Source organism: Trifolium pratense, linkage group LG5, assembly GCF_020283565.1.
Source record: "Trifolium pratense cultivar HEN17-A07 linkage group LG5, ARS_RC_1.1, whole genome shotgun sequence".
Taxonomy (NCBI): Eukaryota; Viridiplantae; Streptophyta; class Magnoliopsida; order Fabales; family Fabaceae; genus Trifolium; species Trifolium pratense.
Window position 1 is genome coordinate 56,048,062 of NC_060063.1, and position 234,511 is coordinate 56,282,572.

The window sequence follows — 234,511 nt, forward strand, 5'->3', positions numbered from 1 at the left end:
ATTATTATTATTATTATTATTATTATAAATATCGCTCATAACACTTAAATCCTAATTAATTAATTTATCTAATAGAAACGTGTTGTAGCTAGTTCTACCGTCGGAGACTTACCCGTCATTTGGGGGAACTCCGTTATCAAACTTCTTGTGTGATCATTATCATTTGTTTTTGTTATTATTTTCTTTTGTTACTAGTTGTTCCAACAGGTTTAATTACATAAGTCGGTAAACTAGAAATCTACTAAACTATGTGAGGTTTGTCTGCTTTTTTATTAATGTTTTATAGCATATTATGTTCATATTTGCAGCGATGGTTCTAACTGTGTGGCAATTGTGCGGAAAGAAATTATTTCACACCGCAACGGCCGCAATCTGCTTCACAATGACTGCAATATGGCCGCAACCGCCATACTTACAATTGCAACCACATCCACAACCGCAACCACAATTTAAAACCTTGCTCTGGTGATTTCAGCTCTCTATAGTATTTCGCTGGCGTGTTTGGTTGCAGCATTGTTTGGTTTGCAAGTTCTTCTCAAGATTCAGCCTATTTGGTTCAGTTGCATATAGCACAAGTTTTCTGGCTTATCTTGCCGTATTTTGTTGTATATCTCAAAATCCCTTGCCCGGTTAATTATCTTGGGTCTGAAGTTAATTTTGCTTCTCGCGCCCATAGTTATTCGTCGCATTGGCGAGAGATCCTATTGCTCTGCATTGTAGGCTAGAACATCGATTCAATTCAAAAACTTTCAACATATATATGTTTAAAGGACATTGAACTAGCTACTTGATACATGAACAATTTTTCTTTCGGACAAAGTACATGAACAAAATTATAGCTACATATTTATTTATTTCTATAATATAAATTCTAATAGTGAAGCCATTCAACAGGCAGTGGCACAAATGCATCTTAGAGATTTACAAGAACCACTAACTGAGTTTTCTTTGGTAACGCAAATAATTGAACATAGTTCGTCAACATTTAGATCATTGCATTTATCTCCAGGGAAAAAATGACTTTGTTTCTCACAATATGCCTCAATTTGCACTCCATGTTCTTCTACAATTTACAAAGAAAACAAATTATATTTTGAAATTAGTGTATAGATTTTTATTTTTTTGGTCAAATAGCTTGTGACTATAAATTTCAGCCTTAACCTAGATAACCTCGACCTCTACATATAAAATACAATGTCACTACCAACTGAGCTAAACTCATATTGATTCAAAATAGAAAATTTGCAAATTTCTATCATGTGCAAATTTTGGACATGGTTATGTCATCTTCGTCCTTTTCCCACATCCCAAATTGAAACACAATAAACCATTCACGAAAATTATTTTTATAAAAATTAATTTCTAATTCATTGACGGTATAACTTTAAATCTTATAATTGACATCATATAAAAATTAAACCTAAATTTAAAGGTAGCTTGGATACATGTCTTATATTTTCTAATAAACTAAATTAGAGAAAGAACAAAAAAAAAAAGTAAAATTGAAATGTAGACTTACGAGCAGCTAAGAGAACAATAACGAAGAAGCATATGACAACAAGTGTTTCTCTCATCATTTTTATTGATATTCTTTCTCTCCTAAGAATATGTAAGGTAATGTGATATTCCAATATGGATACAAATGTTGCTATTTTTATAGATCCCTTAAAGTTGAACTTGAAATAACATTACAGCCATCAATTCATTTGAAAAGTCACCATGAGTTGGATATGACCCCTTAGCCTCTACTTTTTGATATATTTTCAATACCACTTCACAATGCATTTTAGTTGTGACTTTTTTTTTTTTTTTGACAAATAGTCGTGACTTTTTTTTTTTTTTTGACAATAACAAAATGATATTCATTCATTCAAATTGATAGATTACATCAAATACAACCACGAAATCAACATCGCTAAAAACATAAAGGATGAATCTGCGAACAAAACTCACAGCATCCGAGTTAATAGCATACAACGGCAAAATGCCTACAACAAATAATATGATAAAGTTAAAGTCACCGAAGTATCCATGCCTCCGGATCTGCAGCGTTGAAGCCCAAATCATTGGTTGAATCTGTAATTGACTGAAGCCGATCTTTTCAATAGAAATCAAATGAACACCGCAACAATACGGGACAACAAAAACGTCGCACAAGACGACGAACAACACAACGCCGCACTCAGACGGTGAAATCACAAGAAAGAAAACACAAAAGAAAAACTTGATCAATGTGAAGATCACTTATTTAAATAAAAAGAAAAGGAAATAGTCGTGACTTTTGAGAAGTTAACAACTTGTAACTTTTTTTTATTTATTGAAAACATCTTGAATTTATTTATTTTTAAATAAAGGAGGAAAGCCAAAGTGGCCAACCTCTCCTTTGTGCAATCTTAATAGCAGTAATTGCGCAAAGAAAGCATCACTTACCCCAAGATTAGAAGCAAAACAACCAAGATCATTAGCCTGATTATTTCTAAAGATACGATCACAAGTTGAAGGATTAGGGTTGTCTTTAGAAACACCATCCGAATTACACTTGACCCAACGGAGAGGGGGAGGCTACAAAACAACTTGTAACTTTGAATTGGACGCAAATTAATCCTTTTTTGTTATTATAAAACGTGCAACATTTTTTTTTTTGAGGTTAGTCGTAAATTAATCCTTTTTTGTTATTATAAAATGTGCAACTTTTTTTTCGATAAATAAAAAATATTATTAAAGATCCCATTTTTTATGGAGAGTTGATTTGCCTAAAATATGTATGGTGCAAATATCCTTTGGGAATTGCAGAAGAACAAGTGGTGCAAATTGAGGCATATTGTGAGGAACAAAGTCGTATTTTCATTGATGAATGCAGTGATCCAATTGGTGATAAACTATGTTCCATTATTTGCATTAGCAAAGAAAATTCAATTGGTGGTTCCTGCCAAAATCTAAGATGCATTTGTGCCATTGCCTGTTGAAACGTGTCTAGTATATTATAGTTATTATAGAGATAAATAAATAAATTACCTTGTTATTATTTGTTCATGTATTGTTTCATCAATGTCCATGAAATCATGAACTGAGTATAAGAGAAAATTTAGAAAAATAAAGAGATACTAGAAGTACACTCCACCAGAATCTAACATACTCTAAGGTAAAATAGAAAAACACACAAGTAAATATAATTACAAAGAAAATGTTTGATTTCAAGTATGAGTAGTTAAGTCCTAAATCGATTATGTATGAGAAGAATGTTGGATTTATAAAAGAAGTGACTCATTAATTAACCTAATGTCTTAAGGTTTTGGGTGGAGACGTAGTGTCTCTTGTGATCATGCATCGCACGGGATTGAACAAGATACGACAAGAAACATTTTGTGCAATGGAAGATACAAATTGTCAAAATTTATTGTGCAAAATCATATAGATGAATAAAGGTATATCCGACCGATTTGGTCAAAAACAGAAGAAAAAAATGAAATAAGATAACAAAATATTCCTTCGCATACATAATCGATTGGGTCAAAATATTCACTTTGGATGAGGATGGAGAGGTTTCTACATTACACGAAAATAATAATTGTGTCATAATGGATTATTTTATGTTACATTACTGGACTAATTTTGTGTTTATCTATACAATTATTATTTTGCCGTTTTGTTTTAAAGAATTTTAAACAAACTTTCCATATAATTTTTATATTGGACACTTTCATCAAGACTATTTTGGATTAATGATATTATGTTTCATTTCTATTTGCAAGTTCTAAATTATTAAACCAAATTGAATATTATATACGACATTCTAAAAGATTTGTGCATCCAACGTACGGATCGGCGTCTAGTTTATATAAAATAAAATAAATTGTCAACAATATCTTAACAAAGTAGTAATAATTGTAAGGGACTGGACAAGGCACAACGAGAAACATTTTGTGGAATTGGCAAGGTACAACAATTTATATATTCACTTTGTTTTTATATATTCACTTTTAAACCAAAAGAAACGCGAAGGCAATTTTGATAAAGAAAAGAAAATTAAACTCACAATAAGTATAGCAAAATGTATAATATATTATTTCATGATTTTTATTCTTCAGGAAACCATTCCAAACATTCTCTAGGAGCATTATGGTTAGCCAGGCATGGTCCTGATTGATTGACATCATAGTGACATTCAGTTTCACATAATATGTGATAACGTACATGTCTCGCATTATAAACGTCATAGTAGTGTACACGTGATTGATTGACCCATGTAAATGAACAAGAGAATATGGCGTATCCAGGTTCTAGATTCGGCTTAAAATTGAAGCTGTAAGTTTCTCTAAAATGTATTGATCTAAACCCAATATCATTGTGTTTGTTTGTACAATGAACCCCAAGCTGAAGAGCATTGGTTAAATTGTTGGTAATGGAAAGGTATACTCTAGGGAGGCTGGAGCGGCATTCTCCACCTTTGAACTGCAAAGATGTAAGAATAATTAGTAACAAAGAAAATAATAAAACAAATTTGGAGATCGAAAGCATTGTAAATTTCACAATTGATTGATTGATTGATAAACTGATATCGAAATATATGACATGTTTCTTGTGTTATATATATATTATAAATAATAATTAGAGTTTTAATTCCTTTAATTATTCATATTTGTAAATCTTGTTATTTACTAATTATACACTCAAAAGTTAATAGCTTGATTAGTGGAGAATCAGTAGGAGATTTGTTAACTTGATTCACTCCAAATTAAGTTCATTAAACTTGTATATATACACTACTGTAAACACTGATAATATATCAATTATCATTTACGTATTTACCTCTTTATATGGTATCACTTGGAACCGATCCAACCCTATTCTCCTAACTCAGAACGTCGTTTCTCAATTTCTCCCATGGCTTCCGACAGCTCCCATTACATCACCAACCCCTATGAGCCATCCAAACCCTTTGTGTGCATCACTCTTAGCAGTGTCACCAAGCTTCTTCCCACCAATTATCTTAATTGGCAACTCCAAGTTGAAACTTTTCTTGATGGCTTTGATCTCCTCAAATATACAGACGGATCTTTTCTCGCGCCGCCGACAACGATTTACACCACTGCAACGCCTCCAGTGACGACAACAAATCTTGTGTATCAAACATGGCGTCGACAGGATCGCCTCATCTATGCATCCATCCTTACCACTCTCTCCAATGAAGTGGCCTCTCTGGTGTCTCAGACAAAGACCTCACATGATCTTTGGACACTCCTCAAAAACACCTATGCCAAGGCATCTCGCAGCCATCTCAAACAACTCAAAGAGCGTCTCCGAATGGCTTCCAAAGGTACTCAATCCATCACAATCTATATGCATATCTAAAGCAATCATCAGACCTTCTTGCTTCACTTGGATCTCCTGTCTCGGTTGACATTGAAATTTGGCACGCAGTGAACACAATGCTGCACAAGATGCTATAGCATGTGCTGCAGCAAGACAGTCGCTGAATAAAATAAAGAAATGAATAGCAGAATAATAAATAACACAGATCGTTTGTTAACCCAGTTCAGTGCAACATCACCTACTTTGGGGATACAAATCCAGGAATGAATCCACTATAATAGCTCTAGTTGAAAGCCCTCGACCAACACCCGGTACTTGACTTATCGCCTAGACACTACCCGTGCAATCCTATCTAGCAACCTCGTAGATAATGAGACCCCGTCCCAAATTCCCTCTAACAACACGTACCATGTTGCTGTCAATAATAACGATCAAGATGGAGACAATCTCCTAGAAACTAGACCACACTCTCTCTTAAAAGCTCTTGAGTGAATCACACACACTAACTCCATGCTTCAAAGCTTAGGAGTAGCTTACAATTAAAAACCAAAAGACAGTCCTAAACTTGCATCAAAGTGACACAAGAAAGACTCACAATTGACACAAACTCTAAACCTTAAAAACTCTCACTTTGTAAAAAACACGGTTTAGAATACATGAGTGTATAGGCTTGAGGCTTCACATATTTATAGTCTTCAATTGTCTTGATGTGCAAGCTAGGTCTTCAGACAAACACAGCTGTAAAAATTGCAGCCAACCCTATATTATTTTCAGAAATATAATTTGTTTGTCACACAAAAATATAAATTATTACTTTCAAAAATATAACAAGTTATATTTTTGTTTTAAATAATAATACTCAAACCGCCTTCAGGAAAACTTGTGGAACAAGGCACGTCTTGAATAGTCGCACGTGCTTGGATATAAAAACGAATTAAATCTTCCTTCGATAATGCTATAACATCATAAACCCAACAGACATGACTGATCATGTTTTGCATGGTCTTAACGACGGCTACAGAGCAGTCATTGATGGAGTAAATGCTAAGGATACTCCAATTACCTTTGATGATCTCCTCGAGAAACTCCTCATCCAGGAACCCTCCATTGTTACTCCTCAGTGACAAACTCCTGCCCCGGTTACAGCCTTGAATGCGCAGACTCGCCCCAAAAATAACAACAACAACAACAACAAGCCTCAGTCTGGTCAATTTCCTACACCATCGAATCAACGCACCAGCAATCGCAAACCGTTTCTCAGCTGCTGTCAGTGGTGCAATATCAAAGGGCATGTTCTATCTCACTGTCAACTCTTCAAGCAGCAACATCTTGGTATCCCGCCACTGCCTCGGGACTCTCTGAATCACACTAGACATGCTCAGGCCTACACTGCAGGTGCTGGTCCATCTCAGAATAATTTTCTGGTTGATAGTGGGGCAACACATCATGTAACCAATGATCTTGCAAATCTGGCACTTCATCATCCATACACTAGCCCTGACTCGCTGTTCATGGGTAATGGTTCAGGTTTAAACATCTCTCACTTTGGAACACTTTTACTTCATGATTTATCCCTGACTAATGCTCTTTGTGTTCCTTCTATGAAACAACAAATTATTTCAGTCTCTAAACTTACCAAACAAACCGACTCTGCTACTATTTTCTTGCCAAACTCTTTTTATGTAAAGAACTTGCAGACAAGCCAAACAACTCATAAAGCCTCATGTGTGGATGGACTTTATCTCTGGCCCACACCTTACTGTCCGTCCATACCGTCTGCACGGAATCCTCTGCATCATGGCACCGTAGGCTTGGACACCCTTCATCTTCTATTTTCAAGTTTATTCTAAAACATTTTTCCTTGGGTTCAAATAAATTCCCGCAATCAGATTGTAATTCATGTCAAATTAATAAAAGTCACAAACTTCCTTTTCATGAATCCATTATAAATAATTTTTTCCGATGTATAGACTTCTCCTGTTTTATATATTGATGGTCTTCGTTACTATTGCATGTTTGTTGATCATTTCACTCGATATATCTGGCTTTACCCAATAAAACATAAATCTGATGTCCAAAATATATTTCCCAAGTTTAAATCGCTAGTGGAAAACTTCTATCATTTTATATACAGATAATGGTGGCGAATATATTGGATACATGTCTTATATATTTTCTAATAAACTAAATTAGAGAAAGAACAAAAGAAAAAGTAAAATTGAAATGTAGACTTACGAGCAGCTAAGAGAACAATAACGAAGAAGCATATGACAACAAGTGTTTCTCTCACCACTTCACAATGCATTTTAGTTGTGACTTTTTTTTTTTTTTTTTTTGACAAATAGTAGTGACTTTTGAGAAGTTAACATCTTGTAACTTTTTTTTATTTATTGAAAACATCTTGAATTTATTTATTTTTAAACAAAGGAGGAAAAACAAAGTGGCCAATCTCTCCTTTGTGCAATCTCAATAGCAATAATTGCGCAAAGAAAGCATCACTTATCCCAAGATTAGAAGCAAAACAACCAAGATCATTAGCCTGATTATTTCTAAAGATACGATCACAAGTTGAAGGATTAGGGTTGCCTTTAGAAACACCATCTGAATTACACTTGACCCAACGGAGAGGGGGAGGCTACAAAACAACTTGTAAGTTTGAATTGGAGGCAAATTAATCCTTTTTTGTTATTATAAAACGTGCAACATTTTTTTTTGACGTTAGTCATAAATTAATCCTTTTTTGTTATTATAAAATGTGCAACTTTTTTTTCGATAAATAAAAAATATTATTAAAGATCACACTTTATCCATTTTTTATGGAGAGTTGATTTGCCTAAAATATATATGGTAAGTGTTGCAAATATCCTTTGGGAATTGCAGAAGAACAAGTGGTGCAAATTGAGGCATATTGTGACGAACAAAGTCGTGTTTTCATTGATGAATGCAGTGATCCAATTGGTGATAAACTATGTTCCATTATTTGCATTAGCAAAGAAAATTCAATTGGTGATTCCTGCCAAAATCTAAGATGCATTTGTGCCATTTCCTGTTGAAACGTGTCTAGTATATTATAGTTATTACAGAGATAAATAAATAAATTACCTTGTTATTATATGTTCATGTATTGTTTCATCAATGTCCATGAAATCATGAACTGAGTATAAGAGAAAATTTAGAAAAATAAGGAGATACTAGAAGTACACTCCACCAGAATCTAACAATCTCTAAGGTAAAATAGAAAAACACACAAGTAAATATAATTACAAAGAAAATGTTTGATTTCAAGTATGAGTAGTTAAGTCCTAAATCGATTATGTATGAGAAGAATGTTGGATTTATAAAAGAAATGACTCATTAATTAACCTAATGTCTTAAGGTATTGGGTGGAGACATAGTGTCTCTTGTGATCATGCATCGCACGGTTCAGTGTCTAGTATATATCAAGTAAAATAAATTGTCGGCCATATGTTAACAAAGTAGTGATAATCGTAAGGGATTGAACAAGACACGACAAGAAACATTTTGTGCAATGGAAGATAAAAATTGTCAAAATTTATTGTGCAAAATCATATAGATGAATAAAGGTATATCCGGCCGATTTGGTCAAAAACAGAAGAAAAAAATGAAATAAGATAACAAAATATTCCTTCGCATACATAATCGATTGGGTCAAAATATTCACTTTGGATGAGGATGGAGAGGATTCTACATTACACGAAAATAATAATTGTGTCATAATGGATTATTTTATGTTACATTACTGGACTAATTTTGTGTTTATCTATACAATTATTATTTTGCCGTTTTGTTTTAAAGAATTTTAAACAAACTTTCCATATAATTTTTATATTGGACACTTTCATCAAGACTATTTTGGATTAATGATATTATGTTTCATTTCTATTTGCAAGTTCTAAATTATTAAACCAAATTGAATATTATATACGACATTCTAAAAGATTTGTGCATCCAATGTACGGATCGGCGTCTAGTTTATATAAAATAAAATAAATTGTCAACAATATCTTAACAAAGTAGTAATAATTGTAAGGGACTGGACAAGGCACAACGAGAAACATTTTGTGGAATTGGCAAGGTACAACAATTTATATATTCACTTTGTTTTTATATATTCACTTTTAAACCAAAAGAAACGCGAAGGCAATTTTGATAAAGAAAAGAAGATTAAAATCACGATTTATAATGATAAATAAAAAATAAGAAAACATAATCTATTATTTATATATTTACAAGTTTCTCTCTCTTGATTATTTTCTTATGTGTCATTCTATCATTCTTCCTTTAATTAGGTGGCATTCTATCATTCACTTGAGGCCTATGTGGCAACCTATTAGGGTCATTTCTTTTCTTTTCTTTTTTTGTCAAGTATTAGGGTCATTTCTATATAACAATCTTAATAGCAAATCAATCTTAATTAATATTAGAAGATTTCATGCAATAAAATTGAATAGCAATTAATATTGGTCAACTTTTATTCTAAAGTCATAAAAGAAAAAAAAAAGAATGAAATAATATTATTGATATTGTCACACGAAATAATTTAGAAACTATTAAAAAGGTCAATGAAAATTTGAATCCATTCAAATAATTAGCAAATATAGTCACCAAAATGACTTTTGCTAGCTAGCTAGAAGCAAATATAGTCACCAATGACCTTTTCTATAAATAGTTTAGGAAATATTTGGAAATCTTAAATTCAATAAACTAAAATAACTAAAAAAAAATTAACAATATGAATGCCTTATGATATAACAAAGGAAATAGTTGCACGCCATAAAAGGAAAAATATAGCATATTCCTTTGGAGAATAAGAAAGAAAGGGAAAGAATTAGTATCTAATTGAATGATATTGATTAATTTGGTCTATATATATGACTCTCATTTTTCATTTGATCAACACAATATTGTTTTCCACCATGCATATTTGAATATATTTTTTTGTTTTCCAAACTATTTTGATGGCTTTGGTTTACGATATGAAAAAATACACAACATTTAAAGAAGCTTTGTATATATTGATTTGACTGATATATGTTCAATATAATTCTTTAACTTTTTATATATCAATTTCATGTTTAGTATTATTTTATTTACCTTTATTTTTGGAGTATAATATTGTTATTTGTGTCTTTGTTTCTTCAACTATCACATACTTCTAGATTTTCATTTTGCTTGCAGATGTTAGGATGGTTCGCTTGGAGGAAGTCAAGTTTAATTCTTGGTGGAAATAATTTTTGTACAACCTTTAATTACCTTGCGGTCGAGCTCTCATAAGACTTTTTAGTTCTTTTCTTTTCATGTAATAGTTTTCCTAAGAACAAGTTTGGTTTTCAAGTTATATGTTATCTTCGTTTTGAGAGGATTAGGTTTTATCCTCCTCTTTTATTGTAATTATATCCTGTTAATATAGTTTTAGTGAGTACAGTCTCATTTGAAAAAATAAAATTTAAAGGCAAGGAATCCTAAAGAACACACCTGAAATTGGTTTGTCCAAAGTATATTAAAAACATTGGTTTGAAAGAAATTCCAATTTTTTTTTAAAAATATAATTATTTTAAATAAATGTTTCAGTTTATTTGTTTTATTATTATAATTATTGCAATTTACTACCTTACTATTTATTTTTTGTTAATATTAATATTAGTGAAAAATTTCGTTAATCTATATTATGTAAATAAAAATATTACTCAAAGCAAATATTAATTCATATGATAAAAAAATAAAGAAGGAAATAATATTAATATTAAAATTGTCACACAAAATAATTAAGAGACCATTAAGAAGGTCAACATAAATTTGAATGCATACTAAAAATAGCAAATATAGTCACCAATAAAAATATTTTAAATGAGTCAAAAAATGAAAATAATTTAATAACACAGTAAACGGTAATGCAAAATAGGAAACACAATAAAAGTAATTTATCATCATATTACATTCATAAAAAACAATAAATGCAAAATGGTAACAAAATAAAGTTATTTAATTTAATGTTTTTTTTTTGTTTTCATCATCGATATCTGGTCAACTGGACCGTATAATCTGGTTCGGGAATGAGTTTTGGTATCAAGTAGTTTCAGTCCTCTTCCGATCACGGGGATTGAACTGTGGTCCTTCCTACCATGTCTAGCGTCAATCATTACTGAACCAATTAACTATTGATGTATTTTATTGAATTTTATATGCAAAAACATCACATGATTTCATTTTTGAATAACATTATATTTTAAATAGAACATCGTAGCAATAATGTTATCGATAAAACAATACATTACTCTATGAGTCATGACTTAAGTAACTTTTATCTCGGTCTTTGTTTATTATAATGATGAAATTTCTAGCCGCTAGGTTACTTCACAAAAAAAAATAGTCATTAGTGTCACGTTGGTCAATTTCAAATTTCATGATCAGGGAATGCCAACAGAGAAACTTACACTGCTAGCTGGTGTTCAATCACGCATTTGTAGAAAATGAATCAAGTTCTTATCAATTGAGATAAATTTTATTAATTACACAAAAATATATTTAACCCAAATAATAATCTAAAATTAATATGATAACACACGGGGTAGAAACATTTTACATGAGATTATATTTATATACACTACATATAAGATATAAAATATGTTATCACACGGAGTACAAATATTTTACATCGGAATAAATTCAAATATCATTATATTTTTATAACAAAATATAATTACTATGAAAATATATAATCACATGTAAGATATCACACGGGGTAAAAATATTTTATATATAAAAAATTCAAATATCATTATATTCTTATAACAAAATATAATTATTATTAAAATAATTTTTAAAAATTCATTCATAATAAAAAATAATATATATTTTTACAAGTAAAAACTAACCCGTGCACCTTGAAATAATATATATTTATGTGAGAACCATTTTTTGTCAGACTTTATTTACCTCGTGGCCGAACTTTAGATTATCGGGGCCCAAAAAAAACATATGAAAAATCTAAATGCACCTTGAAATTCAAAGTTGAATTGCTTACGTTATAAATTACTAGAGTCTACCAAAAGTCTCAAATACTTTTAGACGTATTTAGTATTTTAACTATTGTGAATTAATATTTCAGTAGAAGTATCCAATTAATATGAAATCTTATACTTTTTTTTAAAAAAAAAACTATACACGGGGTTGAATATTTTACAAGTAAATAAATGAATGTTTAATATAAATAATACACGGGGATGAATATTTAATACACAAGGAAGAATATTTCATTCGCAATATTTGTTAATATACGGGGATGAATATTTTACAAATAAATAAATGAATGTTTATTATAAATCTTATACACAGGGATAAACATTTAATACTAAAAACTAATATAGTCTTTCATATTATATATATCCATGTAACATATATAACTATACATCACATTTCTAAAAAAAAAAAACAAAAACTACACATCAGATTGAGTGTTTGAATGTCTATATTTTTTATCTTTACTTTTTACTATTTTTTAATTTTTTCGAGCCTTTAATGTAATTGTAAAGAAAGTTAAGACAGATGGTTAATAATTGTTTTAAAAATCTTCAAAACACTTTGAGACATGTCTATTACAGTGTCACAAAGTCGACAATGAAAGTTATATAGTGATGATTTTAGTTTGCAACATGAGTTGCACATTCTTTAGGTAGATATTAATTGGAAAAATTGTTACAAGAAGATGAGCTCTCTAACTCTTTATATTAGACTATTTAAGTCAAAAAAAAAAAAAAAACTCTTTATATTAGACCAGACAAAGTGCAATCTAAATTATACAACATTTATACACAATACGCAATTATATGATGAGGGGCCGAAGTTTGAACCTCGCATACCTACTTTTTCACTTTAAGTTTGTAATTTTGAATCATTAGGCAACTTAACAAAAATAAAAGATCAAACTAAAAAAACAAAATAATTATTCGATAACATTGAATATAATAATTATGAAATTCGATATTTAAAAATAGAAATAATTTGAAAACAATAATTGACTTTTAGCCTCATAATCATATGCATTGAATAAATTAAAAGATGACATGGAGATCTATCATTATCAGAAATAATATCAACTGCGATTTGTAAGGGGCTAAAACTACTTGATGTCAGAACTGACCCACGAACTATATTAAACTGGTGGTAAAAAAAGAAAAGAAATAATTCAGTGTTTTTCTCCGCAATTTATAGAATTCTTTCTTTTGATGTTCAAAAAAATATGTGTAGATCCATATTATTTTTAGTGTTTACTATTATAGAGTACAAAGTTTCCACCTATGTTACTTGACAAAAAAAAAACCATGAACATGTTTTAGAATCAAGAAAGCCGGAAACAATATTTTTTTAATACTTTCAATTACTCGCTCTCTAAGTGAGTGACGCTCATGTGAGTCTCACCACTCTAGAATATATTAAGAAAATGTTATTAACACTCTTCTCAATTTTATTTTCTAACCAAGAGAATCATTTAAAAATATGGTCACGGGGGAGGTTGATCTTCATCTAAAAAATAATATAAAATTTATTTATTCAATTTTGCTATGTTCATGAGATCATTGCATTGTAGTCCAGACCGGGTTAGATGGCTACGGGGGAGAAAATAACACGTCGGTCAGAAATGGGGAGTGGATGAGTTTCACTCTTCGTGAGGCCAATTCGCCCTTCCCCTTTAAAATCTATAATATATGTATCCTTTTTCATATTTAGATAAATTACATTAACTATATAAAGTAAATTTTGTTAGTTAATAAATCACAAAATATTAAAATTTTAATAATCCATATTTTTCAATGAAAATTAATCCGTGCGCATGCACGGGTCAGTTATACTAGTATTTACTTTTAAACCAAAAGAAATAAGAAGGAAATTATGAGAAAGAAAAGAAAATTAAACTCACAATAAGTATAGCAAAATGTATAATATATTATTTCATGATTTTTATTCTTCAGGAAACCATTCCAAACATTCTCTAGGAGCATTATGGTTAGCCAGGCATGGTCCTGATTGATTGACATCATAGTGACATTCAGTTTCACATAATATGTGATAACGTACATGTCTCGCATTATAAACGTCATAGTAGTGTACACGTGATTGATTGACCCATGTAAATGAACAAGAGAATATGGCGTATCCAGGTTCTAGATTCGGCTTAAAATTGAAGCTGTAAGTTTCTCTAAAATGTATTGATCTAAACCCAATATCATTGTGTTTGTTTGTACAATGAACCCCAAGCTGAAGAGCATTGGTTAAATTGTTGGTAATGGAAAGGTATACTCTGGGTAGGCTAGAGCGGCATTCTCCACCTTTGAACTGCAAAGATGTAAGGATAATTAGTAACAAAGAAAATAATAAAACAAATTTGGAGATCGAAACCATTGTAAATTTCACAATTGATTGATTGATAAACTGATATCGAAATATATGACATGTTTCTTGTGTTATATATATATATTATCAATAATAATTAGAGTTTTAATTCCTTTAATTATTCATATTTGTAAATCTTGTTATTTACTAATTATACACTCAAAAGTTAATAGCTTGATTAGTGGAGAATCAGTAGGAGATTTGTTAACTTGATTCACTCCAAATTAAGTTCATTAAACTTGTATATATACACTACTGTAAACATTGATAATATATCAATTATCATTTACGTATTTACCTCTTTATATGGTATCACTTAGAACCGATCCAGCCCTATTCTCCTAACTCAGAACGCCGTTTCTCAATTTCTCCCATGGCTTCCGACAGCTCCCATTACATCACCAACCCCTATGAGCCATCCAAACCCTTTGTGTGCATCACTTGAAGTTAAAAACATAACATCCCACTACACAACAAAAGGAAAACAAAAACGTGACACTGCATATTATTATTAGAATACATGCATCACATATTATTGAGAACAAAATCACTATACAAAATGCAACGTTAGAGAGGATATAAATTTAGTAATGCAAAGAAGTTTAGAACACATCAAATTTTATTTAATTAGAGCGATATTCAACTCTTTCAAATGATTGTATAAAGTTGTAAGACGGTGAAATAAATTGCATGAAAATATTTTGTTTGCATTGTACTCTATTGTTCTATTTCCTCCATATATTTGATGTTTGGAAAGGAATTGAAGTTATGCAACAGAAGTTATATAACTGCAAATAGAATGTTAGATTCGAGTGATATATAGAATGGTTGACAAATATTTAAGTTAAAAAAAATTGAGGAAAGAAAATAGGAATGAATACAAATATTGTTGAAGAAAAATAGAGAAGAATGAAGATGTGTAAACTAAAAGAATGGAACAAATGGTTGGTTTTGGAAGTTAAAAAGAGTTTTTTTTTTTTTTTTTAAAGTTGGTTTTGGAAGTTAGAGTGTGAAAAAAAATACTAAGAGAAGGGTATTTATGGTATTTTAAAAAAAGGCTACACCAAAAAAAATATTTTTCCTTTATTATAGTTATTATATATATATATATATATATATATATATATATATATATATATATATATATATATATATAATCTAAATCGCCGGATATGAAATATGAGGTTGAGATTAATTACTACATAAAACTGTCAATTTTTTTTTTTTTTTACAAACTGTGGATGTTTTTAACTATACTAAATAAATACAAGCATCAACCATGTGTACAAGTAAAAGCCAATACATATATTTCAATTTTCAAGGATTTCATTCAAAACATTCACTAGTAGTATTATGGTTGGCCAAACTTGGCCCTGATTGATTTACTTCATAGTGACATTCAGATTCACATTTTCTTTGATCATGTACATATTTCGCATTATAAACGTCATGGTAGTGTAAACGTGAATGATTGAACCATGTAAATGAACAAACAAAAATTATCCAGAAACTCTAAAGACATTCGACTTAAAATTGAAAGTGTAAGTTTCTTGCTAAAATATATTGATCTAAACCCAATATCATCATCTTTGATTTTACAATATAATAAACCCCAAGCTAATGAGTCTTTCATCAAACAAATTTTTTATTACAATATAATTATTATGGAATAAAAACATATATGCAAGTTGCACAACTTCCCCAGATACGTTATTCTCGGTAATAAACATATACCAATTTTGGAATGAAAACATATATGCAAGTTGCTTTAAATATAGAGCTAATTTGATTTATATAAACTTTTTTTACCAATTTTGATTTATACCAATTTTAACTACTATCGACCAATTTGTTTACACATACTGTATGTGTGGATGGTTGGAAAATAAAATCGGAGGCGTGCTGTCACATCGAAATTATTCATAATATTGCACATCTTCCCCACTGTGAATTTTCCTTTTGGCTTGTTCGATTCGAAGTAGATAGAGGGAAGAGGAGGTGAGAGGATAATCTTGAACAAAAAAGATTTATTTTTATTAAATCATTTTAAAAAAAAAACGTTTTTTATTCTTGAAAAATAAAATAAAATTTAAAAACAAATTTTTTTAACCAATCAAATCTCTCTAATAATTGAGATTTTTTGTTTTTGTTTTTAATTTTTTTTCAAGAATAAAAAACGTTTTTTTTTTAAAAAAAAATTATTAAAAAGAAACCTTTTTTTGGACAAGATTACCCCCGCACCTCCCCTCCCCTTCATCTACTTCGAACCAAACAAACCGTCTCTACATTTTTTATCCCTTACCAGGTTGACCGCTCCTGAAACAATCCGCCAAATTTCATCGACCTAAATTACATTGATTGGTTTGTATGTATGGTAAAATAAAAGAGCTCAAATTCTCTACATGTTGTAGCTTCTTAAAAGTCATGGCCAATTTTCATTGTGAAGTGGTAATAAACTATATTTAAACATAGGCTAAGGAGTCACAACAAAATGAGGGTGACTTTTCATGTTTCTTGATGGTTGGAATATTGTTCCAAGTTCAAATTCAAGGGTTCTATAAATAGCAACACCTATAAACAATATCATATAACCACCAACATATTCTTAGGATAAAAAAAAACAGTAATAATGGATATGAAACCTATTGCTGGCATGTGTTTCTTCTTGATTATTTTCTTAGCTACTCGTAAGTTTATGTTTTAGTATCTTTTTTTAATTTTTCTCTAAATTAAATTACTTTTGATAAATAATTATTTTCAAGAGTGAAGTAAAAGAAAATGAAGGGGACATTGATGGACAATATTGTGAGTCAACATTATTCTCATCCATATAATCCATTACACGTACGGTTAATTAAGTGACTTTTTTTTTTTGGATTAAAATGCATGTCTTTAAAATGTCTTCAAAAGGATAAAAATGCACATAATTCAAAGGTCAAATTCATATTTTAAAAGGACAATATAGTTATAATTTTGCCTAAAATATATATGGTAATTGTTGCAAGTATATCACTTATTAAAATAATTTGTTTCCTTTGGGAATTGCAGAAGAACAAGTGGTGCAAATTGAGGCATATTGTGAGGAACAAAGTCGTATTTTCATTGATGAATGCAATGATCCAATTGGTGACAAACTATGTTCCATTATTTGCATTAGAAAAGAAAATTCAATTGGTGGCTCCTGCCAAAATCTAAGATGCATTTGTGCCATTGCCTGTTGAAGTGTGTCTAGTATTAGAGTTATATTATAGAGATAAATAAATAAATTACCTAGTTATTATTTGTTCATGTATTGCTTCATCAATGTCCATGAAATAAATCATGAATTGATATTGATTATCTTCCCTTTTTGTAAGAAGATAAGTTTATATAGTATGCATTGGATTATCAAATCAATTTTTTGAGTATCAAATTAAAGCTACTGACTTTAGTCTAGTGGTGGTGATGAGTTTATATAGCATGCATTGGATTCCATCCTCTGCTCTTTATAAATAAATAAAAAGTCTTTCGTATAAATGGTTTAGGGTTCTTGCGAGAGAACCTTAAGAGAATTCAAGGAAGTAACAAACGATATAAATTCTTTAGGTTCTTTCCAACAACTGTTGCATCCGAAAGAGTTAGCTAAATCGGACAATGATTTGATATATCTCTATCTCTGACCGATTAGCCAACAATTTTTCAATCCTAGTGATAATAGAAATCTATCACCTATCCTTAATGGATAAAATTGACACCCCTAATACCACCTGAACTAATTCATTATTATTGTTATTTGTTTTAGTGTTTTCACGATCATTAATCAATATGTGCGAAAGAGGTGGATTCTAATTTGACATGTTGTTATTTGGTCGATTTAGAAGTCTAGAATGACTTTATTTTTGCAGGTAGAATTTCTTTTATTGAATACCTGATGGATAGGGTGAAACTTTTCTCTTGAAAATGATTTTTGGTCTGCTCTTTTTATGGATGAGAGGTTCAACCTATTTTGTATTGGAGCCGGTAGTTTGGTGTGCGGTGGAGGTGCTCCTAAGCCTTGGTTGATTCATTTTTCCTTAGGGATGGCTTAGGTGTTGTGTTTTTTCTTTTGGGTGTGGTTTATACTAGAAAATCTTGCTAGGGTGTGGGATTATTGGGCCTTGCCCAAAGTGATTGTCTTTTCATGGCAACTCCTTTAGGATAGACTTCAAACTCGGTAGAATTTTCGGAGGTGGGGATGTTGGTTGGGACTACATATACCTCCTGTGTGTTGTGTGGGGCAATTGAAGTTGGTCGACCACCTTTTTGTTTCCTCGAATTTCTCCTATTTTGTATCGCATTAATAGATGATTAAGAATCGAGTATGTTTTCTTGAATAGTATAATGCAAATGTTTTAGAGCTTAAAAAAAATTAATTTTATACTCGCTTAAAAGTGATAAGCGTCGGAATTTAAAACAAGGTTGTCAGAATCAGACTGGTCATCGAACCAGCGAGCTCACCGGTTCAAGGTTCAATTGGTCGGACCGGGTTTAACCGGGGTTGAACTGTTTTTAATTAAATATATATTTTAATTAATATATAAATAAAAATATATAAATAATTGTTCAATATTTCATAATTTCACACATTAAAAAGATAAAATTTCACAAGTCAAAATAAAATAAAATTTATAATTCAAACCAAATTAGAAATTATATAATAAACTAAATTCAATAACACAAAATAGCACCATAACATCAATTGACAACATACTGTCTTCAAAAAAATCAATTGGCAACATACTACCAAAACAAAGTGCCAAGTGAAAAAGCAAAAACTAAATGTTCATCAAGTTCATAAATACTAGTGCCATAACATCCATTGCGAAATGCATAGCTAAATGCAACGTAGTGCAAGTTAAAAACTAAATGTTCATCTAGACATAAAAAGTTAAAAACTAAAAAAAGGAGGTTAAAACGACGTCATTTTGCCCTGTTTTAAAAAATAAAAAAAATCTGCCGTCGTTTGTCCTGATTTGATCCCGGTTCACGCGGTTTTTTGCCGATCGGTTTCCTATCAATTTTTTGCTCATAACCGAACCATTTTCATAATCGGTTCATGGTCTGACCGATCCGACCAGCCGGTACGGTCCAGTTTTGATAACCTTGATTTAAAATGAAAAAAACGCACCCAATAATATTTAGACTAAAAACTGTCAAAATAAAAAATTTAGACTAAAAATTACCAATAGCGTTACAATGCCATAGAACAATTTGCGTCCAATTCTAAGTACAAGTTGTTTTCAATAAAAAAAAAAATAAAAAATAAAAAAAGTTACAAGCCGTTAACTTCTCAAAAGTCACAACTAAAATTCAGGCTTTGTCTAACGAACAAGTCCTTCAATAGGTGTTGCTATTTACAGAGCCCTTGAAATAGTATTCCAACCATCAAGCAACTTGAAAACTCATCCTGATTTATGTATATCAACCACCATCAAGCAACTTCATAATGCATTTTAGGCCAAGTCTAACATGAACAAGTCCTTAAAGTTGGGCATGGTTCACAAGTAGCCATTTATATTATAATGAATTCGAATTTTACAAAAATCACAGTTGGATTGAAAGTTTATATCATATAGATCATTTATTGAAAATCATTTGATATGTTATTGAGACTCATCAAAATTAACGGTATTTAATAAAAAAACTCATAAACCGTTAATTTTGACGAGTCTCAATAACATATAAAATAATTTTCAAAAAATTTCAATTTTTTTATGGATGAACTATTTAATATAAACTTTTATTCCAACGATAAATTTTGTAAAATTTATATTCCTTATAATATAAATTACTACTTATGCACCATGCATAACTTGAATGACTTGTACGTTGGACAAAGCCAGCATTTTAGTTGTGACTTTTGAGAAGTAACCGCTTGTAACTTTTTTTTTTATTGAAAACAATTTTGTACTTAGAATTGGACGCAAATTGTTCTATGGCATTGTAACGCTATTGGTAATTTTTAGTCTAAACAACTTGTACTCAAAAAATTGATTTGATAATCCATACTATACTCTCTTCTTACAAAAAGGGAAGATAATCAATTCATGATTTATTTTATGTACATTGATGAAGCTATACATGAACAAATAATAACTCGGTAATTTATCTATTTATCTCTATAATATAACTCTAATACTAGACACATTTCAACAGGCAATGGCACAAATGCATCTTAGATTTTGGCAGGAACCAACCACCAATTGAATTTTCTTTGCTAATGCAAATAATGGAACATAGTTTGTCACCAATTGGATCACTGCATTCATCAATGAAAATACGACTTTGTTCCTCACAATATGCCTCAATTTGCACCACTTGTTCTTCTGCAATTCCCAAAGGAAACAAATTATTTTAATAAGTGATATACTTGCAACACTTACCATATATATTTTAGGCAAAATTATAACTATATTGTCCTTTAAAAATATGAATTTGTCCTTTGAATTATGTGCATTTTTATCCTTTTGAAGACATTTTAAAGACATGCATTTTAATCCAAAAAAAAACGTCACTTAATTATCCGTACGTGTAATGAATATTGTCCATCAATGTCCCCTTCATTTTCTTTTACTTCACTCTTGAAAATAATTATTTATCAAAAGTAATTTAATTTAAAGAAAAATTAGAAAAGATACTAAAACATAAACTTACGAGTAGCTAAGAAAATAATCAAGAAGAAACACATGCCAGCAATAGGTTTCATATCCATTATTACTGTTTTTTTATCCTAAGAATATGTTAGTGGTTATATGATATTGTTTATAGGTGTTGCTATTTATAGAACCCTTGAATTTGAACTTGGAACAATATTCCAACCATCAAGAAACATGAAAAGTCACCCTCATTTTGTTGTGACTCCTTAGCCTATGTTTAAATATAATTCATTACCACTTCACAATGAAAATTGGCCATGACTTTTAAGAAGCTACAACATGTAGAGAATTTGAGCTCTTTTATTTTACCATACATACAAACCAATCAATGTAATGTAATTTAGGTCGATGAAATTTGGCGGATTGTTTCAGGAGCGGTCAACCTTGTAAGGGATAAAAAATGTAGAGACGGGTCTGTTTGGTTCGAAGTAGATGAAGGGAAGGGGAGGTGAGGAGGTAATTTTGACCAAAAAAAAGGTTTCTTTTTAATAATTTTTTTTAAAAAAAAAAAAAAAAAACCCTTTTTTATTCTTGAAAAAAAAAACAAAACAAAAAGTCTCAATTATTAGAGAGATTTGATTGGTTAAAAAAAATTTGTTTTTAACTTTTGTTTTTTTTTTCAAGAATAAAAAATATTTTTTTTTTTAAATGTTTTAATAAAAATAAATCTTTTTTGGTCAAGATTATCGTATCACCTCCCTTCCCTTCTATCTACTTCGAACCAAACAGGCCAAAAAGAAAAGAAAAAAAATGAAATACAACAGTATATGCGGGGTGTTGATAGCCTCGAGATGTTTATTATATATGCTTTTATTCCATAATAATTATATTGTAATAAAAAATTTGTTTGATGATAGACTCATTAGCTTGCGGTTCATTGTAAAATCAAAGATGTTGATAATATTGAGTTTAGATCAATACATTTTAGAGAAACTTACAGTTTCAATTTTAAGTCGAATGTCTTTAGTCAATCAATCAGTTTACACTACTATGACGTTTATAATGGGAAAGATGTACATGATCAAAGAAAATGTAAATCTGATGTCACTAGGGCCGTTTGGCTAACTATAATGCTACTAGTGAATGTTTTGAATGGAATCCTTGAAAATTAAAATATATGTATTGGCTTTTACTTGTACACATAGTTGTTGCTTGTATTTATTTAGTATAGTTAAAAACATCCATAATTTGTCTCATAAGTGTAGCTCAAATGGTAGATATCAGAGATATTATTGGAGCGGTCGAGGTTCGAAACCCGAATTTCACAATTCTCCATATTTAAATGTGTTAGAGTCTAGTCACTAGGCTACTTGACCCAAAAAAAAAAAAAATCCACAGTTTCATCAAAAAAAATAATCCACAGTTTTATGCGGTAATTAATCTCAGCCTCATATTTCATATCATGCGATTTAGATTTTATATATATATATATATTAAAATGATCTCAACCAGTCATTGAAATCGGACGTTTGACACTGTAATTGCATCAACACCGTTAAAACAACAAATATGTTTAATGTTTCTTTAGATGCGTTATCCAATTCTTTGACTTGTCAAATTAAGTTTAATTGTACAAAGAGAAAAATTAATTTGGTCAAATCTAAAAAACTACACAATTGAAATAAAATTAGAAAAATGTTTAATATTAGGTTGACTACACAATATAAATTATTAATTTATATTTGTAATTTTTTTATAAAATAAAGCCCTCCTTATTCTCAAGAATATATATATAACCAGAAACATATCATATTTCATTATCAGTTTATCAATCAATCAATTGTGAAATTTACAATGGTTTCGATCTCCAAATTTGTTTTATTATTTTCATTGTTACTAATTATTCTTACATCTTTGCAGTTCAAAGGTGGAGAATGCCTCCCCAGAGTATACCTTTCCATTACCAACAATTTAACCAATGCTCTTCAGCTTGGGGTTCATTGTCAAAGCAAAAACGATGATATTGGGTTTAGATCAATACATTTTAGAGAAACTTACAGCTTCAATTTTAAGCCGAATGTCTTTACAGTTTCCGGATACACCTTATTCTTTTGTTCATTTACATGGGTCAATCAGGACCGTGTACACTACTATAACGTTTATAATGAGAGACATTTACATGATCAAAGAAAATGCGAAACTGAATGTCACTATGAAGTCAATCAATCAGGACCATGTCTGGCTAACCATAATGCTCCTAGAGAATGTTTTGAATGGAATCCTTGAAATATATGTATTGGCTGAAGAATAAAAATCATGAAATAATATATTATACATTTTGCTATACTTATTAATTGTGTTTAATTTTCGTTTTTTTCTCATAATTTCCTTCTTATTTTTTTGGTTTAAAAGTAAATATTATATTTTCTTATTTTTTATCTATCATTATAAATCGTGATTTTAATCGTCTTTTCTTTATCAAAATTGCCTTCGCGTTTCTTTTGGTTTACTTGAATATATAAAAATAAAATAAACAAGTAATAGATTCAACCCTAGTCAATCACAATAATAGATTCTTATTTTTTTAATCACAATGATACTTTCTGCAACCAACAACAACAAATAATAAATATTCTTTCGAACCATTAATCATTTCTCATGATAGGGAGAATGATAAGGATATCTGGACTTGTTGTACAATCCCTTACAATTATTACTACTTTGTTAAGATATTGTTGACAATTTATTTTATTTTATATAAACTAGACTCCAACCCGTACGTTGGATGCACAAATCTTTTAGAATGTCGTATACAGTGGAGGCTTGCACACACGTGCGAGATGTGCGATGGCATCGGACCTCAAAATTTTGAGGGCCTCAACTCAAAATTTTGAGGTCCTATAATATTACTTGTATATTATTTATATCTATAAAATATCAGATGTATATTAATAGATTAATTTTTAGGCCCTAAAATAATATATATATTGTTAATGTTCATAAAATATCATATGAGTATCAATATATTAGTTATATATACTCGTAAAATTTAACATTAGATTAGGAGGTTCCTCTTTGACGTTATATGCAAAGATAATTATTTTGTATTTCTTGTCCCATTTGATTTAATGCAAATGGTTTAATATTGATAATTTATATGTTTATAAGAATAAGAATAATTTTTTTATATTATATGCAATTTCAATCGAAATTTTTTTTTTTTGAAATAATTATATTTTTTTATTAAAGGAAAAACTCAGAGTCGCCCCTGGTCGTATATAATATTCAATATGGTTTAATATTTTAGAACTTGCAAATAGAAATTAAACATAATACCATTAATCCAAAATAGTATTTTTTTTTTTTTTATTTGGTGTAATCCAAAATAGTCTTGATGAAAGTGTCCAATATAAAAATTATATGGAAAGTTTGTTTAAAATTCTTTAAAACAAAAAGGCAAAATAATAATTGTATAGATAAACACAAAATTAGTCCAGTAATGTAACATAAAACAATCCATTATGACACAAATTTAGGAGCTCCAATATTTATTTATCCCCATAATATTTATTTTTATTCCTCTGTAATGTCAAGATTATGCTCTTTTAAACCCTTATTTTCAACATTGCATACTTAGCTTTTATTTTAATTTTTATTTATTTAATTAGTGACACATATAAATATTTGTCTAAGTGGTTTTGTAATTAATTTTGGATTAATTTAAAAGAAAAAAAATCTACAAACAATCATACCATCACCAAGATCAACTCACACCATCACTCCTCACCCCACACGTCTCACCTAAAGCTGTCAAATTGGCTGGCCCAATCTATTCCGATCTGGTTTGATGGTCTCACTATATATATGGGCCAGCTTGGCTCTGTCTAATTATTATTGGACTACATATTAACGAATCCAGCCCAGCCCATATGGACTAATGGGTCAGCCCAGCCCATTTCATTTTTTTTTTGTTTATTCAATTTTTTTTAATGTCACTTTAATGTATTAGTTATTGATAATTATCAATTTTATGAGTTGGCACCTATGAAAATGATTGGCACCTATTTGTGAAAATGATTGGCACCTATTTGTGAGTTGTAGTAAGGCAATGGAAATTTGTATGGTAGCTGGCCTTTGGGAGGATGTATGTCATATTGCAACAACAAAAACATGTATCACAGAATTTTTATTTGCAACAATAGGGAATGTAGTAGATGAGAAGAAATGTGACTTTGCTATGATGTTGTGGTGTTTGTGGAAGTATAAAAATGACAAAATATGGGAAGAGAAGACACATCCAGTTCGAATGACGATACATATGGCGAGGGACATGCTTTGTCAATGGCGTAATGTGCGACAACAGGAGGATAGTGCACAAAATCGTGATAGCAATAACAACATTCAATGGCAACCACCGGCGATAGGGGAAGTGAAATGCAATGTCGATGCAGCCTTATCCATTGAACAACAAAAATTTGTATTAGGTATGTGCATTCGAAATGACAGAGGGATGTTTGTTAGAGCAAGGACGAAGTGGTCACATGGCTGTCCACCACCTGTAGAAGCGGAGGCATGGGTTTTGAAAGAAGCCATTACTTGGATGGGAGAGTTGGAGATATCCAGAGTGGTCATAGAACTAGATTGTTTGCTAGTGATTAACGCCATAACGGGCTGCTCTAATAATCAATCTGAGTTTGGTCACATTATAAATGATTGTCGTAGATTACTAGAAAATTATCCAAACTTTAAGATAAGTTTTGTAAAGAGACAAGCTAATTTTGTTGCTCATTCACTTGCAAGGGCATCAAAATTTCATGCTAGCACTCATACTTTTGATTTGATTCCATCTTGTATTGCTACATCTTTGATTAATGAAATAATATGAGTATGAGTTTGTTATAGGAAAAAAAAAAAATTGTATGCAAGTGCAAATAATTTTTACATCAACACTAAATATCCTATAAAAAAAATTAAATCAAATTAATAAATCAATAATTTAATTTTTTATTTTTTTAATTTTAGGCAAATAAAACTTTTTTTTATTAAGCTTACACATTTAACTATATTTTTTATAATAATTTTTCAATTAAATCATAATTTTTTATGTTTTAATTGATACGAGTATTATTTTTACAAAAATGACACACTTTTCTTATAATGGACCGGTCCGAAACTCAATAGACTAGCCAGGCCCAATCCGATTTTCATATGGGCTTGGGCCAAAAAGACCCATGGGCAAATGGACCGGCCCATCCCTTTCTTTACCCTCATCATCACATCCAGGGGCAGAGCCCCTTATGGGCAGGGCCATGGCCCCAAAATAATTTAACTGCTTTGCAGTTTGCGGGGGTTATAAACCCCCTCTATTTGGAATTTGACATTATAATTTAGAGGGTTATTAACCTCCCTTTAATAGTTTTAGAAAAACAAATTCTCTATTATTAATAAGTCAAGTCAAATATACTTTCTAAGATAATTTATTATAGATTTTTTTAAAATGTGTAATTTATTTTGTAATAAAGTTCTTAAATTTTTATTTAAAATAGAGTTTTAGTGTATAAAAAAATCATATTTGATCAATCTTTTGTTAAAAAAAAAAAGTTTTAAAGAGATTCATATAATACTAAAAACATAAATACAAGAACTAATTAAAATAAATCAAGTTTACACATGAGTTGACATAAAATATATATATATTTCATAATATATTTTTAAAATGTATTTATTAAAAATTAAAATTGTCCACCTTTTGACTATTTTTAGATATTCAAATTAGATACACCTTCATATGATATGCTATTTTTTTTTATAATATTTTTTGGGTATTCGACTTATATTTATAACGACCCGCCCCCATTTTTTGGGCTAGTTGCGCAATTGATCACATCATTCATCTAAATCGCATATTCATCTTCAACTCATCATTAAAAATGTTAGAAAAAATTCAGATTCACTTAACATCATTCTTTTAGCTGAATTTTACTAACTCATTCTCACCATGAACAATACCCAGAAAACTTAAAAAATCGAAACTCAAATCTTCCTCGATCAAAATCTTCATCTTTCTCAATCAAAATCAAAATTCTTCTTCCTCCATTAACAAACATAATTCTAATTATGATTAACAGTAACGAGAAATGAGGAATAAACATACATTTATTCATAGCAAGAAGAGATGATCAACAAAAACAACAAATGCACTTTTGATTGTGGCAGAAACCACTGAGTGAATGTTCCTTTCTCCTACAAATAGAGTCACATTTTTTGTTGCCAGATGAACCAAAACATTGTAAAAAGAATAAACGACTCTCTTTTTCACAATGTGCTTCAGTTTGTGCCAACGCTTCTTCTACAATTTCCAAAAGAAACAAATTATATATTTTGTAAGCATTATATTTACAACACTTTTTAATAAATTTTTTGTATATATATTTTGTTGCTACACAAATTCTTGAATCATAGAAATTATAAATCTATAAATTGACATCACGTAAAATTAAAACTCTAAATTTAAAGGAAGTATGCCTACATATTTTTATTTGCCAATAAACAAAATTATATATCAAAAGTATTTTAATTTAGAAAAAAAAAATGAAAATATATACTAAAATATACACTTACGAAAAGTTAAGAGAACGATGAGGAAGAAGCACATGGTAACAAGTATTTTCCTTTCCATTATTACTATGTGTTATCTCAATGCTCTCTGGTGTTTCTATTTATAGATCTCTTTAAGAACATGTGGAAGAGTATTACAACCATCATTCAATTTGAAAAGTCACCATGAGTTGGATACCCCTTAGCTTATGTTTGAATATACTAATGGTTTGTTGTGGTGTGGCTCTTTGTCTTTTGAAGGTTACGTTAAAATAAACTTAATTCATTGGCTAAAATAGTAACAATACTAAATATGATGATAGTTGGATATTTTGTTGTGGTGTGGCTCTTTGTCTTTTGAAGGTTCGGTTTATCCTAGCTACTTGCAGCTGGCATAAGTTATGGTGCATAAGTCTTGCTTATGCACACTATGCATAAATACCCCAGATTGCTTAGCGCGCTCCTCAGTTTGCTTAATGCGTCCCCATATTGCTTAGCACACCCCCCAAGATTGCTTACGCCCTCCAAATTGCTTAGCGCGCCCCCCAAATTGCTAAGTGCGCCCCCACCCCCAACATAAATAACACACAAAACCATTCCACAAGCAGAATGGTTTTGGATTACAACCCTCTAAAATCATTCGACAGTAAAAATGGTTTTGGCATTATAAGTACATCTAATGTGAAACCATTCCACAACAAAAATGGTTTTGAGGGGCGTGCGAGAAAATTTGTGGGGGTGCGTGAGGAAAAAATTGGGGGTGCGCGAGAAAATCTGATGGTGCGCTAAGTATATGGGGGGTTGCTAAGCAATTTGGATTGTACTTGTCCTTCTCAATATGAGCATGGCTTTTGTTTTTTTTTTTTTTTTGGGAATGGCAAATATAATAACGAGAAAAAAGTCATTCATATATGTTAAAGATAGTAACAACATAAAATATGATGATAGTTAAATACCGAGCACTAAAGATACATTTAAATTTTCAACCAAACATATAGCGTTAATCTTAGATTTCTATATCTCGTAATTGATGTAAAACTTCTTAACACACTCTCTCGCGTCCAGCACTATTGGACTATGGACGCAGATATAAATTGTGCATGCCCCAATCAGAAACCTGTAGATAGCAGGCGGATCGTGGAGGAGATTCTGATACCATTTTAAATTCTTTTTGCTTATAAAATAATTATTAATGTTTTTATGCACGTTTCTTATAACTTGTTGCTCAGTCAATCCGTTACTTACTTCCACAGTATCGTTAATTTAACGTAATACTTCCTCTGATTTTATATATAAAGTTTACTTTTTAGATACTCCCTCCGAATTTGCTACAATTAAAAAAATCCAAAGTTTTATACGGTAATTAATTTCAGCCTCACAATATATATCAGATGGTCTCAATCATTCATTAAAATTGGACGGTTCACACTGTAACAGCATCAACGCAATTACAACAGCAAATTTATTTCTGTTACCATATCCAATTCTTTGACTTGTTAAATTAATATTAATTGTACACAGAGAAAAATTAATTTGGTCAAATCTAAAAAACTACACAATTGAAATAAAATAAGAAAAATATTTAATATAACGGTTGACTACACAATATAATATATTAATTTATATTTGTAATTTTTTTAAAAAAAATAAATATAAAATATCCTCCTCATGCCCAAGAATACATATATATAACCAGAAACATGTCAATTATTTCAATATTAGTTTATCAATCGATCAATTGTACAATTTAGAATGATTTCGGTCTCCAAATTTGTGCTATTGTTTTCTTTCTTAGTAACTATTCTTATTGGTTTGCAGTTCAAGGGTGGAGAATGCAAAGTATACCTTTCCATTACCAACAATTTAACGAATGCTCTTCAGCTTGGGGTTCATTGTCAAAGCAAAGATGATGATATTGGGTTTAGATCAATACATTTTAGAGAAACTTACAGCTTCAGTTTTAAGCCGAATGAACTTAGACCTTCAGGATACACCTTATTCTTTTGTTCATTTACATGGGTCAATCAAACACGTGTACACTACTATGACGTTTATAATGAGCAACATTCACATGATCAAAAGAAATGCGAAGTTGAATGTCACTATGAAGTAAATCAATCGGGACCATGTTTGGCTAACCATGATTCTCCTAGAGAATGTTTCGAATGGAATCCATGAAATATATATTGATTGTAGAATAAAAATCATGAAATAATATATTATATGTTTTGCTATATTGTGAGTTTAATTTTTTTTTCTCATAATTTTCTACTTATTTCTTTTGGTTTAAAAGTGAATATTATGTTCTCTTATTTTATATTTATCATTATAAATCGCGATTTTAATCTTCGTTTCTTTATCAAAATTGCCTTCGCGTATCTTTTGGTTTAAAAGTGAATATTTTGTTATCTTATTTCATAATGAATTATTATTTCCCTCTTATTTTATTTTTTTCTTCTATTTTTACCCAGTCGGCCGGTTATACCTTTTTTCATCTATATTATTTTGCACAATAAATTTTGACAGTTTGTATCTTCTAATGTAATTGATTAATTTTGAGAATAAATTAAAGTTAAATAGATAATATTATATGTCTTTTTTAGTCTAAGGATATTTTTGTCTTTTTAAACAATTACTCGCACTTTTTTCTCTTTTATTTCTCTTCTTCTTTTTTTTTATACCAAATGATACTTTAACTCTTTCTTATTTATACTCTTTTCTCTCTTCTTACACTCTCTCTCTCACCTATTTCCCTGTTCTCACTTTCTCTCCACAATCACACCCTCAACTTTTTTTTTGAAGGACTTCTCACGCTTAACTTGTTAAATTAGAAGTTTTGAGACAAATGTGAGGTGGTCTTAAATTGTATAGAGAAAAATCCAACAAACTTGGTTGATACTTGATGGAGATTAGGATGTGTTTCTTATACTCCCTACGGTCCTTTTTATAAGAAACAATTTGGAAAAAAAATTTGGTCCTTTTTATAAGAAACAATCATTAAATTTATTCTTACAATTCCATTTCTACCCTTATTAAATTGTATCCATTCCAAAGTTATGCATTAATTAGAGTGACATATTCCCTAAAAATAAATTAATACACCAAGGTTAGTTTTGGAATAGATTGTAAAATTTTAGAATTTTTATTAAGAAAGATAAGGTTTCTTGGTATGTGTGTTTTTACCAAATTGTTCCTTATAATAAGGACCGGAGGGAGTAATATATATTTACAATTTAAATAGAGGATTTTTTTTAATTCTTTTACGTTTTTTATTAGAAGTTCATTTATAATATTCAAACTTGACTTCCAAATAGTCGGGATCGATCATAGCTTTGATAGTTCATTTATATCCACTATTTTTAAAGGCAAATAGATAAATATTTAAAGAAGAAAATGGTCAGAATACAGAATATAAGTACCAGAAATACTCAAAAACAAAATAAAGATATATACAAGATACATCAAAAATGACACCAAAAAGCAACAAACCACCAAAACCACTGATAGCAGGAAAGGACAAAAGTCACGTATTGATATGGTAAAATATTGAAATACTAATGAAGTCTTTATTAAAGTTTCTTTGTTGACAAAAAGTCTTTATTGAAGTTATTTTATATAATAACGTTCTGCATCAATTATTCATTGTTTTGACATTTTAAATTTTTATATACCTAGCTTACAACGAATGTGGGAAGATTTAATCAAGCAAGCTAGGGCATCAAGACTATAGCAAAATAATATCATTTCATTTTCTCTAATTACTTTACTTTTCAACACGTATATGATATTAACCAAAAAAAATTATGCACATACCTTGGAATTTGGAGCACTACTAATGTAAAGAGAAGAGAATGTGTTTTAGAATAAGATGATATGTATCTCTTTTAATTAGTTTAATCAATGAGATCTCAAATTCGAGTTCAAATATTAAGCATGTGCCAACTTAATCATTTTGTCTTTCTTTCGATCTTCGACCAGTGTGTATGGAAAAACATTTGTTAGGAGAGGTCAACCTCTTAAATGGATCTCAGTTACCTTGATAGATTAGTTTATAATTGCGCGCGGATGATATTTTAGTTTACAAAAAAAAATTGTTGTTTGTTCTCCATCAAAAAATAAAAATGTTGTGTGTTTGATCATACTTAATTAGAATCAGTCTCCAAATTGTATGTTGAAAATATACCTAATGTATACAAAAAAAGACCGTTTCCTTCCTGTCCCTATTTTATTGACAAAAGAACTCATTAAACTTGGCAAAGTCAAACACAGTACAAATTCAAGCATAATAAAATGCTTGAAAAGTAAGCAATACCTAACAATGCTTGTGCTATAAATTAGGATATATCTTGAATACATAGTGACCTAAACAAAACTAATATGGCTTCTAATAAAACCTTTCTTATATGGGTTGCCCTCATTCTTTATATGTTTTCATTGTATGTCAAGGCAACAGCTGGTGCTTCTGAGTTTCATGCAAGTAAGTAAAACGCCCACTTCAATTCAAAAAAAAAATATTGTACAAATATTCAATTGTTTTCATTGCAGAATATATATGCGCACACACTTTATTGAATATATTATATTTTTTTATTCATTTAAGAGATTGACATTTCCTAACAAATTTTTTTTCATATGTAATAATACAACCAGAGGATCAAATCGTGGAAAAGGCCACCCCGACACGTTTTGAGACCCCAGGCAAAATACATAAAGAGTCCTTTAAAGGTAAAAGAAATTAGTAAAGTTAAAATAATTTTATTTTAAAAAAAAAAACACAATTTTAAAAAGAGTAATCTTTTATTTAAAATGTAAATAACATCAATAATCAATAATATAAAAAATAAATATATTATAATCAATGGTAAAATTGATAGTGTTTTTAATAAAAGTTGTAATTTAATTATAAAAATATAGTTTTTTTTATCTAAAAAAAAAGTAGCATAGTTATCAATGAGTTATAGAGTGATTCTTTTTTTATATAAAAATTTGTATCATTTTTTAAATAGTTTGTATAATGTTATTTATGAGTTATATATGATTTGTCAAAAAAAATTATATGATTAAAAAAAATTATAAATTTAATTCAATAATTATCTCAATGTCATTATTGAATTTATGTTTGCTTTAATTGTGGTTCAACATCATTTTTTCTAAATTTTCTGATATCTTAAAATAAAAATTGAAACAACTGTCAAAGATGAGTTATATATGATTTGTCAAAGATGAGAGCTAAGCTTTCATCCTTGTCCTCTTTAAATAAACATGCCATAACCAATTGCCTTTTCTTATTTTTATTTGAGTTTTACTTTTCGCACCTCCGGCATTATTTTTATTTGAGTTTTACTTTTCGTACCTCCGGCATACATGTGTGCCCCTTGATATTACAAATTTACCGATCTCGTTATCTAGAAAGCGAGTGTGTAAATAGTAAAAATTGGGGAAAAAAATTAGCTTTCTAGATAGCAACTGCAATACTTCCTTTCAAAAATAATTATCGGGTTATATTTAATTGTATTAATATTTCTCTTTAGTTAAGTGGTTAGAAATTTTATTCTTAAATAATAAGTGGAATGATTGAGATTCGAACTTCGACCCTCCGATATATATAATGTAATGTCTCTTAATATTTCTCTTTAATCTATTATTTAAGGTAATTCTATCTCTAAATGTATTAAAATTAGTTTTCATATTAATATATATGTTATTTTATAGGCTCGTATGAGATGACTAGGAGAAGAAGGTTACCTTCTTGGCGAGCCCCACGCAGTGATGCTGATCGTAACCACAATTACTAACTTACTACCATCCATCATGGGATGTTGTGTCACTACCAAATTTGAATTATTAGTCTCTATAGTTATACGTAAAAGATATCGTATGTTTATTTTTGTGATTGCATAGTTTGTTAGTGTAATTGGGGGTATAGAGCTTGTTTGATTATTGGTTGTTTGCTTAAGTTTTATAGGATGTAGTACTATATGTATTTTTCCTTCGAGTATTAATATATTATTATTTCTTTGTTGTTAAAAAAAATGTTGTTCCATTTAATATATTTAATTTTGAGTTCGATTATATTTATAATTCACACAATATTGCAATCTAAGTTTGATTCTACCAAAAATGAAGTTTATTCCTTCGAATATTAAGTACAGTTTTTTTTTAGTATGCTTAATTGCACTTTTTGCCTAAATTTTACAATTGCGCAATTTTGGCTCGTTAAATTTAAAGTGTGTAATTTTGACTCCTAAATTTTATCTCTTTTTGCATTTAATTGTCCCGCATGCACATTTTGATCAATTTTGACAAAAAATGATGACGTGGCTACATTTTAATGATGTGGCATTTCCATGTGTTTGCCAACTTGGAAAGACAAAAATTTCCCTTCTCATATTGATATTGAAAAATATTAAAAATACTAATTAAAGTCTTTATTCAAGATTAGTCAAAAAAAAAACAAAAGTCTTTATTGAAGATATTTTATGCATCAACTCATTGTTTTGACTTTTTAAATCTTTACATAACCTACCAAGAACTTACAACGAATGAGGGATGTTGTATGCGCATAACTAGGGAAGATTAGTCAAGACTATAGGTATTATTTCATTTTCTTTTCAACACGTATGAGATTAAATAAAGCACATATATTGGAAGTTGGAAGTTGGAAGTTGGAACCCCAAAACTATTATTTATGTAGCATGACTTGCACAACTAATTTCAGGTTTTATTTTATGTAATGATGATGTACACAGCTAGAGAAGGAAATTAAACAATATAGTTATAACTTAATACAAGAGCACTGGAATGAGATGATACAATTCTTTTCTAAATCTTGAATTCAAATTCAACTATTTAGAATGTGACAACATTTAAACTCTAGCAATAATTTTGTTGTTTGTTTGATTACTTAGACATAGTTTAATTATTTTATTGACAAAAGAACTCCGGTGACAAAATTAAACTTGGTTATTAGCAAAGTGAGCAGCACGATGCAAGACATATAAGTATAATAAAATGCTTGAAATGCAAGCAACAACCAACAATTCTTGTGCTATAAATTAGGATATATATGTCTTTAATACATAGTGACCTAAACAAAACTAATATATGGCTTCTAAAAAAACCTTTCTTATATGGGTCCTCTTTCTTTGCGTGCTTTCCTTGTGTACCAAGGCATCAGCCGGTGGTTCTGAGCTTCATGCAAGTAAGTGAAACTTTAACGCCCACTTATATTCAAAAAAATAAATTTGTACAGATCAAATACGTATAGGGATTTGCTATAATACATACACCGACTAATATTTATGAAGGTGTTTTTAGCAACATTTATTTTACGGTGAATTTAACCACTTTTTAGTTACAACTTGCTAAAATACACCTTTATAAATATTAGTATATGTATTATAGCAAATGCTTATAAAAGTTTCTAATTTACACCCACTTATTTTTTAAAGAGTTTTTAGCAGCATTCACATTAAGGTATATTTAATCACTTTTTAATTATAATTAACTTGCTAAAACACATCTTAAATACTCTTGTGTGTGTTTTTTTTAAATGATTTATTGATACACTTTTTTGAGATCCATTTAACACATGTCAACATCTTCCTACAAATCTTTTTAAAAAAAATCTTTCATCAATTTTTTTTTCATACCTATCAGCTAAAAATGAAACTCTGAACTATCAAATTATGAATCAAATAGTTAAACGACTCAAATATTTAGCAACTGTGTTATATATCATATTTTGTTTGACCATGTGAACGAAAATGTCATCATTACTACTCTTATTTTGTATGAAAGATATGTTATCTATAAAATTTACTATATATGCTCATTGTGAAAATAATCATTGTGCGTGACAAAATGAAAATAAGTTTTCATATTAATGTATGCTTATGTTATTTTATAGGCTCGTATGAAATGGCTAGGAGTAGAAGGTTACTTAAGATTGGAGGATCAAAGAATTACAATAAGCCATATGAGGAGCCTTGTTGCGGCAACTACTAATTATTTTCTTGTCAAGCAGTTTTTTAGGGGTGTCATATAAAATGTAATGTTTTAATCAACAGAGATAAATTCAAAGTTAATATTATGAGTATGTATTTTATGGGTCACTTTTTTTTAAGTGGAACTTTTTTGGCTTCTATTTTCACATTTATTGTAATTGATCTCAAGTCACATGTTTTGCCATAAAATTGTCTTTTTGCATAAAAAAAACCCAATTTTGGTGGGCTAAGTCCATATAGAGGGAAAAAAATCAAGTGGACGGGGACACTGGTCCCCATAGATTAGTCGGTCCTAGAGCCGGATACCAAGTTTTCAAAAAATAAATAAATAAATATTTTATCATTAAATATTATGCCAATAATTCACCTTTTTTGGTACATAAAATATAGCATTTTAGAGGGGGGGAAATATCCACAGATATCAAATTTACGACAAATGTATAAATGAAGTCCAAAATTAAATTTAAAACGGGGGACAATTTTTGTGGGTTTAATAAAATAGAAGGACCAAAAATAAAATTAAACTAATAATATTATAACATACTAATATAAAAAAATATTTAAAAAATTTAATCCATGATGATGAGATGATTCATATCTCATCTGGTCTAAACCACCAACCTTGAATGTGAATTCAAGTATTGAGAATGTTTGATTATTAAAACTTTTGACTACTTGGAAACTTGGCATTATTGGCAAAAGAACTAAACTTGGTTAGCAAAGTCATACAAAACTTCATCATAGTAGTAAATGCTTGAAAGGCAAGTAACACCAACTTCATATACTTGTGTTATAAATTAGGATATCTTAAATACGTAGTGACCATAAACCAAACTAATATGGCTTCTAAGACAACTTCACTTATTAGGGTTGCCCTCATACTTTTTGTGTTTTCATTGTGTACCATAAAACTAGTTGGAGCTTTTGAGATTCATGCAAGTAAGTGAAACTCCCATATTCAATTGTCTTTTCTTAGAACATTTTTTACTATTCCATATACATACACGTATGTATTACTGCGGTCTGTTGTTACAGTAAGGAATCTGAATCAGTAAATTTTGTAGTAATTACGATTAAAGTCAAACAGTTTTATAATCTGGCGGTTTTGATTGATTGATAAAGTAAAAAGTGTTTATATTATGGTGTAGATAAATATAAGTTTATATTATTTTATAGGTTGGTATGAAATGGCAGGGAGTAGAAGGCTACTTGGGCAAGAAAAGAGAGGTCCAATTAAGAAGATATGTGAGAATGGAGAATCAAGTCTTATAGATCAAAACAAGGAAGCATCTGATCAGCCTCGTTGCGGTAACTACCACAAACCAATGAATCCATGATCAGGATATTTATTGGCTCTGCTTAGTTGTTGTAATCGCAATGTTTTACTTATATATACAAGATTGGACCGTTCTGATTTAAGAACAGTATATTTAATATTATTTTTAAGAGAATTGGTTTTCTATTTAAAAAAAGGTTAGGGGTGTAATTTGTTGCTAATTTGTCTTTCATTTATATGTAATTATTCTATATTTATTAATAATAAATAATATTTAACCGAGTATATATGTTTGTTTTTAATATTATTAAATAAATATAAAATATGTATTTCTTTTAATTGTCCGATCTTAATTAAATGGTCACTTTAAAACACAACAATATCATGATGCACGAAACTAAAACATCAAAAACGTTAGAAACCCATTAAAATTAACATTAGTTATAAATGAAAAAGCATGAGTACTGAAATAACCACATAGTTTTTGCTTAGAACAACCCGGTGAAACTTACAGTTGCATGATGTTGTGGTACGTGTGAGGTGGGTTAAATCTCACATTGTTTAGAAAAGTGAAGGTTGAATCATAAACTTAATGCCTTGAAGTTTTTGATAAAAGTGTAGTGTTCAAACTCACTTGTAAAGTTGCTCTGAGCCCGTTATGGATGATCCTCGGCTTCTCCTTAACACATAAAACTTTCCTATATTTGGAAGAAAATCCAAAAAAGTAAAGACAAACACACACAAAGACAAATGAATATAAAGTTTGAAAATTTGAGATGTGGAGACAGCAAGGAAGTTACCTATGAGAGTTTAAGATGATATATCTGATAGGTCAGTTTTATTTATTTAATTAGTGACATATAGATAAATATTTGTCTAAGTGACTTTGTAATTCATGTTTGATTAATTTAAAAGAAAAGAAAATCTGCAAACAACCTCAATTTGATTCGTAAAACAGCAAGTACTGAACAAAACAATACAGGACAGAACAAGATAGTACAGGACAAGACAAAGTTGTAACGGAGAGAGATAGGGTGATAATATTTTTATATTTGAAAATAAAATGAGTATTTTTGTATTTATTTTTTATACCTGTACGATGGACAAAAAATTGATATGTGGTTCAGTGATGGACAAAAATTCTTGTTTTTGTCTTATTTCTTGCTACATGTTTTGTCTGGTCTCATAACCAGTTTCTAAATTAGACAAAATTCACCTTCAACCTATGTATGTCATCTCAAAACCTCTCAGAATAGCCTTTATTAATTGTCCATTAACTCTCAACCGTGGCGTCTCCAATAAACTCTCAGAATATATAAACCTTGATGCTCCTCAAAGACAATTGTGTTCTCGTGACAACTCCTTCATGGTTGAGGAAATCTTGAGCAGTGAAGAGTTTTAACTAGCGGAGACTCAAGTAATGGTGGTCTGTGTAATGAAGCAATTGAAATTGCAGTAAAATATTAAAACACTAAGTCTTTAGTGAAGTTATTTTATAATGTCATGTATCAATTATTCATTGTTTTAACTTTTTAAATCATTATATATAACCTAGCTAAAACTTAAAACGAATGAGGGAAGATTAAGACTCTCTTAATCCTTAATATAATTAGAGCTGTAAAAAGGGCCTTAAGGGGCCGGCCCTTTAAGGGGCGGACCCACTTATTCCTGATTATTAATTTTATTTAAATTTTAAACACAGTTTTTTTAGGGTGCCGATCGTGGACAGTGCTGATTGAAGAAAACGAGAATAAGTTCACGACACTAGAAAAATTATTTAAAATTTAAATAAAATTAATAATCAGGAATAAGTGGGTCCGCCCCTTAAAGGGCCGGCCCCTTAAGGCCCTTTTTACAGCTCTATATAATAAGAAATTTATTTTGTAAATACATTGAATGATTTATGTATCTAATTTATATATAAATTTTTTTAGTGTATACAAAAGGTGAGCTTCTTCTTATATATTTTAAGAACTTGAGGAAGTATTATTTCATTTTCTTTTCAACACGTATGAGATTAAATAAAGCACATACCTTAGGAAGTTGGAAGAGCAAAACTATTTTTTTTTATGTAGCATGATGTACACTTTCATGTTGTATTTAATGTAATGATGTTATACACAAGAAGAAAATTAATTAACAATAGTCGTAAGACATTCGTCAAAAAAAAAAAAAAAAATGTTAATTTGTGCCCTTAAGGGCACATGTTAAGAAGATAAATGTGGAAAATATTTATTGAACTTGTGGAGTATTCAATTTTCTAAACATTAAATGTTTTCTACCATTAAATGCTCTATTTCTATTTTTAGGTAGCTTAACATGTGCCCTTAGGGCACAAGTTAACATAACCCAAAAAAAATAGTCGTAAGACATTGTCCTTACATTAAAGAGCATTTAAATGAGATGATATATATATATATATATATATATATATATATATATATATATATATATATATATATATATATATATACATGGTTGTCAAACTCGCGAGTAGACTCTTAAACTCGTACGAGTTTACGTATCTAGGAAGCAAACGAATTGAATCGCTCATAGAATCGATTTTTGATAAACTCGATTAGATTCGAATAGACTCGCATAGACTCGTATAAACTCGCGAGTTTATAACGAGGTTACGAGTCTATAAATCTTTCTAAAAAAAATTAATTTTTTTTTATTTAAAAATCCCCATCCAAAACACAAAATAAAAAAATAAAAATAAAATTGAAAACCCTTAATGAAGAAAATAATGAGCAAACTGAAGTTAATGTTGAGCAAGTTGATGTTACTACTAACAATGTTGAGGAACCAGGCACGGATTTAGTGTGGGGGCAATGGGGTCAGCCGACCCCACTTGCCTATTATATTTTTGGTTAATACTAGTATTATTTATGCAATATGACCCCACATATATATGGTATTATCGTTTTTATATAGTCTATTTAGTACACTGCAATAAATATAAAATTAATAAGACTAATATATAATGTGAATGAGTATCTTAAAAGCATCGACTAAGAAACTAAAATAAGTAATTTTTTATAAAAAAATGTTATAATTACATAAATAACAATTTATATTTTTTTATGTTATAATTTTGACCTCACTTATTAAAATTTCTGGATCCATCACTGTGTCACATGACACATTTGGAAGAGTGTTTTAATCCTACTCCTTTATTTAAATCTAATGGTTGTAATTCATTCTCATATATCTTTAAGTAATTTTTTATAAAAAATGTTATAATTACATAAATAACAATTTATATATTTTTTTTATGTTATAATTTTGACCCCACTTATTAAAATTTCTGGATCCGTCACTGTGAGGAACCTGATGTTATTATTACCAATGTTGTGCAATGGTGGCTGCAATGTTGAATTAAGTGGAAGTTCAAGCAATCCAACATTGGTTAATGACGAAGAAGGTGTTTTATCTGGGGCAGAGTTTGATGATGATTATATTGGTGGTGATGATGTCACCGGAACTTTTGATCTTTGAAGTCATTATCATATATATTTCACCGGAGCTTTGCTATTTTGTTTGTTTTATTATGGAGCTTTTTTGTTGACAAGTTTGTTTGGAGTTTGAAATTTGAATTTTATGTTAATTTGTGTTCTATTATATGTGTGTGTGTCATTTATATATGTCATTTATGAGTAACTTTTATAGGCTTTTTAAACTTATTTTTAAGTTTTCATAAACTCGTACAAGTCTACGAATCGAGTCTACGAGTCGAGTCTACGGCCCTTATTAAGAATGTGTCATCGTTTAGACTCCTTTGCAATAATTTTGTTGTTTGTTTAATCATATATCTTTGATATAGTTTAAGGGGAAGCATGAAGGAAAAAGACACAAATTTTCGTATCCTTATTTTATTGACAAAAGAACTCAAGTGACATTAATTTGATTATTTGTGTGAGATCAGACAGAATGCAAAAATTAAGTATATAAAATGTTTGAAAGACAAACAACAAACCAACAGAATGAGATTAAATCAAGCACATACCTTAGGAAGTTGGAACCCCAAAACTATTTTTTTATGTAGCATGATGTACACTATACTAATTTCATGTTTTGTTTAAGGTAATGATGTTGTAAACAAAAGAAAAATAATTAGGGTCATGCTAACCAAAATTAATTAGGGTCATGCTAACCAGTGCCCTCGGGGCACTAGTTAAGGATACCAAAAAGAGTAATTTTTGCATTGAAAATAGCATTTTTTATACTTATAAAAAGTAGATTACACAATTTTCAATACATTCCTACCTTATTTAACTCCTTAACCAGTGCCCCAGGGGCACTAGTTAGCATTTTCCAATTAATTAACTAGTCGTAAGACATTGTCTTTACATTCGAGAGCAAAATTAATTAACAATAGTTGTAAGAAATTGTCTTTACATTCAAGAGCATTTAAATGCGATGGTATTTATCTCTTTTAGATTTCAAATTCGAGAATGCAAAAATTTATCTTGAAAGAGGTTTCTAGGTAAAAACTCTGGCTCTCTTTGTTTCTTTTACGAGTGGGGTATTCACCCTACTTTATGCTTGAACCGGTAGAGTTTGTTTGGGTGTCGTGTTGGGTCTCGATGGGTCAGGAGGATTGGAGGCTTTCTTGTTGTTTTGTCCTACCTGTGGTTAATTCTTGTCTCTCTCTTCCTTACAAATATTCTTCTTGTGGTAGTGCATTCGAGGGATTCTAGTTTGGTTGGTGGTGTTTGTTTCCTTGTAGTTTTATTTTGTTTTCCTATCTTAAATATTATTGTGTTCTAGTGGAGTGTACTTCTTGTACATACTTAATTTACTGATTTTTCTCTTATACTTTTTCCATTTTAATATTTATATATAATATACTTGCCATTAAAAAATAATTCACAACAAACCAGCAATGCTTGTGCTATAAATTAGGATATTGAATACATAGTGACCTAAACAAAACTAATATGACTTCTAAAAACACCTTTCTTAGATGGGTTGTCCTCTTTCTTTGTGTGTTTTCATTTTGTGCCAAGGCAACAGCTGGTGCTTCTGAGCTTCATGCAAGTAAGTGAAACGCCCACTTATACATGTCTTCAAATATATAGTTTTGTTAATTATACAAGGTTAACATTTTCTAACAAATATTTATTTTCACACAGCTTGACCAGAAATCAAACCTAAAACCACTTAATATAAATCAAACTTTATGCGAAAGATATGTTATCTATTTTTTTTTTTAACGGCAAAAGATATGTTATCTATAAAAATTAACTACATGCTTAAATGTGAAAATAATCATTGCGTGACAAAATGAAAATTAGTTTTCATATTAATGTATGTATATGTTATTTTATATAGGCTCGTATGAGATGGCTAGGAGTAGAAGACTACTTCCAAAGGGGCCAAATACATCAAAGAATAATGATCCAGCTGATGATCCTATTGGCGGCAATTACTAATTAGCTACCATATAGAATGGGATGTTACGTGTACCCAATTCGAATGATTAGTTTCTACAATTATACGCAAATGATATCTAATTTATATTAAAAAAAATTGTGCTAGTTAATATAACTTTTAGTACCACATATAATATATTTATTTTTGGGTTCAATTATATTTATGAATCATACAATATCGCGATCTAAGTTCAACTTTTATTTAACTTTCAGTCTTTTTTTATTGAGTATTATTTAATTAATGATATGAGTTTTTTAATTTAGTTCATCGACTCTCTAGAAATTAAAAAAAGAGTCCTTATAAAAGAACTGAAATTGAATACTTCATTCGTCCCTAATTATAAAAGTCTTTTATAAATAAAAATTGTTCCTAAATAACACAACTTAAACTTTTAGACTATTAAAAAGTTTCTATCACTTATATTTAAGTGTGAATTCAAGTATTGAGAATGTTTGATTATTAAAACTTTTGACTACTTGGAAACTTGGCATTTTTTCATTGGCAAAAGAACTAATCTTTTGGTTAGCAAAGTCATACAAAACTTCATCATAGTAAATGCTTGAAAGGCAAGTAACACCAACTTCATATACTTGTGTGTTATAAATTAGGATATCTTGAATACATGGTGACCATAAACCAAACTAATATGGCTTCTAAAACAACTTCACTTATTGGGGTTGCCCTCATACTTTTTGTGATTTCATTGTGTACCATAAAACTAGTTGGAGATTCTGAGCTTCATGCAAGTAAGTGAAACTCCCATATTCAATTGTTTTTTCTTAGAAACATTTTTGGGTAGTCCATATACACAAATCTATATGGAGTGTTTTAAGGGCTTTATTGACATCTTACACTTTTTTGGATAATTAATTACTAAATTATGCTTTATAATACCATATTTTATATATGATCATGTGAAAGAAAATGTCAACATTGTTGGTGTATATAAATTTAAATTTATATAAATCCTTGATGTATATGATGTTATTTTATAGGGTCGTATGAAATGGCAAGTAGTAGAAGGTTGCTTGGGGAATCAAATCTTATAAATCAAAACAAGCAAGCATTTGATATGCCTCATGGCGGAAACTATGGACCTAGAAAGGGGGCCAATAAAGGCCACGGTTCTCCTTAATTTTTTTTCAAAAAATTTATACTATAGTATTTTATTATATTAATGGTTTATTTTCATTTTTATTCCTCTATTTTCTTAAACTCACAAAAATAGCCCCCTTTTTATATTTCAACTTTTTGTGCTCTATTTATAAATTTGTTGTAAATTTGATCTTAGTGAATGTTATTCCAAATAAAAATTGTATTCTTTGTACTAAAAAAGTGATTATATTGTCTCAATATTCAATATTAAATTTAATGACAAAATATTTCTTTTGAGACTAAAATTCACCTTTTTTTTTATGCATGGATGTCGCAATTTTAAGGCACAATGCATGAGTTGAGACCAAAATTACAATAAACGTGAAAATAAATAGGCCAAAAAGTTCAACTAAAAAAAAGTGGCTCATAAAATGCAAATTCACAAATATTAACTTTGGATTTATTTTATAATTTGTTGTATGTTCAGTTCCCCTAAACTGAATTCCTACCTCCGTCCCTGACCATCCATGATCTTGATCTTGTCTTACTATTAGATTTAATGGCTCTGCTTTGTTGATGTAAATTGTAATCGCAAGGTTTTGTTTCTATATATGGAAAATGCTAAATAGTGTCTCGGACACTAGTTAAGCATATTAATAAAGAAAATTGTCTTAAAATTTGAGCATGGAATATTTTAAAAGTGTAAAAAGTTATCTTAGCCTAAAGATATATATAGATTGGTGTTGTTGTACCCCTAGGCCAGTAAATTTGTATCATCAAAGGAGAAAAAAATGTTGTGTAATCAAACTCTATCATCTTAAAATTTTAATTAGGTGTATTTCAATCTTATATGGGACTGACTTGTAACTTTGATGTGGAGAAAGGAAGTTACCTATGAGAGTTTAAGATGATAATATCTGATAGGTCAGTCAGTTTTGTTGTGAAGAAGCAAAATAAAAAATGAATTGGAAATGGTCAAAGAAGAAAAGGCAAAAAATTCCAATTTGGAGAGAAGACTTGTGATAGTGAAAGATCAAAGAAAATGAAGACACAAACAACAGAAGAAGAAAAAACATGCAGAAACATTATGAAGTACAAAAAGATAATTTTTTTTTTCCTTAATTTGATGAGATTTTAATAATTTGTATTTAGATTATTTGAGACATTATGAATTTAATAAGATAACCCTCTTGACTTTTGATGTCATTTTATCTTGCTAGTTTAGTTTGTTAGCAGTATTTAAACCAGAAGAAAACAGAGTTAATAATGAAACTAACTTGCAAATCAAGTCATCTATTTCCTAATCTACTGTCAAATATTACCATAAGAGTAAGAAATATAAAATTACATATAGAAACAGATTACACATAATGCAAACCTTTTTCAATTATTTCCTTCTCTAGCAACAATAAGTTCCTCCATGTTATTATTATCACCAATATCTTCAGTTACCAATATTTCATCCTCAGTTGTGAAATTGTACTTACCACCAATAGCTCTTAATAACTGATACACTTCAGACATTGTTGGCCTCTCCTTTGGAGATGGTGAGACACAGTTGCATGCAACCTTTAAAAATTGGAAGAGCTCATTATCGTTGCTCTTGTCAACTAGTGATTCGTCAATGGCATTGTGGAGTTCCGAGTTGTTTGTAAGCTCTGCAATCCATTCCACGAGATTTCCTTTAAAAGTTTGGAGCGCCACATTTGCAGGGCTTTCGCCCGTCACCAACTCAAGAAGCATTGTCCCAAAACTGAAAACATCGCCCTTAGGCGTAGCGACTAATGTTTTTGCATACTCAGGAGCCACATAACCAAAATCTCCGAATTCACCATTTATCACAGTACTTAAATGTGTAGCGAGTGGATTCATCAATCTGGCAAGGCCGAAATCAGAAATTTTGGGCTCGAAATCTGCATCCAACAAGATGCACTTAGAGCTTATGTTTCGGTGGATGATACGAGGATTGCATGTATGATGAAGCCATGCTAATCCTTTGGCCGCACCTATTGCAATTTTTAGTCTCGAAGGCCAGTCAAGGGTGCACTCGCCAGCAGCAGGATGTAGTCGATCATGGAGCATTCCATTCGGCATGTTTTTGAAGACCAAAAGCCTCTCCTTTTTGGCCACGCAAAAACCTAAAAGAGGTACTAGATTACGATGTTTGACAGTCCCTAGCATCTCCATCTCAGACATGAATTCTTTCTCGGAGTGTTGAGATTCCTGCAATCGTTTCACCATATATGCTGTGCCGTCATTAAGAGTAGCGTTGTAAACAGTTCCTGTTCTTCCTGTCCCAATGATATTGCTTTTACTGAAGTTGTTAGTAGCCTTCATGAGATCACTCAATTTCATTTTTGAAACTGATTTCTCAAATAGAGATACCTGATATGTCATTTCAGTATATTGTTAGAACTTAGAAGGACAAACAGTTGAAAGTCTTCAAAAATGGAAATTAGATTGTGTTGAAAAAACCTAAAACAAGAAAAATGCTATAAAACACAAATGAAACTAATAAGAAAATTGCATAGTTTAAATATATAACTTGCCTTAATTGCCTTAGCTCCTTTAAGACCTTTTGTCCATTTGTTTCCTTCAGGATCTTCTTCCTTTTTCCTATAAGAAACACGGTGCACAAAGAAGAGCATTACGATGCCCAATCCTAACGCTGCAAGAGTCACTGCACCAACAGCTGCTCCAGCTATAACCGCGGTGTTACTCTTTGATGAACCATTGGCCTTGCAAACCCCCAATGAACCTCCACAAAGACCTTGATTATTTGCATAATTTACACTAACTGTACCATCAGTGAAGTTTGGAATTTGTCCGGTCAAAAGATTGTCGGATACATCGAACGTCTTAATACGTGTGAGAGTGCCTAGCCGTAGAGGAATTTGACCGGTGAGTCGGTTCTGATTAAGTTTAATGCTATTCAGATAAGTACAATTTGCAAGGTTATCAGGTATCTCCCCAGAAAATGCGTTCGAAGAAAGATCAAGCGTTGTCACAAAACTTAGAAGCGTAGATATATCATCTGGAATTGTTCCAGAGAGATCGTTACCCGAAAGATCTAATCCTGTTAAGCTTGAACAATTAATAATGCCGCGAGGAAACTGACCCTTGAGTCCCATATTTGACAATTCGAGTTTCATGAGACTATTCTCATTAGAATGCCAACATTCAACACCGTAAAAGCTACAAATGTACCCTTCAGTATTATTGTTGAAATTCCATGAAGATGTCAAAAAATTATTCGGGTCTTGGATGGAAATTTTTATATTTTTCAAGCACAAGATATCAGTTTCAGTCCCGTAGGTTATTCCACAACTAATCAGCAACAAGAAAGTAACAAAAACATGAAAATTGAAAATCCAGCTACTTAGAAGAACCATCTTCAACAAAATCCTAGATACAAAACAATAAGTATAAAGTTTGAAAATTTGAGATGAGAAGAGAAGAGAGCAAGGAAGTTACCTTTGAGAGATTAAGATGATATTTTGATAGGTTTATTGTGAAGAAGAAGCACAAAAAGGAAATGGGAATTGGAATGGGTCAAAGAAGCAAAGGCAAAAAACTCCAAAGTTGAGAGAAGACTTGGAGTAGAGAACTGCAAAGACTTGTGAAAGTGAAAGTTCTTCATTACTAATGAGTCTGTTTAGCATCAAATCGAAAGCATAGACAGCCGAAATACAATCAGAAGTTTCCTCAATCCAAATGCTATCGGAATTAGTAAAGCAAACTTAGCTAAATAATGAACCGCTTGATTAGCAACTCTTCTAACATGTAACAATTGAAAAAATTGTAAATGGCTAGCTATACTTTTGCATTCCTCGGTAATGATTCTCGTGTAGGAATAAAAAATGACATGGTCGATGATTGATTTGATCATATTTAAAGAATCTATTTCCGACACTAACTTCATGAAGCAAAAATCTCTTGCAAACTCAATGCCTTTTATCACCACCATTGCTTCAGCTACATCAGACTTTTGTATCAACATAATCTGCCAACATATGCAGCTGCTACAAACTCACTTGCATTATCTTGAATAACCGCGGTCAAAACATTTATTCTCCTTGCGGTTTAGTGCAGCGTCTATGTTCAATTTGTAGCATTCCGCGGGTGAGGAATGGTCTGATCAATGGTGAGACTTACATTATGAAATGCTTGGATGGCTTTTTGTGCTCGAGTAACAACCTGAACTGCATCTGGGCTGTCAACACTTTCAAAACATTTGCTTTTCCGTATCATCCATATCATCATATCACATAGCAGATGGTAAAAACTAATTTCAGCACCTCGTTTTCAGAATTTGTAATAATTATTGCAGCCATTAATGAAATGTTCCAAGCGATGAAGCGAACCAAACCTGTCTAGCCCAATAACAGGTCATAAAGAGATGGTTGATGGTTTCATGGCGTTGATCGCAGAAAAAACAGTGGACTGCACATCACACCTTTGTGAAACAATGACATTGTCACCAGAATTTTACCATGCAGAATTCTCCAAATGAGATGCCAGTGTCGCGGAATCGTCTTAACCTTCCACAGCTTTTCCCATACTTCAGAATCAATCTTACTTGTGGAAGTGTTGGATTGGAAGCTATGTTATCAAGATAGCAGGTCACCTTAACAGAGACCTCTCTGTGGGTTAAATTTCTCAACAAGGCTTCCATCAAGTAACATAGACAAAGTAACAAACAGATGATATGCATTTACAAATGAAACTCTCATTCAATGTGATCATATGCTTTAGACATGTCCAACTTAAGGCCTACACACCCCTTCTATCCTTTCTTTTTTTTCATGTAATAGAAATATTTGAATGCTAAGAGAGCATTATATGCTAATTAGCTCTATTTGGAAAAACACATTTTTGAAATTATAGTTTATAGCTTACAAGCTCATATGATAACTGATATTTTCTCACTACCTTACAACTTATTTTGACTAGGGGTGGCAAAGTGGGCAAGCTCGTCCCGTTTAGGCTCGGCCCGCTTAAGCCCGCCTAAAAGCGGTACGAGCCGAGCAAATTTAGGTGGCCGAGTCTAAAATCACAGTCCGTCCCGTTTAATGGCAGACAAGCGAGTTGGCGGGCTGGCCCGTGAAACAAAAAGTTTTTTTTATTTTTTATTTTATTTTTTATTTTGACACTTGTGTTGTTACGAAAACATGTATGTAGTTTATGAGACAAAATCATCAAGGAAATATGTCATAAGTTCATTGATTATATACTTATAAACATATATGTAGTCACTCTAATTATCAAGAAAGTATTTGATTATGCGTTTAAGTTAATGAACCGGGAAAAAATGTGAACCACACCGTATGTGATGTTGATTCAAGTAATAGAATAAGAAAAGTAAGTTACACTAAAAATCCGGTGAAGAGAAAGAACGAGTATGAAGACCGAAGAGACAAAAAGAAGCGAGAACGACAATAAAAGAGTAAAGCGGCAACAAGTAATCCTAAATTTGGCACCGGTTGTATGAATGAATAGGAGAAAAAAACTAAATTTATTTTGAATAAGTCTTGTATTTTATTGGGTTGAGTCATCTTATACTATTCATTACTAAAAAAATAGATTTTATATTTTTATATAATTAACTCGCTGGCCGCCCCACCCCGTGCTCGCTCGGCTTTTTAAGCGAGTTCGGCGGGACGGGCCAACTAAAAGGGTCGAGCTCAAAATTTAGGTTCAACCCGCCAAAAATGACGGGGTCAACGGGCCGGCCGGGCGGGTTTTGAGAAACTACTCACCAAAAGATGAGAATATATATTTCTTTAGTTTTAAATATTGAACGTATTTGACTTAAATTTAGATTAAATATGTTTTGTCATTTGCTTATGTTTAAGATCAGAAAGAGTAATCAGCTGACACTCTTGAAAATAAAGAAGAAAAAAAAATATTAATATTATATTTTAAGAATATGAAAGGCAGTAGAGAACAATTAATTATAATGTATACTTAAGTATATTTTAAAAATTGAAATATATTTAATACTATAAATTTATATATGTAGTGCCAGCATTATTCAAAGCTCGCACCAGTGTGCATGAGTGAAGGATGTTTATAGTATACTATATTAGCCTATTAGGATTTTTTTTGTGCATGCATGGTTGATTTTTTTTTTTTTATTATACTTCCTTAAATATCCTTTATGTATCTGATTATATTATAACCAAATACATCAATTACTTAATAAAAAAAAAATTTGACGAAATCAATTACTTAATCTATTTAAAAAATATATTTTTATTCATGGACTCTCCCATACTATATATGGGTGTTCACATGCCAGTTTGATTCAATTTTTTTTTCTTTTTTGATAATTTGATTCAATTATTTAACTGAATATGTTTTCTGAATGGTTCAATATTTAATAATATAAGTATCAGTTTGAGCTGGATTTCCATATTTTTAGGATAAAGCTCAAACCAAACCAAATTGATATTGTAATAGGCTAATTTGGTCGGATTAATCGGTTAGACTAAAAACAAATGTATACAATTATTTGAAAACTTTATATTTTTTTTTTATCAAATAGTTTAGTGGCTATTAGTCAAAAAAAAAAGTTTAGTGGCTAAAAATTTCAACCTTAGATAGTTTAGTTTGTGAAGAAGCAAAATAAAAAAAATGAATTTAGTTTGTGAAGAAGCAAAATAAAAAAAATGAATTGGAAAGGGTCAAAGAAAGGCAAAAAAAATCAATTTTGAGAGAAGACTTTGGAATAGAGAACCTCGAAGACTTGTGAAAGTGTATCTTGCTATTGGACAAAAAAGAGAAAATGAAAACACAAAACAAAGGAAAAGAAAAGACAAAACAGTTCCTTTCAATTTTTTAAATTAATAAAAAAAAATTGTTAAATTAGGTGGCAATGAATATGACAAACGAAATTTCTAAAAGAATTTTTATATGGTCAACACTTTTTTTTTATAATTATATGGTCAACACTACATTTTCATGTTTTGGAGGGACTTGTTCAGCATGATTTGTGAATCTGCAAGGTTTCTTAGCATACACTTTTGAATAAATTCTTTACAGATTTCCTTCCACATACTCAACAAATTTACGAGCGTGGAGCAGCCGTAAGATGCTTTGGATTGGAACTCCTAGCATTTTCAGCAACACATGTTCATTCCAAAGCTTAGTATCTGTTCAATGGTGATGGCTCAGATGGGGGTCGAGCAGAGAAGATGTGTTGATTAGAGTACGGGGGATCGTTTGAGGAGTCTCTAGATAACAATGTGAGAGTTATATACGCGAAAATAGGCACTTAATGGATGTTTTAGGGCCGGAAATGAAAACGCAAAGTTACAATGGGGGAGCAGACTCTCTGGTCCCAGATGGGAAATGATCTGTGGTGGTTGTCAGTCGAGGCACAAGGGAGAGTAACAACAGAAATTACCAGAACAACAAGGAAATCGTATAAAAATACAGATAGAAAAATAACTCAACTATATATAAATCCATGATTGATGATTTTATATTGACATTTCAATATCAATAGCACACTACTGGATCTAGATCCTCAAAAAACTAAATAAAAAACTAACATTTATTTTAGAACAACAAAGTAAGAAATAGATAATTACATATAGAAACTGTGATTACACATACCCTATTATATATCTTGCATACCTTTTTCAATTACTTTCCTTCGCTAGCAACAATAAGTTCATCCATGTTATTAGCACTGATATCTTCAGGTACCAATATTTCATCCTCGGTTGTGAAATTGTACTTACTGCCAATAGCTCTTAAAAACTGATATACTTCAAACATGGTTGGCCTCTCCTTTGGATTTGGTGTAACACAGTTGCATGCAACCTTTAAAAATTGGAAAAGCTCGTTATCATCACCCTTGTTAACTAGTGATTCGTCAATAGCATTGTGGAGTTCTGAGTTGCTTGTGAGCTCAGCAATCCATTCTGCAAGATTTCCTTTAAACGTTTCCGGTGCTCTAGACACATTTGCAGGTCTTTCGCCCGTCACCAACTCAAGAAGCACGGTCCCAAAGCTGAAAACATCGCCCTTAGGTGTAGCGACCAGTGTTTTTGTATACTCAGGAGCCACATAACCAAATTCACCAAATTCACCATTTACAAAAGTACTTAAATGTGTATCAAGGGGATTCATCAATCTGGCAAGGCCAAAATCGGAAATTTTGGGTTCGAAATCTTCGTCTAACAAGATGCACTTAGAGCTTATGTTTCGGTGAATGATACGGGGATTGCAGCTATGATGAAGCCATGCAAATCCTTTGGCCGCTCCTATTGCGATTTTGAGTCTTGAAGGCCAGTCGAGGGTGCACACACCATCAGCAGGGTGTAGGTGATCATTGAGCATTCCATTTGGCATGTTCTTAAAGACCAAAAGCCTCTCCTTTTTGGCCACGCAAAAACCTAAAAGAGGAACCAGATTACGATGTTTTACACTCCCTAGTGTCTCCATCTCAGACATAAATTCTTTCTCAGAGTGTTGAGATTCCTGCAATCTTTTCACCATAAATGCTGTTCCGTCCTCAAGAGTAGCTTTGTAAACAGTTCCTGTTCTTCCTGTCCCAATGATATTGCTATTACTGAAGTTGTTAGTAGCCTTCATGAGATCACTCAATTTCATTTTTGAAACTGATTTCTCAAATAGAGATACCTGATGTCATTTCAGAATAGTTAGATTTATGTATAATGTTACGAAATTAGTTTAGTAGAAAGAATATTCTTTATTTTCTAAGATTTACAGAGAAAATGAAACTTTATCAGTTGATATTAATTGGTTTAGACATTAGCAAATATATAATTTTCATGTGTTTGATGCAACAGTGTGAAAACAAAATCGCAAATAATATACGCAACAATGAAAAGGAAATATATAATGTTTATTAACAATTGAAAGTATTTCAAAATGGAAATATTTTTCAATAAACTAGATTCTGTTGAAAATATTTAAGGGTATGTTTGGATTAATTATGTTTATCTACTACCAGTCAGGCATAAGCACTTGTGTGACTGTTTGCAAGAATTTACAGAAACAGCTTATGGCAACCATGAGTTGTTTTCAGCTCATTTCCATAAGCTCTCTACGATGGCTTATAAACACAGCTTAAAGCTTATATAAAAATAGTTTGACTTTTTAATTTATCTTTTGTCATAGAAATAGTTTATGCATAACCATTAATACGATACGTGTTTATGCTATAAGTGTTTGATTAAGTTGTTATCCAAACAGGGCCTAAAACAAGTGTCTAATGCTTTAAATAAAAATGAATCTAATATGAAAAATAAATAGATTCTCTGTAATCATATGTGTCACGAGCAATGATGCATCAATATATAACTTGCCTTAATTGCCTTAGTTCCTTTAAGACTTCTTGCCCATTTGTTTCCTTCAGGATCTTCTTCCTTCTTCCTATAAGCACCACGGCGTACAAAGAAGAACATTACAACACCCAATCCTAACGCTGCAAGAGTCACTGCACCAACAGCTGCTCCAGCTATAACCGCGGTGTTACTCTTCGAGGAACCATTGAGCTTGCAAACCCCCAATGAACCTCCACAAAGACCTGGATTATTTGCATAATTTACACTAACTGTACCATCAGTGAAGTTTGGAATTTGTCCGGTCAAAAGATTGTCGGATACATCGAACGTCTTAATACGTGTGAGAGTGCCTAACAGTAGAGGAATTTGACCGGAGAGTTGGTTCTGATTAAGTTTAATGCTATTCAGATAAGTACAATTTGCAAGGTTATCAGGTATCTTCCCAGAAAATGCGTTCGAAGAAAGATCAAGCGTTGTCACAAATTTTAGAAGCGAAGATATATCATCTGGAATTGATCCAGAGAGATCGTTGACCGAAAGATCTAATCCAGTTAAGCTCGAACAATTAATAATGCCTCGTGGAAACTGACCCTTAAGTCCCATATTTGACAATTTGAGATTCAAGACTTTATTCTCATCAGGATGCCAACATTCAACACCATTAAATCTACAAATATACCCTTCAGTATTATTGTTGAAATTCCACGAAGATGTCAAATAATTATTCGGGTCTTGAATGGAATTTTTTATATTTTTCAAGCACAAGATATCAGTTTCAGTCCCATAGATTATTCCACAACTAATCAGCAACAAGAAACTAACAAAAACATGAACACTGAAAATCCAGCTACTTAGAACAAGAACCATCTTCAATCACCAAAATCCTAAACACAAATCAAAAAGTAGTAATCAAGAAACCTCATTCATTAGTATCCAATTCAATCCACATAGCCACACCACATCACAAACTATAAACTCCACAAAGAACACACCCTGAAAATAAAATAAAAAAATCAAAAACCAGAAAGAAAAAAAAGTTCAGCACTTCACACAAACCTTAACCAAGTCAACCATCCAAAAACAAAAGCAAGTCAACAAAAACAAAAAAAACTTCACTTTAGAACAAAACTCACACAGCAATATATGAACAAAAGAAAACTAACTACTAAATCATCAAAAACATGAGAGACCCATTAAAGGAAAATTAACATATATGAATGAAAAAACATAAAGTTTCAATTTTTCACAAAAGTACTAAAATACCCATCTGGGTTTTGAACAACCAAATGAAACTTACATGAAACTTCCATATACCCAGATGAAAATCCAAAAAGTAAAGACCATAAACAAACAGAAACAAGTATAAAGTTAGAAACTTTGAAAGAAGAAAGGAAGAAGAAAGTTACCTGAGAGAGATTAAGATGAAATTTTGATAGGTTTGGTGTGAAGAAGGAAATGGGAAAATGGAACGGGTCAAAGAAGGAAAGGCAAAAAATTCCAAAGATGAGAGAAGACTTGGAATAGAGAACCGCGAAGACTTGTGAAAGTGAAAGTTCTTCCTCAATTGCTGACTTTACCTTTTTTTGTTGAAAATTTGAGGTGGCTTCTTATTGGACAAACACAAGAAAATGTTGTCACATAGGAAGGACTAGGATTTCCTGCAATTTAAAAATATACAATTTCATGTTGTTTTGCATCTCAATCGTTGATTATGAAATCGGACGATTAAATTAACTCATTTACAAAATTAGTAGAAATGATTTCTGCCGCACACTTCTGATCAAACAGCCTTTATCTGTTACAGTGTCATGTATCAGCAGAAAATCATTTTCACACATAGGAACACAAAATAAACAACATTTTCTTTCCACTTCTTAATATATTTTTTAGAGATTAATTGTTCGCTTAAGCCACTAGATTTTGTCCACTAAATTTGATCTGGTGGTTGGGGATTTCAATAGTGTCAGAGGTGTTAGATTAGATCATTAGCTATATTGTAACCCACTTTGATTGGTCTAGTGATATTGGCTTGAGACCTGAGAGTATGTTTCTCCTTAAGGTCTCAAGTTCAATTCTATACGGTGTCAATTTGGATGGACTAATTTAGCTTCGTCAACAAAAAAATCATTAGCTATATTGTAAAAAAAATTGTTATGCACTAAAATATAATATTTTCTAATAAAATTACATATAGTGTCATTTTATAAGTTTATTTCTAAAATATAGCATCAAATATAATCTCAAGCATGCCTCCCTAAATCAAGTAAGTGAGACCTCCTTGATTATTGAGGAGAATATTTCTATCGATGAGAAGAATATATTTCTATTGATGAAGTGAATATTCTGCATGGAGAATGTTTATTGTCTCTAGGCGCAAAAAGAAAGTTCTTAGTAAAACTAAAAAATTTGTAGGGGAAACGGTCATTTTAATCTCTGAATGCAATTCGCTGTTATTTTGGTCCCCGACTGAAGAAAAAATACAAAATAGTCCCCGACTCTAGAATCTGTTAGTCACTTTAGTCCCTGACGTTAAAAATGACCGTTAACTTTACAAAAAAGCTGATGTGGCATTTTTTGGGGACACGTGGCACGTTGACTAGGCATTAGTTGGACAAATAGTCTGATGATATGGCGAGGGACGAAAATGACAATATGAGGGACCAAAATGACAATATTTTTTCTTTTCTTTTTTTCCTTTTCATTTCTTCATCTTCTTCCTCTCACTTCTTGTTCATACATTCATCAATAAAATCCAGAATTTTAAACCCAAATTTTTTAAAATATCATCAATAAAAAATTTGTAAAATTTTAACCAAATTTTCAAACAAAATCGCAAAAACCTCAAATGAAAATATTTTTTATACAATTTGGTTGTTCCAATTTTTCCAAAAGTTACGGTAAATAGCAATCGATTGATGGTTGAGATTTAGGGGAAGGTGAAAGTGCATAAACAATTTGGTGTAGCTGAGAGCGGTGAAGTGAATTCATTTGAGAAAAGAGGAAAAATCAAAGAGAAGAATGAAAGTTGGAAAAGAGGAACAATATTATGATGATCTATTGTTATGTGTTTTGGGTTTGGTGGGATTTAGATGACGGTTGATGAGAGAAAAGACAAAGTCGTTTTAAAATTTTTGAGATTTAGGGATTTTGTTAGAAGATTTTGTAATTTTTTTATTGATGATTTTTTTAAAAAAGTTGGATTTGAAATTTTGTGTCTTATTGATGAATGTATGAAGATGAAAATGTGAAGAAGATGAAGAATGATGAAAGGAAGAAAATATGAAGAAATGAAGAAGAAAAAAATATTGTCATTTTGGTCCCTCGTATTGTCGTTTTGGTCCCTCGTCATATCATCAGGCCACATGTCCAACTAATGCCTAGTCAACGTGCCACGTGTCTCCAAAAAAAATGCCACATCAGCCTTTTTTTGTAAGGTTAACGGTCATTTTAAACGTCAGGGACTAAAGTGACTAACGGATTGTAGAGTCGGGGACTATTTTGTATTTTTTCTTCAGTCAGGGACCAGAATGACAGCGTGTTGTACATTCAGGGAATAAAATGACTATTTCCCCAAATTTGTATTACAATTAAGGTTGGTCCACCGTGGACAGGTGGTCTACCAAATATGAATTTTACGAAATTCACTGTTAGATTGAAAGTTTATATCGTATAGATCATCCATAAATTTTTTAAATTTTTTTGAAAATCATTTGATATGTTATTGAGACCTATCAAGATTTACGTTATTTAATAAACCGTTAATCTTGATGTGTCTCAATAACATATCAAATGATTTTCAAATTTTCTACATTTTTCTATGGATGATCTATATGATATAAACTTTCAATCTAACATGGATTTTGTAAAATTCATATTCGTTATAATGTTATTCATGACTGGTCCATCATAAACCACTTGATGAAGTAATCCATATTAAAATTTAAACTGTTTTGAAACTCTTTCAATCTCAAACATGACCCACAAATAAAAATGCAAACAACTTATCTCAATGTCCTTTGCCACAAAGACCACGTGCACATGAGATTGCAAAATTAATAAGGAATGTTGTTCATCCTCAGGGTCAGAGAGCACAAGCCATAGCTGAAAGTCTAGTTGAAATTGATGTTAAAAAAAATGTTAGAAAAAGTGAAGTGAATAGGCCGCAATAAAGTTTGTGCTTCGGGCGGAAATTTGCGTCTCAGGTGGAAAAAGCTGCGTCCCGGGCGGAAAAACGCGTAGTGTTATATATATGTCACGTTTTTTAGTATTATGAGAGGAGATCCAACATCAATCTAGGATCAAAAGGGACTCCTTTTGGATATATTCTAGGGTTGGGGAAGTGTTTCTAACACCTTGTAATCACTTATCATTGAAATCTCTTGGTCAAGGGAAAAGATTTGGGAAAATGGTAGAATTAGGGTTGAAGTCTAATTTTTGTAACTCTTTTGTAATGAATCTTTGTAATAAAGAAGTAAGTTTGATAGTAGATTTGAGGGTCTCTCTCAGAGTATGTCGGTTTTGACTGAACTGGGTAAACAATTTTCATCGTGTTCTTTATCACTTTTCGGTAGTTTTAGCTTTTGTGATTATTGTTCATCCATTTTGATTTGGTTGCTTCAATTCATTTGTCTCACACATCAAAAATATTATTGGTGTAGTTTTCTATCCGAATTTACAACACACCTCTTGTTTGTAAGAGGAACATGTATGATTAGAGTTGTTAATTCGTTATCAAATAAACTATTTTTCAAAAGAGAAGACCAAAACATTACGAAATTCCAAATTAACTGCATAACAGTGTGTCAAACTAAAGTCAAATCTAACGTACTTAACTCTCGATCCTCCCAACACCAAGACCTTGAAAAGCTTCAAAAATACCAAATAATTTTTTCGAATTCACAAACTCCCAACCTAACCACTTAAATAGACTATACCATAGAAACAAAAATCACAAGTAATAACCAAGTGAGTGGACGATTCCACCTGTGCATCACAAAATACACATGAGACACCACAAAGATCCACATGCAATTAATCACTCTTCGTCTAAAAATGTTATGACGAGTTGGAATCCTATCATAAAAAAAGCTACCAAGAAAGAAAAAAAATCCCTTATGAAATTCAAAAACATCCCTTATGAAGTGATTAACTACCGACTTCAAATTCAATTCAAAATCCATATTTTTATCTAGTTGAAAATTCATGAACCTACCATCGATCTCCTATATCCACCTTGCAATTAGGTGAAAACCATTATACGTAAAAGACAAATGTTGTTATATATTAAAAATTATTTATTATTGTTTTTTGAATTTTTGAAATATGTATAGAGTGTAGAAAATAAAAAGTAATACATATAGAAAAGAAAGAAATAACAAACTTGACTCTAATCTATTTGGTGGCAGTGGCAAGTCTTAAACTTTTTTTTACCCAAAAAAGAAAAGAAAAGAAAAGATAGAAATAAATACTAGTACTAGAATATACATCGTCATGTCAATATTTTAATGTTTGAATAACACAATTTTATAAATAAATAGGAAAATTATGTAGAATACTAACTTATATTTTAAGAACATATATTAAGGAGAGATATATGTAAAAATATTTTTTTGAAATTTGTATATTCAATTTTATAAATATTAAATTTTATTATTATTATTATTATTATTTTATTTTGACAATTTTTTTATTATTAAACACAATAAAAAAATTCATATTTAAATTAACGTGTCCTTAAAATATATGTTAAAATAACCTTAAATATTTGAGTACGTGTATTTGTATTTTTTAGTAAAAATTTGTTGTTAGCTTAAAATGGTGAATTTTACTTATATTTTCTTGCAAATGGTGTAAAATTTTCACCATTTTTAACAACGAGTCAATGTATAAGAAGAACTACTCGTGTTTGTCACACTCACATAATTTATGAGGCACACAGCACATAAATATTTGAGTACTATGAATTTTTTTGTTCTAATTAATCGAATTTTTAGTTACGTAAGAAAATGAGGAGTTGGTGGTGTCCCTACAAGTACAGCTTCTCACACGAGGTGAGCACGGTTTCTAGCCTCAATAAGTTAATTTTCCATATGAACCATGTTTGGACCAATGTTAAAAAAGCATTCCAACTTCAGAAGGGTTTGATTGGTTCTTGGAAGAAAGTGGGAATGTAAGAAATCATTCTTTTGAAGATAAATGTTATGTGAACATAAAATAACAAACAAAAATAAGACAACATGCGAAAGATAAAAACAAGCAAGCAAATAAACATAGTGCATGTTAAGAGTCTCACATCGGTTGAGAGATGGTCTGACTAAGTGTTTATATATTAGAGACAATTCTCACCTTACAAGCCAGTTTTGTAAGGATGAGTTAGGTCCAATACTCATTTCTAAGATGGTATGAGAGCTTCTCCACAATCTGTTGGGCCACTTGTTATCAGGTTTCCGTTATCGGGTCAGCTATCATTTATATCCGAAATTTTTTTTCTACCCCAACAATTGTCAATCTACCCCAACATTAATTTTGAATGGACGAATTTACCCTCATATATAAACTAAAACCCTGAAGAAAAAAGTGTTCAGGTATATAAAAATTTTCTTTTTTTTTTTTACCTGAATACTTTGAAAAAAAGTGTGTAAGTATGTAAAAATTTTCCAAATTTATTTTGTTATCTATTACTTTGGAAAAAAGTAATTTTTTTTTACATACCTGCACACTTTTTTTCAAAGTGTTTAGGTAACAAAAAAAAATTAGAAAAATTTTACATACCTGAACACTTTTTTCCAAAGTGTGTAGGTAAAAAAAATAAATTTAGAAAAATTTTACATACCTACACACTTTTTTTCAAAGTGTTCATGTAACAAAAAAAAATTAGAAAAATTTTACATACCTGAACACTTTTTTCCAAAGTGTGTAGGTAACAAAATAAATTTGGAAAAATTTTACATACCTACACACTTTTTTTCAAAGTGTTCAGGTAAAAAAAAAATTAGAAAAATTTTATATACCTGAACATTTTTTTCCAAAGTGTTCCGGTAACCAAAAAAAAATTTACATATTAGAACACTTTTCTCCAAAGTGTTCCGGTAACCAAATTTTTTTTCTTCAGGGTTTTAGTTTATATATGAGGGTAAATTCGTCCATTCAAAATTAATGTTGGGATAGATTGACAATTGTTGGGGTAGAAAAAAAAATATTATTTATATCCACGCACCAAACCCAATAGTGCTGGGCGTGAGGGAGTGTGTTAGGAGTCCCATATCGATTGAGAGATGGCCTGACTAAGTGTTTATATACTAGAGGCAATCCTCATCTTACAAGCCGGTTTTGTAATGATGAGTTAAGCCCAATACTCATTTATAAAAGTGCATAATACGTAGCGAAAGATAAAAACAAGCAAGAGAGTGTGACAAGGAAAAAAAAGTAGAAGAAGGCCCCTAAATATAGAAGTAACTAGGGGAATAAATGAATAATAAGTAATGATTAGTTTTTTTAAAAAAGAAGTAATAGTTATAAATAATTATAGTAGATATCTATTAGTCTTTGGCTCAATCCTATAAACAGAACATATGTTATAATGTAAAATACTTGAAAATAAAAAATACAAGAATTTATTCTTATTTTACTTCTTCCACAAAGACATTATTTGCAAACCCCCAATGAGCCTCCACAAAGACCTGGATTATTTGCATAATTTACAGTAACTGTACCATCAGTGAAGTTTGGAATTTGTCCGGTCAAAAGATTGTCAGATACATCGAACGTCTTAATACGTGGGAGAGTGCCTAACCTTAGAGGAATTTGACCGGTGAGTCGGTTCTCATTAAGTTTAATGCTATTCAAATAAGTACAATTTGCAAGGTTATCAGGTATCTTCCCAGAAAATGTGTTCGAAGATAGATCAAGCGATGTCACATATTTTAGAAGCGAAGATATATCATCTGGAATTGTTCCAGAGAGATCGTTGACCGAAAGATCTAATCCAATTAAGCTCGAACAATTGATTATGCCACGAGGAAACTGACCCTTAAGTCCCATATTTGACAATTTGAGATTGAAGACTCTATTCTCGTCAGGATGCCAACATTCAACACCATTAAATTTACAAATATACCCTTCAGTATTATTGTTGAAATTCCACGAAGATGTCAAATAATTATTTGGGTCTTGGATGGAATTTTTTATATTTTTCAAGCACAAGATATCAGTTTCAGTCCCATAGGTTATTCCGCAACTAATCAGCAACAAGAAACTAACAAAAACATGAACACTGAAAATCCAGCTACTTAGAACAAGAACCATCTTCAATCACCAAAATCCTAAACACAAACCAAAACGTACTAATCAAGAAACTTCATTCATTAGTATCCAATTCAATTCACATGGCCATATCACAAACTACAAACTAACTAATAAATCATCAAAAAACATGAGAGACCCATTAAAGGAAAATTAACATATATGAATGAAAAAACATAAAGTTTCAATTTTTAACAAAAGTACTAAAATACCCATCTGGGTTTTGAACAATCAAATGTAACTTACATGAAACGTCACTATATCCAAAAAGTAAAGACCAAAAACACAAAGAAATAAGTATAAAATTTGTAAACTTGGAAAGAAGAAAGGAAGAAGGAAGTTACCTTTGAGAGAATAAGATGAAATTTTGATATGTTTGGTGTGAAGAAGAAAATGGGAAAATCCGATAAGCAGCTTTTTATATCATGTCATAAAATGATAACGGTTGTATTTCTAATTTAAAGTATGTATATATATATATATATATATATATATATATATATATATATATATATATATATATATATATATATATATTCTTGATATTTGTAAGAAGTTCATGTTTGTAGTAAAATTAAAAAAAAAAAAAAAACAAAGGAATAGTTGAATTTTCTATAAAAAAAAAAAATAGAATTTAAAATGGAAAAGGCAAAAAATTCCAAAGATGAGACTTGGAATAGAGAATCGCGAAGACTTGTGAAAGTGAAAGTTCTTTGGACAAACACTAGAAAATGTTGTCACATACTAGTTGAAAATTCAAAATTAAATATTTTTATCTAGTTGAAAATTCATGAACCTACCATCAATCTCCTATATCCACCTTGCAAATAGGTGAAAAGCATCATACGTAAAAGACAAATGTTGTTTTGATATTAAAAATTACTATTTATTTATTTATTTATTGTTTTTTTAAAATTTTGAAATATGTATAAAATGTAAAAAATAAAAAGTATAGAAAAGACATAAATAAATATTACTAGCTAGTGTAAACGTTGTGATGTCAATATTTTAAAGTTCAAATAACAGAGTTTCATATATGGAGAATGCTAACTTATAATACTATATATTAAGAAGGTAAATATAGAAATATTTTCTTCAAATTTATGTATTCAATTTTTTAAATATTAAATTTTTTATTATTAAATACAATAAAAAAATATATTTAAATACATTAACACTAATATGTCCTTAAAATCTTTGTTTAAATAACCTCAAATATTATTTGAGTAGATTTGTTTTTTTGAGTAAAAATTTGTTGTTAGCTTAAAAAAGTGAAATTTTACCTATATTTTCTTACAAATGGTGTAATATTTTCACTATTTTTCACAATGAGTTAATGTATACGAAGTACTCGTGTTTGTCACAGAATTTATGAGGCATAGGTACTATGAATTTTTTTGTTCTAACTATTTTTAGTTGCGTGAGCTGTGGTGTCCCTACAACGGTTTTGTAGACAAGGATCAAGGAAGGCTGCTAATGCTGTAGCTATATATAGACTTGCAATTGCTTGTCAGCTTTTCACACGAAGGTGCGCACGATATCATATCCCCACCTCACAAACGAATCCAAGTGGAAACTAACAAACAAACAAAACCTATTCCATTCTAATGAAGTTAATAGCTCAGTGTCGGTGCATGTACACCCACACCCAATTAATCTGGATGCTACTGTGGGTTTGTTCGGTAAAAATAAGTTATAAGCTACCTGATAGCTGAAAAGTTAGCTAATTAAAATTAAAGTGTTTGTTAAAATTAGTTTTTGAAGTAGTTAATAAATATTAAATGACATAATTAATAGTGGGTAGTTTATTTTTTAGAGTGAGTAGTTATTAAATTAATTAAAGGATAAAAATGGAATAAAGTGTAAAAAATTATAAGTTATAAGCTCAGACGCTACTTGGAATTGCATCTGACAAAAACCTATAAGCTAGTAAAAAAAATTTGTTACCAAACACCTCTAATTTTTTGAAACAAGCTTATAAGCTCATATAATAAGCTATAAGCTAGCTTATTTGTGTTACCAAACACACCCTATGATACTACAAATTAAACAAAAATAAAGAGTATTTCCTCAGGTTTTAATTATAAACAAATTTTTATTTTTTAGATTCATTAAATAACTAATATATTTGACTTTAATTATAGATAAGATACATTAATTGTAGATACATTAATTTTTCAATGAATCTAAAAAGTTGAAATTTACTTATAATTAAAGCCGGAGAAAATATCAGTAATAAGGTTTAGTAGGCCGGACTTGATAGAGAATCACAGTTTGATCTTCTGCAACTGTGTTTAAAAGAATGTTGAAATTACTTAATGCCGATTCTCGAATCAGATTAGATGATCCAATAAACTGGACAATGGTGCTGAAAAAATAAATGAATAAATAAATAAATAAATAAAATAAAGGGTACTACTAAGGCGGTTTGCCATAAAATTTTATTCAAAATTTACAACATTGATTACCATTAAAATTTTGAGTGATTTTCATGTATCAATCTACTGTAAACTACCATGAGATACTAATTATTACATTTTTCTCTTATTATTGTTGCAAAGTGTGTACATTTGTAGAACTTGATTTATACTTTAGGAAGGATTATAACAAGAGCAAATTTATGTACCAAAAAAATAAAAATAATAACGAGAGCAAATCTTACATGAACAAATATTTCAATGATCAAATGCTTCTATTATTTTATTTTTTTGAAACGGCTAAAATAATATATAAAAATAAACGGTCTCCTTGGTACAAAGGTGTATCGAAAAAGACTATAAATGTTTACAAAGAGTCAAAGAAAAATATCCAAAGAATAAATCATACAAAACCCAAACATAGCAAAAGACTAGACCACCAGCTATGCCAGTTAGAAGCTAGAGTATTCTTCGTCTTCAACCACCTAAAAGAAAAGAGTTTGATCTTGTCCATCAACTGATAAGTAGTTTTGGACGAGCCTCTGAATAACCTGTGATTTCTCTCCGTCCACACAATTCAAACGCAAGCAAGTCAAATGAGCTGCACAAAGGAGCGACGTGCCCTAGAGCCACCTGCTAAATATGTCAAATGAACGAAGTGATCACGTAAAGAAGTAGACTCCACCACTGAAATACCAATCCAAGAACATATTAAGGCCCACAAAGATCCAAAAGTACTACATGAGATAAATAAGTGATTGGCCGACTCGGCCTCTCCACAACCGGAAACACACAACTGAGCTGCATGAGATAAAATACCACAGGTGACGAAGTTTGTTTTTGTGGGCAACCTGTCACGCAATAGACGCCACACAAAGATAGAGACCTTTAGCGGATCCTGAGAGTGCTAAATGAGTTGTTATGCGTCATCCATGGAAGCCGAATCCCGAGAAGTCCAAAGCTGATATGCTTCCCAGACAGTGTAACCTTTATCAGGGTCAGGCTGCCACTGTCACCTTTATGAGGGAAGAGCATGCAATGAAAAGGTAGAAAGTAAATCCTAACACTTCCTCAACTCCTCCTCCTCCCACCCCTGCAACTGCCTCCGCCACTCCCACGCCCCCCATCTGCTCCCCACCCTAACAAGGACATCTCAGCCACAATACGCAATTTGGTCTTCGCCAAATCAAACAGGCGACCAAACCGCTCACACAAAGGAATCTCATCCACTCAAGGATCGGTCCAGAAAAAGTATCCGACCCGTCCCCCACCCTATTCAACACATGCTCCTCAAACCATCGGCCCCCTAGCTCACCTCCCTCCCTAATACGCGTTATCTCCTTCACCATGAAAGACCCTCCACGCCCTCCACCTCGAAGCCTACCACCCTCCATCCCGTATCTAGCAACCAAAACTCGAAACCACATACCATCTCTGTCCACTAACATCCTCCAACACCATTTTCCTAAAAGAGCCAAGTTAAACTCCTTCAACTGTTTAACCCCCAAGCCTCCATATTCCATTCGCAAGCAAACAGATTTTCAGTTACCCCAAGAGATTTTCCTAGAATCCTCACAAACACACACACACACACACCCCCCCCCCCCCCCCCAAAAAAAAAATAAAATTAAAAAATAAAAATAAATAAAAATAAAAGAGATTAAATAGAGGAAATGATACATGAGGGAGCTTTGAAGAAGGAAAAGGCATAGGCAGGAAGAGAGGTCAATACAGACTTAAGCAAAACCAAACGACCACCAAATGAAAAGAAGCGACTCTTCCACCCAGACAATCTAGTCTTTAAACGAGCCATCATCGGTTTCAAGAAAACCAAACGTCTCGGATCACCCCAATAGGAAGTCATAGATAAAGGACATGAACCTTTCCTAATTTACAGCCCAAAACAGAAGCAACTTCGCCCAACCAAGAATCAGGAATATTAACCCCCACCAGCATGATGTTGTTGAAATTAACCTTCAGGCCCAACATAGTCTCAAACAGCACAAGAACAACTCGAAGAGCACGGACATTCGCCCAACTCTTCACTCCCAAAAGGAGCGTATCATCAGAAAACTGGAGATGAGACACCGAAACAGGATTCTGCTCACCTATACTTTAACCTGAGAATAAGTTACACGCTACTACAACCTCCATCAAAAGGTTCAGACCCTCTGCCGCCAAGAGAAAAAGAAAAGGAGAAAGCAGATCTCCTTGCCTAAGGCCCCGCTCAAGTGGAAATTCCTTTGTTGAACTTCCATTGACTAAAACCGAAGCAGTTGTCGTGCACACACACTCTTTAATCCACTTTCTCCACAAAAACGGAAAAGACATTTTCCTCATAACATCATCCAGGTAACCCCAATCCACCTTAAAAAGCATGAGCTCTTTTTTATACCTTCACGCCTCATCCACCACCTCATTAGCAATGAGAATTCCATCGAGGATCTGTCTATCCTTCACAAACGCAGTCCGAGACTCAGAAATCACGCTACCGATCACAAGACGCAACTTGTTCGCTAAAACTTTCATCAGGATTTTGTAAAGGTTTCCCATAAGCAAAATAGGCCGAAAAAAAGTAGTAACAAAAAATTTCGTTTTTAGGTGTATTGAATTTGTACTTGAATCTGATGTACACTACCAAAATGATGACGTAGCAGTTCATGTGGTGCCACATGTCAATGGAATCCAACGTGTCAGCGTCACGTGAACTTTCGTTAGTCAACAGTTAGTTGACCTGACATTTGAGACTAAAACCAAAATTGAAAATTAATTGGGGACTAACAAGAATTATTTTAAAGTATAAGGACGAAAACCAAAACTCAATATAAAAGTAGGGACTGGAAACATATTTTACCCTAAAATGAATAATAAGACGTTCAGAGTTTGAACCTCAAACCCTAATGTTCCTACTAACTGAGATGAGTTTACGAGACCAAATATTTCTAATTGCACTAGATACTAAAATTGAGACCACAACATAATTAATAATTAATTATTTATGTTGTGTTTTTTTTTTTTCACTACCAAACCAATTTAATCTGGTGGTAAAAAAAAAAGTGAGACCACGACATAAATGATTAATTAAAAAATAAATTAGAAGACCAATCTATAAAAACAGTCGCACCTAAAAACAAAAACATCAAAACATAATTCCGCCTAAATTACAATTAGACATAATATTTATTTTGTAAAAAAAATTAAAACATTTAAATTAATTTTAAGGAGGGAAAAATGATTATTACTAGTAGTAGATAGTAAAAAAAAAGCGTGCGAAAAAAATGATAAAGTATTAGAAAAAGCGAGGGAAAAAAAGTAACTAGAGATGGTAGCCATTATTATTATTATTATTAGAAAAAGAAAAAAGAAATGAAGAAACAGAGAAACACTTCTCTACTCAACCATTTCTTCTTCTTCTTCTTCTTCTTCTTCTTCTTCTTCTTCCTCTCTCTTTCTCTCTCCTAGGGTTACACTTTTAGAGAGAGAAAATGGACTGAGAATTCATAACTCTCTCTCTCTCTCTAGTTTATCTTCTTCACACAATTCAGGTAACTCTTTGTTTATTTCACTGTATTTCTTTTTTTGTTTGATTTTCTCTATAAGCTTAGATCGGCTTTGTTTTCTTCATTTTCAGTTGAACAAATTCGTAGAAATTGCTCTCAAAATCTAATTTTGTAGCTATAGATAGTTGTTGCATATCAATTTTGCGTCAATTTTGCTACCTTTTGTTGGATATTTTTGGATATTTCAAAAGAAATTTTTTTTTTTTTTTAACTGTAGCACAACTTAATTAATTTTAATCGGATAATCAATCTTAATTTTGACCAAGAAATGAGTATTGTAACTTACTCTTTTAGTGTACCTAATTAATAGGATAGGAGACTTAGTCTTCCTCAATGTGCATCATAATTTTCTGAACTTAATACTTATCAACACCTTTTCCTTATTTTACTCATACGTTATTATTTTTTAATTTAATTAAATAACCACTTAATAGAGAGATGTATGGCATATATGTAGGGAAACGGTTTTAGTGGAAAAGAAGTGAGCCCAGAGAATTATAACTTTACTCCATATATATACGTACAAAGTTTTGGGGAATTTATAAGTTTATGAAAAACAGTGCCTGAGTTATCAACCTTGTTTATATTCTTGTGTCTTGATAGCCTCGGTACGTTTATCACCGAGAAGAACCGGTTGTATTCTGGGGGAGTTGCGCAATATTTGCGGATAATTCCTTAGTTCAGTGATTACACGCCTCCGGTTAATTGATTTTCAGCCATCCGCAACAACACCTTTTGTGTTTATTTCTTATTTAGGGTTTTTAATTTTGGTATTTTCATTCGAGCTTAATTTAGCTATTAAGCAAGTAGAGAAATTGTGAAAAAATATATAGTTGAAGATTTGGTGAAATTTTTTTAATATATGGTGTTAGAATTAGAGATCTTGGTTGAAAATTTGAGTTAGTGTTTTGCTTGTACTTAGAGGTTACAGTACCATTTTAATTTGTAGCTGAGGTTAGATAATGCACTAGATATAGATTTTTTTATGCATAAATTTAGCTATAGTGTTCCCTGATAAGAAAGGATTAGCTATAAAGTTTATTATATTTAGGCTTAATTACATATTTAACATAAAGTTAGACGAAATTAACTCAAAATTTAATAAAAATGACGAAATTAACTCAAAATTTAATAAAAATGACGAACTTAAGCTGACATCATTAACATAAAGAACCAAATTGAAACTTTTAAATTATAGAGGATCAACTTGAAACCTAAAATAAAGATAATAAGAGACCAAATTTGCAATTAAGCCTTATATTTATTGCAATGGTACTTTTTTTTTACCGGTAGGAACTGAACCCAATACTCCAAAGTTTATAACACTCATACACAATGCCACCAACCCCTTGCGCTAGAGCTTGGTTGTTGCAATGGGATGGGACTGTCTTGTTTTTTATCAGTAGGAATTGAACTCAGTATCCCAGAGTGTACAACACTCACACATACTGCGCACTAACCACTTTCGCTACAGCCCAGTGGTTGCAATGGTACTCTTCTTTTTATCAATAAGTAGGAATTGAACTCGGTACCACAAGGTTTACAACACTCGCACACACTGTACACTAACCACTTGCGCTAGAGCCTGGTGGTTGCAATGCTTCTTGTTTGATATTAGATAAGTTGAACTTTGATATTTATTTCATTATTTTATTCTGTAGTTTCGTTGCAATGGAAGACAAGGATTCGGTTGCTAAAATGATGGACTCTACATCTTCAAAGATACAACAGCTGCAAAAGGCTTTTGCTGAGCTTGAAAGTTACCGAGCTGTTACTCTTAACATGAAATGGAAAGATCTAGAGGAACATTTTCAGGGGCTAGAGAAATCGTTGAAGAGGCGCTTTCGTGAACTGGAAGACCAAGAAAAATTGTTTGAAATCAAAACAAGGCAATCTCGTGAAATGTTGGAGAAACAGGAAGCAGCTGTTTTTGCTAAGGAGCAAGCCTCGCTGCAGAGGATTCAAAAGAAAAGAGATGCTTCTGTATTCAGCATTGTAAATGCTCGAAAAAAGCAAAGGAAGGTTTCATCGAAGGGTTTTGTCTTTAATGAGAGTCTAGGGACACCAGTTGTAGAAGAGAAACCTTTAGATGCTGCATCCACTGGGGCTGAATGCAACATAGAAAACGTGCAACTTTCTCCTGAAAATGTGGACTTGATGTCTTATCCAGAGTTGGTAAAGCTATGCAAAGAGTTGGATGCTGCCGGACTTCACAAATTTATATCTGACAACCGCAAGAACCTTGCTGCTGTAAGGGAGGAAATACCGCTTGCGTTAAGAGCTGCTCCTAATGCTGCCTCTCTAGTTTTAGATTCGTTGGAAGGATTTTATTGCACAGAAGTGTCAAGTCAGGATATAAAGAAAGATGCTAACTTGTTGGGTCTTCGCCGAACCAGTATCATGCTGTTGGAATGTCTAAGTGACTTCCTGACCAATTTGGGTTCTGTTTCGAATGTGATTTCCGAAGATATCAAGGATAGGGCAAAGGCAGTTGCTGAAGAGTGGAAACCGAGATTGGATGCTCTTGATATTGATGCTAGCAATGGGAATTCCTTGGAGGCTCATGCATTTTTGCAACTTCTAGCCAGTTTTGGTATTGCCTCTGATTTTAATGAGGAGTTATCCAGGCTGATTCCAATGGTGTCTAGGCGTCGCCAAACTGCTGATTTATGCCGGTGCCTTGGGTTGTCGGAGAAGATGCCTGGTATGGATTAGTTCTCTATTTAATGTTTTATTTTGTGCACTAAGTTTTCATCTAATTATCACATGTTAGCTTTTTTTTCCACCCCTTTAAATGAGTTTCTTACTTTACGCTGTGAAAAAGTCGTTTCCTTGGGTTTTCTTTATATATTTTTGTGTTCATTTTAAAATTTGAATATTTCAATTTACTTTTGATGTGCAGGTGTGATTGAAGTTTTGGTAAACAATGGGCGGCAAATTGATGCTGTTAACTTGGCTTTTGCATTTAATCTTACTGAACAGTTTTCACCCATTCCTTTGCTGAAGTCTTACCTGAATGATGCTAAGAAAGCTTTTTCTCCAGTCAAGAGTGTTAACTCTTCTCCCACTGCACAGGTAAATTCTCCAGTGTCTCCATATTTAATAATCATTCCTTCTGCTGCTTTCATTTAATGATTTGAACTTGTCTTATGGAGTATTGTATAGTTCTTCTGACCGGTATGTCCAGTTGCAATTGAGGTTATTAGCTGTCTAATAGTTTTGTTGTCATTGTGAAATATTAAGGTCGGGAGTTGCAAAAGAATGACTGTATTATACTCCCTCTGTCTGACCCATAATAACTGTCACATGTGCAAAAAAGTTGTCCTATAAAGTGCGTCACTTTCAATTTTTATTGTAGTTTTAAATGCTTGTTTCCCCAATTGTACCATCTAATTAATACTATGCGCATCTTATCATCTTTTCACTTTGCATTTATCATCTTTTCACTTTGCATTTATCATCTTTTGTTAATCTGTGTGAAATGGTCAAATGCGACAGTTATTATGGGATGGAGGGAGTAATATTTTTAGAATATTGTCAGATATATTGTTGAATGACATACACTTCTTATTGAGGAGCAACCTCAGGAGCTGTTTCCTAATTTTGTTATGCTTCCACTTAACTATGTTTAATGTAACTCACTCATGTTGAGTTTTGGCAACAGTAATGTGCAGCCGTTTGGCATGGTATGAAACAATTCATTAGTTTTCTATTGAATTCTCTTGTGGATGTTAAAAACCATTCATGAGTTTCCTCCTAACAATGAAGTTTTTTTTATTCATGCCATGGTATTGGAGCTTTTATGGCCAAGTGGTCTAGATTTTGATCCTTAATAACCCCATTCTTGTATGTAAAAGTTGAATTTAACACAATGTAGATGAATTTATACAATGTCTGCTCGTCAAGCCCAAAGGGGTTCTTTTTGAGAGGGCGTAACAGATTTAAAACCATATTGATGAGGACTTGCGTAACACTTAACAACATAAGCCTTTGAGAGTTAATTCATGTCAAGTTACCATTTAGTGTTAAATTTTATGATCTTTTTATAGAGGCATCCGTTAGAGATATGTTGAGTGGCTTGGAAGCTTTATTTAGTTATTTGTTCAGTTGTTTGCTTTTTCCTTCTTAAAGAGGAGGATTTCTTATTCTCCTAGCTAAGAATTTTTGTTTATGTAGAAATAAAATAGAATGTATGGAATGTAACTTAGCGGGAGATATGCTAATTCTAGCTTGGTCCCTTCATGCCAAAGTTTAGGGAATAGTTGATGTAAATCATAGGATTCAAGCAAAAATGCTTCAAGAGATGATTTGTGGTGAAAAGGTTCCCCACTCAAACTTAAAAGAAAATTTATTAACACGCTAGCATCTTGCCACATTCATAGACTTACATCACAGTAGATTAGGAAATGATGCTATGTTGTTAAGCGCCGACCCCAAAAAATGCTATAGCGGTATAGCGGGTAGCGGGATGACCGCTATTGTGAAGACCAAAAATCCATGTACAAATTAAATATAAATTCCAACAAATACATAAATACTAAAAAATAGAAAAATACATTTCATACTTAGTAATTATACTAAATATTGTCATTTACTATCAAAATAGGTTCTAAATAAAAGACTAAATAACATTCTATCAAGTTCTAGAAGTACTCAAAATGATATCCCATCAAAATAAAGAATAAGTTCGTTCTAAAAGTAAACACAATGACTAACCAGCCATTAATGACAAGTTCTATAAGCATGTAAAATCATACTTTCAAAGTGAGCGTTGAAGTATTTGAGAAACTTTTTTTTTGAAAACTTGGTATCTGGCCCTAGGACCGACTAATCCAAGGGGACCAATCCCACCGCCCACTTGTGGGGGCCCCATTTAAAGCCAGAGTTTTTTTGCTCTGTATGGACTTAGCCCACCGAAATTGAGTATTTGAGAAACATTGAAAGAAGAAATGGCACAGAGAGAAAAGTAATAACATGATATGAGAACTTAGGGCATCAAAGGGGTGCGGAAAAATCACAAAATACCCCTAATTTTATGATTTATTTCCAAAAATTATGGTTCTCATCAATCCCCCACCCCCCAAAAGGCAAAAGCGGCCAGATACCTCTATGGATCCGCTACGAAAATGCTATTCACCAGCAAATAGCGGAAAGCGGACCTGTAGCATCGCGGGGAGGGGGTCTTCCGCTACGCTATCCCGCTATAGCGCCGCTATTAATATCATAGAAATGATGGAAGACATTCACTATCATTTTGGATTGCCTTGAGGATGTTCCAAAGCATATAAAGTAGATAAACATTTATTTGGTGTTTCTGTTACTCATATTTTGATGTTTGATTATGGAAATGTGTGTCTGTGTGTGTGTGTGTGTGTGTGTGTGTGTGTGTGAATATTCCTAATGACTTGCTATTCTCTCAGACTGAGGTTAATGAAAGGGAGCTGTTTGCCCTCAAGGCCATACTGAAGTGCATTGAAGAACATAAACTTGACGAGCAGTATCCTATGGATCCTCTTCAGAAACGAGTGATCCAACTTGAGAAGGCCAAGACTGACAAGAAGAGGGAAACTGAAGCGACAAAACCTCAACCCAAGAGACCCTGTGCTAATGGCGTGGGATATGGTCCTCGTGTCACTAACAATCCCTCTGACAGAACTCCATATGTTAGAGTTGTTGACAGGTACCCACAATATATGTATGACCGACCTTACTTGTACCATGGACCAACTGAAAATCACTGCACCCCTTTCGTGGGTTCTGCAAACTATAACATCTCTCCTAATCCTGGAACTTACTTTGGAAATGGCTACCAATATCAGGCACCCCAATATCAAGCTACATATCTTCACTAATTAGCAGAGATGGTAAACAGATAACTATGGTCCCTTTAATATTTAGTCTTAAGTCTTAACCCTTAAGCTGTTGTACTTGTATGACTTGTATGTTGTACTTTATAAATGTAGTCTTCAAGAACCCCTTAAACAGGTTAAATGTCATGTTAAAATTTAACTTTGGTGCTAGAAGATATTCTTATCTTCTAATGCATCCACTCTGTTCTCGTTTTGTACAAGCTTACTTTGCTGTCTTTGTAGTATACTTTTCCTCTTTAATCTCTGATTGTCCATGCTTCTAAATTACTGCACTTTTTTGACATTTTGTTGTTCTCAGTTGAAAAACATATATCAACTTGAGGAACTCTCGAACACCATTTTAATCTGCATAATTTTCCTCCTTTTTGTGGGGTATATATGTATGTCTAGATATAGTCCCTAACTTCGACTTACGTTAAAATAATCTGGATTGATCTTGGATTATGGAGAAACCTGATGTGATTGGGTTAGGTAAGTGGGTCTTAATTAGTTAATCTCTCAATCATTTTAAGAGAGTGGTTTGGTACATAACTCGGAAACAAAGTTTCTGTGTGAGCAGAATGCAAGCTTGAGATGGTGTTTTTTAGGTATTTTTTGAAAAATAAAAAATAAAAGCCAAATTTATCAGAGCCTGGTTTCGATCCAGGGACCTGTGGGTTATGGGCCCACCACGCTTCCGCTGCGCCACTCTGATGCTTTTGATTATATTTATTGGGTTGAAGATTTAAATCGATAATTAAAGTAAAAATAGCATGCTAAGGTAACGCAAAAGGCCTAATCATTAACTAAATTTTTTTCTTAAAAAAAAATATAAATCTAACTATAGCTATTTTGAAGTTTAGTACTCCCTCCGTCCGCAAAAAAAATCACTTTTTCATGTCCCAAATTATAAGCAAAAAAAACTAACTTTTATTATTTTCAAGATAAACTTTTACTTAATTTACTCTCTCTCTTCTTTTCTCCATAATCAATAACCAATAAAAACTGTTTTTACATCTTCCCATGAAACTTATTTTAACAAACACACAAAAAGTCAACCTTAAAATTATCTTATTTTACTTTTCTTAATAAGTGTGAAATTTTTTTTTTTTTGCCTATATTATGGGAAAAAAAGTAACTAGAGATGGTAGCCATTATTATTATTATTATTAGAAAAAGAAAAAAGAAATGAAGAAACAGAGAAACACTTCTCTACTCAACCATTTCTTCTTCTTCTTCTTCTTCTTCTTCTTCTTCTTCTTCCTCTCTCTTTCTCTCTCCTAGGGTTACACTTTTAGAGAGAGAAAATGGACTGAGAATTCATAACTCTCTCTCTCTCTAGTTTATCTTCTTCACACAATTCAGGTAACTCTTTGTTTATTTCACTGTATTTCTTTTTTTGTTTGATTTTCTCTATAAGCTTAGATCGGCTTTGTTTTCTTCATTTTCAGTTGAACAAATTCGTAGAAATTGCTCTCAAAATCTAATTTTGTAGCTATAGATAGTTGTTGCATATCAATTTTGCGTCAATTTTGCTACCTTTTGTGTTTATTTCTTATTTAGGGTTTTTAATTTTGGTATTTTCATTCGAGCTTAATTTAGCTATTAAGCAAGTAGAGAAATTGTGAAAAAATATATAGTTGAAGATTTGGTGAATTTTTTTTAATATATGGTGTTAGAATTAGAGATCTTGGTTGAAAATTTGAGTTAGTGTTTTGCTTGTACTTAGAGGTTACAGTACCATTTTAATTTGTAGCTGAGGTTAGATAATGCACTAGATATAGATTTTTTTATGCATAAGTTTAGCTATAGTGTTCCCTGATAAGAAAGGATTAGCTATAAAGTTTATTATATTTAGGCTTAATTACATATTTAACATAAAGTTAGACGAAATTAACTCAAAATTTAATAAAAATGACGAAATTAACTCAAAATTTAATAAAAATGACGAACTTAAGCTGACATCATTAACATAAAGAACCAAATTGAAACTTTTAAATTATAGAGGATCAACTTGAAACCTGAAATAAAGATAATAAGAGACCAAATTTGCAATTAAGCCTTATATTTATTGCAATGGTACTTTTTTTTTTACCGGTAGGAACTGAACCCAATACTCCAAAGTTTATTACACTCATACACAATGCCACCAACCCCTTGCGCTAGAGCTTGGTTGTTGCAATGGGATGGGACTGTTTTGTTTTTTATCAGTAGGAATTGAACTCAGTATCCCAGAGTGTACAACACTCACACATACTGCGCACTAACCACTTTCGCTACAGCCCAGTGGTTGCAATGGTACTCTTCTTTTTATCAATAAGTAGGAATTGAACTCGGTACCACAAGGTTTACAACACTCGCACACACTGTACACTAACCACTTGCGCTAGAGCCTGGTGGTTGCAATGCTTCTTGTTTGATATTAGATAAGTTGAACTTTGATATTTATTTCATTATTTTATTCTGTAGTTTCGTTGCAATGGAAGACAAGGATTCGGTTGCTAAAATGATGGACTCTACATCTTCAAAGATACAACAGCTGCAAAAGGCTTTTGCTGAGCTTGAAAGTTACCGAGCTGTTACTCTTAACATGAAATGGAAAGATCTAGAGGAACATTTTCAGGGGCTAGAGAAATCGTTGAAGAGGCGCTTTCGTGAACTGGAAGACCAAGAAAAATTGTTTGAAATCAAAACAAGGCAATCTCGTGAAATGTTGGAGAAACAGGAAGCAGCTGTTTTTGCTAAGGAGCAAGCCTCGCTGCAGAGGATTCAAAAGAAAAGAGATGCTTCTGTATTCAGCATTGTAAATGCTCGAAAAAAGCAAAGGAAGGTTTCATCGAAGGGTTTTGTCTTTAATGAGAGTCTAGGGACACCAGTTGTAGAAGAGAAACCTTTAGATGCTGCATCCACTGGGGCTGAATGCAACATAGAAAACGTGCAACTTTCTCCTGAAAATGTGGACTTGATGTCTTATCCAGAGTTGGTAAAGCTATGCAAAGAGTTGGATGCTGCTGGACTTCACAAATTTATATCTGACAACCGCAAGAACCTTGCTGCTGTAAGGGAGGAAATACCGCTTGCGTTAAGAGCTGCTCCTAATGCTGCCTCTCTAGTTTTAGATTCGTTGGAAGGATTTTATTGCACAGAAGTGTCAAGTCAGGATATAAAGAAAGATGCTAACTTGTTGGGTCTTCGCCGAACCAGTATCATGCTGTTGGAATGTCTAAGTGACTTCCTGACCAATTTGGGTTCTGTTTCGAATGTGATTTCCGAAGATATCAAGGATAGGGCAAAGGCAGTTGCTGAAGAGTGGAAACCGAGATTGGATGCTCTTGATATTGATGCTAGCAATGGGAATTCCTTGGAGGCTCATGCATTTTTGCAACTTCTAGCCAGTTTTGGTATTGCCTCTGATTTTAATGAGGAGGAGTTATCCAGGCTGATTCCAATGGTGTCTAGGCGTCGCCAAACTGCTGATTTATGCCGGTGCCTTGGGTTGTCGGAGAAGATGCCTGGTATGGATTAGTTCTCTATTTAATGTTTTATTTTGTGCACTAAGTTTTCATCTAATTATCACATGTTAGCTTTTTTTTCCACCCCTTTAAATGAGTTTCTTACTTTACGCTGTGAAAAAGTCGTTTCCTTGGGTTTTCTTTATATATTTTTGTGTTCATTTTAAAATTTGAATATTTCAATTTACTTTTGATGTGCAGGTGTGATTGAAGTTTTGGTAAACAATGGGCGGCAAATTGATGCTGTTAACTTGGCTTTTGCATTTAATCTTACTGAACAGTTTTCACCCATTCCTTTGCTGAAGTCTTACCTGAATGATGCTAAGAAAGCTTTTTCTCCAGTCAAGAGTGTTAACTCTTCTCCCACTGCACAGGTAAATTCTCCAGTGTCTCCATATTTAATAATCATTCCTTCTGCTGCTTTCATTTAATGATTTGAACTTGTCTTATGGAGTATTGTATAGTTCTTCTGACCGGTATGTCCAGTTGCAATTGAGGTTATTAGCTGTCTAATAGTTTTGTTGTCATTGTGAAATATTAAGGTCGGGAGTTGCAAAAGAATGACTGTATTATACTCCCTCTGTCTGACCCATAATAACTGTCACATGTGCAAAAAAGTTGTCCTATAAAGTGCGTCACTTTCAATTTTTATTGTAGTTTTAAATGCTTGTTTCCCCAATTGTACCATCTAATTAATACTATGCGCATCTTATCATCTTTTCACTTTGCATTTATCATCTTTTCACTTTGCATTTATCATCTTTTGTTAATCTGTGTGAAATGGTCAAATGCGACAGTTATTATGGGATGGAGGGAGTAATATTTTTAGAATATTGTCAGATATATTGTTGAATGACATACACTTCTTATTGAGGAGCAACCTCAGGAGCTGTTTCCTAATTTTGTTATGCTTCCACTTAACTATGTTTAATGTAACTCACTCATGTTGAGTTTTGGCAACAGTAATGTGCAGCCGTTTGGCATGGTATGAAACAATTCATTAGTTTTCTATTGAATTCTCTTGTGGATGTTAAAAACCATTCATGAGTTTCCTCCTAACAATGAAGTTTTTTTTATTCATGCCATGGTATTGGAGCTTTTATGGCCAAGTGGTCTAGATTTTGATCCTTAATAACCCCATTCTTGTATGTAAAAGTTGAATTTAACACAATGTAGATGAATTTATACAATGTCTGCTCGTCAAGCCCAAAGGGGTTCTTTTTGAGAGGGCGTAACAGATTTAAAACCATATTGATGAGGACTTGCGTAACACTTAACAACATAAGCCTTTGAGAGTTAATTCATGTCAAGTTACCATTTAGTGTTAAATTTTATGATCTTTTTATAGAGGCATCCGTTAGAGATATGTTGAGTGGCTTGGAAGCTTTATTTAGTTATTTGTTCAGTTGTTTGCTTTTTCCTTCTTAAAGAGGAGGATTTCTTATTCTCCTAGCTAAGAATTTTTGTTTATGTAGAAATAAAATAGAATGTATGGAATGTAACTTAGCGGGAGATATGCTAATTCTAGCTTGGTCCCTTCATGCCAAAGTTTAGGGAATAGTTGATGTAAATCATAGGATTCAAGCAAAAATGCTTCAAGAGATGATTTGTGGTGAAAAGGTTCCCCACTCAAACTTAAAAGAAAATTTATTAACACGCTAGCATCTTGCCACATTCATAGACTTACATCACAGTAGATTAGGAAATGATGCTATGTTGTTAAGCGCCGACCCCAAAAAATGCTATAGCGGTATAGCGGGTAGCGGGATGACCGCTATTGTGAAGACCAAAAATCCATGTACAAATTAAATATAAATTCCAACAAATACATAAATACTAAAAAATAGAAAAATACATTTCATACTTAGTAATTATACTAAATATTGTCATTTACTATCAAAATAGGTTCTAAATAAAAGACTAAATAACATTCTATCAAGTTCTAGAAGTACTCAAAATGATATCCCATCAAAATAAAGAATAAGTTCGTTCTAAAAGTAAACACAATGACTAACCAGCCATTAATGACAAGTTCTATAAGCATGTAAAATCATACTTTCAAAGTGAGCGTTGAAGTATTTGAGAAACTTTTTTTTTGAAAACTTGGTATCTGGCCCTAGGACCGACTAATCCAAGGGGACCAATCCCACCGCCCACTTGTGGGGGCCCCATTTAAAGCCAGAGTTTTTTTGCTCTGTATGGACTTAGCCCACCGAAATTGAGTATTTGAGAAACATTGAAAGAAGAAATGGCACAGAGAGAAAAGTAATAACATGATATGAGAACTTAGGGCATCAAAGGGGTGCGGAAAAATCACAAAATACCCCTAATTTTATGATTTATTTCCAAAAATTATGGTTCTCATCAATCCCCCACCCCCCAAAAGGCAAAAGCGGCCAGATACCTCTATGGATCCGCTACGAAAATGCTATTCACCAGCAAATAGCGGAAAGCGGACCTGTAGCATCGCGGGGAGGGGGTCTTCCGCTACGCTATCCCGCTATAGCGCCGCTATTAATATCATAGAAATGATGGAAGACATTCACTATCATTTTGGATTGCCTTGAGGATGTTCCAAAGCATATAAAGTAGATAAACATTTATTTGGTGTTTCTGTTACTCATATTTTGATGTTTGATTATGGAAATGTGTGTCTGTGTGTGTGTGTGTGTGTGTGTGTGTGTGTGTGTGAATATTCCTAATGACTTGCTATTCTCTCAGACTGAGGTTAATGAAAGGGAGCTGTTTGCCCTCAAGGCCATACTGAAGTGCATTGAAGAACATAAACTTGACGAGCAGTATCCTATGGATCCTCTTCAGAAACGAGTGATCCAACTTGAGAAGGCCAAGACTGACAAGAAGAGGGAAACTGAAGCGACAAAACCTCAACCCAAGAGACCCTGTGCTAATGGCGTGGGATATGGTCCTCGTGTCACTAACAATCCCTCTGACAGAACTCCATATGTTAGAGTTGTTGACAGGTACCCACAATATATGTATGACCGACCTTACTTGTACCATGGACCAACTGAAAATCACTGCACCCCTTTCGTGGGTTCTGCAAACTATAACATCTCTCCTAATCCTGGAACTTACTTTGGAAATGGCTACCAATATCAGGCACCCCAATATCAAGCTACATATCTTCACTAATTAGCAGAGATGGTAAACAGATAACTATGGTCCCTTTAATATTTAGTCTTAAGTCTTAACCCTTAAGCTGTTGTACTTGTATGACTTGTATGTTGTACTTTATAAATGTAGTCTTCAAGAACCCCTTAAACAGGTTAAATGTCATGTTAAAATTTAACTTTGGTGCTAGAAGATATTCTTATCTTCTAATGCATCCACTCTGTTCTCGTTTTGTACAAGCTTACTTTGCTGTCTTTGTAGTATACTTTTCCTCTTTAATCTCTGATTGTCCATGCTTCTAAATTACTGCACTTTTTTGACATTTTGTTGTTCTCAGTTGAAAAACATATATCAACTTGAGGAACTCTCGAACACCATTTTAATCTGCATAATTTTCCTCCTTTTTGTGGGGTATATATGTATGTCTAGATATAGTCCCTAACTTCGACTTACGTTAAAATAATCTGGATTGATCTTGGATTATGGAGAAACCTGATGTGATTGGGTTAGGTAAGTGGGTCTTAATTAGTTAATCTCTCAATCATTTTAAGAGAGTGGTTTGGTACATAACTCGGAAACAAAGTTTCTGTGTGAGCAGAATGCAAGCTTGAGATGGTGTTTTTTAGGTATTTTTTGAAAAATAAAAAATAAAAGCCAAATTTATCAGAGCCTGGTTTCGATCCAGGGACCTGTGGGTTATGGGCCCACCACGCTTCCGCTGCGCCACTCTGATGCTTTTGATTATATTTATTGGGTTGAAGATTTAAATCGATAATTAAAGTAAAAATAGCATGCTAAGGTAACGCAAACGGCCTAATCATTAACTAAATTTTTTTCTTAAAAAAAAATATAAATCTAACTATAGCTATTTTGAAGTTTAGTACTCCCTCCGTCCGCAAAAAAAATCACTTTTTCATGTCCCAAATTATAAGCAAAAAAAACTAACTTTTATCATTTTCAAGATAAACTTTTACTTAATTTACTCTCTTTCTTCTTTTCCCCATAATCAATAACCAATAAAAACTGTTTTTACATCTTCCCATGAAACTTATTTCAACAAACACACAAAAAGTCAACTTTGAAATTATCTTATTTTACTTTTCTTAATAAGTGTGAAATTTTTTTTTTGCCTATATTATGGGACGGAGTAGTAATTAGTATACTCTTGAGGCCGCTATGTTATTTTAGGATTTTTAAATAACCATCAAAATATTATAATTCAATCTCCTAACCCCTTAATGATTTATAATTGGGTCTTTTAATTAAAAAAAAATCAGCTGAGTCTTAAATTTGAAATTATGACCTTGAATTTAGAATCTAATTTTTTTTACCAAGCTTAACTCATTTCATTTATCAATATAATTTTAATATAGTATATAACCAAGTTTTGGTGACTAACAAATGACAATAATGCTCTTACTAACAACTAACAAGTGAGCAACATTATTGGCTTGTGTTCATTGAAATTTATCCTAAAGTTTGATAATAACAAATTATTATTAACAATTGTAGAAAAAAAACAAATTATTATTAACAACAAAGAAGCTTTTACAAATATGTAAAATAACAAAAAGTTCGGTACCAATATTAACTTTATCGGTAATATATCAACCACAAACTTGCAATCTATTCTTATGACAACACTGGATAACCCAAATTTCTTTGCCAAAAAATAGCCGTTTTTAAACCTCACACTTCTACTTCATCTGGAAGAAGACTCCACTATCTCTATATCGTTCGAGCTCAGATAAAAAGTGAATTTTATTTCATCACGAAATGCGTAATTTAGAAGAAAAAAAAAAGTACCTTTTTGTTAATTTTATCTTTCTTAATTTTTTTAATAAAAAATTATTTATATGTTAATTATTATGATAATTTTTTTACATCTTATAAAAACTTGAACGTTGAACCTCCATTCCATTTAAACCATTAATTCAACTAATTCAATCAGATGAACTATCTATCCCACCTCAACTTTCTTACCTCTTTTAACTCAAATTAGTTGAGTTATTATTACTCCAAGAAGAATTATGTGAGGCAACGTAACAAGTCCCAAGAAGAATGTCTTTGTTTCTTAATTTTGTGAGTCAAAGACACTCTGTCTCTGTAGTCTGTAGCAGTTGGTACTGATACTATACTGCTGCTGTCTGTAAACGGTGAAGACCAAAACGGAAACGGGTCTTCAAAAAACAATTTCTTTATTTCTTTTAAGAGTCATGGTAACTGGTGTCTTCGAGACACTGTTTAAGGAAAAAAAAAAGAAAATTTTAAATAGAAAACATCATTTTTTAAACTTTTAAAGAGTTGACTGCACAAATTCTAATACCAAATTACTATTTTTGCTTGTCTCAGGACACTGTTTAGCAATTTTTCTTCTTTTTAAAAAAGAAACAAGTGTGTAATGTAACAGAGTCAGCTTTTGATATTAATTAATCAAACACCACACACATTCTCTCTCTTCCTTTTCTTCATCTTCTTCTTCAACCTTCTCTCTCAATCTCTGATGTGAGAGTTGCACTGAGGTTATGGATTGAGAATTCTCTCTTTCTCCATCTCTCTATCCCTCTCTGTTTTATAGTACTTTCTTTTGGATCAATCAGGTAATTCTTTTTTTTCTCTTTTTATTTTTTATTTTTTCCAATTTTTGTTTTATTTTTTCTGTTATTTTGTTTTCTTGCTGTCGGTTTAGATCGGCTTTGTTTGCTTCTGGAGACAATTTCTGTTTTCAATGTTTCTTGTCTGATTTTTTTTTCCACACATTACTCCAAATCTACTCTTCTAATTACACTGCATAGTTTTTATTTTATTTTAAATTTTAATTTAATTGTTTTTTTTTTTGTTGTTGTTAATTTTATGGAAATTAACTACTCTGTGATTTTTTAGTTTTCAGTTGTTTATTATTGTTGTTTTTATTTTCACTTGCATTTAATTGATGATGACTGATGAGTAGAAATATTGTGCCTATTTTGCCCCTTTTCCTTTTTAGGTTTTGGATCTAGATATCTTCTTTGGTAAATATTTTAGCAATTTAGTCATGATTTGAAATATGATGCTTTTTTTAGCTACTAGACAACTTAGTCAAAAAAAAAAAACTTGGACAACTTATAAAGAAGTAAATGCTTGAAGATTTGGTGAAGAGTTGATTAAATATGATGTAGTAAATAGTAAAGCTGGTTGAACCATTGAGATTATGTCTTAATAATTCAGCTGATGTTCCACAAATTCAAGCTAACTTTATTAGAGGCTATCGTGTTTGTGTTCGTGCCATACATTTTTTGTTGCTAAACATGTAAACGCGTAGTGCTAGTAACACTCTTTTCAACACTCAGTACTCAGTCTCTACTTGAGTGAAACTCATGTAGGTCTCGCCACTTTATGTGGGACCTATTTCAAAAGTGAGGGACCCACATTGATTTCGACCAATTAGAGAGTGAGTGTTAGAGAGAGTGTTGAAAAGAGTGTTCGTACTTAGTAGTACTTCTCATATCTAAACAAACTTTATTATTGTTTTTGGTGCATTAGTGTTTGATATTTCCTTAATTAGTAACTCACCTTTGTTAAAAGAGACACAGAGGATGTGTGATGTGTATAATTTGAGAAATGGACAGACAAATATTTATGTCATTTGAAGTTTTTGCTGAAAGAACACTTGCTAACTGAGTAATTGAGAATGCCATTGAGAGATGAAGAAACATGTCTTAATTTTATGATATAATAGTGTGACAGAACACTATAATAACTCTGTAAAGAAACATAGTTCTTAACTACAAAGTAGGATTTTATCGGGATCTAACTTAAGTGGTTGGTGTGCAGTGTTGTGAGTGTTTGTAATTGCTGATAAGTGTGTTGTGTGTACTATTAAGTATTAACCGTAGTATGCTTTCGTAAGCTGATATTAAGTATTTGTTTCACCAGTTTATCTTTTTCAGCTTCTTGACAATGGAAGAAAAAGATTCAGTGGCTACACTGATGGATTCGACAACTTCTAAGATACAACAACTGCAGAAGGCATTTGCTGAACTTGAAAGTTATCGAGCTGTTACTCTTAACATGAAATGGAAAGAACTGGAGGAACATTTTCACGGGCTCGAGAAATCCTTGAAGAGGCGCTTTCATGAGTTAGAAGATCAAGAAAAAGTGTTCGAAAACAAGACAATGAAAGCTCGTGAAATGTTGAAGAAGCAGGAAGCGGCTGTTTTTGCCAAGGAACAAGCTACATTGCAAAGGCTTCAAGAGAAAAGAGATGCTGCTACATTTGCCATTATAAATGCTCGAGAAAAGCACAGGAAGGTTTCACAAAAAGATTTAGCCATTGTCTCTAATGGGGGTCAAGGTACATCATGTATGGAGGAGAAACCAATGGATGCTGTTTCTAATGTGACGGAAGGTCACATAGAAGATGTGAAACTTTCTTTTGAAAATGGAAATGGAAATGTGGACTTGGTCTCTTATCCGGAGTTGCTAAAACTTTGTCAGGAGATGGATACTGCTGGACTGCACAAATTCATATCGGACAACCGTAAGAACCTTGCTGCTATAAGGGAGGAAATACCACATGCATTAAGAGCTTCTCCTAATGCGGCCTGTTTAGTCTTAGATTCCTTGGAAGGATTTTACTGCATGGAAGTGTCAAGTCATGATATTAAGAAGGATGCTAACTTATTAGGTCTTCGCCGGACCTGTATCATGCTGATGGAATGTCTGAGTGATTTCCTGAGCAATTCAGCCCGTGTTTCTAATTTAGTTTCGAAAGATATCAAGGAACGGGCAAAGGCAGTTGCTGAAGAATGGAAACCTAAATTGGATGCTCTTGACATGGATGCCAGTAACGGGAATTCCTTGGAGGCTCATGCGTTTTTGCAACTTCTAGCCAGTTTTGATATAGCGTCTGGTTTTGATGAGGAGGAGTTATCCAGGCTAATTCCAATGGTGTCTCGGCGTCGCCAAACTGCTGATTTATGCTGTAGCCTTGGATTATCAGAGAAGATGCCTGGTATCTATTTGTTCATTTATAATCTTCCGTTTCAATCTTAACCTTATAAGAATTATATCAGATTTTGGGCAATATTGATTTATTGTCTTCTCTCGGCAGGTGTAATTGAGGTTTTGGTGAACAGTGGGAGGCAAATTGACGCAGTTAACTTGGCTTTTGCATTTGATCTAACGAAACAGTTTTCTCCTGTTACCTTGCTGAAGTCTTATTTGAAGGATGCTAGAAATTCTTGCTCACCTGGCAAAAGTGGTAACTCATCCCCCACTGCACAGGTTCATTATTGAGTCTGTTATATTAAGTAATTATTCTTGATTCTCGATAACCTTCAGTTAAATTTATCCGTGATTGGTTTATTTTTGGTAATCCATTATTTATCCGTGTTTTTTAATATTCCTAGTGATTTCTTGTATCAGATTGAAGTTAATGAACGAGAGTTGATTGCTCATAAAGCTGTAATCAAGTGCATCGAAGAACACAAACTTGATGAGCAGTATCCTCTAGATCCTCTCCTGAAACGAGTTGTTCAACTTGAGAAGGCCAAAGCTGACAAAAAGAGGGAAGCCGAAGCGACAAAGCCTCAACCGAAGAGACCTCGAGCTAATAATATGGGATACGGTCCCCGTGTCACTAACATTCCTTCTGACAAAACTTCTTATCCTAGAGTTGCTGACAGGTACCCACAAACGCAATATGTGTATGACCGACCTTACATGTACCCTGCACCAACCGACAATCACTGTCCTCCCGTCCTCGGCAATGCACATTATAACTTCTCTCATAATCATGGCAACTACTTTGGAAACGGCTATCAGTACCAAGCTACATATCTTCACTAGTTAACCGAGATATGAGCAGAAACTTATGATCCTTTTGTTTAATATATCTAGTCTTAACCTTTTAAGATGGTGAATGTTGTACTTTTTCAATGTAGTGTTTAAGAATCACTAAAAGGAGTAAAATGTCATGTTATTAATATCTTACCTTTTGTACTAGAAGATATTCTGATCCTCTAATGTATGAATTCTGTTCTTGTTTTGTACAAACTTAATCCTGTTGTTGCCTTTGTAGTATGTTTGCTTGTCATACATCTGAGAATGTCTTTTTATTTATTTCTGAGTAAAATAGTGTTTACCCACTCCCACCGCAATATTAGCGAATTTCAGCTTACCTCATGTAATGTCAAGATTTCGTCTTTTAACCCTCATTGAATATCCCTATGTGGTGTGGGTATGAAGGATTATCATGTGATGTTTTTCCCTATTTGGAAACAAGGCTATGTCTCTAGCTTCCATCAAAGTTGTGAAAGGTTTCAATCACTAATCGTTAGGAACCTTTCACAACTTCGAACTGTTTGGGTACAATGTCGCTAAAAGATTCAACTAACTCAAGAACTACGAAGAATTCTTGATAATCAATATGATGTAAACTCTACCAAATTGGAAACATCACAAATCTCAAATCTTTCCTTTTTGATTAGAATGGGAAGTTGCCGCATAGTCATTAATCTATTGGCAAGAGCATATCACAGGTTCGGATTCGGAGGTTCCTTCTCTAACCTTTATTTTATAAACATGTTAAATCTAAATTGTCACATATAGCATTTACATTTCATTGTTTTACTTCTCAATAGATTTTACAACTAGTGAATATTGATTGAAACTGTTAATGCACGTTGTTCCTTTTCTCTCAATATTAGTAGCAACTCAAAGGCGCCGAGTGTTACTATATTTTATATTTAGGAGTAAGTCATTTATCTGCTAGCATAAACTTTGAGAGACTATGTTACCAAGATATTGCGCATAACTCTTGCAAACAACAGGCATGCATCGAGTAGTCTCGTTGGGGGTTCAAAAATTGACAGTACTTGCAGTAGTGGCCAGTGGCCACGATAAGAGTAGCTCGATCTCAAGGGGGATTACAGTTAGCAGTGTTACCTAAAGGCAAGATAGCTGGGGTCACTCGTGTTCGCTGAACTCTGAGTTCTCTCAGAATCACATTGCATACGGAGTAGTGAAGATGGTTACGGTGCATCATTACGCATCATCATCGTTGCGTTGTAATGCTTCCGTGCGTGCTTATCACCGGTGTGATATGTTTATGCATCTATCTTCTTAATGTCTTGTCTCTCATATAGTTTGAACTTGATTTTTCTCTCATGAATTTTGTCATTTTGTCACATAAGTCTATTTTAATTTTTTTTGTTTGATTTTTTTTTTTTTGAAAAATAGCCTTAAAATATTCTCATTAATTGTCAATTTAAAACCAGTTTATACTACCATTATACATATTATATTTTCTATACATATCTTATAAAATTGCGTAAAAAAAGAATACATATCTTATAAAAATAAAATAAAAATACATATCCTAATTTCTCCAACAAAAATTATTGGGGGTATATATAACAATTTTCTAATTTCTTCTATGACAAATAAAAAGCCCAAGGCCCAATAAGATACATTACCAAGCCCTAATATTCCAAACCCTAATTCCAATTTCACCATTCCTTCAGCCGAATCACCAACTCGAACGCGTGCTATAAAAGCAGAGCAGTGGAGTTCAGAAATTTCATTCACCACTTAGGGTTCGTTTTTCTCTATTCCTCTCTTTAATTTTTTTCTTAATTTAATTTTAGGGTTCATTGATTATTTTTGCTTTTCAATTTCAATGCTTGTTCTACACAATTGAAACTGTTTTTAAATCTTGAATATGATTTTGTTTTTGTTGTATTGAAAAACCAGACATAGTCAGGTATCTACCATGTTTATGTTGGTAGAAACCGTTACATGGCTGGTAAATGAAACTGAGAGAGTTTGTTTCAGATGAATTTGGGGTTTCCCATGTTTTCTGATTCATCTTTTTCAATAAGTGTTCATCGTTGCCCAATAATATTCTTTATTATTATTTGAGCTACATCTGGACCCTACATTACCCTCAATAATATAGTACTTTTATTATTATTATTATTATTATTATTATTATTATTATTATTATTATTATTATTATTTGTTTTCAATTTTGAATCTTTGAAATCCCACTTGGGTTGGTCCGGTGGTGTCTGCTTGAGATGTGGGAGTGTGCTCCTCTTTAAGGTCTTAGGTTTGATTCGATTTGGTGTCAATTTAGGTGGGTTAATTTAGGTTCTTCAAAAAAAAAAATTGAATCTTTGATTTTTTTTTTATTATATTTCAAAATTCATAACCCTAATATGCATTCTTGAAATCTTTGAAATCTAAGTAGACAGATTGAGGAGAGGGATATAGATACTAATATTGATAAAGTGAATACCTATTGGGTCAATTCAGTCCTAAACAAATTTGTGAGTTTTCAAAATGGTTATTCACTCTATGTATAAAAACCCTACCTACAATAATTTGATGTTATGGTAATGGAATACTCCCAAAATTTTCATGATATTTGTATGGATCAGAAGGACATTTAAAATGGTATAAAAAACTTTGAAAATATCTCTTGAAATTGGATTGATATTTTGCAATTTCAATGATTTTTGTTATATGATAAAAGAATAAGCCATCAATTTGGTCCATAAACTAATGACCTCTCTTCAAAATATACTAAATAGTCCCTAAACTATTATTAATACTTCAATTTAGTCCCTCAGTTCTTTTAAAAACATGAGAGAAAATGATAGTTGAGGTACCAAATTGATGAATTATTAATAGTTTTGGGACCATTAAGTATATTTTTATAGTTTAGTGACCAAAATCGAGAGAGGTTGATAGTTAAGGACTAAATTGAAGGTTTATTCTATTGATAATTTACGGAACTAAGTTGGTAATACCCTGCAATATTAAGGAGTTATTACTCAAAAATGATAGTGCATGGTTTATATAGTTTGTAAATCAAGAATCCACCTTTATTTTCACAGCAAAGTTTTTGAGACCTCAGTCTTATCCTTTGGACAAAAAAAAAATGAAAATAAAAACTAATTCTAAGTTTGGAATTTGAATATGATAAGTAATTAGATAAACAAACGTATAAAAAAAAGAAAGAAAGAATAATATGTATTGAATATTGAAGCCAAGTTATTGAGCTGAACGAGTTGATTAGACCGAACTTTGGATTAATAAACCGCTTTTCACAGCCATAGGAAATTAAAAAAAAGTATTGAATGTTCATTGTATGTTTTGGTTGGTAGTGAGATTTTGAAGAGGTTTCAAAGCGTAATTTTTTCCACAATCATGACACCTTACTAAGATCGTGACATTATCATTAATGCAAACATTTGTAGTATACTACTACTTCCGTCCCTAATTATAAGATCCTATTTGACCATTGCATGTACGACAATGCACAATTTTGATCTCTAATATATTTAATTGTCTATTAGTAAAAATTATAAAAATTTAATATTTTGAAAATACTCATCAAAACGAATTGAACAAGATTTTATATGCTAATATTTACATTTATATATTATTAAAAAAATATGGTCAAAACAAGATAAATGAATAGTACATTTTTGTCAAACAGAGTCTTATAATAAGGGACTGAGGTAGTATTAGGCTCTGTTTGGTAGGAGAGAAAAATAAAAATGCAGAAACCAATCCTTTTAGTATTGGAGGATACATCTGTTCCATTTTTATTTTGAAGTATTTGAACTTCATAGTTTTGATCATAAAAAATGAAATGGACCTCTTTTTTGTAGGGGTATGGACCTCAAAGAAGCTGTTAAGGACAAAATCCCATGGGATGGAAATCTCTCTTTAAATGAATTTTCCCTTTCTGCTTCTACATTTTCTGATAAGTGGAAAATGTTCAATCATTCATTTCCTCCATGGCTGTGGAACCCTTGTCCAAAACACCATTTGAATTCTTCTCATAAGGTAGCTCCTTTATCATGAGATTCCCAAATCCACTGCATTTTTCTACCCTTAGCACATGTCCTGAATTTATACGTGTCTTCGTGTCTATGTCAGGTGGAAGGATACTTATCACTTGAGAATGTGTGTCTTGTCAAGTCATGCGAGGTTTGTCAATTGTCACCAATTTAATGTAAAACTAATTTTTATTGACGGACATGTTTGGAATCACGATAAGTTTGACGAAATCATAGTGTCACTGGTTTAATTGATGCTTCAAAAGTTCAGCTCTTCTCAAAATTACGGTGGCACACTTTGATTCTGTCAAACTCATTTTCAATCCAAACATGCATGAAGTGAAGTTTATGTTGGCTATATTGAATTGTAACTGTCATTACAGGAAGAAAAGAACCACAGAAGTCTGTCATGGAAAGAAGAGAGCAACATCTCACAGGCAGAAGAGCCCTTTGATCATGCAACTTTAGTTTGTATGGCCTAATTGGTATTCCTAGACTAATTTAGTTTTAATCCGTAGCATAAATTTGGATTATCTAGAGTACTCTTCCTTACTTAATGACTTACATAATGTATTTCTTCCTTTCTACTAGGTCCAGAGTTTGAAGCAAACCACTATGATTTTCACATTGTCTACAGTCCATCATATAGAGTTCCGGTGTTGTATTTCCGTTCATACTATAGTGGTATGTTCACTTTTCTATCTGTGGAGTTTCTGTGTGATAATATCTTAATCGTTATGTAAATATATAAAAGAACGCGCTTCATTGTATATGAGATGTTAGCTTAATGTTATGAGTTTGACCGGATAACTTCAAGAGACGGAATTCAAATCCTCTCGGTGGCGGTTTAGAAAAGTATGTTTTTGTCAAAACAATCAAGTTTGAAAACCAAGACCACATTATAGTTGTTTAATTAACTAGGTTGCTTGAAATGATCCTCCAATACAATTTACCATTTATGCTATTGAATGTGGATACTATAAGTGCTGGCTATTGGTATTGAATTTCTTGAATAATGAAGATTTAATACTTAGCTTTAAAATATTCTGTTCATATCTAATGGCTATGAAAAAGAATTAGTTTCTTGCTTGAATATCATATCATATAAATGAAAATGATGTTCACTATGTTTGATAGAGTATTTGATTATGTAGATGGACAGCCTTTGCCGCTCAGTGAAATCGAAAAGGATCTTCCTGGTCATTCTGCAGAGTTGCTACTAGAATCAAAATGGACATTTATAACTCAAGAGGTAAACAACTTGCTTCAATCTTTTTCCTTTTCTATATATTCAATATTCAATTAAATGGTTTCAATTTTATAACTTGCAGGAACATCCATATTTGAATAGACCATGGTACAAGTTACATCCATGTGGGACAAGGGACTGGATGAAACTGCTTTTAAGCGATACATATACATCTTCGAATAAAAACTTTATCGAACAATATCTGGTGTCTTGGTTTTCGGTTGTTGGTCAAGTGGTAGGCCTTAAAATCTCTTTGGAAATGTTGAATATTGAAGAAAAAAAAGTTGTTTGAAACTACAGCATCCGACATTTTCGAATAGTTATAAGATTCACTATTTGGCTAACAACTGGAAACTGGTATATACCATATATTACTAAAATGATGTAATTGGGAAAAAATTTGTGGAGAAGTTTAGATTTTTAGTAGATGGGGAATATTTTCTCCTTATTTTCTTCTTTCTTCTTCGAAATCATCTTTCCTACTATGTTTTGAATACATGAAATACTGTTGTCTACTACCTGTATAGAACTAAATGGAATTTAATACTGTTGTCTGCTACCTGTATAGAATTAAATGACTTTTAACTATAATCCATTAGTAATTAGAATCTGTTGCGCTTGTGTGATCGAACATTACAAGCCATTTTCTATGAACTATTGTGACTTTAATGAGAACACTGAATGGTGCATCGCATGAAAATGGCTTTCGAGGTGGTGTAGGCTGTTGGATCCATGGCATTTCTAAGTTTGTTAGTGCTTATGGCACCTTTGTAACGGAGCTTTGGAGAGTTTTGGAGGGTTTGTGTATGGAGCTAGAGGTATGGAAGAAGTAGTCATCGGAGTTGATTCTCTTAATGGTGAGGGTTTTGAAAAGTGATTCTTTTTGAAGTGCCAATTTGATAATATCATGGAGCATATTCCATTGGTGTTAGTTGCTGCTATGGGAGTTCCTACTCTCTGTAATCTGTATTGCTGCAATGCGACTAGGCGTCAACAACAATACAATTTCCAACTCTCAGCAAGGAAAGGTTAATATAGATCACATAATTTACATCTTAGGACATATATTGTAAAAGATCTTTCAAATCCTATTTATAAAGCATAGCACATATACTGTGAAGTATGACCCAAGTTCTCTACAGCTTTTTCTTTGAACATAAAAAGTGAAAAAATAATCAGAGATTTTTAATCCAAACAAGCTAATAGTTCAAATCAAATTCCAAAATTCAACATTCTTAGTGAATAAACAAGACATCAAATAGGAAGAAACAACAATATCCAACTCTATGAAAGCCAAGCACTCATCATCAAGTTTTCAAGATGGTAGTTGAATAAGGAATTTTAATAGATGCAGATTATATTACTCATCACATTTTTTCACTAATGAGTCATTTGTTTAAATGGTACATACAAAATTTCACCACTACCATTCAACGGCACCGACAACTCGCTACTATACATGAATACATCTATCCCACCTGCTTAACCTTTCATTGAAGGTTGAAGAAATGCATCAAGCATGAAATTCTTCTCTAATTTCTTCATGATTTTGAGCACTTTTGTTATGGATTCTGCTAAAGTGAACAAGGAATTCTGTATTACCCTCGGCACCTTTGAGAGGAGACTCAATCCAACCTTTGCTGCAGAAACCAAAACTCTCTACTCCCTTTGTAATCTTCTCAAGTACCTGAATTGCAGAAGAAATCAATCGCAGTTTTACATCATAAAAGTTCTCTAATCAAAGTTCTTTAATCACTTTCTGACAAAAAAAAAGTTTTTCAATCACTTCTTAGGACAATCTAAGAGTCTCTCTTAATAAAATGCCATATGCAAAAACCCTCATACAACATTGTTTCGACTTAATTGCAATTTAGACGGGAAAAAATTGAAGACATGGCGCATAACACTATGTCCCTAATTATAAGCCAATTTTGTAGAGCACAAAATGGTGCTAATAAAAAGGGACGGAGGTAATAATTAGTTTTACTTCTCCAAATTATCTTTTTTAACAAGCTGACAATATTCAAGAAGTTCAGATAGCAAAAAATCACCCACCTCTTGATGGACAACGGGGTCTTTCACTATCCCTCCCTTTCCTACCTGCACAAGCAAGGTAATTCCATTAAATGGGAGCGAAATGGGAGCAAAATGATGATGATTTTAGTAAAAAACATAACCCTGCTTGCAATGAATTATATATTTAAAGCCTTTTAAGTACATTTGTTATCTTTATGTTCACCAACTTCATGTCAATGATATATTGTTGACCAAGTAGTTTAACTGTATATTATTGCTGAAAATATCAAAATAAACAGTAAAAGACCATAATCGGAGTTCATATTCCGTACTTGAGATCTCTGAGCTTCAAATTGTGGTTTAACCAAAGTCACTAAGGCAGCATCTTCCTTCATGACACTTACCACAGCAGGCATGACCTGTTAAAAGAATATAAGAATAGTGGATCAGAAAAGCTATACACACTAACAGCACTACAAGACTATGTTTAACCTGAATTGAGAGCATACCGTAAGAATAGAGATGAATGAAAGGTCTAGTGTCACCAAATCAACCTTTTGGGGGAGTTCTTTGAGGTATCTTAAATTTGTCCGCTCTATAATAGATACACGTTCATCTTTTCGTATTTTTTCTGCTACCTAGTTAAGTTAACAATCGTTAATCATTAATAATAGATAATAACTATGCAACTGCAGATGTGCAATAAAGCAATGCAGTTGGGGAAATGCCATAAGAAAACAATAATAGAGTATAAAATCTTCTAAAACATATGAAACAAAAACAGACTCGTTAAGACTCCAAAGTAATATACTATTATTTCAATGAGTTCACCGAACTAGCAAAAAGTTCACACATTATTTTGAAGACATAACTGTAGAAGTTCAAAAGAGCCTAATACATTAAGGTGTTTGGCTGTCAAAAGTCATAATTTCATCAAATGTATCAATGACTTCTTATAAATTTTAATTTTTTACGAGAGCATTCTAGTTTAGAAAAGAAAACAGGAGGATCCAAAAAACATCCACGGAGAAATTTATGGTTACAAATTCTGGAATTATGATCCATCTTAACTCGTAAGTATTAGAAAGCCATAGCTTAAAGACATAATTATCACTAATCTAAGGAATAGCTAAATAAAACAAAAATTAAAGCACTAAATACATTTAAGCCTCCCAAGGCATAACTGCATATGCAATGCATAAACATTAAAAAACAAGAACCATGTTTGCCAAAACCTAAGAAATAAAACACATATGTATAGGTAATGAGTTGTAGCTTAATTAACGCCAACCAACTGTAAAAGACTTATGTGAGATGATGATGGCCGAGGTTCAATCCTCCACTAAGTCACCTTTGCGCCTCCCTTACCCCTCCAAACTAGCAAAAAATAATGTAATGTTATATAAGTTACCTGTCCATAACCTACATCAACCCCATAAACATGTGATGCACCATACTGAAGTAAACAGTCAGTAAACCCTCCAGTTGATAGCCCAGAATCGAGAGCCACTTTACCAGCCACATCAACACCAAGCTGTTCAATGGCACCTTCTAACTTATGTCCAGCTCTGTGTAGATATAAAAAAAAGCCAAACAACAATGTAGTTTCATCGAAGTTGCTGTTGAGATATTATTTCAAGTAAATAAGTGAATAGAGGTTGATGACTTCACCTACATACATATTTGGGAACTTCAGCAATAATCTCCACTACAGATTTTTCAGACACAGGGGTACCTGCTTTATTAATCACCTTCCCATTCACATATACTTTTCCTGCATTACATACGTTGTTATGTCAATCATACTACGAATATGCATAAGAAGGTTACAAATGATTATGTTATTATTTGCCAACACCAGCTAGCATTGGCTAATTCAGCATCAAAAGTAAACGACAGTGGAATCAGTTCAAGAATTTCAAAACTGTCCGATTTCTTTGTATATCAACAACAGCAATTACCTTAATATAATCCAAGTGAGCTCAGCACAGTATCTATCTACATACTAAATTGGAAATAAAAAGTGAAATTAGTTACCTTGCAAAATCCATGACTGGATGATGGATCTACTGTATTGCTGATATTTTTCAAGGCATGCTTCGTCTAGCCTCTTTTTCCTAAAAGGTGAATGCACAAAAATAAATGAAGCAGTTCAGTGTTATCAGTAATTTTCTTTGATAGAGAGTGACATTGATATAACTAATGACTAGAAGGAACAAAGTGAATGACGGAATAATCCCGATGATTGAATAAGTGAATGATGGAACAACAGTAAGTTTAATAACCAATACAAATCCAAAACCGTTTGCTTCACCAATTAGGTTAAAATACCATGGCATACCATCATGAAATTTTGTTTTTATGAATGTATCAAGAATGGAAACATTACATAAAACTGAGTTGAAGATACTTACTTAGACATGACATGTGAAGAAATAAAATAATGAGTAAACCACCAAATCAGTCACTGACTTTGTAAGACACTCTCAAATAGGTCCCTAACTTTATGCATATTTTAAAAAGATCCCTAACTCTGTCAAATTTTACTCATATTAGTCCTTCAAATAATACGTCAAGGACTAAAATGATAATAAGTGGATAAACTTAGAAAGTGTTATGAATAATTTAGTGCCTTAGAACTTAGTGGATGTCCATCCTTGGTCTTCCATGTTCCTATAACTCCCACTAGTGAATGACTTAATTGTACCTTTGATCATTCACTTGCTCATTTGTATCCCATAAATAGGACTCATATTTTAGTGTAAAGACACACATCTGAAGAGAATAATACAAAACTCTCATTTTCTCTATCTCTATTCTCTAGCTCTAGAAGTTTATTTCTAACAGAGACCAAATTGATAGTAAGTCGAGACTTAATCAATAATAAGTGGTTGCTTATAGGGACCAACTTGGCAGATTAATAGAGTCAGAGACCTTTTTGAAATATTCATAAAGTCAAGAACCTATTTAAGAATGTCATACCGTCAGAGACTAATTTGGTGATTTACTCGAAAAACAAGACAATAGTTAAAGCAATGAAAGCTTACTTCTTGATTGGTATAATCTTTTCTGATTTTGCAGTAGCATAGCTCCTAAAGGAACCTTTAACTGGTATTTGACCACTGACCCATCTCACTAAAATCAAATTCCATGAAAAAAAAAAGGTTTCAGTGCACCACACACAGCACAGTTTCATATTATGAACCATGTACACTTCTCAGGACATGTTTCCCACAACTTGCTTTAAAAACATGAACTTCAAAGTTCCAAATTGAAGTAATAATAATCATAATAATGTTAATGTCAACAACAACTAACATAAAAAATAAAGTGTTAATTTGCCACATAACATTAATATAACAAAATAGAAAATATTTTGCTGCTAAATTGTGAAGAGAGAAAGAACCTGTTCCTGGGAGCTTAAGAGTTCGTAGGAAAGAAAAGAAATTTAAGGTTGTCTCGCTCTGCAAACCTCGTAACTGCTGATGTTTCACAAACTGTAACGCCATTTCTGTTTCTCAACAACAAAACAAAATTCTGTTTTTTCAATGTTGATAGATAGGTTATTAGGGACAAGGTGAAATTTGGGCCTCTAATTTTTAACTAATTGGGCTTTGCTACTCCCATACTCTGATTTTGCTATTTCCACCTCTAAGGGTTTGTTTCCATATTTTTTGGTTTTAATTTTCTAATTTCGCTATTTCCACCTCTAAGGGATTGTTTCCACAAATGCAATATTATGTAAACAATTTTTTGAATTTTATAGTTTTGTTGTTAAAAAGTTTAGCGGTGAAACTCGAGCGCAAAGAAGACAGTGTTACGAATTTGAATATGTACTTCAAGATATGAAATGTCTCTATAGCCTTTTATCATCTTAGCTGAAATTAAAGGACAATAAGTTGAAGTCACTAGGTTTGGTTGATAAGGGGTTTGGATAGCATGCTTAAGTTCTGTATTCGATTCTCAGATGTCATGCTAACTAATGCATCTGAGACACTAGTTAAGGAAATTAAAAGAGGTAAAATTTGTATTGAAAAAAACATTTTCTTTATTTTAAAAATAGACCACACAAGTTTCAAGATCACTTTACTATTTCAAGATCACGTTACTATATTAAGCTCCGGGCGCTAGTTAGCATTTTTAAAAATAGAAGTATTTGTAAATTATTAAGGCTAGAACTTAGTTTAGAGACCAGAGAATCCCTATCCATTCCTATATGGACAAAACATGTTTCTTTTTCTAAGCTGCCATCAAAACTAGTACCAACACTCTTTCTGTTCTGTTAACTGTTAACAGTTATAAGCTACTTTTCCCTCTTCACAGTCCAACCAAAGAAAACCAACCACCACTTCATTCTTGCAATGACCATTCAAGCCTTTCATGCTTCTTCTTCTTGTTACTTAAATTCCCACCTTCATTCTTGTTCCAAAAAGCATTTACCTTCAAGGAAGTATCTGAAGTTGAAGTGTAGTACTTCTTCAAATGGCAACAATGGAAAAAGAGACAAAGTTTGTGTCTTTGTGTTAATGGGTTGTTTTTAATCAGCTTTTTCCTCTTGAAACTTTGTTTCCAATGCTGCAGGATGATTATCTTCTGGATGCTCCTGTTTCTGTTGGTGATGGTTTCTCTTTCAGTGGAGGTAACTAGCAGCAGCTACTCTTTTATTATTTTCTTTTTGTTTAATTCAAAATAAGATTGATGGATTATGTGTGTGTTGGACAACACAATTCGAATCCTAGTCGGAAATTCTTGATCAGACTTTATTTACCTCCCAACTGAACTTTGGATTACTAGGGGCCGTTTCCCCCTACAAATAAGAGGGTTAAGACAAAAAAGTTAAGATCAAAGATTAGGACTTTTCTGTAATTCTGATAAGTTTGTTGGAATCTTCTTACAGGAAAATATTCAGATGGACCAAATCCAAGTGATGAATGGTTTAAGCAAGGGAAAATGGTAATTATTCATGATCACTTTTCATCCATTTCTTAATTGTTGTTAAAAGTTATATTTTTGTCTCAATGCTATGGTTCCTATGGTAAAGGGCCTATTAATCTAGAGTTCGACTCGGAAGTAGGAAAGTAAAGTCTGACCAATGATTGTTCTAGTCAGGACTTGAACACTCGGTGTTCTCTCAAACGATAGTTAAAAGGGGTTTGACTCATATTTAATAGCAATGTGATGCTTTTTTGTATTGAGAAAATTGGTTATCACCTTAGTTATCTAAACAATTTTGCTAGCAATTCAACCTTTCAAGACTTCAATATGTGAAGCTATTCATTTGAACTTCGTTTCATTGAGGTTAGAATGTTTCAATTTTGAACACTATTATATGATTTTTATCCAATAATTTTTTGATGTCATTAGGTTAAAGCCTATTCAACTCCTGGAACTGGTGAAAAGGCGAAAGATCCAATTTTCGGGCTAACAATGGGCACTAGTTCACAAGCTACCGAAGATCGTTTCAGGTCAACTAGATCTATCTTTATATGTCCAATGATTTTCTATTAGCACTTATTATAATGAGCTTTCTAATGAATAGCTTTTCACATAAGTTGAAATCAGCTACATCACTTCAATTTATTCACAAGTTACTAATTGAATCATATTTTCTGAATATGATTTTATACAATAGATGGTTTTGTGTCGAAAAAGGAAATGCTGAAAATCCTTCAGTCATATTAATCCATGGTTTCCCTTCACAGGTCCGTATCTTGATTTGCATTTTTGTTTTACAGAAACTTTGTTTTCGATGAAACCGATTTGATGACAGTATCTTGAGAAATAACAATTTTACTGTCACATTGATGCTACTGTCTAGGCATATTCTTATCGCAAAGTTCTTCCGGTACTCTCCAAGGACTATCATACCATAACATTTGATTGGCTAGGTAATAAGATTACAAAACGTTATAGCGTCGTTAAGTCCATGTAGCCAAATGGATTCATGATTGACATTTCACCAATTTGTTAACCACTTCAGTACTCCATTTTTCTTTTTCTATTTCAGGATTTGGATTTTCTGATAAGCCTCAACCCAAATATGGATTTGACTACACCCTTGACGGTAATTAATTTCTCATCTTTTGGTTCTGTGGCGACAACAATTGATTTTGTAAAATTGATCAGGCATGTGTTTGGAACTTTTGTAAACCATTTTTCGCGTCCTAAGGCATTTTTACCCTGAAAATACATAAGCTACAAAACTAAGCTTCTGCATTACCGTCGTTTTTCAAACGTGCTGCCAAACCAAACGTACTCACGGTACGCTAAGGCTTAAAGTGATTTGAATGTAAAGTAATTTATGCAGAATATGTGTCATCATTGGAGTCACTTATTGATGAACTTGCTGTTACTAAAGTCTCACTTGTTGTCCAGGTAACTTTGACGTAGTCGATAAGAATCATGGATCTACTTGTTAAAATCATCTCTAGATCTTCTTTGACATAGCATTAGTCTTGTTTTTTCACAGGGATATTTTTCACCAGTTGTAGTTAAGTATGCCAGCATTCACCCGGAGAAGATTAACAACTTAATACTCATTAATCCACCTGTACGTTTATTTTTGAGTTATGTTATTTTGACCGATAAATTTGACATCAAATTTTGACATCAGTTTAGATGGTTAGCACAATTTAAATACATGATTACTCAGTTGTTGAATGAATGATCGTTGATTGAACATTCCTGGATACTTCTTAACAATTAATATCTTGAATTTTTGTTTCTTATTAAATAAGTTAACAGCTCAACATGCCAAGCTTCCATCAACATTGTCCATATTCAGCAATTTTCTGCTAGGTGAAATATTTTCACAGGTATATAACAGTCATAAATATTATTCGCGTATATTACTTACCTTTACACATATATGCATAGTCGGACCTAGAAAAACTGAACTATGACTTATAGCATGAACTGAATCATTTCGGTTCAGTTCGTGAACACTTAGTTCTTTTTGGTGTAGTTCGGCACAGTTTTTGAACCGAACAACGAATAGTCCCACTTGGACCCTACAAAATGACTAGGTTCCATATAATGTGATTCTCTTGTGAGTGACTAGGATCCATTAAGGGCCAGTGATAAAGCCCTAACAAGCTGTGGACCCTACAAAATGAAAGAAGAAGATGCAATGGTTTATAGAAGACCTTATCTCACATCTGGCTCTTCAGGCTTTGCATTGAATGCAATTGCCAGGACCATGAAAAAAGACCTCAAGGTGAATATTTAATCTTTATATATCTCAAAATCTATTGAAATCACACCAAAAATTTTCCTAAGATTTTTTTGTGCCTTATGAACTCAAAAGTGACAATTAAGTAATAAACATATACGGGATGGGGTGTTGTAAGTGGCAGAGTAGCCTTGCTATCACGATCCACATATACTCAACACTTGTCTCTTCGATTCGTGCAAAGAAAAGTAAACTAACATTCAAAAAATGATATTTATTTTTCAGAGGTATGTGGAGGATATGCAGAGAATACTAAATGACAAAAGTTGGAACGTTGGAACCACGATATGTTGGGGCCAGAGAGATCGATGGTTGAGTTATGATGGAGTGGAAGATTTCTGCAAAGGTTCAAATCATAAACTTATTGAAGTTCCAAGGGTAATTACTTAAGATTCATATTCTCATTGTTCTCAATATTTTGTTAACTTTAAAATTGAGGTACTATGGTTGTAATCTTCTTCACAAAGAGGGATACAATAAACTTCTTGATCTTTGTAGGCTGGACATCATGCACAGGAAGATTGCGGCGAAGAGCTTGGACAACTTATTTATGGAATAATAAGGAAAAAGAACTAAACATGAAGACATCATATAAATTTGTATCGACAAATGTGTGATCGCGAAAATGCATATATATATTTAAACAATAATTTTGGATTTAGAAGATAAAACATCATTTAAGTATATAGTTTTATTTCTCTCCACATAATAGAAGATAAAACATCATTTAAGGCAAGAAACACTTGGAATAGTATTTCTAGCTGATCCATGAGCATTTATACAAAAAGATGAAGTCTTCTTTCCTGGTTGAGCGGAGACAATGTTATTTTGATCAAATAGAAGGCCAAAACAACCAGCAGGACTACATTTTAAAGCAATAGCTACATCGCTAGCAGAAGTTCCGGTAAATCCTCGATATGTCACATCACTTACAGACACATCTGTTTCCTAATAATTTCAAAAAAAAAAAAATGTATTTAACTATAATACATTAATTGTTGAAATGATATGATAAAAATGAATAATAATGTAGAGTGGAATATGTACCTTGGGTACAATATGGTAATTTTGATCTATAATTATTGGGTTCAAAACATTAACAAGAATGATTTGTTCAAATGTAATTTGTTTTGCATAACCTGATCCACCCTGCAAAATTTTAGACAATGAAGATGTACGTTGTGATATTGTGCTTTTAGTTAATTCACAAGTACAAAAAAAAAAAAAAAAAAAAAATCAATTTTGTAAAAAGTAAGGATTAAAATTGAATATGGATAAAATTTTAACCATACTCACTGAAAATGTCTTGATTCTTGCTCCATTTGTAGTCCCAATAAAAGTACAATTTCGTACATAAATATTAGAAACTTGATCATTAGCTCCATTTCGACCGAGGCTACCAACACTGATCAATTCATAAAGAACATATTTGTATGTGAAAAATATAAATACATATGTACAAAAACATATATAATATTTAAAATTTTGGCACCCAAAAGTTAGTTTGAAGTTTTCAAGAACTCAAACATTAACTACTATATAGCCACGGTTAAACAGTGGCAAATTCATATCTTTCCTCACAATCTAAATAACCGTGGCTAATAGACCGTGGTTAATTTTTTGTAGTGCTAATATATCATAGTACTATGATAAAACTACTACATTTTAACATTAAATATGTTAGTTGTCTAAACTTTATACAATGATTGCGATCTCTTGAGTACATATAGGGTTTGTTTGGTGCGCAGGATATGATAATGACAAAATATGATATAAAGTAGGATAAGAATATGATAAGATATAAGCAGGATAACAGTTATCCTAGATTATCCTATCATATGTTTGGTGTACACAGGATAACAAACATGATAACTATCATATCATGTTTTTAATACATAGTATCTCATAATAATATGATAAAATATATAACATACTTAAATGATAAAATTACCCTTATACAAACACGTGTGCAAGCGCATACAAGCGCACAAACATATATTGTAAAATTCTTTGCTCTCATATTTATTAAGCCATATTAGAAATAGTATAAATATGAAATTTAACTATATATATAAATATTTTTAAACCTTATCCCATGTCCTGGTCCACAAGTAACCCGAGTTGCATTGACAAAAAAGGAACCACCGTTGAGAGCAATACAATCATCACCTGTTCAAAAGAAAAAAAACAAAATTCAAATTGAATTTAATTTGCACAAAAAAAGGTTTATTATTTGTAAGGATGATGATCATTGCTCTAATAAAAATAAAAATAAAAATAAATCTTTCAATTGTTTTACATTTGCTTATACTAATATTTATAGCCATAATTTATTTTTTAAAATTTTACACAACAATTTATGTTTAACTCTTGTTTATAAGATGATGTAATCTTCGTTTTCTAAGACATGCTAAAAATTTATAATATCATAATAATATAAATTTTAATTACCAGATTTTATATAGGAATCTTCTATCAAGATATTGCTCGAATGAGCAATGTCAAATCCATCAGTGTTGGGGCTAGTAACAGGAGAATTAATGGCTATATAAGAAAATGTTGCATCCTGACACATAGTAATGGATATATGAGATCTTGGGCTATTCCTGATCCTTAATTTTCTAACATTGAGACTCTTGCAGGAATGAAAAAATAACATCTGTACCATAAAAAAAAAATTGTCACAATGTATTCATCTTCATCTTCTTATTATCAAATTAATTGTGACAGAGAAAAAAGTGAATAGTAATGATACCATAGGTCGATTACAAGTTGGGCATTGCCACCAAGTAGGACCTTGTCCATGGAGTATTCCTTGGTTATTACCATCAATTGTCAGTCCATTTACATATTCCACGCTAATCCAAATTAACCCACCTTTCCACGCTGCTTTGGGAGGTGCAATTATTTCCCCTTCAAGCTACATTTATAATTAATTAATATATACTTTTTGTCTATCAACACAAAATAAATTGGTACTTTGTTTCTCGAGTAAACTGCTAAATACCTCTCGAAGTTTGGAAATAGTTAAATACCTCTTTGAAATTATAAAAATTCAATCAAATTACACTCTGACGTGGACTCTGACTAGTAGTGTCAGGGGCAATTTGATTGACTTTATAATTTCAGGGAAAATTTGCCTATTTTCAAATTTCATGGGGTATTTGACGAATTTTAAAATTTCGAGAAGTATTTGATAGTTTACTCTTGTTTCTCGGAAGCAAGTAATAGGTAGTGTGAAAAAATATATGGATGACTCGAATAAAAACACTTTGCTATTGTGAAAAACGAGAACAAATATTTGAGACCATTATATTCAAACTAATTAATATAACTTATACTCTTGTTATTTTTCATCAAATGAATGCACACTAATATGCAATCATCTCTTCCATCTCACAAAGTATTCCTGCCATGGGAAAGACGGATTGGTATGCAATAGAAATCAAGAGCCTTTCGGTGACATTGAATCAGAAGAATTCTTACTTGAACACAAACTCGAGAAAAAATTATTTAGGCACACACAAATGAGTAAAAAAATTTAAAGGAAAAAGACTAAATGATGTGATAATTTTAATTTTTGTTTAACTTTTTTACATTTATGAGTGTGTATCTAAATGATATTTTCTTGGGTTTGTGTCCAAGTTAGAATTCCTCCATTGAATTATTGATATGTAGGTGATCATGTAGCTAGGTTGAAAGGAGGAAGAAAAGCGTTCGTAATGCATATTTTTTACCGATATTATAATTAAACCAGATTCTTAAATCTTAATTAGTTTGAATCTAACGGTTGCAAATGCTTCTTAAATCTCATCATTATCACAATAACAAAATGTTTTCATTGGAGTCTGCCTTTAACTAAGAAAAATAAATTATATACCTGAATGAGAATTTTGGCAGTGCAAGGACCGTTAAAATTTAATTTCGTCACCATGAATGATTTTCCAGCTGGAATTACTAGTGTTGACATTCCAACTGCTTTACACGCACGACGCCATGCACTAAGAAACGCCTACAATAACGTATACGTAAAATTAAAATTATCATAAAAAGTCGATCCCCGCAACTACGATCGGGAGGGGACTGCAACTACTTGATACCAGAACTGACATCCGAACCAGATTCAACTGGTGGTGGAAAACAAAAAAAAAAAAATTATCGTAAAAAGTCGCTCAATTATTCATAATCTTTGAAAATCTTAAGCTTCTCATAAAGATATATAAATTAAAAATAAATAATATAAGAGAAAAAGTTATCATGAAAATATATATTAATTAAAATTATAAAGAAAAATCACATACTTGTGAATCATCAGATTTGGCATCGCCACGCGCACCATATTGGAGAACATTGAAAATATTATTTTTGGTTTCAACATTCAACCCCGTACATAGACAAGGCGAAATAAAACCAAAAATCAAAACAAAAATAATAAACCCTTGCATGTTGATAGAAAAAAAAAAAAAAAGGAAGATTAAGAACTATATATTATGATGTATTTGTGAAGACAGTAAAGTAGTGGTCGTTAAATAGAAAAATACAGGGATTTGTATCTAAAAAAAAAAAAGAAATTATAGGGACAATACTCTCTCCGTTGTTAGAAGAAGAAGAGTGTACTCCTATGTTAAGTTTATTTGAAAAGAAAAAGTAAATGGTGGGTTAAATAAGGGTGGAATTGGAAAAAATAATTAACTACCTTGATTAAAGAGTTTTATGCTAAAACGACACCTAAAAAGAAACAGAGAAATTATTTTATTAGAAAATTATAAGGGGTTAGAAAAGAAAATTAACGGTCTTTTTTCTCCCTAACCACCTTAATTATGATTTTTTTTTTGTTAAATAACCTAGTGGCTAGAAAATTCACCTTAAAAGTGAATAAGTGGAGTGTTCGAAGCTAAAACCTCAATTCCTATATAGTGCAATATTTCCATCGACTGAACTAAGCTCACGAGGACTATCATCTTTAATTTCTAGTAAGTTTTCTAAAGTATCCCAATAATTTAGGTTATTTGAATCGGAAGCGTGATTTAATTTATATATATTTAAAAAATTTAAGAGAGTTGGGCTATCTTAGAAATGAACGACTCAAAAAAAAAAAAAAAGGAGTTACGATGAGGTCAACATCCAATATCATTTGATATGGACAAAATACGTTGACCGTTGTCATCAATATCAACCGTTAGTGGTTCATGATGATTGATGGTGGACTTAGTAGGAACGACCACAGTTCGATCCTCATAACCGTGATTGGAAGGAGACCAGAACCATTTGATGTCAAAACTGACCCCGAAACCAAATTAGGCGATCAGTACGCCAGATACTGACGGTGAAAAAAAAAAGTTAACTATCTCCTAATGGTACATTAAATATTTTTAATTATTTTTTATATGAAATGTACATTAAATATTTGAAATAAAACATTAAATATTTGAAATATTAATATTATTATTTAAAAATAATTACAATCAAAGTCAAACTTTCTAGGCATTTCAAACGAAAAATAAATATGAAATTCATGTAGGTCAAGGCTGGCAGAGTCAAACTTTTATCCTAAATGTGGTCAAACTTCCATAGTCATACTCATACCAACAATATATTTTTGGGTCTTGCTAAAGTTAAGAAACTTACAAATGACTCTATAAAAAAAAAAAAACTTACAAAGGAAGTTTTGTATTGAGAAAAATAAAAATTTGACTTTAAAAAAATTTGACTTAAAAATGAAATCTAAGCTATATTATAGGCAAGGTACATTACTTTTTAAATGAATCTAAAAAGTCTAATTTTACTTATATATAAAACGAAAGAGAGTACATTAAATACCTTAACATGCTAGCTTTCTCCTATGTTTAACAAGGACCTGGATTGGGTGCACTCAACATCCCTGACTGCATGCATTCAATTGAATCCAGACCATTTGATTAAGATCAAATAGCTTAGATTTAACATCCGAATTTTAATTGTTTTAAAAAATCAACGCTGCATTTAAATCCGAGCCATCTGATTTTGATTAGACGGCTCTAATGCATTGACCGCACCCTAATTACATGATAACCGACTGTTTTGGATGTGGAGTGGCCGAGTCGGCAAATCATTTATTAATCTCCTGTAGTATTGTTGGACCTCTTTGGGATTTAGTTCGTTCGTGGATTGACACTCCTTTGGTGGATTTCACTACTCTGCACGATCATTTTGTTCAGTTTACAGTTTCAGCAGATGGATCTCGAGCTCGTCGATCCTTTTTGCAGCTTATTTTGCTTACTTGTGTTTGATTGATATGGACGGAGGGAAATCATCGTTTGTTCAAAGGTTCAACAGGCACACCTCATCTTTTGTTGGACAAGATCAAACTTTTCTCATTTAGGTGGTTGAAGACGACAAGTATTAAGTTAACTTCAAACTACCATAGCTGGTTGATGTATGCAATTTTTTTTTTTAGTATCAATGCAAATTAAAATTTTAATAGGATAAGAAATGAACATTTATAGTTCAATTTTATAAAATTATAATTTAGTTGATATTCTTTCATCTTTAATAAAAAAAAAAGGTGGCTTTCATCTCTTTGGAACAATTACAAATTCAGAAAACTAATGTCCAATTTATTGCTAACACTTTGATATGTTATGGTACGGATCTTTCATTTTCATTCCTGCAAAGATCTCAAAGTGGTCATGTATCTGTTAACCAGTGTAATGGTGCAACATTCTCACATATATTTATTAACTCTCCTACTAATAGTACAAACACCGATGACTTTGACATTTCTTTTTCTAGTAATATCTTGGTAGAAAATTCAAACATAAAATCTGGTAATTTAAACTTTATATTAGCTTATGATAATTTTAATTTTTAGTTTGTATTTATCATGTTATTTTATAAAAAAAAGAGCTAAACATAAATTGTTATAAAAAACAGGAAAAAATAATAAAATAAAAAAAATCAGTATTAACAAAATATTATATAAATAAATGTAAAAACATTTATAGCATTTGTCGTTATATCCATAAAATGATTAACGTTTTTGTATCTTTAATTTGAGTTACACTTTTTTTTTTCTTTCTAATTACGTGACGATTGTATTGCCATTAACGGCGACTCCTCTTTTATCAATGCTACTGGAGTTACTTGTGGACCAGGCCATGGAGTTACTTGAGTATAATTAATAAGGTTAAATATTTTAAAATTTCTAATAAAAATATCATTCATATGCATTTAATTTTCTATTTAAATCCCCTCATACACCCATCACAAATCATCATTGTAGTGACTTTTAATTTTCCACTTATTTAATTTTACTTTGTCAACATGCAAAGGTTCAACTTTTTTGTTATCATTCTTGGGTTTATTTCTCCTTGTCTATGTACGAGATTGAATGTTGGAACAGAAAATGACAATTATAATGTGATGGATTATGGTGCAAATGGCGATGGAAAAACTGATGATTCACAAGTATATATGTTCCTATGTTTTTCTTTATATAATTTAAAATATTTTGATATTCCATGTGAATTTTTTCTCACTAATTGACTGATCTTTAACACTATTTTTAATTATATGTATTTATTGAATTGCAGGCCTTAGTAAATGCATGGAGTAGTGCATGTAAACATGGAGGGACGTTAACTATACCAGCAGAAAAATCATTCATGGTGACGAATGTAAAATTTAGAGGTCCTTGCAAACCCAAAATTCATATTCAGGTATATTATATATATAAATTTACTATATGTACTTATCAACTTATGAGTACCGCTCGTACATTGTTGTAATCATTTTTTCATTTAATAAAAAGATTATAATAATAACATAACATGCATGTTTATCACCAAAAAAAAAAAAAAAAAAACATAACATGCAATTAATTCACAACTAAAATAATATTTTATTACGAATTTAAATTAATTTTTAAATTTAATTGTTTCAAATAGGTATTTACCTTAAATCTATTCGAAGTTAAAATATGAAGTTTCAACAAAAAAAAAACTTTATTTATATTAATTATTTACTATTAATACTTAAAGAAAGATCGTGAGATTTTATTTTCGTAAAGAATACTGTGAGATTTATTTATAAGTTACAGTGTGATGTGAATAACTAAGTTTAATATTTTATGTATTTTTATTTGTTTTTGTGTTAAGTCTATATTGACGGACTTATTTTATTTGCACTTATTTTAATCTTTTTTTTTTTTTGCTTAGAACAAAAATTCAATTTCCATAAAGAAAACTCCATATATGTGTTATTCTGTAATCTTTATTGTAGTTTGATGGAAAAATAGTTGCACCCCCTAAAGAAGCGTGGAAAAGTGGAGACTATTTGATTTACATTGATAATTTAGACGGACTCACAATTGATGGTAATGGTCATGGAGGAGCTGATGGAGGTGGTTCAACTTGGTGGCATTGCAAAAATTGTAAACGACCTGGGGTACATATATATTCAATTATTCATTTTTCATCGTTTATCTATCATAAGTAATTTGTGGGAATAATTTTGATGCATTAATGCTATGATAATTTTTATGGTACAGGTCTTTCATTTTCATTCCTGCAAGAATCTCAAAGTTAGTAACATAATGGTCACTAATAGCCCAAGTGGTCATGTCTCTGTTAACCAGTGCAATGGTGCAACATTCTCACATATATCTATTAACTCTCCTCCTAATAGTCCCAACACTGATGGCTTTGACATTTCTTTTTCTAGTAATATATTGGTAGAAGATTCAAACATAAAATCTGGTAATTCGAACTTTATATTAGCTTATGATAATTTTTATTTTTAGTATGTATTTATCATGTTATTTTATAAAAAAAAAAGAGCTAAACATAAAATGTTATAAAAAACAGGAAAAAGTAATAAAATAAAAAATAGTTATAACAAAATATTATATAAATAAATGTAAAAAAAAATTATAGCATTTGTCGTTATATCCATAAAATGATTAATGTTTTTGTAACATTAATTTGAGTCACGTTTTTTTTCTTTTCTTTCTAATTAGGTGACGATTGTATTGCCATTAACGGTGACTCCTCTTTTATCAATGCTACTGGAGTTACTTGTGGACCAGGCCATGGAATAAGGTTTGCAAAAATTGCCACATTTATATTCAATTTCACATGCACGCACACAAACACTATTTATATTCAATTTGCCAATTTTTTATGTTAGACGACTAACATATATTAAATTAGTGTTTTAAATCTAAAGTTCAAATGTTATTTGTTATTACGATATACTATTAGTTTTTTGCCCCACGATATACTATTTGTGTTAGAGTATGAATTATTGATATCCACAAACTTATCTTAGTGTGCGAGAATCGTAAATTATATATTATACATGTGTTCGTGTTTTTTACAAATCTCATAAAATGTCTACTTTACAATTTAATCAGTGTTGGTAGCCTCGGTAAAGTAAGACCTAATGATAAAGTTTCCGATGTTCATGTACGGAATTGCACCTTCACCGGAACTTCAAATGGAGGAAGAATCAAGACAAAAATGGTGAGTATAATTAATAAGGTTAAATATTTTAAAATTTTCTACAAAAATACGAATCTTTCCATATTAATATTTTCGTTCTTTCTACATTACCCCTTGAAGAATTGATAGTATTTATTCAGCAACCAATAAAAGTTAGCACATAAGCAAATTTGTAAGTGAAGTAAAAAAAAAATTAACTGAATTAAGAAGATCTAGACATCAAAGATATATATGACTTATATTTTTTTATCGTTGTGTAAATCTCATTCTTAAAGGGGTTATGTAGACCCCATAATATAATATTTTATATAATTTAGTTCGTAAATTTTTTATGAACACCTTTCAATATTTACTTTTTACAAAATTTATAACGCATTATGTGACAACATTTGGATTCTCCAATTTTTTGCAGGGTGGATCAGGTTATGCAAAAAATATTATTTTTGAGGAAATCATCCTAAATAATGTCAAGAACCCTATTATTATAGATCAGAAATATAAAAATTTTGGACTGGTACATAGTTCACTCAACATTATTATTATTATTATTATTATTATTATTATTATTATTATTATTATTATTATTATTATTATTATTATTATTATTATTATTATTATTTTATTTTGTCATTCCAACAATGCATTTGTATGTTTGCTAGTTTTATACACATAATAATAAACTAATACTATAGTTTTATGTGTGATGAATTTTGTTGAAATTATATTAGGATACAGATGTGGTGGTGAGTGATGTAACATTTCGAGGATTTACGGGAACTTGTTCTGGTGACATAGCTATTAATTTAGATTGTAGTTCCGATGGTTGTCATAACATTCTATTGGATCAAAATGACATCACATCTACTTCAGGAAAGAAGCTTTCAGTTATTTGCAACAATGCCTATGGAACTGCTACAAATACTATTCCAAGTGTTACTTGTCTACTTAATTAATGTTTTATTCTCAATTATGTGGAGAGAAAAACTTTGTATTATTAATAGATCTTCGAGACTAAAAGAATAACTTTCTTGCACGAAATGATGATATTTTAAATTGGTTTATTTGCACCAAATATTTTTGTAATAAGATTTCTTTTTTAAAGATCTGCCTGTTTACCTTAATGCTCGTTCTTCTTACGGTAAAACCCTTTGAGCTATGAAATCCTCTCTCTCACCGAAACCATCCATACCATTTATCTTCACTTCAATGTTTCACTCGAAATCATTCATTTATGGTGTAACATCCTGACTTTAATTAATAGAAGAATATTAATTAGAGATAATTATTAAGGACTAATTAAATGGTAAAGGCTTACATACGAAACAAGGACTTTTCTCTCTCTAAAATTTTAAAAGTTCTCACCTCTCTCTAAAAACCTTAGATCCACCACCCAACCCTCTCCCTTTTCAATCCAAACCTCTTTTTCAAGATGTAGATTCTAACTTCGGTGGTGCTTAGCCTCTCACGGTTGCAGGTTTCTTTGTATCTGGTGGACCTTTGTCGCCTCGGTGTTGACTGCGAGCTAGGGACTTAACTGCCTAGGTTTTCATTCTGTCGTTGCCCCATTAATTTTTGCCTCAGAAAATTGCTTTTTGTATTCTGATGGGCCGATCACTTTTGATTCGAGATCAGAGTTAGAGTCTTAGGACATCTTTTTGGGTCGGATTGATGGTCTCTTTGGTGTTCTGGTATTTGTGGTGTGTGCTCTAGGTGGTCTGGTGACTGTGGAGTGTGTACTAGGTGGTGTCCGTCTTTTAGCTTTCTCATTGGTGTTCCGCTTATATACGGCGACTCTGTTTTGTATTTCCGTTTAACCCGGCCTCTGTTCGCCTTATACAGAGACTGATTATTATTAATAATATTTTGCCATTTAAAAAAAAAAAATTAAGGACTAATTGGAAATAAGTAATTGGGTATGAAATGAATAATTCAAAAGAGACAATTTATCTTGATGATATGTGAAGGGTATAGTTGGAAATTGAGTAACTTTTCCAATTTGTCATAAAGCCAAAAGAGTGATAGAAACCATTTGTCAAGATTTTCCACTCTTGACTAAGGAAGGATGATAGAATGTGGATGCATTCACCACAAGATCAAGGTGCGTTTAATTTATTTGTTAACCAACTTATGCTTCCAAATGGGAAAGTATGGATAGTAACAAGATTCATTCGTTATTTCCATTAAATGTTGCAAATTCTATACTAGCTGTTCCCTTATTTGATGATGTTAAAGAAGATAATTTAGTGTGGGAAGATGATATGCATGGTAATTCATAGTGTCAAGTCAGGATATAATTTGCTCTTAAAACCAACAGTTCATGAAGCGACAATGAGAGAAAATGCAGAGTGGAAATGGCTTTGGAAAATTCAAGCACCACCGAAAGCTAAACATTTGTTATGGCGTATTTGCAAAGGGTGCTTACCGACAACAACTAGACTGCAAGAGAAGTATGTACAATGCCCATCGAGTTGTCCGATTTGTGAAAATGATGAGGAATGTGATTGTCACATACTATTTGAATGTGAAAACAGCAGGAGATCGAGCTTGGCAATCAGCAGGTATCGACTCAATCGGTTCACCAACAAATACTGCGTTGTAATACAATTAAGGAGTGGATACTAAATTTTTGTCGAAACAGTGACTGTAATGAGGCTGGAAAGGCAGCAATGTTGCTTTGGGTTTTATGGCAAAACAGAAATAATTGGGTATGGAATAACATGAAAGAACAAGGACAGCAAATTGGCATCAATGCAATGAGGCTTTGGGATGAATGGGAAATTGTGCAGGCTGTCAATAATAGCAGCAGAGAAACCGACCAGCAGCAGTATTCCTTTGCAATGGCAGCTGTAATATACCGGATTATCATATTATTCTTGTGAGATCTTGTTATTCAACTTAATTATTCTGTAATTCTCTCTTTGTCAATAGTGAAACAATTAAAACGATTTCAGAACTAGGTCGAGCGAATTCACAAGACTCACATGTATGAATATATCTCAAGCGTTTACACTTACACTCAATAAGTACTTGTTTTGTTTTGCTAAGTAACCTTGATCATGAATATTAAAAAACTGTACTTTTGTATACTCTTGTATAAAATGATTTATGATTAATGTTATATCTTATATATATGATCTATGTTATAGTATATTTCAATCCAACGGTCGATTTTGTAATACGATTTCAGGTAAAGAATTATCGGAGGTGTCACAGGGACGGATCCAGAAATTTTAGTAAGTGGGGTCAAAATTATAACGTAAAAAAATATAAATTGTTATTTATATAATTTTAACATTTTCTTTTACAAAATTACTTATTTTGGTTTATTAGTCAATACTTTTAGGGAATGGATTCTCTCAAGTGTAATTTACACTTAAGAGAATAAAGTGTGGTTTGTTACCATTGATCAAGAGAGAGAAACATATAAAAATTTAGAGAAAATGAATTTAGATGGTGTTAGATTACACTTTATTCTCTGAAGTATAAATCACACTTGAGAGAATCCATTCCCATACTTTTAAGATACTCATAAGTATTATAAATTAGTCTTATTAACTTTATATTTGTTATAGTGCAATAAATTGACTATATAAAAATGATAATACCAAATATATGGGGTCACATTGCATAAATAATACTAATATTAACTAAAAATATAATAGGCAAGTGGGGTCGGCTGACCCCACTGCCCCCACACTAGATCCGTCCCTGAGGTGTCATATAAAAAGTTTCACACCTTGATAGTGAATTAAATATTCAAAAATTGATTTTAAAGAAGAACGTTAGGGATTTTATTTTTTGGATCAATAATATATAATCTCCCTCTCAAAGCCACTAAATTTGATTAGTAGTGATTAATTTGGGTAGGATGCATGAGGAATTAGGTTCAATCTTCACCAAAAAACAATATATATATATATATATATATATATATATATATATATATATATATATATATATATATATATATATATATATATATATATATATATATATAGAATATTTTTATGTGAGTGAGAGGATGACACATCAACCGTTGGATAAAAATACACATATGAGATTAAAAGATGATTAAAATGGACCACGTGTGTCTTTTCCTATCTAATCCCAACAATCTTCTTCTACGTATCTTCTTCTTATGTCTTTAAGGCTATGTTTGGATTGATGGAATGTGATGGAGTGAAATGAAATGAAGTGGTAAGTAATTATATTCTATTGTTTGGATTTGTAAAAAATGAATGGAGTGGAATGAAACACAATGAAACTCATTCCATCCAATCCTTCAAGTTTTCATTCCCCCCAATTTGGGGTGTATGGAATAGAATGGAGCTTCACAATTAAAATATTACTATTTTATCCCTATTTATATTTTATGTTTTCTATTCCTCGTAAATTTGTTCCTTCACTTTTTTTTTCCTCTGCTCAGTGTATCTCTTTTCTTATGCATCTTCTTTTTTCTTGCCTGTGTACGTGATAGTTTTCGTTATCTTTTCATTCGTGTTTCTGGCCGGATCTGTGTATTTTCCAAGGTTTCAAATAGATACATAAAAGAAGGTTTGTTTCTTATATTGTAGTTTCCTTGCCTGTAGTGCGTGTTTGTTAGACTTTGTATATGGACCCCTAATGCAAATGTAGGACTAGTAATCAAAAGAAATGTTTCTTCGTCACATCTATTATTACCATTAATAGAATTTGTGTTTCAATTGGAGTATTTTTTTTTGTCACAGTTCTTGCTAGTACAATGCTTTTCCCACTCACATATTTAAATTTTTATTTTATTTTTGAAGGAGATAGTTTCTAGTAAGACCATTTACAATGGTCTGTTGAAACAATATTCAACACCAAAAAAACAGTGCAATGAGTGTTTAATAAAGAGTTGAATGTGACATGGAAGAGAGAGAGGTTGAAACAATTCAACAGAGTTGAATCTGCAAAGGGGGGACACGTGGCAAGTTCTTGTGGTTTTGAAGCAGGCACGTGTGCAACACGCGCTATAGGGTGAGAGTGGGCGTTTCGTTCACGCGGAGAGAGAAGGAAATGTGATGAGATCCAGCCACGTGGCTGGCTGTGATTGGTTGGTTGGATTTTTTATCTATTTAATACTTTGAACTCAATTATTTCATTGCAAATTATTTTTTTATTTTTTCACCAAAATTCATGATTTTTTTTTGTCTATAAATAGAGACTTGGTTCATTTGATTTGGACACATGAAAAAAAATCGATTTTTTCACTATATTAATCTTTTATTATCTTTCTATTAGTGTTAATCTTGAAGTATTAGTTTTTTTTTTTGTGAAATAGATCCCAATAATCATTTAAACAGCCAAAATTCTTCTAATTATCCCAACAATTATCAAAATCCGAACAATTACCAACAATTTTCAAAATCCAAATCAATTTTTCAACCAATCGTTAAGTGTTAATTATTTTAATTTAATTTTAATCGATAATTGTAATTTTATGTAATTATAAAAACAAAAATTAAAATTTAAATAAGAATATGAAATAGAAAGTGGTGGGGTAGAGAAAGTGGTGGGGTATGGTGTTGAATAGAAAAACCATTGGAGAGGTTAAAAGTTAAATGTGTGTTGAATGATTAGGTGGAAGAAAGAGAAAATGATGTGGAGTGAAAAAGTGGGTGTTGAATATGTTTTGGTGTTGAAACCATTGTGGGTAGTCTAACAATAGATATACAGATATATTTAAATAATAATATTTTTAAATGAGGGTATAGTTGGTATAAAAAAGTTATAACTTGTTTCATTCCGTCTAATTTTCAAACAATGAAAACATTATTCCACTCCGTCATAGAATATTCAAACAGTGGAATGACATTTTTGTTTCATTCCGCTCCGTTCCACTCCATTCCATTATATTCCATTCCGCTCCATTCCATTTCATACCATCAATCCAAACATAGCCTAAAGTTCCGATTACGCTTTCATTCATAATCCACAGTCAAGTTGATAATAGTAGTAATTGTTTTATTTTACTTTGACCGAAAATAATAATAATAATAATAATAATATTAGTGGTAATGTATGCCATACATATATTAATATCTATTAAAAATGAAAATTCCATTAAGACAAAAAAAAAATAAAATGAAAATTCCACTCTGACCAAGGCCACGGTATGCCCCTATTTAGATCAACCCCTGGAGTGAGAGGATGACACATCAACCGTTGGACAGAAATACATAGATGAGATTAAAAGATGATTAAAATTGAGATCACGTGTTTCATTTCCTATCTAATCCCAACCGTATTCTTCTATACGTATCTTTTTCTAACGTATTTAACATTTCAATTGAGCTTTCATTCATAATCCACGGTCAAGTTGTTAATTGTAGTAATTGTTTTATTTTACTTTGACTAAAAATAATAATAATAATAATAATAATAAAAATAATAATAATATTACTAAAAATAATTCAGATATTTAATATTTTTTACAAGAGAAATTTTATAAATATAGTAACCGTTTGCTTTTCTATTTTATATTAATTTTTTTTTTGGTATAAGTAACCGTTTGCTTTTCTATTTTATTCCCTTATATTTCTAATAAAAATATCTATTTAAATCCCCTCATACACCCATCACAAATCATCATTGTAGTGACTCTTAATTTTCCACTTATTTAATTTTACTTTGTCAACATGCAAGGGTTCAACTTTTTTGTTATCATTCTTGGGTTTATTTCTCCTTGTCTATGTACGAGATTGAATGTTGGAACAGAAAATGACAATTATAATGTGATGGATTATGGTGCATATGGCGATGGAAAAACTGATGATTCACAAGTATATATGTTCCTATGTTTTTCTTTATATAATTTAAAATATTTTGATATTTCATGTGAATTTTTTCTCACTAATTGACTGATCTTTAACACTATTTTTAATTATATGTATTTATTGAATTGCAGGCCTTAGTAAATGCATGGAGTAGTGCATGTAAACATGGAGGGACGTTAACTATACCAGCAGAAAAATCATTCATGGTGACGAATGTAAAATTTAGTGGTCCTTGCAAACCCAAAATTCATATTCAGGTATATTATATATATTTATATATATATAAAGTTGGTTGGATTAGTAGAGTATACTATGTTAAGGCAAATGCAATCACTAAGTTCTCATTGACATAGGCAAGGCCTTATATAGCTCTTGCAAGACAGTTACAATCAATCAACAACAAACTAACAAACTTATCCAACTAACTTGCGCCTTAAGCAACCACGCGCGCGCAGGCCTAGCAGCCGCAGTTGGCTCACACGCGGGCTTGGCTTGCCAATGAGCATGCCTGCAGCTCACACTCTAACAATGCCTCTCCTAAACTGCATACTATACAAAGATTCAGTTTACAATTACATCTTGCACAATTACATCTTCAATCTTACACAAGCCTAGCATATCCCTGATCCTACAAAAGTTGTCAAGGCTCAAAGCCTTAGTCATAATGTCAGCAACTTGCTCAAAGGATGAACAATGCAGCATTTGAATCTTTCCCTCTTTGGTTAGATCCCTAAGAAAATGAAATCTGACATCAATGTGCTTGCTTCTTCCATGCATCACTGGATTCCTAGATAGCTTAATTGAAGAGCTATTATCACAGTATACAGTGATGCATTCTTCCTTGCCTGCACAGATATGAGCAAGAACCCTAGACAACCAAATGGCTTGACAGGCACAATTGGCTGCTGCTATGAATTCTGCCTCAGTGGTGGATAGTGTTACAATAGGCTGTTTCTTAGAGGACCATGAAACTACTTTAGAGCCAATCATAAACACATAACCTGATGTGCTTTTCCTGTCATCTAAGTCACCTGCATAATCACTATCAGACCAGCCAGATAGTTCCTCACCATTTCTCTTTTCATACCACAAGCCATAGCTAATGGTGCCCTTCAAGTACCTGAGAATTCTCTTGACTGCAGCAACATGGATATCTGTAGGCCTCTCCATAAATCTTGCCACTAAGCAAACTGAAAAAGCCAAATCTGGTCTAGTAGCAAGCATATACATCAGACATCCTACCATCTGTTTGTAATTAGTTGCATCACATGCTGTTCCATTTTCATCTTTCATCAATTTGTTGCCTGGCACTATAGGGTTGCACACACCATTACAGTTTTCCATATTGAACCTCTTGAGAATTTCAAAAGCATATTTCTGCTGGGACATGAATATACCTTCCTTGGTCTGCTTTACTTCAACTCCAAGGAAGTACCTCATTCTTCCTAGGTCAGTCATAGCAAAATTCTTTTCCATGGACTTCTTGAATTCATCAAACAATCTTTGATCATTACCAGTAAAGATCAAATCATCCACATACAAACTTACAATGATCACCTTGCTTTCTGTTTCTTTCTTTACAAAGAGAGTGTGTTCATGAGCACACTTCATGAAGCCTTCCTTGCAAAAATAGGCTTCTATTTTACTATACCAAGCTCTAGGGGCTTGCTTCAATCCATAAAGAGACTTTTTCAACTTGTAAACCATATCTTTCCCTGCTTTCTGATAACCTAAAGGCTGTTCAACATATACTTCCTCATCCAGCTCACCATGTAAGAAAGCACTTTTTACATCAAGTTGAAATACACACCAGTTTCTAGCTGCAGCTATAGCCAACAAGGTTCTAATGGTATCCCATCTAGCCACAGGAGCAAAAACTTCATTGTAGTCAATGCCCTGCTGCTGAGTATATCCCTTTGCCACCAATCTTGCTTTGTATTTATCTATCTTTCCCTGTTCATTATACTTTGTTTTATAGATCCATTTGACTCCAATTTTCTTAGCTCCAGAAGGAAGATGTGTTAGTTCCCAAGTATCATTACTTTCAATAGCTGTAATTTCATTATCCATGGCTTGCCTCCAGACATCATGCTTTGCAGCATCATTGTAGGATATAGGATCTTCACTTGGAATGAAAAAGGCTTGGCTGTTACTGCTTTCTCCAATCTCAATGTCACCTGTTTCATAATCATTCAGGTAATCAGGCCTCTTTGAAACTCTTTTGCCCAATGGATTTTCATTATTTCCATCTTCCTCTTCTGAATCAGACACAACTAGATCCATTTCTTCACTCTGAGAATTGCTGGCTTGTTCTTCAGCATCATTGTCTGTCTCATGTGCATAACCTGTGGTAGGGATTTCAACATCATCACAGTCGATTAACTGTCTCATCTTGTTGGAATTTTCAGTATTCTTATCATCCCAATTCCACTGTTTGCTTTCATCAAACTTGACATCTTTGCTGACAACAATTCTCCTTTTAACTGGATCATACAACTTGTAAGCCTTAGATTCTTCACTTAAGCCTAAATGAATGCAGACTGTACTCTTGTCATCTAGCTTCTTTCTCAAGTTATCTGGAACATGTACATAAGCAATACATCCAAACACTTTAAAATGGCTTACAGATGGTTTAATCCCACTCCAAGCTTCCTCAGGAGTCACATCTTTGACTGCAAAAGTGGGAGATCTGTTGAGTATGTGAGCAGCCCAATTCACAGCTTCAGGCCAAAAACTTTTGGGAACATTCTTTTCACTAATCATGCATCTAACCATATTCATAATGGTTCTATTCTTTCTCTCAGAGACTCCATTCTGATGTGGAGTGTAGGCTGCTGTAAGCTGTCTTCTTATGCCATGAGTGTCACAATATTCATTGAAAGCAGATGAAGTATACTCACCTCCCCTATCTGTTCTGAAACATTGAATGGCTTGCTTACATTCATTCTCAACTAATGCTTTGAACTTCTTAAACATAGTTAGGGCCTCAGATTTCTCATACATGAAGTAAATCCATGTCTTTCTGCTCATGTCATCTGTAAAGGTGATGAAATACCTTTTCTTTCCATTTGACTCAGGACTAATTGGCCCACATATATCAGAATGAACTAGTTCTAACTTTGTGCTAGCTCTCCATGAACTTTTCTTAGGTGCAGATTGTTTTTGTTGTTTGCCTTTCATACAGTTTGTACATTTTTCATTTGATTCCTTCAGCTTAGGCAAACCAATAACCATTTGCTTTTGAGTCAGTATATTCATACCTTTGAAGCTCAAGTGGCCATATCTCTGATGCCACAGGGTAGAGTCATCAGCTCCTGAGATTTTCATGCATTGAGGGACTATGACAGGTGCTTTGATCACAAACATTCTATTGAAAGTCATAGCTGTGGCCATGATTAAACCTTTCTCATCATGAAACACTTTGCAGGTATCATCTTTGAATATAATTGTCAAATTCTTTTGCTGCAATTGACCAATACTCAATAGATTGTTCTTCAAGCCAGGTAAGTAATACACACTTGTGAGAGTTTGAACAAAACCTTTGATGTACAATTTCAAATTTCCTTTACCTTCAACAGCCATCTTTGAATCATCACCCAATTTCACTGAGTCTTTGAATGTGTCATCAAAATCAAACAACCAGTTCTTGTTCCCAACCATGTGATTGCTACAACCTGAATCCAAGAACCACAATTCTAGCTTATCATCAGATTCTATTGAATCATTGACTGCAGTCTCTTGAGCCATCAAAAGAATTTCTTTTGTCTCATCAAATTGAGCATAGTTAGCATGATCTTCTTCCCAACTTGGGCAATCAGCTTGATAGTGACCAAGTTTGTGACATTTGTAGCATTCCACTGAATCTTTATTGATTGAAGCACCTCTTCCCCCTCTGCCTCTGGCCCTACCTCGACCTCTGCTGTAAGAACCTTCTCCTCTACCACCATTGTAGCCTCTTCCACCATTAGAGACCTTGAGGATCTGTTCTTGCTCATCTTTCTGACTCTTCATTCTTTGTTCTTGAACAAGTAGGCTGCTCTGCAGCTCATCAACTGTCATGGTTGTTGTGTCATTAGATTCTTCTATTGAACAAGCAACATAGTTGAATCTAGATGTCAAAGATCTCAAGATCTTTTCAACAATCATAGACTGTGTCACAGTCTCACCATGACTACTCATCTTGTTGGCAATGCACAGAGTTCTTGAGAAATACTCCTCAATGGATTCACCAATCTTCATGTTAAGAGTTTCAAACTCCTTCCTCAAAGCCTGAAGTTGTGCTCTCTTCACTTTGGTGGATCCTTGATACTTCTGTCGCATTGAGTCCCATATCTCTTTAGCTGTGCCTCTTGCAAGAATGGTTTCAAGTATTGCTCTATCAATAGCTTGAAACAGAAAGTTCTTCGCCTTCAGATCATTCAACTTGCTCTCATGTGCACGTTGAATTTGTTCTTGCGATGCGCCAGCAGGAGCAACAAACACTCCATCTTCAATGAGACTCCAATACTCTTTGGATCTCAGTAGATTTTCCATTAGCATTGACCAATGATCATAGTGTCCATCAAATCTAGGGATTGATGGTTGCAGGTAAGTGCTTGATTCCGCCATGGGATCTTCAAGCAAGAAACGAAAGAAAACGATGAATCTTTGTAACTAACAACGGTTAGGAATCAACGGATTGGATCGTTTTGGAGGTAAACTGATACCAAACGTTAAGGCAAATGCAATCACTAAGTTCTCATTGACATAGGCAAGGCCTTATATAGCTCTTGCAAGACAGTTACAATCAATCAACAACAAACTAACAAACTTATCCAACTAACTTGCGCCTTAAGCAACCACGCGCGCGCAGGCCTAGCAGCCGCAGTTGGCTCACACGCGGGCTTGGCTTGCCAATGAGCATGCCTGCAGCTCACACTCTAACATACTATATGTACTTATCAACTTATGAGTACCGCTTGTACATTGTTGTAATCCTTTTTCCTTTATTTAATTAATAATTTCTTTTTGTACTGGTTTCCTTTTTTCATTTAATAAAAAAATTATAATAATAAAATAACATGCAAATTAATTCACAACTTAAATAATATTTTATTAAGAATTTTAATTAATTTTAAAATTTAATTGTTTCAAATAGGATTTTACCTTAAATCTATTCAAAGTTAAAATATGAAGTTTCAACAAAAAAAAAAACTTTATTTATATTAATTATTTACTATTAATACTTAAAGAAAGATCACATGATTTTATTTTCGTAAAGAATTCTGTGAGATTTATTTATAACTAACAGTTTGATGTGAATAATTAAGTTAAATATTTTATGTATTTTATTTGTTTTTGTGTTAAGTCTATATTGATGGACTTTTTTTATTTGCACTTATTTTAATCATTATTGCAGTTTGATGGAAAAATAGTTGCACCCCCTAAACCAGTGTGGAAAAGTGGAGACTATTTGATATACATTGATAATTTAGACGGACTCACAATTGATGGTAATGGTAAAGGAGGAGCTGATGGAGATGGTTCAACTTGGTGGCAATGCCAAAATTGTAATCGACCTGGGGTACATATATATTAAATTATTCATTTTTCATCGTTTATCTATCACAATTAATTTGTGAGAATAATTTTGATGCATTGATGCTATGATAAATTTTAGCGCGTGTATCTAATAAATCGTGTAGATGTTTGTGAATATATTTTAGGAACTAAAATGAAAAAGCAACACCATAGTACGATTTTATGTAAAATATTTACACTTGATGTATGCAATTTTTTTTAGTATCAATGCAAATTAAAATTTTAATAGGATAAAAAATGAAGATTTATAGTTCAATTTTATAAAATTATAATTTAGTTTATATTCTTTCATCTTTAATAAAAAAAAAAGTGGCTTTCATCTCTTTGGAACAATTACAAACTCAAAAACTAATGTCCAATTTATTGCTAACACTTTGACATGTTATTATTATTTTTTATGACAATTTGTCATATTATTATTAACACGGTGAACTATTAATTTGGTGAAGAATTCATTTGTTTACTTATTTATTTATTTGAAATAATCGATCTCTAAATTAATATTTTAAAGTGATTGTGAACATATTAAGACATAACTTTTTTTTATGGTGCAGGTTTTTCATTTTCATTCCTGCAAGAATCTCAAAGTTAGTAACATAATGGTCACTAATAGCCCAAGTGGTCATGTATCTGTTAACCAGTGCAATGGTGCAACATTCTCACATATATCTATTAACTCTCCTCCTAATAGTCCCAACACCGATGGTTTTGACATTTCTTTTTCTAATAATATATTGGTAGAAGATTCAAACATAAAATCTGGTAATTCGAACTTTATATTAGCTTATGATAATTTTTATTTTTAGTATGTATTTATCATGTTATTTTATAAAAAAAAAAGAGCTAAACATAAAATGTTATAAAAAACAGGAAAAAGTAATAAAATAAAAAATAGTTATAACAAAATATTATATAAATAAATGTAAAAAAAAAATTATAGCATTTGTCGTTATATCCATAAAATGATTAATGTTTTTGTAACATTAATTTGAGTCACGTTTTTTTTTTTCTTTCTAATTAGGTGACGATTGTATTGCCATTAACGGTGACTCCTCTTTTATCAATGCTACTGGAGTTACTTGTGGACCAGGCCATGGAATAAGGTTTGCAAAAATTGCATGTTGATCTAAAACTTCAATTTCACATGCACGCACACAAACACTATTTATATTCAATTTGCCAATCTTTTATGTTAGACGACTAACATATATTAAATTAGTGTTTTAAATCTAAAGTTCAAATGTTATTTGTTATTACAATATACTATTTGTTTTTTTTGCCCCACGATATACTATTTGTGTTAGAGTATGAATTATTGATATCCACAAACTTATCTTAGTGTCCCAGAATCGTAAATTATATATTATACATGTGTTCATGTTTTTTACAAATCTCATAAAATGTTTACTTTACAAATTAACCAGTGTTGGTAGCCTCGGTAAAGTAAGACCTAATGATAAAGTTTCCGATGTTCATGTACGGAATTGCACCTTCATCGGAACTTCAAATGGAGGAAGAATCAAGACAAAAATGGTGAGTATAATTAATAAAGTTAAATATTTTAAAATTTTCTACAAAAATACGAATCTTTCAGATTTTATCCATATTAATATTTTCGTTCTTTCTACATTATCCCTTGAAGAATTGGGAGTATTTATTCGGCAACCAATAAAAATTAGCACATAAGCAAATTTGTAAGTAAAGTAAAAAAAATTAAATGAATTAAGACTATCTAGACATCAGAGACATATGTGACTTATACTTTTTGATTGTTGTGTAAATCTCCTTCTTCAAGGGGTTATGTAGGCCCATAATCTAATAGTTTATATAATTTAGTCCGTAACTTTTTTATGACACCTTTCAATATTTACTTTTTACATTATAGCGTATTATGTGACAACACTTTAATTCTCCAATTTTTTGTAGGGTGGATCAGGCTATGCAAAAAATATTATTTTTGAGGAAATCATCCTAGATAATGTTAAGAACCCGATTATTATAGATCAGAAATATAAAAATGGGCAGGTACATAGTTCACTCTACATTATTATTATTATTATTATTATTATTATTATTATTATTATTATTATTATTATTATTATTTGTCATTCCAACAATGCATTTGTATGTTTGCTAGTTTTATACACATAATAATAAACTAATACTATAGTTTCATGTGTGTTGAATTTTGTTGAAATTATATTAGAATACAGATGTGGTGGTGAGTGATGTAAAATTTCGAGGATTTACGGGAACTTGTTCTGGCGACATAGCTATTAATTTAGATTGTAGTTCCGCTGGTTGTCATAACATTCTATTGGATCAAAACGACATCACATCAACTTCAGGAAAGAAGCTTTCAGTTGTTTGCAATAATGCCTATGGAACTGCTACAAATACTATTCCAAGTGTTACTTGTCTACTTAAATAATGTTTTATTCTCAATTATGTGGAGGGAAAAACTTTGTATTGTAACGCTCCAACTTTTAGAACTAGTCGATTAATAATTTTTTTAATTATTAGAAGTGGTTTGTGTTGATTGTTGTGTGGTTATTTAATTATTTTGATGTGTTAAATTATTAGTTGAACTCGCCTCCTCTTTATGAAAGGGAAAGTTGTTGAGTGTTCAATTCCGTTGGGCTACACTCGCGTTTTCTTAATCATAGGAATTAATATATATAGCTTTAAATTTATAAAAATACTAAGGGCACCATAGTAATTTCTCATTTTTCCGGGGGTGACCGTGGCTCACCCTAGCCACCCCTAGTTCCGCCACTGTCAGTGAGAGAGGGTTTCATAGCTCGAAGGGTTTCACAGTAATAAGAACGAGCATTAAGGTAAGCAAGTAGATCTTTAAAAAAGAAATTTTATTACAAAAAATTTAATTCAAAGGGACCATAGCATTATTATTATTACTATTAGAATTATTTAATGGGAATTAAAATTGTGTTTCTTCTTCTTTAATTCTTTCTCTACCATTTTCCTATCTACACCCCATTTATGCTCCCAACACCTCTTTATTTTATTTTCTACTTCTTTTCTTTTAATTTTATTTTAGTTCACCAACATCATTCTACTCATTTATTTTCCGAATGATTAATTATTTAACACATCAAAATAATTAAATAACCACACAACAATCAACACAAACCACTTCTAATAATTAAAAAAATTATTAATCGACTAGTTCTAAAAGTTGGAGCGTTACAATACAAAGTTTTTCCCTCCACATAATTGAGAATAAAACATTATTTAAGTAGACAAGTAACACTTGGAATAGTATTTGTAGCAGTTCCATAGGCATTATTGCAAACAACTGAAAGCTTCTTTCCTGAAGTTGACATGATGTCGTTTTGATCCAATAGAATGTTATGACAACCAGCGGAACTACAATCTAAATTAATAGCTATGTCGCCAGAACAAGTTCCCGTAAATCCTCGGGAAGCCATGAATATATTATAATTTTTTTTGACGGCCCCCCGAATTTTATTTCCTGGTTCCGCCACTGCTCACTGAAACCCTCCATACCATCCTCACTTCAATGTTTCACTCAAAATCATACATTCATGGCTTCTCTCTCAATAGTTAAACAATTAAAGCGAGTTCAGAACTAGGTCGAGCGAATTCACAAGACTCGCGTCTATGAATATATCTCATGCTTTTTCACTCAATAAGTACTTGTTTTGTTTTGCTAAGTAACCTTGATCATGAATATAAAAAAATTGTACTTTTGTATACTCTTGTATATGTATAATGAAAACACCAATATTCATAAACAATAATTATGAAAAATATTTCTTTGAGCAATTATACAAGAATGCTTTATATTATATTTTAAATTTACAAGAATTATACAAATAATTTTCATAAACAATGATAAAGAAAACTTATATTCTTTTGAGTAGTCCTTTAGAGATTTTTAATATTAAACTTTTAGTTGTTCAAGAACTATGTAACAAACAATCTTCATAATGATCAAGAATAGTTCATTCTAACTTTAATGTGTTAATTTTATTTTCGTGATAATTTAATTTCTTTTTTACAATGTTATGGGCACTTTTAATCGCCGTGTAGTAGTACCGATCTTCATCAAAAAACTTGTGAGACATACAAAGTAAATTCTTTTCTTCCGACTGAATTTTTTTCACACGCAACTAGTAAGATACCCGTGCATACGTACGGGACGTGCGTTCCACGCGTTGTATTTCGTAGGGTCGTTGGATCATGGATAATTTTAAAAATATAATTTTTTGTAATAATTTTTTTTATACGCATTAGTTCCGTATTTTTGTGCTTTATAGTTTCCTTGATTATTAAGCTTTCATTTTTCACAAAGTTAGTAGAGCTATGATTCACGATTTACATATATTTATTTTTGAAAATTTAATGCTAATATATCACCCATTTACTATTTTTTTTGACACATCACCCATTTACTATTAATCATATCGAAAAGCTCACTCCATTTTCTTTTCCTATTTCAGGGTTTGGGTTTTGTGATAAGCATCAACCAAAATTGTACTTAGAGAGAATCACATATTTGATGCATTTGTCTAAGGCAACCGCATGATTGCACAAATGCAAAAACCTAATTTTGGATTGGGAATTTTAATATGAATAAAAAATTAAGTGATGACCCAATTTAGTATGTCACACTCACACTCCTAAATTTAGAGGAAATAAACTAGACATAAAAGAAGAAGAATTATTTTGTATTTTTTATTGATTCCAATAATAAGTCTACATAATGTTTTCGTATAAAAAACCTATAAAAGAAAGTTTTAGTATTTCATTGCAACACGATTAATGATACATCCTTTAAATAGGTTTTTCCCCACATAATATAGGCCTATAAAACATTTTGTTGTAGGCAAGGGACAACCGGAATAGTATTTGTAGCAGTTCCATAGGCATTGTGGCAAACCGTTGAAAGATTTTTTCCTTGATTTGAGTCAATGTTGATTCGATCTAATATAATGTTTGGACAACCAGCGGAACTACACTCGAACTTAACAGCTACGTTGCCTTCACAAGTTCCGGTAAATCCTTGATATGTTACATCACTAACCGAAACATCTGAATCCTAATTTCAACAAATTCAACACAAGCAAATAAATAACTATGGTTTTAGTATAACATTATGTATGAATTATTCAAATATATATATATATATATATATATATATATATATATATATATATATATATATATATATATATATATATATATATATATATATATATAAAAAAAATAGAATATGAACATGTAGCATGTAATGTGTACCAGCTCCAAATCTTTAGGATAATGTTGATCTATAATTATTGGATTTTTAACATTAACTAAATTTATCTCCTCAAAAGTAATACGTTTTGCATAACCCGAACCACCCTGCAAAAAATTGGACAATGAAAGTGTTGTCGTTAGATTATTTAAAAGTAAGTACAAAAAATTGTACAATAAAAGATAAGAGCTAAGACTAAATAAATTTTAATGAGGATGAATTTCGAAAGATCTGTATTTTTGTGGAAAACATAAAAATATTTAACCTTATTTGTTATACTCACCGACACTGTTTTGATTCTTCCCCCATTTGTAGTCCCAATGAAGGTGCAATTCCGTACATAAACATCAGAAACTTGATCATTATCTCTTACTTTACCAAGGCTACCAACACTGATTATTTCATAAAGGTATACATTTTTATGAGATTTGTGAAAATATAAATACATGTACAATATAAAATTTACAATTCTAACACATCAAGATAAATTTGAGGATGTCAATAATTCAAATTCTAAACTAATAGTATATCATACTAAATACTAATATTTGTTTATAAAAAATCATAATTTAACATTGAAAATAAGATTTACAAATTAATTTAGGGTGTTAGTTGTCTAATCTTCATATAATAATTGTGATCTCTTGATTATAGGGAATGTACTCTTAAGATGTAATCAACTATTAATTATTACTAATAATATTTGCTCTCATTTTAATCTAAATTACAATACAAATAGTGTGTGTATATATAAATTGAACTTTAGATACAGATAAAAACATTATAAACCTTATTCCATGGCCTGGTCCACAAGTAATTCTAGTGGCGTTAATAAAAAATGAACCACCATTGATGGCAATACAATCATCACCTATTAAAAAAAGAAGAAAGTCAGATTAAATTTACAAAAAAAATGTTAATCATTTTAAGGATAATGACTATTTCTAAAAATTAATACAACTTTTAACATTTATTTATACTAAATTGTGTAAAAAAAACATTTATTTATATAATATTAAGTTACTATTGACTTTTTTTTATTAATTTTTCCTCTTTTTTCATAATAATTTTTGTTTGCCCCTCTTTTACAAAATAACATAATGTTTTTTTAAATAAAACTAAAAATAAAAAATACCATAGGATAATATAAAGTTTAATTACCAGATTTTATGTTTGAATCTTCTACCAAGATATTCTTAGAAAAAGAAATGTCAAAACCATCAGTGTTGGGGCTTATAGCAGGAGAATCAATCGATATTTGAGAAAATGTTGCACCAATACAATTATTAACTGATACATGAGATCTTGGGCTATTAGTGATCTTTATGTTTCTAACACTAAGATCCTTGCAGGAATGAAAATGCAAGATCTGTACCATAAGAAAAAAATGTGTCACGATATACCCACAATCACTTTAAAATGTTAAATTTGGGACAATTATTTTTTAAAAAAAACAAATACAATAAACAAACGAGTTCTTCATTAAATTTAATAGTTTCATTTGTTAATAAATATAATAGTAGTTGTAATAATAATAATAATAATAATAATAATAATAATAATAATAATAATAATAATAATAATAATAATAATAATAATAATAATAATAATAATAATAATAATGGTCATGTTAACGTGTGCCCTAAGTGCACATGTTAAAAATACACTAATATAAAAATTCTTATTAATTTTCTTAACATATGTCCTTAGGGCACATGTTAACATTCTTCTAATTAATAATAATAAAATAATAATAATAATAATAATAATAATAATAAATATATGAAATACAAAATAATTGTATTATGTGAAAGTGTTATTTTTCATTAATATAAGTATACCAATCAAAAAATAATTGTGACAAAGAAACGGTAAATAATGATAGAGAAAAGATAAATAATGATCATATATATATACCCCAGGTCGTTCGTGTTCACAACCACCAGGACAATTCCACCAAGTTGAACCATCTCCATATGCTCCTCCTTCACCATTGCCATCAATTGTGAGTCCGTCTAAATTTTCGATTAAAATTAATTTTTCACCACCTTTCCAGGCTTCTTTAGGTGGTGCAACTATTTTTCCTTCCAACTACAATATAGATTGCAAAATATATATGAGGGGGTTGAATTTGAACTTCGTCCTTTGAGATTAGAAAATCAAACTCTTGCAACCTTAATAAAATATAAAAATATTATAAAACCTTGCGGAAAACATCAAATATAAATTAATTATATTTATAAACTTCTTTTATTCTCTTAGTGCATAATTATTAAATTAAATAAAAATTATAATTTTGTTTTGTAAAAAAAAGTTGAAATTTAATAATAATATGTGAATTAATAATGTGTATCTATATCCATTTGTATGTGTATGATATGCTCAACTTTTTTGAGTTATTTAATAGATTTGTACTGACAGTGGATATATCTTTTAAATTTTAATTAATCATAACCACTGATCAATGATTTAAAATATTAAACTTTAGTTATATTTTCCTTTAAAATCATCTAAAAAGATGAGTTGTGATTGATTGATGTAAATGTTTTTACACTAACAATGCATTATTATTCTCATTTTTTTATAGAACAAAATAAGATTTTTAACATATATATAATACAATGTTTATAGAATATGAATAGTCCCAAAGAATAAAATTACGCATATTTATATTTTCAATATACACTATCATTTTTAAATTTTTTAACAATATAATTAATATATTTTGTCCATCAACATAAAACTAGTAGGTGTTATATTTATGTTTTTTTTTTTCAATAAAAGGTGTTGTTATATTTATGTTGAATGCTACTTATACCTGAATGTGAATTTTGGTGTTACAAGGACCACTAAAATGTACTTTTGTCACAAAAAATGATTTTCCTGCTGGTATAATTAGTGTTGACTTTCCTCTTGCTTTACATATATTACTCCATGCACTTGCAAATGCCTGCAAATCAACTTATACATATAATTAAAAATATTGTTAAGAGTCACCCTATTGGTGACATGCCTAAATTATAAAAAAAATATAATTAAATATATGTGTGTGTCTATATGTATATACTTGTGTATCATCAGATTTGCCATCACCACGTGCACCATAATCCATCACATTATAAATACCATCTTTGGTTCCAACATTCAACCTTGTAGATAGACAAGGAGAAATAAAACCAAGAATGATGACAAAATTAATGAGTAGTTGCATATTGATTACAATGAAATTAAACATGTGAAAGATTAATTGAGAGTTACTATAATGATTTGTGATTGTAGTATGTTGGGGTTAAATAGAAGATTACATGAATGGAAGATGTTTTATTATGGAATATGACTAGAGAAAAAAGTAAGTGGTCAATATACGAAAATATTAAATATTTAGAATATTATTATTATTTTCTTCTTCGGTCTTCTATTTTTAGTAATATTACTCTTATTATTATTATTTTTTGAACAAATTATTATTATTATTACAAAAGTGTAATTAAAAATCAGTCAAAAAGTAAAATAAATATTTACAAATATTAGAAACCAGGCCCATGGTTTTTACTTATTATTTAATATTTAGTTATGTAACATTTTCATATTTTCTATTAATATATATAGGTTTTATTTGGGAAGATAAATAAGTTAGCTTATAGTTTAAAACTTATAAGCTAAAAGCTCTGTTTGGTAACAGTCTTCCATTATGAGCTTATAGCTTATAACTTATTTTTCAGATGTTATTTCAAGTAGCTTATGAGCTTATAGCTTATCAATTTTTCTTCCAATTTCACCTCTGACATTTTACTTGAAAAAATTAAATATACATTTTTTATGTCATTTCATACTTATAAGTTAGTTTAACCGCTAATTTTCCCAAACACTACAAATTCAATCAGCTAACATATTCGCTATAAGCTAACTTATCAGTTATTCGCTATTTTTTACCAAATGGAGTCATAATATATGTTGCCATATTTTGCTTGAATTTTAAATAAGAAATTATAAAGATGAAAAATATTTATTTTTAAAATTGAATAATAAAAAAATGAAAAATATTTATATTTTTTTCGATATAACCAAACTACTAGCTTAATAATGCATCAAATTTAATAAGAAGTATAAAATATTTATAATTCTATGTTGTAAAACAATAATTATATCGTAAAACCATCTTTTGTAATGACAAAAAGAACATATAAAATAATTGAATTTATACTATACGCTTGAACAAACTCGCCAAATTAATTTGTAATTTTTTTAAGGTGAATTAAGAGCACAGAAAAAAAATAGTGGGGGTGGTGGGGAGGGAACGTAACTCTTAAGAACCAAAATAAAAGAAAGAAAAACCGATTCCTAAATAATCATACCGGATACCAAACTGGAGAATGAACCAACCGCCAACACGGACCGATTCACGTATAGTAACCCCTGTAATTGTAGAAAAAAAAACAAATCTTTATGATTGAAGATATTAATCGATTAATCGTCAAGTGTATAATATTTTTCTTTTCAAAATTCCATTAAGAAAATTGACGTGTCAGTTACATGCAAACCAAAATATTATATGACTTAAGTAAATATTAGACAATGTTCTATTTTATTATTTTTACATTATTATTATTATTATTATTATTATTATTATTATTATTATTATTGGATACAAAAGGGGACTAAGCCCAAAAAGAGAGAAAACTAAAAAGTTACAAGTCTAGGGGTAGTAATCCACATGTTAATAGAGAATTCAATCTAGTCAGACATTGTTCATATACACAAAGATCGAGTTCGTGTTCACATCTCATGTTAACAAGAGCATCCGCACACGAATTCGCCTCACGATAGGAATGACATGCTACAACCTCCCAATCCAATGCTGGTAACCTTCGGATTTCTTGTATAATCCTCCACCCAATGACACTGCCATCATTAGAGCTCTTCAGTAGTGTTTGAACAACAACATTAGAATCTACATGCACCTTCACCTTGGTAGCTCTTCTTTCATGTGCAAAACGGAGACCAACGAACACTCCCCAAAGCTCCTTTTTCAGCTTATTTTTATAAATTTTTCAAGATAACTTATGAAAATAAATGTATGAAAGTCTGCTTGCTTACTATGTCAAAAATGAATTTAATATACTTTTACAAAATGAAGAGTTTAGTATTAAATAGACCTTATGGGATTCTTGTAAACTAAAGAACCAAATTCAACAATCCACATGGCACAAGTTAGTATAACAAGCAGGTGATTCTAAAAGACTATGTTTCTGGTTTTCCTAAAGAATCAGACATGAACATTGTTGACACTACTATAACTCTTAAGCTTCCGGAAGGTTCCAACGATGTTGTTCTGCTAAAAAATCTATACTTGTCTTGTGATCCTCACATGAAGGCTCTTATGAGCAACCCAAAAGACTCTCTAAGGCCTGGTAACTACACTCCTCAATCAGTAAGTCAATATATTTTTTCTCTGTAAATCTAAAACCCTTTTGACTTTATGTTATATTGAGACTTAAAGTTGCTTTTTTTTGTGTGTTAATTAGTCTATCCACTTCATGGGTCAACTTGTTTGGAGTAATAATTTTGGTGACTAATTTTTGTTTGGTCTTATTTAACTCTCTGGTTACGAGGGAAGGGGACCATACTAATCCGCAGACCGCAGTCTGGCGGTCGGGAGATTAGTAAGTCAGATTGTTGTTTTTAAAATATTAATGGGTTTGGTTGAGTCGTGGACTAGACACTCTGATTAAGAAGTTTTGTGTCACTGTCCAAAATTGTACAAAGGAGACTCGCACATTTACCACTTATGTGATTTGTGCTTAAAATTACTTGATGTGTAGTTTGTATTATTAAAATATCAGTTTCATCATTAAATCAAGATTGAAATTGATCGAAGAATGAATGCAAAATTCAAGTTTTATTGTGCAGCTACTGATAATTTTCGAGTAATTGCAGCCGATAACTGGTTATTGTCAAGAATCATTGGATCATAGTGCCATAGATCATACACATAGGATAGAAAGAGAGCATAGTCATGCTCATGAGGTAAAAGTTCATTAGAGTTCATATTTGATTGATAAAAGATTGTAAAATGTGTACATTGGTGTTCTATTTATGGGACCCAATTAACTAACTATTTGAGTAACCAACTATAACTAATCTCTAACTAATTAACTAAGACCAACAAACTCTAACTATCTTAACATCCCCCCTCAAACTCAAAATTGGGAAACTTACCAATTTGAGTTTGAATTACAATTATTCTCAACATTTATCATGTGCAAATTACAACCTGAAAAATAGAAAGAATATAGTGCAAGCATTGCATGGTACAAAATGACAGTAAAAAAACTACAAGCTATAACACTAAGACTCAAGAGATTCATGCTTCAAAAAAAAGCTCAAAAGATTGCCAACAGAATAAGGAATCTTTGATCCTATTGGAATGCAAGTCCAATTTGGTCAATGATGAAAGTCCTCCAATTGAGGAAGGTATAGCCAAAAATCCTATTCTCTGATAAACCAAGAGTGACCAAACTAGATAACTTTCCCAACTAATCAGGTAGCCAGTCAACTTGCCCTGCAGCTTTAGATCACGAGTTCCTTTCTTTGCAGAAACCTCAATTATGCAAGTTTAATCAAACTCAATTTATCACCATGTGGACCCGTTAGGATAGAGTGGAGACTTGGACTTACTCTTGCTCATAACTATCATCTCTTGTGAACAATTCAGAAGCCTTAGCAGAAACATCTTTATCTACATGAACCAAACTTGAAGAAGCATCAATTGAAACAGAAAAGTGAAACGCATGACACGGTGGAGCATGGCGATATCGATGTACATGAGAGTTCCGCGGGGATCAAACGTCTTCCTCCCTCTATCCCAAGGCATCCACCATAGGCGAAACAAAGTTTTGTAAAGGACTCTACAGATCACGTAACCAAGAATCGCAAATGTTGCTCCTCCAGGATCGAAGACAGTTTTGACGGCGAGAACGGCTATGCTGTATTTATCGCGGTGAGGATCATACATCATATGCGTTGATTCTGGAAAAGGTTCCTTCAATTTCATGATTGCTTCGGAGGGTTGAATTTTCAGCGGAGAAATGAGATGTTGAATTTCCTGATCTTGCATTTTCCCTTTGCACGCCGATTCAGTTTCATAGACCGATTGAAAACAATTGAGTTCTCCGATTTTGACAGATCCTCCCCCTTCAACCAAAGGCTTGATGACGATCTCTGAAGTTGCTAACAAAGATGATGATGGAGAATCAAGATTCTTCGATTTCATGTGTTCTTCCAAAGCGGCAAACTCAGATTCTTGGAACGCAGATTCTTCGACAATGCTGCAACATGAATCCGCAAGAATACATGTTATCTCGCCAATCTTGATGGTTAATCCATCAATTGTTGGCTTGATTGGAGTGATCAAAGGAGATTGAATGGTAGTAAAATCTGAATTCCCGAAATTGCCGAAAATGATGTGATTGCAGAGGCTGGAAGATTGAATTTCTGGTGCAGAAATCGCCATGTCTTCATCATGAGAAAGATCTTCATCTTCAGCAATGGCTGAATTAGAATAAGCAGCGGAATCTTCAAGGGAAGCGTAGGCATCCTCATCTCTAGGGTATCGCTCTGATACCATGTCAAGAATCATTGGATCATAGTGCCATAGATCATACACATAGGATAGAAAGAGAGCATAGTCATGCTCATGAGGTAAAAGTTCATTAGAGTTCATATTTGATTGATAAAAGATTGTAAAATGTGTACATTGGTGTTCTATTTATAGGACCCAATTAACTAACTATTTGAGTAACCAACTATAACTAATCTCTAACTAATTAACTAACACCAACAAACTCTAACTATCTTAACAGTTATGGTGTGTCTAAAGTTCTGGAATCTGGACACAAAGATTATAAGGAAGGTGACTTAGTGTGGGGATTGACTAATTGGGAAGAGTACAGCTTGATCCCTGCAGCTCAAATACATTTCAAAATTGAGCATACTGATGTTCCTCTTTCCTACTATACAGGAATTCTCGGTATGTATTCAACAATTTCAATTTTTCATGTTGGTTTGTGGCGAAGAATGTATTCGATGTCAGTATGATATGCAGCTGCGCACAATATTCTGCCATTCTGTCTGGTCTTTTTGACATATTTTTTTCATTGAGCACAGGTATGCCAGGAATAACTACTTATGGTGGTTTTTTTGAAGTAAGTGCTCCGAAGAAAGGAGAGAATGTTTTTGTATCAGCCGCCTCTGGTGCAGTTGGTCAACTTGTTGGCCAATTTGCAAAATTGCAAGGTTTCTATGTCGTTGGAAGTGCCGGAAGTAAAGAGAAGGTATGTGTCTTATTATTGTTGTTATACATGCTTACATTTCTGATGGAAGACGTGTCTGATGTCCAACACTACAAATGCGATTACACTTGATTCTTTTTCTCATATTACCGTATCCTATATTCATATCTATGCAGTGCTTCATAAATTTTGAATTACCCTAATTACTTTACTTTCATGTGTGTCTTAATGCAACCAAGTGGACCTGTTGAAGAATAAATTTGGATACGATGAAGCTATTAATTACAAAGAAGAGCAAGACCTTGATGCAGCATTGAAAAGGTCGGTTTATAATAGTCTTGCAGTGGATAAATTTTAGTTCAATATGGTTGTAACAAACTTGGCGCATCTCATATATAAGCGGATTCGTATGCAAGGTTTCCTTGTAGTTGATTACTATCATCTATACACTAAATTCTTGGAGTTTTTACTGCCTCATATCAGAGAAGGGAAGATTGTGTATGTGGAAGACATAGCTGAGGGACTTGAGAAGTGCTTGTTGTTGCTCGTGAATAGGGATGTCAATTGAACTCATTTATCCATCATCCATCAAATCAATCCAACTATAAATTTCCGACCATAAGACTAAATTTGTTTAATACCTTAAACATATGTCATGTGGTATTCTGCATGTACTGTTTTGCCTAGTATTTACATTTTGCCTGGTATTCCCTCCGGTCTCAAATATTATATGCAAGAATTCTTTTTTTAGATCAATGTATTTGGTCTTAACTCAGATCAAATACATTAATCATTTCATAAACTTAGAGACCCACGTCGAAATTCATGAGCCCAATGTGAGAGTTTATATAAAATTGGACAATTCTTCCATTTATTTAAGCCATAATTTTGACCGTATCAATCAGGAGTATACTAACTAAAGAGGCTACACTTTCTTTCGAGTAGGAAGATACTGTACTAGACTTTTATAAAGTAAATCATGATCGAAATAATTATTTGAAAATAAATTTTAAATTCCTTAATTTCGCGTTTGTAAAAGTTACATTCTTTAAGTTTTTTATGTGATAGTTAATTCATTTAAATATTTTAAGCGACAAATATGTCTTTTATATTTTTAATTTGTTACACCATTACTCTTTCAATTAACTTATGTTACTTTGTTGTATCTTTGTTGTTAACGTTTCCACCATGGTAGATATTTTAATGAAAAATACACATATGTTGAAAGAGATTGACTAGAATGATAAGGATGAAACAAGTTTTTGTATCGGGAGATAACTAGAAGGATAACAATGCAAAAAATTAGAAATTTGAATGACTTCTTACCTAAAAACTGAAATGAGTTATACGTTACGAACGTGAAACTTAAAGACCCTTGATGCATTCGACCCAAGTTCTAATGTGAACAATGTTTCATCATGAACTAGTACTTAAAAGTTCAAAACTCTAATGAAGATAGACATTTGTCTTATGAACTTAACAATGTTTCTAAATTTTTTCACAATTGAAGTAATAACTTAATTGATACCAATTTGATTAAAAAAAAAAAAACTAACTCGCATTAAACCTTAATCAAGTTACCATCTTAGACATTAAGATAAAGAGAATAATGGGGGATCTAGATTACACACATTAGTTGTGTGGCACAATTACTATTTCTAGCCGTCCAATCTAAAAACAACGTCTGAGATTATTTTTAGTTGATTTTATTAGTTTGTAATATGAACTGTTCGATCCTAAATCAATGATCCAGATCTGGTGGCTAAAAATTTCATCCATAAAATAGATAAGTGGAATGACCGGAGTTCGAACTCAATCGCTACATATATAATCAATATCCTGCCAACTGAACTAGTCTAACCGATAGATGATTACTTCTTCTAAAGAGCATCATTGACTGTGCTTAGAATTATTATTATTATTTTTTTAAATAATTCGATTTAAATATATGCATCTCTCTCACCACAAAGAAAATGTGGGAAACCAACCAAAAAGATACAGATTTCCTCTTTAACATCGTCATCAATGACTCTTTCTTGGTACAATCGTCATTGATGACTCTAATCTCATACCTATATATATTTACTTATCCTCTTTCAATTTTTGTGTGTGTATTGTTTGTAAACTAAACAATCAGATTCAACCATCAAACATGGCACAAGTTAACAACAAGCAAGTGATTTTTAAGGACTATGTTTCTGGTTTTCCTAAAGAATCCGACATGATCATAGTTGACAGTACTATAACTCTTAAGCTTCCAGAAGGTTCCAATGATGTTGTTCTTGTCAAAAATCTTTACTTGTCTTGTGATCCTTATATGAGGACTCTTATGAGCAACCCAAAATACTCTTTCAATCCTCGTGCCTACACTCCTCAATCTGTAAGTCAATTTACTTTTTTGGGTTAAACCCTTTTCATTATATACCAAATTGAGCCTTAAAGTAGACTTTTTTGGTGACCAATTTGTGTCAATGGGCTGAAGAAGTAATTTATTTTTAAATTAAATTGTATGTTTATTTGTATTAGTGTATCTTTATATTTAGTGTGTGTGAGAAAAATGGCATGTAAAATTCTGTTTGTTTGGTGAGATTTTATTTTTGTTGATAATTTGAACGACGTGCTTTGATATCATGTGTTTGTTTGGTTCCACTTTTTGAGGTTTCAAAATTGATTCTTGGGCAATGAAACACAGATATTGGACACAATTTAGACACTGACACCTCGACACCGATAATAATTTGAGAAAATGACATAATTCAGTGTATTCATAAGTGTCGGTGTTGTGTCGGTGTCCGACACTGGGACACGCCTAATCTGAGGAGTGTTTGGATTTTTTTTCGGTAGAATTTATTCTAAATTGAAGCTAGAATTTGTAGCTTTTCAGGCTAAACTTGATTTGTACACTCAATTTACAAAATCAATTCACTCAGAATCAATTTTTGTCACCGCAAAACCAAACACAGACTATGTAATTGTTTATCAAAGAATAATTGCAATAACTAGTAATAGACCCGTGCTATCGCACGGGTCGTAACGTTACGCCGTATTTTTTTTTCAGTTCGACTTTTCATAAGTCGACATATGTAAATTAACATTAATATAACTGAATTAGAAATAAAACATGTCAAATCAAACATCAAAGTAACTGAATTACAATTTCTTGTCAATGTCTATTACAATTTAAAGGAAAACTTGAAACAAAAAATTAAACATTTAGGTAGGTTACATATGGATCTCACATATAGGTATCCAATTAAGTTGTAACCTTAAAAACTTTACCAACATTGGGATAAACATGTTTGAATTCAATTTGAAGCCTATCACCGAATTGTATTCCATTGTCAAAGCAAAAGTTTTTCCATCCTCCAACAATCTGGACATTTTCAGAAGGATTGGTTGGATACCTTAAATGTACCTTTGAACTGTTTGTTCCTGGTACTTCAAGAATGAGGCTTTGCAAATTGAAATCACGAACATATGTTGAGAATTCATTAGGCAAAGTCTATAAAACAAAATTTGAAGAATTAAACCAATATAAATAAGAGATAATAAATATCATAGACATTTAAAAAAACTAACTTCAGATGTGAAAAATGAAATGAAAAGAGAAAAACTTACAATTTGTGTTTTGCTGAAATGGTTGAAATGGTTAAGACTGAATTCAAAGGTATGTATATCGGGAATTTGATGATCTGCAAATCCCAATGGAATAAAACTTACTGCATAAGTGTTAGGTGCATTTTGAACTCCAGCATTTGTGTTGTTACCTCTGGAATTTTCCAATCTATCATAATAATCTTCACCATATTTGTCAAGGAATTCAGCGTAATCCGGATCAATTTCTCCATAATTTGTAGCTTTTCAGGCTAAACTTGATTTGTACACTCAATTTACAAAATCAATTCACTCAGAATCAATTTTTGTCACCGCAGAACCAAACACAGACTATGTAATTGTTTATCAAAGAATAATTGCAATAATGAAGTTGTATTGTGCAGCTACTGATAATTTTTGAGTAATTGCAGCCATTAGCTGGTTATGGTGTGTCTAAAGTTCTGGAATCGGGACACAAAGATTATAAGGAAGGTGATTTAGTGTGGGGATTTACTAATTGGGAAGAGTATAGCATTCTCCCTGCAGCTCAAATACTTTTCAAAATCGAGCACACTGATGTTCCTCTTTCCTACTATACAGGAATTCTCGGTATGTATTCAACAATTTCAACTTTTTATGTTGGTTTGTAGCGAAGAATGTACTTGATGTCAATATTATATGCAGACCTCAAATTATGATGTTCCATTTTCTGAGTATAATTGTGGACTTTCAGAATGAATTTTAGTATCTAAACATGGAAGCAAGCTTATTAGTGCTAGTTGTGTAGTTTTCTGCCATTCCTTTGTGTCTTTTGACATATTTTGTGTTTTTCTTTGAGCGCAGGTATGCCAGGAATGACTGCTTATGCTGGTTTCTTTGAAGTAGGCACTCCCAAAAAAGGAGAGAATGTTTTTGTTTCAGCTGCCTCTGGTGCAGTTGGTCAACTTGTTGGCCAATTCGCTAAATTGCATGGTTGCTATGTCGTTGGAAGTGCTGGAAGTAAAGAGAAGGTATTTATCTGATTATTGTTGTTATATGTTCCCGCATAAATGATGAATGGCTGTTTAAAGTTCTAATTTTTTGAATTATGTAGCACCTACACTTCTGATTGAAGGACAGAAGGAGTGTTCGGTGTCCAACACTGACAAGACACTGATAGGACTCGATCTCGATTACGATTGAACATTTGATCAAATAGGACAAATATAGAGCAGAAAAGCAACTGTTATATTGATAACCCAATAGAATCAAGTGATTCAATGGCTGAATTACAGTATAAGATTGAATGATAAAATGCAGAAAATGTAAATATAACCTAGGTAGTTCGAGACACCAAGAATCTCCCAAGTAGAGTGAGTGACTACTAAAATCAATGCCTAACCATACTGAACCTTCATTCCTCCTTATAACCATCAGATCCTATTTCTCTCTCTTCCATGCCACCTGTCACTATTCATGCTTTTCCCACTAGTGGCAATGCTTCTCTGTTGCACCTACATGTCCCTCCTTACATACACCTTACCAATTCTATCAGACACGTGTGATAACTTTCAGTTAATTCATTTTCTCAAATTATTACTTGTGTCAGTATTGTGTCCATGTCTTTTTCATTGCTTCATAGGTTTTGAATTTCCCGAATTACAATGATAACAATCAAGGTTTTTGCTCACTAATTATATACTGATATAACAAAACTGCTAGAATTACTCTAATTATATTACATAGTTAGCCTAATTGAAGAGGATCAACAATGGTACATTGGTACTTGACTAATTGCACAGTTGCACTACTCTTTTTTGGAATACGAATGCTTTGTTGTAACTTGAAAAGGAATATGATTAATGAGCCCCAAGAAATCCATTTTTGTCTCTTTTTATTGACCTGCAACAATACTGTCTTCGTCTACTTAAACGTATGTCTTTTGCAACCAGGTAGATCTGTTGAAGAATAAATTTGGATATGATGAAGCCATTAACTACAAAGAAGAGCAAGACCTTAATGCAGCATTGAAAAGGTCAGTTTCTAACATTCTTTCAGTGGAAAAAATTTATTTCAATATGTTTGTTGACATAAAAACTATAGTTAATAGTAACCGGTGGATATCAATTTATGTAAATCAGGCATTTTCCAGAAGGCATTGACATTTACTTTGAGAATGTTGGAGGAAAGACGCTTGATGCTGTACTCCTGAATATGAAACTCAATGGCCGCATACCTTTGTGTGGAATGATCTCACAGTATAATCTTACGCAACATGAAGGTGTCACAAATTTGGCGCATCTCATATATAAGCGGATCCGTATGCAAGGTTTTGTTGTAATTGATTACTATCATCTATACGCCAAATTCTTGGAGTTTTTACTGCCTCATATCAGAGAAGGGAAGGTTGTGTATGTGGAAGACATAGCTGAGGGACTTGAGAAAGGTCCTGCAGCCTTGCTTGGCATCTTTAACGGTCACAATGTTGGTAAACAAGTTGTTGTTGTTGCTCGTGATTAAGGGTGTCAATTGAGTGCATTTATCTGTCATCCACTGCAGAATAAAATTGTTAATGGATTGATACGCCGCTGGGGTTTGCAATACATATAGGGTGCATTGGTAGGGGAGGTCCTGTGTTTGTTGTTGTGTCAACCTGTTCAATATATATGTAGTTTTTTTTAAAAAAAGAAATTAATGAAATTTTTGTAATTTTGTAAGTTGAGGATTATAATTTAAGCCCTTATGTCATAAAATAGCTTTGCATTCTTGGGGAAACAATTTGTTGTGTCCTCTAACATTTAAAATAGACAACATATTGCACAATGTTAGTGTTTTATGAAATCCTTTTACTATTGCTGGCTACCCATCAATAAAACCATTGATCATAAATTTTGTCACCTTACCTACCCATCAATAATGTTTGGAGGTTGAGGACTGAGGAGGATAAGTTGTGTTATAGAGTTCTAGCGCATAAGTATGGGAGGAGGATAAGTTGTCCCTAAATGTGCTCATAAATGTCTTGGATCGAGTGATCGGTCGCTGAATTGAACCCAGTTCAAGCTGAAATCACTCGTGAAAATTGAGTTTGATTCAGGTTGAGGGGCTTCAACCAAGCCAACATGTAATCAAAGGACCTGTTCTCTTGAACCGAAACGACCACTGTTTTGATGGGGTAGTTATGACAAGTGCTGGAATATGAAATCATCTTCCTCTGGTTTGTGATAAGCATAGTCGGTTTCTTGGTGCCTTAGAAGTTCTGGAAAATATTGTTGTTTGGGTTGAGAGAGTGACTGCAAAGATTGAAAATGGTAGTGTTGGCAATTTGAACGAGTTTATCATTTTCCTTACTTTCCTCGCCAAGGTCTTATATTCAGGTATTTAAAGGTATTCACTTTTCTTAAGAAGTGATGACCAGCTATGCTATTGCATAACAAAGCTAGGTGAGAGATTAACTGAGCCACTTATTAATAAAGCCAACATGAGTACGTCAAAATACAAGGGATCATTATGGCGTTTGATTGCATCAAATGTGCTTGCTGCAATTTTGAATGCCAACTGGTCCTTACACTTCAAACAATGGGACCTGGGCATACATTTGGAATGGAAAATCATTTCTTGGAGCAATATTCACAACCTTGAGGACAAGGTCGATCTTGAAGGGGTAGGTAATGATAGGATCTTGAGGATAAGAAAATAATGAATCTTCTAGTTCATTCTAGAAGGGGTCTTTTAGACATATTCTATTAGTTAGTTTTTGAGTAATGCTATTGTGTAGTTTCTATTGCTATCTTACTATGGATATGCCCTAGTTTATATAAGCATTGTATTGTCTCATGGTTTGAATCAATGAAAAATATAACCAATTTCTCTCTTTTAGTTCTAGTTTCTCTCTCTAAATTCTGGAGTGTGATCCCTACTCGAATTGGGTCGTATCATACACTTGCATCCATCAAATTGCCTGGATCACAGGCCTGAATGGGTTATCTATAATGTATATGTTCTGGAAGTTATGGTGTGTCTAAAGTTCTGGAATCTGGACACAAAGATTATAAGGAAGGTGATTTAGTGTGGGGGTTTACTAATTGGGAAGAGTATAGCATTGTCCCTGCAGCTCAAATAATTTTCAAAATTGAGCACACTGATGTTCCTCTTTCCTACTATACAGGAATTCTTGGTATGTACTCAACAATTTCAACTTTTTATGTTAATTCGTAGCGAAGAATGTACTTGATGTCAATATGATATGCAGGCCTCAAATTATGATGTTTCGTGTCATAATTGATCCTTACTTTGTTTAGTATCATTACAGACCAGTTAGCTGTTAGGGAGAAAACTATTGTATGAGAGAGTTGGATTCAATGAATGTTATATGGCTGAAATTTCTGAGTATGCATTGTGCACTTTCAGAATGAATTTTGGTATCTAACTTATTGGCCAATTTGCTAAATTACACGGTTGCTATGTTGTTGGAAGTGCTGGAAGTAAAGAGAAGGTATTTATCTGATTATTGTTGTTATATGTGCCTCCGTAAGTGATTAATAGTTGTTTAAAGTTCTAGTTTTTTGAATTATGTAGCACCTCTTCCACATGTGATTACTTTCAATTAGTGATTCATTTTCTTAAATTATTATCTGTGTCAGTGTTGTGTCTATGTCTGGTTTCGTCATTGGTTTAACTTGAAAAGTAATATGATTAATAGGCTCCCAGAAATCCATTTTTGTCTCTTTTTATTGACCTGCAAAATTACTGTCTTCGTCTACTTAAACGTACGTCTTTGGCAACCAGGTAGATCTGTTGAAGAATAAATTTGGATATGATGAAGCCATTAACTACAAAGAAGAGCAAGACCTTGATGCAGCATTGAAAAGGTCAGTTTATAACATTTTTTCAGTGGAAAAAATTTAGTTCAGTATATTTGTTGACATAAAAAGTATAGTTGCCGCATTTATAGTAACACGAGACACACTAGTAACCGGTGGATATCAATTTAATGTAAATCAGGCACTTTCCTGAAGGCATTGACATTTACTTTGAGAATGTTGGAGGAAAGACGCTTGATACTGTACTCCTGAATATGAAACTCAATGGTTGCATATCTGTGTGTGAAATGATCTCACAGTATAATCTTACGCAACATGAAGGTGTCACAAATTTGGCACATCTCATATATAAGCTATCCATATGCAAGGTTTTGGCGTAGCTGATTACTATCATCTATACGCGAAATTCTTGGAGTTTTTACTGCCTCATATAAGAGAAGGGAAGGTTGTGTATGTGGAAGACATAGCTGAGGGACTTGAGAAAGGTCCTGCAGTGTTGGTCGGCCTCTTTAAGGGTCAGAATGTTGGTAAACAAGTTGTTGTTATTGCTCGTGAATAGGGGTTACAGTTGAGCTCATTTATCCGTCATCCATCAAATCAATCCGCTACACAATAAAATAGTTAATGGATTGATATGTTTGCAATACATATATAGGGGGCATTGGTAGGTAGCGGAGGTACCCGTGATAGTTGAGTAACCTTTATTCAAAGTGTGGAATGAAATTCAATACATATATAGTTGTTTGTTCTTATTGCTAATGCTAACTTTGAGCAGCATCCTCTATATCCAACATGGACAATTTTATGATGAAATTGCTCACTCCAATAGTCATATTCATCATGAAGGAGATAAAATTTCTACAAAGTGATTGATGAATGTTCGAATCATGAAGGAAAGAACTATCATTATCTTACCGTGATATTCCGGCACTAGGAGTAACTTTGGTGCTAAAAGCCTCATTCTAGCATAGATGTCAGGTCTCCTGCCATGCTCACAAGGCTCATTCTCTATGTATCTCTGCAACAAAACCTGAAACTGCTGGAATAGTTGTGCAATGGTGGCAGGACAACCAATATCAAGATCGTAGCACGATTGTGATGCATGTTTGGAACAAAAATTCAAGTAGTTCCAACTAAGTGCTTCCGATGTTAAGCAAATTTGTGCAACATATGCAGCCTCAAGTTCACTATATGGATGGTGACCTACATCAGTTAAGCAAATTTCCTCTGATTTTGATCTTGGAGACATTTGGATCGATCTTAATGACTCTGAAAAAGGGGAGTTCAGATATACTTCATTAGCTTATCCTCCATTAGCTTCCATTACCTTGTTCAGATCGTGACACGTGAATAAAAATTTATCAATGGTTCAGATTTAAAATGTAAGGAAAAGCAATAAAAGAAAAAAAAGAAAAAAATACATAAATTGCGTAAATTTCCCTCTTGCTTGCAATACATTGCTCTTCATCTTCCTTGTTGCTGCAACACCATCATCTCCTCACACAAATCTCTCTCCGTTGAGATGATGACTTCATTTTCACCGTACTAAACGTAAATATAAATAGAATCATGAATTTACTTTTTTGTTTTTTTTGTCTTAGATAGGGTGGTAATTCACTGAAATTAAACTCACATATAATTTTTAAGCCCAGGTAATGACATCCGGCCTGAAAATTTTGACATTTTTGTCGGTTGAGCTAGTACTTTAAGACATCGTGAATTTACTTGTAAAGAGTATCTTAGAATTTCTATCAATTTTGAAGTATTGATAATTTGATATCCACTTATAAATATGCCGTCGGTCCATTGCTTACCTGTACTTATATGTGGTGTTCGATGCACTGCAAGGAAAATGTGGGAAACCATACAAAAAGAAATTCACAATTTCCTCAATGTGAAAAACTGAAAAAAATGTATTAAATGGACATTATTGGACATAAAGACCAAAAAAAGAATATAAAGATTCATATTTCATCTTTAACATCGCCATCAATGACTCTAATCTCACACCTATATATCTGCTTATCCTCTTTCAATTTTTTGTAAGAACAAAATTCAACAATCAAAACCTACCCAGTAACAAAAAATGGCACAAGTTAGTAACAAAAAAGTGATTCTTAACGACTATGTTTCTGGTTTTCCTAAAGAATCAGACATGAACATTGTTGACAGTACTATAACTCTTAAGATTCCAGAAGGTTCCAAGGATGTTGTTCTTGTCAAAAATCTTTACTTGTCTTGTGATCCTTATATGAGGACTCTTATGAGTAACCCAGAAGGTTCTATCAATCCTCGTGCTTACACTCCTCAATCTGTAAGTTAATATACTTTTTTCTGTGTAAAATTGAAACCCTTTTTGTTATATGTTAAATTGAACATTAAAGTTGGTTTTTTTATGTGTTAATTAGTCTATGCATTACATGGGTCAAATTGTTTGTAGGTTTACAATTTTGATATGATCCATTTCATTGCAAATGGAGTAAAAAAATTAGAGTAAACCACTAAATTAGTAATCGACACCAAGGATTGTTTCAAAGAGGATTCGAACTCTGATTCTCCAGAACGATTTTAGTGACTAATTTGTGTCAATGGGCTAAAGAAATATTTTTGGGATTAATTGTATGTTTGTTTTGATTATTATACTTTGTTGTATGCTTTATTTGGAAAATAATTTACATATAAAATTCTGTTTGTTTGGTGAGATTTTATTTTGTTAAGAGTTTGAAGGTAGTGTTGGATATTGAGAAATAGTTATGTGATTTGTGCTTAAAATTCCTTGATGTGTTGTTTGTGTGATGAATTTCAATTTTGTCTTTAAATCGACATTGCAATTGATCGATTTTTGAGAAATTGCAGCCGATAGCTGGTTACGGTGTGTCTAAAGTTCTGGAATCCACTCACAAAGATTATAAGGAAGGTGATTTAGTTTGGGGGATAACTAATTGGGAAGAGTACAGCTTGATCCCTGCAGCTCAAATACATTTCAAAATTGAGCATAATGATGTCCCTCTTTCTTACTATACTGGAATTCTTGGTACGTATTAATTTCAAATTTGTATGTTGATTTCAATTCTTAATATGCATCTATAATGAAGAATGCACTTGATATCAGTATGATATGCGACAAATGATTCTTTACTTATTTTAATACCCTTAGAGACCTATTGTGCAACAAAATTGATTGTATTGCAGTTTGGTCCTATGTTAGTCTTTTTTCCATTTTATTCTTCTCTTGTTCAATGAAGTTTATGTGGCCGAAATTGATCCATTATTCATTGATATTTGGTTGAAGTTTAGTGGAAGCGGAAACTCGTTAATCTTATGATAGCTCAATGCATTTGTATATGTTACAGCCACTTACTTCTCTGTATAATCTTCTCCCCGGCTATGGTTTTCTCATATGCATGATTTTATGTTTTATTATGAATGCACATTATGCATTTTCAGAATGGATCTTAGCATCTATCTTGCAAGCAAGCTTATATGTTAGTTTCGTAGTTTTCTGACATTCTGCTGGTGCCTTTTTGACATATATTTTGTTTTTGTTTGAGTACAGGTATGCCAGGAATGACTGCTTATTCTGGTTTCTTCGAAGTAGGCTCTCCTAAGAAAGGAGAGAATGTCTTTGTTTCGGCAGCCTCTGGTGCAGTCGGCCAACTTGTTGGGCAATTCGCCAAATTGCATGGTTGCTATGTTGTTGGAAGTGCTGGAAGTAAAGAGAAGGTATTTTATTGTTGTTATATGTGCCTGCATAATTGATAAATATTCTGCTGCTTTGAACTTTGTAGCAACCACACTTGTAATCAAAGGTGTGTACAGTGTCCAACATGACACGTGTGATTACACTTAATTCATTTTCTCAAATTATTACCGTTGTCGACGCATTAGTGTTGTGTCCTATGTTCGTGTATGTGTCATGCTTCATAGATTTTGAATTGCCCTGATTACAATAACAACAATCATGGTCTTTGCTCACTATTATATTACGAAAATATTGGAGTTAGCTTAATTATTGACCAGCAGAAATACTGACTTCTTTTACTTAAATGTGTCTTTATGCAACCAGGTGGACCTATTGAAGAATAAATTTGGATACGATGAAGCTATTAACTACAAAGAAGAGCAAGACCTTGATGCAGCATTGAAAAGGTTAGTTTATAACAGTTTTGCAGTGGACAAGTTTTAGTCCAATATGTTTGTTGACGTAAAAAGTATAGTTACTGTGTTTGTAGTAACACGAAATCCACTAGTAACCTGGGGTATATCTATTTATGTAAATCAGGCACTTTCCAGAAGGCATTGACATTTACTTTGAGAATGTTGGAGGCAAGACACTTGATGCTGTACTACTGAATATGAAAATCCACGGTCGCATACCTGTGTGTGGAATGATTTCACAGTATAATCTTACGCAACATGAAGGTGTCACAAATTTGGCGCATCTCATATATAAACGGATCCGTATGCAAGGTTTTGTAGTAGTTGATTACTATCACCTATATGCGAAATTCTTGGAGTTTGTCTTGCCTCATATCAGAGAAGGGAAGGTTGTGTATGTGGAAGACATAGCTGAGGGACTTGAGAAAGGCCCTGCAGCATTGGTCGGCATCTTTAAGGGTCAGAATGTTGGCAAACAAGTGCTTGTTATTGCTCGTGAATGAATGGCTGATGCTTTCATTTGATTTATTTTTTGTGTTGAATAACAAGCCCTCTTTGTATGGCCTTCTTCATAATCTTTCTCTACTGTAGTGTTGTTTTCAATTGTCTGTTTCAGTGACATCTTATGATAATTAAAGCTATTATATGCTTCTTTGTTACTTCTAGTAGTATAATTTAAGCCAGTTTTCTTCGTTACTTCATATAGTCTCACTGTTAATAATAATAACTTCCATCAAGTTTCTGTTAAAATTTATGTAGCGCTGACACTTCAGATTGAAGATATGTATGTTGTCTAATATGTCTGACACTAACACCACATCAATACATGTAACTAAAATAACTAAGATAATGTAATGAGTTTTATAACTGTGACGGTTTGTCTAGTAGCATCATCATTCTAGTGACTAGCCCTTGTTTGTTCAGTGTTGTGTGGAAAGGGAAACACAAATGTGTACCCCTACTGTATAATGGTGTCCAAATGAAAGAAGAATGATACTATGTTTGGAACTGCGGTCAGAGGCCTTTTAGACATGCATCTTTTCGAAGCAACAAATGCTAGCTTCTCGTTTTCACGTCAAAAGACCTTGTAGACGTGTGGCTGCGGTCAAAAGAAGTTGTACCAAACACGCTATAAGGATAGCACCATAGTGTTTCTATCAATTGAACTAATGTTGGGTTTAATGTAAGGTTAGACCTATTATGGATCTATTGTAGGTAATCTTACGGGATGTTCTAGATTCGAATCTAGTCTTGAAAATGCAGCAATGTTAAATCTCTTGAGGGAAAATTTTACCAGCAGTTGCGTGTAGAAAATGTCCGATTGACGAAAAGAAAAAAAATAGTGCTACTTTTCCGTCAAAAAAAGACACCCCTTAAGACTGCATCTAAATTCAAAACTATTAATTAAATGAGACTCTAATTTAAACTAATCAAATAGTATAAGTGAATAAAGTGCTTTGATATATTAGCGTGTTGCTACTTGCTACCATTCATTCATTCCACTTTATATCCCACGTTTATAATTTAACTTAACTTATCCTTCATTTTCATCACTATTTCTGTTGTAAACTGAATGAACTAAAAAACAATTCCAAACATGGCACAACATGTGAGGAACAAGCAAGTGATTCTAAGGGACTATGTGTCTGGTTTTCCAAAAGAATCAGACATGATCATTGTTGACAATACCATAACTCTCAAGCTTCCAGAAGGTTCCAATGATGTTCTGCTAAAAAATCTCTACTTGTCTTGTGATCCATACATGAGAAATCTCATGAACAAACCACAAGGGATTCCTAATCCTCTTTCATATAGCCCTCAATCTGTAAGTTAATGATTTTGTGAATAACCCTTTTGAGTATATGTCAAATTTGATCCTTAAAGTGCTTTTTTTATATGTAAGTTTAGTCTCTGAATGGATCAAATCAACTTGTTAGTTAAGTTTACAACTTTGATATGATAAATTTCTTAGCAAATTAAAAAAATTGGATTTTTGTTTTGTTTTAACCCTCTCGTTGGTCTAACGAAGGGTCACGATAATTCAGAGTTCGGCCCGAGTAAGTAAAGTCTGGTTAATTATTTCAGCTAGAATTTGAACTCGGTTTTCTCGGACGGTTCTTCTTTAATTGGAATAGTGGAGTTCAATTGCTTGATATTAGAATGTGGTTATGTGATTTGTGCTTAAAATCCTTTGAACTATGTAATTTATAAGATTAGAATTAAAGTTTTATTCTTAAATCAAGATTGAAACTAATCAAAGAATAATCTACAACATTGAAACAAGCTTTTGTATATGTAGCTTCTGATAATTTTTTAGTAAGTGCAGGTAATAGCAGGTTTTGGGGTGTCTAAAGTCCTTCAATCAGGACACCCTGATTATAAGGAAGGTGATTTAGTTTGGGGATTCTGTAAATGGGAGGAGTACAGCTTGGTCCCTTCATCTCAAATACTTTTCAAAGTTGAGCACACTGATGTCCCGCTTTCCTACTATACCGGAATTCTCGGTATGTATTCAATAATTTCAACTTATATTGTTGATTATCGCGTAGTTTTCTTGTATTCTGTTGTGCATTTTTTACATATGTTGTGTTTTTCTCTGAGAAACAGGTATGCCAGGAATTACTGCTTATGGTGGTTTCTTTGAATTAGGCAGTCCTAAGAAAGGAGAGAATGTTTTTGTTTCAGCTGCATCTGGTGCAGTTGGTCAACTTGTCGGACAATTCGCTAAACTGACAGGATGCTATGTTGTTGGAAGTGCTGGAAGCAAAGATAAGGTATTGTTCTAATTGTTAGTTTTATGTTCCTTCATAAATCATCATCGCCTAGGGGGTTGAACAACTTAACTTATTTGAGCTAAAATCTAGTTATTTTGTTTGAATGCATTTTTTTACAATCAGGTAGATCTATTGAAGAATAAATTTGGATTTGATGAAGGTTTCAACTACAAGGAAGAGCCTGACCTCAATGCAGCTTTGAAAAGGTTTATATTATGTACTTAACAGTTTGGTAATAGAACGATTTAGATGTTGCATTTTTGTGTCTCTGTCGCGGTTATAAACTTATATTAATGTGACTAAGTAATAAAATACAGTAGAGACTAATGTATGGCAATTACAAATCAGGTACTTTCCTGAAGGAATTGATATTTACTTTGAGAATGTTGGAGGCAAGACACTTGACGCTGTACTATTGAATATGCGAGTCCATGGCCGCATACCTGCATGTGGAATGATCTCACAGTACAATCTTACGCAACCTGAAGGTGTAACGAATTTGGCACATCTTGTATATAAGCGGATTCGAATGGAAGGTTTTAACAGTGCTGATTTCTTTCCTATATATCCCAAATTCTTAGAGTTTGTCCTTCCTCATATCAGAGAGGGGAAGATTGTGTATGTGGAAGACATAGCTGAGGGTCTTGAGAATGGTCCTGCGGCTTTAGTTGGCCTTTTTAGCGGTCGCAATGTTGGTAAACAAGTGCTTGTTGTTGCTCGTGAATAGAAAGCATCAGTTGTTTTTCCTATGTATTGTTATCAGTTCTAATTCTGAATTTTCATTAAAAAAATTAGTTGTCTTTGTACCACCTTTGCAGTCTTAATCTCATGTATTAATGAGGGTGCAGTGAGCTGTTTAACAATATATTATAGAGTTATTGCTTGAGAGTAAAAGCATTTGCTTGCTTGAGAATAAAAGTGCACTTGTGTTTTTTTTGGTTTTTTTGTTTTTTTTTTTTTTTTTGTATCTGGGTCAAAACTCATGGTATGGATGAAAACAGTTTTTTTTTTTTTCACTTTAAAGAAGAAGACAAGAATGGATCATATAAATGTATACCAAGGATTTGGAGATACACATTTTATTTTATGTAACATAGTCTCTAAAAGTATGATAAAACAATTTCAGGATTTCTTTTGCGCAATACCATTAGACTCCTCTCGAAAAGAGTCGAATTTAGGATGTATCTCAATATATGCTGGAGGAATCTTAAAATCAATCAAAGTTGCAAACCAATTTTCATTCAGAAGATCGACGCTTGGTGGAAACATCAGTGTTGGAGTTGCTATCACATCAGTTTATACGTACCGTTATGTGTCTGAATTTATATTTACGTATTATGTGAATTTGTATTTGCGTATGTGTTGTTTTTGTTCACATAATAAAATTCATTTCTTATTCAGTTTTTTATTTTTTTTTTTATCATTTATGGACAGCATCAATATTTTGCTCCATATATCAATTAAAAAGACCTCCTTATTACTCCACTTCATATCTCATTTACCTTAGACAGCAAACCATATGATAACTCCCACAAAATTTATTCATACAACTTTGTTACTTCTAAATTTGAAATTATAAATATAAGAGAGAATTCATCTTATAGATGTTTGATTCCTCGATCTGCCTTTACCTTCAAATCAAAGCTCAAATGATCTGTTGATAAAGATGATATGCACAATACATTTAACTAACAACAAGAAAGATAAAAAAAAAAAAAAAAAAGAGAGAAGATAAAAACAAAAAGGAAAAAAATGAAAGAAAAAAAAGTATGAAACAATATAATATCATATGTCTTAAATATAACTTTCAATCAAACCATGTTTCAATCTCATCATGTGACAGCAGATCAAGAAAATCCAAATGTTAGTGATAGAGAGAATAAAAAAACATTCTTTTTCTATCTTACCGTGTTATTTGATACTTACAATTTTGGTATTTCTAAATTTAAAATCTACTGACTATATAAAAGGCGGCCTAAGTCCAAAGCAAATTAAGCGATGAGTAGTCCGGCGGTCATAGGCCCCTTAATTTGTATTTGTCATCTTGGGAGGTTTTACATTTTCATTTTTTTTTTGACATTAATTTGTATTCTTATATTTCAAATTACATACCAAAATACCAAATGTTAGTTGGTTCGATGGTGATTGGCGCTGAACTTGGTAGGGAGGACCATGGTTTGATCCCTGCAACTGCATTTGGGAGGAGACTAGAATCACTTGGTGCCAGAACTCTCCCCGAACTCTGGACTAGGGCCCCTTTCCTCAAGAAATCAGAGGGTGAAAACTAAAAAAAAAAATTACGTACCAAAATAATAATAACAACCATATAACTTTCAATGATACCGACTAGATATCAATAATAAAGTTTGCTTTTTCACATGCATGATTCATATTTGCATTATAATTTATCGAAAATGGTTAAATTATTTCTAACTAGTTTTTTTGTAAAATTATGCACATCACTTTATTTTAATTATTTTATCCCTTAAAGAAATTGCTCAAACTCCATTATGGTTTAAGACTTATGATAATTATATTTTTAAAAATATAAAAAAAAGTGCCACTTTTTTTTACAAATCTGACATTTATCATGAAATAAAAGAACTAATATTTTTTTTATTTTTAAAATATTATTATCTTTAAAGGCCTCGATTAAATTTCCACTATAGGCTTCAATCCAGCCATATATATATATATATATATATATATATATATATATATATATATATATGGGGAGGGATCAAATTACACCGGTGTAACATTTGAGCAATGTTACACCGCTCAATAACGCTTCAACGAATACAAATTTTACAAAATCCACCGTTGGATTGAAAGTTTATATCATTTAGATCATCCATGTTCAATTTTACAAAAATCTAAAATCGTTTGATATGTTATTGAGACCGATCAAGATTAACGCTTTATGTGTTTTTATTGAATACCGTTAAGCTTGATCAATATCAATAACATATCAAATGATTTTAGATTTTTATAGAATTGAACATGAATGATCTATATGATATAAACTTTCAATCCAACGGTGGATTTTGTAAAATTTGTATTCATTGAAGCGTTATTGAGCGGTGTAACATTACTCAAATGTTACACCGGTGTAATTTGATCCCTCCCCTATATATATATATATATGATCAATTATTCAATAATTATAGTGGTTTTTTTGGTTCATTATAAGTAACGGAAGGAGTACATTAATAGAGAGATAACAATTTTTTGTAGTGTCTTTTATTTTTATGCACGTGTGTAAAAAATTAAAAAATAAATGATTAATTATATTTTGATAAAATAATATTAGAAAATTTATGTGATTATTTAAATATAATAAATGATTTGATAAATAATATATACATAAATGTAATCGAAATTTTGTAAAAATAAAATAATAAGGGTTAAGATTTACATTCATATTGTAATATATATATATATTGTGTGTGTGTGTGAGATATGTATGACTCAAATAGTCATATTTATAATAAACGAAGAAATGAAAGATATATTATTTTTTTACTAGATATATTTGGTATATAGTTGTTGGTGTTATTTTTTATTGAAATGAACGACTATAGTCATATTTTGTTCATGAGAAAAAATCAATTTGGTGTGAGTTACCTAATATTTAAAAATTTTTAATTTAAATTAATTATATATTAATTAATAATTATTTTTTTTTTATAAATTAAGAGCATCTAAATGTCAAGTTAGAGACGGACGTCCAACTATATAGTGGCACCCCTATCCCTCCCTGTCTTGCATCTATAGTTTATATTATTATTATTAAAAAAAAAAGAAAAAGATAATTACAAGGGGGGACTAGGCCTTACCCCAAAGGATTGAATGTAGTACAATGCACACCAACTTTTATTTAATCCTAAAAGACAAAATAGAAGTCTCTATTAACTTAAGGCGAATGACACGGAACGATCCACGTACCCACTACTCCTTGCATCCTGCATCAAGCAGCAAGCTATGATGGCTTTTTCAAGCTAAACAGTCCGAACTAATGGAATGATTCAAATATTGTGATAACCCCAACACTAAATTGTTAGAAATCAAAGCAACCCAGAATCAATTGATAGCCAGATCGAGGGAATTATATTTTCTTCAATGAATGTCCATAACAATTAAATTTCTAAATTAAAAATAAATTTTAAATTCAGATTAAATTTAAAATTAAATTATCAATACAAATATATAACTTTGATCTCTAATTTGAACAAACTTTTATGCATTTTTCTTATCTCCTAACTAAATTTGACGTTTTTCCTTAAAATTTGGAGGGATTAGTTTTTTGTTCCAAATAATTAACAAGTCATAAACTACATAGCAGAGTTTGTTATTAATTTTACGGTCAAAATGATTTGCATTTCATGTTCAATTTTTGTAAATGTACAACTTATATTTCTCATATCCACTTTGACAGCTGCAAATTGTTCGTTCAAGTTCTGATTAGATGCACCATTACTTTGACATAAAAACTCAATTCTAATTATCTTGATTCAACTCACTTTTAACTAAAATCAAGTTTACATAATGTATTCATTCAAAACCAATTTTTTTCCATCATGGAACCAAACATTTACTAAATATGTATTTATGTTAACACAGTTGTCTAGAAAAATTCTAGTTTGAGTAAATTGGTCTCATGATTTGGTATGATCAAAACAGCTTACTGGTCAAACCAAAAATTTCCTATCTATACCACGGGTTTAGAGAACCACAATGTATGGAACATTGTCAGCATTAATAAATATCAGACAACATGATACAGCAATGTATAAATTTGTAAATTAGAAAAATGAGATGCAATGAACAATGTATTTTGGCAATTTCGGATATAGTTTGTGAAAAGTAGCATCTGACATAACAAATATACTGAGCCTTAAAGGATAAGATGCATCCAACCACAACTTTCAAACACATAATACTCATCAGCATATTTCCGTAAAGCCAGAGTAGGTTATGCGCAACCTAGCTCTGCATTTGTTGGCCTGGAAAACCTTGTGGAGGAGGTGGCATTGATGGAGGTCTAGCACCAAGGGGTGCTGGGGGTGGGAGAGGTGGCATTGAACCAGAAGGTATAGGTCTAGGACCATTTGCAGCCATAGGAGGTGGTGGTGGCATTGATCCTGACATTGGAGGTGGAGGTGCTCGAGGAGGATTTCCCATCGGTGCGCCGGGAGGTAGCCCTTGTGGAGGAGGAGGTGGTGGTGGTAATGGAGCTTGTGGTGGTGGGGGCATAGGTCTTGGTGGAACACCAGGAGCTGTGGTGGTGCCATTGGGTGCAGAGGTAGGCGGCTGCGGTTTGGTTGCCTCTGGTGGTTTGGTTTTAAAATACAACTGCAGCTGCAAACATAACATCAGTTCTGTCATCAGTAGCTGTTATGGGAAATTAAATATCAACAATGCATACCACATAACCAAAAAGAACAAAGCAGAGAAAACTTAAAATAATGGAAATTCTCATCTTAGTTCTTCGACTATTAAGCTTGAATCATTGGTTAGCATTAGGGTAAGCAATAAAAATGCAAGGATTTGGATACAACCAGGCGAGGTTTTTAAAGATAAGTTTTTATATCAAGAGAAGTTTACACTTTGTCAGTATTTATTTCTTTTGAAAGAAAGTTTTTGCTTGGATAATGCATATATCATTAACTTATTGACAATTTACACTTGTATGGACGCTTTTCCATCACAGAAAATAAAGAGGAGTAAATGTACTAACTGTGAACATCTTTGAATCTGGGTCCCAATGTGAGAAAAACTTTGGAGTAGACTTATCAATCTCAGTGCTTGGTACCTGAAATGTGGATTAACAAGTACAAAAAAAGTAAATTTCCACAACTCAAAACATATGTACTCTAGGCCCAAAACATGATAAATAATAAACTGAGTAATTATTTACCTTGAAAGAAATTGTTTCATAAGGTTCAGCTGCAAACAAGAGATACTGGTATCTTTTATCAAATGGCTGCACCCTCTGTATACATAAAAATGTGACCAAGGGAAAAACAGAAATGTTAAAACATGGCCATGTGTACAACAAATAATTCTACAACTTTGAATTTATAACACAGAGAGAGAAAAATAAGAGTTGTAAATCAGTAAATTAAAACTCCACCTGCTCATAGGAGGACATAAATCGATGTCTGGGCTTTGCGAGGTCTTCAATCTCAGGATATTCGATCTGTATCAATAGAAGTTTTAAAAGAAATTATATTATCATTTAATGATAGAAGAATAAAAAGTTGAGAAATGTAATTGACAACAACAACCGCCACCACTGCAGTCATTTCTCACAGTCACAGAGACTAATACATTGGCTAATTAGAATCATCATAATGTCCTATGAAATGGTTGCACCCTCTGTATACATAAAAATGTGACCAAGGGAAAAACAGAAATGTTAAAACATGGCCATGTTGGTTTGTAATTGACCAACAACAAACCATTTAAAATCAAACCCCTATTAATGGTTTACCTTGCAGTTTTCCTTGGTGTCCTTCAAGTAAAAATCCCTGATATATGTACTAGCTTTCATCTAACCGACTGTTCTCACTAGTGTGATTCTCCTCCACACATACCCTAATTTTCTCTCTAATGCCTTCATTCCTATCATAATATTCTCTCTACACACTAATACCCACAAGGAGAAGTGTAATCAACAACAACCACTAGCACCACCACCAGAATCTTCTAGGTCAAATACATGGATTAACCAACATTGTCATAATATCCTATCCTATCCTTAACGGTGTGACTTATAGTATTCCCTGGTGTCCCTCTACCCCTAAAATCTATAGTACATTATCCTTCATCTAATCTACTCTCTAGTCTCTTCACTGTTATTTGTATGAGTCTTCTCCATACACATCCCAAACAAACCAACTATCGTGAGACTCAACCCCATCATCTTTTCCACTAATAGGTGCTACCTTAATTTTCTCCTAAACACTCTCATTCATGATCCTCCTATATCCTCTTGCATACAAACGTTATTCTTAATCCTCCATATTTTCTCTAAATCAACTTGAAATTTGTAACCACTAAAATCTAAGAACTAAAAGATTTGTACTTATACAATTTAAGCAAATTTGCTCCTACAGTCCTTTAATTTCATTATTCATACCGGAATAATCTTTAAGCTATTCAATTATACCAGAACAGTCCTTTAATTGTTACAAGACTTAAATACTGATCCTTTAAAACTAAATAACTTAAAGAACCACAAAAGCAATTTTACCTAGAATTTAGCATATATTTCAACACCCTTAAAATTTGTATTTACATATATCTAGGACCTGTTTGTTTGGATTGACTTATTTGAGTTTATCTACTCGCATAAGTTCTGGGAGACTATTTTAAAGAATTTATGAAAACAGCTTATTAAAATTTTCATAAGCTCTCCAATATAGCTTATAGCATATACAAACACATTTTAAATTTACTTCACCTATTGTTATAGAAATATGGCATGTTTGGAATGACAGTTATTTGAGCTTATCTATTTACATAAGTTTTGTAAGACTATTTGGGGGAACTTCAATTTCTCCAATACAACCTATGAAAACATTCCAAAGTATACATAAAAACAATTTATCTTTATTTCATCTTTTGCCATAAAAGTAGCTTATGTAAGCTTATACATAAGTGCTTATCATGATAAGGGTTTGTGCTATGAACTACAAATGATAAGCACTTATGTATAAACAACTTAAGGCCCATTTGGATTGGCTTATTTTTTAGCTTATGAAAAATAGCTTATGCAAATAAGTTTTTATGTTAATTCACAAGTTCTCACTAACTAAAATTGTATCTTCATAAATTGTATTTTCATAAACTACCTTGACAAAACTTATGAATAATACATAAAAGCTTACTTATTTGCCTAACTTGTTTATACATAAGTGCTTATCATGATAAGCATGATAAGCACTCCTGCTATAGCCTTCAAATAAGTCATTTATCCAAACACTGCCTTATTCTAACAAACAAGCTCTCACTTCAAAATTCAAATAAAGAAAGAAAAAAAACCTGAAAAAGAAGAGATCTTTGTTTAGTATCAGGATCAAATTGCTTAGTCACACGATACCCAGGTCTCCCAATCTTAACTGCAAATAAACAAATAAACCATCAAATTAATTAATTAATTATCCCAATTAACAATTAAACAATAATTAAGGGTTTCATCAAAATTTGAATCTTTCATACCAGTTTTCTTTAGATTAAGTTTCCGCTTATGAGGTTGAGGTTGAGCAGGAGCATCTTTAGCTTCACGAGCAGCACGTTTAGCGAGATTGGTTTGATGACGTTTACCTTGTGTATGAGCAAGGTAATTACCTTCGTTGTTATGAAGAGTTAAACAGAGTTTGCATTCATAACTACCGAGATGATTTCGCATGAAATATGGATCTTTTGCTAGATCTATTGTTTCTAATGCTAATCGTCGGAGTCTTTCACGGCGGTCTATTGCTTCGTTTTGCGCCGTCGCTGCTCCGCCGCTTCCTGGTTTTGAACCCCATTCTCTGTCCATTGTTTCGACTCAGTGAGTGTTTTGGTTTCGTTGGTTCTCTTTGTAGAAGAAATCACTATCTCTGTTGTTAAATTCTACTGGTTTTTTTTTCTTGCATCTTTTTTGGATGGGCTTGGGCCTTTTCTCCTCGGTTCACAAGGCCCATTATGAAATTATTTATTTTTTAATTTTTAATATTCACTTTTATTTTGGTAAAAGTAATTTGAATTATAAATAGTGCCTATAGTTGGTTGTGACTTTATAGTTTCTCATATTTTTGTGACATTATCACTAATCTTAAAGTTAAACTATTAATAATCGTTCATGGACTTAGTTCGACTTAGTCAAAAGAATACATTGAAATTATTTGTGAGTCTGAGTCAAAAAAATCATTGTTATCGATCGCATCAATGTTATTTGTGAATCTGAGTCAAAAATCATTGCTATCGATCTCACCGATCAAGGGTTCTAAATATTGACCCTTTTGCTCATGTGAATGATCATATTCGAAATTACAAGATTCATGTTTAGACTCTTAATTTCATCATACTTTGAGATAAGATAATTTTTAGGCATGTTAGATTTGCCAGAGTTGGCTCTGCATGAATAAAGATTTATTGGTTTGAGATTCTTCCTCTCCCGCTTTATCAACTACTATCTTGTTAGCCGATATTATTTATCACTTGAGATATATGTTGTAGTTTTTGTTTCTTTCCATTATTTATTTTCTTAGTGATAAAAACAATCAACATTGTTGAGAGTTTTTTTTTTTAATTTACCCCTTGATAATTTGGGGTATTTTATTCATCAACTAACAAAAATAAATTATATGCATGTGGAATAAAAATTGGTTAATTTTTTTTTTTGGTAATCAAAATTAGTTATTAGTACCACATGCAAATCTACTTATGTGTCTTGTTCTCATTGATTGTTGAACAAATATCCTCAAATAATCAAGGGATAGAGTAGGTGTCACAAAAAAATATATTATTTTTACTTAATTACAATTTTAATCCCTTAATTTTATTTTATGATTCTATAACATTGGTCCTCCTATATAAAAATTTGACAATTTTAGTGTCTCAATCAAGCATTTGGTTTAAAATATGTTAATATGACATCATGAAGTTTTTAATAAATTTTCTTACAAATTCTTGAACACGTCATTTAAATATATCATATTCCAATTTTCGTATTTAAAAAATACGATAGAAAAATTAAAATACTCCCTCCATCCTTAATTATAATAATCGATGAATTTGAACTAATTTTTGCTTATAATTAAAGATGAAGCTAGTACGGTAATTGTTAAGTTTTAAAATAGGGACCAAATCCACAAAATGGTGAAACTAGGAGACAAAAATGGAAAATGAAATTTGTGAGAAATTATTTTTGACTCCCCTTCGGTATTATACATTGCCAAACGCAGCCTTAGATACAAACGAACGAAATCGAGAGAACAGAACGTGGTAGTGAAATCATGGCGTCGGTGGTGAAGAGCATCATAGATGGAGTCAAGGAGAAAGGTCTCGGCGGCTTCTTCAGACACCTCAAGAATGAAGGATACTTGTTTGTTCCTTTTTCCTTTACAATCCTCTTTTCAATTATTCAATTTCACAAATCGTAGTACCTTTCATTTTAGGGATTATTAATCCACAATGATGATTATTCAGCTCAAGAATGCGTTTATTCCACTATTATTATTATATTCTTCGTATTTATCTGGAAAATTGAATTTTGTTAGTAGTTGAAATGAAATGAAACTTTGATTGATTTTACAGCTCCTTGTTGATTTCATTTTTTGGGTTTAATTGATGCAAATTTTGGTGTGCATTATTGGGAGAAATTTCAGATATAATTATTTAGGTTCCTTGATTTTGATTTGCTGATATTATTTTTTTTCGATTTCTTTTCGAATTTTCAGGAGATGCCTTCCTGATGGAAACCTATTGTAAGTCCATTTTTTGTTTTGTTTTGGCATTTTACTTTGTGTGTATGTATTCAAGTAGGAACATCATGATGATGACGAGAAAATGCGTTATGTTTTGTTTTTGTAATGGCGTAATAGGCGAAATTGAAAACTTGTAGGTTCTGTTTGAGAGTTTGGAGAAGAGAGAGTTGTTTTGTAGAGAATGATGAGTAAATGATTATGATTAATATATTTTTCATTTTGAGATTGACTTATTTTTGAGCTTATGCAAAACAGCTTATGCAAATAAATAAGCTTTTTTGTAGTTTATGAGAAAACAACTTGTAAAGATACAATTTTTGTTATTGAAAACTTATAAATTAATATAAAACTTTATTTATTTGCATAAGCTATTTTCATAAGCTCAAAAATAAGCCAAATCCTAACGAGCCCTTAATGTAACCCCCTCAAAACCTTTCAAAATACTCCTGCAATACATTTTTTGAGCTCCTCCATAATTACAGAGATTTTGTATTATTATGCAGAAAAATAACCTCTCGTTCAAGTTGGGAGGCTGTCCTTCCTTCCTTTTTCTCAAACCCCTCCCATCTCTCCTCTAAAACTCGTAAACATAGCCTTAGAGGTTGTGATTGAAAGTTGCAACTTTGAACAAATAAATATATATAGAATTATAGATGATACATGTTTATACAATGTTGAAGGGATCAGCAAAAGTCTCTGCTGTTTATTTGCACTTTACTGTGAGATCTGATTTCTCTTGTGATGCCAGTATTTTTCATCTACTAGTCTAATAACTTTCTGAATTTATGCAGGCAAACCAAGATCCACAATATTGGGGCAACGCTTGTTGGTGTTGATAAGTTTGGTAACAAGTATTACGAGAAAACTGAAAACACACAGTATGGTTAGTGCCCTGCTCTTTCTGTCTCTATCTGTACGTGTGTGTGGTTTAGTATGATAAATGGATATGGCTAAAATGAATGAAAATTAACACCTTGAGCCCATCACCAGCCGAGTTCACATGAGCAGCTATCATTAACATCAAGCATTCTGCTTGTTTCACATGGCTATCTCATTATGACAATGAACATGATAGGTAAACCCTTTAGTTAGTTAAGTCGGGCAGCAATGTCTATAAATAAGAGGGGTTTGACCGGATCACCTAGTCATTTGAGTGGGTTAGGGAATTCAGGCAATTGGGAGGTTTGCAGATCCTCAAAGTTCTGCAGTATTCTAGTTCTGTAATAGAGGGAATTATCTCTCCCTATTTTCTACTAACAAAAACAGTTTCCTATCATAATAAGAAAGAGATATGGTGAAATGTTGTGACTTTTAAAATACAAAGAGTTTTTGTATGCAGTAGAGTACCTTCAATACTGAGGGAATAAATGTCTAATGCAATTATTGGAGTTACTACATAACTTTACAAATAAGTAATCAACATCAAAAGACCATATTTACAATCTGGTAAAAAAAGATAGATGTTAACAACTGCTAATATTTCTATCTATGCTTAGATCAAGCATATAGCCAAAATATCTCTAAAATATTGCAATCCAGTAAATCCATTTGCGAGAATTATGCTGCTTTGTGCACAGTAAACGGTGAAGCGATGGGGCAATCTTTTGAAATAGAGAAAGATTGAATCTTTTAGTTTTACTCAAAGCTGCTTGTTGGGTCCTAAACCTAATATAAAACTTTTTTCAAACTCAACGGACGGCAAGTTATTGAGGAATAGTTTGAGTTTCAACCCAAGCTTCATGTCTGAGGGCCATTAGAGTTAGGAAAGAATGAAATCTGAGCCTAAACCTAGAGTACCATGTAGGATGTCTCCAAAGTAACATTAAAAAAACTACAGTTGAGGGAGGCTGATTTACCAAGCCTAAACTCCTCCGAGACCATGACACTAAAGAGGCCACCATGGGAGGAATGGGGGGCACTTCTGCAAACATATGTTAGACAAAAACAAAATAATACTAGAACTTTTTTTGTGTATTTCCTATATGATAATGAGGCAATTGGAGAGCAGAGAAACATTGCTTCATGCCCTTATTTTTTTGTGCATGTCCCATTGATTTTCCAATAATTGGAAATAGCACTTGTCTTTTCTGTCTCAAGTGTGATTCACTTTAGAGGAGTCAAATCTTCCAAATTCAATGATATATCGTCAAGACTCAAACTTTGGACGACATTATTTAAAACTCTGAAGTCTGAGTTAACAACAAATCAGCAAATGACGCATTATTGTTAAAATTTTACAGGAAGACACAGGTGGGTTGAATATGCTGAGAAGACTAGATATAATGCTTCTCAGGTTCCTGCTGAATGGCATGGCTGGCTCCACTTCATAACCGATCACACCGGTGATGAGGTAAAATTTGTTTGTTTCCTCAATTTATTTCCTTGGAAATACCATATGCTAAGAAAAAATAAGCCCCACTATAATATTTGCAATGAATTTGTTTTGCAGCTTCTTTTATTGAAACCAAAAAGGTACGGTGTTGAACATAAAGAAAATTTATCTGGACATGGTGAAGAGTTTATCTATCATTCCAAGGGACACGCTCTCAATCCAGGGCAGAGAAACTGGACCAGGTACCAACCATGGCAGTCCACCAACGAACCGTGAATATGGTTCAGCTTTGAGTTACCGATGTCTTGGATTGGATGTTTATTTTTCTTTCCTCCTGACAAATCGTTTTGAATTCAATTCATGAGGTGGAAAACAGTTTTTTTTTCTTTTAACAATAAATGAATTATTAGCTGTGAAAACAGATAAATTCACCGAAATTGAAATATTTTCTATGTACTTTCACCAATCGGTATGTATTTGTTGTTGTGATATGTTAAAAGGATTTGCTCTTTATTTTACTGTAATCTTTTGCATTATCTCTAATTTGTTGAGTATATAATTGCTGCTCATTTATGGTTTAGTAAATGCCACACCTCAAACCTTATTTGAAAATCAGTCATACAGGTCTTTACCTTGTCTCTCATTTGCAGTAGAATTTTTTTTTCATTATTTGTAGGAAAATTCTACATTTTTCCATGTTTATTTAATATTCATACATTATTATCTTTTTGCTAATAATAAGGAGTAGCTCAATAGACAATCAGACAATTGAGATATTGTTAGACTACATATTTTTGTGGTTATTTGAGTTTTAACTTTTAATCTAAGATATTTTAATACAGGCTTTGTCTAACATGACATAGTGAAAAAAGTCTTTCACCATGCACAATACAATTTTGACCATTCATTAAATCAATTTCATTCAACCAATAAAAGAGAGTGTGTTGGAGTGTGTTTGTTAAAGAGTGTGTTGCTAGTATTATTCTTTAATCCAATTACAAATTTTGGTCTTGCATCGTGCAAGACATTAGGAACTGTTGCACGTTAGACTTCGCCTTTTAATACATTGTCTTTATAGAAAAAATTGTACTATGAATGAAATTTGTTTCAATGGCATATAAATCTTTCTAAACATAAATGATTAATTCAACATGAAAAAGATAAATAATTTATTTTAAACTTTAAATTAAATAACTTTAAATTAAATGGTGACGTGTTCCAACAAATATTTTTTTCATAAACACTAATTAGGTCCGGATCGTGAACCAAATATAATTCGTGACTATTTGCTTAAGGCATTCAAGTCTTTGTGGAAATTAGTCTTTGCAGTTGTCTGCGAAGATTCTTTTGGTTTATCCACAATAAAAATGCTCATAGGTTCGATACTCAACTCTTGTTGATAAAAGAATTTGAAATAAAAAGGTGTTTAGATGATATGGTGTGAGTATCTTCTAGTTTAATCAAGGTCCTGAGTTCGATCAATAATATTGACATGCAGCAATGTTAAAATTCGAAAGATTTTGCTGCCCATTGGAGTCTCACAAATCTCGAGAGACTAGTTTCTGCAATTACTTGCAAATCATACTAATATATGCAAAAGAAAATATTTGATTGCAGGGAGAGAATTCACCACGTGTCTCCAGAGGTTTTTCTATTGAATTTTTTTAAAAAAAAAAAAAATTTTGAAGAAAAAAAAAATTAAATGACGACAACGGATAAAAAAAAGACTCTCTTTTGCTTAAAAAAAAAAAATCTGTAAAAAAAATGACAACATTTTTGCCAAAATAAAATTATCTCGATGACGCCCGTGGCAAAAACGACGTCGTAGAGAACGACACTCTCAGAGCTCGCAAGGTCGAAGGTTGAAGAAGAAGAAGACGAAAATGTCGCAGCTGCAACCACAGCAGCAGCAACAACAACAACAACTAAACAGCAACATTCCAGTAAGCGAAATTTTCTGGACTCTCGTCGACAAAGCCGACAAAAAATTCTCCAAAATCAGAGACATACCTTATTACCAACGCTCCAGGTACACCAACACAAAACCCTAATTCCCAATTCATTAAATCAATTCACCACTAACAAAACCCTAATTGCATTTCACATTTCATATTTACAGACACGATACACATTTCTCTAAGGTTTTCAAAGTCTACACACAATTATGGAAATTCCAACAAGAAAATCGTCAGAAACTAATCGAAGCAGGTTTAAAGCGATGGGAAATTGGCGAAATTGCTTCGCGAATCGGTCAACTCTATTTCGGGCAATACATGAGAACTTCTGATTTTAATTACTTATCAGAATCATACATTTTCTATGAAGCTATTTTCACTCGTGATTATTTTAAAGATGGTTTGTTTCAAGATGTTAATATTGCTAATAAGCAATTGAGGTTTTTAGCGAGGTTTTTGACGGTTTGTTTGCTTTTGAATCGGAGGGAAGTGTTGCCGCAATTGGTTAATCAGCTTAAGGTTTTGGTTGATGAGTGTAAGAGAGTGTTTGTGGATAGTGATTTTAGAGAATGGAAGGTTGTTGTTTTGGAAATTGGGAGGTTTTTGAAAGCTGATACTAGTTTTATGAATGTTAGACCGGTGAGGTATAGTTTGGTTTTGGATTCTCATCCTGATACTTTGCCACATGTTCCTGTTGCTATTGCAAAGCGGAATTTGAAATTGCGAGATGCTGTATTGAGTAGCTTCCATCATAACGAGGTAGACGATTTGATGCATTACATTATTGCAACACAATATTCTATTTGAAAATGATAAATGGGGTGTGTTTTACTAGAGCTTACTTGAAATTTTCTTATGATATAGGATCCGTTTAGATTGACTTATTTTTGAGTTTATGAAAAATAGCTTATGCAAATAAAAAAGTTATTCTGTTAATTCATAAGTTCTCACCAACAAAAAGTGTATCTTTATAAGCTGTTTTTTTCGTTAACTACATAAGTTATGAATAATGGATAAAAGCTTATTTATTTGCATAAGCTGGTTTACACAAGTTCAAAAATAAGTCAATTGAAATGGACCCATAATCACTATTGTAAGTATTTGGAAGAGCTTATGAAAATAGCTTTTGACATGTTTCATGTTTGTAAGTTGTTTTCAGCCTTCCCCTGATTGGTATGTAAAAATAGCTTATACAGAGTTTATGCAGTATTTCCTCTTTGATTGTAGAAAGTAGTTTATACATATAAGCATTTATACAATAAAGACTCGAGTTTAATTAAATTGTTAACCCAAATACTCCAAAATCAGTAAGTTAGGTTTTTTACTGTCTATAAAGTGTTATAAACTTTCATTATTGTTGTTTTTAATTGTGAGTGTGATGATTGCTGAACAGGTTAAGTTTTCAGAGCTCACCATTGACACTTTTAGGATGCTTCAATGTTTGGAGTGGGAACCAAGTGGCTCATTTTACCAGTCTGGTGGTTCAAAACTTAGTCAGAATGGGGCAACTGGGAGTGGCCGTATCAGTTACTTACAAGATATTGCTGATCCGACGTTACCGGCAAACCCACGGAAAGCTATATTATACCGTCCTTCACTGACACATTTCGTAGCTGTAAGTATGAAAAAATACTTGTTATTCTTTATTTACTTTTACATCGACCCGTAACCTTGTAGTCCTGGGATCAAATCAGGTTTCTGTTTCTTTTGTAAATTGAGGTTCAGCGATTTGATGTAAAAGAGATAGGAGAGAATATTTCATCGACGAGACTCTAAATAAGTTTGATATGTCCTCAAATGCATAACACTGAATTTATATCCTATTATACTAGTAATTTAGGCCAAGTACAAAGTGTACAAGCATTACTCGATACAATCTTAATGATGTTAATAATCTTAATGAGTGTGATATTTAGAACCAGGGTTTTAGCCTGAGAGTCTGGTTATAAACTACTAATACTTTTCTTTCTTTATGTCTTGAAAGAAATGAGCAATGGCTTGAAGGTTAAGCTCTCACATGTAAAGAACTTGACAACCTCTAACATGTAATATAGGCACTTGTGTAGCCTTAATTACTTTTTTTTACATCCTAACCATTCTGGAAGAGACTATGTTTACTTCATAATATCAATGTGACCATTTATTCCATCATTGTTTCCTATATTCGCAAATTATTCAAGTATAATACTATAATATTGTTTTTCATTTTAATGGCTAGGTTCTTGCAACAATTTGTGAGGAGCTTCCTCCGGATGGTATTCTCCTTGTATATTTATCAGCTTCAGGTTAGATATCCTCTATTAACTAGGTCTACAAGCATGTAAATGTGTAGGTTATATCATACTTCTATGTCAATAAAATTCCTTTACTGAAAGGTGACCTCTGCTTTCTACATCGTATGCAGGAGCAGGATCTTGTGGTGCCGGGCATAATGAATCTGGTGGTATAAACTTCGGTTCCCGTGGAGATAGAGGTACATTTTATAGGATTTTCTAACGCACTTCCATTCTTGTGCTGCTTGCTACCTTGTTAGCTCATAATATTATGTTGACACTCTGTGTTGGGACTTTAGACTCTTGTTGACACTCTTAATGTTGATATTATGAGTTCTGATAATATACATGGTTTTATTGGAAAATCAGAATACTTTAACTGAATTCCTTTTCAGGATCAAACTGCATATATCCATCTGACTTTCTACCGTTTACTAGAAGACCACTTCTTTTAGTTATTGATAATGAAAACAGCAAAGCTTTTAAGGCAAGCCTTACCACTTCAGTCATTTTTCTCTTGATTTTGTTTTATAAAATAAATAATTGAATTAATCACTGGTATCTGTAAAAGTTTATGAATGTCAACTTTACCCTATAATTTGGTGGGAAGTAATGAGCCTGCAATGTCATACTTAACAAGCAACAATTTTATAGTTGCAATTAATTATTTCAAATATGTTGAACAATTTTGATATTATTTTCCATTTTCATAACTTACAACACACTTAACAAGCAATTGATATAATGTGCAGGTCATAACAGAGGCAGAAAAAGGAGAGTCGGTGGCAATGCTCCTTTCTCCAAATCGATTGCCTCCTTTTGTGTCTGATTGCTCACATTCTTCAAATGGGAGCCTATTCACCATGTTTCTTACAGCTCCATTGCAAGCTTTCTGTCTGCTGCTAGGATTTTCAGGCACTGATATTGATTTGGTATGCCTTATTTTTCCTTCATGCTAACCGAGTTCCTTGTTTTTCAGTTTCTGTAAATTCTTTTCATTTTCTGGAAGTGGGAAGTTTCTATACTTGGTTCTTCAGCCTTCAACAACTTAAATTTGATTTCAGGACTTGTACAATAAAGCTGAAATACTGCTCTCGGCATCATTAAATAACTGGGGATTGGCGTTGGCATCATCAGACACACTTGATCCAGCTTGGGGACAGGTTTTAGGCGATCCCTTCATAAGGAGACTTCTTTTGAGGTGAAGTTTGTTTTCATTTCTGTTTTTTCTGATGTTAATTCTTATTGTTATTTCCCTCAGTTCTCTGTTCCAAACTGCACTACCGTACAATCTGTTTCCATCCCGCTTCCATCAATGTTCATTAATTCAGTATTTTTAATTATCACAGTTTAAAGATTGTTAGGTCTCTCTCTCATTCATTGACCTAGAATTTGAGTATCCTTATTTTGTAGAATAAACTGGACTGTTAGAATTCTACATAGTATTAGTACCTACATCAGTTTATTTCCAAATGTAAACTGCTCAATTTATCAAATCGAAATAACAATGTTTTTACTTTAACAACGAATAACTGGGAATTAATTCTATGCTAATGTACACAAACTCTGCTCTTTGCCATGGAAATCTGGAAATGAGACTTTGCAAATTGTCTTCACTCAGTCAACTCGAAACTCTAGGACCTAAAATTTATGATGAAAAATCTGTGTTGAATTGTTTTTACACCATGCTGCGAAATGGCATGCTAAAGTTTTTTATGTATCCTTCTCCAACAAGCATAGTTGATTGTATTCTTTGACAGACTAATCAAGCATATGCTTTGTTTCGTATCTTGTGCAGATTCATATTTTACCAGACGGTGCTGACCTTGTATGCACCAGTTTACAATAAAAGCGACTTCCTTCCAACATGTGTTCCTTCCCTTCCAACGCCTGTCCTACCCCCAAGCCACTCGTATCAAAGTGTAATTCAGCAACTAGCCAGCATTTTTGGTGCAACTAAGCACTTCATCTTTTCTGAGAATGTTTCTCCTGAAAATATACCTTCAAACGTGGATCAGGTGTGAATTATATAGCATTTGAAGTAGCAGGGGATCCAATTTCCAAGATAAGCAAGAACTTCAATTCAGAGGCACATAATGTATACAGTTTATTTGTATAGCAATCAAAAACTGATTTCTATCAATATAACAGTTTGGTCTTGGTGAGTTTCTTGTAATAATTCAAGTAAAGGCTTTAGCATTTGACCCAAAAAAAGTAAAGGCATGTCAAGATGCTACAATGTTTGTGCACCTCCTCATTAATGCTTTTCAATGTATGAAATATTTTTTGTACTAAGATAATGACACAATGTATCTTGAATGGTGTTTTTCCTTTAAAATGTGAAAAAAACACCACCACATTTACATTTTTGGAATTTTGTTGCCAAATATTTCTGCATCATGCATAATTGTTTCATATAACAAGATGTATATTTTCTTTTCCTTCAATGGAAATGGCAGTATTGTCTGTTATTTAAACTAGCATGTCAACTTTTGGGTATAAACTGGATAGCGGGGGGGGGGGGGGGGGGGGGGGGGGGGGGGGCATTTCGTGAGTTAAAGGTTTGATGTGTGAATGATGAACATGTTATTCAAGACTCATTATAGTTTTACTCCTCGCGTATACAAATATTTTCTGCATAATTATACGAAAGTCATACTTAAAAGTCCCTTTCCTCGAAGTTGGCCTTCGAGAAAACCCGAACACATCAATGATTGATCTATTAAGCTTCTCAAACTAGTTTTATTTTGTTGAATTTTTCTACAATATATCTTTCAACTCAACATTTGTTCCTGACATTTTCATAATTTTAAGAAAGAAATGGATAATGATTCTATACTGCTAAGGTAAGTATTCCTTTTTGTGTGGAAGTAAACACCATATATCATTATGATTTAAAATTAAAAATTATGGATTAGTATTTTTGTACAATATTTAGAAGGGAAGAACTAAGCTTCTTTGGTTTTGAGAACATGATGATGTGATCAGAATCCTTAATCACTTTCAGCTTAACAAATGGACCACTTCTCTGAAGCATAATCCCCTGTTATTAAAATATCACTTTTGCTTATGATATAAAATTTAGGTATCCTTCCATTTCTATGATTGGTAAATTGAAAAATCCAAGACCATTCATTAGAGCAGAATTTTCCTCATAATACTCTTCTTTCATCAATTTAATTATTTTACCAATTTGTTGCAAATAGAGATTTCAGATTCACTATTATAACTCATTCAAGATAATCATGAAATAATTTTGACTATATATAATAACTTAATTGAACAGTGAAAATTAGAGATTAGACAAAAATAAAAGTACTTTCATTCTCATAGCATTTGATTTAACATAACAACTTACTACAAAAACAACTTGGAATAGATTAGAGTAAACAAACAAACTAAAATAGCAGATAACAGATTATAGAGTGTAAACAAACAAACTAAAATAAACAACATGTGTATCCACTTGAAGCAACAAAGCTATGAGATGGAGTTGAAGAATGAACAATCGATCAGCCACGAGGATGAAAGCCGAACACAATGAGAGTGGCGATGGTGAGAATCCACGAGATGAAAACGATAATTGCAGCAATGGTAGAGATAATAGACACACATAAGACACAAGCAAAAGCTGCAGGGATCATTAAAAGCAGAGATGGAAGCAGTATATGAGGAGGGTCAATGGGGTCTGCCAAAAGGGTAACGAGTATATAAGCGAGGAAAAGAGAGTGTACGCAAATCAACATTAATCTAGCTGCAAAGAGGTTTTTCTCAACAATGTTATCAGCATAACCTGATATCTCAGCATTAAGAAAACCTAAGAGTGTGTTAAATAGTATACAAATGGTGATAGTTACTTCTATAAACCTATTGGCCATTGCAGAGAAAAGAGTTTGTGATTGTGAAATGAAAGCTACTGATATTGCTGCTTATATATAGTACTACGTAGTACGTACAATTCCAATGATTGGAAGGATCTAGTAACTAGCCACCTCATCAATCATAACAAACTAATCCTAAGAATCATATGCAAAATGACAAAATAACAATAAGACAAAAAAATAGAATATACAGTATATGCTGCATAATTCATTCAAACGTAGTCCTCCTTCAAGTAAGTGGGTTTGTGAGACACCCTCTCCCTCTTGGCTAAGCCCATATACATTTATTTTTGAGACGTGACAGACATAAATACACGAGATTTACATTTATCACTCTATTGATCATGGGTTCCGTCTTACAAAATTACCAAAATATTCCCCGTCTGCTACTTAAGTAACGAATATTCTATGTAGGAGGGTGTTTTTCTCTCTCAAATTTCACATTTTTATAACGTCCGCTGTTACTTAAGTAGAGAACTGGTAAAAATCTTGGCAGAGTGTTTTTTCCTCAAAATTTCTCATTTTTATAACGTCTGTTACTTAAGTAGTGAAAGGGTAAAAATAGAAATGCGTAGGGCGTGTGAGTAGCCACTAGGGTGACAAAAGTAAATATCTAAAAACACCATATATATCATTAAAATTTAAAATTATGGATTAGTATTTTTGTGCAATCTTTAGAAGGGCAGAACTAAGCTTCTTTGGTTTGGAGAACATGACCATATGATATGATCATCATTCTTAATCAATATCAAATTATTCTAATAAATAATTATTCTATCTATTAGAACATTCTATTAAATTTTTAAAATAAAGTACCAACATGCACATCTGATAAAATGGTAAAATGAGAAAGGTTATTAAAATAATTAAATGAGGGAATTATGGATCAAGATAAATATTTTGAAAGATGATAGCTATACGTTTTTTAAACTTTAGCTATGTAATCACGAAAATTATTCAAAAAGATGATAGAGATAAATATTTTGAAAGTTGATATGTATTAGATTGAGAAACTTGATCAGAAAGAAAATTATCTTTTTAAAATAACACATTTGGTAAAGTTAGTTACTAGGTAGGTCTATAAATAAAATAAAATAAAAATAGAGAAATGATAAAATATACAAAAAGAGAGTGTGGCTAATGGACGTAAAACGCAAAAGGTGAAGAAAGTACTTCATTAATTTAAGGTATATTAATTTCTTCTAATATTCATGTTTATGATTTGCTAGCTAATTAACTACAACACATGCAATTGTATTTTCAATAGCAAATTATTTCTAAACTTTGCATAATTTAGGTTCATGCTTCTTTCTCAGCTTAAATTATTATTATCATCAACATTGAACACCACCCTTACAATCATAGCATTTAGCCATGCATCGTCCAAATTAAGCCACTTTAATTTGTTTTTTTAAAGGCTAAAGAGTTTTATTTTACCACCACATTATTAAAGGCTTGATTATGCACATTATTAAAGGCTTGCAAAATAAACCTTATTGATAATATAATTCAAATTCAAATATTAATGGAAAGGATAAATATGAAAAGTGTTTAATTTGTATAGATTATTTATTAATTATGATATTTATTTATAGATAATAGATAGATTATTTATATTTTTATCCACCAAAAAAATAGATAAGTTAGTTAAAAATTATACATTGCTACACAAGAAAATAAAAATATAAAGTTTGTTAAAAATAATCAATACAGTAGTATTACGTTAGCATATTCCATTTTTTATGGACCAAGTCCAAGTATATAATTCGATTTGGATATCTTAAGCAAATTCAAACTAAAATAGATATGGGTTAGAATTTTATTTTTTTTATGGATAAGTTATTAGTATAATTTTTTTTATTAATTTTAAATTCATTAGAGATAATTAAAAACTTTTGCCAAAAGATAAAACATAATAGATAATAACTTGAAAAAGATAAATAATAAAAAACTATAATAGCTTCAAATATTCAAATCTTAAACCACCAAAAACGATTATCATGCTAAGACAATCTCATATCAAACTATAAATACAACTAAATATCCATAATTATTTTACCCTAACTCACTTTGCTCCACATAATTAGTCAATCTCTATTGCTCTTCATATTTTTATACACATCAATTTAATCTTAACTAATTTTCTTTATCACTTTTTAGTTTTAGCAACATGGATCCTCAACTTTTTAATGATAATTGTACTACAAACAATGAGGCTGAAGACCCCTGTATTATAAACTTACCACCTGGTTACAAATTCATCCCTGATGATGTTGACTTAATTGATTATTATTTGAAGTATAAGTTAGCTGGTTTTCTCATAAATCCACCAAGAATTAAAGATGTTGATGTTTACAAATATCCTCCTCATGAACTAGGTATGTGTTATTATATATCTATATTTTTTTTTTTAATCTTTCTTTCTTTTATCTATATGGATGCTCATTATAAGAAATTAAAAACTTATGTTTAATTTTTTTTTACTCTATAGGTAGTTTAGGAGATAAATTTTAAATAATGTTATACTTTTATAAATAATGTTATATATTATATTTTTATAAATAATGATTGATATTTGTTGTTATACTCTATACAGAAAAATACTATAAATTCAAAGGAGAGAAAGAAATGTACTTTTTTACTCGAAGAAGTAAGAAATATGAAGAGGGAAGTCGTCCTAATCGCGATGTTAAAAATCATGACGGTATTCATCTGGGTTTTTGGAAGGCTACCGGAAAAGAAAATTCAGTGATGAATAATAATATTGAAGTTGGATTTAAAAGAACTTTAGTCTATTATGGAGGAAAGCAAGACAAGCCTAAACAAAACAAAGGAAAAGAAGACAAACCTAAGCAAGAAAAGTCTAATGAGTCAATAAAAACCAATTGGAAAACTAATTGGATCATGCAAGAGTATAGAATTAAAGATCTTACAAGTTCAAGCTCAACTTCTCTTAATATGGTAAGTTAACTTTGATTTGAAAATAATGTTGCTTTATTTTACATTTTCATTATAGATTGTTAATCATCACATAGGAAAATCTACTTAACTACCAAAATTCTAGGTATCCAACTTTTCTAGATAAAAATTTATTTAATAAATTTATTTTAATACAAATTATATAAAATATATGATATGACATTAAATTTTGCCTAAAGTACTGGTATTCAATAATGTAAGTTTTTTTTTTTAACGCAACCAATAGTATAAAGTTGAGTATCGGAGTGTTCATCAATTTAATTATGTTGTAAAATTATATTTTAATTTTTACTACTAAATACTTTGTTCAAAATTATAAGTCGTTTTCGACTCTTTTACACAAATTATAAGTCTTTTACTACTATTTTACAATATTTCAACTGATTTGTAGCAATAACCAGACATTAATTTGTATTAATAAATAGTATTATTATTTATATATATTAAATGTATATAATAACTAGAATATTTTATACAATTATTTCATGTTTTTATTATGTTGCAGGATGATTGGGTTTTATGCAAAATTTATGAGCATCAATATGGAATGAAGAAATCTCAATTGGAAGGCCAAACCAACAAACAAGTGACAATTTCTACTGGTGTGTATGTTGCTCCACAATGCCAACTCAATCAATGTCATCAAACTCAATGCATGCAATCTTCCTTATCACCAAATATGATTGATAATTCACAATTTCAATTCAATCAACATGATGATAGAGTTAAACAAATGCAAGATGTTTCATCAGAATCTCAAATGGTCTCGAATCAACCTAATCATCAACATTCAGAGTCTCAACCAGTGGAAGTTTCGGTTCCATCAAACACAATTGGTATTACACATTGTCTATCTAATCAATATCAATATGAGAATACTCAACAAATGCAAGCTTCTTCGTCATCAACAATGATGGTTACGCCGCAATATCATTTTAATCAACAACATTATTCTCAGGATCAACAAATGCAAGATTCTTCGAGAGTAGACATAGTCTACGATTCACATATGCCACACCATCAAGCTTATCAACCTTGTGAATCTCAAATGAAAGAATATTATATTGATCCATCGCAATTTATATAAACTTTGATAATGTTGATTCATTCGATGATTTACGATGAATAAGTTAATTTTTCACCTAATAGCCCTTTTCTTGCAAGTGAAAAAAGAAAAAAAACTATGTCCCTCTTAACTTCTCCAAAATCTGTTACATACAATTTTTTGGATTTTTCACAACTAAACCTACTGAAAGCATAGAAAAATAAGAGACATAAAATAAAAAATAAATTACAAATAAAAAATAAATTGCAAATTTTAATTTTTTTTAATATAATTGGAAATTTTAATTAAAGAGATGTAAACACAAATAATATATCATAATGTTTAAATTAAAAAAAAAATTAAATATTAAATAAATAATCACTATTGTTTTCTTTTTCTCATATGTTAAATATGACTCTTAGGAACCATTTGATTCCGTTTTTATTAGGTGTATAAGCTATTTTAACCATAAAGCTAGAAGTAATAGCTTTAAAATTAAAATTAAAGTCTTGTTCAAAAAAAATTAAAATTAAAGTAGTTTGGTAAACCTTACATTTTTTTAAGAAAAAAAGTTAAAAGTTGTTTTTTTATTTATTATAATAAGGCTAAAAGATATAATTGATAATATATTATAATTTTTCTTAAAATATAGAAGCTATTTTTTTTTCTTATTAGAGCTTTTAAAAATTATTGTTTGGCCTAACTTCTTAATTCTAAAAAAAAAAAAAGAGGAAAAAAAGTTAAGTCAAACAATACATTAGAGTCATACATATCAATCACCAATTACACCACTACCAATCAACTCATGACACCACCAATATAATATGAAGTTTAAGAAAACAAATTGACCTTGCGTAAAATTATTTTTTTGGCTAAATGAAGTTTAAAAATTACAATATACACAATTGAGTTACCCTCATTCTCATACATTGGATATAACTAAATTTCAATCACAAAAAATGTCCACAACCAACTACTACATGCATAACACCAATATATTTTTAAAAGAATCCATTCTCCATGATTATTTAGGTAATAAATGACTATTGTCATACATATCATATTATTCCTTCCATCCATGTTAAAAATAAAATAATAAATATTATGTAAATTCTAAACCTATTACATTTATGAACTCCTTATATCCTTGTTTATAAGACTCTTTCACTTTCTTTTTTATTAATATGATATACTCCCCGATCATTTTTATAAGAAACTTTTGACTTTTCAGATTTATTCGATAATTAATATATTTGATTTATATTCAGATCAAATACATTAGTTATTCCATGAATCTAAAAAATTGATTGTTTCTTATGAAAAATATCGGAGGGAGTACCTTTTTTTTTAAGCAATATAAGATATTTAACTCTTGTAAAAGATATTTAATTCTTGTAATAAAAATAGAGTAACAAATTAGTTGGAATTTCGAACTTGGACATCACATTTTATAAGTAGGGAGTTGAAATTCGAACTCCGTACACTTCACTTATTCACCTTAATAGTGAAATTTCTAATCTTTAGTAATTACCAACAAAAAAAAAAAATTGTGTAGTCTATACCTTGAAAATAAATAGGCATCAATTTGTATCAATAAATAGCATTATTTATATTAGATCTATATAAAAATTGGAGTTCAACAAATAATACGTTAACGGTTCTATGTCTACCTAATCAATATTCAGAGTCGCAACTAATGAAACTTTCCTCATCATCAAACATGATTGGTATTACACTATGTCAATCCAATCAATATGATGATGCTCAACAAATGCAAGCATCTTCATCATCAAACATGATTGTCGCGCCGCAATATAATTCCAATCAACATTTTGAGTCTTCCCAATGCAAGATTGTTTATCAGCAGACATGGTCTACGATTCACAATATTTATCTAACCGATTCACAATATTTATCTAGTCAACAAAATTCTTAAATGGAAGACGATTATAGTGATATATGGCGGTTTATAAACTTAGAGATAAAGATTCATTTGTGAATTATCTTGAAGAAACTCAATTTTACTAGGATTAAACTTTTGGTTGGTTTATTAGTTATGAAATACAGGAAATTGTTGTTTGAATTATTTTCCATGGTTCATTTTCACAATTTAATTTTGGTGTTTTAATTTCTCAACTTTCGTACTATATTATGCATACTTTCCAACACTTGGGATCAATCATTGGAATAACTAAAACTAGTGTCATTATTATTGATTGTTTTCATTTTGTAGGCGTTATTTTTTTTTTACAATGGAGTAAGTAAGGATCGAATAAAGGACTTCATACAAATTCTTCACCATTAGACCAAACTTAATGACTTCACTTTGCAGGCGTTATGCCTCTTGCAATTTGGTGTGAATTTTATTTTACCCTCTTGTAATTTTTTTTGTTTTGTTTTACCTCTTGACCATTGACCAGATATATTTGACATATGACTATATATTTTGTTTGGGTCAAGTAGTCTAGTGAATATGACTATACATTTTGATGATATGGCAGACCTAATTATTTTTTAAAATCTTTTTTAACTTTTTTTTTTTTTTGATTCAAAAACTACTTTTAAATCCACCAAATATTTATAACTTTTTAATAAAACAAAATGTATAGGTGAATTTATAAGTTTTTAAATCTCACTTTCTCCTTAATTAATGATTTTAATTTGTTTTTTGGATATATTTTATTTTTTGTTTTATTATAAATATCCAAGTAGATTTAACAGTAAATATAAAAATAAATAAAAAACAAGTTTGCATACCACATCATCAAAATATACAATCATATAGAAGTTAAAAACAGAGAATCTTTAAATTACAGGGTGACAAACAAATTTTTACTTTTTTTTTTACAGGGATAAAGCAAAGCAAAACTCGCCCTAATGGGGTGGGCAAAACACCTACTTACCCTACAATTTTACTCTATTATATATTTGAATACTTTTTCAGCTGCATGGTTTTATATTTGTACACTTATTTTTTAACTAATTCATTTTTAGCTTTGAATAAAAAAAATTCCCATTCCTCTACCAAAAAAATAAATTCCCATTCGTCTATACATACATCCCTTTTTTTACTTGTTTCTTTCTTCATCCCTCATAAAAACATGATGCTAAAGAAGTTATTACATATAAAATAAATTCACTCTTTATAAAAATTCTAATTAAAATAGAACTCATAACAAATGTTTCTCTGACTAAACACCCCTCAGTAAATCACAAAATTAGTTTTCTTTGTTGTAAAAAATCAACAAAAAAAATAAAAAAAAAAGCATGAAAAGAAGCCTCTAAAGTGAAGTCCAAAACCATAGTGAAGGTGAATTCTCTCAATTAGACAGTAGAAGCAGTCTCCTTCACAGCATGATCTTTGGACAGTGTTTCCCAATTAATTTGTCTAAGCACTTTAAATCTTTCATCAATGGTCACAAAACCAACTTCGGGAGCTATGATACCAGTAACCCCAGCTTGATAAAGCAATACAACACTAGCTCCTATATCAGGCCCGTGGAGTTTTCCGGTTAGCAGAAGCCGAAGTGGCATGAAGAGTGATTTTCCCTATAACATGGAGACAATAAACATATTTTTCAAGTTATAGTGACATATGCGACGACTGAAGATATATATATATATATATATATATATATATATATATATATATATATATATATATATATATATATATATATATATATATATGCATGTATTTTAGATTATCCAATTCAGCTCACCTTGCGCTTAAGTGATTTGCCGAAGCTTTTGACCCAATTTTTCCAGCCAGCTTGGCCTTCTTCGAGTGCACGTACCAGATCACCGCTATCATAGGCAGCCAATAAGCTTGCACAAAACTCTTGAAGATTATCTTGTATGACAGATTCCGCTTCTTGGCTGCAAGCAACATGTCGAAAGGATTTGTAGCATCCGTGACTCCGAAATTAGAAAAGTTAAATTTTACAATCAAAGTCTTGCATATCACAATCATTGTAAAGTAGACTATGAGCGCAAAGAAGAATATGAGCATCACCTTTGTAAAGTGGCATGTAGAGGATAAGAAAGCAAGTTAGAAAGCGCCTTGTCTGCATCAGTTATCAAGTCAATCCCATCTTTAAGTTGTTCGATTGATTCCTGTTATGCAACAATGTATTATCGCTAGGTTATGAGTCCACCGTTACAAGATGTGACAACAGCGTACTAAATGAATCACAATGCCTCAGAAAGAAATATGAAACAAAATCAAGAATGCATGCAGTTGGATCTCACATCAACGAAGGGCCCTTCTGATACCGTGAGCAAGCCAGCTGTCTTCCAGCGCTCTCCGATAAGTTTGGACACCTCCTCTGATGGACGTGCTCTTAAATGTTGACCATTCATCCACCTAATTAAAAGTTTTAAAGAAAATTACAAGGTCATGAATTATAATTTAATTGTTAAACACTTAAGCTATTAACAGCAAAACTTTGTTAAGGACTTCTAAATCAAATTAACTATAGGATAACCATGAGGAACAACACACAAGATTTATCTATATAAAGCAAAATGAAACACTTACCTTAACTTTGTGGAATCAAATACGGCCCCACTTTTGTTCACACGTTCAATAGTGAATCTTTCAACTGTTTGACATAACAAAAGCATTTTAAAATAAGAAAGTTGTGAAACCATTTTTCCGTTTAAATACAAATTTTCTGAATAGTAAACAGAATTCACTAACCAAGTTTATCAAGGGTGAAAAACTCATTTTCGGTCCCATCGCCCCAACCTAATAATGCAAGGTAATTATTCATTGCCTCAGGTAGGTATCCCATTTCCCTGTACTGCAAGATAGCAGATATTGAAGTTTTAGAACTAATTATCCTTACAATAGAAGAAGCTTTATTAGAATTTACATTATAAAATTTAAAACAAAAAAGAGTCTAGTGACAGTGAGACCTCATAACAAAACTTTACGAATGATGCAATCTAAAAATGGTGAATGAACCTTACCTGACCGACTGATGTTGCTCCATGTCGCTTTGATAATTTACTCCGGTCGGGAGCTAAAATCAAGGAAACGTGTGCAAAATGCGGCATGGGAAATTCTAGTGCCTGTAAACAAATTCATGCACCGATGTAGGAAAAACCAAAATCAGTTCCCAAGATTATTGCATAATACAATAATTCTATTTAATTTGAATTTTAGTTTGGTGTTGGCATGAATTGAAGACAAACTATAGATGATTTAATTCGGATTGGAGGAACACAGATGCTATAAAGATGATATACTTTATGGTTTGCCCTTTACCTTGTATATTAACGCCTGCCTTAGAGTGTTCGGTAAATGCTCCTCTGCTCTGAAATACAAATATTTTATGGAATAAGATAGCAAAAATATTTCATGAAACAGATTGATTTGATTGAATAAGAAATGAAACCATTACCTAATAACATGGGAAATAGCCATGGTAGCATCATCAACCGTCACACAAAAGTTATAAACCGGCTGACCATTACTTCTCATTATCACAAAATCTCCAAGCGTATCCAAATTCCAACTAACCTTCAAGACACTACCAAAGAATTGTCAACATAATTTGAAAGAAATATTATTCACCATTTGCCAAAGGGATCATAGATATGAAATTATGTAATGAAATACAAAATTTCCAATATATATCAGTTCACTTCGGGACATTAAGGCAACACATATTAACACAACTCTAAAAGAAGTGAAGTATTTCATTTTACTACATAAAGTAGGAAATCATCAATCATACCTTCTACAAAAAAACAAGGAAAAAAAATGGAGAAGAGTGGCTGGAAAGAACTCACCTCGCCTCGTATTAAGTCGCTAATTTTCAAACTTCCTTTGGGGACACGAAACCGGAATGTATAAGGAGTTCCTTTTGCTAGCTCTTCTTCCACTTCCTTATCTGTTGCATTGGCCCATTTACCTGTGTATACTGGAGGCAAATTCTTTAGTTTAGCATACTCCTTCATTTTCTCTAGTTCCTGTGTGAAGACAAATAAAATTGACAAGTAACCTTGAGAACATTTTAATCAAAGATATACATCCTCGCAATCTCATATTTATTCGTAAAAGGTGTACACATTCCAAAAATAAGAAACCTCAGTGACGGTGAAAATCAATTTTTCCATAAATTGAACTAAAATAATTGTAATGGAAGCAAAATAAACTACGAGTAACAGGTATTTGGTTTTTATATTGGACCTAACTCATGCTCACAAAACCAGCTTGTAAGGTGAGGCTGTCACTCTTAATAAAATCGTTTCAGACGTTATCTTTATCCTATGTGGGACTTCAGTTGTTCCCAATAACAGGTTAGGGACAAAGCAGTAACTAGTAAGTCCAACCGATCAAATATATTGAAAAAGAACAGGACACGTAATAATACAAAACATAAACACCAATGCGATCATTACAAATCACGTTGAATGCCTAAAGAAGGAAAATAACTGCCACATAAAAGACATTTCAAACTTCAAAGCATATGGGCAAGTTACCACTTCAAGTCTAAATATAACATGTTCAGATTACGTGAAACACATCAAACATGTATACATGACATGACAACAAAGGTTCCATTACAAGTTTGAGGATTGTTGTGGAGATTGAAAATACCTCATTAGAACAGAAGCAGCGATAAACTTGACCGGATTGAAGGAGTTTCTCAGCATATTCTTTGTACAAAGAATTCCTCTCGGATTGCCTATAAGGACCATAATCGCCACCAACACCAGGCCCTAACAAATTCACAACCACGTCACTCAATCATCAACTAAAACTAATACCACCTAACTAAAACACATGCAAAACACAACAACAATAACAAAAAATGCATAATCTTCTTACCTTCATCCCAATCAAGGCCAAGCCAAGTAAGATCTCGAAGCACCGCCTCCTCAGATTCTCTTGTAGACCTCTCCAAATCAGTATCCTCAATTCTCAACACAAATTTCCCACCTTTCGACCTAACAAAATAATCCCACAACATAAAATATCAAAACCAGCCAAACCCAGAATCAAATTTTGATTTTTTTTTTTTTTTAAACTTGAAAAGAACCTAAAATATCAAAACTATTATGAAGCACAAACACAGACACGACATGAACAGCAACACATCCGCACCAATAATAATTTGAGAAAATGACATAACATAATTCAGTGTAATCAAATATGTTTCGTCAAGTCAGCCATGTCCGACACTGAGACACACCTAATTCGAGGAGTGTTTGTCCTTCATAGAAACTATAACATACAAAACCCAGAACACACATAATCAAAACAAGCCGAACCCAGAATAAAAAATCCAAACCCCACAACATAAAAATTCAAAACAAGCCAAACCCAGAATTCAAAATTGAAACCCCAGATCATAAAACATGAAAAAAATCAAAACCCAGAAATAAAAATTGAATTTTTATAATATAAAAAGGAAAAAGAAAACAAGGGTGTCTGACCTAGCAAACAAGTAATTGAAGAGGGCAGTTCTGGCACCACCAACATGAAGGTTACCAGTAGGAGACGGAGCAAAACGAACACGAACAGGAAGTGATTGTTGTGAAAGAGCATTGACAGAGAATTTACGTCGGAAGGATAAGATTCGTGAAGTGTAAGAATATGATTGATGAAGAAATTGAAAGGGGAAAGATGATGTAGCAATCTTTGTCCATGGACTGCTACTATTCAACACTGCCATCATTGCCTTCTCTAGCTTCGACTCACAGAACAGAACACTCCTCAGTTGAAGAAAAAGAAGATAATTGATTTTGTCTTATGCGGTTTTTGTTGTTTTCTGTGAAGAACGAAATGGTGCTTTCTTACAAAGTTATATAAAGTGGATCATTGGATATCTTAGACATTAGGTTAACTAATTAATAGTATGTGAAATAAGGAAAGAATTTGTCATTGTTGATCAAAAAATTGATGTGAAATATGTTAATCAAAATTTGACCAATTATTATTGTCAAAAATAAAAATAAAAAATTGGCCAATTACTAAATTGATACCGCAACTGCAATTGGTAGAAGACTGAAATTACTTGATGTTGAAACTGACCCTTGCGAACTTAGCTCAGTTGGCATGGACATCACACTATATTTGCAGGGACCGAGGTTCGAACCTTGTCCCTTGACTTATTCATCTTTCGATGAAATTTCTAACCACTAAACAACTTCACAATTGTGTGTGAAAAAATATTCAGAACTATTTGAGTTTAAATTTTCATACATACAAATATCATGCAGTTATAATAAATAAAAAAGTTTGAAAATCTATGTCATATTTTGGTAGACTTGTTTATTTTTTTTTTTACAAGAATAAACTCCTTTCATTTCACTTAAAATAGTTCTGTATTCAAAATATAGGTATTAGGTAGGACTAAAATAAAAAATAGGATTAGCATAAGACTTTGACGGCTCAACAAGATATAAACAACAAGGTTTGATTCTCTCCTGATAAAACTAACCTTATAGTTGTGTAACATATTAAGTAAGGCTTTACAATTTTTAATAATTGTGCCAAATTCGGCTACATTTGAAAGATTTCTGATGACGCCATCTGCTACTGATTTGCAATCTAGTTCGACGGTTATTCGTTGGACATTTAACTCCCGTAGCCATTATAAAGCTTCGTATTTTGCCTCTTTTCAAATCGTTTTAGCCTTGATGAATTTTGTTCTTCATATGTATGCATTTATCAGTGTTTTCATTATGGACAAAACTAACTAGGCACTAGCTAACATTAACATTGAGTTGGAATCTCTCCATTTTGTATTCTTTCCATTTTTTTCGTTATTGTATAGGTTTGGAAACATAGACGCAAAAGTGTGACATTAAATGAGTTTATATTTCATTATAGACATAAAGTTTCTACTTTTTGGGTTGGTCCTTCAGGTTTTAGTGTCTGGTCTCAATAACTTTTGTTGTCAAACAAAAAGTGTGTATGTGTGGATATCAAAGTCTTGGCACTTAAGTAACAGAGAGCCTATCTTGAATGAAAAAAGTTGCAGAGAACCTATCTTGAATACTTTAAACATGAACAAAAATAATACGGTGCAGCTGAAAGCCGCAGCTGAAGTGGGTAATATAGATTTCTTCTATGCAGTAATTCAGGACGATCCATACATTTTGGAGTGTATGGATTCGATACCATTTGTTGAAACTCCTTTACATGTTGCTGCATCTAAGGGTCATCTCAAGTTTGCCACTGAAATTATGATGTTGAAACCTTCATTTGCTTTGAAGCTAAATCAGCAAGGATTCAGCCCGATTCATCTTGCTATGCATAATGATCAAACGATGATGGTGTATCGCTTTGTCAACCTCAATAAAGACCTTGTTAGAGTTAGAGGGAGGGAAGGCATGACTCCACTTCATTTTGCAAGTCAAATTGGCGAGGTCGATCTTTTAGCTGAATTTCTCTTTTTGTGTCCGGAATCCATTGAGTACTTGACTGTGAGACGCAAAACTGCACTGCATATTGCTATTAAGAATCAACAATATGAGGCAATACTTATTATGACTCAAGGAGGTGTTTTCATGTTTGAATATGTTTTCCTTTTTGGTATCAACTATAGCAATACTTATTATGACTCCAAAGTGTTTGTTCCGGTGGTTTGGTTTTCCATTAGTTATTTATATTCTATGCGGATAATATCGCCAACACGTTTGAATGACATGATTGTTTTAATCGTCTCATTTTCAATTTTATCTTTTGTGTGGACTTTTTATAGTATCTACTTCAGTGGCAACACAATGAAAAAAAAAATTGAATAATTAGGAGGTTTAGCTAAGAGTGTTGGTTGGAGCAGTGCTTATATGGCGGAGCTTTGTGGCGTATATGAGGGGTTATGTTATGTTGGAAGATTGAGGTTTCAAGTTGTTGAGATTGATGTTGATTTCAAGGTTAATGTTTAATTTTTATTAGCCTTTTCATGTAGCAGAGTAGTTAATTGCTCTGAACAAGGATAGTTGATAAATTGTATCAACTCATGTTGATTGGTGATATGTTACTATGGTAGAATTACAAGATGTATGGTATTCTTTTATCCAAAGTTTGTTGTTGAGGGAAAACCAAAGGGTCAAAAACCACTGTTTATTTTTTGGTTAATCTAGCATGAAAAATTACTACTAATGCGAGGGAATTTTTTTACTGCATTATCATCTTTGAGAGACTAAGCTATATATTATTGCTGCATTAAATTCATAGCAAAAAATGTACAAGGGACAAAGCAACTTGTATAATACCATATCTCAGTCTTAAGGGTACAAAACTAAGACATTCTTCTAGCATATACTGGATTTCCAAGAACATATATTTGAATCTCCTTAATTTAATCTAAATAAAATTGATGAGGGCACATATATTCGCTGAAACCTCGCCTTCAATTCAGAAATTTTGCATTGATTAGTGGCCAAAGGCACCCTTAACACCCTCTAGGCTCTCTCCCAAGGACAACCTGCAAGGTAAACACATAAAATATGCTTGAAATAAAAGCTCCATCTACACATGCCAATGCCATGTTGCTGAATGATTTATAGATGCAATCATCTGTAGTCCGTACGAGAAGAATGACTGATACAAATCTAGCCATGTCAATGTAACTCATTGCAATATAAACTAACCAAACATACATATGCTCTAATAAACATTACTAGAGTTTTGTTGTGGTTATGCAGAAGTTGAGGACTCTAAAGTCACTATTCAAATTTTTAACACAAGACAGCAATCATAAATCTGTAGTAACTTAGAACAACCTAACCATCAGGTAGGTGTCAAGTTACAGTTGATTGGTGGTTTAGTTGATTCGGAAGCCACTCATAGCTATGTAATGAACAAATGCGCTAAAACTTCAATGAAAATTCTGAGCATCAAGTTTCAGCAACATACTTATGCATACAGTATTTGTATTCTTGGCTCCGAATGAAGTCCTTTTCGCCCTCTTCAAGCTACAGCGAAAAAATTAAATTATGTTGAGGTATCAGTATCTATAAAAAGTAAGAACAATTAAAACAAAACTATTAATTTGAATCCCATAAAGAAGGATGTGGGACAAAAAGTTTGCTCACCGGATCACTCTCGTAGATGAGTTCGTAACAAGATGGTGAGAGGCATCGCAGAGCACAATTCTCCCTTGCTATCATCGATGTTTTGCATTGCGAACCCCACAATCCACTATCAACAAAAAGATTACAAATGTGCATACCAATTGTTAGAACATCAGATCTGGCTCTAAAGAAAACAGATAAATAAGACACTCTGCTAGTTTATATTGAATTTCCAAGAATACATTTGAATATCCTTAAGTTAATCTAAAGCATTCAGCTCCACTTGCTACGCTCGAGTGTCTATCCACTTAACAGTGAATATGAGCTATCTTCATAAAAAATTACCAAATATTACAAATTAAATTTTCAAGCGGAGAATAAAACACCAGACTCAGAAATATGACAACCAAGTGCAAATGCCAAGAACAACATAGCATTGAACCAGAAACAAACATAGTTGACTTATAATGGTGGAAAATAGGTTAATAGCAAATCTGTGATTTTGTATCAACAACAGTTGTCAAACATCAAATACATTAACAACCCAACTAAATTTTAAATCAAAGAATTAAGAAGAGCCCAAACCCAGAAATAGTGAATCCAAGTGCACCTGTCTATAAAAGCATAACTCCGAACTGGAAGTAAATGTGTTTCAGTTCAACTATAATGATAAATGGGTTAATAATTAACAAAATCAAGTAAATATACAATTTGGTCCCTCAAAGATATTACTTGCTTTTTTCCACAAAGATTTTCATCTATACAACTTTGATCCCAAAACTCTCCACTTTCTAACAAACTCACCTTATAAAAGAAACTTTGGGGACTAAAATAACACAAGCAACATTTCTCAGCACCAAATTAAAAGATTTACTCTTAACAAAAAGTGGAGCTACATCAATATATTCTCTTCCACAAATTTTCAGCTGAAAAGCACGGATGTAATGTATGTATTCTCTCTCAAGTGTGGATGCCACTACTCCCTTTGTCAGAAGTTCCGATAAGTCCCTCTCTCCTCATCTTCTCTTCCTTAGATTTCCTACAGAACAAAACCCAAGAGTTCACCTCCAAAGCTATGGAAATACCAATTAGAGTAGCAAGTCCCAAACAGTAACTCAACTTGGCATAGGACCTGCTTGCTCCCATCACCTCAAACCCCTGAAACACATTCACAAACCCAAGCACCACACAAGAGTACCCAACAAAGTGGTGGTACGATTTCCAATACTTCCTAAACTTGTTCCTAGCGTTTGGCCTAAACAACAATGCCAAAGTTTGCAAAGCTCCGAGACAAAACACAGCAATTCCGAGCTTCCTGTGGAGTCCGTACTCCACTCCAGGAGACAGTTCCCCAAGGCGAATGCCAATGGCGAACCCCACAGTTCCAAGAATGAAAGCAAACAATTGTATTCCTGCATGAGCATAGAACCATGCAGGACCTAGTGCTTGAATGTGCCTAAAGTAACGTGCAGTTATCGCTCCCATTGGCAAGAGAATACCCCATGAGATGGCATTCAACGTGCCGTGAATCACTCTCAGCATTGTGAGGTCTGTGTGTTGAGGAGCGAATGAACCTGAAAGTACATCAAAGGTGGCAATGGAAGAGAGATCGGTGGACGTGGTTGGATGAATGGTAGGTGAGTAGCCTTGAACATAAAGTCCTCGGTTCCAAACAAGGTGAATTTTGGTTTTGTTTGATTCTAGTTTGATTGTGGCATAGATTTGGATGGGAGCACCATTGTGTATGGTGGCCATTTTGCCACCATACAAGGCTGCAGTAGAAGAGAGGAGGTGGATATCAAGGGGTTGAGATAGTAGTGGAGATTTTTGGAGCTTCACAGTGGGGTCTAGGATGTAAGGGAGTAGAACTATTTGGCCCGAGTTCGGGTCAGAAAAGGCTATTAAAGCACGAGTTCCTGTCATCTCGGATGAAGTGGGGTTGATGCCCCATCCAACCCACCCAGAAGGTGAAATGAAGGTTCCAAAGAAAACTAACTCTAAGGTGGAGTTATGAGGGTAGAAAGTCCATGCTATGGAGGCTTGTTGGGTGGGAAGATTCATACATTTTTGGAAGGTTTTCGTGGAGGTTTCTGTAGTGCAATGAGATGAAAAACCAATGTGTGGAAGGCAACACAGTGGGAGGAGGAAGACATAAACAAGAAACATAATGGTGCTATGGTAGAGAGAAAATTGCAGTAGTGGGTGGTTTATGTGGTTTGCTAGAGCTTTATCTTTATGTAAACGATTTGTGTTTTGTAATGATGTCTTCAGAGGAAGAGTGTAATGCAATGTAACATTTCATTATTGTTTTTGAGGACATTAATGAATTTAGTTTAAGCTTAACTTTGAAGGAAAGCTATATAATATAATACTCTATGCGTTTGGTGGATACACACAATCAGAAATATACTACTCTTTCCTTAAGTATAAGGAAAAAAAGTTTCTTTACATATAACCATCATTTCAAATAAAAAAATACTTTTTTTTTCTTCGAAATATACCCGTTATTAATACTACGAAAAAAAAAAAAGGAATATGCACCCACAATGTAAAATAATTTTACACCGTCAACCAAATAACAACCATGTTTTCCACCACACCACCCCACTTTCTTGATATGATATGGCAAATTGATAATTTTTTATTGGATGATCGTATAAAACTATTTTACACCTGTCGGTGCATCTTCATTAAACTCTTTAATCACAATCATCTATGTGTGACTCTAAAGATAAAAATCAAACATCTTTAATTGTACAGGGCTATGATTAACACACATATTACACGGTCGGTGTATATTAATTAAATTATTTCAATTTTTGGTCAATTAGCCTAGTGGTCAGAGTTTCACCCTTAAATTAAATAAGTGGGGAATTTCCGGTTTGAACTCCGCCCTGCATATTGCAATGTCGCTACAAACTGAGTTATGTCCACACGGACTATATGAATTAAATTCTTATATACAAAAAAAGTTGTAATAAGTGACAGTAATTTACAATGTAATTTATGAAAAAGTGGAGAATGGAAAAAAAAATAAAAAAAAATACCTGTCAATATCAGTATAACATTGAAGCTTGTTATTCCTAACTTGAACATCCTGCAAAAATAGAAAAAACCCAGAAATGAAAATCCAAAAGGGTATAAGAAAGTGAAATCAAAATGGAAAATTTGTGAGGGAGAAGATGTATCTATGTATGTATACATACAGTGATTGGGTGAATAGATTTGGCAGGAAGTGGTGAGAAACAGAAGATGAAAATTAGGAGAAGAGATATGAATAGTGAATTTCGATTTTGAGGGGAAATTGTTGTTGCAACTATCTTCATTGTGAATGAATGAATATTCTTAAATTCAAGTTAGATGCGTTTGAATCAAAGTGATGATGGCTATTACGGTGGATATTATACATGTTCATAAATTCATAAAAAATATATGAAATGTTTTTAGAATTTTATATCAGCTTTTAATATTTTTCTTTTAAATGTGTAAAAAATGAGCGTATTAAAAATGGAGTTTTTTAATTTTTTAATTTTTCAGTTCTTAGAAAAATGCGGATCAAATAATCAAGAGTTCGTCTGCGAGGTAAGTAAAATTTAACAAAAGTGGTGGAAGGAATTGAACTCGGGTTAGCCTGACCATGAATGGTTTCCATCAGAAATCAAACTCGAATTCTCCCGAATAATTCGTATAAAGAAGTTCACTAAACCATTGAATTCAATTTCTTTGCATCTTTTTTATTGCTATCTAAATTCTAAAATATGTTTTGTTTTGACTAAATCTAAAATGTTTTTGTTTCATTTACCTTTCACTTAATATATTTGTCATAGGATTTTATAGTTTAAAAGATCAAACTTTTTGTATTTTCTCTAAATGCAACATATAGATTAATCTTTTAAGATAATTGATATCCATTTAAGATATTGACATCTGTCAACAAATATATTACCATATATCCGTCAAACATCGAATACTAAATCAAATGATTAAAAAACCAGAACATCTATCATTTGTTTCGCGCTATGTTGATAAAAGATTATTTCACAGAATCACCTTCTTCATCCCCTAAAAAAGCACTTAAGTTACAACATCTCAACCTTCACCCACATCTTATCAACCACCTTTTGCCTCATCATTGTTCCTCATGTTGATGCCCTTCTTCCTAACACTGAGACCACTTCAGATGTACTCTTTTCTTTATTCTCACTCATTGCAACAGCCAAGGACCACACAGAAGTACATTTAACTTCTCCTTAGGAATCTAAACCAAAAATTGTTTTCTTTAATTTCCAACACTGGCTACCAAAACTTGACTCATACCTTTGCATTAAGTCCATAACCAACTAATAATTTGACCTTTTTTTCTTCTATAACTTACTCTGGAAAAAACCAAGACAAAGAGTTCAACATTTTATACTGGATTTTAGTACTGTTTTGGTGTTCGGACGCAATTGGATTCAAAGGTTGCATGAATACGAAGTTGAATGTTAGTATGGAAATAAAGAAATATGAAGAAGATGGCTTGTTCACAAGGAATGAACTTGGAAGATAAGTAAAGAACAAATCATGCCAAATTGAAGAACGTCTTCCTAAGCGACGATTTTGAGTCCTCGTTACTTGGCACTTTCTGTCACAAGCTTCAATGATTTACTTGGAATTCTGAATTTCAATAGCACAAACTTAATGCTGGCAATTAGTTATTGCACATAATCATCATCATCATCATCATCATCATCATCATTATTTTGTCTGAACTTTTATATCATCACATGCATAACATATGACAGAAATAAAGAGTAAATATTCTGTTCAAAATACCAAACACAACCATTGTTATTTATGACAGCAATTTTGTATCTAATGCAATCAGTGGCAATACTATGTACAATCAGGATAATAATTCTATGATTCTGCTTATGAGAAATGATGAACAATGATGGTACTACTACTCAGATTGTAGATTCATCTTGTATCTTTTGGAACCACACAACTGCAAGAGTAACAAGGGATGCATAAATTGCATTAGGTAGCTTTTGCACCACTTTTCCAACACCAGGGACACCTTCAGTGGCTCTTTTTGTCGCCATTGCAACAGACGGCGCTACAACTAGAGTGATGATAAGTTTTTGACTAACAACAGTGAATGTATCAGCTGTGATTTTCTGCATGAAATCAACAAATTCTTCATGATCAATTGCTCCATCCAAGTTCATATCACATTCCTGCACATAAACGTTACTAAATTCAAATATGCCGACAATTATAATAGAATTATAAACAAGTCGTGCATCGGAGAAAAGATGAAAAAAATGGATATAGTGCATTATAAGGATATGATACAAAGTTGAGCATCCCATCATAGATTCGTTTCCACGGCATAAAATTTTCAGATTCATAAACTTTTCAGATTCATAAGCAAACAAGTAAATAGTTTTGTCTCAGTATGACACAATGGAATACCTGCATGATTTGTCTGACAGTTTCTTTTGACGGAGGATCGAAATGGGGACCAGGAATAATCTTGTTGATATCACTATATCATAGAAACAGATCAATATTAGAAGAGTTTATACAAATTTATTCATTACTCAGAAGAACATCGACTAAGCTAAAATGATTAATATAACTTACAAAGCAGGCTACTTACTTGTAAACAAGTAAAACAGCAATATACAGATCTTCAAAACTCAAATATTCTGTTTTAATTTGATTCCTTACTTTCTGAAAAACTCGATCTGTTATCTTCCTAACTTGCGTTTTCCTCCATTCTTCACCTGCATTAAATATCGAGGCATAAAAAATGCATCATTATCATTCAATCCATATTCCTCAAGTTCATGCAGAACAAAATACTACGAGTAGCAATTTTGTTTTAATCATCGTTGAAATGAATTTACCAATTATGCTGAACAGGATCTTTAATAATTTAAGGGTAAGTTTAAATGTCTTTTGGAAGATCTAGAAAATATATGAACTGATTTCTCCTGTCCTGCCTGAATTAAAAGATTTTGGAAGATCTAGGAAGTATATGATATTGATGGTACTCTCTGGCCTTTTGTAACATCCTAGACTGCTTTTAAGTATTGTCGATCATCTCCACAAACCAACACGAGTACTTTCAGTGTGCTTTGTCCTCACTCAGACATTTTATGAGAATTTCCCAGAAGGGCATCCATCCAAAGAGTACTCAAGTCAAGCACGCTTATCTGTGGAGTTCTTATGGTATGGTCTACCAAAAAGAAGACGCGTCTTGTTAGTATAGGGAGTACAAATCAATTCTTATAAGACTTTCTTCATGTACGGTCCATACTTGTACGGCCTTAAGATCCCTCTCATTCTGATATGAATTCGGCTCATTTATGTGTCCTCTTTGTCTAGAAGCTGTCAGAAACCGCTCAATGTCTAGGCCATGTGCACCTGTGATCACTTCCGGCCGTTGTTATACCGTCTCCTCTAATCAAAAAATTTCTTTATAAGAAAAAAAGGAACTCCAAGCTTAATTTCCAGCAGAAATCAAACTTGAGTTGAGTAGTTTTTTTTAACACAAGCTATATATCACTAGACACTACAATCCAATTTACTTAATTCCATGATAAATTATGTTACTTACACTAACAATCAACGGTAAAATTGAATTAAACTCCATTAAAAATTTGTTGTAAAACACACACACAACCATAGAGACATACATAGGAGGGTACATAAGAAATTGTGAAATTGTGAAAATCTGAAAAATTCAATAAATTTCCATAAAGTGACAAATCTATTATCCATATATATATATATATATATATGAGTTAGTGGATAATTCCAAAAGATGAGATATAAAATTCGAAATACCTTGAAACTTGTTTAAGATTTGTCCCATGATGATAATAATATGGAATGAATGAAAATTGTTGACTGTGTTTGTGTTTCAAGTTTGGAAGTGGAGTGAAGATTGAGAATTGTATTATTGATAAATAATGAAAGAATGAAAATCAACGCTACACTTTTTTTGGATTTGGCTTCCCAATCACAATCACATGATGATATATGCTATGCTTACATTACTCATTTTTTACTCTTTTACTTTTTCAACGCAAGACACGCGCATCTTGTACCATTTTCTCTTTTTTTTTTCTTCCCCACCATGGTACCCGGCTATGAAGCACCGACACTTCTTAGATTAGGCATGTCCGTGTCTGACACATATCGGTATCCGTGTCCGACACCGACACCGACACTTTTGATTACACTAAATTGTCATTTTTCCAATTTTTTATCGATATCAACGTGTCAGTGTCTGTGTCGTGTCCGATGTCCGTGTCTGTGTCCGTGCTTCATAGGTACCCGGTCTATTGTGTTGTGTCCACTGGACCGCCTAATTTGATTCGTGAATCAATTCGGTTTCAACCTTTTCTTGATCATAGTTTCTTTTTGGGTACATAAGCAAACATTTTTCATTTTAATTATTCTTTGGAGAATTTTACAACTTTTTAACAATTTATAATTTTTTTATTTTAATTGTAATCAACCACCGATATTAAAACCAACACTCTGAATGCATATTACGAAAGTTACTGATTTTGATCTAGTAGTGAGAGAGTTTTGGATAGTATGACAGAGGTCATGAGTTTGATCAAGAGTTGTCAAAGAAAAATTACAAAACCGACAAACCCAAACAAAGTAAAAGAGTTAAAAATCCAAAATCCAAAAGTTAAAACGCACGGTCGAAATCTTTGAACTTCACCTTAAACCGCCACTAAACATGTAATTTAATTTGAAATACCATTGAACCTGCATCAAAAGTAATAACACTACAAATTTAATATATTAGTTTATCACTTTATCCGCTATATCAACTAACTCATCCACTATCGGCTGTAAACTCATAAACTATCGGTTAGTTTATCATCAGCTATCTACTATTTTTTACCAAGTAGTTCCTAAGTAAGTAAAAATTATGAAGCTTTACACTACAAACTCATCCATATCCTCAAATCAGCCGCCAATTATGTCACTATTAATATGCTAATAATTAGGATCAAGTTGTGATGAACTTAAACTTGTCATGTTTCAGGAACAATATTAGACATTCAATCAATGGAACTAATTAAGCTCTTTTCTTACTATGCAAGAGAGTGTGATAGGAAGTCAGTTGAGAAGTGTAGTAAATTTTGAATTTAAACTGCTAAAGAAACTTAATTACCTTGATAGATTAATCTCTACAATTAGACGCAGAAATATCATGATTTACCATTATGTGTTTATTTATCGTCAAATGTCACGCAATTAACAAAGTGGAGGAAGAAGAATACAAAGGCCATACAAAGAGTGCTTCATACACAAGTAACTCAACACAAAAAGCATGAAAAAAGGCACCAACATTTAGAAAAGCATATGCATTCATATTCACTCATGAGCAACAACAACCACTTGTTTACCAACATTGCGACCATTATACAAGCCAATCAATGCAGCAGGACCATTCTCAAGACCCTCAGCTATGTCTTCCACATACACAACCTTTCCTTCTCTTATAAGAGGCAAGACAAACTCCAAGAATTTTGTATAAAGGTGATAGTAATCAACTACGACAAAACCTTGCAGATGAATCCGTTTATATATGAGATGCGCCAAATTTGTTACACCTTCGGGTTGAGTAAGATTATACTGTGAAATCATTCCACACACAGGTATGCGACCATGGACTCTCATATTCAACAGTACATTATCAAGTGTCTTGCTTCCAACATTCTCAAAGTAAATGTCAATTCCTTCTGGAAAGTACCTGATTAACATAAACTGATATAACTACTAGTCATCTATGAAGTATTGACAAAGAAACATATACGACATTGACACTGACACATATACACTAATAGTAACTTCAAAAAATTGGAGCGAGTGTATGTATGTAATCAGAAATACGGTGTGTTGATGTCCGATACCAACATGTGTCTATTAGATACAAAGTCAGTTATTAGTTATTATAACTATGTATCTAATAGTGTTAGACACACCTTAAATATGAAGTGTCAGTAATTGTACCTTTTTATGTCGCTGAACAAATTGAATTAAAATTTCTCTACTATAAAACTATTAAAAACTTACCTTTTCAATGCTGCATTAAGGTCATGCTCTTCTTTGTAGTTAAAGGCTTCATCATATCCAAATTTATTCTTCAACAGATCTACCTGGTAGAAAAAGACACACATATTAGTACTTTGAACATCAAATGTTAATTATGGAGACACATATAACAACAATAATTTAGACAAGTACTTTCTCTTTGGTTCCAGCACTTCCAACAACATAACAACCGGCCAATTTAGCGAATTGACCAACAAGTTGACCAACTGCACCAGATGCAGCTGAAACAAAAACATTCTCTCCTTTCTTGGGACAGCCTAACTCAAAGAAACCAGCATAAGCTGTCATTCCCGGCATACCTGTATTCAGTTTTGAACATAAAATGTCAAGAAAACACGACAGAATGGCGAAACACTACGTGACTAACATCAATATAAATTGAAATTGTTGAACACATACCGAGAATTCCGGTATAATAAGAAAGTGGAACATCAGTGTGCTCAATTTTGAACATTCCAGCTGCAGGAATCAAGCTATACTCTTCCCATTTAGTAATACCCCAAACTAAATCACCTTTCTTATAATCTTGGTGTCCGGATTCCAACACTTTAGACACACCATATCCTATCAATGGCTGCAATTAATCCACAGTTAGTAGCTCCATTTATCTCAATATTTAAGATTCCTTGATCAATTGCAACTCTAATCAAACTATCACTCCAAACATTGAACTTAAGCCTCTGCTAGGTGTAAAAGTGTATCGTGAGCTTGCATTTGAATTCCACAACGTCGAGGTTCTCAAGCTGTGCAATGTATATATACATGGAGTAAACCACCAAAATTGTGTCCGACTATGTAAGACGCTTTCAAATATGTCTCTGACTTTATGAATATTTCAAAAAAATCCCTGACTCAGTCAAATTTGACTCATATTATTAGTCCTTAGAGTATGCTAGGGACTAAATTGATATTAGGTGGATAAACTTAGGGACCAAATTGATAGTAAGTTGTTAAAATATAGGCACTTAATTGATAGTAAGTGATTAAATATATGAGAGTGTTTTACAAAGTCAGACACAAATTTAGTGACTTACTCATATATGTGGTGTTTAGACACACTAAATAATAATAATAATTGATGAAAGAGTGAGCATTACATACAGAACCAGGAGTGTGAGCACCAAGTCCTCCAGTAGTGTCCTTGGTCATAAGGATCCGCATGCATGTAAGGATCACATGACAAGTACAAATTTTTTAGCAGCAACTCATTGGAATCTCGTGGAAGCTTTAGAGTAATGGTTCTATCAACAATGTTCATGTCTGATTCTTTAGGAAAACCAGAAACATAGTCCTTCAGACTCACTTGCTTGTTCCTCACTTGTGTCATCTCAGGAATTGTGTCACCACAGATGTGTTCGGATTTGTTTGTGTGGTGTTGAATTTGTTCATTAAATAAAGGAATGGCACTGTACTATTGTTGGCCACAACTTGTTGGAAATGGATTATATGCAAGGATAAAATGGGAAAAATCAAATTAGAGGTTGATATGTTCCCATTTGTCTCGAGTAAATGAACACAAACAAGAGACAACAATGCTGAAAAGCCAAGTGCATCATGGTGATGTCTGAGACAATGATATCAGAGGTATTTTTTTTTTTTTTTGTATAAGGATGTTGTGATGTGGTTTTTTATGTTACATAAGTCTGTATCTGTAGTGCAGATACTAAAGGGAACCCATAATGCATGCACATACTAAAAACCAAAACAATAAACTCAACTATCACATAAAATGTCTAATAAGCATGCATCCTATTAGGAGCTTAATATTACAACTTATAGTGATTAACTTATTCCAAAGAAGAAGCAGAAAAACTAGAATGGTTAAAAAGCAAAAAACTTAACAAAATCATTCCTTAAATCTAGTTTTCCTGCATCATATTTCTCCATTTGAGTGCTAACTGAGAAAGAGTCTTTGTAGAAGATCCATATTCTTTGAGTGCATTAATAGCATTTTCTTTCAACTTCTTCATTCTATTGCACAATTTCTCACTTTCTTCCCCTTCCATGAGACACTTGATCAACTCAGAAACCTCTACCCTTTCTACAATGCCATTTTCGTTAACTCTTGGCCTTATTCCCACTTTTAGGCCCTGACTCAGCAAAATTGCATTCATTCTCTGCTCAGCATACAAAGGCCATGTGATTAGTGGCACACCATGCATCACACTCTCAAGGATTGAGTTCCAGCCGCAATGACTCAAGAATCCACCAATTGATTTGTGACTAAGGATTTGAATCTGCGGTGCCCATGATGGAATAACCATTCCTTGTTCCTTGGTTCTCTCCATGAACCCGGGTGGTAAAAATTGCGAAAGGTTAACGTCAACATCATTTTGTGCCGAATTTGAAAGATATGCAGCACTAGATGAACTACTACTTGGTGCTCTAACAACCCACAAGAATTTATGATTACTCGATTCTAAACCGAAAGCCAGCTCAACAATTTGTTCTTGTGAAAGTGTACCACCACTCCCAAAAGACACATACAAAACCGAACAAGGTTGTTGTTTATCCAACCATGTGAGACATTCCAGACCGCGATTAGCATCATCACCGGAACTTGTTACAGTCGAGATGATGGGTCCAACAGGATACACAGGAGGGTTGTCACTTCCTTCTTCTGCTAGTGCTTCTATAGGACCTTTTTCAATTTCTAAGAAGCTATTAACAATAACACCATCAGCAAAATGGAATCTTTTAACAAGCTGGAGTAACAATTTGTAAGCCTGAATTGATCTATCTTGAGCCGGGGCATAGATATCCCTGCCATGGAATGGTATGCAGCCTGGTAATTTGATAGGTTCTGGTAGATCTCTGTACTCACACGATGTTTCCTGGTCTAACTTAGGCAAATAGAAGCTCAAAGCCAGTGTAGTAGCTGATCCGGGGTAGTACATATATGACAACATGTTGAATTCCTTAGCAAAATCTAGTGCTTCAACTGCAAAACAATCAACCACCAAGGCCACAAGGGGTGTCCTTAAAGTTAAGGACTTCAAGGCCTGATGTATAAATGGCAATGAGTGAGTCAATGTGAGCTGAAGTTGTGATGCTAAGGTAGTACCTTGTGGTAGTAGGTCTTTGGGGTGTACTGGTTGAAGAAAAGTGTAGTTGATGTTTGATGGAAGAGTTTGAAGAATGGCTTTTGAGGAACTTGGAGGAGAACCAAGTATTGGAATGAGACATGTGACATGAATGTATGGATGAAGATGAACTAGTAGCTTGGAGAATTGAAGAATAGGGACCAAGTGGCTATACCCAACACCAGGAACAACTGCAATGTTAATTGTTTTCTCCATGGAAGTTTGTGATCAAGTTCATAGGTTAATTGTTTTGTCCATTGTGAAAATAGAATTATTTATGTGCCAAAGCATCAACACTAAGATATGCTTGTACATTTTGAAATAATCAATATGAACCACTCATACTAGTTACTACAATGAAAAGATAAGACACATAATGTTTTCTGACACACTTGGATTCTACTGCCACAAAGTAATGCAGCTGTACCTTGAAGATCCCAACATTTACATTTGACATATATGCACATTGAAAAAATGTGTTGAAATAGGCCACCTCTTTAATGAATCTCAATTACCTTAATACATTAATCTTTGCAATTGATGCAGAAATACCTTGATTTATCGAAAAGACTGTTTATTTATCATAAACGCAATCTATGCAAATCTAAATTTTATTTGAAGAAAAACAAATAAAATTGTGAATCACCAAAAATAAGGGGACCAAAATACATTTAAGCATATCATAAAATGATGTCACTGAAGCAGATAATCATAATCAATAGAGTGGAGGAAGAGGTTTCCAAAGGCACCAACATTAAACAAAAGCATCTGCATTCATTCACTCATGAGCAACAAAAACCACTTGTTTACCAACATTGTGACCACTAAAGAGACCAACTAATGCTTTAGGGCCATTCTCTAGTCCCTTAGCTATGTCTTCTACATACACAATCTTTCCTTCTCTTATTAGAGGCAGAATAAACTCCAAGAATTTTGTATAAAAGTGATAGTAATCCGGTGCAATAAAACCTTGCATCTGAATCCGCTTATATATGATATGTGCCAAATTTGTTATACCTTCGGGTTGAATAAGATTATACTGTGAAATCATTCCACACACAAGTATGCGACCATGGACTCTCATATTCGGGAGTACAGCATCGAGTGTCTTGCCTCCAACATTCTCAAAGTAAATGTCAATGCCTTCTTGAAAGTACCTGATTTACATAAAGTCTCATGTAATGTAAGTATACATTTTTATGCCAATAAATTAATTTAATTTAATTTTTCTACCACAAAACTGTTATAAACTGACCTTTTCAATGCTGCATTGAGGTCATGCTCTTCTTTGTAGTTAAAGGCTTCATCATATCCAAATTTATTCTTCAACAGATCCACCTAGTTTGCCACAATTCTATTGAAAATTGAATAATAGTGTTTTTGTAACAATATAATCAAACTAACTAAACATTGCAAAGTTTGCAAAGACTTGGATTTTGGTAATTGTAGTTTTAGGATAATTCAAAATAATAGTACTATTGGGCTTAGGATATATTGCCTGGTTTATAAGGTGAGGATTGTCTGACTTCTTAACACATCCCCTCGCGCCTAGCACTATTGGGCTTAGGGCGTGGATATAAATGGTGGATGGCCCGGTCATAAACCTGATAGCATACGGCCCAACGGATTGAGGAGGCTCTGATAATATCTTAGAATTGAGAATTGGGCCTAACTCAACCCTACAAAACCGGCTTATAAGGTGAAGATTGCAATACTTATAAACATTTATTCAGGTCATCTCTCAACCAATGTGAGACTTCTTAACATAAAATGACCTCACTAGGCTCTAACACCAAGGAAAATTAATAGTACTTCAAACAGCAGAATAGATAACAAAATGTTAATGTTGATTTATCATTTATGCAGGCACATATAACACCAATAGTAATTCAAAAGAATTACAAATACCTTTTCTTTAGTTCCTGCACTTCCAACAACATAGCAACCTGTTAGTTTAGCAAATTGACCAACAAGTTGACCAACTGCACCAGCAGCAGCTGAAACAAAAACATTGTCTCCTTTTTTTGGAGTGCCTACTTCAAAGAAACCAGCATAAGCAGTCAATCCTATCAGAGCTGCACTAAAACAAAAATATGTGTAAAAAGTCATAACAAAATAGAATGACAAAAAACCTATGCAATTGACTTCCATAACCTTGCTCCTAAGATTCATGTTCAAGAAGTATTATGCATACTCAAATATAAAATATAAATTGAAAGTGTTGAATACATACCTAGAATTCCAGTATAGTGAGAAAGTGGAACATCAGCGTGTTCAATTTTGCGCATTCCAGTTGCAGGGACCAAGCTATACTCTTCCCATTTAGTCATACCCCAAACTAAATCACCTTTCTTATAATCTTGGTGTCCAGATTCCATAACTTTAGACACACCATATCCTATCAATGGCTGCAATTACTCAACATTTAGTAGCTACATTTTATACTCAAGATTAAACTTAGTCCCAAGCTAGGCGTAAAAGTGTATATTGCGCTTGAATTTGAATTCCACACTGTCGAGGTTGTTGAGAATAATGGTGATTAGCTAGTATCTTCCATTAGTTAGTTAGAGTTTATATTAGTTTGTTAGAGTTTGTTATTAGGTGGTTAGTTAGTTAACCCCTAAATTGCTCTATATAAGAGCCACCATTGTATCATTTTCACTATCTTTTATCAAATATGAATCCTTATGATTTTTACTATCTTGAAGACTTTCTAAAGTTTTCTCCATTTTCTCCAAACCATGGAAATCTTAACAGCGGTTCTCGAGCTGTGCAATGTACATGGAGTAAACCACCAAATTCGTCTCTGACTTTGTAAGACACTTTCAAATAGCTCTCTGACTTTATGAATATTTCAAAAAAGTTCCTCACTCAGTCAAATTTACTCATATTAGTCCTTCTTAGAGTATTCTAAGGACTAAATTGATAGTAGGTGGATAAACTTAGGGACCAAATTGATAGTAAGTTGTTAAAATATAGGCACTTAATTGATAGTAAGTGGTTAAATATAGGGACCAACTTGACAGTTTAATCGAATCGGAGATCTTTTTAAAATACTCATAATCTCAGAGACCTATTTGAGAGTGTTTTACAAAGTCATTCACTAATTACTCATATATGTGGTGTTTAGACACACTAAATTATAAATATAATTGATGAAAGAGAGAGCATTACATACAGAACCAGGAGTGTAAGCACCAAGTCCTGCAGTAGTGTCCTTGGTCATCAGAATCCGCATGTATGGATCACATGACAAGTACAAATTTTTTAGCAGCAACTCATTGGAACCTTGTGGAAGCTTAAGAGTAATGGTACTATCAGCAATGTTCATGTCTGATTCTTTAGGAAAACCAGAAACATAGTCCTTCAGAATCACTTGCTTGTTCCTCACTTGTGTCATCTTAGGAATTGTGTCACCACAGATGTGTTCAGATTTGTCTGTGTGGTGTTGAATTCATTAAATAAAGGAATGGTACCATACATTGTTGGCCACACCTTGTTGGAAATGGATTACATGCAATATTTAGCAAATTTTAATTGGTTTAATTATGACAGCAAGGATAAAATGGGAAAATCAAATTGTAGCTATCTGTTATGTTTAGTTTTCTTGACATGTCACATGTGTATTAGATACTCGAAGAATCTAAATTTTATTTCAACAAAAACCTTAATTATTTAGTTCAATCTTTGACCGATGCATATTGAAGAATCTAAATTTTATTTCAACAAAAATGAAAAAAAGTTGTGAATCACCAGATGTAGGCATATCAAAAGTACATTTAAGTCTGTCGTAAGGTGTGAAAGTAGAAGATAATTACAATAACAATGCGCGCATCTACATTCATTCACTCATGAGTAACAACAACCACTTGTTTGCCAACATTTTGACCACTGAAGAGACCAACCAATGCTGCTGGGCTATTCTCAAGTCCTTCAGCTATGTCTTCCACATACGCAATCTTTCCTTCTCTTATAAGAGGCAAGACAAACTCCAAGAATTTTGTATAAAGATGATAGTATTCAAATACACCAAAACCTTCCATCCGAATCCGCTTATATATGATATGTGCTAAATTTGTGACACCTTCAGGTTGAGTAAGATTATACTGTGAAATCATTCCGCAGACAGGTATGCGACCATGGACTTTCATATTCAACAGTACAGCATCAAGTGTCTTGCCTCCAACATTCTCAAAGTAAATGTCAATGCCTTCCGGAAAATACCTGATTTACATAAATGGATATATATCCACTAGTTATTACTGTGTCGCATGAAACACTGACACACTGATACATAGACAGAAGTAATAATTTGAAAAAATATAAGTGATTCTGTGTAATCGCATGTGACATTGTTGTGTCTGTGTCAGGAACCAACACTTGTTGGACATGTATTCAAGATAAAGTGTCGAGGCTACATATGTCACTTAACTTTTTCATGTCAATAAACGATTGAATTAAAATTTCTCTCCATAAAAAAATCGTAAGAAACTTGCCTTTTCAATGCTGCATTGAGGTCATGCTCTTCTTTGTAGTTAAAGGCTTCATCATATCCAAATTTATTCTTCAATAAATCTACCTAGTGTAACACAATACTATCCATTTAGTGTAATTATGTAAGTATTTCAAAAATATGTCAAAATAATAACACAACAAGTACCTTTTCTTTAGTTCCAGCACTTCCAACAACATAACAACCGGTTAACTTAGCAAATTGTCCGACAAGTTGACCAACTGCACCAGATGCAGCTGAAACAAAAACATTTTCTCCTTTCTTAGGAGTGCCTACTTCAAACAAACCTGCATAAGCAGTCATCCCCGGCATACCTGTACTCAAACAAAAACATAGCATATGTCAAAAGATACAACAGAACGGCATAAAACTATAACATCAGTATAAATTAAAATTGTTGAATACATACCGAGAATTCCGGTATAGTAAGAAAGTGGAACATCTGTGTGCTCAATTTTGAACATTCCAGTTGCAGGGACCAAGCTATACTCTTCCCATTTAGTCATACCCCAAATTAAATCATCTTTCTTATAATCTGGATGTCCAGATTCTACAACTTTAGATACGCCAAGTCCTGTCAATGGCTGCAATCACTCATCAGTTAGATTTATTCTATTGTGGCATATTGGTTCAGTCAACTTTTTGTAACTTCACTGTAGTTAGTTAGTTTATGGCTAACTGTTTCTATTTAAGAGAGTTAGTTATAATGTCAATTACTAGTTCTATAAACAGTTAGTTTATGGCTAACTGTTTCTATTCAAGAGAGTTAGTTATAAATATCACTGAAACTCACACAGAACACAACTGCAAGGTCTCAGGTTCAAACCTGGGTGAAGGCGTTCAACATAACAATATCGGCATTGTCAGTTGAGCTAGGACTTATGAACGTGATTTGATTCAAGATCACTTTGAATCATTCTATTGTAATTTATTTGTAAGCTATTTAGAGAAAATGAATTGAAAGGAAATAAAGTTTGATCTTAATTCTGGCCTTAATCTTTGTTCAATCATTAACAAGTATTCAATCTTATGGTGATTTCAGCTTAAAACTCACAAATTTGTTAGCTTATACTGATATCTAATGAGAGTTTATTATTTTATCAAGTTACCCGACTTGATAATAATAATATGAAACTACGCAAAATCGTTGATTCACATTAGACGCAAGTGTAAAACTATTTTACACTGACCAAATTAAACAATAATTCTATTTCTAATTTCTATACACAATAATATAATTTGCCCTTTAAAATCAGGCCTTTGAAATGTTTAAAATCAATTTCAAAATTCAATTTTGTCACCAACCCACTTCCTAACATGCAACAATTCTTCAAATTCCAAAACAAAATTTTCATGAATAATAATAATCGTCCATAAGTTCTAGCTCAATTGGCAAAGTCGATATTGCTAGGTTAGACACCTCTATCCAGGTTTGAACCCCAAACCTCACAATATGTGATTTTCAGTGATATTTGTCATTTCGTCTACCGATAAAAAAAAATGATAATAATAATTGATGAAAAAGATAGCATGGCATACAGAACCAGGGGTGAGAGCACCAATTCCAGAAGTAGTGTCCTTGGTCATAAGGATCCGCAGGTAAGGATCACAAGACAAGTACAGATTTTTTAGCAGCAACTCATTGGAACCTTGTGGAAGGTTAAGATTAATGGTACTGTCAACAATGATCATGTCTGATTCTTTAGGAAAACCAGACACATAATCTCTCAGAATCACTTGTTTGTTCCTCACTTGTGTCATCTTAGGAATTGTGTAAGCAATGTTTTCAGAGTTGGTTTGGTTATGTTTGGTGTTTTTGTTTGTATTGTTGTTGTGTGTCTCAAAGGCAAGTGCGCGTGTACTTCCAATACAAATGGCCACACATTTTGTTTAATATTTATCTTACAGATTTCTAGTGATATCAAAAAGTCCTAAAGTTTATTTCGGCTAACATGCACAAGTGCACCATATGGTGCACGGTGCACGGTGTACAAGTTAGCAATTTCATTATAACGAATACGAATTTTACAAAATCCACGGTTGGATTGAAAGTTTATATTATATAGATCATCCATAATTTTTTTTGAAAAAATTAAAAATCATTTGATATGTTATTGAGACCCGTCAAAATTAATGGTTTATAAATTTTTATTAAATACCGTTAATCTTTACGAGTCTCAATAACATATCAATGATTTTTAAATTTTTAAATTTTTTTTATAAATGATCTATATGATATAAACTTTCAATCCAACGGTGGATTTTGTAAAATTCGTATTCGATATAATGAAAACGTTAACTTGTACACCGTGCACCATATGGTGCACTTGTGCATGTTAGAACTTGCCGAAAGAAATATATGCTAAAGTTTTTTTAAAAAGGTCGATATAAATAGCTTATTAAAGAACATTTGTTGAGATGAATGATTTTGAATGGTTTATAAATAGTATTTATTGATTTTTCTATATTAAATAATATTTTGGGTCAATTACAATTATCCACTTAAACTGTGTACCGATAGATATCCACATAATATATTTAACAAAAAGCATACTATTAATTAACTAATATTAACAATCCACGTCATAAAAAATTAGTGGTGGGTTCAATTTTATAAATTGAAAAATTAGTGGATAAAAACTGTGTATTTCTCTGAAGTCTAAACGGGGATATTTAGGTTCCGTTTGACCCTACTTATTTTCTACTTTTCTACTTTTCTTTAAAAGAAATAGAAAAGTAGAAAATTGTATTAGACTCTATTTCTCCTTAAAAAAAAATTAGAGAAATAAAGTAAAAAAAAGTAGAAAATAAGGAGAAGTTGAGTCAAAAAAAATATTTTACCTCTTTACTACTTTTAAGGAGAAGAAAAAAAATAGAAAAAAAGTAGGGTCGGGCTGAAGAAAGGGAATATCTAGTTTATGCTAAAGAAAAAAATTGCGTATTTAAAAATATGGGATGAAAATTTCATGAGATAAAATGATCAAAACTATAACTTAATATTTGTTTTTTTAAAGCAAACTATATTTAAAATGAAAATACATGAGATACTTAGGTTATAATGATTATTTTTATGTATAGCAAAATTCTTAAGTTAGATTGAGTAAATGAATACTTTGAATCTATTTGAACTATGTAATTTTCGTAGAGGATCGTATTATTGCGTTTCGATCTTTATATTTATTCAATTATCATATGTGTTTAATGATTTTCATAAGTATATATATATATATATATATGTTTGTGTGTGAATTGATTCAAGTACCGAATGGGTACTAACCCTAACTTTGGGAACTGAAACTAAGAAAATTGTACAATCAAGTAGTTTAGGTAGACATATCGAACTTTTGATTATGACTATATGATTAACGAACTTTCACATTAAAAAGACAAATTTAATGATTGTATGATAATTATCACTCCAATGGACAAATTAAAAAGAGAGCATGACAAATTAAAAAGACAAATTTAATGATTGTATGATAATTATCAATAATAATAATTTATGAAGGACGGACACAGACACCGGATACGACACAGACGTGCCTACACCAATAATAATTTGAGAAAATAACACAATTCAATGTAATTATAAGTATCGCTGTCATGTCAAGTGTCAAACACCGACGTGTGTTCGACACCGGGACATGCCTAATCCGAAAAATGCATGTGATACATAAAATGAGGAACATGCAACTATGTATATAAGAAAGCAAAGTTTCTCTATCTTTCACTCTCTCACACACATAAAGTTAACTCAGAATTGTAAAATTAAAACCAAACCTACTACCAAGGAATCTCGGATTAAGGTTTTAAACCTAATCCAGATATTCCATCACGTAATATTCAATCAGGACAGAACAGAATATTGGAATTATGAAGTAGAAGAATATTAAAAAATGAAAATAATACCTTTAGAAACCAATGAACGATTGCTCAAAAAAAAAATCAACAATTAAAAGCAATGACAACACTAAAACCAAAAATTGAATCAAGAAATATATATACTGCCTAAATTGACAGAGGGATATAAGCTTGGCCCCCAAGTTTCTCACGCGCAGCGCGACTTTCCAATTTTACCCTTCACTAGTTAGTTAGCGAGTGCTTAAAAAAACAGTTTGCAACCATATTGGTTGGTGAAACTGCGACAATAAAAAAACTGCAACCATGAGTTCACATTCTAGATGGCGAAACTGCGACAATAAAAAAACTTCATGCAGTTAAATGTAATTGACACGTGGTCAAATGTGATTGGTCATGTGTGAGTGTGACATAGCTTCAATCAATCATTTGTTGCATTTTTATTTTTCTTTTCAGTTTTTCTTGTGTTATTTGTTCATTGTTTCGTTTGTAAACGGCTCCATAGTCCGTCGAAGGTTAATCATATCACTCATGCCGATGTTCTTTAGTCACCATAGTTGGGAGTAATATGGTAATCAATGAGGGAATTTTTGTGGCCAAATTAGGAACGATATATGACTAACCTATAGAAATTCTCCCCGATTTCATTTTACCCCCGGAGGGTTTTTTGATGTACTTTTTCTGTTTAAATATTGTTGCAATGTAATTTTTGATTTTGGTTGTAATGAAAATCAATAAAGTTATTCATATAGCATGGCCCTTGCGCAAAGATGACATGCACAAATCGAGAAAATCAATAAAGCTAATCATATTCAAATGCTAATTTCCTGTTATTTTTCTATAAAAAAACGTGTTCGCTGGCTTGACTGCAAACTTACAAACCGATTCATTGTTTAGTCAGCGAGCACAGACTTGTTCGCTCTGTAACCTGCAGATTGCAGAAACTATGCCAATTTTGCGCGCACATCGTTAATAGATATAAAAAATAAAAAAATAGAAAATATCAAAATATCATTTCATATATATTGATCTGAGTCGTCATTTTACCTAGAGGGCGAACTGTCCCATAATTTGTTTGGATTGTATGTTGGAAACAAAATTTCCTTAAAATTATGGGGAGTGAAATTTGTTTTTTGCCATAGTTAGGTGGGAATTCATGTGTCTATTGTGTGACCTCGCCTGTTGCAATAAGTGCAGTAACAATCTTTCTTGCCATGTCCATTAAAAGACGATGCATGACCTTTGCCACGATCTTGTGATTTTCTTGAATCATAAGCAACATTAATCAAACTTGTTAGGAATTGAATGACCTGATCTTCAAGGCGAAATTCGCGAGCAGCACGCATAGATGTCTAATATATGGCTTGTTCAAAAAAAAAAAAATAGATGTCTAAAATAGATTACAATTACATGAATGAATATAAAATTAGGAAAATCAAAACCAAAAAAGTATGTTTACTTATACATGGTTGATTGTGCTTCACTCCACTAGTGGTGGGTTCACCAGGTTCAGGTTGAACTACACAATTGTTGGATTGAACTAATGCATTGTTATATAATGATAATGGTTCACCATGTTGGTTTTCATATGTAAGCATCACATCTTCTAAGCATATTCCAGTGCATGGATTTGTTGGACTGCAATCAAATTTAACTCCTACCTCTGTTGCTGAAGTTCCATGAATATTTTGGTACATAATGTTGCTAATTTTAATCCCTGAAGCCTGCTTGTTTGTATCAATAGAAAATTAAATAATAATTCAATTAGGTTAAACTTTAAATGATATATTTAAATAAATATATAAAAAGTTGTGTTATTTTATTAATGTCAACGGGGCAAAGAGTACTCTCTAGGTTTTTATTTCCACCACCTAAAATACACACACATGTTCCCTCATCCCAACGGATCCACACGGTTCGCACCACCCAAAATGCTTCTACGCCTGTCCCTATTTTTCACTATAAGGAGTTTTTCTTCTTGCCTTCATCCCAAAGTTGTTGGGTCACGAGGGTACAACGGGGATCATCCACATTGAGCTTAGAACAACCATACAAGTGAGTTGGACACCACACGTTTACCTAAAATCTTAAAGCATTACGGGACATGCCGCCTGACCACCTTTGTCGGGAAGACTTTCAAATTTCGATACAAAGAGCTGGTTCGTCTAACCATCGGCTCTGATATCATTGTTGGGTCACAAGGGGGCAGTGGGGTATGATTCAATTGGGCTCAGAACAATCATACAAGTGAGTTGGACATCACACTTTTACCCAAAACCATAAGGCATTAAGTTTATGAGTCATCTCACTTACAAAGTGTTCAACCTCCACTTTTTTAATCAACGTGAGCTCGCCACAGATTCCCACCTCCTAAATTGCCTTTAGCTCGATCTCCATAGATTTATGTACTAGTAGGGATCCTAGCTTACATATATACATAAATTGAAATCCTTAACTTGAATACAAAATTTCTTTTAAAATACTCACCTGATTGGGACAATCCTTTCGAGCAGGACAATAATTTTGGTCGATCAAAATAGGAGTTTGAACATTAACCATAGTAACATGTTGGAAAAGGATGTTTCTTGCAAATCCATTGCTAGGTTTCCCCCAAGACTTAATTCGTACACCATTGGTTGTTCCGATAAATTTCACTGTTTTAACTGTCACGTGTTCCACACCAAGCTCTTCAAATTCCTTCCCCAAACTTCCAACACTGCACCACAAAATATTGGACCAATGTTAAACAATAACACACACTACTAGAAAAAATTTAAAAAAAATTAAAAAAAATTGTTTCTAATTATTTGTTAATGCAAATTGAGATTTACTTTTGTCATCCTATTTATTTTTTCGCACACCCCACACCCATAAACACCCTATATTTATAACGTACGGACGATATTTTTCAAAAAATTCATTTTTATAACGTGCCAGAAATTGATAGAATGACAAAAATAAATCTCATACAAATTATTACCTAATTCCATGACCAGGACCACAAACAATGTCTTCTATCCATAAATTTGTTGTTCCAGGCCCTATTGAGATGCAATCATCACCTGTTGCTATATTGGAATTGAGAATGTTGACACTTGATGATAATTCAACATGAATACCATCTGTGTTTGGACTATCTCCTGCAGCTGATATCTTAACCTCTTGTATTTTGACATTATTGCATTTGTCTATCACTATGTGAAACATTTGACTATTCAATGAGGTTATCCCATTGATAACTATGTTGTTGGAATTTCTAAATCTTAAGTTCTGTAATTACATAAAAAAAAAAAAAATGACATCAAAATTAAGAGCTAAACTTTAAATTATACTAGTAATTTGGTAAATTTGTTTTCAAATAAGTACTAAACAAATGTTAGAAAAGTTATTGCCGCATACTTATATGAAAAAGAGGAAAATATATAATTAATACATCAAATCCAAGTCATTCCAATTAATTTTTTTTAGTATATTAGGTATCTCCGCACGCTTTTTGCACAGACTAATTCCCTTGAAGGTAACTAACATCCATTTCAGAGATAATTTCTTCCGACAAATGTTTTTCCGTACACACCGACCGTAGGATCAAATAGTTAAGGGGTCTAAATATTTACCACTTATGACAGTCATTCCAAAATATTAAGTCCAACTAAAGGTTACTAAAAGACAATTTTTTTTTTGGTATAAAAATATATAGACAAATTTTAAGAGGAATATAAGATACTATTACTAAATAAAATTCATATCTACTCAAAAAAAAAAAAAATTATACAACTTTCATGATTTAATCACTTTAAAAATAATTCTACCAAATAAATCAAAATTGATCTACCTTTTTTTTTACGCAAAAAAGATCTACCTAAATCTTGCTCAATTTTATAAAGAGTATCAAAACGAATACGCAAATATTATGGGTTTAGTTAAAATATTTAAATGGTTATTGGAACTTTAGAGTATCTTATTCTTAACAAAGATTGTATTACCAATATTGCTCTATTTTAAATCCATAAAATTCTAAATGAAAAACACAAGAAAATTAATTGACAATTTTATCGAATAACCAAACGATCAATATCAATTTGTTCATATGTTTCAATTAGAGTAAACTATTAGAGAGATCTCGAGTTTGAATTATAGTTAAAAGTCATTCTCTTAACAATCGGTGTGGATTAAGATTAAAAAGAAAAAAAAGAATGTAACATACCGTAGCACCCATTGGACAACTCTCACCAGATCTCTTACAATCCCACAAACTTGTGCCTTGACCATCAAGAAAACCATTACCAATAATTGAAACTCCATCAACATCTTCAAAAAGCAACCAACTCTCTTCTTTTCCAATAACATCATAATTAGAATTTGCTAATAATGTACCATCAATATTAACCGTGATATCATTGTTATTGCAACTACCCTTAAACACTACACTATCACTAACTAAGAACTTTCCTTTTGGCACATAAATTGTGGTTGGTGTTGTTGAGCTACATGCTCTAGCCCACGTAGTAAGGATTGCATTTGTTGAGTCAGTTTCCCCATTAGGGTTGGCCCCAAAATTTTCAATATTTAGAGTTTCACCAATAGCAATGGCCAATTTAGATGTGAAGATCATAAAGAGTGCTAAAACATGCATAAGTATAAAAGTGAGATTATTTGGCCTTAGTTGTGCCATTGAAAAGGGTGGGAAGGGTAGGAAAAAACCTTACCAAAAAAAGGGGTTTTGTAATCAAGTTAAAGAAAAAAATTAAGACACACACACACAAGGCCTTGATGAAGAAATTTGATTTGTAAAATTAAGAAAACATAAAATAAAAAGGTTTTGTGTATATGTGAAGAAAGATATAGTTTGTATTAGAATAGGTTAATATCTTTTATATTTAATATATATATTTTATGTAAATATTTTTTATACTGTCAATTTTTTTTTTAAAAAAATATTATATTCCATATAGATATCTTTTATATTTTACTTAGGAATTATGACGACACAATTATAGAAATAAGTTATTCAATTATTATAAAAAAATAAATAAATAAGTTTTGAAAACATGCATGTGTTAACTAATTAATCAAATTTTTTTTTTGACGCAACTAATTAATCAAATTGAAACACGAGGGAATAGATATTGGATTGGATGCAAGATTTATGGACTTAAAAAAATGAATATATATAAATATTTGGCGTGCTAACAAATTAATGCATGAAATTGAGTGACATGATGTACGTAGCTTAGAAATTGTTCCAATATTGATGTACTATTGAGCAGCATCCTCTATATCCAACATGGACAATTTTATGATGAAATTGCTTCACTCCAATAGTCATATTCATCAGGAAAATTCTCTTTATTCACACATGGAAGTGAAAAGATTGTAAAACATAATAAATTTATGATCTTACAAACGAATTATTAGGAAGGAGTTAGATTTCTACAGAGTGGTTGATGAATGTTCGAATCATGAAGGAAAGAAGAGCTTGCAAACGAATTTTAATATGAACCATGTTCCATCATAATCGGGTACTTAAAAATATTTAAAACGCTCAACACATTGTCGTTTTTAAGCGAGACATTCAGCGAGTTTGATGTGCTAAAAAAAAATAAGAGATTGGAACTTATTTCTAGGACTATTGGGGATTAGGGGCCGATTAAAAATTGAATTTTTTGTCTTCCACTGAATCATGAGACAATTTTTTGTCTTCTAACGAATTGTCTAAAATATCAAAATAACTTTTTGTCCATCAAACATGTACAAGACAAATTTTGTGCAATAATTTAAATGTTATTTGTCTTGTGTTTTGCTGTGTTGTTTTGTCAATTCCCTATGAACTGGGTGGACCGGAGTGGAAGAGGATGGGTACAGTTGCCGGATTCTTGTATCGTCTTCATTGCTACTCATGATGGATATCTCCTAGCATATGTATCATTTTGTCCAAAGTAGCGGGTAGAAATGTCCGACTTTACGCAAAAAAATTTCCAGAATTGTGGAGGAGAACATGGTAATTTCAAATTACAACTTAGTGAAGAAAACACATCCTTTTACGATGCGACATTTCTCCCAAGTACCTTAATGGGAGGAATGTGGAAACATGTCGGTAAGGATCAAGGTTTCATGGGAGGCATGTGGAAACTTTACCTTACGTGACCAATCTGGCTCAATGTTAAAATGGATGGTTATTTTGCTCGACCCAATCCGGAGTACCTTATGTGGTTCAGATTTTGGTTTTGGCAAAACCCAACACAATTCGGCCCATGTACACCCCTAGTTTTAAATTGTGTGTGATGGTGGATGCATTTGTAAATTGAGGAAAATAATTTTTTTTGGTACATATGGAGGAAAATAATTTAATTGTGGTGATTTAAGAATATGAGTGATAAACAATAAAGATAATTCATTCCCATATTCGAATAATATTAATAATGAATTGGTCTAAATAATAATGATTTTAAGCCTTTTAAACATGTTTGTAAAAAAAAAGTCTTTTAAATATGTTGTCAGAAGTTTGATCCACAACTAATTCTTATGGAAAAAATTGTAACGGTAAAAATTTGGTACTTATATAAACGATGTACTTATTATAACACGATAACAAAAAGAATAATAGCCGAATATAGTAGTAAATGAAAATGTTTACAAAAACAAAATTTGACATCAACATTATATACAAACTTCTATATTTTTTTTTTTACCTCTGTCTTCAATTACACCACCACACATATTCGGAAGTTATATTTTATTCAGTATCAGATAAAATATCTTTTTTTTTTATTATTTGATAAAGATACAATATCCTTTTTCTTATCTAAATAATACCGTAAAATTTAATTTTGGTCGAAAGTAAAAAAAGCAAAATTTGTATTCATAATTCTACATTTGTTATTTGATCAAAATTTTTTGAAATCAATTAAAAGCTTTACAAAAAAATAAAATGAAATACCACTAATAGTAGAAAATTGAAAAATTTGACAAAAAAAAAAGTATTTACTAAATAACAAAAATGAAAATGAAAATATTTGACCAAAAGAATAAAATAAAATTGAAATTTATGTATTTACTAAATAATCCTTGGTCGTGGGATCTACTATCTAGCCTAGTTTCGTTTCATTTCTAGTCTACAACTACTACTACTTGGTTGCGGAGGGGTGAGTAATATAAAAGGGACTGTGTAGTTTAGTTCATTCATTGATCAATTAACACTAACACGAAAAGAAGAACGAAAATGGAGGTTGAGTTAGAACCTCGCGTGAAACCGCTTCAATTCAAGGTCAAAGCTATGTCTAGAGAATCTCCGTCGCAAAAGGCTCTTAACGTTCTCGACTCCGACCTCCGTTCTCACTGGTCCACCGCTACTAATACTAAGGAATGGATTCTACTCCAACTCAATGTGAGTTTGTTCCTTTCTTCCTTTCGGTTATTTTTTTGAATTGTTGAAATTAGTTCTTAGGTTATTCAATTCGTGTTTGAGTGTTCGTGCTGAAATTTTGTTGATTAATTGCTTTTGATTTAACTTAATGGAGTTTCTGGATAAGTGATTTTAGGTTTTTTTGTAACTGTTGATGGATTGATGAAGTTGAGAACGATGAATTTAGTGTGGTATTAATATAGTATATGATATGATATTATGCTGAAATATTATAGTTAAGTACTTAAAATTTAAATTAATTGAGAGAGAGTATTCTGATTGGATCTTATGGAATGTATCATTTTCACTTTAATTATAGTGAGTTTGCAAGTGTGGATAGGGTGGTGAAGTTGAGAAGGTTGAATTTGATGTGATATGATATACTCCTTTTTAATAAATTATGATGATCAGATTTTAATAAATTGAGAGTATTTTGAATAGATTTTATAGAATATAACTTTTTTTTACTTGAATTATAGTTGATAGAGTGGTGAAGTTGAGAAGGTTGGATTTACTTTGATATGCTATTATGCTGAATTGAATTTTAATAAACTGATAGAGAACTATAGGTTTTTTGCAAGTGTCAACAACATAGTGTGGTGGAGTTGAAAGTAATTTATTGTACTGTGTAGGATTAATATGATTAATTAGTGATTGTTTATGTGTTTTTGCGTACTTGAGTTTAATTAGTGTTGTTTTCTTGTTGTAGGAGCCTTGCTTGTTGTCGCATATACGGATTTATAACAAGTCTGTGCTCGAATGGGAAATTGCAGTGGGCTTGCGGTACAAGGTTAGTGGCTGAAAGTTTGTTGAACTAATTATCATTGGCAATTGATACTCTTATTCTCACGTCTAGTTTCTAGATATATAAAGTTTCTGTTAAGTGTCTCAATCAACTGTCAACTATTTTTTGAACCCAATTTTTTGCCGCCCGTCAATTCTTTATAAAGTGGAGTTTTATGATTGATTATTGTTGAGCGAATGTTGTAACGTTATATATAATCAGACGATTCAATGTAGGGGGTACCACACAGAATGGTACAGTGTCAGAATGTCAGTATGTAACTCCTAATGCACAAGTTTTATTAAACTAATCTTTTTTGATGTGTCAATGTCACCCTTTTTTGACATCATATCTTCTACAAACAAAAATTGTGGTCTTGGCCGGTAATGGTGGATAGAATAAATGATTACAATTAAATTTTTGATGTTTCTATTATGGTTGAAACTTTGGTATGTGCAATCTTCTCAGTAAGTAATAAGTCTGATCATTGTTTTTTATGCGGGGTTTCTGAATACTTGTGGTATAGGCTCTTGTTGTTTTACTGACTCGTGATATTGTCAAAAGGATGCACGTTTGTTGAATTCTTTCTTGACAGACAGGCCATTTATGATGTTTAATGTAATTAAGTTATGCTTATTAAATAAAGAGTAGTAAATAATTGATTGTGAAAAATAATTACACTTGATGTGGATGCTATTTTATTATCTACACACTACACAGTGTTGAGTAATTTCTCTATAGTTTTTAATAAAGATTCGTTATAAATGTCAATTTGTGTTCCAGCAATTACTTTTTTTTGCGAATGATGCACTGTTGATTATATTTTCTTCCTTTTCAATTGGATATGGCCTGTTTGTGCTTTTAATTATTCATTCTATAATATTGTGGTGCATGGTTCTTATTTGCATGCCAGCCAGAGACATTTCAAAAAGTTCGCCCACGTTGTGAAGCACCCAGACGTGACATGATCTACCCTACAAATTACACTCCATGTCAATATGTGAGAATATCTTGTTTGCGTGGAAATCCCATCGCTATCTTCTTTGTTCAGGTATACTCTTATTTCTTTTTCATGTTTACTCTTCATCATTTGTTATTGTTCTGAAGTCAAATCCTATGGTTAATGTAAGGTTAGATTAGTTTAACTTATGTTAAAATCAAGTCTACTCTTCACATAATTGATTTTGAACAGCCAAAATATCATCCAAATGGAGTCTAGTATTGTTCTAATCCATTTTGGTCTCATTGAAAATTTTATTCTGGAGTGAAGCAAACAGACATAGTTGAGGAAAGTATCTAAAATGGAATCTCTCTAACTCTTACAAAAAGATCCTCCCAGAATCTAATGTGGGACCAATTTCCTAACTTCAGTGAATTCAATCGTGTAAAAGAGACATATTCTTGACAAATGGATTTTATGAGGCTTGAGTGAGATGGGGGTAATGGTCAGATTGTAACCCCACCACTCAGTCTGGTGTTAACCGTTAAAATATGCTTGATGCCATTGGGCAGAGAATTCTATGAGGAAGTGCCATAGCATTTTCCAAAAGAAGTAATATTTTGTAAACACCAAACTCACTTGACTAAAACCCACTTTTTTCTTGGTCTGGAATGAACTTCCTAGCTTGCTAAATTGATTTGCACTCCTTTTCTCGTGCGTACATTATCAATTAAAGTCTTGTTTAATTTTCAATTAATTTGGAAACTTTGAGTAGATTCTTGAAAGATACATGTAGTAATGTAGGAAGCTAGTAAGGCAAGTGTATTTATGGGTAAATGGCTCTTATCTTGTTATACTTTCTGTTCGCGCGAGTACTTTCTCTTTGTGAAACTTCTATTACTTTTTTACATAAAAATTCAATTTAAAAAAATGATAAAAAGAAGATAGTTGGGCTGAGAGAGACTCTACAACAAAGTGCCATCACATTTGAAGCAAATCAATGCTGCACTTTAAATTCCTTTGAATCAACGCACACCTAAAGTTCATTGATCATTTTATTGAAAATGCCTTGTACTATATCCTGCCTCACAACTAGAAACAGTGCACATGATAAAACTTCTCATGAAATTCGTATCGACAAAATTTTGGATTGTTTGCTCCTCCAAAGCACTTGAAATGAGTCTTCTGTTGTTCTGATCTTTTACAGCTCTTTTACATTGTTTAGTTTTATATGACAGCTCTGTTGTTCTACTCTGATACCTTTCTAGAGAAAAGGAATTTGCAACAGAATTTCATTCTAGAATATTCTGAAGAATGATTTGATTCCATTGATTGAAAAGAAATGATTACAGGTGTATATATAGGATTCTTATCCTTCACACTCTGGGTTAACATACACCCTTCTGCAACTAACTCCTAATCAGATAAGAATAAAAGAGCTGCCAGGTGGCACTGCTCTGAACAATGGATACACTGATATAACAGAATAGACTATTTATTTTTACTTAACTCTTACAGACTTTTATTTCTATGCTTTTGTTTTAGTTCTTTTTATCTATTCCAACTATTCCCTATCCTCCATTTTTTAGTTTTCTCTATTTATTTCTAATACAATTTCTTTCAACAAAAAAGGTGTTACAGATGCTTTCATTTGTTATTGCTGAAAGTTTATTACCATCTTCTCTTGCAGCTAATAGGAGTTTCTGTGGCTGGTCTTGAAGCTGAATTTCAACCAGTTGTTAATTATTTGCTACCACACATTCTATCTCATAAACAGGATCCTCATGATATGCATCTCCAGGTTGATTACATTTAGCTGTCATCAACGTGCTTATAATGTAATTTATTTCTTCTCATATTATTATTTGGGTTTCCTTTCTGATGTTTTGTTTGTAGTTGCTGCAAGACTTGACAAATCGGTTGCTAGTATTTCTCCCACAACTTGAGGTAAACAATAGTAGAATGTACTTTAGTTACTTTATTCATAATTCTACCTTTCTTTTTGGCTTTCCGTTTTTTTATTCCATTCAGCATTGTATATAAAACTGCAGACAGATCTTGCAAGCTTTCCAGATAATCCTGAATCTAACCTACGGTTTCTTGCCATGCTAGCGGGTCCTTATTATCCTATTCTTCATGTGGCGAATGCAAGGTTTGTTTGCTTTTTATATCCTCTTTATGATCCAATAATTTGTCACTGGTGGGAAGTTTTATTTTGTTTGGATTTACTTTGTTAATAATTCCTGATATTGGTTTGCTATTCTCGACTAATGATATGTATGTTTTTGAATAATGACATGTATGTTTATTACTTTTAGCAATGAAATATTCTGTTGTATACAAACATGAGATGAGTATAGGTTTGATTCGTGTTCTCTTTGTTTTTGTGAGTTTTAAACTTGATTTGTGGTCATTGTTTAGATGTGGAAAATATTGTACTTTCTTTCACTCCTCCGTAAACAAACATTGGAAGTATACATCATTGAAACAACTTAGAGTTTATCTTCAATTTCTCTTCTATTTTCCTTCTCTTTTATTTCTCTCTTTCGTATTTCTCTCTTCCACATTTTTTTCGCCATTCAAACAAACTGAAGCTCCTGAATTACAAATCCAATTAGTGTTTTGGTGTGCATTGAGTATTTTGCTATTCCTATTTGCTTTATTACAAACTATTTGTGTAATTACAGGACAACTTCAAAGCATCCAGGCAGTATCACTGACTCCGAAGTCTATAGAAGTAATCAACTGTCACCAGCCTTAACTGTTTCCTCTAACTTTGAGGTAGCTTCCACAGCCTTGTATTTCTCTGATAAACTATTTTATGTGTCTCACTATGGCATTTGAATGTTTGGTGTTCACATTGAATACTGAAATGCATTTACAGTCTGTATTAATTTTGCTTTTTTGACCTTTCAATTTCCAATTTTATTTTTCCTTGATAAGAAAATAAATTTAGTTAGAGAGGAGAAAGAAAGAAAATATTCGAGAAGGGGATGTGATATTCTCCTAAAGGAATCACCAAAAAACAAAGAAAGAAGGAACCCATCAAATTGGAGGAATGCTTACCATTCTCCCAATGCACCTGACAAATAAGCCTATTTGAAATAGCAACTTGCTAATCAGTAACCACCTTATATAAGTTAAGAATGCCACTTTATCCAACTGAAGTGGTGTGCATTTCTCTCCAACCACCAATTTGTTGCAAACACTGGACACTGACAGAGACCTCGCCCTATTGACAAAACCATAAAATGGCAGTTCCAAGGTCTGTGAAAATCTTATTTCACCAAAAGTATTGAAAACAACATCAAATTATTCATGTTAATCTTGTTGAGATTCCACAATCCACATCTACTAGAGATATGGCCAAAGTAGTCCTGATAAGGCTTGGGCAATCCTCGCATCTCGTGCCAATTTTTGTGATTGAATTAGGCCTAAAATTCCAAATTCTAAGATGCTATTAGAATCTATCCTTCCTACCATGTTTCTATTTGCTTTTTATTACTTAGCTTTTTCTGTATGTATTATTTTGTCTTTCTGCCTGTATGAATCACGTCTTCACTCAAATATTTTTCTTAAAATACAGCCAAGAAGATCACGAAGTGCATCATCTTTCAATTTGTCTGCATATCGTTCCATGGTTTTACGGCCAGATACAATTTTTATGTTGCTGAGAAAGGCTTACAAGGATTCTGATCTGGGCTCTGTTTGTCGGATGGTATTTATCTCTCTCTTTTTTAGCCTTTTAAATTTTAATTTACTCAGGAAATATCTATCTTATTTTTGTATCTGACAATCTGTGCTCAGCTCAGCCTCTTCTTGCTGATGGGTTTTACTTTGCACTTTTCCTTTACTCCAGGCATCTAGAATCATGCAGAAAATCATTGATCCTGACCCTGAGAAAGATGTATCATACCCTCAAAATGAACTTATTGCCCCTTTCGAGGAGAAATCAAAATCGGAACTTCCTAGTCCTTGCACTTTAGTAGATTACACAAACCTATTTGGCGAGGAGTTCAAAATGCAAGATGAGCACTGGGATTGTAGCTATCTTAATGTACTAGATATTGGGGCAGTGGAAGAAGGGATCTTACATGTTCTTTATTCCTGTGCAGCTCAGGTTCATTACAATCAAATGTTATATAATTCCCTTGTGTCAATTTTATTTTCAAAATTTGCAGTCTTTTATGTACATTGTTTAACAATCTGCAGTTTACAGCCTGTTCTTTGCAGCAAGATGGCTGAGAGAATTTCGGAATTTTGGGCTGCGCTGCCGCTTGTACAAGCTCTGCTGCCAGGTTGAGTTTTACTACTAAGTTGCTCCTGGGTTTAGCAACAGGGTCTCAGCATAATGAAGCCACTTTGTGTATCATTATGAAATACTGAGATTTTTGTAATTGAATTGTCCATCCCAACTCTTATTAAGAAAATGATAGTTGTTAGTTCCATTCATTTGGTATCTTGTTCAAACAATGTAGTTCTTACTCAGGGAATTTTATTATTTTCCTATAAATTTTTATTTTACATGAAGGAACAAATATCAGGATCTTCTTTTTTGATCCATAAAATTGCATTGCTGCTATTATTTCTTTTATTAAAACCACATTATTTGATGTTTGGTTTTTTCTCTGTTGGACTTTTGATAGCTTTACGCCCATTGTTGAGCAATTCTTTTGATGTTGTGGATGACTCGTTTTCTCAGTGGAATCAACCTATTGTACAACAGGCCTTATCTCAGGTTAAATTTAAAATGCTTTCATAGACAAATCTGACTGGAAGTTTATAACGTGTTCCTTTTGGTGTCATCAAACATGATTTTCCTGCTTATGTTTCATGTGTGCAGATTGTTGCTACTGCAACATCAGCTACCTATCGCTCCCTTCTTCACGCTTGTGCTGGTTATCTATCTTCGTATTCACCATCTCACGTTAGTCAACCATCTACTTCATTTTATACTGGAATGTTAACTTATTTCTTGTATGTTGTGTTAAGCTTGATTAGTAATCTGCATAATTGTATATTGTCTTGTCAGTAGGTAACTATGTTGCGACTTGCGATAAGTAATATGTTCTAAAGGGGGTGAAAAATAGGAAAATTGAAGGAAAATGAAATGATAGTTTATAACATTGCCATATTTAGTCCGCTGACTCGGATCAACTTCATAAAGTTCAAATCAGAATTTGAGAGCTGACCATTATTGCATTTACTTGTCCATATATGGCTCCACTGGCTCTGTTTATTCTGCAGGCTCTGAATTTGTTCTGAATTGCTTAGTAGCATCAGTATGCAATATGCTCAATGCTTCTGCTCCATTTCGAGCTGTTTGAAATAGCGAAAACTTTAGTAAGAAACAAGGATATACAGATAAACATGATACAAGTAGATAATTTCAAACAGCTCAAAATGGAGCAGAAGCATCAAACATATTGCAAACTGATACTGCTAAGCAATCCACAGCAGATTCAGAGCCTGCAGAATAGAGCCAGTGGAGTCAGATATGGACAAGTAAATGGAATAATGGTTAGGTCTCAAATTCTGATTTGAACTTTATGAAGCCAATCCGAGTCAGCAGACTAAATATGTCAATGTTATAAACTATCATTTCACTTTCGTTCTATTTTTGACCCCCTTTAAACCATGTCAGTTATTGCAAGCTGCAACGTAGTTACCTACTGGCGCTTAAGGTCGGTTTTATTACAATTATGCATTTGTTTAGAGGTTGGAAAATTTCTATAGATAAAGGAAGAAAATCATTACGATGATAGATATAATTCACATCCTTTTATGCATATGTTTTCAAAATTTGTTTTTTTTTTTGAACGGCAAATATATTAATAACCAAGTCTTTGCATAAGACGAACAAAGACCGCTAAAATTCTCAAAATTTGTTCTACACCATATTGAACCATTCACCTAATCTTAACCCAAATCAGAACAATGCTAGAATATGAAGCATGGGTTTTTCACAAATACCACACTAGATTAGCCAGTGAACCTGCACATTGTGTTTATTCTGAGTTTTTCTTTCTTTTCTTTGGATAAAAATAATTTATATATTGATTATTGCAAGGCCCACTTTACAAATAATAGGCTTACCTAGGAGAGAGCTTTAGGCTTGCAAATTGTTTTTTCAAGATGTAAAAGAAGGAAACCCACTTGGGTTGGTCTGGTGGTATTGACTTGGGATCTGGGACTGGGAGTATGCTCCTCCTTAAGGTCTCAGGTTCGATTCTCTCTGGTGCCAATTTGAGTGAGATAATTTAGCTTATTCAAAAAAAGATGTAGAAGAAGGCTATTCAATGTACGATCTAGAAATTCAAAAATAATATGTATAGAATAAAACTCTAGAAGGGTCATGGAATCAACTCATTTTATTTGAATTAGAAGACACACAAATGGAGTAAATGAGACCCGAAAGGTAATGTAAATAGAATAAATTGATATCAATGATACTGCATATAATGTTGAGGGGAAATGGTTGCTAAAAGTATCACTCTGAATTTTTTTGGTTCTACATAAAATAATTTATCTTGGGTTTGCAGCTGATTTGGCTATAAAATTTTTGTAGGCTAGGGCTGCTTGTGTGCTGATTGATTTATGTTCTGGTGTACTAGCACCATGGATTACTCAAGTGATTGCAAAGGTATGCTAGAAACAGATTCCACATATTTTTTTGGATATTTCATAGATGTTTCAGCCCTGATGATTTTTGTGTATTATTACGTTTTTGTCAAGGTTATCACCATCACCATATTATAATACCAAAACCTGGTTCAGTGTTTGCTCTTTCTGAATCGTGTTTAAGTTTCTTGCATGTTTTATTTGGTGCTTATTTAGAATAAGTTACTCGTCATTCATATATTTTCTGCTGGTTTTTCCTTGTGAAATACATTGTTCAGCCTCATGCTGAATGTTAGGTGTGCTATTGATCATTGGACATATTTTGGTAACTGTTTTAATGGTTTTGTGAGAAGGGTAACTTATGATGGTGACATGAAAACTAAGATACTATATGGTTTTGGTAGGACTGTAGGATTGCAATGCTCATTTTATCAGAATGGTTTCTTTTTAGCTTAGCAGCTGGTAATGGATAAGATTATATAAGATTATATGTTGGGTTTCCATTTGGGTTTGAAGCATACATGCTGGGGCCCAAAGTATTATCCCATATTCTGCAAGTTCCTTTTGCTTAATGCTCTTCGTCTTTTTTTTTTCCTTTCTAATTAATACTCTTCGTCTTTTTTTTTTCCTTTCTAATTAATACTCTTCGTCTTAAGGGTTTGTTTTTCTCTAACTAAATATATATTAAAATTAATAAGACGAAGTTACTGGACTGCTAGTTGAGTTTTGCTTCTTTCTTAAGTACATGCAAATATAAATTTTGCTTTTAACAACTGGCTACTTATATGTTTACATGAAGTTCTTTTAAATCTAAATTGACTTAGAAAGCAGGTTGGCATGAATAAACTTGTGTATAGTCATCAGTTATTATTCAAACATTGTCTGATTCCTCATCTACGAGTTTATTTTGAATAGGTTGATCTTGCTCTGGAACTTTTGGAGGATCTTTTGGGCATAATCCAGGTTAGTTTGTTTCTCATGCTCATATTTTGTATTGAACAAGAGCGAAAAGAGAGAAATGGTGAATCCATGTGTTAAGCTCCATGACATAGAGAAAATTATATAGATGAAAAGTAAATAAATACAAATATAACTAGTATTTTAAGTACCTTAAATACATGACTTAGTATGTTTGCAATGAACCTAGATGCTATTCACATGCTTCCTATCACCCTCTCAAGTTGGAGTATATTGGTCATTTGAATGGGCAGAGTGGTGATGTCTCTAGATAAAAAAAATTCTCTAATGAAATGAAAATTTATCCCCGCACCTAAGGCGTTGTCCAATGTAGCTTGACAACTCCTTGAATCAATGTTCGTGAGTACTTGCCACTTTATATCACAAGGGCATTAGAATAAATTGGGTAGGGAGCATAAGAATATCACAATTGTTCTTGTTACTATACTTACATGATCGTGGTTAGCTTATATACACTACATTTAGACACTATTTATGCTCTACATATTTGAACATATTGCTCGTGTATTGACAGTATGTAACTTTCAGACATTGATCTTTGTGGACTACACACTTCCCTTGCGTTGTGTGTTTGTTGAATGATCTGTTTGTTCAAATTTTTTCCTAGTTGCTTTTTTTTTTTAACAGACCTAGTTGCTTATTATTCTTGATTCTGCCATGTCTATCAGGATGCTCACAATTCGCTCATTCGTGCTCGTGCTGCCTTGAAGTATATTGTGCTAGCTCTTTCTGGGCATGTGGATGACATATTGGGAAAATATAAGGTACTTAACTTACTCCACGAGTATAATAATTACTGCTTTTTCTCTTCCTTTTCTATGTAATATTGATGTGTTGTTTTCAAAATTAGAGTTTCCGGGGGGTACTGTTAGATAACCCATATGTTAGTTACTGTTAAGAGTCTCACATTGGATGAGATAAGGCATGAAAATGTGTTTATAAGTGGGATCAGTCTTGCACTGGAGGAGAGGATGAAAAAATTGATGAAAGAAAGGATTTGTCACTGTTGATGGCCAAATTTAAACTTTCCACTTGCAAATATCTTTGTTTTCCGGCCAAATCTGCTTGTAGTGTAGGGCTTATTATGTTTTGTGTGGCATGGCAGCTGCTTGTGTGCGTTTTCTGCATTTGCTACCACTCATGTTTTCAAGCTAAATTTAGAGAGTAAAAGACAACTTTTGGGCCCTTGAGGCCCACTACAGAATAAATATTACTTAAATTAAAGAGCACTATCAAACAAGTTGGGCTTTAGACCACTTATTCTTTTAGAATAAATAGTAGTAGTAATAAACCAATAATAAAATAGCATAATAAGAATCTGAAAAAAAATATAATTTTTACAAAAAAAATAATAGCAAAATTTATAATCAAGTCAAAGACAACATAATTAAATCTCATTAAATGAACATTCAGTGTGTGTGTGTGGTGTCTATATATATATATTGTAATATAGCATAAAATATTTAGATATATTTGGTACTCACTCCGGTCCTTTTTATAAGGAACACTTTGAGAAAAAAAAAATGGTCCTTTTTATAAGAAACTTTGACCAATTTTCAAATGTTTTAAATGTTTAATTTCACTTATGCCCTTATTTATTATGAGAGAATATTAAAAATAAGTAAGTTGGTTGAATTAAGAGTAATTAAATAAGGGTATACATGGAATACATTTAAATTTATAAGAGTATTAAATGAAAATAACTAGGTAAAATGTGTTTTCTTGGTCTGTGTAATTTTTTCAAAGTATTCCTTATAAAAAGGAACGGAGGGAGTATTAAGTATAATTATTTAATATATACACACGCACACACAAGTTACAGTTAGGTCTGGAAAACAATTAAAAAAAGATTGGTCGTGATTTAGGCTGGATTTTACCCTTCTTAAAAGAGAATCGTGGACTTAACAGAGGAGTACTGCTACGTCCAGAGAGCCTCTTCTAAGATTGTGTAAGTAGTTATACTTTTTTTTGTGTTTTCTTATACTTTTTGGAGAGAGTAGATGAGTTTCTTCATGATATTTTAGTTTAATTCTTTGTTCTACAGTTCTAATTACATAATCAATTTTGTTGAAGAATCTAGAAAGATCCATCTGGTTTGTATAACTCTTTTGGGGATATTTCTGGAATATCCCAATTATCTAATTATTGATTAATATCTTCAAAACAAATTTCTTCTTTAAAGACTTTGTTTGAGAAAGTTTGAGATTGGTGTTCAGTGAGTGAAGATTGAGATGACTCAATAAAGATGCGGGGATAAAGAACATAGCATGAATACAATAATAATTCAAATAACAGCCATTCTGCTACACACTATCCCGCTGTCCAAGTTTAAGGAGATCAATTGATTGAGATCTTCATTTGTGCAAGGAGATCAATTTCTTTTCCAAACACACAAAGAAGTCAGTCAAATAATTTAGATTCTTTGTATTGTGCCTTCACAGGAAGTTAAACACAGAATCCTCTTTCTTGTGGAGATGCTGGAGCCTTTTCTTGATCCTGCTATTGCTGTATCAAAAAGCAAAATAGCTTTCGGAGATCTATCTTCTTCATTTCCAGAGCAGCAAGAGCACAATTGCATGATTTCTCTAAATATCATTCGGGCTGCAGTACAAAAGCCAGCTGTTCTGCCTTCTTTGGAATCAGAATGGAGAAATGGGTCGGTGGCTCCTAGGTAATGCATGGTGTCATGTGTCTGAGGCAAATTATTTATTCTTTGGGATCACTTTGCAGTTTATTCTTTCATTTATATATTTAATGAAGTACTTGATATATGTTGTTGATCTTTCACTTTCTAACTAGTTTGGGAATGAATCATAATTTAGTTAAACATTCGATGCCAAAACAAAATGCATTTGGACAGATACTAGTTAAATTTATTTCGTTGTTTTACACTTTTACTTTTGTCTGTAGTGTGCTTCTCTCGATACTGGAACCACACATGTTACTGCCGCCTGATGTTGATCTTTGCAAATCTGTTTTAAGACCAACTGAACATGAAACTGCATCTGTGTCACCTCTTTCCTCTGGGGTTAATGGTGGAAGTTCTTTTTCCAAGTTCAATGGTCATGATGAGTCTGATGGCAAAATGGAGGTACCAGAAACAGCAGGAAGATCTGATTTTATTGAAGACCGTAATCTACTTTTTGCTCCACCAGAGTTGCAGGGCATTTCATTGAGAAACAGTTCTTATGTTCCTAACCATAATAGCTCTGTTTCTAACGCTGGGGATATGAGAATGGAATCGAAACATGTGATTGATAAACATTCCACCCATCGTTTTCTTTCTAATGTTGTCATAGATTCCGGCCTTGGTTTTGAATACTTCAACCTGCAGGCAGATTACTTTCAACTTATAAACTATCAAGATTGTGAGCTTCGTGCTTCTGAGTTTAGACGCTTGGCTTTAGATTTGCATTCTCAGAATGACGTCACTGTTGAAGCCCATGATGCCGCAATTGATGCTTTTCTGTTGGCAGCAGAATGTCATGTAAACCCTTATTTTATGTTGACTATTGGAGCCTCTTCAAAACTTACAGACCTTTTGAACACAAAGGAAGGTAAAACTGTGCACTCTCATACTAATGTGAATGCAAAAGGGGCTTTTGGAAAAAATAAACCTAACCTAGAAACAATAGCACATTTAGAGAGAAAAAGAGATAAACTTGTTTTTCACATTCTGCTTGAGGCTGCAGAGTTGGATAGGAAGTATCATTTAAGAGTATCTGATGGTGAAGGTGGTCCTTATTGTGCTGAAGGTTTTGATGAACAGGTTATCAAGATTTCTTCTCATGATGAGCAACATGCAGATGCTTTAACCTTAGTTCGACAAAATCAAGCTCTACTCTGTAACTTTTTGATCCAACGTTTGCAGAGAGACCAAATTTCAATGCATGAAATTCTCCTGCAAAGCCTTGTGTATTTTTTGCATACTGGCACTAAACTATTTTGCCCTCCAGAAAGTGTGATTGATATCATTTTAAAATATGCTGAAGACTTGAACAAGATGCTGGCATCTTTTCATCATGAGCCGAAGGAAGGTAATTTGAATTTGGCACAAGAAAGAACAAACGGGGTAGAGCGACGTTGGTTACTTTTACAACAATTGGTTATTGCTTCAAGTAATGGAGGTGAAGAGGAAAATTTTGGAACTAGCATCCAAAATAGTTATCTCGGTGGAAACTTAATTCCCCCTTCAGCATGGATGCAGAGAATTTCTCATTTTTCTTGTTCTGTGTACCCTTTGGTTCGATTTCTGGGGTGGATGGCAGTATCTCGTAATGCCAAACAATATATGAAAGACCAAAGTTTTCTTGCATCTGATCTGTCTCAGCTGACATATTTACTTTCCATTTTTGCTGATGATCTTGCTGTTGTTGATAATGTGATCGATAAAAAGTATGAAGAGGTTAAAATTGAAGATTCACGGGTTGAACATAGTTCCTCAACAAAGAAAGAATTTGAGCGAGGTAACCAATATCATGAAGAACAATCTTTTTCTGCAGTCTACCCTGAACTCTGGAAGTTCATTCCAAATATGAAAGGGAAATTTGAATCATTTGGAGAAGCCATTTTAGAGGCTGTTGGTTTGCAGCTAAGATCTGTATCTTCCACTCTTGTGCCTGATGTTTTGTGTTGGCTTTCTGAACTGTGTTCATGGCCATTTTCTTTCACTTCTTCAATTGGCAGTGATAATTTGAAAGGTTATAATGCGAAGAATGCCAGAACAATAATCCTTTATATACTTGAAGCTATTATAGCTGAGCACATGGAAGCCATGGTTCCTGAGACACCTAAATTGGTGCATGTGCTTGTGTCACTTTCAAGTTCTTCATACTGTGATGTGCCATTTCTTGAATCTGTGTTGCGTTTCTTGAAGCCAATTATTTCTTATTCTTTGTCCAAGGTCTCTCGTGATGAAAGGTTATTGGAAGGTGATTCCTGTCTGAACTTCGAGGAATTATGCTTTAATGTTCTTCTCAGTAAAATCAAACAGAAGAATGATATCAAACTTCCTGAAGATAAAGAGTACAATGTAGCACTGGGTATTTTTATTTTGGCTTCAATTTTCCCTGACTTATCTATTCAATATAGAAGGGACTTTTTGCAGTCTTTATTAAGTTTGGTGAACTTTGCTGATTCAGAGCCAACAACTTCTCTCTATGATTATATCAGTGCATTTCAATGTGTTATGGATAATTGCAAACTACTATTAGTTAATGCATTAACAGCATTTGGTGTTATTCCTCTTCGGTTGCCCCCTTTTCCTGGTGTGAGTGTTGGTGGGCTTTCTGATGATAACTTAACAAATCCCTGGTTTCTTAGCGATATTTGTCACCATTCATTTGAGAATGATGTGCATAATGTAGAACATAACAATTCTGCAGCTGATGATGATCATTGTCATTTACCTTCTGAAGATTTAGAAGGGTTTTCTAAAGACATAGAGGTTCTCATATCTGAGCTTACTCCAGCTATTGAGCGCTGTTGGAATCTCCATCATCAGATAAGCAGAAAACTGACAATATCATCAGCAGAGTGTTTTGTCTTCTCAAAATGTTTGACATCAATTTCTCAAAAATTTCATAAATGTGAAGATGATGATCAAGATTCTTCACTGACCAAATCATCTGACCTGTTGTCTCTTCATTGGAGAATTGGTGTTCAAGGCCTCTCTGAACTGATCACCGTCCTCCAAGAAAGCAGTTGCTGGGAAGTTTCTTGTTTGATGCTCGATTGTCTACTTGGAATACCCTATAGCTTTTCCCTGGATAATGTGGTAGGCATTATATGTTCGGCCATAAAGAAAGTTGCCTGCAATGCACCGAAAATCTCATGGCGTTTGCGGAGTGATAAATGGCTGTCTTATTTAACTGCCAGAGGCATCTATAACAGTCGAGAAAGTGAGATTCCTCTCACAGATCTATTTTGTACATTCCTGGGACATGCAGAACCTGAACAACGTATCATAGCAGTTAAACATCTGGGAAGACTTCTTGGCCAGTGTATGAATGGTGAAAGAGAACTGATAAATTCTAGAATTTGCACAGACTTTGTTCCAAATAAGTTAGTTTTATCTATTCCCGATTATGTATTATCTCAGCTGGTTTCAAATACTTGGGATGAGGTTGTTGTGCTGGCATCATCTGATACAACATTACAAATAAGGGTTCATGCAATGGCTCTTCTTTCAAATTATATACCATTTGCCGAGCGCCATCATATACAATCTCTTCTTGTGGCAGCTGATAGCATTTGTTGTTTGCATAATGCACAACCTTCACATGATGGTTCTATCCTTCAACTTTCATTAGCACTTATTGCTTATGCCTGTCTTTGCTCACCACCCGAAGATATTTCTTTGATCCCTCAAAATGTATGGGAAAATGTTGAAACTCTAGCATCAACAAAATATGGTATACATCTTCATCCTTGTCACATCTGTATGAAATGGGCATATTATAATTTTGGATTGTGTTCTGCATGCTTTTAACTTTAAAAATTTGGTTTCTGTTTCTTTTCTAGATGGCAAGCTTGGAGACCTCGAGAAGAGGACTTGTCAAGTTCTATGTAGATTGAAAGACGGAGATGAGACCAAAGAGGTATCTTTTAAAATGAAACTAGTCTCACTCGTACCAATTAAGATAAAGTACATATTAGTATTTTTTTGCTGTTCTATCTTGTCCCATAACAAATTCCTAAATTATGCTTTTGTAAGGCCCTGAAAGAAGTACTTCATTCAAATTCTTCAAAGCAGTATGATCCAGATTTTGCTAGCACACGTGAATCTGTGCTCCAGGTAATATACTTAAAACTATCACATCATCATTTCAAATTTGTGGAAATCCAAATTTTGTTTGCGTTGAAGTCCGGTGTTTTATACATGCACCATATTTGTGATCTAATAGCTCTATTTTGTGTCTGATGCCAACATCAGGTCACGTGAACTTATGTTGGTGTATGGCTTCGGATTAATTTATTGACTTGCAATCTTTGAGCCCTACCTAAGAATGTAGACTCCCAAGTGAATAGACACACTTCTTTTCATTGTGTTGATTATGATATGTTTTTGCCTGCTTGTATTTGCAGTTCGTATGCTTGCTAAAGTTCAACAAAATTGATATCACTTGTCTTCTTTACTTTAATTAGAAAGTTTCACATTTTATAAATTGCCAATATTTGTTGGAACTTCAGTTACTGTAAGCTTTGGCTAATCATGAATGTGTCTATTGTCATGAACAAGATTAATTTGGTTCATTTCATATATCATCCCGTGAAACATTACTAGTTTTCACTTGTCATACATTTTGCTTGGTCTTCATTGTCAAATTTTCTTTGACATTTGATTTCATCTTTTTTAACATCATTGATTTGCATTAGGTCCTTGGCAACTTAAAGGCGGTTCACTCATACTTTGATGTATTCTCTACAAAAACTAACCAAGATGATATGGTATGCGAGGTCATTAACCCTAACAATTTATTGTTTTAAAATCTAATCAGATTAGTTACACATATTTGAATATTTTCTAGGAGCTAGAGGAGGCTGAGTTGGAACTAGACATTATACAGAAGGAACGTGCATTACCAGGACAAGTGGAGGATTCCAAAGATCGGAATCAAATTACAAGTTTACCCTGTAAGTTCTTTCTGCTCGCAAACTAAGTGTTTTATAACTAAGGCAAAAGTTTTCACACAGATTTTTGGGGTCATATGGAATCGTTTTACAACTCTTTAGCTCGTGAGAATCCCCCACCACTCTTCCACTTTACCTATTTTATAAAATTTGAACTTACAGTCAGCGGAAAGGATGTTTCAAGGCTTCAGCAGATCAGAGAGTGCATTCGTACCCTGTAAGTGATTTTAAATTTCCCCGTTTCCACCTGGAAGAGAATGCTAATTGTTTCCTTCATATACTTAGATAATTTGTAAGTCTGTACGTGTGAAGTGATTGAAAACTTGTTTATTGTGTTGTTATCAGAGAAAAGTCCAAACTTAAAGAAGATATCCTAGCCCGTAGGCAAAAGAAACTACTTATAAGACATGACCGTCAAAAATATTTGGAAGAAGCAGCTTTACGGGAAGCAGAAATTCTGCAAGAACTTGATAGGTATTAGCTCCTTGTTGAGGGTTTTGCTGCTTGTTTCATGTTGTATTTATTTTTTGTACTGGCAAACTGAGCATTGTCCAAAAAATAAATAGGGAGAGAGTGACTGAAATGGAGAAAGAGATGGAAAGACAAAAGTTATTAGAAATAGAGCGTGCTAAAACAAGGGAACTGCGTCACAATCTTGATATTGAGAAAGAGAGACAAACACAGGTATCACACTCCTTTAAATATATTTTAAAATTGTTTGTATGAAGTGACAGCGGTGAGTTCTTATTGGTTGTTAGTGCAAAATAAATTTACATTGACATTGCACGTCTCTTTAACTCAATAGAGAATAGAAAGAATGGTCTACTTAACTATTAGGTTTAACTCAATAAATTTACATTGACAGTGCTGCCATGGCTTGACCTATTAGGTTTTTATATTGGGTCTAACTCAACCTTACAAAATCGGTGAGGGGTGCCACTCTTTATAAATTATATTATAAACTATAGTCAGGTCTTATATTTAATCTATATGTGCGCTTGGGTTTTCCAATTGACAAATAATGCTAAAGAGGATATGACATTCCTGCAATGACACTTTTAATTATGTATTCCATACTCTCTGACCTCTGCTACATCCAGGAGGTTTCTTTATGATATATATTTATTTCTACCTTCTTTCATCAAAGTGCGTAGCCAAAGTAGAAAATGCATCATCTTTAAGTAGATAATGTAGTTACACTATTTTTTTCCCTTAAAAGCTTTGAGAAATAGTCTTTCTGTTTCACGGCTTTTGAAATGATACCTCTTCATTTATATGCAGAGGGAACTTCAGCGTGAAATAGAGCAAGCAGAATCAGGAATTCGGCCATCTCGGCGTGACTTTCCTTCCTCCACTCACAATAGGTAAGCTTTCATTCTTTTATAAATTTATTAAGAAAAGTTATCCTTGCTCTAGATGTTCGGGTTACAATTTTTTTTTTCTTTCAAATTCTCTTGGAAATGATTGATTTTATTTTTGTTTTACACGGTTTTGTGGGTTTCTTATCATGTAGTCGACCTAGGGATAGATTTCGGGAAAGAGATAATGGGAGATCTGGTAATGAAGGGAGTGCTAGAGTTGGCCCTGGAAGCTTACAGTCTGAAATCCCGTCAACCAATTCATCAATGGCAGCCTCACCAACTATAGTTCTTTCTGGCTCACGGACATTTTCAGGCCAGATGCCAACTATCTTACAGTCACGTGACCGACAGGATGATGGTGGCAGCATATATGAAGAGAATATTGATGGAAGCAAGGATTCGGGTGATACCGGCAGCATTGGAGATCCAGAATTGGCATCAGCATTTGATGGCCAGTCAGGTGGGTATGGGTCCCAAAGACATAGTTCAAGGGGAAGCAAGTCAAGGCAACAACTAGGTGAACGTAGAGACAGAGAAAACAGGCGTGAAGGGAAATGGGAAAGGAAACATTGATAGCTAGTCAGCATAGATCTTATGCACTTCAATTAGATCGTCTTCGTTGTATATACATGTATGTATACAGGCACCAAGACTGTAGCTGTATTTGCCCAGGCAAAACAAAATACCTTCAGTTAGGAATGTACTTGTGAGCTTGGAAAACTCTGCAGAACCATGGAGAACTTGGCTCGTTGGGTCTGCTACTGTTGAACAGTGTTGTACAATATCTTATGGATGGCTAGACTATATGCTAACTAATTTATGTACAATATTGTGGATGGTTGTTCAATCGATGATTCTCATGGCTGCATAAATGGATGAAATGGCAGCCTTTCAGCTATAATATTAATAACTTTGATTTAATTCTTTGAATCACTAATCTTTCTCTTTGTAATCATTTGAAATTTGATCTTGAGACGGCTTTGTTTGGTGGGCATATGATAAGGAACATATCACTATGGCACTAGCAGATGTTGACCACGCCCTACAATTTTAGCATCCCAGACACATCAAGAAGTATAAACAATTCTGAAGTATGATAGCTCTTCTACATACCATTGTTGATACTTGGGCAGTTAGAACCGTGCTGCTGGTATTCATAAGCGAATAGTTTTATCATGAGTGTGATCTATGTCCTATAATCTCATTATTTTGTCTATCTTGTTTATTATGTTCTATACACCAAACAAATGAATGCATGATGGAACAAGAGTTTATCAAATTAGCATAAAAAAAAATTAAACAG

At 32.3% G+C, this 234,511-nt stretch overlaps 32 protein-coding genes, 1 long non-coding RNA gene, 2 other non-coding genes and 4 pseudogenes across 41 annotated transcripts; 19 read left to right on the forward strand and 20 right to left on the reverse strand.

The window, feature by feature from the left end:
* Window positions 1-787: 787 nt before the first annotated feature.
* LOC123885464 (defensin 1-like) lies at window positions 788-1,618 on the reverse strand. Its single transcript, XM_045934750.1, has 2 exons — window positions 1,520-1,618; window positions 788-1,063 (listed from the first exon to the last, which is right to left on the reverse strand). Exons 1-2 carry the CDS (start codon window positions 1,575-1,577, stop codon window positions 888-890), a joined length of 234 nt encoding a protein of 77 aa, XP_045790706.1. The 5' UTR covers window positions 1,578-1,618; the 3' UTR covers window positions 788-887.
* A 15,691-nt stretch (window positions 1,619-17,309) lies between these two features.
* LOC123882954 (nodulin-1-like) lies at window positions 17,310-18,063 on the forward strand. The gene is made up of 2 exons (XM_045931613.1): window positions 17,310-17,411; window positions 17,773-18,063. The coding sequence occupies exons 1-2, from the start codon at window positions 17,354-17,356 to the stop codon at window positions 17,943-17,945; spliced, it is 231 nt and encodes a 76-aa protein (XP_045787569.1). The 5' UTR covers window positions 17,310-17,353; the 3' UTR covers window positions 17,946-18,063.
* Window positions 18,064-20,582: 2,519 nt separating this feature from the next.
* LOC123882953 lies at window positions 20,583-21,525 on the reverse strand (annotated as a pseudogene).
* A 21,697-nt stretch (window positions 21,526-43,222) lies between these two features.
* Window positions 43,223-44,952, forward strand: LOC123887450. Its single transcript, XR_006801492.1, has 2 exons — window positions 43,223-43,402; window positions 43,652-44,952. It is a non-coding gene; the product is annotated as an uncharacterized LOC123887450 (long non-coding RNA).
* A 101-nt stretch (window positions 44,953-45,053) lies between these two features.
* LOC123887449 (probably inactive leucine-rich repeat receptor-like protein kinase At5g48380) lies at window positions 45,054-47,539 on the reverse strand. Its single transcript, XM_045936767.1, has 2 exons — window positions 46,301-47,539; window positions 45,054-46,136 (listed from the first exon to the last, which is right to left on the reverse strand). The coding sequence occupies exons 1-2, from the start codon at window positions 47,141-47,143 to the stop codon at window positions 45,135-45,137; spliced, it is 1,845 nt and encodes a 614-aa protein (XP_045792723.1). The 5' UTR covers window positions 47,144-47,539; the 3' UTR covers window positions 45,054-45,134.
* Window positions 47,540-51,186: 3,647 nt separating this feature from the next.
* Window positions 51,187-54,648, reverse strand: LOC123883869 (probably inactive leucine-rich repeat receptor-like protein kinase At5g48380). 3 transcript variants are annotated; one of them, XM_045932813.1, is made up of 3 exons: window positions 54,478-54,648; window positions 53,093-53,955; window positions 51,187-52,403 (listed from the first exon to the last, which is right to left on the reverse strand). In XM_045932813.1, exons 2-3 carry the CDS (start codon window positions 53,936-53,938, stop codon window positions 51,402-51,404), a joined length of 1,848 nt encoding a protein of 615 aa, XP_045788769.1. In that variant the 5' UTR covers window positions 53,939-53,955; window positions 54,478-54,648; the 3' UTR covers window positions 51,187-51,401. The 3 variants fall into 3 exon arrangements, with proteins under 3 accessions (XP_045788769.1, XP_045788768.1, XP_045788770.1); XM_045932812.1 differs by having other exon boundaries at window positions 53,093-54,064; window positions 54,478-54,647; XM_045932814.1 differs by lacking the exon at window positions 54,478-54,648 and adding an exon at window positions 54,369-54,475 and having other exon boundaries at window positions 53,093-54,064.
* A 5,977-nt stretch (window positions 54,649-60,625) lies between these two features.
* On the reverse strand, window positions 60,626-61,830 carry LOC123883870 (probably inactive leucine-rich repeat receptor-like protein kinase At5g48380). Its single transcript, XM_045932815.1, has 2 exons — window positions 61,717-61,830; window positions 60,626-61,392 (listed from the first exon to the last, which is right to left on the reverse strand). Exon 2 carries the CDS (start codon window positions 61,373-61,375, stop codon window positions 60,716-60,718), a length of 660 nt encoding a protein of 219 aa, XP_045788771.1. The 5' UTR covers window positions 61,376-61,392; window positions 61,717-61,830; the 3' UTR covers window positions 60,626-60,715.
* Window positions 61,831-67,058: 5,228 nt separating this feature from the next.
* LOC123884371 (FRIGIDA-like protein 3) lies at window positions 67,059-73,459 on the forward strand. Its single transcript, XM_045933455.1, has 4 exons — window positions 67,059-67,334; window positions 69,011-70,053; window positions 70,252-70,424; window positions 72,770-73,459. The coding sequence occupies exons 2-4, from the start codon at window positions 69,021-69,023 to the stop codon at window positions 73,199-73,201; spliced, it is 1,638 nt and encodes a 545-aa protein (XP_045789411.1). The 5' UTR covers window positions 67,059-67,334; window positions 69,011-69,020; the 3' UTR covers window positions 73,202-73,459.
* Window positions 73,460-73,841: 382 nt separating this feature from the next.
* Window positions 73,842-73,913, reverse strand: TRNAM-CAU. Its single transcript has one exon. It is a non-coding gene; the product is annotated as a tRNA-Met (tRNA).
* A 430-nt stretch (window positions 73,914-74,343) lies between these two features.
* LOC123884261 (FRIGIDA-like protein 3) lies at window positions 74,344-80,121 on the forward strand. Its single transcript, XM_045933330.1, has 4 exons — window positions 74,344-74,563; window positions 75,668-76,713; window positions 76,912-77,084; window positions 79,432-80,121. Exons 2-4 carry the CDS (start codon window positions 75,678-75,680, stop codon window positions 79,861-79,863), a joined length of 1,641 nt encoding a protein of 546 aa, XP_045789286.1. The 5' UTR covers window positions 74,344-74,563; window positions 75,668-75,677; the 3' UTR covers window positions 79,864-80,121.
* A 382-nt stretch (window positions 80,122-80,503) lies between these two features.
* TRNAM-CAU lies at window positions 80,504-80,575 on the reverse strand. Its single transcript has one exon. It is a non-coding gene; the product is annotated as a tRNA-Met (tRNA).
* A 1,667-nt stretch (window positions 80,576-82,242) lies between these two features.
* LOC123883891 (FRIGIDA-like protein 3) lies at window positions 82,243-85,920 on the forward strand. 2 transcript variants are annotated; one of them, XM_045932846.1, is made up of 4 exons: window positions 82,243-82,442; window positions 83,758-84,835; window positions 84,935-85,107; window positions 85,249-85,920. In XM_045932846.1, exons 2-4 carry the CDS (start codon window positions 83,782-83,784, stop codon window positions 85,669-85,671), a joined length of 1,650 nt encoding a protein of 549 aa, XP_045788802.1. In that variant the 5' UTR covers window positions 82,243-82,442; window positions 83,758-83,781; the 3' UTR covers window positions 85,672-85,920. The 2 variants fall into 2 exon arrangements, with proteins under 2 accessions (XP_045788802.1, XP_045788803.1); XM_045932847.1 differs by having other exon boundaries at window positions 83,772-84,835.
* Window positions 85,921-87,293: 1,373 nt separating this feature from the next.
* Window positions 87,294-91,468, forward strand: LOC123883892 (ubiquitin-like-conjugating enzyme ATG10). Its single transcript, XM_045932848.1, has 7 exons — window positions 87,294-87,419; window positions 89,505-89,682; window positions 89,776-89,826; window positions 90,059-90,146; window positions 90,267-90,359; window positions 90,830-90,927; window positions 91,007-91,468. The coding sequence occupies exons 2-7, from the start codon at window positions 89,509-89,511 to the stop codon at window positions 91,214-91,216; spliced, it is 714 nt and encodes a 237-aa protein (XP_045788804.1). The 5' UTR covers window positions 87,294-87,419; window positions 89,505-89,508; the 3' UTR covers window positions 91,217-91,468.
* A 638-nt stretch (window positions 91,469-92,106) lies between these two features.
* LOC123883893 (hemolysin A-like) lies at window positions 92,107-96,743 on the reverse strand. Its single transcript, XM_045932849.1, has 9 exons — window positions 96,347-96,743; window positions 95,988-96,075; window positions 94,978-95,057; window positions 94,612-94,714; window positions 94,352-94,508; window positions 93,450-93,578; window positions 93,273-93,359; window positions 92,980-93,024; window positions 92,107-92,611 (listed from the first exon to the last, which is right to left on the reverse strand). The coding sequence occupies exons 1-9, from the start codon at window positions 96,447-96,449 to the stop codon at window positions 92,438-92,440; spliced, it is 966 nt and encodes a 321-aa protein (XP_045788805.1). The 5' UTR covers window positions 96,450-96,743; the 3' UTR covers window positions 92,107-92,437.
* A 361-nt stretch (window positions 96,744-97,104) lies between these two features.
* Window positions 97,105-101,199, forward strand: LOC123883894 (uncharacterized hydrolase YNR064C-like). Its single transcript, XM_045932850.1, has 13 exons — window positions 97,105-97,448; window positions 97,522-97,579; window positions 97,838-97,893; window positions 98,305-98,405; window positions 98,573-98,642; window positions 98,759-98,828; window positions 98,948-99,004; window positions 99,248-99,315; window positions 99,410-99,490; window positions 99,678-99,755; window positions 100,001-100,156; window positions 100,397-100,549; window positions 100,670-101,199. The coding sequence occupies exons 1-13, from the start codon at window positions 97,302-97,304 to the stop codon at window positions 100,745-100,747; spliced, it is 1,173 nt and encodes a 390-aa protein (XP_045788806.1). The 5' UTR covers window positions 97,105-97,301; the 3' UTR covers window positions 100,748-101,199.
* Window positions 100,866-104,616, reverse strand: LOC123883895 (probable polygalacturonase At3g15720). The gene is made up of 9 exons (XM_045932851.1): window positions 104,473-104,616; window positions 104,052-104,183; window positions 102,927-103,091; window positions 102,623-102,830; window positions 102,259-102,340; window positions 101,468-101,576; window positions 101,219-101,320; window positions 101,035-101,119; window positions 100,866-100,974 (listed from the first exon to the last, which is right to left on the reverse strand). Exons 1-9 carry the CDS (start codon window positions 104,614-104,616, stop codon window positions 100,895-100,897), a joined length of 1,107 nt encoding a protein of 368 aa, XP_045788807.1. The 3' UTR covers window positions 100,866-100,894.
* Window positions 104,617-107,473: 2,857 nt separating this feature from the next.
* LOC123886942 (probable polygalacturonase At3g15720) lies at window positions 107,474-110,603 on the forward strand. The gene is made up of 9 exons (XM_045936208.1): window positions 107,474-107,617; window positions 107,743-107,868; window positions 108,431-108,599; window positions 108,697-108,906; window positions 109,167-109,248; window positions 109,563-109,671; window positions 110,063-110,164; window positions 110,379-110,463; window positions 110,521-110,603. The coding sequence occupies exons 1-9, from the start codon at window positions 107,474-107,476 to the stop codon at window positions 110,601-110,603; spliced, it is 1,110 nt and encodes a 369-aa protein (XP_045792164.1).
* A 5,706-nt stretch (window positions 110,604-116,309) lies between these two features.
* LOC123885250 lies at window positions 116,310-124,458 on the forward strand (annotated as a pseudogene).
* An 817-nt stretch (window positions 124,459-125,275) lies between these two features.
* LOC123883138 (probable polygalacturonase At3g15720) lies at window positions 125,276-130,519 on the reverse strand. The gene is made up of 9 exons (XM_045931861.1): window positions 130,376-130,519; window positions 130,127-130,258; window positions 129,226-129,399; window positions 128,470-128,677; window positions 128,098-128,179; window positions 127,592-127,700; window positions 127,311-127,415; window positions 127,026-127,110; window positions 125,276-125,358 (listed from the first exon to the last, which is right to left on the reverse strand). Exons 1-9 carry the CDS (start codon window positions 130,517-130,519, stop codon window positions 125,276-125,278), a joined length of 1,122 nt encoding a protein of 373 aa, XP_045787817.1.
* A 1,623-nt stretch (window positions 130,520-132,142) lies between these two features.
* Window positions 132,143-136,167, forward strand: LOC123886943 (NADP-dependent alkenal double bond reductase P2-like). Its single transcript, XM_045936209.1, has 6 exons — window positions 132,143-132,169; window positions 132,524-132,762; window positions 135,171-135,337; window positions 135,475-135,641; window positions 135,853-135,920; window positions 136,083-136,167. The coding sequence occupies exons 1-6, from the start codon at window positions 132,143-132,145 to the stop codon at window positions 136,165-136,167; spliced, it is 753 nt and encodes a 250-aa protein (XP_045792165.1).
* A 1,290-nt stretch (window positions 136,168-137,457) lies between these two features.
* Window positions 137,458-141,889, forward strand: LOC123883872 (2-alkenal reductase (NADP(+)-dependent)-like). Its single transcript, XM_045932817.1, has 5 exons — window positions 137,458-137,979; window positions 139,625-139,802; window positions 140,037-140,203; window positions 141,125-141,207; window positions 141,314-141,889. Exons 1-5 carry the CDS (start codon window positions 137,752-137,754, stop codon window positions 141,690-141,692), a joined length of 1,035 nt encoding a protein of 344 aa, XP_045788773.1. The 5' UTR covers window positions 137,458-137,751; the 3' UTR covers window positions 141,693-141,889.
* A 761-nt stretch (window positions 141,890-142,650) lies between these two features.
* Window positions 142,651-145,775, forward strand: LOC123886945 (annotated as a pseudogene).
* Window positions 145,776-145,851: 76 nt separating this feature from the next.
* On the forward strand, window positions 145,852-148,846 carry LOC123883871 (NADP-dependent alkenal double bond reductase P2-like). The gene is made up of 5 exons (XM_045932816.1): window positions 145,852-146,306; window positions 146,849-147,026; window positions 147,549-147,715; window positions 148,059-148,141; window positions 148,275-148,846. The coding sequence occupies exons 1-5, from the start codon at window positions 146,079-146,081 to the stop codon at window positions 148,651-148,653; spliced, it is 1,035 nt and encodes a 344-aa protein (XP_045788772.1). The 5' UTR covers window positions 145,852-146,078; the 3' UTR covers window positions 148,654-148,846.
* Window positions 148,847-149,557: 711 nt separating this feature from the next.
* LOC123885649 (2-alkenal reductase (NADP(+)-dependent)-like) lies at window positions 149,558-151,865 on the forward strand. Of its 2 annotated transcripts, none has more exons than XM_045934949.1 (5): window positions 149,558-149,975; window positions 150,477-150,654; window positions 150,758-150,924; window positions 151,048-151,130; window positions 151,273-151,865. In XM_045934949.1, exons 1-5 carry the CDS (start codon window positions 149,748-149,750, stop codon window positions 151,649-151,651), a joined length of 1,035 nt encoding a protein of 344 aa, XP_045790905.1. In that variant the 5' UTR covers window positions 149,558-149,747; the 3' UTR covers window positions 151,652-151,865. The 2 variants fall into 2 exon arrangements, with proteins under 2 accessions (XP_045790905.1, XP_045790906.1); XM_045934950.1 differs by having other exon boundaries at window positions 149,646-149,975; window positions 151,048-151,141; window positions 151,242-151,865.
* Window positions 151,866-155,615: 3,750 nt separating this feature from the next.
* LOC123886989 (splicing factor 3A subunit 2-like) lies at window positions 155,616-159,519 on the reverse strand. The gene is made up of 6 exons (XM_045936252.1): window positions 159,151-159,519; window positions 158,974-159,050; window positions 157,061-157,126; window positions 156,845-156,919; window positions 156,665-156,739; window positions 155,616-156,285 (listed from the first exon to the last, which is right to left on the reverse strand). Exons 1-6 carry the CDS (start codon window positions 159,470-159,472, stop codon window positions 155,911-155,913), a joined length of 990 nt encoding a protein of 329 aa, XP_045792208.1. The 5' UTR covers window positions 159,473-159,519; the 3' UTR covers window positions 155,616-155,910.
* Window positions 159,520-160,848: 1,329 nt separating this feature from the next.
* On the forward strand, window positions 160,849-164,258 carry LOC123887232 (probable NADH dehydrogenase [ubiquinone] 1 alpha subcomplex subunit 12). Its single transcript, XM_045936510.1, has 5 exons — window positions 160,849-161,020; window positions 161,376-161,402; window positions 162,194-162,285; window positions 163,643-163,752; window positions 163,852-164,258. Exons 1-5 carry the CDS (start codon window positions 160,932-160,934, stop codon window positions 164,008-164,010), a joined length of 477 nt encoding a protein of 158 aa, XP_045792466.1. The 5' UTR covers window positions 160,849-160,931; the 3' UTR covers window positions 164,011-164,258.
* Window positions 164,259-165,500: 1,242 nt separating this feature from the next.
* Window positions 165,501-170,336, forward strand: LOC123885175 (protein SCAI-like). Its single transcript, XM_045934438.1, has 9 exons — window positions 165,501-165,763; window positions 165,854-166,448; window positions 167,083-167,304; window positions 167,908-167,974; window positions 168,094-168,162; window positions 168,358-168,449; window positions 168,715-168,894; window positions 169,027-169,163; window positions 169,761-170,336. The coding sequence occupies exons 1-9, from the start codon at window positions 165,618-165,620 to the stop codon at window positions 169,984-169,986; spliced, it is 1,734 nt and encodes a 577-aa protein (XP_045790394.1). The 5' UTR covers window positions 165,501-165,617; the 3' UTR covers window positions 169,987-170,336.
* A 3,677-nt stretch (window positions 170,337-174,013) lies between these two features.
* LOC123886946 (NAC domain-containing protein 1-like) lies at window positions 174,014-175,909 on the forward strand. Its single transcript, XM_045936210.1, has 3 exons — window positions 174,014-174,221; window positions 174,440-174,804; window positions 175,328-175,909. The coding sequence occupies exons 1-3, from the start codon at window positions 174,014-174,016 to the stop codon at window positions 175,907-175,909; spliced, it is 1,155 nt and encodes a 384-aa protein (XP_045792166.1).
* Window positions 175,910-178,883: 2,974 nt separating this feature from the next.
* Window positions 178,884-183,760, reverse strand: LOC123884597 (glutamate--tRNA ligase, chloroplastic/mitochondrial-like). The gene is made up of 13 exons (XM_045933730.1): window positions 183,317-183,760; window positions 182,709-182,827; window positions 182,478-182,599; window positions 181,667-181,846; window positions 181,276-181,394; window positions 181,140-181,188; window positions 180,842-180,943; window positions 180,570-180,672; window positions 180,408-180,471; window positions 180,119-180,233; window positions 179,883-179,983; window positions 179,590-179,746; window positions 178,884-179,416 (listed from the first exon to the last, which is right to left on the reverse strand). Exons 1-13 carry the CDS (start codon window positions 183,556-183,558, stop codon window positions 179,192-179,194), a joined length of 1,698 nt encoding a protein of 565 aa, XP_045789686.1. The 5' UTR covers window positions 183,559-183,760; the 3' UTR covers window positions 178,884-179,191.
* Window positions 183,761-184,891: 1,131 nt separating this feature from the next.
* On the forward strand, window positions 184,892-185,773 carry LOC123886947 (ankyrin repeat-containing protein BDA1-like). The gene is made up of 2 exons (XM_045936211.1): window positions 184,892-185,420; window positions 185,637-185,773. The coding sequence occupies exons 1-2, from the start codon at window positions 184,892-184,894 to the stop codon at window positions 185,771-185,773; spliced, it is 666 nt and encodes a 221-aa protein (XP_045792167.1).
* Window positions 185,774-186,031: 258 nt separating this feature from the next.
* Window positions 186,032-190,327, reverse strand: LOC123885867. Its single transcript, XM_045935207.1, has 5 exons — window positions 190,111-190,327; window positions 189,952-190,001; window positions 186,926-187,031; window positions 186,747-186,805; window positions 186,032-186,315 (listed from the first exon to the last, which is right to left on the reverse strand). The coding sequence occupies exons 1-5, from the start codon at window positions 190,228-190,230 to the stop codon at window positions 186,264-186,266; spliced, it is 387 nt and encodes a 128-aa protein (XP_045791163.1). The 5' UTR covers window positions 190,231-190,327; the 3' UTR covers window positions 186,032-186,263.
* On the reverse strand, window positions 187,569-189,131 carry LOC123885866 (cytochrome b561 and DOMON domain-containing protein At2g04850-like). The gene has a single exon (XM_045935206.1). The coding sequence runs from the start codon at window positions 189,068-189,070 to the stop codon at window positions 187,865-187,867; it is 1,206 nt and encodes a 401-aa protein (XP_045791162.1). The 5' UTR covers window positions 189,071-189,131; the 3' UTR covers window positions 187,569-187,864.
* Window positions 190,328-191,682: 1,355 nt separating the features above from the next.
* Window positions 191,683-193,938, reverse strand: LOC123887221. The gene is made up of 4 exons (XM_045936502.1): window positions 193,742-193,938; window positions 192,549-192,675; window positions 192,362-192,434; window positions 191,683-192,123 (listed from the first exon to the last, which is right to left on the reverse strand). The coding sequence occupies exons 1-4, from the start codon at window positions 193,767-193,769 to the stop codon at window positions 191,851-191,853; spliced, it is 501 nt and encodes a 166-aa protein (XP_045792458.1). The 5' UTR covers window positions 193,770-193,938; the 3' UTR covers window positions 191,683-191,850.
* A 1,189-nt stretch (window positions 193,939-195,127) lies between these two features.
* LOC123883910 lies at window positions 195,128-197,429 on the reverse strand (annotated as a pseudogene).
* Window positions 197,430-197,729: 300 nt separating this feature from the next.
* On the reverse strand, window positions 197,730-199,335 carry LOC123883909 (hydroquinone glucosyltransferase-like). The gene has a single exon (XM_045932865.1). The coding sequence runs from the start codon at window positions 199,333-199,335 to the stop codon at window positions 197,896-197,898; it is 1,440 nt and encodes a 479-aa protein (XP_045788821.1). The 3' UTR covers window positions 197,730-197,895.
* On the reverse strand, window positions 197,730-202,597 carry LOC123883912 (NADPH-dependent oxidoreductase 2-alkenal reductase-like). The gene is made up of 5 exons (XM_045932868.1): window positions 202,298-202,597; window positions 201,353-201,527; window positions 201,028-201,194; window positions 200,375-200,457; window positions 197,730-200,276 (listed from the first exon to the last, which is right to left on the reverse strand). Exons 1-5 carry the CDS (start codon window positions 202,517-202,519, stop codon window positions 199,898-199,900), a joined length of 1,026 nt encoding a protein of 341 aa, XP_045788824.1. The 5' UTR covers window positions 202,520-202,597; the 3' UTR covers window positions 197,730-199,897.
* A 221-nt stretch (window positions 202,598-202,818) lies between these two features.
* LOC123883911 (2-alkenal reductase (NADP(+)-dependent)-like) lies at window positions 202,819-205,536 on the reverse strand. Its single transcript, XM_045932866.1, has 5 exons — window positions 205,172-205,536; window positions 204,042-204,216; window positions 203,780-203,946; window positions 203,616-203,698; window positions 202,819-203,343 (listed from the first exon to the last, which is right to left on the reverse strand). Exons 1-5 carry the CDS (start codon window positions 205,391-205,393, stop codon window positions 202,965-202,967), a joined length of 1,026 nt encoding a protein of 341 aa, XP_045788822.1. The 5' UTR covers window positions 205,394-205,536; the 3' UTR covers window positions 202,819-202,964.
* A 3,108-nt stretch (window positions 205,537-208,644) lies between these two features.
* Window positions 208,645-212,147, reverse strand: LOC123886948 (polygalacturonase-like). The gene is made up of 5 exons (XM_045936213.1): window positions 211,695-212,147; window positions 210,471-210,760; window positions 209,978-210,206; window positions 208,933-209,214; window positions 208,645-208,842 (listed from the first exon to the last, which is right to left on the reverse strand). The coding sequence occupies exons 1-5, from the start codon at window positions 212,121-212,123 to the stop codon at window positions 208,645-208,647; spliced, it is 1,428 nt and encodes a 475-aa protein (XP_045792169.1). The 5' UTR covers window positions 212,124-212,147.
* A 2,426-nt stretch (window positions 212,148-214,573) lies between these two features.
* LOC123882956 lies at window positions 214,574-234,138 on the forward strand. 3 transcript variants are annotated; one of them, XM_045931616.1, is made up of 26 exons: window positions 214,574-214,874; window positions 215,602-215,682; window positions 216,590-216,727; window positions 218,307-218,417; window positions 218,513-218,563; window positions 218,668-218,768; window positions 219,304-219,397; window positions 220,203-220,334; window positions 220,476-220,736; window positions 220,836-220,914; window positions 221,263-221,354; window positions 221,460-221,543; window positions 223,185-223,259; window positions 224,153-224,200; window positions 224,884-224,979; window positions 226,657-226,886; window positions 227,126-230,628; window positions 230,738-230,814; window positions 230,931-231,011; window positions 231,593-231,664; window positions 231,745-231,850; window positions 232,010-232,064; window positions 232,193-232,321; window positions 232,414-232,531; window positions 233,129-233,211; window positions 233,361-234,138. In XM_045931616.1, exons 1-26 carry the CDS (start codon window positions 214,710-214,712, stop codon window positions 233,779-233,781), a joined length of 6,483 nt encoding a protein of 2,160 aa, XP_045787572.1. In that variant the 5' UTR covers window positions 214,574-214,709; the 3' UTR covers window positions 233,782-234,138. The 3 variants fall into 3 exon arrangements, with proteins under 3 accessions (XP_045787572.1, XP_045787571.1, XP_045787573.1); XM_045931615.1 differs by having other exon boundaries at window positions 214,596-214,874; window positions 220,476-220,914; XM_045931617.1 differs by lacking the exons at window positions 214,574-214,874; window positions 215,602-215,682; window positions 216,590-216,727; ... (3 more) ...; window positions 219,304-219,397; window positions 220,203-220,334 and having other exon boundaries at window positions 220,576-220,736; window positions 220,829-220,914.
* The last annotated feature ends 373 nt before the right edge of the window (window positions 234,139-234,511 follow it).

Excerpts from the sequence above, each read along its gene's own strand:
- LOC123884261 (XM_045933330.1), top strand. The coding sequence starts at position 75,678 with ATGGAAGACAAGGATTCGGTTGCTAAAATGATGGACTCTACATCTTCA. Across the intron at positions 76,714-76,911 it reads GTTGTCGGAGAAGATGCCTG|GTGTGATTGAAGTTTTGGTA; the intron begins GTATGGATTAGT and ends TTTGATGTGCAG. Across the intron at positions 77,085-79,431 it reads ACTCTTCTCCCACTGCACAG|ACTGAGGTTAATGAAAGGGA; the intron begins GTAAATTCTCCA and ends CTATTCTCTCAG.
- LOC123887221 (XM_045936502.1), bottom strand. The coding sequence starts at position 193,769 with ATGGGACAAATCTTAAACAAGTTTCAAG. Across the intron at positions 192,676-193,741 it reads AATCTTAAACAAGTTTCAAG|GTGAAGAATGGAGGAAAACG; the intron begins GTATTTCGAATT and ends TATTTAATGCAG. Across the intron at positions 192,435-192,548 it reads GCTGTTTTACTTGTTTACAA|TGATATCAACAAGATTATTC; the intron begins GTAAGTAGCCTG and ends TCTATGATATAG.
- LOC123885866 (XM_045935206.1), bottom strand. The coding sequence starts at position 189,070 with ATGTTTCTTGTTTATGTCTTCCTCCTCCCACTGTGTTGCCTTCCACAC.
- LOC123883912 (XM_045932868.1), bottom strand. The coding sequence starts at position 202,519 with ATGACACAAGTGAGGAACAAGCAAGTGATTCTGAAGGACTATGTTTCT. Across the intron at positions 201,528-202,297 it reads GTGCTTACACTCCTGGTTCT|CCATTGATAGGATATGGTGT; the intron begins GTATGTAATGCT and ends GAGTAATTGCAG. Across the intron at positions 200,458-201,027 it reads GTGCAGGAACTAAAGAAAAG|GTGGATCTGTTGAAGAATAA; the intron begins GTATTTGTAATT and ends GTGGCAAACTAG.
- LOC123883894 (XM_045932850.1), top strand. The coding sequence starts at position 97,302 with ATGACCATTCAAGCCTTTCATGCTTCTTCTTCTTGTTACTTAAATTCC. Across the intron at positions 97,449-97,521 it reads ACAATGGAAAAAGAGACAAA|GATGATTATCTTCTGGATGC; the intron begins GTTTGTGTCTTT and ends CCAATGCTGCAG. Across the intron at positions 99,491-99,677 it reads TAATACTCATTAATCCACCT|TTAACAGCTCAACATGCCAA; the intron begins GTACGTTTATTT and ends TTATTAAATAAG.
- LOC123886946 (XM_045936210.1), top strand. The coding sequence starts at position 174,014 with ATGGATCCTCAACTTTTTAATGATAATTGTACTACAAACAATGAGGCT. Across the intron at positions 174,222-174,439 it reads ATATCCTCCTCATGAACTAG|AAAAATACTATAAATTCAAA; the intron begins GTATGTGTTATT and ends TACTCTATACAG. Across the intron at positions 174,805-175,327 it reads GCTCAACTTCTCTTAATATG|GATGATTGGGTTTTATGCAA; the intron begins GTAAGTTAACTT and ends ATTATGTTGCAG.
- LOC123885867 (XM_045935207.1), bottom strand. The coding sequence starts at position 190,230 with ATGAAGATAGTTGCAACAACAATTTCCCCTCAAAATCGAAATTCACTA. Across the intron at positions 190,002-190,110 it reads AATCTATTCACCCAATCACT|GATGTTCAAGTTAGGAATAA; the intron begins GTATGTATACAT and ends CTATTTTTGCAG. Across the intron at positions 187,032-189,951 it reads TGTTATACTGATATTGACAG|TGGATTGTGGGGTTCGCAAT; the intron begins GTATTTTTTTTT and ends TTTTGTTGATAG.
- LOC123883909 (XM_045932865.1), bottom strand. The coding sequence starts at position 199,335 with ATGGAGAAAACAATTAACATTGCAGTTGTTCCTGGTGTTGGGTATAGC.
- LOC123883895 (XM_045932851.1), bottom strand. The coding sequence starts at position 104,616 with ATGCAAGGGTTTATTATTTTTGTTTTGATTTTTGGTTTTATTTCGCCT. Across the intron at positions 101,577-102,258 it reads GGACCAGGACATGGGATAAG|TGTTGGTAGCCTCGGTCGAA; the intron begins GTTTAAAAATAT and ends TGAATTGATCAG. Across the intron at positions 100,975-101,034 it reads AGCTATTGCTTTAAAATGTA|GAAAGAAGACTTCATCTTTT; the intron begins GTCCTGCTGGTT and ends CCGCTCAACCAG.
- LOC123885175 (XM_045934438.1), top strand. The coding sequence starts at position 165,618 with ATGTCGCAGCTGCAACCACAGCAGCAGCAACAACAACAACAACTAAAC. Across the intron at positions 168,450-168,714 it reads AAAACAGCAAAGCTTTTAAG|GTCATAACAGAGGCAGAAAA; the intron begins GCAAGCCTTACC and ends TATAATGTGCAG. Across the intron at positions 168,895-169,026 it reads CAGGCACTGATATTGATTTG|GACTTGTACAATAAAGCTGA; the intron begins GTATGCCTTATT and ends ATTTGATTTCAG.
- LOC123883870 (XM_045932815.1), bottom strand. The coding sequence starts at position 61,375 with ATGGTTCTTGTTCTAAGTAGCTGGATTTTCAGTGTTCATGTTTTTGTT.
- LOC123885464 (XM_045934750.1), bottom strand. The coding sequence starts at position 1,577 with ATGATGAGAGAAACACTTGTTGTCATATGCTTCTTCGTTATTGTTCTC. Across the intron at positions 1,064-1,519 it reads TATTGTTCTCTTAGCTGCTC|AAGAACATGGAGTGCAAATT; the intron begins GTAAGTCTACAT and ends TGTAAATTGTAG.
- LOC123883138 (XM_045931861.1), bottom strand. The coding sequence starts at position 130,519 with ATGCAACTACTCATTAATTTTGTCATCATTCTTGGTTTTATTTCTCCT. Across the intron at positions 128,678-129,225 it reads GTGAACACGAACGACCTGGG|ATCTTGCATTTTCATTCCTG; the intron begins GTATATATATAT and ends CTTATGGTACAG. Across the intron at positions 128,180-128,469 it reads AGATTCAAACATAAAATCTG|GTGATGATTGTATTGCCATC; the intron begins GTAATTAAACTT and ends TTTTTTTAATAG.
- LOC123884597 (XM_045933730.1), bottom strand. The coding sequence starts at position 183,558 with ATGATGGCAGTGTTGAATAGTAGCAGTCCATGGACAAAGATTGCTACA. Across the intron at positions 182,828-183,316 it reads TTCAATTACTTGTTTGCTAG|GTCGAAAGGTGGGAAATTTG; the intron begins GTCAGACACCCT and ends TTATTTTGTTAG. Across the intron at positions 179,417-179,589 it reads GCAAATCACTTAAGCGCAAG|GGAAAATCACTCTTCATGCC; the intron begins GTGAGCTGAATT and ends TCCATGTTATAG.
- LOC123883869 (XM_045932813.1), bottom strand. The coding sequence starts at position 53,938 with ATGGTTCTTGTTCTAAGTAGCTGGATTTTCAGTGTTCATGTTTTTGTT. Across the intron at positions 52,404-53,092 it reads AAGGAACTAAGGCAATTAAG|GTATCTCTATTTGAGAAATC; the intron begins GCAAGTTATATA and ends AAATGACATCAG.
- LOC123883872 (XM_045932817.1), top strand. The coding sequence starts at position 137,752 with ATGGCACAAGTTAACAACAAGCAAGTGATTTTTAAGGACTATGTTTCT. Across the intron at positions 137,980-139,624 it reads GTGCCTACACTCCTCAATCT|CCATTAGCTGGTTATGGTGT; the intron begins GTAAGTCAATTT and ends GAGTAATTGCAG. Across the intron at positions 139,803-140,036 it reads CTACTATACAGGAATTCTCG|GTATGCCAGGAATGACTGCT; the intron begins GTATGTATTCAA and ends CTTTGAGCGCAG.
- LOC123884371 (XM_045933455.1), top strand. The coding sequence starts at position 69,021 with ATGGAAGACAAGGATTCGGTTGCTAAAATGATGGACTCTACATCTTCA. Across the intron at positions 70,054-70,251 it reads GTTGTCGGAGAAGATGCCTG|GTGTGATTGAAGTTTTGGTA; the intron begins GTATGGATTAGT and ends TTTGATGTGCAG. Across the intron at positions 70,425-72,769 it reads ACTCTTCTCCCACTGCACAG|ACTGAGGTTAATGAAAGGGA; the intron begins GTAAATTCTCCA and ends CTATTCTCTCAG.
- LOC123885649 (XM_045934950.1), top strand. The coding sequence starts at position 149,748 with ATGGCACAACATGTGAGGAACAAGCAAGTGATTCTAAGGGACTATGTG. Across the intron at positions 149,976-150,476 it reads TTTCATATAGCCCTCAATCT|GTAATAGCAGGTTTTGGGGT; the intron begins GTAAGTTAATGA and ends TAGTAAGTGCAG. Across the intron at positions 150,925-151,047 it reads GTGCTGGAAGCAAAGATAAG|GTAGATCTATTGAAGAATAA; the intron begins GTATTGTTCTAA and ends TTTTACAATCAG.
- LOC123886947 (XM_045936211.1), top strand. The coding sequence starts at position 184,892 with ATGAACAAAAATAATACGGTGCAGCTGAAAGCCGCAGCTGAAGTGGGT. Across the intron at positions 185,421-185,636 it reads TGAATATGTTTTCCTTTTTG|GAGGTTTAGCTAAGAGTGTT; the intron begins GTATCAACTATA and ends TTGAATAATTAG.
- LOC123883892 (XM_045932848.1), top strand. The coding sequence starts at position 89,509 with ATGGACCTCAAAGAAGCTGTTAAGGACAAAATCCCATGGGATGGAAAT. Across the intron at positions 90,147-90,266 it reads TGATCATGCAACTTTAGTTT|GTCCAGAGTTTGAAGCAAAC; the intron begins GTATGGCCTAAT and ends CCTTTCTACTAG. Across the intron at positions 90,360-90,829 it reads TTTCCGTTCATACTATAGTG|ATGGACAGCCTTTGCCGCTC; the intron begins GTATGTTCACTT and ends TTGATTATGTAG.
- LOC123887232 (XM_045936510.1), top strand. The coding sequence starts at position 160,932 with ATGGCGTCGGTGGTGAAGAGCATCATAGATGGAGTCAAGGAGAAAGGT. Across the intron at positions 162,286-163,642 it reads AACTGAAAACACACAGTATG|GAAGACACAGGTGGGTTGAA; the intron begins GTTAGTGCCCTG and ends AAAATTTTACAG. Across the intron at positions 163,753-163,851 it reads CCGATCACACCGGTGATGAG|CTTCTTTTATTGAAACCAAA; the intron begins GTAAAATTTGTT and ends TTTGTTTTGCAG.
- LOC123887449 (XM_045936767.1), bottom strand. The coding sequence starts at position 47,143 with ATGGTTCTTCTAAGTAGCTGGATTTTCAATTTTCATGTTTTTGTTACT. Across the intron at positions 46,137-46,300 it reads AAGGAGCTAAGGCAATTAAG|GTATCTCTATTTGAGAAATC; the intron begins GCAAGTTATATA and ends ATGACATATCAG.
- LOC123883871 (XM_045932816.1), top strand. The coding sequence starts at position 146,079 with ATGGCACAAGTTAGTAACAAAAAAGTGATTCTTAACGACTATGTTTCT. Across the intron at positions 146,307-146,848 it reads GTGCTTACACTCCTCAATCT|CCGATAGCTGGTTACGGTGT; the intron begins GTAAGTTAATAT and ends GAGAAATTGCAG. Across the intron at positions 147,716-148,058 it reads GTGCTGGAAGTAAAGAGAAG|GTGGACCTATTGAAGAATAA; the intron begins GTATTTTATTGT and ends TTATGCAACCAG.
- LOC123886943 (XM_045936209.1), top strand. The coding sequence starts at position 132,143 with ATGCTACAACCTCCCAATCCAATGCTG. Across the intron at positions 135,642-135,852 it reads GTGCCGGAAGTAAAGAGAAG|AATAAATTTGGATACGATGA; the intron begins GTATGTGTCTTA and ends GACCTGTTGAAG. Across the intron at positions 135,921-136,082 it reads CTTGATGCAGCATTGAAAAG|AGAAGGGAAGATTGTGTATG; the intron begins GTCGGTTTATAA and ends GCCTCATATCAG.
- LOC123886942 (XM_045936208.1), top strand. The coding sequence starts at position 107,474 with ATGCAAAGGTTCAACTTTTTTGTTATCATTCTTGGGTTTATTTCTCCT. Across the intron at positions 107,869-108,430 it reads AACCCAAAATTCATATTCAG|TTTGATGGAAAAATAGTTGC; the intron begins GTATATTATATA and ends TCTTTATTGTAG. Across the intron at positions 109,249-109,562 it reads GGACCAGGCCATGGAATAAG|TGTTGGTAGCCTCGGTAAAG; the intron begins GTTTGCAAAAAT and ends CAATTTAATCAG.
- LOC123883893 (XM_045932849.1), bottom strand. The coding sequence starts at position 96,449 with ATGGCGTTACAGTTTGTGAAACATCAGCAGTTACGAGGTTTGCAGAGC. Across the intron at positions 94,509-94,611 it reads GTTCCCAAATATGTATGTAG|AGCTGGACATAAGTTAGAAG; the intron begins GTGAAGTCATCA and ends ATATCTACACAG. Across the intron at positions 92,612-92,979 it reads ACCCCGTTGTCCATCAAGAG|GTACTTGAGAAGATTACAAA; the intron begins GTGGGTGATTTT and ends TCTGCAATTCAG.
- LOC123882954 (XM_045931613.1), top strand. The coding sequence starts at position 17,354 with ATGGATATGAAACCTATTGCTGGCATGTGTTTCTTCTTGATTATTTTC. Across the intron at positions 17,412-17,772 it reads GATTATTTTCTTAGCTACTC|AAGAACAAGTGGTGCAAATT; the intron begins GTAAGTTTATGT and ends TGGGAATTGCAG.
- LOC123883891 (XM_045932846.1), top strand. The coding sequence starts at position 83,782 with ATGGAAGAAAAAGATTCAGTGGCTACACTGATGGATTCGACAACTTCT. Across the intron at positions 84,836-84,934 it reads ATTATCAGAGAAGATGCCTG|GTGTAATTGAGGTTTTGGTG; the intron begins GTATCTATTTGT and ends TTCTCTCGGCAG. Across the intron at positions 85,108-85,248 it reads ACTCATCCCCCACTGCACAG|ATTGAAGTTAATGAACGAGA; the intron begins GTTCATTATTGA and ends TTCTTGTATCAG.
- LOC123886948 (XM_045936213.1), bottom strand. The coding sequence starts at position 212,123 with ATGCATGTTTTAGCACTCTTTATGATCTTCACATCTAAATTGGCCATT. Across the intron at positions 209,215-209,977 it reads GAAAGGATTGTCCCAATCAG|GCTTCAGGGATTAAAATTAG; the intron begins GTGAGTATTTTA and ends ACAAACAAGCAG. Across the intron at positions 208,843-208,932 it reads TAAGTAAACATACTTTTTTG|ACATCTATGCGTGCTGCTCG; the intron begins GTTTTGATTTTC and ends GCCATATATTAG.
- LOC123886989 (XM_045936252.1), bottom strand. The coding sequence starts at position 159,472 with ATGGACAGAGAATGGGGTTCAAAACCAGGAAGCGGCGGAGCAGCGACG. Across the intron at positions 159,051-159,150 it reads ACTTAATCTAAAGAAAACTG|TTAAGATTGGGAGACCTGGG; the intron begins GTATGAAAGATT and ends GTTTATTTGCAG. Across the intron at positions 156,740-156,844 it reads ATGAAACAATTTCTTTCAAG|GTACCAAGCACTGAGATTGA; the intron begins GTAAATAATTAC and ends TCCACATTTCAG.
- LOC123882956 (XM_045931615.1), top strand. The coding sequence starts at position 214,710 with ATGGAGGTTGAGTTAGAACCTCGCGTGAAACCGCTTCAATTCAAGGTC. Across the intron at positions 221,355-221,459 it reads TACAACAGGCCTTATCTCAG|ATTGTTGCTACTGCAACATC; the intron begins GTTAAATTTAAA and ends TCATGTGTGCAG. Across the intron at positions 232,532-233,128 it reads AGAAAGAGAGACAAACACAG|AGGGAACTTCAGCGTGAAAT; the intron begins GTATCACACTCC and ends ATTTATATGCAG.
- LOC123883911 (XM_045932866.1), bottom strand. The coding sequence starts at position 205,393 with ATGACACAAGTGAGGAACAAACAAGTGATTCTGAGAGATTATGTGTCT. Across the intron at positions 203,947-204,041 it reads TTACTATACCGGAATTCTCG|GTATGCCGGGGATGACTGCT; the intron begins GTATGTATTCAA and ends GTTTGAGTACAG. Across the intron at positions 203,344-203,615 it reads CTCAATGCAGCATTGAAAAG|GTATTTTCCGGAAGGCATTG; the intron begins GCAAGTTTCTTA and ends TATGTAAATCAG.